Consider the following 288,358-nt stretch of genomic DNA (forward strand, 5'->3'; position numbering starts at 1 on the left):
GGACCATTGGTCATTCCTGGTTTCCATGTATGATTTGGTGAGTTCTGTGGATGAAATATGGCATGTCATGTTAATATAGAATATTCCATGTGAATCAGCAGAAGATACCAGATATGGGTTTGTGACTATTTTTATAAGACTGTAAAAAGCAGTTCTCTTCATCTTTCTGTCTTAGATTCTTAAAAACATGAGCTCAATTGTTACATTATTAGACACTAATGCATTTGATGCAAATTGGATTCCAGAATTGTTTTAGATCTACAGAATAGTCACCAAACTTAGATGCTACAAGGTACCTTCCAGTACAATTTTTATAACTAATTAGCATGAAGGATTTAACAGTGGTATTAGCTTAAATGCTCTGTGTTGATTTGTAATGACAGGAACACAACAAGGAACATTCCGCTTGATGAGAAGGGTATTATCCTAAAAATTTCCCATTGCTCACAGCTTTGCCAAATAGCACAAATACCACGTTTGATGTTTTCTATTTGGAAAATGTCCCTTAGCTTGGACTTCTAAACAAACTAGGTGCAATTTCTCTCTATTTTTAAACAGAGGCACAAAAACATTTGTTCCTATATTTTCTACTTATCTCTGAAATGTGTATTTTGGATGAGGAGGTATGTTGTGATTGAGAGCATGGTGCCCTGTAAGTCAGAGAAGTACTTTTCGCCATCTCAGTTTGAATTTGTTTAAGTAAAAATTAAGCATAGCTTTGCAGTCTGATAGAATTATAATAATAGAGCTATAGAATTTATGAGAACCGTATGTTGAGGCAGGAGGCCTCATATTCTGGAAGTGTCTGGAAGAGATAGAAATCGAATTGTCCTGGTGAATTTAAACTGGATAATCACTTGTGCAATACTTATGAGCAGTTGATGTTTTATGGCAATTTCAAATGTTATTTTGGACAATATGGGACATGACTGTGGATGCTATTGGTTCTCCAAAGTTTGAGGTAGGCAAAACTGCAAATGTTAGAAGTTGCAAAGAAAAAGGTTCTAGTAAAATAAATAACTAGATTATTATGGAGGGAAGTAGATGGAGAGAGAGTATTCACACTTAAAACAGCAGTAGATCTCAATGTCCTTCAGCAACCAAAAATCTGTGCTGAAATGATTTCTCATATTCTCCATCATGAGTTTCTCCTTAAATCTTTGAAACTACTAGCTTCTTTGAGGATTATCTGTCCTGGCAAGAAAAACAATAAGATAAATGTTCTCTTTCAAAATCTGCCTCAACACGCTTGTCAATATTTACTATATATTTATAACTTGACACGGTGAAGGATTGATGAGATCATTACAGTGGATTAGGATGACTCATTTCCCTGTCCTTCATGACTGCTTCTGCTGAGCTCTTTACTTCTCCTGAATGCCCAAAGGAGAAACTCTGACGTGTTCTGAGCAGATTTCCAGAGAATTGGAAGAAATCAATCCATTCTTTTACAGTCCTTGAAGACGTCCAAAGGATTCTTCAAGTCTAACAAATTTTCTGTGTAAAACCAGCACTCAAGTGATGTTTCATTCATCTTGCAGTTGTTAATCATTAGACTCCACAAACATTAGGAAATCTGTTCGTGTCATTCACAGTCTCTTACTTTCCACAGGCAAAACTCTTGGTATCAATAAAATCAAGCTTTGGCTTTCACTGGTAATTTCTGTACAATCTTTCAGATCCTATGGTACAGTGAGTGGTATCATATTTCAGTCCTCTTCCAGGCTTCTTGTGGCAAGTAGGATGAAAATAAATTCCTATAGGTTTTCCAAATGTTCTCAGCAGCAGAATTATGCCTTACTTTCATGGCTGTAGGAAATTCTTTCCTCTTTCTGATGTTGTAGGTTTAGGAACATTCTGGTAGGGATATGACTAGAAATGTTATGATGAGAAAGCACTTTTTATACCGACCGTGTGCCTGAGCTCTGCTGATATATTTATACATCCATTCTGTTCGAAGACTGACTGTAGCAATTACTAGGGAAAATAGATTAGGAAATAGTAAGGGATCAGCCCATGTCTACAGGTTAGTTTTGTTCCGCCATGAAATAAGCTGCAGGGCACTGTGATCATACTTTGAACAGGAGGGTAAGAAAAACTCTCATATTGTTCTCAACCTGTTCACCTGAAAGAAAAGCAGTTGTTTTAGACTTTCATTGTATCTCAGAGGAAGAGCTTTTCTTGTTTAGCCTTATAAGTGAAAAAATTATTAAGAACAAAACAGTTCTGGTTTTTGGTCCTTATCTACTCCTAATTTTAGGATATTTGTCTGAATTGCCTAAGGCTCTTTTCCACTATATAGTACCTCTAGGTCTCCTGATGAAGAATGACCTGAAACAAATACAGATATTTTACTAACGAGGAAAAGTTGTTTAAATCCGGATTTGTAGTAACAAATTTAGAAAAGAAAATCAAAAAATCTTACAAGAAAGTTGTTAGAGACATAGGAGTCTATCGAGCTGGAGAATACTCTTTGTCTTTGTGTGGATTCACACACAGCAAAAATATGTTGGTGGTCTGACATCCCAGAGTGGCTTTGAATTGTCTGAATCACAGAACTGCATCATAATGACTCATTCTCATTGCGTACTGACATCCCTGCTGGGAAAGAGCTGCTCTCTCTCCCTTGTAGCAATTTCACTTGGCACATTTTTGTTTTCTCCTCCCAATGAAGTTTCTGTCCTAACAGACATCTACAGTGGAGCTTCCCTTCTTCAAGAAGACAGGCACTGTTTTGCAGGTGCAGCAAGTAATTTGTTGCTCTATTAGAAGGAAGTATTTTCTCCTCCAAATGGAAAAGGAATATAAAATCCTACCAACTGTTTCTAGGGACTTTGCTATAACTGAATTCCTTCCAATGCCAACACATGAGAGGATAACACAAGGAAAACTCTGATTTGTGCTGTTTGTATGTGCCTTTCCTTTATAGATGTAACATCTAAACCCTTTAGAATAAAGATGTTAATCCTTATAAAACAATCTTGTGTGCAGCCACCAAAAGAAAAGCCTTTCTAAAACAAGATGATAAGCCAGTGCTACAAATTCTTTGTATTCATTTCCAGTCAGCTCAGGATGAAATGGTACATATTCCCAAGGCACACATAGAGGAGATTCTTCACTGACTGTATGTTCTTCTAATCTCTCTGGATGTAGATGAGGCATTGTGCTTTCAGGGCAGATCTCCAAATTTATGCTGAGGGCAAGGGGAAGAGGACTCAATATATACTTTTTTCCAGAAATTGTGATGATTCCCCTCCTCCTCCCATGCTTATCATCCTCTGTAACCTTAGTGACATAGTGGGTGATCTGTCCTTCCACAAAGTCACTAGAATTGTTGCTCACTGCATTTTTCACAAGGACTTTTCAGGTGAAAGTTAGTATTACTGCCAAATTTTTGTCAGCACACTTGGGGTAAGAGCATATGACTTAATGTCTGGCAAAAGTCCTACAGGATTTGCTTCTGAAAATTGATAAGCCCTCACAAGTTGAGGAGAGATCAGGCCAAAGAGGCATAATCAAGTGCCCTCCTGAATAAAAACATCCTTTCTTAGAACTTCCAAGGAATATATTTTGGGTCTCTGCTGCTACCTGTGTCTTGATAGTGCTCTTAGATCTTGTCCAGACCTATTTTTTTTTAACTCAATGAAGCCATGTCTTGACTTTTTTACCTAAGAAATTGAAGCTTAGGGTTTTTTATTCAAATTTTCTTCTGGAGTTGGCAGTAATTCTAAGGCTGAGCTATAGAGTCATCATTCCCATGCTGGATGCCCACATGCCCTTTCAGCCTTCAGTGCAGATAAACATTGTAAAAATGGTAAATTTTTCCTTTATTGTCACATAATTCTTTTTAGAACCTATTTATATATTCTTTCTTCCACCAAGAGCTTTGTTGAAGTGATGAAACATTTTTAATTAATGCATTACATTTTAATGATTAGTTTTTTAAATTGCTGCAATCAAGTATGATAAATTCACTGAAGAAATTTTAAGCTAGTGTGTCTTCACAGAACCTGTGCCCAGAAACAAATAAATTTGGATTTCTTGACCCTTAGGAATAGGTCTATTTGTTTTGGTGTTTTTCTGACAATGGAAAAAGAGTTAGGAAAACAGAAGGTTCTTTTCAATTTCTTAGCTTATTTCTTTCCTGTTAATCACTAATTCTCAGGTTTTCTCTGTTTTCTTTCCAATAAAATGTTGATATTTTCTTTATGAACTAGCCTCTAAAAAAAGAGTTGTAATGGTATTTAGTCAAAAAAGGGAAGTTCATGATAGTCTTCCCATTTGTAAAAAGTTGCTGTAAAAAAGACACACAATGTTCAGCACACACTTGGACTTTTGTGGTCATCTGATGCTGGAAGCTTTCCTTAAATGATCCCTGGATGAAGGTTTTTCCTTGTGCTTTTTTCTCCTTTGAAGTTTTTCTCTGAGCCACGAATTGCCATGATATGAGATGGCTGCATTCACATTTGATGATGATAAAATACACATTGTACAGAGTATGCTGGCATAACTTTCATCAGTACAGACCTTTCCTGGTCTGCTCCATTGAAGTTGTAGCCAGGAAAAGGGGGACAAGATCTGTCATGGATGGCTGTGATCTGATAAATAGATTTGAAACTATTGTGTCCCATTTGCAGTGCTGCTCAGTCATACTGTAAGACTTTTAAATTATTTTAGAAAAATGATTCAAAACATTTAGTCAAAGACTTCTCAAAAAAATCCCAATAACAAAAATGAACCTTTCCTCCTCTTCTTCCTCTGCTGTTTTAGCTTGTTGCCTCAGTCCCCACTCTTCTCTCAGGCAGAGCCCTAAAATGAGTAATAAGTCTTACTGTGGGAATGACACCTGCATGACCTTGGAAAGATGAGGCAGAATTACAGCTTTGATTGGAAACAGCTGCCACTCTTTCTTGTTTATTTTTTTTTTAGTTAAATATTATTCAGTCTTAATGGTGTTTCATCTACTGAAATAATGCTTTATTAATTTCCTATAAACTTAGCAATGTAAGCAGCCATTGTGCGTTGCTTTCCTTCTTTTCTGTAGATAAATATACTTTTTGATAGTTGAATTTAGTTTGCAGAGTTGACATTGAGACTGGCTGGTGTGGAGCCAGATTTTGATAGCATCACAGCGTGTTACAGGTCAGGACTTAATTTAGTCTGGCTTCTAGTGTGGATGGATTCTCCTGTAATGTCATCTTTCTGCTTCTGACATAGAATAATAGCTGCTTCTATTTACATCTCATTTTGAAGCCACAAAATTCCTGCTAGTGCCAAAAAGGCAAAAAAAAGCACAGGATAAAAGATCGTGCCCTTGCTATAGTTCAGTTGTTTCTGGAAGAATGGAGATGGTGTTGGGGGCTTCAGTTTTGTCCCACTATCTTAAAACAAAATAAAAGTAAGATAAGGCTTTTATCCCTAAGTCACCTGATTAGTGTAGCAATATGGGTTTATTACATTGCACAGCCCTCCAGTTTCTAACTTAGAATGGTTTGGGTCGGAAGGGACCTTAAAGGATCGAGTTCCAATGCCATGACCACAGGCAGGGACACCTTCCACTAGACCAGGTTCCTCAGGGCCCCATTCAATCAGGTCTTGAACATTTCTTATTTGAATTCATTACTTGCTGAATTTCTGAACTTAAAGAAATCTGCTTCAGGTATTTAATATGTGAAGCCTGAATTTTGAAGAGCTACTGGTCCTTGTTAGAGAAGTTACATCTAGCCTATACTTGTAAGCAATATTGTCTCTTTTTTGGTTTTAATCGTGTTTTCCCCCTTCTTCTAGTTCCTTACCTATCCTTGAAATGATTTTTTTTTTCCTTAAAGTCCTTCTTGACAAAGTAAGAGAATACATTTTCTGTGTGTGTCTCAATCAGTTAATAAGTCATACTGGCCCCCATTTCCAACAGTCAAGTTTCTGGTGTTTCCAGGTTTATAATCACTTATTTGGGAGCTTTGCTGTTGGCTTTGTTTTGTAGTATTTGTATTATCTTCTCCTTAGTGCTTATTGGGATTTGAGCTTTATACAAATGGGATCTTTAATCACCTTTTTTTGGCATCTCAACATCTTGAATTAATTTAAGCAGATGAAAGAGATCAATAGGTAAGGTCTTAAATATCCTTGATAGCCAGATGTTCCTGTATTTTGCATGCAGAAATCTTCCATCTGCTGTCAGGTTGACAAATGAACCGAGTTTTGAATGTGTCCCCTGTTTACTTTAATGGCTGAGCATTCAGAGATTCCAAACTCTGTGTTCTGTCTCTGCATTGAAGTGCATAGGCTTAAGTGCAGGGAAGCTTCATGTTTATTATGTGGTACATGTCTGATTTAGATGTGTAAAATAGTTAAATCAAATTGTTATTGTTAAAACATTTTTAAGTAACTTCAGACAAATTCCAAATGCAGAATGTTTTAACTGCTTCAGACTTGCACAAGTGGCACTGGGGAGAGGAAGATGAAAAGCTTATTTCAGTAGCTGACTTTTGATCTCTGGAACTGAAAATGTAATCCTTTGTCACCTGTGTTCCCTAGCATTATTTGTTGAATTTGATATGAAGTTGCTATAAATCAAAACTTTCTTACCTTGGCGTGTACAGAGATATTTTAGTTGGTCTTAGATATCATTGCAGTACTCCAGCCTTTCAAGAACGAGCTTAAAAAAGTCTGTAGGAGGCACTCTATTGTCTGATAGCATTTATGGTTGTGCCTGGGATCGAACTACACACCCCATCCTGCTGTAGGAAGGTCGCACACCTGGAATGTACAGAGTACCTGTTGTCACTCTGTCAAGCCTAGTGATTGTTGACACACAAGTTGGGATGCAATACAGCACGTGACAGCAAAATTTAAAAGACACTATAAACTAATCTTATGCTACTAGAAGAGTGGTTGTAATATTCAATACATTATATACCATAAAGTTTTCATTGTTGCTTAATGACTTAGAAATACAAAAATAAGTAAATCCCACATGCCTAAGCACAGCCAAAATCTCTGCATCCAATTTGGAAAGATGTCATTTAGCCTCAAGGAAGAAGTCCTGCCAGCAGCTTGGACTAAGAGTGTTCAGACTCACTGCCTAAATAAATGGGCAGTAGACTTCAGACTCCACTGGATGATGGTGACACAAAAATATATTAACCAGCCCTAGTGAGATAATACCAACATCTTAGTCCTGCATGTGATTGAAAAGAAAGAGAACACTTTACATAAGGGGGCAAAAAAAAGTTCTCCAGCCCCTTTAGTACTGTCTTTATTAGCCTGATTTCCTAGGTAAAAGCAGTCTATGCAGTCTTGGTGACTGCCCTCAGTCAAGACACTCAGAAGGCACTGGGATCATTCAGCCAAAGTTAACAGAGAGGTAACTTGTCTCTAAGATTACTAAGATTTTTATAGGTTTGTGAAAAAGCTGGATAGATAAGGAGAAAAGAAAGGTAACAGTTACTGTTTTGATCCTGCATGAAAACTTTTATATTATTATGCAAGAGAATTCAGCTTTAGGAGGGTAAGGGGTGTGGGAGAGGGGAACATTAAAGGCCCTGAGAGCAGAAAAACCTTCAGTTGTAGCCTGCAGTCAGCTGAGGCACAAATCAGTCGAACCATTCTGTATTCAAAACTCCTCATTTAGTTATGGCACTGTGATCCTTAACACTACTGCTAATAGCACTCACACTTGGAAACTGTTTACTTCTCACAGTAAATTTTTCTGTCTCCTAAATTCTCTTTGCATAATGCAGGGTTCTTTTGTCCTTAGACCTATCACTTTTTTCCTGGCACCCATGATACATCTCTGCTGCCAGTGGCAATGCAAGCCACTGTCATAACTCACTTTTGTTCTGTATTTCAGTTAGTGGTATGACTTAATTTCATGACCAGCTTACATTCAAATCTTCTTTTCATCAATAAAAATGTGCAGCTTAAAATCTCCAAATTTCAGTTCTAAATCAGAATTCGTTTCTATAATTCATGCTGGTGTTTTCTGGGGAAGAAGAGGAAGATGATTCTGGTGTACAGTGATTTTCTTCGTAAAGTTCTCCTGTCTTAGTGATTGTGGTGTTAATCACTGTCAGTATGCTCCAAACTTTCTAACACGGGAAATGCTTTGCTACAGGTTACTAGCAGAGTCCTGAAAGAAAAAAGCAATCTAAAATAATACTAGCTAAAGTGAAAATGTGAGAGGGAGAGATGAGAAAGGCTTGACACTTTTCTCTGTTGAGTCAGATTTGCCAAAATCCTTGGATTGTAAAGTTAACAATGATTTTCTTTTGGCATCTTCTTAATTTTACTTGGGATGGAATGTATATTCTTACTGAAACACCATTGATTAACAACAGGACTTAATAGGGCTGTATGAGTAAGATATGTAGCATCATCTGTGATCATGAAGTTAATCATTTAAATGAAAAGAAAGGAAAAAATGAAATAGCCTCATAAAACACCCTCACCACACCTGCCTTTTCAAAGAACAGTTGGATGTTGCCATTAAATTTTTATATTTCAATGAAAACAAAATTTAGTGGTACCACATGGACACCTTCATGGCAGCTCCCAGCTGCAGCAGGACTGACTGCTTCCCTCTCACATTTAATGCTTCCTTTGGACCCAGAAACCGCTGTGAAATCCTGGAACAGAGCTTCTTTAAGAAAGGTATTCCTGTTTCTCACTACATAACAAGTTACAATTTTTAAAATGCTAATGGGCAAGGCTTCAGTCTCTGGATGACTGAGGGTAGAATTTTCTTTTTTAGAGCAATTGTAGCAGAATAAAACCAATCAGAAATAACCATGTTTAAAGGATTTTCCTTCAAGCATTTATTTACAAACTTTTCTCTCGGCCATCAGAGCTATGGTGATAGTGTAAGTCAAGTACAAAATATTTTGTTGTTGCTTATCTGTAAAAAAAGCCCTAAAGCACATGATAAGCATAAGACGTTACCACTCTTCAGCTGCAAAACTTGCACAACTCCTAAAAAGTTTGTAGCTAGCTTCACATTTTAAGCCAGGAGAATTCATGGTAAGAATTATTTTAAGTGACATTGAGAACCTCTGAAAGAACCCACCAAGAACTTGGGGGCAGCCAGGCTTTTCTCCTCTTTGTCCTCTGTACAGCAAAAAGCAGCAACCATGGCCAAAAATAACCATGGAAAAAGATATACTGTGGAAAACTCCTGTCTCTTGAGGACTCATACAGAAGTTGTTTGCAGAATATAACTAAAATGTGAGTTAGGTGACTTGTTTTTCCTTTATTAAAAAAATTCCCAGACCCAGATATTCCCCTTTTGTATCACTTTGTCATCCTAATGAGTTTATCTATATACCAGAAGTAAAAGCAAGACACATTCAAATACATGTGTGAGCAAGGAATCTAATTCAAGATAGAAGAATAGCCTAAGAGACAGGTAAAGGATCAGCCTTTGGAAATAATGATCTCCCAGTACTTCCACAGTCTTCATCATTTCCCTAGGCATGAGTGAATTCACATCCTCTGTAATTTATGACTTTCTCAAGAAGATGGAGTAAAATGTAATTGAAATTTTAACAAAGCCAATGTAAAAGCTACTGCAGCAGCAGTTCCACAGGGTTTTTGGGTTCTTTTAGCACATGCTCCAGCACTACTGTAGGCAGATATCTGCTCTTGGAAAACTTTACAGCTTTCTCAGGTAGAATAGCTGCCTTTGAATTCTCTTATAGTTTTTGCAAATGATCCTCATCCTCATTATGAAATGGCTAGTTAAGAGGCAAAAGACATGTCTTTGAACAAATGTTGCCTTGTGGTGCAGGACACTGTTTCTATGTATAATTCTGGAAGCCAGTAGATTCAAATGTGAGAAATTTGGCAAGTTCAGCACAGGATAATCTTTAAGCTATGAGTAGCTTAGATAAAGCCACAGGATGAAATAAAACAAAAAATAACTCCTCTTAAACGTGACTCATCTGCATTCAGTCCATGTAAGAAGACACTGACAGCTTTTTTTCTGATGTCGACAATGTAGTTCAATGCCACGAGCTTGAGCTCTGCTTACGAACACTGCTCACATAACAGAGCACTTGCAGTATTTTCTGTCTGTAGATATATTTTTAATAGAAAACATTTCGACAGCAGTGTTGAAGCTCATATGAATGAGGGATGAGGTACTTTCTTTTTGAATTTCCAAAGCTGTGTTGCTGTTTGTTCATATTAGGGTTGTGCCTCTGATAGATCCTTCTGTTCCACTAGGCATACAAACACAGCATAAGAAGTTTGTCAGTTCCAGGGAAAGTCTGATTTCAGCACTGCAATCAAACTGCTTTGCTAAGACATTGCCTGGGGAGTAATTCTGTAATTCTTAGTTGCCCATATTAAAACAGGGACCAGAAAATTTCATCACACAAAAGATTTGGGTAGTAGTCCTTGCTACAGGACTGGCAGGCAGCAGTAACCTCTGCTTGCTGCTCAGGGCTGGTGAGGTGGGAGAGGAGACAGTGGGGACAGAGCTGGCAGGGCAAGGCAGTGTCCCCTATAGTCAAGAGCCGCTGCCCACGGCACCTGAGCGTGGCAAACCCACAGACCACAAAGCCCGGTCAAGTCAAGACCATTACAAAAACTCACCAGGTCTGACGTCAAGCCAGCCCAGGGATTCAGCTCAACAGAATCCAAGGCTACGGCAAAGACAGAACCCAACGCCAGCTCAGCCTAGATGAAGACTATTAGCCCTGAGCTGAGTTTAAATAATGCTCCTGAGCTCACAGGAGCAGGTGTGTGTGAGTGTGTGTGAGTGTGTGTGTGCAGCTGGTCAGGCTTGGCAGGGCCAAGGCCTGTCAGTGCACTGGGGGTCCTGACAAGAACCCTTTCAGTGTTTAAGATGGGAAGAGTTGTTACAAGATACGCTTGGAGATGCTGTGGAGAGCTGATGTAGTAAAAGGCAAAGAAAACAGCCTTTTCCTAAGTCAGCTGCGTAAACAGCTGCATCTTGTCGGATTTTATCTTTTTAATGAAAAGATCTGAGCGCTACACAAATAACGGAAATTGCTGCAAACCCTCCATGTATTTACAATCAGGACATTGCAGGAGCTGTCATGGGAGATCCTGGAAAAGGATGAAAAGAAGAGTGCTGAGAAGTGGCATTGCAGACAAGCCTGGAAGGGTTTTGTTTTAGTTTGTCCATAATGCAGTGTGAAAGACAGATGAATGTGTTTGTGGAGGAAAGGGTAAACAGGGAGTGGAAATGAACGTTGCTGTACCAGTTTTCATACATGTGTATTAAAAACCCAAGTGCCCCTTGTTCAGTAGGTCATGAATAAGGGGAGAGAGCAGACATATAAAAGGTCTGATACGTTACTGTTACTGACAAGGAAAATAGTTATTAAAGGTAGCATTTTGGGCTGAGAGTCACATTTGGGAAGAACCTCTGTGTAAATTGTGGCACCTCTGCTGGTAGAGGCTAAGCATCTGGACAAGAGGTTCAGTGGTTGGCCAAGACTCCTTTGAAGTCTGCTTTATTTCTTTGGAGTGCAATAGAATTTTTCAAGCAAATGAAGCCTAGTCTGTGTTCCTTCCTCCCACACAGAATTTACATCCTTTTCTCTAAAACACCTCCTGTTTGTCATGGAATAAAGAGCATTTCAGCCTCATAGCTCAAAACCAGGGCAGAAGGTGCCCTTGCAGAATTTAAATAAGATATCAGCATGTTGTCACCTGTAAGTGCAGTGGTTAGAGCAATTCTGTGGTGCAGTGACTGGGATGTCAAAAACAGAGAAGAGTGAAATTTTACTTCAGCAAATGCTGCATTGAACAGTTTTGCAAATTGCTTAACATTTTTCATTGGCTTACTGCATTGCACCTGGCAGAAATTATTAGAGAGAGAGACACATATACAATGATTTAGAAAAAAAAAAGAAAAATTGATTTCTGCATGTAATAGATTGAGGGAATTAGAGGGAAGTTAAGATATCCATAGCTGGCAGGTTTAATTTGTCAGCTTTTAGCATGGCTTTAGAGGATGAGGGGCCTCAGTGTTACTTTAAAGCCCATACTATCTTTATCAACATCAAGGAGTACAGAAGTTTGACTACTCAGTTTTTTGAAGTAAACACAAAGTTGACAGCTACAGTCTGTTCCTGCACTGAATGCAATATGGAGAATATGTGCATGCATTTCTCTTTTATGTTACCATTTGATTGTGACATTAATATATTGCTGAATTGAATCACTGTTTCAATTACTGTTAACAATTCAAGTTACTGAATTGCATTTTATATTTTCTTCTTAAAAGGGGCGGAAAAATGAAATGCTTGAAAAATAATAAAATGGAACACACTGAGGATCCATTTTAGGAAAAAATGGTGAAGATTTTACTGTTAATCTAGAAAACACTGTATGAGTTAAGAGAACTGGACATCTGAATATAAGTCCTAAACACTAATTAAATAGCCAGGAGTGATGGGCCTCTCATTACCAGAAGACAACATTCTTTGAAAGACAGAAGTCAAGCATTGCATGAGCAGGGAGAGTATAGAAGGGAAGGAACAAGGCAAACTTTGGAAAAGTTGATAGTAGTTTTTGCAGTGAGAGAAAGATAAATGAATGAGAAAAATCTATGAGCTGACAAAGGGAGTCATGCAGGGAAACAGCACTTGAGAATAAGTGCTTGAGTTTAAAATGTTTTAGTGGGAGGAATTAATAACTGAGTCAATTTTTTTGGATCTGATTCTATTTTGAGTCTCTTGAGAGTCAGCAGTATAGATTATACCACCCAGATCTTGACTGATTGCTGTCAAGAGCTGTTCTCATTTAAAGAGGCATCCTCCAAGATGCCAGGAAACCAGTATGCAGCAATAGATTAACCCCTTGATACTGCACTTTAATCTATTTCCTTTTCCCTGTATCAGCATTGAGAAATTATTGAAGCTCATCAGAAGGACAGACTGTGTCATGCCTGTCAGAACTAGGCAGGGTTATTTCATTTGATTTTGCTTTCCTGTCATGATCAGTGGGCTGGCATGCAAGTACAACTATGGAAATACAGTCTCCCTTTATGAGGGTAAAAACGGAAGGAAAAGGGAAAAGTAAGATTTTTTTTCCCCCAAGGTGGTTGGTTTGTATTTTGATGTGTGATGTGGGAGGCATTAGGATTCCTGGATAATATGCAGAAGTATGGAAAAATAAAGATTTTTGTTTATTTTCTGTGTGTATTCAGGAGGCTTTACTGGTGATATTTGTTTGGTTTGGTAATTTTTTTGTTTTGTTTTGTTTTGGGTTTTGTTTTGTTTTCTGTTTTCTGTTTTGGTTTTGTTTTTTTTCCCCCATATACTGTGTACTGAGGTTTTCTGGTGCAAGGTCATGCTAATTATGTGGCCTACCCCAAAAATGTATTTCAGAGCCCATCTAGAGGAATTTAAATTGGTGAGCTAATCAAGCTGAATAAAAATGAATTAACCATGACTGATAAAATAATTAGATAGAATTCACCAAGAAACTGTCCTTTTGTAGTAAATCACATTAGTTTAAGGATCTATTAAAAGATATACATCTTTTTGTTGTTTTGTTTGTTTGTTTTTGGGTTTTTTTTTTAAACAGAGACAGAAGCTTGAAGTTATGAGGTAAGTTTGAAAACTGGCCAGGCAGAAGAGCTGAGGCTTTACCTGCATGAGCAGCTGAGCTGGCCAAACAGGTGTCAGTGCCTCTGAAAATGGGAGGTCTCAACACCCTGCCCTCCTGCCTTGCTTCCATCCACACTGCTCTGTGTATTCCTTGGAGGCTGCAGGTCCTGACAGGTTCCTCTTTGTTTGGCCAGCTTCTTGTCAGGTTGAGGACGACACTGTCACAGTGACAGCAGTGTTGGATGACCACCAGAACTCAGCTGCAGCTCAGCTCTGGAGTGCTGGGGACCACCCCCATTCGTGCAGCAGTGACCTGCTAGATCAAGTCAGGCCATGTCACAGGGCTGTGTGCTGTGCTTCAGGATGAAATGGATATTTAGAACATTTGTTTTAACCATTATGTTTAATGTTGTACAGAAATTTTACATTTTACAGAAGTACATTCCCCAAAAAATTGCTTCTCCTTTGGAGTCAGATGTTGGAGTAAAATTTGAACATGAGGAGGAAGAAATAATGAACAAATCCATCCTTTTGAGTCTTAATTCTCTTTTGCCCAAAGTAGGTGTTCTGCATGATGCTATTTATTTCTTCAGGGCGTCTAATTTCTAAGTTAAGATACAAAAATCTCATGTACAAAAACTTGGCTTTGAAGTTGCTGACTGGGAAGCTGAAAGAGCCTCAGCCCTGTGGGATCCATTTTAAGAGCTGGGGAAATGCTGAGGAGCTATCCAGCCCTCCACTTTATCTGTATAGGAAATTGATGTTTTAAAAGGGACTTGCTTTTTTAATGCAGCTGTTCTGTGTGGGCTGTTGCACACCTCGGATTAGATCAGTTGTGTGCAAAGAGAACTGCTCTGCCTCACCCAGCAGGTCTGTAGTTATATATACCATGGCTACAGCAAGGGGGAGGGATTAAAGCTGTGGGAAACAGATTTTCATCTGTTTTCCCAGTACGTTTTTCATATTTTCTCCAAAGGAATAAAAAAGAAAAAATATAAAAAAAAAAAAATGTTTGAGTCAAACCAAAGTTGGTAATTTCTTCCAAATCATGACTTGAAATCTTACAGAGAGAAGTGGGGAGTAACAGCTTTGACCTTTTGGTTTGGTCCCAATCCTTCAATTTTCCATGATGCCATATAAATATATATATATATTTGTTCTACCTGGCTGCTGCAAGATTTCAGAAAATAGTTAAATAGTTGCAGTTTGCTTAAGGTAGAGGCTGTAATTCAGACAAGGTTGCTTTCTTTTGGACGGGGAGAAATACAGTTCTGTTTCTCTCCTGTACTACTGCTTTGGAGTTTGAGGATTCTTATGCACACAGACAAATTAGATGCTAAGCTAATTTCAGTTTAAAGAATTTATATGTTCAATTATATATATTATATCTATATATCTAGCCCTGAATTTCAAAAACTATGCTTAATAAAAAGGAAGAAATTAAAACCTGTAATATTAATTATTATTTTAATAATCTTTTACAAACTATTAGCTGGAGCTTGATTTTTATTCCAGAAAGGTTTTGGGTTCTTACTGCACCATTTTTAAGCTGTGTGAACATTTTCTTAGTCTGTAAAAGTGTTTCTGTGTCAATACAGTGTTTAGGTCTATTTGATGAAAATGAAAATCAGATTTTACTCTTTACCAAGTAAAACAAATCATGTCCCCTCTCTCCCCTCTCCCTGCTCCCCACAACATTCAGTGCTAAACAATGTTCCAAAAAGAAAATTTATTATATCACCTATTTTGATTCTGTGACATCACTCTGTCATGGCAATGAAGTGACTTACATAGAATAACGTATTACCTCTGCTTTTAGACAAAATGAGTTTACGATGATTAATGGTTTTACTGCGAGTAAGAGAGAACATGGAAATGGACAGCCTTTTAAAAGTGAAACATGACCTATGCTCAGTTTTCCTCCTTTTAATTTTCTTCAGTTATTGTAAAATGGTTTTGGTTGTGAGCAAATTAAAATATAGAAATTATGTCTTGTAACTGAAGTAAGCTATAAATGCTGGAGTGTCCATGGTAACATCATTACACAACTAGAGACAAAAGGGAGAAAGAAATCAGCTTGAAGCACAGAGTCTAAACTATTGTGATGGCAGGGGACTTGGATCACATATTCCATGAGGATTCAAAGTCCTCAATGAAGGCACATGTTTAGTTTGGGGGACAGCAGGCTAAAGGATGATCTCCTCCAGCTCTCCCTCCTGCTCACCATTCCTATGATTCTGCAACACAGTTGACTTTGGGCAGAGAACTTAGAATACAGAATGGTCATATGAATGGTGAAATAGTATTTTAACAGGAAAGCATGGAGCAAATCATCTTTTCTGATACATGACTTAAAATGACACCTGAAACTTTTCCTTTAGCTTCATACAGAGCTGTATTTTTCCTTAGATATCATATAAATAATAAGTGATAAACCAAGGCCTAAGCTGAGAAGAAGATGCTGAATAAGAACTCTGAAATTTTTTCTTTACATATGTTAACTGAACTAAAACCCAAAGGCCATTCAGGCAAAAGCTGTTCAACTATGGAAAAACTTAAATTCAGGAAAAAAAGTAAACAGTGGTGTTTTTTTTCCAGGGGCCTTATGGAACAAAATCACTATGCTAAAAGAAAAGCAAAGGTAGAGGTGAACACTGGCAATTTAATCAGCATGAAGACTTTGTATCAGTCACAAGATATAATATTTGAGAATTAATAATTTCTGCATTGTATGATACAAAATCAATGACATTTTGCTTCTGGACATTTAATCCCAGGCTGTGATGGATGCTGGGCACTGAGCACTGTTCTCCTGCCTCAGTGGAGCCTTGGTGCCTTTCAGTGTGTTGAAATGTGTAAAATGAACCATCAGGGAAAAATAAAAACTGGATGAATTTACAGTCATGGTTTGTCCTCAGCGACATTGATTGGACAACTGTCTTTGAGGGCACACTTGGCAATGGAAAATAACTTTCCATGCTGTTTGATTCTGGGCATGAAAATGCATTTAAAAGTAAAGCAAAAAATGCATTTAAGGTAGTGATTAAAAATACCGAAGTCATACTAACATTTTCAGGAAGACAGCAGTATCACAACAAGCATTTTAACTGTGTTATTTTTATTCAAATGATTGATCCAAACCTTCCATTAGGCATGCATTGAATTTTGCATTCTACTGCAGTTCTCTATATGTAATCTAGAAATTTCAGCACTGTCCCTCACCAACTACCAGTACAGGCTCTTGAGAGCTCTTCGAGACTGAATTTTCCTGACTTACACCGTTGTTTATCAGGAGCTATGTACTTTTGTTCTCCCATTCTTTGTTCAAATGGCTTGGTTTTTCTTCCGATACAAGTTATTGATGTTCAGTTCCCTGCTGTGTGTTTGTTCGTCTGGCTACTTTTTTTCTAACTTGAAAGATTTCCTTGGAGGGAGAGCTAGAAACAAGTGAAAGGAGGTTTAACACATCAGTAGGCAGTGCAGATACAAAAAGGATATTTTGTTCTTTGGCTAACCTTTGCTTCAGTCACCATTTGCTCTCGTCAACAGCAATTGTTTCAGTCTGAGTGTACATAATGTATATTTGTAGTGTTACTTGTTTTGGTTTCTTTACAGTGAAATTTGTATGGAGCTAAACCAATAGTTGGATGCAATTTTCAACTTGTTTTCCCTGTTATGTCAGATGGATCAGACGGTGTCTATCAGACTCTTCATGCTGCTGGTGCTGAAGTCTCCCAGGGACCTGTACTGGAGCAGTGTTTCAGCGTCTGTGTGACATGCCTGCACACTCTTGCCTTTAGTGACCATGAGGCAATTGGGAGAAGTGTAGAATTGAATCTGATTTTTTCCCGTCATCTGAGGTTTCTGCTATGCTCTGGGATGTTTCCAGAATCCCACACGCTATGGCAAAATTCAGCCAGCCAGATGGTCGCATGATTTCTCTTGTGACTGCTGCTTTGCTGGAGGCCAGCCCCTGTGAATCTATCACATCAAGTTTCTCTGGTTGAAACTGCCTCAAAATACAGTTGAGATTTGCAGTGTGACTATTTAGTAGCTGAGGAGATGGGTCCTGTTGGCAAGCACAGCATTTCCTTTCCAGCAATCCTGCTGCTGGCTGCCAGGTTTTGATGTGCCATGTCACCTCTGCTCCCTCTTGAATCACTGCCTCACTACGTTGCCAGCAAGCAGCTGCAAGGTTTGCAGGACAGCCTGAACTGTAGCTATAGCCAGCATGGAGGCAGGGACTCACATCCTGCAGACCATTCCCAGCCATTGTGCACAGGGATCTGGCACCCTGGATTCTCTAATGAGAGAATGCTGGTGCTTGGCTGGGCTGGTTGTACCTACGTGATGATGTGGCCTTGTCACAACCTGAAGTAACCACACTGTAACCCTCCTGCGGTGGTAAAGAGGTGCTGCTGTAGTCCAGGGCTAGAAATGTGCTGCACCAGAATCCAGCTAAGGCCACCTTCTTACAAACTGCTTAAAATACTGTTTATTATTAAAAAATAAGTTTATTATTGAGAACTCTGGCATGAACAAAGACATTTTGACTGAAAAAGTTCTGAAAATTTGCATTAATGTGCTTATTCCTAATTTAGGTATGGGCAAAGGCTTTCTGTGGCTGAAAACTTAGAATTTCAAGGTGAGAGAACAGGACCTCTGGAGACATCCAAGCCATTGCTTAGGAGTAGATTGTAAGACATTTTCTGTTGGTATTCCGTTTCTGAACCACATGATTGTTTAAATATCTTAATGAAAACAGAAAATACGGAAACACCCCCCACCTCCCCCAAGTTTTGCTTTTCCCATTTGCTCTCCTGGTAAATAAGCAAATCCTTAAAGAAGCAACACAGAATCTTTAGAGATGGCAGTTTTTTGGGTTTTTTTTTATAATGAGATTTTCAGTTTGTTTTAATTTTTCACATTTGCACTCTTAATGCAAGGGGTAAGTTGCATTAATACACTTGGAGAACTAAGCAGACCAGGTTATTTTTTGAGAGCCAAAACTTGGGCACTGAGGTAAGACCAGAGAAGAGTTTTCAGCCTGCAGAGATGACAGGTCACAATATGCAGACCTCTCTCAATCAAGACAGAGAACTGTGGTTTGGGATTTGCTTTTTGAGCCTTTATTCAACAGAGTCAGTGGTGAGATTATTTGGGAGCTCTGTTATAGTAATTCAATGGCTAAATTATGTATTTTCTGCACGCATGGTTTTGGAGAATAAAACAATGGCAACAACCAAATCTCTGGAGAATTAAAATGTTTTTACCTGTGATTCATTTTCGTAATTGTGGAGCTTGCTTTTACCCTCGCTCAGCTCAGTGCATTTCAGAATGCTCATTGTTGAGATATAAATGCCCTGTTGTTCTTACTAATCCTGTCACTGTCTGTGGAGTATTTTCAAAACAAATAACTGACAGACTAGATGCATTTATACATGGATAGATATGCATGTGTGTTGGTAAAAAAACCTGAGATCTGAAATACCTTCTGCACCTTGTACTTGTTCCTCATGGCAAGAAAAATGAAAATCTGTCTCCTTTCATTTATAAAATGCTTTTAATTTCTGTTTTCTATAGAGAGCTGGCAGTCCAAGGTGAGTCCACTTGGGGGTGACTGGCTTCTTAAGAAATAAAAAAGGAAACACCTGCAAATCACACTAATACAAAGGCAGCATGGAGTTATAAAATGAGGAAGGCCTGCTTGAGAAACTCCAACTAAAAATCTAAGCCTAAATAATTCTCCTTCACAGGGATCAGAATAACCTAGTATAGTCCTGGCTTAAATGTTGGTCAGCTGGGTTTGTGTGCCAGTATTTCTGGATTTACAAGACAAATTAATAATATGGCTGTTTGCTTATCCAGTTATTTTCCTCAGGATGTGTGACACAAAATTTCTTACAAGTGCCATCAGAAACATTTTGGGGAAGAAAAGTAATGGATGACATAGCTGGAAAAAAAGACCATTTTGTAGTCATGTCTTCTTAACAATGTGATCCTGCCAGAAACTGAATGCCCTATTTGAGAGAGCCATCAAAAATAGTACAGTACATTTCCTGTATTGTGTAGGAGCTTTCTCTCTCTTTTATTTATTTTTTTTTTAAAGCAAAGAATAGATGCTCCAATGCTGCTAATAGAACATCCAAGCACAGCACTGGCACACTCACACTGAAGCTCCAAGGAAGTGGTCAGCAGCCCAGTGCCTTACCTGTGTCAGCAGGAGAGTCTCCTCACCTGGCTGGCAGAGGTGCACAGTATCTGCCTTGAGCTTATGGAAAAGATTTACAGAAGAAAAACAGTAACACAACCCAACCAACAGTGCCACATAGGTCACTGCAGATCCAGTCGATCTATAGTCACACATACTTTATTCTGCTTTTACCTAAACTTTTAACATGTAATTACTGGAGTGAAACTTGGAAGTTGTTTACAGCTTTTATGTTTCAAATTTTGTTTTGTTAGTTTTTCTTTTTTTCTAGATTGTCATATTTGTTTTTTCCTGTATAGGAGTGGCAGAATTACAGAGGAGCATTAATCCGTACATTTATGCATATCTTTTACCCAGAGGAAATTCCAGAGGAAGCCATCAGATCCTGCAGAGGTACCATCATTGCTGGCTGTATATGGGGAGGGCTGTGGCTACAGCTGCAGAACAGAACAGTCGTTCATGTGCAGCAATCAGTGGGACAAAGGCTTTGCTCTCATGGAGCACAAGGTCTCATGGATTGCCGAGATGTTTCCTCTTCTGTAGACACTGTGGTTGCAGTGACACAGTCAGAAAAGCTTGGAATTGTTGTCTGTGAAGCAGACAGGGAACACTCTTGCCTTACTCTGTGGTGCCACACTCTTCCTGTGGCAGAGTGGCTACAGCAATTCCAATGCCTGCTAACAACCCACGCTACACTGCAGAACTGTAGTGTCAACAGTCAATTCTAGGCCAAAGGCAGCACCAAAAAACATGGAGTAAAATTCCATAATGATCTAACTAGCAGCTTGCTGCCCTTTGCACTTTTGTAAATAACTTCTGTTGAATTATACAACATTTTCTACAAAATGAGCTTAAGTTAAAAACACAGGACCTGAATGGACCGTTAGAAACTGTGATCAGACTGTACAGGTTTCTATTCACTTTGATGGAATGGTAAGAGATGAGTCTACCACCACCTCACAGATTTTACTATTTTATTTTATGTGATGTTACTGCCAGGTAACATAGCTACCTTGTGTACTTAAAAACCTAACAATGTGTATTTTGTATTTGTTGCCAAGTTCACAATTTACTTACTAGACTGTAACACAGTTGCAAATTATTAAGGATTGAATCTCTGCATTAATTTGGTACAATACCATTCTAGCTCATGTTAGAGCAAAAAAAAGGATAATTGGTATGTACATGCAAATTAGAGTTTAATATCCCATGCAGCTGTTTACATCTGCTTAATTAAGCAGCAGTGACTTCACATTAGCATTGCTATGAAACCATAAATACACACCGGAGATAAAGGTACAATCATGTTAAACCACCTTCCTCATGTCAAATCAATGCAAGATGGGTACTTTTTGTTTCAGTCTTGTGTTCTAATGGTAAAGAAAAAAGTCTTCACGTTTAAAGGATGTTCGGGTTCAACACATTTGATTTTGGTACAAGTACCAGGATTTTATAAAAAGACTGTGGCTGTAGGCAGACAGTTTAAGCAGTAAATGAAGAACTCTAATGGAAACTCCTAACAAATATAATTGGAAGTCAGTGGGTAATTTTCCTTTTGGAGCCTTTACAGGAGTATCACAGTCATTTTGCACAGCAATAGAAGGTAAGTAAATACCCATTGGGAAAAATGCAGGGCTGTCCTAACACTGATGAAGTTGTAACGCTTGGACTATGTGGCATAAGCTCTTTGTTTCATGTATTTACCAGCAGTTCTGGCACAGGGCTGCTTGTTTTGCTCTTTGACTAAGGACCCCTGAAGTTCCACAGATGTAGCCAAGCCGGTATTTTGAGAGGTATGTACAATCAGAACAGGCCTTGGATTAACACAACACATCAGGAGAACACAAAAACTGCTCCTCAGTATCAGAACTAACCGTTAACCATCAGCATAAGAACACAACCTCAGTTGGTGCCATTTTTAATGATTAGAAATAATACATTGTAAAACAAAAAGTGAAAAAATTCCAGCGTGATACTTATAAACAAAGAACAAATAGAAAACAAAAAACGTCCGGTTTTGCCTGATTCATAGTATTTATCATACACACAGATCGTTAGTCTGAGGTAATACCAGTATTAACTTTTTAGTCCTTCAAGGACTGCTCAAAAATTAATAACAATGATAGCAGTGCATGTTATGTTAAAAGTGAGACTTGATTATTAAATCAAGTAAACTCCTTACCCTTTTAGTTAGGGATCTGTGGCTGCAAGTATAAAACTGGAAGTAAGTCTACACAGCAGGAACTTACAGGACATCGGCGTCTGTGTGGTGTGTCAGTAAGAGTACAGCTGAGTATGTAAAAATCAGACATTTCAATACAGTAAAGACTTTGTTCCAGAATAGCCCTTAAAAAATTTAGAATACTGTTAGTTTGCATAAAATAGCCAAAAAAACCCAACTAATTCAGAAGTCCAAATTTGGCATGAGGTAAAACCATGTGCATTTATTTCATCTGCATTTTAGATTTAGTAAGCATAAAATTAAGTATGTTGACTGTAATGAATTCAGTCATACAAGTGCAAGTCTTCAGCTAGAACATATTTTATGGCAGTTTATTTAAAAAATGTACCAGTAAATCATAAAAGAGGGATCATGTCCATTTAACGTTTATTGAAGTATACAGGAGGTTTTCTTTAGAATCAAATATGAGCATGAATATATGGCCAAACGTAAAATCTATCAAATTCAGTGAAAATTTTCTGACTTTAAATAGTAGCTGTAAGAATGACCAATATATATTCTTTGTTACAACCGCCCTCACTCTACAAGTAAAAAAAAAAATAATAAACATTCAGTAAACATTCTTTCCTAAGGTAGTTTCCCTTATATATCAGTGATTTATCCATTTTTTTTTGTATACATAACTTTTTAAACATACCAATCAGTGGTTCTCACAATTGAAAAATAAAAGCACAAAAAAGTTTACACTCTTGTACAGGTAAATAAAAGATCATTTTTAATTAAACTGTATATCCTTAAGGGCATAGTATAGTTTCAATTTCATTACCTATTACATAATTAACTTCTTACATACAAATATTGACATATTTGGCTTGTGCTTCAAAGCCGCTGTGTCTACAAAGTCCATGTCAATGCAACTCATGACTTGAAATCAGTGGGGACATCTTTACTGCTGCTGGGTTTAACCTGGTCGTGCAACATGGTCTCCTCTGAGCTTGTTGTGGCACTGCATTTTTCTGGAGAGTCATCAGTGTCTGGATCCAACCCTTCAGGACAGGGAAGCTTTAGAAGTTCTTCCCGCAGCTGAGCTGTGTGACGCTGGATATACAAAAACAGGTCAGTGTGGAAGGCCACAGTTAAAATAATACTTTTCACAAGGTTAGATACTCTAAGGCAAAAAGAGGATTAGGTAGAAAAGGCTTAAATGTACTATTTTAATGTCTGGATCAACCTCTCCCCTATATTTAAGGACTGCTACTTTCCATTTAGTGACAGAATAATTAGCAAGAGCTGCTAAGGACTTTGCTAGTCCTTAAGGCTAGTCCTAAGGGCAGTCAGCAGAACTGCAGCCAACAAGTGCATCACTCTAAATGCTACACTGTTGGTCTCAAAGTTGAGTCACTTTTGTGTTTGGAGGGTCACAGCAGAAACTGGCTTGGACTTGGTAGGTCATACAGTCAAACTAAATTTATAAAGAATTCATTATGAGACCTGTCACAGAGACAGATATGCAGAGATTTGTTACCGATCACAGTAACTTCATTTTGAAGACCAGTCACACTGAAAGAATGGAAGTCTGGCAATAGGAAAAAGAAGCCTTCTAAAATTTGGGGTTTACACCTCAGGGGAAATAAAACCTCGTATTAAAAACAATATAGACCTGTTATCTGTATAGTCACAATACACACAAATGATAATACTTGTCTAGGAAGGCAGATAATGTTTATAATGGTTAGAACTTGATTAAAGTTAACAAGGATATCACTGATTGTAGCAGACCATGGTTTAATAACTGCTTGTCTACTCTAAGAGCTTGTTTTCTGGCAAGGATCTGGTTGTAATACAACTTTATCATGTACCTCCACCCACCCTCAGAGAGAACAAAAAAAGCTATTATCACAGAATATTCTGAGTTGGAAGGGACCCACAAGGATCATCAAGTTCAACTCTGAAGAGAATGGCCCATAGGGGATAAAACCCACAACTGTGGCATTATCAGCACCATGCTCCAACCAACTGAACTGAACTTGGGGTCACTGTCTTATACAAATATTCACAGAAAAATAGGCAGGACAGGTGCCAAAGGAAAATCCAACTCATAGTAAAAATACTGGAGAAGTGGAATACACACACATTTAATCTCTTGACAACTGGGAAACCTAGATTTGTTATAAATGTCTCACCTTCAGAGCTGCTGCATGGTGGGACATGGTCCTGCCCACACGTTTGTCACTGCTGTACTGCTGTATGTCTGCTATCCACTCCTCACACTGAGCCATGATCTCCACTCTTTTCAAGTAGAAGTGTTTGTGGATTACCTGCAAGAAAACATTCCCAATGTAACATGGATGGAAGAACCATATACTTTAACAATACCAAATTTGCAAGACCTCTGTGGGCCTAACTGAATATAAGGAAAAAACCAAATCTGTATGAAGAATTCAGAATTGAACAAGGTTGGAGATAAAATTGGAATTTCTGTCCTCAGAGGTTTCCAAAATCCAACTGGAAAAAGCCCTGGGGGAACCTATTCTGAATTCAGCTGATGCTATTTTGGGGAGTTTGTTGGTCTGGATATCTCTTCCAGTTTGCAGGAATCCACTGTTTGTGTGCAGTCTGCCATTTCAGCAGTCACTTGTGTTAGCTGGGTGCAGGGTAAACCAGTGCCAGAAACACAACGAGCAAAAGCAAAAGGGAGAGGGGAGTGCTGTTTGCATTCTGCAGCTCAGAGCTGGATGTACTACGCAGGCACGAGGTTTGGACAGGAGCAGAGCTACACAGAGACAGTGCTGAGGCTTTCAGTGTTTCTTTCCCTGCCCCTTTTTGCCAGAGAAGTACAGAGTAAGCAGAAGCACCACATCCTCCCCTGTCATGGACCAGGAGATGCCCAAAAAGTAAACAGACGAGGAGAAACACTTTTGGCAGTACGAGCACAGGAACCTTATGTGCTTCTGCAGAGAGAAGGATCATAGCAACTGCTTCAGAGGGGATGCAACCACTTTGCTCTAGGCAGAGGCAGCATGTTTAGGACACAGGAATTCTCAGGCCACAGTAGTTGAGCTGCCCAGTTTGGATGGGAGCCAGTATTTGATTGAAGAGTAATTTTGGTATTGAAGTATATATGTGAGTTTAAAAAAATGCAAACAATCAACGCTCATACAAAGTTGTGAAACTGTGTTTGGTGTTGGCTTTGTCTTAAAAAGTTTTCTAAAACTCTGAATGGTGAAAGAAACAATAAAACCAAAAAAATTATACTGAGCACTGAGAGTTCTTGGCCATATTGTAACATAATGGGAAAAATAATTTTTCGCTCTGGAGGTTAGAGAAAATAGCTATCAGAGGAACTGCATATTGAAAGTGTGATTGACTTCAATTCTGGATACATTCCTTAAATCCAAAATGGAGCTTGGAAAAACTCCCGAAGACTGGCAGTTTAGATCTCCTGAGCCTACCCATCATTTAAGACACTGAAGACAGACAACTCAGATTTCTGAAGACAACAGCTCTCAGGACCCACGTTCTTAGGCTTCAGTCTTCAGCATGAGTTTGTGTTTGTGTTACTGAATTGATCATCACTGTTAAGGTTTCTAAGATAACGCTACAAAAAACCTAAAGGTCTGAACAAAAAGGGAATCTCCCGAAGAAGTGCTCAGATAATCCTAGAGATGCATTTCCATTTGGATGGATGCAGATGGAATCTAGCACTGTTCCAAAGCTGCCTCATACCAGCAGTGTGAGGAAAGCTGAGCTGCAGAGTAAGCACACGATTACTGAGACTCTTAAAGAAAAGTGCAGTAACAATAAGCTGGGATTCAGTGTAATACTGCATATCCTTCACTTCTGTACATGTGAGAAGAAACATGGAGCATTATTGTCAGGGGGCCCACTGCTTTCTAATATATTCAATTAATTTAATCATACTGTGATCTGAGAACACCTTTTGCCAAAGTGAAACCATTACATTAGCTAGAAGAAAAAGACCTATTAGCAGAAGTCATTGGATCATGTGTCTGCATATTATCTTTATCATGGTTTTCTACTTATTGAGTAGAACATTTAAGAGGTAATTCTGAACCACCACCAGGTTTTATTTCATTAATTTAATGAAATAAACTACATACACTGCACATACTTTTTCACCTGTGGATAAAAATATCTAACACTTATAGTGCAGGTAAAGTGTCAATGTTTTCTGATTCCACAAGACACAGTAATTTTAATGAAAAAAGGTTTCGTGTTCCAAATGGTGTTTTTTATGACATCAAGGAAAGGAGATCAACATCTCAGATGTCACACCCAGCAATGTGAATAATCCTAAAACAATTAGGCTTTTTCAACATTTTATTATGCAGACAATTGAAAGCATAGGTGATACTTCCAGATGGTTCCATGCTTCAACACTGGCAACAGCTGTAGTAGTTCAGAGCAAAATGTCTTTTTCTGGAAATATTCCCTGGTAGTACTGTGAGATGACTCATATTTGACCAAACATTTTCCATTAATATTTATACAGGTTTTCTTAGTGTTTCTTCAGCTCTTTTTTCCTTGAACTCTTTGCTGTATATGTTCAAGCCCTTGAGATCTAACTCATCTGCTTTGGGAAAGGAATTGGACTACAGACACTGAGAGAAATCCCTAATAACTAAATTCTTCTGTGATGCTACAGGTGAGCTTTAGTCTCTTTTCAGGAACGTAAATAAATTAAGCAATTTGATTACTTTTTTTTTTTTAAGACAGCATGAATGAATGAAGGCTAATATTGCTTTTAGCAGCATCAAGACAGTTGTTTTCAAATACACAGGTTTCTAGTGCAGATGCTTTGTGGGATTTCTTTTAAGGTATTTTTCCAAGTTGCATTATCTTGGTGTATCTGAAGTGTTTCTTAGTATTTGCTTCAAATTGATGATCCTTGGGAAAATACTGCCTGTTATTTATAGAGTATGGAGCATGGAGTGCTCCTTTGCAGGGCTGACCAACAGATGTTACAGGCCATGGAAAAGGTCCTGTTTAGTAACAAGAGTGAGCCATGCTGACTGAACCATGTTTTTTCCAGCTGTGCACCAAGATCCCATTCAGGTCAGCCCCACTTTGCCTGCATTCCTATTTCCCAGAAAAGAATCTGTGAAGTTTGGTGCATTGTTATTCACTTCAGTCTCTTGAGTCAGTTGCTGCAGGTTAAAACAGACATCTCATGCATGATCTTACCAAATATTTGCACTATTCTTAACGCTCAATAAAGAGAAATACTGCCTTTCACAAAACCTACCTCCTTAAAACATGGTGATGGATTTCTCATTTGTTCAAGCATTGCCCACTTGACTGTTGCCTGTCGGATATTTCCATCATATTCTCTGGAGCTCTGGGTACCACTCGGAGTACCTCGCGATCGTTCGTAACCCGGTTCATTGAAGTATGGTTCTGCCACCAGTATTAGGGACTGGACAGACACTAACACCTGTTAAGAAAAGAAACCAGATGCTAAAATCATGCTACCAAAATATTCTTATAAATATACACAGCTCTGCTCACCTTACAAGCAAAACCATTTCTATAGCAAAGTCCTTCCATTTGTGATCCAGGCTACGTGCAAGCAGGGAACATCCATGCTTTCAAACCTAAACTGTCACTACACACAAAGACCACTGAGTCCTGTGGCTGTGTATTTAGCTCAAACACTGAGAAAATGACAAATGTAACTTAAAACCCTGCAAAACAAACATACAGCTATAAGTAAAAGAAAGTTTTTAAAGGAAGATATGTCTGATTGGCCCTTTTGTGAAAGAAAGTGTATTTGTCAAGTTGTCAGTCAACAATTTTGATTTTTTCCCTGTGGCTAAGCTCGCTAATTCTTCTAATTCTGAACTAGATGGAAAAGAAACAAAGGAGGTAAAATGTCATGTGAACCACTGAAATTAACCCTGATCTGCAATGTCTCCCATTTTTTCTTTCAAATGAATGTTCTTAGCCCTTTAGTTTCAGATTTTACAAACAATACTGTGTCATATGCCAATAAAACAAAATCTCAGTATTTTTCTTAAGGGGGAAAAAAATGTTTTCAGTACTATATGACCAAAGCACCAACTATTCAGTAATTAGGAAGTAACTATTTTCCTCCTTTTGATTTTACTATCCAGCACACATGTGAAGAGATGCTGACATAAATTCAAGGCATTTATCTGTATACTCAGCTATTCCTAATAAAACCCAAAGAATTAAACAGACACATTGGGCTCTTAGGTATCCAAATGCAGATGCATATTCATGAATTGATGGCTTGCTAGTTTTTCCAGTATTAAAAAACTTGTCCCTGTCAACTTGGATTTTTACTAACTGGTGGGCAAATTTTTCTTATGTACTTAGGACCAAGTCCACCAGCAACAATTTTAGGGATTAGAGTTCTGTGACACAAACTTCCAGAACCGAAAAGAATTCAACCAAGGTGATTTTAACATTTATATTTCATCAATTAGTGAAAAGGTGATGATATGTTACAGACCTAGGAATGTCATTTGCAGCACTGAGCATTCTTATGTGCAGATGCCCACATGTCAGGGCAGCTGTTCATGGAACTGATTCTCCTCCCAGCCTAGGTACAACTTAGAGCTTTAAAACATTCCCTAATTCAGCAGCCTAATTTGTGAATTTGGATATGGAAGACAAGAACCCTCCTATTTCTTGGTGGATGCAGAATGTACAGCTCACATCAGATAGATGCCATGTCAGCAGCAATCCAAACTCCGACTCTTTCACAGGCAGTGCCCTGACATCCACAGATGTGCTCTGTGCTCAAGCGTGGCACTCTCCTGGAGCTTCTCCCGTAGCAAAGCCAGCACAGAAGTGTTCCAGCTTCCCATCCTCTCCGTGATGGTTCCTCACTCCATAGACACTACACCAGGTCAGTACCTCCTAGCAAAGCAGCTGTCCAAGAGCCAGCTGAATGACACAGGTTATCCTCAGTCCCACCAGCACCTCACAGGAACACACCCTCACTCCTTTAGGTGCCGTGGCACTTTGCCCTTATGCAGTGGCTGTGCTTTCATTACAACACAGACGGACAGTCTAGGGCAGCCAAGTCTCTATCCTGATGGACTGGACATGGAGTTGTGCAGTGGGAGATGTGAACCAGCATCCCTCATTGGGCTGAGAAGGAAAATTAACCAAGTTTTTCTGTTTCTCAGGCAGGTGCTCCAGGTAGCTGCTGGTACTGTGTGCACCATCACAGTCTCCTGTACCTGCCCTGCACTTGACTACAAGCAGCCATTTAGTGTCAAAACTTAAAATATAGGTAAATGTATTAAAACACAGAATGTGCCTCATAAATCAGGTTTCATGAAGCAAATGGCCACACAGATACCAACAAAGGCAGAATATGATGCAAGTGTGCTAAGTCACAGTAGAGTGACTTCAGGGCCAAGGCTTTGGGTATGAAAGGAGTTCTGGTGATGTCTGTGGCTTTTACATGTCTTTGGAAGAACAGGCTTTTGCTTTTTTAAAAATTTTTATTTTAGATATCTATATATTTTTTAAGCAGCTACGATAGAAAAATTTGACACTGCAGCACTGTACTTTCTGGGCCTGAATAAACAGTCAATACTTTGAATTATAATTGTAATGAATGAGAAACTCTACACTGATCTTCCAGTTTTACTGGGTAATAAAAATTAATTTCTGAAGTATTTTGGGTGGTCTGGCAATAGTTCAATCTCTGAGCCAGAAAAAACAGTAGTGCTTAATTCTTTCCAAGCAATTTATTTAGTCCTACAGCTGTTTTCCATTTAATAGTTGTAAAGTGGTTTTCTCTCAATGTGGTGGGGATGGGACTTTTTCCAATAGTTTTCTTACTATTCTCAAAATGAAACGCTGAAAAGAAGTTTTAAATTATAAACTTTTATGCTGCATTTGATTTCTAACAATCAAATCTAAAGTTTTAATGGAAGAAAAAGGACTTTAGTGAAAGTAAGACTTCCTAAATACTTGTACCTTTCTACACTGATTTTATAGTTGAAGTCCAAAACTGCAGTTCATCTCTTGATTAAGAATTTGCATCTTGAGAGACTTGCACTCATTAAGGAAGTGTTGGATACCTATCCCAACATCACCCTCTCACTTGCTGATACTGAAGCTGAGTGTGAGATATGCCAGGAAGTTTCCTTGATTGTTGTACCTTTCAAAGGTGAAAATGAATGGCTTCGCACTGATATTGACTGGCTCCCTCAGCTCCCCTGGCTTCATGAGGTTTGGTACCCTGAACATGAGAGTCCAAGCAGCTTCAATACGGTTTCCTCTACTGTGGATAATTCCTCATTCTCACAGACAACCCTAGTGAGGGCTCAGGGACAAGGGAAAGCAGGTCTTACCTCCCCTAAGAGCGAGGTAGAGATGACCTCTGCCTTTTCCATACCCTTGTCAATAGGTTTCCTGCCCCACTGAGCAGCTGGAAAGCCTAAGGAAAATGTGTTCTTTTGCTGCCAGCATGCAAATTATGAAAAGCTCTTCATAGTCATCTTTATAACCCTCAACATTTTCAGTGCCATCTGAGCTTTAGTTTCCCTAATTTCTCTCCTCAATGTTTGGTTGATGTCCTTTTATTTCACACAAGTAGTCCATCCCCTCCTTCCACCTTTTCTTGCTTCTTTTTGTAGCTGAGCTTAGGCAACAGTTCTTTTTTACCCATGCTGGCTCTCTGCCTCACTTGCCTGACTTCCACACACTGGAATAGACTATTCTTGAACTTCTAGGAGACTGATAAATCTGCTCTCCACGGCCAAATCCTGAACAAGCTGAAATCTGTTCTGCTGAAGGCAGTAATTCTATTATGCTGAAGCTATGCAGTCTTCTAGGATTTTGAACAGAAATGGTACCTTGTGCTACATAAAAATTACTCCAAACTTAGAATAAATTCAGCAACTGCCATAGGAAAGAAGCCATTGCAGGCTTTACTTTTACTTAATGTCTTTGCTTGTGAGTCAGTGCATGTCTGTGAAATAAAGCTGAAAATGATAAGGACTGCATGCCCTAATAGTTTCTGGTCTAATGCAACACTAATTATTATTGAACACAGCGTCACTGCACTTCCATTCCCTCCATCTTTATTCCTCTACTCAGCTCACCTGCACGCTTAGGAGGAGGAAGGCTACAGTCTGCACTAGAGCACTTCACTTTCTCATCTCTCACAGTGTGGAGCCTCCTTTGTCTTCACCATGAAAAGCTTGTGAAAAATCCTCCCAGTCTTTTTTTTTTTTTTTTTTTCCCTTTTGGAAAATAAAATAAACTATTTGAAATCATCTGAGCAGACCTGGTGCAGGAATGAACTGCACACATGAACAGCTGCTCTTTGAGACCAGACCAACAGAAAAACTCATTAGAAAGAGCATTTTGAAGAACCTGTCTCCTCAGCAGTGTTCCTCTCCTAGAGTTCCAAGGACATTTTCTGGACTTTTGTCTTATTTATGCTTACTTGAAGATTATTCTGGTTTAAATGTTCTAGTAAAGGAATCATTAGGACTAAGAGACAACTTACTACTCCTAAATGACATTTGAAGAGAAAGAAGGAATTTCTCACCTGCAAAAAACTTGATGTTTGGGGATTCCATTTCTCTTCTGGCCTCCCATGCCATGTATTAAGTATGCTTAAGCACACCTGAAAAGGTGACGTTATTAATACCACAGACAAATATTATGACAAAATTGTTCTGCTTGGACAGAACAGAATGTTGACATTACATTCATTCTTTTACAAACTTTTTTACAATAGCATTCTAAAAGACAAATTTGTTTCCTGTCACAGAATCAATGAGGTTGGAAAAGACCTCAGGGACTGTCGAGTCCATCCTGTGACTGAACCACCATGTCAACCAGACCATGGCACTGAGTGCCAGGTTCAGTCTTTCCTTTAAACACCTCCAGGATTGGTTGGTGACTCCACCACTGCCCTGGGCAGCCAATTCCCATGTCTAATCACCCTTTCTGTAGACAAATTCCTCCTAATGTCCAATCTCAAACTCCCATAGTGTAGCTTAAGACCATGAGACTACTTTGAAAGGGAAACAGATAAAAATAATGTGGATAAGCAAAAACAGCATCCTAATAAACATAAAACACAAGGCAGATTACTTTTCCTCACAGGAAACTTATGGATTGTAGTGCTCCAAAAAAAAAAAAAAAGCATTATGAATATTGTCTGATTCTCTACTTTCTGCCTTAAATACTGTTATAAAACCTGTAATTGTGCATTTTAGAGACAGTCATTCTGCTTAAGCATGAAAAAGGTGGTTTCTGACACCCAGACTATCAAGAAATTGGAACTATTCCTTAACTTTTGTGACTGATCTGAACTTTAGGGAAGTTTATGGTGTTCTTGAATCTTATTTGTTGGATTCAATCTTGTTCCATTTCACTGGAACAATCTTGGATTGTTCCAGTGAAATGGAACAATCCAAGACAGGGAAAACAAAGAGACAAAACAAACAGAAGAAACTTAGAGGCAAGTATTTTTCAAGACTTCAAACTATACAAAGAAAAACAGAGATGACGTCTCCACTAGGAATTATATTCTGTGTCCACATTCATAGAAAATGGAGAAAATGAGACAAGGCACTCAGCAAACCTTCAACTGCAGCTGATATGAAGCACATTTTGTCCATGGAAAGGGTATTTCAGCTAGACAAAACAGATTTCTGACTGGTTCATTTAGCAAAAAAATTTGGAAAAGAACATTTTTCTCAGTCAAAAGTACTTGCTTTTTTGGTCCAATCTAGCTCATAAAGGCTGGACCTCCAAAATTCTGCGAGACTATTTAGAAAGGGACTAATTCCCACTTGAAACTGGCAAATCCCTCCTCATTTTGGTCTGAAGACCAGTATTAACCAAAGAGCTTCCTCCTGTACATTGGGAGTGGCTGATCCATAATTCCATCACAAAAAAAACCCCAACTTTCATCTGTTTCACTTCCTTGTTACATCTAACACAGGATCCCAGGTGACCTACCTTGCCATCATTGTAGAGGTTTGGATTAAATCTCACGCTGTGGCCTCCAGTTGTTTCCAGATTCACAAGCGGAGGGGAATTCGGATAGTCTTGTGGGAAATACACATCAAATTCAAAGCAGCCATTTGCGTACGGGGTGTCTGCAGGACCAGTAATGAGAACCTACAGCATTAAAAAGAGGAAAAAAAGAAAGAACATTTAAAATCCCCACCCTTGGATCTATCACACAGTTGAGATTCTGTAAGTTATATGAATAATTTAATTTCCACCTGCTGAGTAGCAGGAATTATTAATAAATGTCATAATCATACACAGGCTGTCAGTCTGTTCATTCTGATACTGTGGGTAAGCAAAGCCCTTTGCAAACACTCATTTCTCAAGGAGGTGAAACTCTTTCCTATTGGATGTATTACTAGATTGTTTATTCCAAAATACAGGTCCAGAGGCTCTCAGTGTACTTCTCCACACCTACTGCCTGCAATTTCAACGGTCACAGGTAAAGATAATGGACCAACATTAATTAAATTAATTAATTAAACATTTCCCTTTGGAATAGCTGGCTGAAAAAGAAAGAATCCTATTCTGTGAAGACTCCTTGACCAACAGAGCACTCCTGGGGCAGGTGGGCTCTCCCTTCCCCTGCCAAGCTGCTGAGAAATCAGACTCTGATACTACCACTTACATTAATGCCCGGACAGCAATTAAAGTGGACATTAAATATTTCTGGTTTTTCCCTAAGATTTCAGGCACCTTCCTGAACACTTCTGTGCCACGCTGAAGAGAGAGCTAAACCCAGCTTTGCTTCTTTACCTTCATTATGTCGAGCCGCTCTTCATCACAGCGCACAAACACGCTGGATGAAGATGAGAGAGGCAGTGAGGTCGAAAGAGTCACGGCTTCCTGAGCCAGACGTCGGGCCCTGGCAGCGCTGTTGGCGTCGCTCGCATTTTTTACCTGAGACATGTAGTGGTAATTTACTTTAAAAACCAATTTGCCGTCATCATCTTCGGAAACCATTTCAAATGTATCTGCAAGAGAAAAAAAATTTTAGTGCATCAGGAAAGGACGGAAGTTTATAGTGGATTAGTCTTGGATAAAGATTATGAGCATTAAAACCAGGAAAGTTTAATTTACATCACAGTAATGCAAAAAAATACGTGTTTTGTGAGTTAACAGTGATCACAGAAACCAAAGCATTAAAAGTGCTGGGCTGAAACAATTTCTGCAGCTAATTTACAAACTTTCATATGCCATATATGTCAAATATACACCACTCCCAATTTGGAAAGCTACCAGCTATTCCCAGCCAGGAATATGATGATACTTAAAAATACATAATAATGCTAATAATGGAACTGTGTGAAGCCAAGTGCCAGCCGTGTTTACTTGTGTGCTGGTGGCAATGTTATTGAAGAACCATAAAAACTGCAGTGGAGCTGGTTTTCTTTAATCACTTGCTACACAGAATCTGCAGCACAGCTGCCAAGAGGGAAAAGCTCCCACTTCCTACAAACCTTCCTAACTCCTACTCTTGGCTTACACTCCACAAACACTTGTGAGGAAAACTTCTTACAAATACAGCAGCAAAGAAATGTGACTGCAAATGCTGTCACCACAACTCAAAAAATACTCAGTGAACATGTTTTTCCAGTAATTTTATAGCTCTTTTTTGTATACGATACTAATAGTTCTTTATGAATTATTTTGGTAACACATTCCTTTTATGGCTAAAATAAGGACCGATTCCAATCACATTTTCCAAAGGTAATATATTGCACTTCATCAAAGGACACAATCAAATTTTTTGCAGTTTCATTTAAAAAACACATTTTGATTTCAATTATTTTCTATTAAAAAAAAAAAAGCTTTATATATAAATAAATATATCGTATATGAGCTTTAAATAAATCAAACATTTCAATGTAATTTGAGAACTGAAAGACTCACAAAAAATCATTACTGTAATGAAAACATGAACACCATGACCTCACTGAATTAATCTGATCCCTTGAATTACCCCAGTGCATGCTTAAAACATTTCTTATTAGTTCAAAGGGTGCATGAGTTGGTAACCTGAAAACACAGATGTACAATTTTCCTCATGTGAAAATTATCAGTGGTCATGTATGTAAGACAGTGGTTAACTTTTAAAATAATAAAGGATTCTGTTTAACAGAACACACATTTCTTCAGTGTCTGCTTTCTAAAACGCACACATTCACACTTCTCAACCTACCGAACTGGAGTTTTTTCATGACAGCCACATACTTCTCTTCAAGGGATCGTAAAACAGACAAAGGCTTGGGCTTCACAGCAGCCTTCTTTGAATACTCAGCCATCTTCTTTTCTGTTGTGTAAAACGTGATGATTATTTGTAGTTAACTATGTAATTCCAAGAAAAGCACAGCAAGTGTTGACATTTTATGGTTACATTCTTTTGCAGAGACATCTCAAAACTGGGCATTACTTAGGATATACAAATCTCTTTTTCTCACTAATGTGTATCATTATCTGAAAAGCTTGGAGTAAATAAAGATCATAATCACAGCTTAGAAATAATTAATGACTGGTGCTGCTTCTTTGAATATTTTTTTATTCTTTGTTTTAATTTACCTTTTTTTTAATTTCAAACAGGAAGTATGACATGTAATTATGTGAATGGCTATTCCCACATGCATTCCTGGACTCTCCAAAATCAGGAGCTGATTATACATGCCTTTAGAAAATGCACTCACCTGATTCAGCTACTTAATCTTTAGTTTTTATTACTAGACAACCAGATGGTCTTCTGAACATCTGCATTCATCTACTTAATAGTTAATCCAATTAATAAGATTTAGTTTTAACAGAAAAAGTTTTATTACTAAAGGTCCTGTCGGTTGTTTTCTGCCAAGAAAGATAATAATAAATAAAGGTTGTGCTGGAAGCTGTGAGGTGTACTCTAACTTACTCGAATTATTCTGTTCTCTGATCAAAACACTGAAAACTACCACAAGGTTTCAACCACCTTTGACAATGCAGTCAGTGGCTGGGGACAGGAGGGAAGTGCCTTGCTTTGATGCTGATTTATAAGTTACCTGTAAATGGCTGTATTACAGATAAACAGCAACAGTACTCATAGAAGAGTTTGTGTTTCACCTTGGTTTGCTTGGCGCAGACTGGTGGTCGCAGCATAAACGATCTCTGCAGTCTTTTGGATGTCAGGCACCAGGAGGGTCAGTCCCTCTGGTTCTTGATCAGAAGTATCCGGTTTTACTCCCGCTTTAGCTTTGTCTTTTTTAGACCTGTAAGGGGCAAAGGAGTAGGATATAACATGAGGAAATATCTTTCAACCAGACATACAGTATCCAATGCATCTGTCAACAGGGAAAAACACCAAAGATAAATGATTGAGACTAAACCAAGCCTTCTAAAATGGAATGTGTCTCTGTACCTTCAGGTTCATCACTGAATTCAGCAACCAACAGTTCCAACACTGAACACGCTGCCTTGACTTGACGAACAGAGGTACAGCTGGTATGAGCAGTGAAAATATGAACTCAAAGACAGAGATTCCAGTACAGCAGTTTCTGCTTCAACATTTCAGGCCTCCTGATTGTTACCCCACAGGCTGACCTGCACACCTTCACACAAGATTAGAAAACTTTACAAAATCAATCTAACAAAAATCATGTCATGAATATGCATTTCATCCTTGCAGATCCTTGTGCAAAACTAAGTCCTAAAGAGGTGACAAAGTGCTCGTTCCTGCTATACAGTACACTAGCAATTGCTGAAAACACACTAATGGTAAAACTCTAGGAAACCTCCAGTAAAAGTTCACAGAATCTAGATGAATATCAACCCAGGTACCACAGGACCGTGGGTCAAACATGAATTTTGTTTCTCTCTGCAGTTCTCTTCAGGGCTACAGAAATGTAGAGCTTTTATTTCCAAAAAGAGTTCAATGTAATATAATTTTAAAAGCCTAAAAATATAAAAAGCAACTAGGTTATATTGGATGTTTATAATTAAAATATTGCAAATCAAAATATCAGTTTAAACATTCCAAGTTTTTCTAATTATTTGAAAATGCAGTGCATACTAACACTGCTGTTTGATAGAAGCTAGTTGCATAGTAGTCTAAGATACATTTAAAATATTTAGACTGTGACAATCCAGTCCTTACTAGCATAGTGAACTGCTGAAATGAGGACAAGGGTATTTGATACTAATGTAACCTAAACGTGTGGATTTAAATACTTCTATGTTTTAAGAGCTAGCACAAATTTACACTGTCATCTTGCAAAACTTGGGAGATTTTAATGCTAGCAGCACCCAAATTATTTTACAATCTTTTCTGTACATTTTTGTTTCAACAGCAATTGTTCATTTTGAGACCCAAACAAATTCAACAGCCAAGATGAAGTAGTTTTCTCTTTCTCACTAGCAAACCAAGAAACTATCTACATGAGCAAAACCAGTAATTTAATGTTTTGATATAGCAAACATATTTTACCAACTATAACCTTTCTGTGTTTCAATCTAGCCTGAAATCATGCATAATGAATGTCTCTCTAAACTATTCCATAGAAGTGATTATAGTAGTACTGAATATGGTCTCTGAACTGTACCTAATCAAATGAGAATATCCCTAGAGAACATTAATAACAAAATACATTACTGTAGCACGGTCCATTTTCCCTGTTCCAGATTTAATCCAAAAGGATGTTAACCCATGGCTGACTTCAACCTATTTTGAGCTTTCAGATCCTCAAAGTTAGGAGGAATCAGAGGTATCACAGCCAGCCCCAGGCCGCATCTGAGGAACACCGTATGACAAAAAAGCTGCACCTCTCATTCATACTTTGCAATCCTTATTATTGCATTTTTCTTTGTGCAAAGCTAGGCCAATATTTTTTAAATAAGCTACTAAGCACCTTCAGAAATATACATTCAAACCTACTAAACCTCAGTGATAACCTGTTTTAACATCATGCACATGCTAGCAGCTACCAGTCCTTAGAAAGGTACACAGATTAAGATCTGCCTGCTATTGATGCAGAAGCCTTAAGCTATTTCCTACAAAACCCTTGGAGAAATTCTGGCTGAAGTAAAATGTCAGTGGGACTTATACAAGAGACAGATGTGTGAAAAAGCAATAAAAATGTGCTTGGTGAAAGTAGCAAAAGTAAAATTAATTATTAAAAATTAATTTTCAAAACAGTGCTCTTGTGGCTCTTTTGTTGTCTACTTGCTTTGACAATTTAGACTAGTTGTTTGGTTTTCTTCCTTCTGCTTGGTCTTAGAATCAAAAAAATCAAGGTGTTGGCCTCATTAAGGAAAATGCTTCACCACGTGCTTAAAAACTCCTACAGACATAGTGAGTTACTGACAGCAACTACCTCAGCTGACAGGAAATATATATTAGTTGAAGAAGCAGAGAAAGGAGACACCTATTCAAATGCAAACTTTCAGTACCAATAATGTATTTTCCTCACGTTCTCCTTGCTGTCCACAAGTTACACTTCAGCATTTTTGAACTGTCAAAAGAGAATGTATTCTTCTAACATCTCCTGGGCCACCAGGGAAAGGAGATTCTGTCCATTGCAGTCATGAGCACAACAGAAACTCCCACCCCGCCTCTCCTCAGCACATCTCAGCTCTACCCTGACAACTGTAGTTATCCAGGGGTTGTGTGAAGGTCTACACTATCCAGCTGCCTAACTTCTGAGTCAGGCCACACCTGTGGAAGAGCAGTTCAGGAAGCAAAATGCAGGAATAAATCTAACTCAGCCACACCTCTGCCCCATCCAAGTATTGTTTTTTTGACCTTGATTCTGCCTAATCATGGATTTCAGTCAGTTTCTTAGGGGGGATAAGACAGCTGATACACTAATTCCCAAAACCAGACATACTGCCTTATTAACATTTAGCTTCCTCAGGCAAGTGTTGCTTGTATGTTCTGATGGTTAGTTAGGCTAAAGGTAACCTTTTTCCCCACTTTTGGAGAACAAACCAACTGATATTGCCATAGTGTGCAAGGCATGTATGAATGATGACATCCATTTTTTTCTTCCCTCATTTTGTCTTCCTACCTTTATTTGATTCAAAAGAACACCAGCTGAGTGTGATCCATCCTGCACAGTTTGTGAGATCACAGAATCACAGAATGCTTTAGGTTGGAAAGGACTTTAAAGTTCATCTCATTCCAACACCCCTGTCATGGGAGGAACACCTTAAACTGGATCAGGTTGCTCAGAGCCCCATCCAGCTTGGCCTTGAACCTCCAGAGATGGGGAATCCACAGCTTCTCTGGGCAACCTGTTCCAGTGCCTCACCGCCCTTGGAGCAAAGAACTGTTTTCTAATATCTAATCTAAACCTACTCTTCCATTTGAAGACATTCCCCCTTGTCCGGTCACTACATGCCCTTTGTAAAAAGTCCTTCTCCATCTCTCTCGTAGGCATCTGCCTCATTATTTTATTCTCTACTTTAACATTATTCACAAATGTTTGGAGAAATTTAACAGTACTTTACTGTTTCTCAGTTTATTTACAATCAGCATATGGAAAACCAAGCAATTCCCTAGACTCTAGATGGGAAAATCTGTCAAAGGCTCCCCAGCCATATGTACTCTCACACAGATGATAATTTTTAAAGCTCAGAGTTTTGCAATCTGAGATAGAACTGAACACCACTGCAGACATGAACTATTACACTTCATTTTATATTTCTTTTACATTATAAGACCACAGCAGCCCTTTCTGAAAAAATGTGTTTATCATGGCTATTAAACAATGCACTTGAAAAAGAACAGGTGCACTGTAAGATTATAATCTTGCACAAACAGCTCTGGAACTGAAGATGGAGGTGTGAATCTGGTCTCTGTACCTATCTCCTTCATGTAAAAAAATATCCTGGTCTGGAAAATCTAAAAGCCTATTTTGTTCCCTAAACTGTATGCTTATGAAAGGGCTGAGACAAAAATGTACTCCAAAGCCCATGATAAAGTTCAAAGGGTTTCACATATCACCAATGCACTGGGGAATCTTAGAACACGCAAAGTAAACAAAGGTCAGAGTCACTGTGAGGGTCCCAGTCCCTCAGAAAGGTCCTGCTGCAGCCTTGTGGCTGCTCTATGGACCCTACAAAATAACTCCTTGGTCAGATTCAATCTTGGAATCCTCCAAGGTCAAAATTACAGCGTTACTGTAGATGATAGTTCATAAACTATTTCTCAGTAAGACCTGAAACACACGGTATTGCTTTGTGCACACATGAGAAAAGCAACCTGATGACTACTCTGCCGTTTGGGAGCACGTATAATGTGGGCAAAGCACACTACTAGCTGAGAAAATACCATTCTCCCTTCTTGCTGTCATCTCCACTGCTGCAGTCCTGCCTGGGCTCATTTTCTCTCCAAGCTGTGTGTCATACACGAGTGATCCAGAGGCACCAGCAGGGCCCCAGCTTGAGAGAAGCAGTTGCTGGGAATTTACATCTCTCTCAGTACTCTATGAAGGAGTAGATGAATAACCAAAAGTAAAGTCATAAAGCCAGTAAGATGCTTCAGCTCCTTCCTTGCATTCTATCAGGCTGCATAGAAATTTGTTTATGCAGACAGCTACCAGTTTAACAAACTCCTTAGCTTTAATGCAGGAAAAACCTTAATCTAAATGCTACGATTTCCAGAGTGGAGGTGGAGCCAAATATTTAATTTAGACACAGAAACTTCCCCATACAGTTTTTCAGCCAGTGAAGAAAAGGCAGAGAAAATGTCAACCCATATTTAAAGGGATGACAGCCACTAATATATTTGCTAGAAGAGACAGCAGTGTACATGCTAATCATTTAAGCCATTAATTTAGCTTGTGCTAGAAGATGACAGCCTTCTCTTTATGCTGTGCTAAATGAATAATGAATTATACACTCCCAAGGCAACTTTAATTTTCAAAGTCAATACTAATACTTACTCACCCATGCCTGGTATTTGGAGGTAAATGTGATGATACATATTGATACCTGCATCAAAGCATTCAGAGTAAAGCCAATGAACCCTTCAGCCCCTGTACACCACAGGGACAGTGCTTACAGCACAACACTGCTCAGTCTTAGTCTGGGGCTCCCTGTCCTGGGATAAAACTACCCTGGATTTGCAACCACAGAACCCTCATGGTCTCATTTGTTCCTTCCAGTAATTCAGTTTCTTAAACAAATCTCCTGAAATCAGGCAAAACAAGCAAGGGACTGTGACTCTGCAAATGAACACTGGTGAAAGCTGGTCTCCTCCCAGATGGCTCCACCTACCCCACCTTGAGGCTTGAAGCACTATTTAGAGACATTAAGTGGAAGCATTCCAAACCAGAGGCTGCAGGACTGCTCTTTGCAGACAACCATCAACTCAAAATGTGAGCTTCAGCATGCAGTAGAAGGAACTGATAATATAAATTAAAACAAATTAGGGCTCAATTCTTGGGGCCCAGTTCTAAAGAAAATATTTTTTGTTTGCAAAATGCACTCTTTCAAATAGAACTTCTCCAAAATAGCAGTGAAGACATTGAAAAGACAAGCAGAGAAAAGGCCTCAAGCCCACCTGGTGGTATTCCAGCATCCTCATGAAGCATAGTTAAGGATTTTAGAAGTAAGCTTGCTAGACAGCACATCACACAAATGAGCCACCATCTCATTTTGCAGAATAACCATTTGCCATGAAGCTCACCCAGCACACAATGGTTCCAATGAGCCTGCTTTGCCACACATCAGCAGCTCTCTGCAGCAAAGGGCTCAGCCATCACAGCAAGCTCATGTCTCAAACTCAGCCCTTGTGGCAAGTCATTACACCAGCCTGACTGCTCTCCAATCACTGATGACTTTGACACCCTAGCATTCAAACAATCATGAGAAATCATACCTAAATGTCTTCTCCATTATCCAGAAATTTTCCAATTTTCTAACAGAATACTGTGGCCTTTGTAAGTAAATGAAATTCAGTGCCAACTGAAGTCCAAAACCAAAACTGTTCCCCTTCAATTCTGGATCAAAGTGGACACTCCCAGTCCAACATGGATATGCCATTTGGCAGACATGCAAGTCTGCTGCTCAGAGGATGTGATGTTTCACCTTTGAAACTAGAACCCATAATTTTGGGTTGCTGTTCTGCCAATTTGATCTAAAAGAAACAGCAGATTGTCCCATTTAGAAATTCATGCCAATATTTGCTTATATTTCTGGCATACCTTCAACTAAAATTCTGAGAATTCAAACCTTCCACTCCAGTGATTCCAGGCTGTTCAGGCTTGTTGGTGTTTTCATCCTTGTCTATACATTGCTTCAAAGACAAACAGCACTATGCTTCAACCACCCAGTAAAAGACAAGCTTTCCTTTTGTGCTGGTATAACTAAGTAATACAAGAAAATTATACAGATAATGCACAAAGAACCACAGAATTCTTATCAAACCCATCTAATGTTAAAATAATTATGACTCTAGAATTCCTCTTTGCTTCCAGATCCTAAGCTAGCACTGAAGAACTACTCATACTGTATTTACTTTATGAAGCTGAAAAGAGCTTAAGTGTAGCAGTCATGCACCATTCTCACAAAGAAACTTTTTAGGCTTCAGCCTGGGGAAGTGACTCAAGAAGATACAGGTTTCCATGGCAATTAAACCTGAGGCTAATGGATGACCAGATTAGCAAAGAAAAAACAGTCAGCGGTTCTGGTGGAGAATTACATACACAGGTATTGGAAATTGATTCTGCAGAAGCCAAATATTACTCCTATTTTAAGACCACATATACTATGAGATATATCTATAATATTGCCAGCAAGCACAAGCTGACTTTTTTAGGTGGGTTCTAAGACAAAGAACTGGTTTTTGTCCTCCCCAGTTCTGTTTCTGTTGCACTACACTAGCAAAAAAAAAATTAAAATCCCAGTACAGGTACCTTACATGCTTGATAAGCAAGACTTGCAATCCCAGTCAAGAAGGATTGGAGAAACTGATGGGTAAAGTCCATCAGGAGCTACTAGAAAGAGTTCCTAATAATGAGATTCCTTCTCAAAAAGTCTCTCGGGTAATAGTTGGTAAAAATTCCAAGTTAGTGGGAGAAAGAACGTTCACACCTCTTCCTGCCATTTTATGTTCTTCCCATGATGTTTCAGCACATGCTTAGGGCATAAATTTTGCAGAGGACAAGTTATTACTTCTTAAGACACTGTCTTTAAATTGGAAGCAAGTAAACAGAACCAAGAAACCAACTAATTACTAGAATCAGAAATTTATTAAAACAAAGAAATGAACACTTGTATTGCAACACCAATAGTTACCAATGAAATGACAAGAGTATGCAAATATACCAGCTTATGTCTATCATACCAAAACCATTTCCTGTAAACACTACAGTAAACCAGAGAGATACATACAGATGCAAATCTAGATCAAACAGATGGTATATTCTCACTCTGGATGGCAGCATCCATTCAGAGAAATACACAGAACTCAATTTTCTTTCACTTCAATATTCATAATAAGTGAAAGCACATGTCCTGTTCCAGCCAGAACATGTCTAATTTTTGCAGTATCCAGGAGAGAGCATGACCAGGACCCAAAGGTTATTCTATTCTCAGACCATTGCTGGGGCAGGGGAAAGGGACTCTCCTCTGGGAAGAAGGGGTTCCTTCTGGTCAAGTAAGTGTAGTGGAGGGAGCAGTTGGGTGGTGCCAGTTCCACACTGGAGGGAGCAGCTGGATAATGCCTGTTCTGAGCTGGAGGGAGGGGTCAGGGTGGTGTAGCTGCAGTTGGGTTGAGCTCCATGGTAAGCATTTCTGCATGTGAATCACTATCTCTTTTGTACGCTTTTGTTAATAATACTGTTGCTGTTTGTTCTCCTACCTTATTGCTGCTTCCAGTAAATTGTTCTTATTTCAACCCATGATTTTTATCTTTTGTGCCTCCAATTCTCCTCTCCAGCCTGCCACAGGGGGAGGGAACGTAGGAGCCAGCAAGGATCAGTGTGCTTTGGAGTGTCTCAGTGGGAGCACTAAATTAGGGAGTACCATTCCTAAAGCACAAGCACACAATACAGTTTAAATGAAGGAGAGGGCTGATAAAAGTGCTTACCTCAGTCGGTTGGTATAGGTATCTACACAGGTCTTCATTTTAGCCAACAAGGTCCCAACAGAAGCTTGTGACTCCAACTGCTCTTCCTCCTCTTCGCTGCTTTCTCCTGACAGAGGAAGCAGTAACGGCACCATCGATGTGCAAGAGGCAATAGCACGGAGCAATTCTAGCAGAGCTCGGTACAGGGGAACATGTCGAGCCATGTCCAAAACTACGAGAGACAAGCAGTTTACAAAATTTACTACCACTGGAGACCCTTTCACTCCTAGTATAGATGTTTTATATAAAAAAAGCTAGATTTTATTAATTATTAAAATATTAATTAAATGTAATAATAAAATACGGCATTTTGTAACCGCCATTTCAAATTTGTGCTGTAACAGGCCTGTACAGAAAGAAATTTACAAGATACCTGGAAAACAAAGGTTAGCAAAGACACAAGAGGACAAAGAGCTAACAAGGTATGGAAAAAGATTACTCCATGCTATATTAATTTCTAGTACCTTAACATATAGTCTTGGCTCAAATTGTATGCTGACAGTAACTGCAAACAAAAATCTATGGAGGAAAAATTGTAACCTATGGCGTAGCAGAGTAGCATTTGCTGAACCTAACAGCATAAGTATTAATAAAGACTTTCACATCACCCACTTCATTTACAGTCATCTTCCCCTTTGGGAAAATTTTTCTGCATTATTGCAAAAATATTTATGGATGTTAAATGAATGAAGTTATCTACTCAGTAGAAATCCAGTTTTGCTTCTTTTCATGAAGAAAGGATTGTTTTAACAACCATTACGTATCCTTCAGAGCATGCAAATTTTATCTGCATATGTATGTAAAACAGTAAAGGTGAGTAAGAACATATATGAGGGAGGCAAATATCACTGTCTTATTGCTTTTCAGTGTGATATATATATATGTGTTACAGAAGTAACTATGGGCAGAATATAGATATTGGCTCCTCTGATTAGGAAAGACAGGCAGAGATACACAATTCTAATGGATTCTCTAGCACCACCACACTGTTTATTTTTCTTCTCCACTTGTTTGGACAAAAATGTAATGGATGTCATTTCAACTGACTTTGTATCATTAACAGAAATCCTGAAAATGTAGCAATAGGCAGATACTTTAACACAGATGCTTACTCTGCCCCTAGGACATGCTATTTTTAACTTAACTGCAGAAAATATTTGCTCTAGTTTAAAGTATTCACAAATGACAGAGTTTATGATAAAATAAATTTATTCTTTTTCCAGCAAAAAAACCCAGACAACAAAAAGCCTCTGACAACTTGCATTAGGACAGAACAAAGCACAGAAGAACTCTTTAATGTTTCATTTAGCACATCTCATCCTCCAAGCTAAAGCAGATCACAGACTTTCAACTCCTGTCACCAAACCCTCAGCTGTAAATACAGCATGATGGGACAGTAGAAATAGCCAAGCTAAATTCAACAAGCCAGTTTATGCAGGTTTAAGGCTGGATTTATCTATCCCAGGAGTTCTTTGATCAATAGCTTGCTATTTGTCTTTTGAATCTATTATAATGGCACAAACTCTTAACTGGGTGAAGTGCTATTGAACAGGAAGAAAATTTACAAAAATAAAATATTCATCTGCCAGGCTTGGTATCATGGCTCTAAAAATAACCCATGTCAAAATACTCCATATATCTATAGCACACTGAATAAATTTAAACGCTGGCATTAAGAAAACCAGTTCCAATTATCTGCTGATTCTTACCTTTATATATATATGCCTCCATTTTTTATGCTCAGTCTCTAGTGAAAAATGGTTGCCCATAAAAATATCGCCACGAGATGTAAAAATAAACACATACAGATCTGATGATGTGTGAATTTAAAAAATGCACACAAAAAAAAGAAAAAAAAAGAAAAAAACCCGAGGGTAGTAAAAAAAGGGCAAGCATAAAATATATCCTACCATACCATAGCTCTGGCCAGAAACCACCTCCTACCTGTAGTGCTAAAGACCAAGTGTCTGCTCAATTTAATCAATAGTTGTTTATTATGAGGATAGTGAGTGAAGGAGACATATGACCTCTTAGATAACCACAGCATTTCACTCTGGAAAGCTTTTATTTATTTATTTTAACCATGAAATTTTCATGAGACCAGAATACATAATTTCAAATCCTTCAATGCTAGCTTGCCCTCTCCTTTGCTAAATGGATAGTTAAGTTCAAAATTACCATCATGAAGGGAACTGAACCGACATAACTTTAGAGTGGGAATCTTTTCTAGAGAGATGGGAGACATTTCTGGTTTTAGCACATCCAACTCACTTGCACTGCTTTGTGATAGTTCCCATGTGAAACAAATGAAATGCATTCACTTGGCCTCAATTTAAACAACCTTTTAGGGAACAACTACTAACATCTTTTACCTTAATGCCAGACTCTGTGAAACTCAATTTTTGGTACCAATACATGTTTTACACTATTTTTCTCCTTTATTACACTTAGAATTGTGACTCATGCAAGTGTATTTTTCTGTCCAAAATGCCTGAAATCCCTTCCATCCCAAATCTAAATCCTCAAAATATTCATCAAGACTGGATACCTAGATAAATATCAGAAAAATTCGCTGGATAGGACCCAAAATTGGCAAATTACTGTTCATTATCTTTATCTGGCAGTTCACCTACTCCTTGTGCTTTCAGCTGAAAGAATGCCAAGCTGTAAGCTGTTTACAGTGTACACTTCCTGCAGATAGAGCTCTGCTTTCCGAAAGAGGTGAAGAAGACTTGAGCAGTTTGTTGAGCTCTATGGAACTTTTAAGACATTATGTATAAGACACTAGGACAACAGGATATTCCTTTGTAAATTAACACCCCTGGCCCACATCTACTCTTTGCTAACCTGTCCACCTCTTCTTAGTGTGACCAGCGGCAACTACAGATGTCTCAACAACAATTTTCTGGACTTAGAGAGGCTTAACAAGTCCAGCAGCATTCCAAGTAGACCTTCAGTGTTCAGGCTGTGCCACTCACACTCCATCAGGATCCTCACTACTTTTAGTGCTTGCAGCATATTTACCTGGGATTTCTGAAATGGGCCTTTCCTTCAGATATCATTATATATTTCAGAAATAGAAATACACAGGTTTACAATGAAAAAAAAAATTCATCCTGTAATGAAGTCCCTTAAGGGAATTAAATCGAATTACTGCAAACACGAATTAAAACATAAAATACAAAATTGCAAATTTAAAAAGCCTATCTCCATCAAATAGAAGCAGTGGAACTTTTGGCCTACTGTCCTCACATACAAGTATGTAGTTAATTAAGATGCCAACAATTTGGATTTCAAGCAAACATAAACTTCAGTGAAGAACAAGTAAAAAGTAAACCACTGTATTCTTCAAAGTATGCTCTCCCTTGGGAACATATTCAAATTTTTTTGTCTGACTCAATTGAGCACTGAAGGTGTATCATAACACTACCTGAATTAAATATGATAATTTCTCTTATAGGAAAAGAAATCCAACACACCACGAAACAGAAACAAATACTTTTGCTTATACCAGACCTATAATTCAAATACCATTAGGAGATATTTAGTACATCAGAATCTTTTAATATGGGTACTTCTGTTGTGTAAAAAGGCACCAACAGCCTTTGATTTATATGGGCATGCATGTAAGCACACCGAACTGCAAATAAACAGTATTCTTAAGAAAATAAAAATGGGAGAGTAAAATTATTGGCTTTGTAAAAAAGACAGATGGATATATTATGCAGGAGTCTCTGTTATCCCAAGGACAAAACAGATACCAGATAATGACAGATACCATTTACACAGAGCTCAGTTTGGGGCTCTCAGTCTCCTGCACTGAATACGTTCAGACTGTCCTGGCTGTCAGGCTCCCACCAGCTGTGGCGTCTGTCGCATCTGTCCATTTTTGTGCTGTTGGTGCTCCCTGATTCTGTGGGTCAGTCAAATGCTGAGGAATGTTAAGCTCACAGTACCACAGACCGATTCAGAAGCTGCCCCTTGTTAACTCTCAAACAACTGCAGCCCCAGACAGCCCACCTGAACTTCTATTGGGTTTCCTGAGCACTTCTTCAAATGATTACTATATGACACATATTTACACCAAAAGAAAAGATTAAATTATTATATTTTGAGACTCAAGGCAGGGATTTGTACTCAGGTTTATCCTGCTTCCTTGTCTGTCTTAACCAGGGCTGTCAGGATCAGGCTGCCTGGTGACAACTCTCAGAGAGGGCTCCAAAACCAGCACTGGGAATTGGCTTCTGCTCTACCTGACCCAAGCTGCTTCCCCCACAGTCTGCCATGTTATTCTTACCTTGCACTGAGTAAATACACATCAAGGTCTCACCTTTCAGCTATACCAGCAGTTAACCAGCTCAACTAGCAGAGCATGAAGCAGAGCACAGGCTAAAATCTGCAGCTGAACCTGGAGTGTGGGCTGGCAGCTGCAGGACACCACCACAGCCCCTTGCTGGGGCCCAGTGGCAGCTGTGACAGAGCAGGGCAGGAGGTGACAGAGAACAGCAGGGCAACAGCACCATGGCAGGGTGGCCAGATGATGACAGCAGTGCTCTTAAAGGCTGGAATACCAGTGGTACCACACACAGCTGTTAACAGTAGCATTTTTATCACCACCTTTGTTTTATTAATTAAGCAATTATGAGTGAACATATCCAAAAAACAGGTCAATGTCTTACTGTCCCTGATAATTAGCAAGGAAGTTCAGGGGCAACAGGCAGCATACAGATTTACTCACAATTTACATCAAAAAAGTACCTCAGGTCTAAATTTATTCTGTTGCGCTTATGAAAAGCAGAACTCTCAGCAAGGTTACTGCCATTTGCTAAGATCGGTAGGGATGACAAACATCTGGAAAACATCTAATGGTTTAGGGGAATAAGGTCTCTACTTTTCCCACTCCTTTTGTTAATAAAAGTTTTACTAGAATCACTACAATTCAGCTAGTCTCTTGCCACAAGATTTGCAATTTAGAAAGATGCTAAATGAAGGCTAAATAGGTAAAAAGATAGAAATTTCATTAAACTAAGTCTCCCTTATACGCTAATGACAGTCTGATTTGGGTGGAAGGAAAAGGAGTATGGCTGAAGTTGTTTCAAAAAGTCTTGAGTTCCACAAACTGTTGAGCATCCTGTCTTTTGAAAACTGCAGTCTTTCACATGCCTAAACCTTATGGGGTATTATGGCATTTTTGAGAACTTTTAACCTTTGCCTACTTATTCCTGGGAAGCAATTCATTAACATTTAAAGATCATCTGTGATTTCAGAATGCTTCAATTGCTTTCCACAGATCTATTTATTCATCACTAAATATAGATCTGTTTCTTACAAATATCTAAGACTAGCCATACGCAATTACAATCTTAATATAATGAAAAAGCACATAAAGGCAGGTAGTTTCACAGGATCATCGTATCAACTTAAATTTCATATATATCTGTAGCAAGATAATGACCCAACTGAGTCTAATACTCCTTTGCTTTCTTTTAATATTATACAATATTCAAACAAAGAACAGCCAGGCCTAATGGCCCATTAAATAGCCAGTACTGAACAGCAATAAATTTTTTTGCAATTGATTTAACATCCTCAATCAACTTAACTGGCTGTGAATAAGATTATTTCCATTGCAAAGCATATTTAAAACATCACAAAGAATATGCACATTTATTCTAAAATGAAGCAAACTATTAATGCAGCATATGTAAAAAAATCTTCACACTTTACAGCAAATTAAAGAGACAAATATAGAAGAATATTCTGTAAGAAAATGATGAAACATTCTGATTTACTTGCATCTAATGTCAAGCCTTCCCCACTGTGATTCTCACTGTGACTATATTAGGAATTCCTACCCCAAAGGAGTCTATTAACTTGATGTAAAAAAACCCACAAAGAGCCACTTGAGGAAAAATAAAAAATCAACCCCTTTACCAGTTTTACAGCTATGACACTGCCAGATGCAGACCCTCCTTGCTTCTGTGCTCTGAGAAATGCTGTCTATATATGCCCTCAATCTATCTCCTGTATGTAACTTCTCGATTTCTGCACTCATTATTTAAGGACTTAGTGAATTTCAGTTATTTTAGAGGCCCACAGATGTATAACCATTTTTCTTCTGTACAATCTCATTTTACTTTGGACCAATATACATGACTGATGTCCAGCCTTTGTTGAAGAAATGAAGATTGTGCTGGCAACCACAGCAAAAGGCACCACTGGAAACTCTTCCAAAACTACAGTATTTTTATTTATTTTCTCAAAGAGATCTACCACTGCAAATATGAGAGAGATGATCATGAATGATCAATTAAAAGGAAGTAGATGAAAAGAAAAACGTGTTTGGGAGAGAAGCCATATGGAAACCCCAGAAATATAAGGGAGGCCTCCTTCTTGCATGGGGTAAAGTTTCTAGTGACCCAAGAGATGCCTCCAAGTATCATTTCTTATTTTGTTTTGGATCTATTTCAGTAAGATAAGTTTTATGTTCCTGCGAAGATGAATGACTGTGTTTTGTTAAATATTCATCCTGAAGTAGCCATCTAATCCTGCCTCAATTTTAAGCAGTGTGAAAGATAACCACCAGTTATGTGGAGTAACTATATTATAAAACTGCTCTGTTCATATCATGCACAAATGCTCAACATTTACTAGAGTGTATCCAAGCCTCCCCTGCAAAAAGCCCAAGAAAATACCTATGTATTCTGAGTGACCTGCTTTTTCTTTCACAGTAATAAAGCTTAAAAGACATGGGATCATCAGCTTAAGAAGCTAGAAGTAAAGTAAGACATTCTCATTACACTGCTACTTACTTAAACTTTAAGACCAATGTTAAGACCATGACTGCAGTACCACATTACATATACTACAAACGTAGTACCTGGCACTACGTTTTTCTTTTTTATTTCATGCTTTTTAACCTCCAAATAAACTAAAAGTAAGATCCTAAAGTTCTGCCTATTTTATACCATTTCTAAAACATGCTTAGTAATTAGTGAGGACCCTTTTTTTGATGCCTCAGTATGTTATTCACAAACCTAAAACCCATAGCCATGATCAAATTAAAGATTTCAGGATCTCATTATCTTATTAAAGATTCTCAGCTGCTATGAACACCACTGTTCAAAAAGAAAACCACACAAAGGAAACACTCATTTTGTATTTTTAATTAAAACCTTCAGAAGACACGGTCTTGTGGCCATATATACAGCCAAGCATGAGTGAGGCACCTCTGTCTTTCCAACAGGGCCACACACCCTTTTGCTAAATATTTTAGAACTGGAGCCATTCTTCACCCCCCCTTCACTGCATCTTTGCAAACATATGATCTATGAATGCAGTCCCTGCTGCAGGCAGTAGTGTCGGTTCCAAATACGTCATGCTCTGCTGCCTCTTGATTTTCTGTTTCAGAATCAACCCAGGGCAAGCCTCTTTTATAATAGGCCTAATTAACACGCTGTGTTCTGCTCTGCCTCGATAGAAAAACAGATTGCCCACAGAGTAGCTCAAAATCAGATCTCTAAGAAAACATTAGCCTTTGGGTAAAAATAAAACAAAAGCTTTCCAAATATTGTCACCTTGTAGTAATTAAATTAGTTTGACTTTTTCTTCACTTATTTTAAAATAGGAATAACATCAGCATTTTCACAGTACTGTTTTCAGTATTAGGAAAAATGACATCAGGAGGCACTTGTCCACTGAATAATGAAACAGGAGAAAGGAGTTAAGCACCCTTACAGGCCATGAGCCACAAAGCCCAAGCCAGAGCAATGAAACAATACAAGAAGGTGGGGCTCTGAATTTAATGGGTACAGTGCCATGCTCCAAATTATTACTCCTATTGTTCAGACCCAACATGAAAATTTTGTTTTTCTGATGTCAGCACTGAGCCCATTAGCAATCAAAAATATCAGGTCAAATGTTAGAAAAGATGAAGATAAATTAGAAAGTTACTACTGAGACTGCATTCAATCATTAATATCACTTCAATACCCTGTGCATCTCCCCGTTTTATCAAAGAGATGGGACAGACCTGGAAAAGAGAGAGAAGGGTGACTAAACAACATGGTACAGAATGAGCTGTTTCACTATCTAAAATGAAATAAAGACATTGTGGCCTCAGTGACTAATGAAGGGTATCATAAAGACATCGCTTTTAAACTATGAGTGGTAAAAAGAGTGAGTAGAATTGGACTGATCAATACATTCAAAGGAATGGGCACACCATTAGAAGAAATAGTGCCATTTGTACAAGAACATACACTATACATCACTTTTAAGGTCTGGAAAAGCTTAGCACTAAATGTCAGGGTAGTAAATACTATCAAGGGTTCAAAAGTAATTGGGTAAATTGATGTAAGAACAGGCCATCAAGGGCTAACAAATGATGGGACACTACCCCTGGCAACATACTAGCTATACCAAAGCAGCATCTGCATGTCAGCCCAGTCTTTATATTCTCCCTGCTACTGCTCACTATTGGTGGTAAAGTGGCATCCTAACAACCTTGGTCTGTCTTGGCATTGCTATTACTGTGTGTTCTAGGAATCTTGGAAAAAAAGAAGTGTAACTTCAATAGGAAAGGAAAACTACTCAATTAGACAGGCAAAATGCACTGCTCAGGGAAGTCGCTCAGTCATCCGTAGTGCAGTAATGAGGCTCGAAACTACTGCTCATAACCATTTCTGGTTTGCTTATTTTTTAAAGAACGTTTGATTTTGGTGGAATTGAGTATTTTCTGCAAAGTTCTGTTTACAAGTCAAGTCAAACAGCACTTTTAACACATGAATCCAGAAAAAACCCTCTGCCAGAAAAAGTGCAAGGCATTATTTCATTAGGCCAATGTGCACAGTTGAATAAACAAGACACAATTTCCTGCATTTGAAAGGATGGGAAAAAGAAACCCAAACAGTACAAAAAACATGAAAACCAAACTGAGCTTTTAAAGCACAAGTGACTACTAAAGCCATGCATGATCCCTAGTTTTGGATATATTACTATTTAATGCCACACTCCAGTCCCTCAAAATGGAATCCACTAGGGATCACTCTCTGCCATTATACAGAACTCCAAACAAACCTGAAAAGGTGGTCAGGTAATGGAGAGATTCTTCTTGGAGGCTGCAGAGCAATCTTACATGGGGTTTGGGAATACATCATCAAGCAAGAGTAATTAATTAATGAAACTTAAAAATGCAAAATTTTTAGATTTCATTAATTCATTGGTTTTGTTTGATTTCAAAAATGGTCCAGCAGGCATCAGTGTAGCAAGGCTGTGAGCAAAGTACTGAAGAATAAGCACATACTGCCATGGGATCCAACCCCACTGCAACTTTTAATAACCTCTCCTTTGAAAGAAAGCTGGATTTACCCATTACCGGTTCTTAAAAACACCAAAATACAGAGGAACCCAATTAAAGCATAAAGCTCTAACCAAATCATGTTTGCATCAAAATCTAGAAAACAAGTGTAAGGAAGCATCAGTGCTCCAGGAATGTTCTACATTATCAAATAAATAAAGAATAATACAGAGAAAGGCATAAATAAAAGAAAATGTAATTAAAAAAACATATGAAAAATGTGAAGAAAGACATACAAAGACAGGCATTCGGAGACCACATGAGAATAAGTTGTTTGCCTGGTCAAGTATGAAAAAAACTTATGGCTAATCCAACCCACTATGGCATTTATTAAGTTAGAAAGGACCAATGATTTCTATTTGAGGTTGGTGTACTGAAATAAATCTAATAATAAAGGTAAGCTAGAAGTGTCAAATTCATCTTCCACTTAGGAAAATAAGAAAAATATTTTCTGCAGAGAAAAACACAGGATTAAAATATTCTACAGAGAAACTCTTTCTTAAAAAGTAAAAATAATAAGTAAGGAGGTGGAAGCTTGCTTATCATGTCATGTTAAGTGTTTTAAGTGTGCACTACACAGAGAAGAAAGGAAAGGTATCCCTACCCTTAGAACGTGAATTGGGATTTTTAGAAAAGTTAAACTGGCTTTCATCATCCCTGCAATGGAGGAGGGAATAGTGATTACACTATTTTTGGAAGAGGAGTGGGCAAGCAGCCACCTTGAAATGCTCAGTCTGAGCGTTACCTCTTCCAGGCCATAAAACAGTCACTAGTATTTTAGAATAAGATAGGAATCAAAAATAAGATGGAAACCTGCCATTTCATTGCACATGCTGCAGAAATAGATACAGAAATTCAAAATTAGATAATGAAGTTGTGGAGTGTTTTTAAACCATTACTTCAGCAGATGGAAAAAGGCCAAGACTTGGGTCTTCTGCTCTGTCAGCAGAGGATACCAAGCCTGTTACTGGAAAGAAAGGACGTGCAATTCCTGTGCTTTATTTTTTCTGTATGTGTGAGCACACCTACAAGATCATGTCCTCAGGGGATAGAAAGGAGACTATTTAAACATCTCGTTCTGCATTAAATATCTAATTATTTTGCTTGGCCAAGATAGCAGAGCCACTGTGCCTATGTAAAACAGAACTTCTATCATTCCAGTGTATTTTTCAGAGAATAGTTGGTTCTGTAAATAGTAAGATGGGCTTTCAGTAAACACACAAAGAGCATGCTGTAAAGTTAAAGCCTAACAGCTTCCTTGAGTCCAATGAAAAGTAACCCTTTGTATTCACTGCATATTCGAAGTGCCTTAGAGTGCAAATAGCTCTTATGTGGTAAAGACATCAATCATTTTAATATATATTAGGAAGAATCATCTGTAAGACTTGTCGAATAGGAGATTTTTCACCTTCTTTTCACCTTTTCTTGCAACCTCATGCAAGTTTCTGCACCACTAATTAAAATGGATCATCCCCCATTATGTTACAGCAGAACAACAAAAAATAACTCAAAATAAAATACAATATTCTTTTGTTAATAAGCTGCATTACCTTGATGTCCTTTAGAGAGGACAAGATGATACAAATCCTATCATAAAAAAAACCTGTAATTTGCGTTGGAATAATTTGCCATAGACTACTTCCTTTAACCACAGAGATCCATTTCCTTGGATTTGTACTCAGGATTAAAAATACCCTCAGCGGATAGTAAGAAAGGAAATACTCTGTGTGGGAAGTGTCTGCATAACAATATGGAAAGTGCCAGATACATTTTATTTTCAAAAGCTGGAGAGGAAAAAAAGAACACAAAAGAAATACATGACAACTGAGATTGTTACTGCCCAGAAAATGAAAACCTATCACTTGACTAAATAAGCAAGACTTTCAATTGCTGAAAATGAAAGCCAGCCCTCACCTCAGTTAGTTCTTCAAATGCACATTGAGCCACACACCCCAGGTGACAAAACTCTTCCCTGAAAGTACAGTGAGCTTGTTCTTAGGAAAAGCAAAGCAAAAATGCCTAGGACAAACCCTGGCAATCTGCTCTGCACATGAACAGAAAGGGATTGTTAGTTTCTTTAGTCAGGAAATTTTTAGCAGCTTATCTAATTGTGCTGCCACTACTTGGGAAAACCATTAATATGGAGAAACACAAAAAATTGAAACTGCATTTACTACTTACAGTTTTTTCAGAGGTCTCTTGTGTACCTTAAAACATTTGTCTCCTGCTAGTGGTTACTTTATCTTATCAGGAAGGCACAAGAGTTAAAAAAAAAAAAGGAAGAAAGCACATCAGACATTTCTGCTATATAATTTGGAACTATAGGACATGTAGCATAATGTCACATTCTCCTCTGAAGTCATATTCTCTTTTCAAAAAAGACTGAGCCTGTTGGTAATGAGGCATAATTTTTACAATTAATTCTTAATGCCTCTAGTAAAATCTGTGTTTGTAGCATGTGGCACTGCAGAGCAATCTATTTCAGACATCCAGCAGTCATATTCACAACCATAATTACCAAGTCTAAATGAAACCACTTGAGATGTATGGTCTAACTAAAGTAAAATCAGAAAAAAATGGTAAGACTGGTAATATTTATTCTGGAAATTTTGAAAGATGCAGTATCTCCAATTTTAAAGGGCTGGCTGAACACCTTTATCAATTACATTCAGAGGAGAAACCAATCCAGTATTAGAGACACCCAGGCTTGTCCTATGAGCAGGGATACAGCTACCAGTGTTGGCTTCCAGTTGATGAAGGGAAAAAGGGAACTCCTGGGTGAAATGCTCTTGGGCCTTAGCAATGAGATAAATGACCCAGGAAAGCCTAAGGATAGGCTCCCTCCACACTAAACTTCCCTGCCTTGTGCCTTGAGCAATCAGGGCACTGGCCTGCACTGTCTTCCTGCAACTAAACAGCAATCACATGACAGTGACAGTCTATTGGCAGAGAGAATTTCACTGAACACTCATGGCCAAACCCAAACATTTTTGAAGACAATGACCCAGGCCTTTTATTTCTCAAGTGAACAATTAAAAGTAAGCATCCAGAAACCAATTTCAGGAATGAAACGAAGACCAGCTGCATCTCTTGTAAGATTTGTTAGCTTCTATACATCTTTGTATCAAGGATCAGCATCTAACTGTATTACTCCTGAAAGCTTATTAAGAAGGATAACTCATCTGCAGGAGGCAGGAAGGCAAACACCATAGTCTACTTTCTTTTTACATAAGACATATTATACAGTGGAGTGCAAGGCATAACGATCTGTCAAAATAGTATATCCCTGCTTAGTACCAGAAGAATTATGTCTAAGTGGATCCAAAGGGGAATAGTAAAAAATAACAGGTCCTTGGCAGGCAGATACAGATACATAAGCAGTCTGTTGCTCAAGCTTTCAAGACAGTCATATTATCCTATAACCACAAAGGTCCAGAAATTCATAGTGATCTCAGATGAGGAAGAAATATTGTTTACTTAGGTTTTCAGGACTGTCCTGTAAAGCACCTTCAGAAACTTAGTCATCAATTGGAAAAAAACTTCTGTTATTTAAGGCTCATAGAAAGAAACTGACAGACAAAATCACCACCTCACTCTTGATTCCAGAGCAAAATACTCTATCATTTAAACAGCAGGACAAAACATATGTGGATGAGAAGCAGAAGGAAGAACAACGTGAGATGTGAGAAGCCCCACTGAAATCTCGTCTTTACCCTTGCTATTTCTCACCTGATATTTCTTGAGTATTTTAACTATAAAAATCTTTATATTCTGGAAAATTTAACAGGCACTTTAATTCACTATGATCAAGTGATGGGGGTCAGAAGTCACAAGCTAGTCTGAGGTATGCTCTGAACATACAGCTGCAAAATATACCACCAGCTGAAAAAATCAATGAAGATCCGCCAGCTCGTGAATTTATGTTTAAAAGCCATATAAAACAATGTGCAGTACAGGAACAGATAAAGATTGAAGCAGAGGTCCAGTGTCTCAGTGAACTTTGCTAAATACCAATTTGTTGAAAAAAAATACCTCCAATTAGCTCTCTGTAGCAAGCCTCAGTCTTGAAAAGTCTTGCTTTATCTGTCACACAATCCAGTATCCAATTACAAATCAAATCTAAGGTGCTTCTTTCCTTTTAACACCTAGGTTTTTAATTTTCAAAGACTTCAATGCCATGATGTTTCAATACATAATTAACTCCTTATAAATTACAACAAATTTCTGCAGCACAGTAGAGCTGAAACTACAAATTTATTTGTTCTTTCATGTATCTTTTATATTATTAACCAGCCAAATGAATAATCAGTTTTGACATTTAAAAAAATTCTGTTGTAGTTCTAATCCAAAATCAGTGTCTACTAGGTAACAGTCTGCTACTTGAAATGCTTTGAAAATACAAGCATATATTTGTATTATCTTGCAATAGGAAATAAGAGGTTGTGTGGTCTAATATTTTTATCCTTTTATTCCAAAACTATTTCCAAATCAAGATGACAAAACAGAGGAAAGAAACACATAAAAGATGGTGGGAGTGCAGTAATCTCTAGGTTTGTTTTGTTTTTCAAGATCAATCATCTGAAAATTCAGATAGACAAGATGTGTTCTTTCTCAGATGGTAAGATGCTTTAAGGACTTTGGAGAAAAAAAGTTGGTGTAGTACTGCAGTTCTCTGAGAGCCACCCTCCTGGACAATGATCAGTTCTCACTACTCTGCTTCTCCTGTGCTTGCCCAGTAAAGACTCAATATTCACTTACTGGAGTCCTCTAACGCACCAAAATCTAGGAAGATGAGAACTCAAAAAATCTGATCCTTGAAAGCCATAATACTCCTACAGAAGCATGAAGCCTACATTCAAACATTGTGAAAGAATAGTCCCAAAAACCTGCTGTCTTTGATTAAAAAACCTCTCCCAAGCTGCAGAGAGCAGCACTGAATCAGAACTGAAGCACTCTAAAAGTTACTAACCACTTCATAAAGGTACAATACCCACACAAGAGATTCTTTTCAATATAAGTAAAAAAGAGAAAAATTAATATTGCCCAGTGTCAGAAGGTCACCACACGCAGCTGGGGCTGAAATCCTCATCTCTAACTCAGGAAGATTCATCAGTCACTAGCTTCTGAATTGCTTCAGGACATGAAGACAGTGATTTAAATACTTCTTTCTGAACAAATATGATACATGTCACATGACATATTCCAAAGGCTGTTTTCTTTAAACTTTACTCAATTATCAAACTTAATACTTTTCTTGACAAAACAGTAGTGTCCATTTTGACCATGATCACAGGAATTGAGCTTGACCAGCAACAAGAGAAGCTGGTGTTGAAAGGGTTGTGGCAGAAGAATTGGTTCTACTTCACATCCATTAACTGACTTCTTAATGCAGAACTATTTCAGAGCAAGAGGGAGAGACTGGAACAAGAATATTTTTGCTAAGTGAAAACTGACAGGTAGGAACTGACTGGAGAAACTTCTGTAGTTAAGAGAGAATTCTGAATTTTTCCAAGGGTACTTTGGGTCAGCATCTAAGTTATAAAATCAGGAAAACCCCCAGACAATAGCCAAAAGGCAATGAAATTCCTCAATCAGAAGGAAAACCAAGATGAAGTGTATAGCTGAAGTGTCAAAATCATCAAGTCAATGCTGAGCTGAAATACGTAAAAGAGCCATGAAAGAGAATAGTAAGAAAGCTAAAAATAACTTTTGTTGCTTCAGATGGAGGACCCGAGTCCTTCCTCTTTTTTCAGCCGAAGAATAAAAAAATACTTTAAAAACCTTGCCATGCCTATCACTGCTGATTCAAGGGCATCACACATCAATATGTATCATTAAAAATAGGCTAATGGCTCCCACAAAGAAAACAGTATCTGTGTTATCAGGAGAGAGAAAAAAAAGAAATTTAAAAAAAAAATAAAGAAGAAAGAAGAAATGTAGGTATTAATTTCCTGCTTATGCTAAGCCAACTAGTTCATCTTAATTTGTGCATACTATTGCATCTCCCAAGAGACACAGTTCTGCTCTATTGTTCTGCAATTTAACTGAAAAGCTGTCAGACCCCATAAAGGGAAGTTTGTGAAGGTGGTTGGAGAAGAAAACTAGAATACATCACCCTACAGAATACATGTGCTACCTGATTTCAAGTACTTTCCTGCATCTTGGGAAAAATTCAGAACAACTACAAGCAAAAACAGTCTTCATGGACAGCTGATCTTTTGGATTTCATTACAGCATTTTAACCTAAATAGGCTTTTAAGTCTAGACATTATCCGAGTCAAAACATGCTATTTTAAAAAATGTTTAAAAAATACAGCATACAGAATAATTATAGAGTACACAAAAATCCTAATTCTATAAATTCATAAAAATACACGAGGAAAAATAAAACATACACTTAAGAGAACTTGCTTCTTTTTGTGTTGTGCATTGTTTTATTGTTTTACTATTTTGCACCTGTAGCATTGTGATGCTCTAGGTGTACCACATTACTCGTAGCTGCAGTGTATGGCAGGATAATGATCATCGAAGGATCAAGACTGTAAATTGCTGGATTTATATCACTGAGTTTTTACAAGATAGCTTGGCAACTTCCCCTGCAGTATGAATATCTTTTAAATATGACATACATTTGTATTGCCTAAGGTCTATTCCCATGCAATAGAAGCGACTTTAGCAGTAATGAACAGAGTGACCTCTAATCAACCAAATCTGCCCTGCTTTTAGAATACCACATAAATCAGTTACTGAGGAGTTGCCAAAGTTTTACTAAGTGCTTTAAAGCTCTTCCTAGATGGAAGCAACAGAATTAAATTTAGTATGTTTTTCGATACCAGTGTCCAAACTCCAGATTCTATATAACCGTGTAATGTTCACTTCAAAACAGGTGCATTTATTATTGACGTCTATAAAATGTACTCCCAGACTCTTAATTTTACACAAAATGTAAAGTATCTTCCCATCTTTCCAAATATTGAGTATTATGGGTAAATCAAGGCCTTTTCCAATCAACCCACATTACTCATTTCACTCATGTGAGAAATCTTGCATGAAATTTTCTCTTCACGCTGGAGATGCATTGTAGCTATGAGGAAGTTATTTGTAAATGCCAGCTTCCACCTAACATGGATGAATTCCTTGAGCTTCCTATAACTGACAAATGTTAAGTCTGACAACCTTTATTTGCTTCTTCTCAAACAGAAACTCTTTGCCACCACTGACAGCTTAAGCAGCTACTTCCCCATCCTTCTTACTGTGTTGTGCTAGAGATTTATTTTTGGCTGTGCCTGTTTCCCCAATCCATTCACGTCATTTCCACACAGACTTGCATACCAATGCAATGGCAGGATGTGAGGGAGAAACGCCATCAGACCATGGAAAATGCTGCATCTGAATCACGCTGTGCAGGAGGCATCTCTGCCCCTCACCTGTGTGCAAAGGCAGCCCAGATAGATTTGTTTCCCAGGGTTCACTGTAGCCACTGAATTGCCAGTTGCAGCACAATTCTAAAACAGCAGACCACGATGAGACCTCAACCATGGTAATAACCAGGCCGAGAAATGTTTCACGATTTTTTTGCTGCTCTCTGTGGGCACATCATAATTAGCTGGTTATTTGGAGTGGAGCTGCAAACATATAATTAATCTTTAAATAAAATATGCACGTTGTATAATTTCCCTCTTTCACAAAGGAATGGGTTTGATTTTGAACATGTGAGGGTTAATACAGTACAGCAGCTTGAAAATTCTGTTATTGCTATGTGCTGTCAGCAATGTGAATGGTGAGAATACACACGTGAAAATTCCCCCATCTTTGTATCTCTCAATGGATCTAAATGAATACAGAAATACATTCAAGATACATGGACACAAAACAATTGCAGGAACAACTGAAGATGAAGCAGCGTTTTCAGATAAAGGGAAGAGCTTGAAAAGAAAGGCCATATATACATATTAGAAAATATATATTTAATGAAGCTATGCTGGAGAGATTTTACCTAATTAGTTAATTCTTCTAGAATCAAACAATTTCACTGAGGCAACACAACTTTTGGGATAAAGGGCAAATCCCATACAAGTACCATACAACTCACAGTACTTCAAACATGGTGTTTACCATTAAAATAATATAAATGCAAAACATGCAGGTTTGTCTGTTACTAAGAAACTAACAAATGTACTGAGACGCTTCGGAAAAATAATGAGAAAAAATGTAATGTAAATTAAGTTGAAAATGGAAGAGCTTAAAATAATGATTTTACTACTATCTTCTGCTTTCTCTATAAAAGATTTTTCAACACTGAATTTCAAACAATGCCTTGTAACTCCTAAAATATGCTGTTCTGGAAAATTATTAAGGTTTCCAGCTACATTCCCATTGTTCAAGCGCAATCTAATTAATTGCATTTTGATTTTTCATGAACATATACAAAAGTACATTTTTGTATATTTGAATTCTGACTTGCTTGGCATTGCAAGTATTTTTTACAAAACAAGTTTTTGGACATATTTAAAATACAGCTGCATTCACAGCAAGAAGCTATGCTACACCAAAGAAAACACATTGCATTTGTAGCCTTCATAGATCAAAGTGACTGAATAAAATTATTTGAAATACAGCTCCTTCCAGACCAGAGGCTATTAAAATTGCGTGCCTTTTTTTTTTTTTTTTTTTAAATCTGGAGAGATTGGGAGGAGAATACTTTATAGAGTTCTCCCCCCTTTCCATTTGGGCATGAAAAAATTGCCTCTCTGATTTAAGCAGGAAAAAAATTGTGTTGATGTTTCCTAAGAAATCAGAACAGGATTATTTTTAAGTGTTTTCATTAATTATATGGTAACCTGCATTCTTTGGGTGGTGAATAAAAGAGTAAAAGCATTTATTTCCCATAGAAACAATTGCCTGTCAAACAAAGCATAAAAAGACAAAAGGCAGAAACACTGTTTCAGCTTCAATGCCTTAATGTCACCATTTGTCATGCAGCACTTCCTCAGAAAACCCTGAAGTACAGTTAACTCTGCTCCTCTTTACACCGTGCACTTTCTCCGTTGGTACAGGATTAAAATGTGCCCGGCCTGACGATGAAACAGCAGAGCCATCTCACATTGTTATGCAACTCACTGTCTGCAAGGGTGGCTCGTAGCTCCTTCTTTATTCAGCAAGTGCCAAGTGCATGTTTAATCAATGTCACAGCTCACCACAGTGTGCAACTAAAGCCACTGTCATTCCTCTCTTCAGATTTGCCTGGCTGAGTTATGCAATGCTCCGAAGAATACCTTGGAATTCTTTCCAGAGGCTCTGAATGCAGGTGTGTGACAGCATTCACACTACTGCCAGCAAAGCAGACCTCTTTTCATCCTTTTTCAGGCTGGACTAAAATTACATAGTGTGACTGCATGTAGTTCGCTGCATTTGGAATTACAGCATGTCAACGTGAGAAAGCCTCTTCAGACGGCTGCCACAAAGAGTAAATCAAAGGCTGGGTGTCTCTGAAGTCTTAATAAATAACTAAGTGTAACTGAATAAAACCAGGAGCTGTTTGTATTTTTTTTAAGACAAAACAGAACAGCGTGCATTTCGTTGCTCTGCATCAGCTAAGGAAAAAAACCCTCAATTTTAATAAGAATTAGTCAACAGTGAGGATCATTATGAGAAACAGCTTTACTGTTTTTTCGACTACACTTGCTTTAGAGGATTACTGAGAAAGAACACCAGTCATTTGGAAGATTCTGCAACGTTATTATCCTTACCAATAAACTTCTTCATCAAGAAACTGTTCGTGCTCCTATCTGGTCTGTCTGAGAGAGGAGAGCAGCCCCTTCATGAAGATAAAAGCCTGGCTTGCCACTGAATCGACAAGTAAGAAGCATGTCTGATGACATTTTATTCCTGATGCAATGTAGGGTAAGAAATACCTTTTTTTTTTAACCTTCCTGTAAGATATGCTCTGAGCTGATGACATTAATTAGACTTACAGCAGAAATACGTTTATCTCTAATGATTAAAAGCATTTGCCAAGAGAGAAAGATGCTATTGCACTATAAAATGATTGTATATCTTCTGTAAATTGGAGTGATCTGAACTAGTAGAAATCCCCATCAAATTTCTGATCAATAAAGCTAAAACAGCATAGCAGATTACATACAAGATCAACATCCCAGTCACCAATGAATATAATTTTACAGGGAATATGTTTCTAGAGGATATTTGACTGTAAATTAAGAGTGCAAGAGCAGCTAAGTAATAGAAAAGACCTGTCAACCTCACTTCTGCAACCAAAAAAAGACAACAAATCATACATGGATCTGTAAATGTCTACTTCAATTCTCATATTGCATAGAATGTTGCTACTATAAAAGTACTACCATCCTGTGGCATACTGCAATAATCAGCATATACAACAACCACCTCTATATTTGCAGAGACAGACATTTTCTGTTAAATGTTTACTGTTGCACAGATGTCCAAAAGCTGATCCATTAAACATGAAAAAGGATAAGATTTCACTTGCAATTGCCTACTTGGGGCTCACTGGTGAAAAACAACTGTGATACTGTATCAAGGAGGCATATTTTCCATGTTTGAAAACAGCAGGCATGAGTATTTTCAACTGTTTTTGTTATGTGGCAGTTAAATATTTAAGAAAAGCAGAAAATGCATATAACCTGCCCAGGCATTTCAGACTATTTGACAATGCTCACATACCTGCTTTCACCAGTTTCATCTTTTATAAGGAAACAAATTAGCTGGCTAAAGATAAATTTTAAATGTCTTTTGTAATAAAGCATATTAAACTGGCTTGAAGCACTGAGCTATTTTTCACTCCTTTCAAATCTGTACCTACAGAACATTTATTTTTAACATGGACATGTTCATACAAAAAGAAAGCAAAAGACAAATGCAACTTAATAAACACAGCATTAAGAAATGTTGTATGAAGAACTAAAGAACTGGTTTAGAAAATATCAAAGCTTGCATGTTTGTCAGACCAGATTTACCATTTGCTTTCTTTTTTCTAGCTAGCTGCCAGAATACTGGTGAAGGTATTTGCAGGAAAAATGGGGACCTCTGCCATCACAACACTGGAAGATGTAAAAAGGCAAGAGGAGAAAGAGGAAAAAGAAGAATCTATTTTAGCACTGCTTGGGATTATTGGAACTGTGCTCAATTTATTTGTTATTGTTTTTGTGTACATCTACACTACACTTTGATGACATTTTTGAAAATCAATTGTACAGCACAAAGTGCAAAGACCTGCAATGGTAAGGATGATTTCTAAATTTAAAGCAAAAAACCCACCATTCTCTGGAAAGAGTGTCAAAAACATTCCAGAGTGAAGTGTCTGGCTAAGGGTGCTGCAGCAATGACTGCAAAGTGCACCTAAGAGCCCAGCTAGGGTGCTAAATTACGTAAATGAAGGCAGACCAAATACAACCTCTCGTTGGTAACAGATGAAATCTGAATAGCAGGATCAGAGATGGCCCTGCTTTATTGCCAGCAAACATGCAAGACAGAAATCTAGGCAAACACTGAAAATAACCAGAACATAGAAAGGGACAAACTAAATATATAACTAACTATTAGCAAGTCCCATGCTTTCTACGGTTTTGTGCAGTATGTCTCTTCATAGCTGAGATCACAAAACAGGCAAAAGGGTATTTTATTTTTAGTCCACCATAATTTAGGCTTATAACTTACACTAATGTATAATAAGTGTGGAAACAGGAACACTGTTATACTAGAAGTTGTAATATTATAAATAAAATTTTAACTATTGACTATATTCTGCAGCATTTTTGTTAGTCTTGTGAAAAGCTGAAAGAGATTAGATTTTCTTGCCTTTACTGAATTTGTATTTAAAATCATCATGCTATACTGACAATGTGCTTTTCTAATTAAAAATACTTTAAAGTGGTGTGAAAAAATAAAGAATAATTTTAGTACTTCTTTTAAGACATATTAATAATTCCAATGACACGCTAATACATATTCTCTAAATGAAAATAATCTAAAAATTACATTTTCTATATCACCATTTTTAGAATGTGTTTAACAGAAGCCAAACACATGTTTTCACCTCAATGCTTTTTTTTCAAGTAAAACATACCATGCAAGGAGTCGCAGTGTTGCATGGAAAACAGGTTTAACCTTTGTCCAGAAGACTGTACTCTCCCTTTCTGGACCAGGTCTTGAAGAAATTTTTCCTTTTTGCACTGTCTATGATTGAGGCCCAAAATTGCAACTCTTAAGCATACTTTATAGAACATACCATTTGGCTACTGAAATTAGTGAAACTAATTCCACATATGTAATTAAATCTACATATGCCTTTAAACTAGATCCAAAGCTGCAGACAGTCTGAGACCATAGAAGTTTTTGTATACATGAATGTATCTCACACGTACCTTATAACGAAAATTACTTTTGAGAATTTAGGATTAAAAGCTCATTAAACAAATAACATTAAAAAAGTAAAAAGAAACTTATTTTAATAAATACTTTTCTTACTATTACCTCTGCCAAAGAGGAACAGCAGAGCAGCTGCATTTCTGAATTATCGGCTCCGTTTCTTCTAGGCTACAAAACTACATCCTGTATGTCCATAAAATGACATGTGAAGAAATACATCCCTTATATAGGTGATAGTTTATTAGCATATAGAATTTGGTAATTGCTAAACCAACTGAGTCTTTGGAAGTCACCTTAAAACCAGTGCATGCATAGAATAAAGTCAGGGACCTAGAAGAGGATGAATTTGGAAATGTTATTTCAGTCAATTGAAGAAACACACTGTAACACTGATTGATGGACAAATGAGGTGAGAGACGGTATGTTCTGGTTTTGCAACTCTGAGTCAATACTGGCTCAACTAGAAGAAATGATGAACAGAGCTGAGGCTGCACTGGAAGCACATGCAGACAAAAAAATTTATTTACTAGCCACAGTCTTCAGCAAGTCTCTATTAAATGTATACTTCTTTTCAGTATATGAAGCACCAAAGCATTCTGTAAAACTAAGCTACATTCTAGAGGAATTATGCAGGTTACTAATGTTTATTTAAGACTACAGAACAGATATTACCATTATTAATTTTTTCAATGTACTTCTTATATGTACATACTTATGGATATTATTGCATTTAATTTCATAATACCAGGATATTTGAGATGGGTCTCTGAAATGAAAGATTACAAGAACCTGAAAAGTGAAATTCAGGTAGAAATTACCGCTGTTTATTTTGACCCTGAAATTATTTAAAACTTGTCAATTCTGTGAAATAAATAAACAGTCTTATTTCGTATCATTTCAGTGCATAGCTCTTTCCTTGAAATCATTATTCAACTATCATATCAGCATTACAGTAAAATACTGCACCTTTTTTTTTCTGTAAGTTCTTCAAAAAAGACAAAAGGCAATCCCAAAATTACAACCACATGTGGAAAAGGGTCAGCATGATTCTTTTACCAATGAATGAGCTCATTAACATTAATGAGGGCTAAGGAGAATCTTTAATTTCAGTAATTATATGGTGTCTATCTAAACTGCCACTGTACTTCTGATTTCATTTATAGCAAAGGCTTTGACCCTTAGAGGGAAGTCACAGGGTAACATTATCATTAGATTGCCTCAGCATACAAGCTACATTTTGTTTTAAAACAGCAATCTGATATTCTTTCTCAACAGTTAATACCTGTGGGCTATACTCACGTGGACTTAAGTCTAATTTTAGTTAAATGAGCTCTAATAAACAGCTTTAGTACTTATACATTTAATCTAATATATGCTTAAGAATTTCACCAACAAGGAACAGCTTAATAGCAAGACCTCTCATTATACACAGCAAAAAGTCAACAGTCTAGGGAAATGTGGAGTTGAATGATGTTTCAACCTTTACACTGCAGCAGTACCGTCACACCTTCAGCGATGGATGAATAAGGAGCTCACTGTACCTGCCCCAGAGTACTCAACTTACTCAGTTCAGTGGGACAGGATTACTTGGCAGAAAGTAAAACACCACCATGTAATGCCTTGGGAATAAGTGTAGTTGCTAGAAAAGAAATGCTCCATCCTCAGCAGACCTGCTAGAGTAGTTCACAGTCTGAGGCCTGAACAATATGACTTCAATGGACTCAACTAACAAAGGTACATCAAAAGAGGCAGAAAAAAGAATGCAGAGCATTCACTTTCAACAGATTTGTCCGCAGATTTTGTATTAGATAAAATTCACAGTGAAGTATTTGGCAGCAGGATAAAGTAACACAACATTAATGAATCCACAAGTCCATGATGTGGTAGTACTTGGTAAAATATGAAAGGTGCATTGGAAGCAAATAACAGACTCTCATCAAGTAGAAGATGCTGGTCAGTAAAGACAATCCTTTTAGCAAAGCCCTCCCACAGAAATGCATCATCTCTTCTCAGCAGTCAAACCTAGGGAAGACTAAGCTCATATAACACTGCAAGCTATGCTGACCATCATCGCATGGTGTCTTTGTCCACCAAAGAAGGAAAGGTGCCTAAGAAGGGAGCATGCAAGAAAACCCCAGCTAAAATTACAGTATTAACTGCTTCCTGTAAGCCTGGAAATTCAAACAAGGAGAATTCAAGCAGAATTCTGCAACTTGCTATGAGGTTTTCCAAGGAAAATGTGTTAACAAACCTCTCTTGATATTTGGCTTTAAACAAGTCCAAGTCATCTCACAATTTCCTAGATACTAGTTTAAGTACAAACAGTACAAAATGGTATTTTTTGCCATGAAGAGACTACCTATTATTGTGGTATTGACAAATCTCAACTTCATTTGGCTGCTTACTGTTCAAGTTTATTAGAAAATAGACAGTCCCTTCCCTGCTCTAAAAGACACTTGATTTTCCTTCTGTTTCCTGATTCCTTTCCACTGCCTTGTCTCTAGAAATTTTGTTAGATACAAAGACTGTTATGAATACTGCTTTCTTCTCTCCTATTTGTAAACACTAGCTTGTATTAGTTTCCATAAATCTATCAGTCAAATAACTTTTACTTGTATCAGCAAAATCTTGACCTTCAAGACAGTCACGTATGGTCACACGTTTGCTGGGAACCTCTTGTTGTACAGTACCAATTTTATTGCTGTGCATTTTATTGAAGAAGAAAAGTGTTCACATATTTGAAAGAGTCCCTAAATTCTTTCAAATGAAACATGCTGTGTACAAGACAATAGTTAAAAGGTTTACATGACAATTTTTGGTGTGAAATGTGCATATATGTGTGGTAATGAATACATGCTAGATGTTTCATGACACAGAAGTTAAAAATGACATCAATTTTACAAATGTAAATATGAGTTAAGTCTTAGGAACAAACATAGGTATAATAAAATAATCTCGCCATGTTGCTAAAATAAACTCTTTTCATTTACAAAATGAAAGATAATAAAAGCCATAGTGATGCCATAACAAGAACTGAAAGAAACACCAAAAAAAAATCAAGAAATGTTGAGGATTACAGCAGCTATTGCCCCTTGTGATGAGAGCTATCTTGCATACTAAGGAAAGTTCTTCAAAGACAGATAAACCTTCCTTCTCTACAAGAAAAAAGCAATTATAGAAATTAATTGGTCAGTTCACAATTTTCAAGGACTTCACAATCACCTCACTTTGATGCAGATGAAGCTGCAGAACATATCAGAGCAATCTGGTTTGTACTGATCTGGTTCAAGGTGAGGTTTCTAAAAGATTAAATGTTATGTGAGCAGTGCTTGTCTGATCAATATTCCTTTTATCTATAACTATATAGATAGCAATCTAGTCCATGTATGTTTTGGGCAAATTAAGAAGGATACCAAAATAAACTTAAGCAACAAAAAACCTAGATAGATTTTCAACTCTGATTTACACAGGCCAATCTGCCAAAAGAGCTTTGCAAGCTGGACGTGCCAGACCTGTAGCTAATTGAATATGTGTATGCAAAACACAAAATTCACACCAATAACAGAATACTTACTGTCTTATATTACCACAGAGTTGCCAGCCTACTGGGCAATGCAAGGAAAGAGCATGCCTGCAGCTTCATTGCACATATTTCTTTATCAAAACTTTTTCCCCCCTTAATTTTATGTGTATGGTAGATACACATAGATATGTGAAGATCATTCACATCAACATTGTTGTAATTCTTGGTCATCCAACAATTACAATGAAACCTAAAATCTGGCAGAATACCCTCAGCATAAGAGTAACCTTCAGCTGGTCCCACAAGTACCCATTTAAATCTGACAAAGTTACAGAGCTGCTGAAGATTGCTAATTTCTGTCACCATTGTGCTGGGCACAGCTTGTTCCTGTTTGGGTGCCAGAACCCAGGAACATTCTGCTAGCATTCTATATGCAGTATCCTAATTTCTCAGTCCAGCATGTTACAGAAAGAATGAAGTTACCTGCTTCTTCCACGTAGAAGTACATTTTGACAGCAGAAGCTGCACCAGCCTAAGAATTAGATCCTATACACATGTGCATTACCTTAATGCTGTTCCCTTTCCTACACTCCCTAGGCTCCTGCTCAGCCCTGCTAGACAAGAGACAGCTATTCAAGATAGATAAATTTGCAATTAGATAAAGCTCTACCAGGAAAGACTCAAATCTGTTCTACTACATTGCATTGGCCTTTAAGATTTTAAAAAATAAAAAGAAAATAGTAGTAATAATAAAAAAGTTAGCTCTATGTTTGAAATGTTTGAACTATAAACACATTAAGTGAATTTTTCAGTTCTACAAGCACTGTACCAGAGCCTATGTAACATAGCTTCAGAGCTTCTCAACCTGCCTGTCTTGTGTTATCTGTCTCCTGACACTCAGTGTCAGTGACACCAAGACCCCAGCATAACATGCAACTTGCCTTCATTAATGTGAAAATTATCTGTCTGCCTTTCAATTCAACAGTAATTACTGCACTGGAATTATGCCTTGTTATCACTAAGACAAAGCGTTTTCAGGGATTCCTTCCCAACTAATACTAACAAAGAGAAGACATTTTTTCCAGAAGTCATCCTGTTTGCACATTTCTCTTTCATACTGCTATCCTACTGTGCTTCCAAAGACGAGCTTGACTGATGCAAGCCTGCAGAGTTATTATTTTTTAAATCTGGGAGAACACTGTTAATTATAGTGTTATATAGACTTTTGAACAAGTACAGCAGGAAACGTTCATATTGCTTGGATCAATCAGATTTTTAAAGTTCTAAATTCAATAGAAATAACCCCTTTCTTTGTGAATTTGTAACTGGAAGAGCAGTTTTAATTTTTTTCTATGAAAAGCAAGGTTTTGCTGTGCTTTAATACAGTTTGACTGCTATATTGCTAGCTCTTTCCTAATTGTTAATGCACAGACACACCACCTGCCAACCACAAACAACAGTTCTACAGGGGAAAACATACCTAAAATGAACACATCTCACTGAAACTTTGCCTTTTCTTTAAACTTTGGGAAAACAAAGGGTCCTTGAAAGCCACACTAGTCTGAACTTCTCGCCACCAGCCACGTATCTCACCTCCTTCTATCAGTATCTGACTGTTCTCTCCCAGTTAAAGGTGACTTACATAGACAGACGCATTCTTCTATGGAAAATAGCAAAAAGCAATTTCAGCAGCTGTGATTCATCTGTAACTCAGGACCAACTGCTTCATCCTTTAGATAACATGGCATTTTTGCCAGCCTTTCAATGACTCTTCCTTTTCCTCAACAAAGAAGAGTTTATGAGTATCTGTTAGAGACACTGCTTTACTCTTTTACTTTTATCATTCCCTTGATTGTTTTCCACTGAATTTTCAATTGCAATAATAAGCTTGGTCTATCATTGATTCATTTTCCTCATTGCAATATGTGCAAAACAGAATCAACAAATGCATTGCAAAATTACCATGAGGTGTCAAACTGCAGACTAGTAAGTCAAAGACCTTCCTTTTTTTATTTTTACTATAAGACCCCAGCAGACCTTTTGAACTATTTCCACTCTATCACACACGATTATGTAATGCCCTAGAGTTAGTACAAATTAAAAGAGCCACATTCTTGTTTTAGTCCCAAGTAGCTTTGCAAATACCTCAGACAGGGATGATTTCTCTTCTACCTCTAACATAAAATATATGCTGTAATTCAGGGAGCTATAACATTGTTTCATGAATTCACATCAGCACACCCTCCAAGTGGCATCCAAAGAACTGCAATAATGTGACAAAGACATTTATCAGTTGCTCCAAAAATAGGGCAGGCAAAAAAAGCTCCAAAACCAAATTACTCAGATTTGGAACAACTCCTCCACATACTTAAGGAATAAATCCGTCTTCATAAACAAAGTAACTTAATAAAAATCCAACCTAAGGCTCATCTTCATACTAAAGCCTGTCATCTAGTGAGAACATAAATCACATACCCAGTCTGCTCATTCTGTCATTAGTTCCGCACAGGCATTTGCGTAATTCATACTGCTTCACACCACCTTGTAAAGCGGAAATGGTTTCCCCAGCAAGGTAAAACATACCAGATGAAAACTATCAAAGCATTTCTGTTTTAAAATCATGAGGAGAAATTTGAGGAAATCACAGAAATAATTTGCTTTAAAAAAACCAACAATTTAATTATTCCCATATATTTGAAATATTTTGCAATTCTGGTAAGAGGCTTATTTTCGTATTTCCTGAAGAAAAGAAGCTTCGATTGAAGAATTGCCCTACTGTGCACAACATTCACCAAATTCAGGCATATCTTTCATCAATTTTCTTTAAAATCAACAGCTGAAGAACTAAACTTCAAATTTAAAGAGATATTGCAACAAATGCGAGCATTTCAACAAGATTCTGATGTTTCTATTTTATTTTGTTTTCTAAGGCTCAAGTGAATGTTCCATCAGTAAAATTTTAAACTGGCAAGAGTACTGAAACTACCAGGAACCACCTGTTGTTTCTACAAAAACTGATCTGATAGAAGTTTAGCCAGCTTTGATTTTGAAGGCGGCAAGGACACATTACCTGAGTCGTTGCGGAGGTACGATGACATTGCTGGGATGAGACAAGATTGACTGAGCAGCTCTAGGAGAACGGATGGAAGAGCACTGCTGTTTTGGCCTCTCCCCTCATGGCTTGTTTGTGTCTCTTCATTTGATGTGCTCCCTGCAGGATTTATGTAACTGGCAAGAACCTGAAATACACAAAAATATTTAATCACGATTTATTTCACTCAAAAGAACTCTGACTTTCCGCAAGACAGATGCCCTAACACTTCACTGTTTTTCAAATTCAGTTCTGGTTTTTATTTCAGCAGGCCCAAAGATGTCTCAGAATAATTTCTACACTGTTATTAGATTACTCAAACTTTGGCTAATAATAAAATTAAATAACAATTATAATTCTGAATTATTTCAGGAGATCAATTAATATGAATTTTGACAAACCTGCTGGAGTTACTCAAGGCAAGAGTTTGCCAGCTCAGACAACTGAGACCTGCAGCTGATCAGTCCCTTTCACTTTAGAACACCAAGTACACTAACTAGCAGTAGGACTTCCTTCTTTTCAGCTGCAAATGCTTCAAATATTTTTGTAACTTCCTTTGGGATGGGACTTCATGGTTTACAGATGAAACAGTAAGTTACGGTGAGTGCAACAGTTACCTGAAGGAACAGCTACTCATGAGCATGGCTCTGAGAAAACAAAGAGCAGCCTTCCCCTTGGCAGTGGTGGGAATGGTGTCCCAACTGCAGACCCAGCTGTCCCAGGGGCAGCTGAGGCTGAGTTCACAGGCCCTGACTGTATGTTGTAGATGTAAGCATTTCCATGGGTCTGATTTGTGCAGCTGTACTCTCAAGTAAGTAACTTTGAGGCCTGACAGACTGTAGTGCTTGAAGTCCCAGGGACTCAATTCACATTTTCAGTCTTTTTTCTTTCATTCTCCCTCTTTGTTCTAACCTCCTTACCCATGGTATTTTGCTGCAGCATCTTATTAACATTCCATAAAACAGAATTTCTCTAAACCTTTCTAGAGCAGGGACTAAGGAAAGTCTGCTGTACAACTGACTGACACATTCAGCAAAATGCTACTTCCTTCAACTGCTGAGTGCCCTAAGCAAATGCCTCCTTACTTCATGACTTATCACATTTATAGCTAAACCTCTCCCTGGCAGAATACAGAATACTGCCTGGAAGTTTCGCTGAGAGTAATTTTGGTGATTTTCCTCTTTCTTGAATAGAAAAATGTTTTCAGATTTTATTTATTGTAATTTTGCAGGAGAAATGATGATTGTGCCATGCAATTTATAGTGACTAAAATAACTGAGCATAAAATGGTATCTTCATCAGGGTATGGGCATTTTTAAAATTTCATCTCCTTTGTGCTCTAGCCCCAGCAAGTTAGCTAATGCTTTCGAACTGAGGGTTCTGTGAATTAGACTTTTGATGACTAGATACAATCTCATATTCCCTACATTGATCCAAGATAACAGGGATTGGTTGGAATTCATAATGGACTGAAAAGCCCAATTATGCAGGATCTTCTTCTCCATAGGTATTTGGAAGACATCAGGGTTTTACTAAGATATAGATGTTTTTGGAGAACTACTATTGTCATGTAATTGACATACAAGAGATTTTCTAGTAGGTATGAGAGACAAGGGAAATGCAGTGGAACACCTCCTTGCTCACTTTCTCTTCAGAACTCACACCCAGGTCTTTAATGCTGCAGCCTAGTGACATCTGAAAACAGCCTTGCTCAAAATATGATCTATATAATTTTCCATTAAGACAGTTGTTTGCAAATAGTTTTTTCCCGAAATATTGTAATTACTGTTTGACTGACAAAAGCCCAGCTTCACTGTCCATGCTTTAAGTGCCTCTCATTAACCAAAATTTCATAATTGCACACCTGTAGAAGGCAGGTCACATGCTCTTCTTCTAGCCTTTGCTTAGTCAAAGCTTGTTCAACATCCCATCCTGAAGCTGTAGAGCCTGTTCCAAAGCCTGTACCCTTAGCCCAGTACAACTGCTGCTCTTCTGTTGATGCAGTATTGTGTGTACTTGACACCTGTGGCTAAGTGGAAAAAAAAAAAAAAAGAAAAAAAGAGAAAATCACAATTATTTCATTATTTCATCTTAGTGGTGCTATCTTTAAAAAGCCTTTGTTATGCAAACAAATGTAATCCCAGTTTATTAACTTTATAAAGATATCAGGATCCAGTGAAATTCAAAGCTTTCCAAAGGAAAGACAGCAACATATATGGAGTTCTAGTAAAGGTCAGCAGTAAACTGTTGAAAGTGGTTCTTCAATTTAACCAGTACTGTAAGCCTTTTGTTATTTTCTTTAAGATACTACCACTGCTTTAATGATTTGAGGTATGAAAATGCTGCTTAATCAGTATAATTCTAAACATCACAGCTTTGTATTTATTGCATTTTAGAACTTAGTCAAGTCTAAAAACATAATGAGATGAAGGGGATGGGAGTGGAAATGTTATCAAGAGAATGCAACTGAAACATTAAGATGCTCAAGAATTTGTTGATTTTGAATACATGCTCCAAAATAGCAAGAGAAGTAAGTTACATGTATAGCTCTGACACATGATCTCTGAGTCACTAAAATACACACCACCTCCTCTCTAGGTAAGAGCAAGGAAGTTACTCATCCTTAAAATTTTCTGAGAACACATTTTTCCAACAGTGCTTGTACAGCTTTTAGCAATGGTTTGCCTCAGTGATTTTAGTAATGCAACTCAAATATTACACTGCTTAGCCCTCATGAAGTACTGTGGAAGTATTTACACTAATCTTTTCATTTTAGCAGGTCATTGGTGAAAAGGATGCAGAAAAAACTCTGATAAGCATTTTTTAACTGATGTTTTCCTATTTACATATTTAGCACCCTAAACAAGTGACTTGCTACTTTCATTACACAGTGACAATTAGCTGGAAACCACATCACGCAATATTTGTTTTATGGATCTGAAAAATTTAATTTTCTGTTCACATATTCTTCAGTGACTTTGTTAAAGATTGCTTATGAAAGAAAAGAAGTGATGTATGAACAGATTGCAATGGTAAAAGAAATTATAACCTGTGAAGTATCATACTAACAGTAGTCTGGAATAATCTTTTAACTTTTACATGGGGAATGTAATGTGTCTTGGTGATGAAACAGCTGTGTGGTTATTTTCATGTAGACATTACTCATTACATCACTCATGAACATGTTGTGCCTTTAACACTAGAGAGGACTGTCATGAGCACTGAATTAAAGCACTTAAGGGAGAGCCCGGCCTCAGAAATACAAGCCTCAGTGCAGGCCTGATGGATCTCTAGTTTCAAGTTACCATCTATCACTTGCTGGATATGAATTATGAGAAAACAAGCTATTTAAGGGGTCATGGTAGCACTGAAGCAGAAATAAGAATTAATGGTTGCCCTTTCCATCCAAACATGCAAAAATGCTAAGGTGTTAATGTGTCAGCAGCCTGATACCCCATTAGAAATAGAATCTCTCAGCTTCCCCTTGAATTTGATTAGCCATTAAGGTGAATTATGCTCAGGCACAGCTTCATCTCTTGCTTGCTCAACCCTTCATCAGTATCAGAGCTGCTAAAATACGGACAGCCCTATATTTTGCAGGTACTAATCCATATTCAGCCACCAGGAACTGTTTCATGCAAGCCTCTACCAAAAAAATGCTAAAGAGGGCAAGTATTAATGGTTTTTTTAAACACTTTTACAGACAGTTGGTACATTATACAGAAATGGTAACTTACAGTCCTAAAACCAAAATCAGAATACACATATTCTGAATAGTGGTTGGTATAACACAGGAAATGCCTTGAAAAAATTCAAATTTTGTAGATTAATTTGGGATCTTGAATATTACGGAAAATCTTTAGATCTCACTTAAATTTCAGTACAAAGATTGTAACAAAAATCACTGCATTGATTCATTGATTTTCACAACTCATTTATATTTGTGAAGCGTTTGAAGGGAAATAGTTGGTAACTGGGAGTTTAGATGATGAATGCTAAATAAGGTAATGAGGTCATACTAAGTAATGGGTGTTAAAGAACCACCATTCATTGAGCATTACGCCTCTCCTGACCTGAAAAAGAAGGTCCCGTGAAAGAAACCGATTACACCTTAATGCCTCAAGACAAGCCTTTTTTCTCTGCTTTCATGAAGAGCCTACTTTCATGATTACTATGTTTATTTGCAACATGCAGGGACAATTACCTAATCAAGAACTTCACAATTATTTTTGAAGTCTGCAAAAATTAAGCGACAATGAAAGCAATGAGATTATTTTCTTTTTTATATTAAAACTCTTAGTACTTCTGGGTGGTACAGATTGAGCTGGTAACCTTACCTCTGCCTGGTTGGGACTTGAGTTGGGCACTCTTGGTGCATGGTGGCTCAGGGCAGACAGACAAGCCAGGATAAGATGGATGGCCCCGATCTCCAGCGCCATCCGCCTCAGCAGCACTCCATCGTCAGTCGTCAGCGGGGTCGTGCTGAACAAACTGCGCAACACGTGGAAGGGCAGAGTTGGGAGCACGTTTGCTGAAGGAGACTGCAGGATATGACCTAGGTTGGAGAAGAAAAAGATCAAACCCACATTTTCTTTCAATAGTTCAATATATCCCATTAATCTCTGCAGTAGTTTATAAACATACAGAAATCTACTAAGGACTTAAGCATTCACATTCAGTAAAGCTATCTAATACTATGTTTCTCATCAAATTAAAATTTCATTATGAATAGAGTATAGAAGAAAGAATATTTCTTGATTTTATTAATAGATTTAGTCAAGAACCTAATTTTAAAAATCTGATTTGCCATTTCCAGGGAGAAAACTGGTTCGGACTCATTTTTTTAGATACATATATATTTTTAGTCTTTCCAAATACAGCAAGGTAAAGAGTGTGTGTGATCAGCTAATAGCAGCTCAGCTGACAAGCAGCAGTAGTTTATCATATGTTGGATTCTTTTCAGTATTTGTGTGCCCTAAGTGTGAATTAATGCACTGAAACAAACCAAGTTTCTATTGAAGTTGAATACATGATGAAATACTAATATAATTTTAATTGGATGAGTTGCATCTATGAATTTTGTGCTACAATTACTTAAAATTTTTAACCCCTTTGGCTTATGAGCAAAAATTTTCTTTTAAAAGCCACATTTCAAATAATGGAGTGACCTATTAATGCAACACACTCAGATATGGGAAACTGTCTCAATTTTTTTCCTGTATTTAACAATACATTTCACATTCTTTCTCAGTGCGTACAGAGACAAGTGACAACTGGAGATGCTTCAAACAGTGAAAATACTTTAAAATAGCCAACTCTGTCCAGAAGTTTGCTTTCCATTTTAAATATCTTATTTTCTCCCTCATTCTTAAGAGTTTATCAGCTGTATCATCATCCAAAGATTTAAACAAATATGTCTGTATTTGTGTGTAGATGTATCTACATACACACACACATACACACACATGTGTTAATTCATATCTATCTGATACTCTTTGCAAATGTAGTAACAAGAAGGAATCAAAAGTCCTCTGACTGGCATCTTCATAAATAAAATCAAAAACTTCTGGAAAATAAGCCCATCTGATAGAATTCTATAATTGCAGGCATAGCCAAATCAAATAAGAGAAAATCTAAACATTTGCACATTATTTATCTTTGCAGACAACTCTATCCATGTTTTATTCTACAAGCCATAAATTCATAATTGCAGCTCTTCATATTATGCAAGAAAGTAATGACATGTGTGAAAAGCTGTGTTTCAAACAAAAAAAGAAGACATTAATGATTTATACAGAAAACTAATGTGGATTAATGCTTACAACTGAACCCACATTTTGTAGAGTTGGATTTAGACATTTGGCTTATGGAAAAGAGAAATTGGCTGATTAGTCCAGCTAAAACAAAGGCTATGAGGGAATGTAATTCCTGTCAACAAATACATTGGAGAAAGAAGAGCTATTGGCCACAAACTGCATATGAATAAACACAGGCAGAAAATTAAAACAGCCCCTACCCATCAAGAAAATTATGTTCTGGAATGGTATTCCAGTAGCAGTAGTGGCTGCACACACACAAAAAAAGGAAAGCAACCCAAATTCTGAATGTCTCTTTATTAAAAAAAAAAAAAAAAAAAAAGAGAGAAAAAGGATATAAAAATTGCCTGCAGTAGTAAGGACTGGGAGTATGCTAGCAACTGCATATAGTTCTTCAGTTATTTTCCACTCAAATCAGTTGGGTGTAAGCAGATAGACTGAATTTTTACTGCCCAGTTTATTCTCGTCTACTGTCCTGCACCTAAATACCAGAGAAATAAAAAGATAAGCAGAAGGGAGGGTAAACGAGATTCTTGGTTTTCCAGCTGGTCTTATGAGTTTCCATGCTGCACACCACTCTACAGAATGCTAAATAGAGACTAACTTCTGATGATTGCAGAAAAATCAGCACTCTTTTCAAAGTCATAATCACAGACTCGTGTAGGCTGGAAAAGACCCTTAAGATCATACAGTTCAGCTGTAAACCTGACACTGCTCAAGTACACCACTACATAATAACCAGTAAAAGGAAATGCCTTAAATGTACGAAAACACGCTCTTTCTTCCAGTTTTTTAAAACAGTAAGAAACACAACTATTAGAACTACACGTAGAATTCCAGGCTCATTTGCAAAGACACGGCAAAAAACAAATTTTTCCCTGGCTTGTGTCTATTCTTTGAAGAATATCCCATTTCTCCCTTTGAACTCACACCATCAAGGTAGAGCTTCTGTTCAGGCAATTTAATCACCATAATCTCTATATCTTACTCTCCTTTTCTAGAACAATATTATTCAGTGGTTTACTGTACATCTGTTGTAGCTTTGGTCTTATCCATATTATTCTGCATTTGGTTGTAGAATTATAGGATAATTGCTCAATTAGTTGAGCATTTCCAGCTCATTCTATTATCATTCTGTCTGAATGCAGTCATCTTGACAGTGTCATTGTAAGTTTTATCAGTGCTTATTTTACCATTACTTTGACATGAGATGAGAACCCTTGAATACTGATGATTGTGATGAAACTTTGCCAGACAGAATTTAATAGAGACAACAGTTTATCAAAGATGCCTGCAGCACACTGCTGCACAAACCAATTCTGATAAACTTCCATTCTGATATGACTTCCCAATATAAGCAATACAGTGCAAATAAATTTAAGTAAAATGATCTGTGGTCTACAAAGAAAGGTAATAATTACAGCACATACTTCCTTCACCATCATCTGTAACTCCCAACACCAATCTCAACAGACACTGAGCATGTTTCCGTTCTTTTAGCAGCACCTCAGCATAGCCCGGGAGACGGAGAAATAAACCAAAGGCAGCCAGAGAATGTGCAGGTATGGGAGACATAGTCTGGACTGTTGACTTGATCGGTGGAGGTTCTGCAGCAATTGTTTCTGGTGCTTCATACACCAATTCCCCTGATTGTTCAATGGTAACCCATTCAAACTGATCACTGTCCTTCTGTTTTTCCTGTGTGGCCGATGTAACCACTGGAGTGCTCACCTTAACCAACAGAAAAACAAAGAAATTTGGCAGTCATTCAGTTAAACACCTTAAAAAATTCCATTATAGTAAGGATCCAAAAGACATGCAATCTAATGTAGGAGGACAATAAGGAAGTTATATGAAATATGGTACCATTTGAGGATACAGGGACCATGCAAAATGGCTGAAAAGGGCATACTTGTTGCATTTTCAATACGGTGCTAGAAAGCCATGCCTACACAAGCAAGCAAACATATTTTGCCAATTTAAAATACTCAGTGAATGTGTGTTACTTAAATATAGAGGCATAAGAGACACAATTACTCTGAAGTAAATACAAACATTAATTTATGTACCATACTGTTAAATAAGAAATGGCCCTTATATTTTTAACATTAAACACTGTGAATGTAAATATTTAATTTTTAACTACATATTAGTAGAAGAAAAAAGAAGAAAAATTAATCATAATGCCTTTAAAAATTAAGAATAATTTCACGTATCTTAGCAGTTTTATAGCAACTCGTGATCCTTCTGAGCTTTTGATTGATTTGGCAGGTTTTATTACTATTATACTCTTAAGAGAAGTCTGTTTTATGACTAGTGGACAGTGCAGTCAAACATTATGATGGGAATCAAGAGTTTAAGGAGGTAGGAGCTGTATAGTGCTCCAAGACACAATCAAACAATTTAAATGAAATTATGACACTGAGGTCCCTCTTATAATTAAATGTCACAGAGGTTTCAGGCTTTCATGCTATCCAGATGAACTGATTTGATCATATTTTGAATTTTAGTACTTATCACCAGACTGATCTAAACTGGAAAAGATCAACATGAAAAGCCTTTACAGAAATTATCCAGAATACCAAATTCCTAATTTAAAGTCAAAGCCATGTTCTACGGCATTGATTCCAATTATCTTCACATTAAGAGAATCCGAAGTACCAGTGACTTGGAGAAATATAAAAGTAAAATTAAATAATTAAGGGTCTGGAGAAATAATCAGACTTCACTCAGAATAGTCTGTTTGGTATTACTGCATGCAATTTTTTTTATGGTTCACAGAATTCTTCTTCAGTATTTGAATATAAACATACATCTCAAGCTAAGAAATTGTGAAAAGACAGTAAGTTCCCAGGACTATAGAAAAAGAAGGAAAAAAATGGAATGAAATATCTCATGGTCATAAGTTACCTTTCACATGTTACAAAATTAGTTCAGTTTTCTTCAATACAGAGTATACATTATCCCTCTTGGAATCCATGATACAGTAACTGTTTATGTAAACCCTTTTCCTTAAATTGTAGTTTTTGATCTGCATTGGTACTAGACCTGGAAGGCCTTTGTAAAACTATTTACAAAGGATTCATACTAACTATCCAGTCTCACTACAGGGTTCCTCTGGTTGCCATGATTTTACAGTCAGGGTATTGAATAGCACCCTTAATTCATGATTAATTCAGTTTCAAAGGGAGTAAATATTTTTTCCTGTTAGGAGTATCAGCCAAAAACTTCAAATATATAGTTAAATAGAATCTGAAAAATTCACAGGTTATTTTTTCCCTTTTTAGCAATGTGTACTAAGAACAAGCCGAAGGAGTAATTCCACACTAATGCCACTATTGACACTTTTGAAATGCCTATCAGTGCATCCAGAGGAATTCTATATATAAGCATACAAATAATATATATTATTTCTTAATATAAATATAACAAATATAATACTGTTATTTAGAATAATAAAATTACATCATCTCCTTTGATAACTGAATTTCACTAAACCATAAAAATATCTATGAGGGTACACTTGCATGAACAATTAAGTGATAAGCAAGTATGCCTTTATAGTACATTAGAAACTTTATTTTACTGCATCCTCCAAGATATTTTAGTGATAACAGAAGCAGCTTGCCCTGGTCCCACAAGGACACAGCTACTCAGGCAGTCTTTGACATGGACAGGGAAGTACATGTACAGCTGGGCAGGACTGTGGAGTTATGCACTTGCCTATTTTAAAGTAACTTGCCCACATAACTGAGAAGATAAACTGAACCATAGAGAATTATAAGGAAAATACTGTTCTTAAACAAGCAAACAAAATACTTTCAGCATGTTTTCTGACATTTATTTTTTCCACTCACTTGCTGAATTACGTCAGGATAAAGCATAGGGAGTCTCTCTGCAATAAGAGCCAATCCACCCATGCCTGCAAAAACTTGCAGTGGAGATTGAATGGGACAGGTTTCAAGAAGTGATTCATCTAGAACCGCATCCATACACTCATCCCCAGGACTGATGGCTTCATCTTCAGGGCAAGGTCCCAGTAAATCTGCATGCTCTACAAAAACACAAACATAAAAGAAATTAATACATATCATCAACACTGTTTATTTCTTTGTCTTTGTTTAAAAGTGGATTTCAAAAGTTTGGGTTCCTTCCCAAGCAAAGACTGAGCCAAGAACCTGAAATGAATACAAGAATATCAGAAGAAAATGAAAGTCTCAGGGGTACCTTTTGCGCATGACAGCAGATTTGTGTCAAACTTAGCATTATTTATACAGGGCTACATGCTAATTGTTAGGATTTTATGGTTTATTAGAATTTGATCTATGGCTTCTAGACTTTGCTAATTTTGGAGTTATGGCACTTTTTAACACTTTCATCTAGAAGCTAAGTGTATGTTTGCTATTCTCCAATAAAGAGTTTATAGCTGAAGAAATGAAAGATAACCTTAAATTAGTTTTGATTCTCACATCTCCTCTCTGTGAGGTGTCAAAATGACCCTCTGTGAAAGCCATGAAAGTCAATTCTATTCTTCCTCATGAAAAAAGATCATGATCTGGATTCCTAATTTTCTACTTGCCTCCATCCTCCCAGTTTATGATTAAGCACCCTAATATCTTGTACAATAGACAAAAAAATGAATATACTATGCACTTATGCACACAAGTATATACAGAATATACAGAACCCTACCACAATTCCTTATCATCAAGACAGTAAATATTCTGTATATTTAATCTAAAAATCTGTTTTGCAGATTATATTTTTATGTAATGTAATACAGGGTCCTCCAAGTCTTCACAGTACAGCCACATCAAAAGGCAGGAGAGAACAAATGGTCTTAGTATCTCTTCACTATGAGCAGTCTGACACTCATGATAATCCTTGGATATACTCCAAAGATATAGCAAAAATGTTATTATTTATTATATATACTTGTAAAAACACAGAAGCATAATAAAGAATAACTTGTGCAGCCATCAAAACAAAGTTCTTATGAAAAAAATTTTAAACAGCAGACACTGTATCTTTTCATAGATACCTCATCTTTTAAAACTGTTTCCTCTCTAATTTGAAAGGGGATAGGAAACAGCAGGTCTTTCCCCATCCTAATTCTCAACTTTTAAACATGCAAGAAGCACCATGTTACAAGGACACCAACGATACGCTGTGGAGGATTACACTGTTTCAGAAGAATATGATCAAAGTGTAAGATTTAATAAGCTTAAATCAGGGACATGTAGAAATATGTACATCAATTCATCCTACTTCAAACAGACTATGAGAAGTCTGTCTGTCTGAAGAAGTCTTTCATAGACAGACTAAGAAAAGGTCACAGATACTTTCAAAGTAGGATAATCCTTGTAAGAAAATGTCCAAATGTAACACTTTCAGTACATACAACTTTGATGTCTACTGTTCTAAAGGACACAGGCAGAAATCTCCTCTGTGGAAGTGCTCCTTTTCCTCACAGACAGTGGGTGAGGGCGTCACAAACTTGCTGGCATCAGCAAGGAACCAACCAGACATATGGAGGATTCCACCTCCCTAGGCTGAACCTGATTTGCAATTCAATTGCTTGCAATGGCATAAATTGACTGGACCACAAGAAATGTTAGATATCCTTCATAACAATGGTTTTAATATAAAGATTTTGACAAAAAACCTCACCCCTCTGTTTTGCAGTGTAATAAGCTGTAAGCCTTCCCAAAGGAAGAAAACAAGAAAATAGAGACACAGAGATACTGATAATACACAGAAAGCTGCTTCTCTGCAAAAGACGCTTGAAAAGTAAGTTCTCAGTGAGTACGGCTATAGGCAGATCCTTTCATTGTGAGTGCAAATACATCCCAATATTCACTCAGGGAGTTACACTTAAGTATGCTTCTCAAGTCCTTGCTTTAGTTAATTTTCTTACAATCCAATTCAAACCATTTCACCTCCACAAGTATTTTCCAAGTTTTCAGTGAAGCCACGCACTTCAGCTGTGGAAAACTGCTGATCTCAAAAAAGGCACTGAAGCACAGAAAAAAATGTTAATAAATTACACTTTTCCTCAGGTAGTAGTAAATGTAGCACCAGAGACACCATGTGAAGCTATAAAATCTATCCAGCATGGATGGTGTCAAAAAACCCACAGTCTACTTTAAGGTATTACATAAAGAATCACTGATATGTAAGAATGACTTCTCTAGATATGACAAACTAGTCATGAAAAAGCAGTAGTTATGACCTTTATTATTGCTGAGTAATGATTGTGAATATAACTAATATTTTGCGGTACAGCACCACAGATCAATGGATTTGTAATGACAAACTCAAATTTTCAAAAGTATTTGTCTCAAGTTGAAAAAAAAAGTGCCCAGTAACTTAATAAAAGTTCAGAGAACCTTTATGTCTTCACACACAACTTTACTACTAAATTGAACCTTCTCTAATGATTTGAGTTTTATTCAAATAGTAAAATATTTACCGCATGTTTAGAATTAAATAAAGATCGTAACTAAAGAAAAGCATTATTTGAAAAAGTTACACAATAGTGTGAGAGATATATATCCAGTCATTGCATGAAATGAAATGAATTCATGAAACAAAATTTCATTAAATTCTTATTTCAGACCAGACTTCAAGAAAATTATAATTCTTATTTCAGACCAGACTTCAAGAAAATTATAATTTTTTTCAACACTTCTGTTTCTTATCTTTTCTAGAAAGAGATCATCAAGAGAATAGTTATTAAAAAAGACACCCCTGTCTTAAAAGAACTGAATTATTAGCTTTGGAATTCCATGCTGCGTCAGCAGGCTGATGATCAGCAGATCACAATTAGCTTAATTTCCAAGTCTCATTTCTCCAAGTCTTGCCTAAAGGAATGATATAAAAACATTTCAGAACAGATTCCTGGGAGGGATCTCCTCCCTTTCCCTTCTCCAACAAGTAGATAGCAAGCAATTGGCAAAAGTATTATCAAGAAATATATCATATTAGAAAATGTTAATTGTTTTTAAAACCTGGAGTTCTAAGGCCTGCTTAGATGGTCTGAGAGAAATCCCCATTTTCAAAGCAGCATTTGGTGCTTAAGATACTGCAATAAAAAATTCCACAGGCTTCTCTAACTCATAGGTTTCAAACAGCTTCTGTATTACTAAATCTGCCCTGGTTACCAGCACACTTACTAGAGGGAACTGATACACATGTCAAAAAATAATATATACTGTATCTATACAATCATAATTGTATCACATACAATATTACAATGAAAAAAGAAAAGTGAAACCAGCACAACCATCTTGGAGCATCTTACAGATACAATTTAGGCAGGCAATGAATTTGTACTTTATCACAAAGTTTAGTTCTTGTCTAGAAAACAATAGCTCAGGAAAATCATCCAAGAAATTATAGAAAACTGCTGTTTCTCATCAAGAAAATCAAAACCATTTTCGTCCAAAAAAAAATATTTTTAAAATGAGTATACCAAAAAAATAAGAACACTCACCTTTTTCTGTGTGAAGACGTTTAAATGAGTCTGTTTTTGATAAGCTTGGATCTGAGATTACTTTGGAACCAAGTTTAACTGTCAAATCGATTGATCGGTATCCTTGAGGGAGTTTGCGGTCATACAGCAGAGTCAGAAGCTGGGCAAGTGTCATTTCAGCTGGTAATGGCTGACCTAGACAACAATGGCATCAAGTCAGAGAGGAGAGTTCTGATTGGGTTATTTTAACATATGAATCCAGGTGCTGTTCGTTACTTGCACCACAGGTACCAAGTAGACTAAATATCATCTGGCTCCAAACTAAGGCCTTAATTTTACCATTTGCTCTCTTGGGAAAAGGGGCCCCATTAGTTTGGAACCAATCATCAAAAAGATCTATGCCAACATTCCCTAAGACTGCTCCTTGCTAGGGCACAAGCACTTGGCACATTTAACAAATGGCTAAGGCTGTAATTTGATGTGCATTTTAAGTGGGTACTGGCTGTCCCCCTATATTAAACACCACCTATGCATCACCCTTGAACTGTGGGAGCATAAAGGTATGTGTCTCCAGAAGGTAAAATGGGTGGTATTGAAAAAAGTGGAAAACAAAGAAACTGGCAATTCTTTCTCAGGCCTACTAACCTCAAGCCTAACTCACAACTCCTGTGTCAGGACAGCAAAACTCAGCAGAGAAAAAAAATAATAAAAAAATAGAAGAGCACTGCCAGGACTACTTTTCTCCACAGCAATGTAGACTTGAAATGCATATGCAATACAGTCCAAACTGATTACTCTAATTCAGATTTTGGCCACTTGGTTGATTGCAAATATGTTCTTCCCTGAAATTACAAGCTAATCTCAAGGCAGAAAAATTTTGCCTGATAACAGATTTACACATGAAATATTTTAGAGTTGGATTACGTCCATTTCATTTTGACTGTATTTAATCATGTAAAACAACATCTAAGAGTTCTTTAGTAACAACCTGTTTCTTCAATTGAAGATTGTCTCTTAAGAAAAACAAAAAGCCTTGCTGTTGTTCAAGTAAGTTTTCTGCTCTTTTTTCCCCATCATTGATTTTCTTCACATGGCTTATTATTTGGTAACAGCTGTCTGCTGTGCAGCACATGACCAGATCACAAATACAGAATGGTTTACACGACTGTCACAAGACAGTCAACCTTTACCAGCTACATACTGAAAACAGGCACTAGCTTTCAATCCCATCTCTAAAATAGCAGTATCATAGATTATCCTGTGTTGGAAGGGACTCACAAGGAACAAAGCCCAGCTCTTGGCCCTACACAAGACAGCCCCAAGAGTCACACCATGTGCCTCAGAGCGTTTTCCTAACACTTCTTGAACTGTCAGGCTTGGCACTGTGACCACCTCCCTGGGGAGCCTGATCCAGGGCCCAGTCACCCTCTGGGTGAAGACCCTTTTTCGAATATCCAACCTAAACCCATCCTGACACAACTTCAGGCCATTGGCTCAGGTCCTGTCACTGATCACCAGAGAGAAGAGATCAGTGCCTGCTCCACTTCCCCTCATGAGGAAGTTGTTAATGCTGCAAGGAGGTCTCCCCTCAGTATACTCCAGGCTGACCAAGAGACCTCAGCCATCCTTCATATGGCTTCCCCTCATGGCCCTTCACTCTCTTAATTGATCTCTTCTGGACTAGCTTTAATAGCTTTATGTCCTTACATTGTGTCACCCAAAACTGCCCCCAGAACTTGAGGTGAGGCTGCCCCAGTGCAGAACAGATTGAGACAATCCCCTCCCTGGCCTGGTGGCGATGCTGTGCCTGATCTGCTTACCCTTTAGAAGAGCCTGTAACCATCCATCATCATACCAACCACAGGACTCATCCCACCACATTATGCTCATCAATTTTAGATATTTTAATCCAAGTATATGATCCTTATATATAATAATTAATATGATAATTGCCAGAGGAAAGCCTCTAAACTGGTGCACTGGTACCAGTTCAGTTCTGCCATCCATGTGGAAGAAAACCTAAGTCACCTTTCAAACCCACCCTGCTTTTATTTGTGAGTGAAAGTGGAAGTGTTTTGAGAAAGTTTTTTAGGAACAAGGGAGATCAACCTATCTGCCGCTTTTTCGAGCTGCTATGATGCTACAACGCTACATCAGCAGTTGCTGATGTTATAATTCTTTCCAGTTGAAAGTTGTTTACCAGCCCAGAAGGGCACCACACTTCCAAGATGCTAATGCCCACTACAGCTGTAATAACTTCCTGATCACATAACAGCCACTGAAAAGACTGTAATTTTGTTGTTTAAAATGTGTTATTAAAGTTACCTGGTAGTAGTTTATGGTATAGATGAAAGACTGGAACACTAATGGTCTTGCTGGAAGATTCTCCTCCTGAGGAAGAAGTACCAACTTTATCTGCCATCACTCTTCCTCGCCTTGATGGTGGACGTGGAGGAGTGGATGAAACAGCTCTTTTTGACTGAGATTTCAAACCTAGTACAGAAGTAAAAAATTTTAAGATGTTCTAGTATTTAATACCTACAGTTAGCCAAGACACAACATACTCAAAATGTATCTTCAATGATAGAAAACTGTAAGAACTTTACCTCACTGGCTAATTAAATACCAGAATAACATTTATTTATAAAACATATTTGGATATAATAGAAATATTTTTAGTTAAAAGGCTGTGCATTCTCCTAAGCCCCAAACATAAATCAAACCATAACTAGATGATAGCACACATAAAAAAAGAAAAAGCTATTCTGATTCTGCTCTCATTAAAGAGAGTGTCTCACAATGGGCCCTACAGCAGAAGTTTTTTAGGCTGTCTTTTCACCTGAAAGCAAGAAAGGAGAAATTTTCCATACTGACACACATTTCAGCACAGATTATAGATAATAACCACTTGTCTGGCCTACAAAGGTGACTTTAGCTGCAGTACTGACAGTACCACATGTGACAAAAGGTGTCTATATGTGCTTTTCAAGTTCCCTGGCCTAAAACATTTGAAGTAAGCACTACATGAAAATTAGGAGGTAGAATAGCTACATAAAACCTTACTGTTAGACTGATAAGGCAAGACTGCCTTATCTTAGGACAGCTTCAGGTGACTTTATGTACAACAAAATTATACTGCAATCATGTATCCTTCTGTGCAGGTGACAGACCAAGGTAAAAAGCCAGCAGGTCAAGATACAAAGGCAATTACTAATTCACGATTGTCCATGAGCTGCCACAAAACTAACAATATCCGCACTTCTAATGCTGTAATACACTCTGGTTTCAGCTGGTAATTAGAAACAGCTCTAATGCGCAACACATTGTCCAATAACGTCAGTACACTAAACTAGCTTGCTACAGGAAGATCAGACTGCAAATACCATCTTCTCCCTCTATTAATTTTACCCATAGGTAAGAAGTTAAATACTTTTAACTTCTTGAGATTCTGAGGACACCAAAAAATCCTCAGAGTATACGAAAAATTAATGGCAAAAGAAGAAAATATTTGACAAACAGGTAATCAAAAACAAATGCAAATGAGATAAGTTCATTCAAACTCTTACTGAATTGGATAAAATTGGAAAAAAACATCAGAAAAAACTGAAATCTCTTTCTTCTTAATAGAGAATGGGATATATCAGGCAGTAGGATGAGCAATGCAACTGGAATGACATGGCTGACAATGCTATGCCCAATCTTCAAGCTTGGCATATATTTCTTTCTAGATTTATTTGTGTTTTAACCCTTTGCTTGGACCTATTAATATTTTAGATACTACTAAAACATGTTTAACTTGTTTAAGTGGCAGCTACTGTAAATATCTTGTCAGATAAAGATGGTGTAATTAACATAGCTATGTTGTTTTAAATGTATACCAAGTTCAGTAAAACTGCTGCCCTATTCAACATTTGCATTGTTACATCTACATCTAAAAACCTGAAATAAAAAGCTTAAGAAATATTGGTGTCAAAAGTCAAAGGAAATCAGCATCTCTGCTTCATGCTTCATCAAGTATGAAAGAACTCGAGGTACCTCAACAATGGCAGAAAGCTAGATAGGAAGGGAGTAGTCTGAAGTTCATTAATCAACTCCAGACTGAAAGACTTCTACAGCCATCATCTGAACTATAACATTTGTGTACCACTGCAAAATTACTATGTTCAATCTATATCCTCCAACAACATGTCTGTAGGAAAAGGGCTTACATGAAAGACCGCTGAAGGTTCCACTCATTAGTTTATATAAACTGAATGCTTTGAAAGAAACTCCAGTATTTGTTGCTTCCAAGTGGAATAATGTGATTTTATGCCGACATCTCCATCTGACAGCTTTTAGCGGAGTACTGCTAGTTGTTAGGAAAAGTATGTGGATACCTTTTATTTCCAAAGCATAATTTGGGAAGAGAGGTGATTAAACTCTGTTGCACCAGCTACTGAAAAAGGTAGAAGCAATAATACCCTCCAAGCTCCAGGGGTGTCATTAAAAAATGCTGTAAAATACCCTAGCAACAGCATCCATGAAGATATCACACACACATATATTTAGGTGTACATATATTTGACAAATTTGTCAAAGTATAATCTACTAGAGGCAGCTGTTTCACCAGGAATCAATCTTTGCTGCGTAACAATCAGTTACATTACAATTGTAGTACTGGGTACGACAATCTTTCTAACCACTATTCATTAGTAATAAAATTATTAGTAGACATTTTCTTCTCCACACACTTTTAACACCAGAAAGATCCATTTTATAAAATATAGAAGAAAAAGACATACCAGAAGCAACAACAACGCTGTAATTGTCCTGAAATCCATTTTCTGCTTTAACTTTTTCTTTCTCTTCATAGTTCTTTTTTTCTTTATCCTCCTTCTGTTCATTAATTAGCTTAGCTGTAATGCTGGGTGTATCTATATGGGGATGGAGGGGACAAGGACAAATTAAGAGAGGAAGAAAAGCATTTCAAGACACTAAGTTGATTTTATTAGCTTCTAAGCTGTTAGCAAGGCTATTCTCAACTATTGCAGTGTCTCTAAGTGCCAACACAGACTGAAATAGTCTTGTCAATACCTATGAATTGAGGTATTATGGTAATTCTGTCCCCTTCTTCCCCCAAAACTCTGCTCTCTGGCCACTTAAACAGTTTAAAACCATTACTTGATGAGTCAAGTGTTTTCACATTAAAAAACCCACTAAACCCCTGCAATCACCAAAAAATGAGATAAGCAAAAAATCCCTATTGAAACCCAAACCCAATGAACCAGAAAACCCATAAAAAATCTTGAAAAAAAAAAACCCCAGCAAAAAAAATCCAACAAGAAAAGAAATTCCAAAACTTTTTTTTTTTAAGGACAGCTGCAGATTTATTTAATTAGGCTCTTGTATTTTGGTCTGGGTATCTCTCCTCACATACTGATCCAATTTAGAACTGTTAAATTCTCTTCCTTTGAAATTGGAAGATGCCTAAAGCACATCACACAACCAAATCTTGAGCTGTTTGCTTAAGAGAATATTGGATTACTGCAGTTCAACCATTTTTGTTCAATCATTAGTGTAGATCACAACTATTAGTAACTTATCTAATTTATTAAATCACTGATGATTGGTGACAACAGATGATTTCATACCCTGTATGGTACAACACTGGCACAAAATAGGCCAAGTAATTCTCTAATTGCTTCTGAGTAGTAACTTGTTTCCACATAGCCACAGCAGCTTTAAGGTTTAACTAGACTCAAGACCTAGAAGTACCATCCAGCTACCTTTAACTGTGTGTCAGCAGTGGGTGAGGTCCTGAAAGGGATGTGGTTTGGCTGCTTGGAAATATACTGCCATTTGTGCCTGAAGATATTAGTTATGTCTGTGTTAGACAGCAGTGGAGACTAAAAAAATACACAGAGTGAAACTACTGCCACTTAGGACTCAACATTCACACACATACACACACATACATATGTATGCACATGTACAAATACAAACACGTACGAATTTATCTATTAGACTGTGGATGTTTTTGGCTTTCTTAAAAAAAATCATCATTATTACTACTACTATTATTATTATTATGAAATTTCTGAGTTGGTATAGTTTTGTCCCATGGAATCAATGTCCACTTACTGCTGGGGAATTTAAAGGGCATTAATAAAATTATTAAAGAAGGTTAAGCAACAGTATTTTAACTACTCAGGCGATACCCAGATTTGTTGTTCAGTTCTTCTGACTCAAGCAGTAACTCAATACTAAGGTGCATGAAATACAAAACAACTGGTACTCATCCAGGTAATCTTATTTGCTGTGTACTGCACATTTTCTTCCTATGGTGAAGGGATGCAAGCGGCAGATGTATCAATGATTTTAGGACCGCTTTCACCCCCTCTGTTTTTTAAAAGCTGGGGGGAAAAATAAAACACTAATATAGTTCTTGTGATTTATTTATGCAGAAGTATGAAATTGTTATTTTGAGACATTAACAGCAGTTAAGAAAAAAGAACCAAGGGGACAGATTCTGACACAGGATCTTCACAACTTCCTATTCCTATTTCTACCCCTGTCCGTCCCTTCTCTCTCTCACCCAAAACACACAGCTTGCTCCTCATTTCAAGCCTTCTTTACTCTGTCCTAACCACGGACCTTATGGAATGCCATACAAGAACCACAAAGACAAGGCATAACAATCCTGTAGCAAACCCTAAAGTAATGGTGCCCTATAAAGTCAGCACTTGACCATTTTCAGTTACAGACATTACAATTTACCACATCATCACATTCTCCCCTCCAGTCCTTATCAGCACTGGCTCTCAAGCTGACAACAACACACCACCAAGGCAGCTACTCAGTACAGTTTATGTCACTGCTCAATAACTGATCCCTACCTTGTATGAAGTGACCACCCCACCCATTACAGTAATGAGATCCTTGCGCAGTTTGTGGTCAGAAAAACCTTAGTCACATTTCACACATGACTCTCTGGACAGTAAATAAATATAGAATTCTATCAGAAATAGTAAACTATTCCTTGATAAATAAGATACAAGCATTTAGCTAGGAATGGTTATTTTTCTATTAAAATCCTAAAACACATCTTGTCCTATCTAGTACTCTCTCCCAAATAACGTTTTAGTACTCATGTCAGCTTGTTAGGTAACATTTATTGTCCCAACAAATTCATTAGTAATTTCAAGGTAAAAGTTTTCCAGAGATATAAAAAAGCAATAGTTGCTTTTAACTGCATGAAGACCTGTCTCATAAACTGAAAGCGGACCTACAATGAGTTCCAAAAAAGTACACATTCAAGGAAACCTACATATAGGAGCATACATACCTAGTCAGATGAAAGGGCAACTAAGTACATATATCTCCCATATGGCAAAAAAATAATTGAACTAAAGATCTGACTTTTGTTTGGTATTATCGAGAACCACATTTGAAGAATAAAGAAGTAGTCCTGGATTTGTTTAATTTTTTTTAACCAGACATGTATAAAACTGATTTTTCATTTAACATGTCCAAATAATTTTTGCTCTATTTATTACTAGAGGACAATCAACTTGCATCTTGCCTGGTTTTACCTAGAGCGCTCTGGCATGAACATGACATCCTCAGTATGAATTCTACTCTTTAACTAAATTAAAAAAAAAATATTAACCCTAATCTTTTACATACAATTCTGTTTCCTGAAGTGTTAAATAAACACTAAAATGAAAAGTGTTTATTTATTAAAGGGATTAATTTTAAGATTAAGATGTCCATCATTCAGGTGTCAAAATCCATATTATGGTCTGTGAAAGCCTGATCAACAGAGCTCCCTACAGAGAGGTTTATCTCTCAGTGTATATTCAAGTAGTATAACTGAAAGTACTGAAATGTAAAAAGCAAACAAATAAATTAAAGTAAATGACACTTCTCATTTTCCATTTAGTAAGTGAATGCAAATATTTATATAGCAGAGAAATGTATAACCACAGAAATTAGATGAAGCCTTTATCAAGGTCTTTTTCACAGGACATACATCTCCACCTTAAGATGGATCACTAAGTTCCAGGATATTTAACTGACAGAATTTGGAGAAATTTAATGAATGGATGAAAGACAATGTATTTTAAAGACTGCTATTCACAGTATCATTTGTATGGTCAAACAAACAATATAAGATTTTTTTTTTTAAATCTGCATTTAACAAAAAAAAGCAAAAAACCCCCATGAATTATTGCAAACTTGCCTGACACACGATCAAGAACCTCTGCTAGAGTTGTTGAGACAGGCAAGTGAAGAGTACGAAATTTGTGTCCAGCTCCATACATTGGATGTTGAATTACATGACTAGTAGCATTAATTCTACCTTTGTACAGCTGAAAGGAAAAACCAGTCAACATTAATTATGAATTTAACACTGAGAAATAACTTCAACCACTATGTTCTTATAAAGCCACATCACCTAGATAAAGCTAAATTCTTAGTGTGCTAAAAAAGAAAACTGACATATCCTTCAACTTTGGAGGTATACAGTAAAAATACATCAAATTAGGACATGCTTAGTTATTTAACTCAAAATAATTTGTTTTGAAAGCTTGCAATATTTTTAGGACCAGAAACAGTAGGATATCATCTTTGCTTTAAAAATCCCAATTATTTTACATAGCTGTAATATGAGAGAAAAATTGCGTGCCTGAGACTTGCAATTATTCAGGAAATGAAAACCTCACTCTGAAACCAAATATCGAAAAATAGCAATATACTTTGAGTAGAGAAGGATGATGATGTTTCTCTGTTGTTCTGACTTGAGGAGGAAGTTTATTCTAGACTTGATATCTACTTTTTGTTATTATGACAGGTAACTAAGTCACTATTAGTTAAAACATTGCAAATATTTTACCATAACATAACAGCCCTGAAGACCTCTTTACTAATATGCACTTAGAGAACCAATTTATTGTTGTGCAATGCAATAAAAAAAATAAATTGTATTTGCTGACAACCAGAACTGAGCTTCTGAAGAACAGTTTTGGTAAGAATTTAATCTTATAAGATATAAAAGGGGAGCCAATCTTTGAAATGCCTATGTTCTTGGATATTCTAGAATTATATCATGTTATCCTCTATATCCTGTGTACATCCACATCATTTTTAAGGTTTCTTTTTGCATGTTATAGGAGGTATCATCTCAGCAAGAACACAATTTCCCAGTGTTTTTAATAGAAGAAAATTCATTATGAGGAGGTCAAGGCATTTTTTCTGCTTTTAGATATCTAGTGACAGCTTTCTGTAAAAATCTGTTGTATGTAAAAGAATTAACAGAAAATTGATGTTACCTTCACATTACTCTTGGATCAGTTAACAATTATTTAGCATGTTAAAACATTTAAATGTTTGTGCTAAAACTGTATTTGTGTCTCCTTTTCCATTTTATACAGCTCAATCCAGTTTCCCTCTCATGTATCTCCTGTATTACTTAATTTCTGAGATGCAGAAACCAAAGCAGCAAATACTTTTTCCTGGATGGGAGTATCAGATCTTTTAAAGAAACTTGTCATTTTACCCTATTTTTTTAGTCACAGCCTTCAATGGAGAGCACTTCAGACATCAATTGTAATTCTGTTCCAGTGAAGCATGTGGAACCATAAAGCATACATCTGCTTTAGAAATTATTTCATATATTTGTCACTCAATTTATTCATGGCATTCTGGCTAAGTGCTGAAGGATGTCTGCCAATTTTGACTATTACTGATACTTAATGAAACTGCTAAGGACTACTGGACAGATATTGTATCTATATTATTGCTAGTGTGTAAGGGTACTATTAAAAAGCCTTCAGTAAGATAAATTTCAGTTGTCAGATCCTTCAGAAGCAGTATGCTTCCAACAAACATTCCATGTTTACCATATGGTATCAAAATTTCTTACTGGACAAGGTGACTGAAGAAACAAAGTCACTTTCTCATCCTCTAGCATCAGCTGCAAAAAAAGCCTCCTAATAAATCCTGAAATATTTCCAGAGGTTGGGAGGTTCCCACGCTGAGGAGAGGACTGGAACAATTCACAGAGAACCTGAGAATGCAAAATTGATATCAGATTTAAAATATTTCTGTCTAGGTCTTTAAAATATAACTCTGCACAGCCATAGTAGGCAGTGCCCAAGATCCACTTCCAGTGGTCACAGAAACCAGCTCAGAAATGAGCACCACTGAAGAAAATGCCTGCAGCAAATAAGGCCCTTAATATGAAAGTTTAAAACACTGACTACAGCATCAAAACTATTGTAAACATGTAGGTTTCTCAAAAAGATAAAAAACTGAAAATGAAGTAGCTATAAAAACTGCTTCTGAATCCCTAAAGCAAACATTTCCTTCCCACAGCATAATGCACTTTTACTCCCAGCCATTAACAGAGAACTGTCTCAAATTTTTACTGAAGTCTACTTCTTCCTAGAGCATCATCATTTTTAATGCTGAAAAACTATTTTTTCAATATATTTGTATTCAGCTAGGTCTGCAAGGTTAATGAATGTGACAAAGATCGCTGAACCTGCTCTAAAATGCCAAATGAAAAGCCATATTCTGCAATACCTTGTATTTCCTTAGACACAGGTTGAACAAGCAAACTTCCCAGGAAATCTCTTCAGGTTACTAATATTAAATATGTGTATGAAGCTTGCTGTTCAAATTCCATTTCACAAAAGTTTAGCCCTATCCAATTAAACAGTCTTTGGAGTTCAGTCTCAAGTTTATTTCTCCAAGCCAAGAGGCATATAAATCTATACACAGGACTGAACAGTCATGCCAAAACATTTTTATATGTTTCAGGCTCAGACCAACAAGCTTACAATTTTAATATAAATTTTTTCCAGTCAAAGACAGCTTACAAAACCCCAAAAAACATTAATTTTCTCTCTCACCTGTGCCATAAGTCTCTGGTTATTAGGATGGCAAGAGATGCACTGTAGAAAGAAAGCAACTGTTGCATTTTCAATTGCTGTCCGCTGCTGAGTGGTCAATCCTGTGGTTACAGTTGAAGAAAGCAAGCTGGATCTTGCACTGGTCTGTTGTGCTGTCATATTGTGTCCTCCAGAGGTAGCACCAGAATGGCACAACAGGAATAAAAGTGCTGTCCACAATGGATTGACTTCAGAGCCACCCAACCAATCCTTCATCATGTGGCTGTTGCCAACTTCTGTCAGAAACCTGAGAACAGGAGCAACCAGGTCTGCCGTGATGGGCATTTTATTAAAGTGCTGTGGAACATGGTGCCTCCTGAGCCTGTCCTGGGTGATATCCATTGATTGTGCAGTGCAGTCAGAGCTAGAAGTATGGTTAAAGCAAAAACTAGCAAGACTTCTTACAAGCAGTGAAGGCAAACCTGAGTCCAGTAACTGCTTGATAGCTTCAGGAGACTGAGATGAGGCAGCAAGAGTAGCCAGGTGGGATTCTGTAAGTGCAAGAGGGGCTTGTGCATTTTTAGAGTCATCTGTCAAAGATGAACTAAGGTCCTGCTTTTTGCTGTCATCGGTCATAGACAGTCTGTGCTGACACTGCATTGGAGGAGGAGTGATACCCATCCATCCCATCAGTAAAGAAAAATAATTTGGGTGGATGTGGCACATGGAACAAAGCAAACTATCAACAGCTTTCTTCAAAACCATGTTGCAGGGAAGAGACATAGACCAGTTAAACAGGGACCTGTAAAAGACAGAAAATCATATCAATACACAGTCTGCCAGTCATTTTCCCTTTTTTTATCACTGGTTCATAAAACATTTTGCACTTTTATGATTTACTATTATAGAAGCTGCTTTGAAACACTCCATGCTGAACTTGGAAGATTCTTTTGGATCACAGTTTCAGGTGGATGCTGATTACCCAAAAGGTATTTCTCAACTATATGCTTAAATTTTTCACCATGCCGTATTTTAAGTAAACCAGCTGGACACAAAAACCAGATTTCAGTCTTTAGACAGTTGTCATACATCTTATCCATTTATAACCAACTGCAACCTCTTTGTGTTGTCAGTTCTCCAAGCTGCAGCTATTAGGGTCACACGTGTGAACACAGGCTCATTTACATGAAGGTCTCAATTCTTTTTAAAAACTAGAAGTACTTCAACGTGTTTCAAAATTTAAAAAAAAAATTCTTATTAGGTATCTTCTTAAATATGCTGCAAAAAAATGAAAGCAGCAACAACACTGTTGGTTGAACAACACATCCTTGCTTGACCTTACTTGACCTAAAGTTAGGACAACGGAGTTATTCCTCACTAATTCTAAAATCCCACCTACCTTTGACCTCACATCCAAGTACTATCTGCTTGAATGCTAATCCAAGGCCTATGAGTATAGAAGCTAACTTAACTCCTGTTATTCAGCTTCAATTTCAGAAGGGGTACTTGTAAAGTAAAACGGTAATTTCTTCACACAGACTTGTTCAGAGTATGCAAAGTACTTTAAAAAAAAGTTTTCCAAACCTTAACATTTACATACAGAGGCGAACATGCACTTCACACCATTCAATGCTAGGTTTTTAAATTAAATTTGGACATATTTTCATATATTGCATTCCCATTTGAAGAAAAGAGTTGTTTTCCCCTCTTCTGGATGGAAATGTTTTTCTGTGTTTAGCCTAAGGGTCCACTAGGAACTCAAGGAACTCTCTGGGTCTAACCAAAAGCTGGATTTATCACCAGTCAAGAGAATGGTTGATAAAACCCCTCCCCAACATCAAACTCATCTCAGTGGCTAAATGATCTATAACTCTGGAAAGTCAGTCACAATTTCCAAAAGTCCACATGTAATAAAGCCACACTTAACTCTTCTCCAACTATATATTAACACAATCCAAATGCCAAAATCTTCTGGAACAGTTCATGCTCTATGAAAAATAACATTTTTTCCTAAATACATATTTAAAAATAACTAAGAGACTAGCATCCACTGGCTGCAGCAAAAATAATGAAATGGAAAATGGGGATGATAGGAAAATATTTCCAAGAAAAAAGTGATTTATCACATGAAGGAGAAACTTGGAGCTATAGCTAGAATCCATTACAATATTTCAAAAGTTACAATATTAAAGAAGATGAAGAATACACACGAAAAGTTATTTTTATTAGAAAAATTATTTACCCATATAACTGACAAAAAAGCTTTTATATTTATTAAAGAATATATTTTATAATTTGCTCCAGATGGTGGCCTATATGAGTGATAGTTTTATATCTGGCAGGAGGTAGGGGTACAGGGCTATATTATAACTTGCATACTCAGACTAGGTACAAACTATTATTTCTCCCTCTGATGAAAACAACACACTATCCTCCAAAAGCCAGGAATGCAGCTGTGAAACCTACTTTTATATATATCTAATTGGGTTGTCCATTTTAGAAAGTCCATTTTTATTAGAGCTTTTTGTTTTCAAATGTTAAAATGTATCCTGAAAATGCAATTCTGTTAAAGTGTGCTGTTAAAAGAACTAATTGACCTGCAATTTAAAATTCTTAAACTGATTCTGAAGATGAACAAGCTCATTTTGAATTAAAAATTATCTACATCACAGTATCACTGAAGTGTCTTTGGAAATTGTCTTGCTTGAAATCATGTTGCACATATGTAAGAGTTTCACATGCTTGTACCTGTAACCATAACTTATACAGTTGATGGTGTTTCAATGTTTGACTATGCCTAAAGGAGACTGGTTGTGGAAAAATATGAAGGTTTCCTAAGAGCAACAGCAGAACCATGTGCGAAGATCCCTTCATTAACAGCAACTGTATTCAACGGTACAAATCAAAGATGCCTGGCTAAAGCTAGACACAGTAATTTAACAGCCATTTTTCTATAAAACATGTGAAACAATGTTATGTGGCTTTTTTGTTTTGTTTAAACAGAATAGATAGTTAAGCAACATAAACTGCAAGTATTAGATAATATATTTTCATTTTGGGAGTCTCTAAGAGTATACATTTGGTGTTTAGGGTGAACATCACTTTAGAATGTATCAAAATGAAGCAAGTTCATAGTTTAAGATTCACTCCTGATTTTGTGTCTTAATTTCTTTCAGATCAGACTGGCCAGAATAGAAGTGAAAACTCCAAAAAATCATCTCCCCCTTTCCACCTCTCAGCTGTCAGTTATAGATACTGGATACTGTGATGAATAAGATAATGCTTCTATAACAGCATCCTAACGAAGATCACTTATTTGCACTCTGAAAATGACTGCAAATAATTTCAACAAGAATAGCCCATTAAAAGACCTCATGAACAAAACCATGAACCAGCTTACCTTTCACATATATGCAAGTAAATACATGGATTTGCTGTTTTATTTCAGATTTTTGGGTCCTTAAACACAATTACACCTGGAATATGTGAAGTGCAGCATTGAGTTTGGAACTATAAAACTACCTGTTTGGATATCGTTAGGTATCAACTCTATCAATTAGCTTCAGGCACATCACTTTCCACTATTTCACAGTAAGTACCCTTCAAGTTGTATTATATCCATGAACAAAACAATGCAACTATAAAAATAATGCAGTGCAAAACTTTGCTTTACTTACTCAAAGAGCTCCCTGTCCAGCAATGCTGGCAAATTGTATTCAACAAGCAATTCGTAACTATGCCACAAAATTGCTGCTACACAGTGCAAGTGGGAAGGAGATGGCATCAAAAGCCCATACTCTCTGGTTGAGCTATTGGGACAAATGTAGCTGACCCGGCCACTTTTTTTCATAGCTGCAACTCTTGCAGAATCACTGACCCATTTCAGCAATGCTTGAATTCTGTAAGACAAGATGATGTTGCACATTATAAACGAACAAAGAAACACTCAGAATCAAATCAGCTTGCTGTTTGTTTTTTTTTTGTTTTTTTTTCCAATTTACACATTTATCTCTTTCTTTAAAGTAAAGTTCGAGAGTGAGCTCAAGCTCTTTTTTCTCAAGACTTAGATCAGGGCAAAAATTAATTAAAAAAATTTATCTTGGACTTCCAAATGTGAACCTTCTGCAGAAGAAGAAATGTAACAGGTATCTGAACTACTTGAGAGAAAAGTCAGTTGAAAACCAAAGTTTTATCACATTTATAAGAGCAGAAAAAGATGGACAGCATTCCCTGGAAAGGATGCAAAGAACTAGGACAGAAAGCTGGGAAAGCTTTTTCAGATTTCTGCACCTCCCTGCTACCTCAGAGCAATCAGATTTCAAAAATGTTTGGTTTTGTGAACTAATATCAAGCCACTGTTTAGCAGGTTATTTTCTGTATAATGCTTCCATATGACAACCCAAAAAACATTACCTATCTTTTGTTCCAGGGTCTTGAGTTGTTCCAAGCTGATAAAGAATGTCTATTGTGGAGTCAGAAGAGAGACCATTTAATCTTCCAAACAGTAAAGGGCTATTCAGATCTTGCCGCATTCAAAAAAAAAGGGAAGGGGAAATAACAGAAGTACTTACATACGTATTTTTTTCAAGTGTACTAATGACATTATTACAGAATTGCAATATTAACATTGAATTAAGTTTTCTCATTAACATAAGGATGAAATTCCTATATACACCACTGTCTCAAAACTGTGCATTTTGTATGTCCAATGTTCAGCCTTACTACGAAAGGAAAAGCCATTACAACATTTAGCAGGTACAGGACTTAGAGGTTTACATGGTAGGGATTCCTTCAACATATTCCAAAACCACATGACTAATTCCAACAGAGCTATCAAATCTCTTGCATCACAGAAGCACTTTTTTCAAAATGAAAGCTTATTTAAGTCCAATTTCCATCAATGGGATTACAGCTGAAGATTTCCACAGATTATTTCCTGCTCAGCTTCGCCTCACTGTGTTCAACCTCTGCCCTGTGAGAAAGTACTCTCCTATCTAACAACAGTCTGCACTGAAACACTAAGTCAAGGCAAAAGAAGTCATGGAAGCCATTTTAAGAGTTTTTTCTGTTAGCAGCCTCAAAACAGGAAAAATTTGATTTGTTTTTTTTTCATTTAGAAGGTACAAAACAGCAAAGTGGTATTAAACCATTTTGTATAAATACAAAACCCCCAGTGCACTAACAGAACAGCTTCTGCAAAATTTCACTGTGGGACACAGAATGTAGTTGTATCTTTTTTACGTACCTCCACACACAAATATTTTCAATGCTTACTGTCCTATAGACTACTGCTGCCCAAATTCTGCTGCATTAGTTTTCCTTAGCAGTACTTGTGGCAGTGGTCTTTATTTTAAAATATCTGGACACAGTATCTAAAGTAAGAGGCATTTAGGATGCACTGTGCATCCTACTCTGTCTTCAAAACACCCATCTAATCATGAAAAATCAAACCCTGGTTGCACTGCTTTACTGTGGTAGGACTACCCACATACAAAGACTGTGATACTTGGAAGCCCAACAAAGCACAATGGCAAGTTCTGGCAACCCAGGTTCAGAATCAGAAAGCAACATGCAAATAGACTGTATTTGTACTTTTATACAAGCCATGTTTTTAGGCACCAACTGAGAAGAAATACACTGCACTTACCTGCAGGATCACTCCCTGATGCTGAGCAGTTTCTTAGAAGAATGTCAATCAATTTTAGGCCAATTCTTGTGGACTGAAGCCCAATTTTCACAAGCACTGCCTCAATGTTTGGAGAATGCATCCCACAGTAAGGGGACATTAGTAAAGCAGCACATGTCTGCAACAGATTAGCAGTGGGTGCTGCAGCACTAGCCATCATTCCTTCCAAATCACTTATGTGAGTGAGGCAGTGGTGCAATAATCTTAACCATCCAATACTGAAAAGAAAAACAGAAAAATGAGCTAAAGTATTATTTTATTGTATTATTTTTTATCTGTAGCACAACCACCTGTATTAGATTACAGAACAAGTACTGCAGAAAACTTCTGTGACATGATCAAACATCATCTGAGCAAAGCAAATCACTGAATTTAAGACCACAATGATTTATACATTAGTAATGCTGTTGCAATCATTGGATTAAGGTTGTAAGAAAGGCAGGGTGTGTGGGCAGAAAGTGTTAAGAGCCTGCAAGTATTATTATTAAAGTTTTTCAAGATTTCTTGATTTACGTATTTCCTCCAACAGGAAGAAAGGCTTCCCTGTTGAGGGAAGGAGGAATGGGAAGTTGTTTATATACAGGGATGGGTGTGGGGTGGGTTTGGGTTTTATTGATTGTTGGTTTTTTGTTGGTTTTTTTTTTTTTCTTTTGTTGGGTTTTATTTGCTTGTGTGTATGTATTTTTTACATCAAAAGGAGTGAAGGTGCAACAGTAGTTGGCATTGAAATTATATAGCTGCACAACTTCCCTGACATAACAAACTTTTAGGATCATACACATTTACAACAAACTACAGCATACCTTAGGGAACTTGATTTAAAATGCATATATAAAAAGCACATCAATTAAAAATGCGTTAGCTACTACATTTCCCTCATCTCTTGCATTCTTTGTCCAAATCATTCAGAAGTCCTTTTAATAACAAATCCTGAGAAATAAATCTATTGTAATCTAATCAATTTGGAAATACATAAATTAGATTTTATTTATAAAATACACCACAATACTATCTAAACTAGCATCATGAACAAGATGGCAACCTAAGCTGTGTGTGAAATTAATGGAATCTTTCACTGACAAGTTCTAAACTGGCAATTTGTTTCCACAACTAACCTTAACCACAGTTTAAAAAAATATAAACTTTATTATAGATCTTAAATTAGGATCAAAAGTTTATTTTAGGAATCATTTACCCCTAAATAAATTGGATTCATCAATTACAGGAGAGTAAGTTCTCTGTCTAAAACAAAATTTATGCACGTTTATTGTATATGTTTCACATTACTATCATTGTTTTGAGATATCTGTAGCATTAAGCTGAAACCTACAATAAAACATTTCAAGAAATGAGGAACATACACTCATCTTCTTTCTTTAGATACTGACTGTTCTTGTGTCACTTTATTATAACCTTTTCTGAAGCAACAATATAATATAATTTGGCTATAATGATTTTCTCCACTGCTACTTAAGCGCAAAGACCAATTTCAGTTATACAGCTTTTAATAATTATACACAGAGTATTTATGTTCTCTAAATTTACTTATACTCTCAACATTTTTCCCTGCAAAAGAAAGGTTTTTAAGACTTTCCCATGCTCTCTTCAAATTTATAGACATTAAGGCTCAAAGATGAAATATTTAAAATTAACGAGTTTTTACAATTTAGTAAGCTAAATTTAAAAACCAGGAAATCTCAAAAATCCATCCAGTAAATTAAATTCCAAGTTGAAAAACTCTGACATTTTAGAAAATTCCTTATGTGTTTATTTATTTTTATTTTTAAAATGAGTAAGAGACTCAAAATGCCACCTAACCAAATAAATGCTTTTGAACAGAAATCTTGCTGATACGCCAGAATCATAACAACATTCAGCTCCTATTTCTGAAATGTTTGCAAACAGCAATATTAGATATGACTTCCGCAAAACATTCTGTTGTTCTATTTCTACTCCTGCTTCAATACTTACGTAACTCTGTTGACTTCTGTAAGGATAAGAAATCTTTTGCACTCCATTTTTTTGACAATTGCCTACCCATTAAAAACACAAAATGCAACTCTGAATCCTTTCCTGTGCTTTGTATTTGCTGGCCATTGCAGGGAGGAAACATTCCCTTTTACATTTGCAGACTGAGCATGCTACTAAAGAAGGCAGAATGCTTATATTTCCCTTTTTATTGGAAAAAGAAAGAGGACGAGTTTGCTACTGAAAGATCTGACTCAGAGGAAAAAACACCATAAAAAACTCGAACCCTAAACCATGAACTGGCACAAACTGTCCCCTGACACTGAAACCTTACCTGGTTTTGGAGACCTGGTCCTCAGAGGGAAGGAAGGGATTATTGACAGTGGCAGAAGAGGTGTTTCCGAAGGCAGTGAGGCCTAACAGTTTGATCTGAGAGAGGCCCAAGGTACTGGCATCCCGAGGACGATGGAGACGAAGGCAGACAGCTGAGGCAACTTCAGCTTTTACCAGCTGGATTTTTATATAGGTGAGACCACTCGTGATAACAGGAGTTGACAATGGTAACATATTGACACCATCTGCACTTATTTCAACAGACACTGATGAAGGGCAAGCTACAGAGTGAGATAAGAAGGTTTAACACTATTTTAAAATCTGTATCAGTTTGTCTTCATCATGGATACATGGTCAACACTTAAAATTTAGAGAACAAAATGACTGAAATAATCTCAGGCAGACACTACTACAGAACTGCAGCTGGAGAACTTGACCTGGAAGACGGTACATGCTAAAAAGCACAAACGTTTTAAATATGGTATATATCGTTTATTTCAAAGACTCCAGATGAAGAAAAGTCCTATCACTGAAAACAGTTTCCCTATCAGGGCTACAACAATAAGAGCTGAAAATCTCATGCTTTTTCCCAACTACCATACGAAAGCATTTTGCCTGAAGACCCTTGACCAAAATCACTTTCTCACTGGGAAAAGTATTGATAAGTATGACAAAGTTTTTTTACATATTTAACATGAATGCCACATGACATCTACTATGTTAAAAGATGAGCAGCAGCAGGGCCTTCCATTCTTAAGGAATTTGCAAGCTTTTCAAACTTGTTTTACAGGCATTACTCAAACAACCTCCCAGCTGAAGTTCCTCTAATGATACTCTGTATTGTACCCCAACCTTCAAATTTTTGAACTGGCATCAACATCAATGAATATACTTACTTGCCAGAGAGGCCAGGTGAGGCTGGATGTGGATCTCCTTGAGCAGCACAGCTGCAGGAAGGTGAATCGTGAGGTCACACCAAGCTTCCTCTGGTAAAAATATGTATGACCATGCAGCAGACCGAGCTCGTCTGTGGGGAGGAGTAGCCTGCAGCAGCACCTCAGCAGGCTGGGCAGTGGGGCTGCTTGAGGTGATTGAACCTTCAAAACAGCACCATTAGCATTGATTATTAATGTTTACTAATAAAACCCAGATTAATTTACAACCTGAACTGTGGAAAAACACCTTTTCTTTTCTGTCTCACCTCTTTTATTTTATCAGTAATATCGCATGTTTAATGCTCCCTGCCCAGTTACTTTTCTTTTACTCTGACACTGTTTTAAATAGGCAGTTTACATATCCACATGCATATGTATGTCCTTGAAATCTGCTAGGGGGCAACTGCTACCAAAATTCTAAACTTACTCTCAAGAGTACATGACAAAAACAAACTAAATAGAAAGGTGCAGGTTGAATGGCATGCTTAGAACTTAAACTCAGTTAATTCACAGTTAACACACTTTAAATACTAAAATAACATAAATTACTTTAAATCCAACTTCTACAGCCCTTTTTCTTTAGAAAGGTTTCACATGAAAACCCTTTTCTAAAAAAGACATTAGAATAAAAAAACTAACGACAGGTGCTGTTTCTTTTTCTACTTCTAGCATAAGTTAATAATGAAGAAGGAAGTTGTAGGCTGTCTTCTTTAACAAGTTATAGGGCATAACAAGACCAGATTTGAGCTGTTCCAAACTACAGGTACTTGTGGTGTTATACTGTAAAGTAGCTATAGCCTGACCCCACAACTAAATGTCTAGCAGTAGCTGGACATTTTAATTTTGATAAACTTTCATCCAAAATGAATTTAGCTCATCTCAGAAAATAACCCAGTGATAAGAATCAGAATGTACTACAGAGACTACTAAATGATGGGAATTAGAATGTACTAAGCGAGGGCAACCAGAAGGTTAATTTCAAAAGCACACTCCTAATTGAAAGTTAAATATTAAGAGAGATGCCCTCATTGCAGAACATCAAGAACTGTAGCACTTTGTAATCTGGAAGATAAGGTAGGAAAGAACCTACCACCACATACGCTTAGCATTTTTACTATTTAGAGTAATAAAGAATGAACATTTGCAGGATTCCTAAATTTACAATTTAGAAATTTGTGAAGAGCAAAGTAGATTTCCAGTGGTGCCTATTCTGCCAAATAAACCGCTTTTTACTGTTTTTTGTAATGCCATTGTTTTTGATACTCTTAAATTTGAATCACAGGACTGAATACATTCCTTTCTCATTCAATAATCTCTGCAGATATTTCAAAATTAATCCCCTCTTGTCAGTGAGACAAACTGTATGAATACATTCAAGGGCCACACCAGGCTAGTGGGCAGTGACAGAAAATATAGACGCTAGTACGGAAAAGGAAAGCCTTTTTAAGATATTACAGTACCACTACCTAACAGTACCACTACCTCTTAACACACACACATTTTAGTCAACTGGCAGGCATTGTATTGATATCAAAACAGCATTGCAATTCCAATAAACTCTCATGCAGGCAACATGAGAGCAGTCAGAAGCAGACATGAGAGCACCATCAGCAATATCAGCCTTATGCTCCAGCTTATCCTGGTCTGCTCTGCAGAGCTCAGGCTCATTCTCTGTCATCCCACCATGCCATTTAACTCCACCATGACAATTAACTCCATCAAAATTGATGTGCTTAAAAAGACGTTACTGAGTCTTAGTGTGTCTAAGGCAGATGGCAGGCTAGAATCAGGCATCCCCTGACCTAGGGGAGGAGAAAGGGGCTCACCTTTGATGCACGACCTCATCAGACACAGATCACTCCCTCTCCTCTTCTCTCCTGTTCACGTGAGGTCATATTACCTGTGGTGGAGGGGTCTGACCTCATCCCTCAACATTACCTTGAAACACCAGCAACCCCTCTGATTAGAAGATTTAGTAGTATTGGAAAATTGGACACCACTGTATTACTTTCTGTTAAGAACTCGATATACATTCAAATAACTAGGAGACACTAATCTAAGAGAAGGAAGCATTACTCACCCAAAGGTGCAAAATTGTGAATTCCTTCTGCATTATCAGGCTCAGAAGCGAGAACTCTGGCTTTCAAACTGCTATCTGTCGCTTTGGTGGGACCAGAATCCAGGAATTTCATAATAGTTGAAACCATGCTTCTTGCTGTGTTAACAATAGCTCTTGTGCTTGTTACCATGTTGTTACAGATAAGTTGAACACCACCTGTGTATAATGTGGGTAGAGAGAAAAAAATATTGCTCAGAAACACGCAATAGATTCCACATAAACAAAGGCCTATTTAGTAAATTGGCCCATGCAGACACATATGTATTCTTTAAGTGCCAAAAAAATTGAAACCTAACTTTTTATTTGATGTGTCTGAAAAATAGACATTCTTACCCATATCATGGAAAGCCTTCAGTGCCTCACTTGTATCCAACACTCGTAAAATGAACCAGAGAAGTGGCTCAGATAACTGACATGTGGCAAGAGAACCCTAGAAGAAATCAATTCAGAAATACAAGGTTTCATACAAAAGTAGTACAGTAGAAATTCAAATAACAGCTCTCAGCCTCCCCTTTCAGTAGGCAAAACTACCAGGGAAGAAACGCCAGCACAGCTGACCTCTCTGCCACCATATACAATACCATGTTCCACATGGTTAAATTCCTTACAGAGGAAAAGTTTTTGGGGTATGGAAAAGCTCAAATACAGGGGGTGAGCATCTTCAGGGAAATAAGAGTACTAAGCATTAAAATAGCCACAATAAATGTGCTTCTCACTTGCACATAATAAAATATCTGTCCCATCTTCAAGCCTTTAGTCAGGAACATAAACAGGAATGTCAATATGTTCTTAGAGAAAACTCTCTCTCTCCCTCTACCATGTGCGACAGAGAGAGGCTTCCTAACTTCAGTACCTAAATGAAGCAAGGTTGTAAAAAATGTTAACATTTCTTTTACATAGCAATACTTTTGTTTTCTGACCTTATTACTGATTTCAGAATCAACTACCTTGAAGCACATCAAGCCTAAGGGAACTTACCTGCCTTCCCATGTACCCACATGCCATGTAGGTAAGAATAGGCTGAAGCATCACTTGAACTGTTGTTGCTTTCTTACTAAGTGTTGTCAGGATAGTGAACAACCCATCTCCAACTGATATTGCATCTAAGCCACCATGAAAGTTCTCATGTTTAGTCAGATGTAAGCCACTTGCACCTGAATGAAAACAGACAGTTCAAAGATCACAAACTGAGACCTAACAAACCATTAACAGCACATAAGAGGACTCAAGAATATTCAAATATTCACATGGATTTTACAAAGTACAAATGGACCAGTTTTCAGGATCACAGGACTTAAAATTAGTGTTCCCAGATATATATGAATAGGAAGACTTTACCCAGGTAGTCAAGAAATTTAAATCAAATCACACCATAAAAATGAGCGTAATTAGTGAAGGAAATAGGGTAACTACAAGGATTGGAATCACTCCTAGCTAGAAGCAAATGACATTTAAGATTTTTTTCAGATAATCATGAAGTGCCCTTGTGCTGCCAAAAACCTCCCCAAACATTTAACACACATATTTCTATCAGAAATACCTCTCCTGGAATTCTGCTTCTCACTATTAAAGCTCAGGATTTATTCATGACAATTTTCTGACTAAAAATTATCAGCAATACTGACTACACATTGCTGAGATTACAGACAGAAAACAAAATAATAGTCTTGCCATGGAAGAGATTACTTCCATAAATTCAACTGTCCTACAAATCATATGACTTTGATCTGGAAGAACTGTTAAAAGTGATCTTAGATTTTTGAGATCAACCATAGAGTAATCCCATTCCATTTAGAGAAATAGAAGTTGTACTAACAAATACTAATATTGGTGTGCTCAAGTGAGCTTTGGAGCATGCCTCAATGAAACATTTTGGTATGAGAACTGCCAGGTGTAGTACTTTGGCTGCCTTTAAACTGTCAAGAGAGCAAATACTGATAAGCAGTGCATGCAGAGCAACAAATAAAGCAACCCTAAGACCTAGCCTCTGTCCAGTCTAGGAGAGTTAAATGGAACAAAGAGAGAGCTGAAGTCGAGGAAGCTGGCTTTGCTGTGAGGGAGTACCTTCAGATGAGGACAAGATAGGACAGGAGGTGAATACTGTTATTTGTATAATTTTCACAGTTTGTCAGTTAGAAAGCATAAAACCATAATGAAACACACAATGGTCATAAAAAGAAAAACAGAAAGAAAAATGTTTAAAGTTCATGTGACAAGTGAATTTTACAATGACAAGGGTCATCCTGGATCCTGACCAACTGGCTTGCCAGATTGCAGTAAATTAACACTGTTACATAAATTCTGACACCAGAGCCACTGCCTATCAGTAACATTGGCAGACATCTTCTTGCTTACCTATCCTGGTAACACCTTTCCATTCTGCATTAGTTATTACATGTTTACTACTATATGCTGATAACTGATTTCTGAATCCTGTGTAACCCTGGCTGTAGTCTTGCAAAATGTTTTGTTCACAGAAATTGTCTGGAGAGAGCTTAATGTAGTTAGTTTCTCATGAAGGAACTAAACTCACAATTAATAGCTATGTTACATCTTCCCAAAATACAATGGACAGATTATTTTCAATAACCTGTATTTAAAACCCTTTGGAAGAACAATCCACTGAAGGGATCAGCTGGCCCAGAACCCTAATTTCAATGAAAAACAGTTTGAAAAAACTATCTTTCCAAACTGTCCTTAAAAAATGCAAAACAACTGCTGGACAAAAATCAGTGGTTTAGAAAGACATCAAAGTTGAAGAGAAGAATATCTGAATTTCAGTACAAAGGAACACATACTCAGAACAAACCACCATTCCCAGAACAACATACTTTCAGTGTTCATAGTGTATTTGCAATATGACATCAACTACCCAAAGTGACGAAGGAGATCCTCTGGAATTAATGTCAGGGTGGTTCTAACAGCACAATCCAGGCTTGTCAAACCCTGCCTCATGTTTAATTTGACTACTAGAGATAGCTAACTTTTCCTCAACTGCTTCCATGCTGAAATAAATCACTGGTCTCATATTCATGGGGGCTTGCTGAACAAGTAACTGTTTCCTGATAATAGCATTGGTTAAGTGTTGTATCTGCTTAAAAGAGGCAGCATAGAAAAGGAGAGAGCAATTTGCTTCAAAGCAAGAGAATCAATATAAGAAGAACAAAATTTTACAACTATTACACCTGAAATTGAGTGCAGGTCTTTGTCTGTCCTCCTGCAAAGTATTTTGCACATGCAGAAATCCACTGGTATTTCAGCCAGTGGTTTAACTTGTGCAAATAAATTCTATGCTACCATCACAGCACACAAGTAAGTCACAAACACAGGTAGTTTCTCTGAGAAAATGCATCTCAGATGAATGTCTGACAAACAGCAGCTTTGCTGTCTAAGCATCACTAGTTCATAGCAGGAAAATCCCACCCACAAAATACGGCTGCAACACATGGAACATGATGTTAATGCAACGTCCGCTAAAACAGAGGAAAATTTAGGTATTCTATAAAAGGGACATAATTATAATTTGTATTTTCCAAAAGTGATTTTAAAAAAGGAAAATCCTCCAATACATAGCAAAAAACTTAGGTAACGTGTCTTGTACAAACTGAAGACTCATCCTAATTCATGCATAGTGGCATGTGATGGCCACGGACTGAAATACAGGAAATTCCACTTAAACATAAGAAAAAGAATGATTGAATGTTATAACAGGCTGACCATAGTTGTGGAGTTCCCACCCCTGAGGAATTAAAAACCCAGCTGAACCAAGGTACTGAGCAACCCGCTCTCAACTGAGGCAGGCTCAGAGTTTGTGCAGGAAGGCTGGACTAGACCATCTCCAGAGGTCCCGTAACGTTAGGCATTCTGAGATTCAGCAAATTCAAATGCCAAACACATTCCTGTTTGGTTTCAACTACTGTCCCCCACCTCCTGTCAGGGTTTTTTTCATGCATCTGTTCCCCCTTACCTTTTTCTCTGTCTCTTTATTCCGGTCATTTCTGTAACACATTCTTTCACATCTACACCCAGCTTATGAGATTGCATAAGTTTTAAATGTTTCACCACCCAAAAGACCTCCCATGTTACTCAGAAAACACCTACCAATAATCATTGCCATGGCGCTGCTGTTACACTGGCCAAGTGCAGACAAAATCTGGCTCATAATTTGTTGGTTGGCCAACACCAAGTCGGCCACATATGCAGTTGATCCTTGAGTATTAGGGTTGCTTCCATTGCCATCTTTGCCTCCTGAAACCTTTTCCTCATCAGACACACTGTCTGTAGTACTGCTTGCCACTGGAACACGGGCACTGTATTCTCGGTTACTGGAAAGTGGCAGTTGAACTAAAATGTTTATCAGCTTTAATAAATCAAACATGAGTTGATCCCTTGTCATTTCTCCACAAACTGCTTTGGCATCACCTGGACGGATAATATTGGCAAAAAGTCCTCCAAAACATGCTCTAGCACCCACAGAGCTGTCTGAGCCACTGCGAGACATTACTTTGTCTGAACATGTAATGTAATGATGCACAAGAAAGGTTATGGACTCAATTACTGCAGAAATAGTGCTAACTGATACAACTTCAAAATTCTGTTCCAGGGTGAATTCCAAGAGTTTCACTTGAGCATCCAATGGTCCCTGGCCTGTCTGGAAAGCACCCCTGAAAGAAAAAAAAAAAAAAAAAAGAGAGGAAATAAAAAAGAAGAAAGAGATATTACAAGTTATACAGGTTTGGCTTGGCTGTTTGAGTGCGGTCTTTTCCCTTGATTTTTAAAAATCAAAAAGCATACCAGAGTTTTGATAAATAGAAATCCAGCTATTTTCAGAAATGCACGTAGCAAAATTTAATTTTTCACCCACATGAAGCTTCTGCAATTTTTTAATAAACTGGTCATTAAACATCTTGCAGAACCTGCTCATGCCACCACCTTCCTGATACCACTAAGGACTAAGAGGTTAACTTTGAAAAAGGCTAGAATTCATCCTTTTTTTGTTTTTGCAATTCAGTTAATTTTGTAGGTAAAGACTATATATCTATATATATATCTATATATATCTATATATATATAGATATATAGATTTATATAGACTGAACATTCCTTTTCAGTTCTTGGTGAAAAGTTAACTACTTTTCTAAGAAAATCTCATGGAAAGCAGTCAGATAATACTTCAATATCATGAAGATTATTTAGTTACTAACTCCCCACCTAGAGATAAAAAGAATGGTAAGGTTTTACCTTACCTGAAAAAAATATTTGGAATTTAATAATTCTAACAGCAAAATACTGCTTTTCTTTACAATTAATACTATGATCACACATAGTACAGTTCAGTAATTATATGTGTTCTTAGGAATAACAACCTAAATCCCTTTCTGGTGCTTTGCTTCCATTTCACAGCATTTCACAAAAAAACCCAATCATGTTTCAAAAACTACCCTTTCAGTGGTCTCATTAGCTTATTTTAAACAAAGCTGGCATGCAGACGCACACTCCAAGATTCACTGTGAATTAATGTCTTTATTGTATTATGACATATCTCACAGAAATCACTGATCATCAATATAACCTGGTAAACACCACTCCAATAATTTAAGTTACAAAGGCAAAATCTCTTGGAGAAGGCAGAAACCATTTTCTGTAAGATTAAAGAATAGATAACACCAAAGTGCCACCTACTGGGAACCCAGAACTGAGGAAGCTCATCCCTAATTTTATGAAGCCTTTGTCTGGAGATGAGCAAAACATAAATACCAGAAAAAAATGCTTCCTAGTGTACCTTAGACTAAACAATTGCCATATTTTCAGTGTACCACTGGAAACAGAGTCTTGTGCCCTTTGGCCTTGCCTTGAGAAAACAGAACTGTGAAAGACTAGCCATCGGCTCTTATCTCTCTCCTGGCCAGAGGCACTTCTCTACACTAGTGGGCATCAATAGGCCCCAGGAGAGTGGAACAAAGGATGTTTTCCATTGTCATGTGGAGAGAAAAAAGCCACCAAAGATAGTGATAAAAATGCATATTGCATAAATAGAATTATGCAATCTCATAATTCATCCTACCATGTGAAAAAAGCCATCTGTACTATTTTCACAATCTATGAATAATTGCTGGAATCTTTCATTAATTCAATCCTCTCAGAATACTTTTTTTAATAGGTAAACTCATCAACAGTGTCCTTACTTTAGGGAATTACTTCAACAAGGTTTACATCTTAGCTTTAAATAAAATCAGTCAAAAATTTTAGTGTGTCTTTTGACAGTCCCTCACAGAGACAGCTGTCTGTGAATTCCCCTTCCCATGTGCCAGGAGCAGCCCAGATCCTGCTGGTAATGCTGCAGCAACAAAGACAATTTCCACTATCATGTAACTTGATAGGTATGACAAGGCACATACACATCTGAGTCGTGATACACAATCACACAAATTTTAAAGAAAAATGAGAGTATGAAAGAAAACAAAAATGTAAGATATACCTCTCTGTTGAAAGTATATGTATTAATTTCAATAAAAATTCACTGAACATCTGAGGACAAGTTGAAGAAAGGTGCACTTGTAATCGAGTAAGAAATTCTTGCATAGCTTGTGTTGCTGTTGGCCCAACCTAGAAGAAAAGACATTTTAGGAAGTATTACATATAACTGAAATGCCTTCAGGAACATTAACATCTTCTAAGATAAGGAAAGTATTGCATAGTAACTTGCTTTCTGAAATTTTTTACAGCAATAATCTGTATCCATTTATATTATGTGTTTTTCTATTATTAATTTTAATAATATTTTAATAATTAATTGATAATTATTTCTATTATCATAAGTCAAAAGCAAGAAACTCAATTTTTTCTCTAAGACTTGTTTTTCATCTTGAGACTCTCTTTTCAGTAATGCAAACTATATTCCATACAGAATCCACTTCTGAGCTAATCTGAATGTTCTTTCACAAACTACATACTTAAGTGAGTACTTTAATGACACTGTGCAGTGTTAAAGTTCTGGAAATGACTATGTATTTTCTTGAAAATTTGCTGGAAAAAAAACCTCTGGAACTACCAGGGCTTTTTTTAAAACACTATTCGTAGATATTTCAAAGATTGAAAAAAGCAAGAAAACATTAACTGAAATTAGGAGGCAGTAGACACCAAATGAATTCAGATACAGGCAGAAATTGAAAGTATAATTTTAAATTCAGGAATTTTTAAATATTAAAACTTAATCTTCATTGGCATTTTTATCCCAACCCAACAAGATTTTGGGAAAGTAACTGAATGGAACACTCCATTCACATATGGCATCTTCTCACTGTGTCCACAAGTCTCCAGAGAGTTGTGAAAACATACCAGCATTACGGAGAGCATATTAACAACATGAACCTCCCTATGGCTGCTCATCAGAACCAGCTAAGACTCTAACTAGAAGAAGAAACAAGGATATAATACATTATGAATGAGCATATATTTCTGTCAAGTGTCTTGGAATCCTATTACAGAATGTTTTTCTCTTATTTTAATTGCTCATTACCTGTGGACTGTGTTGATTTGTTCCATGAGGGTTAGTGCCAGAAAGAAATTTCACCAACACATGAATTAGGTTGGGATCTGACACCAACAATTGGGCAGTACTTTCCTGAGCTCCAATGGCACTGCTTGGACCAGCTTAAAAATAAAGACATAAAATTACATGTGTAATCTTAAACATTAAGCATAAATCAAATACTTATTGTGCAAATCCCTTATATTTATTTCATGATGTGGAAATATTGTTATCTAAATCAGCTACCAAAACCTTCTTATTCTGGACTACAATTCCAAGTTTTCCAGTAAGTACAGATACAAAGCCCCAAAACCATCCAATCAGTGTTCCAAGCTTGCTAAGGCAATATTCCTGAAAATAGAGATTAATTTTGTAGGTGCAATACATACAGTCGTTTTTGATTTGTCTCTCTTTGTTAGTCCAACGCTTCAGTAAGGTTCAAATGCATCTTTTAATTTGCGAGACAAAGTATTCTATTACCTTGTAAACAATCACAGTACTTTTGTTCTTGGCACATGCAAAGACTTCTCAGAATAAAACTGTAGGGAGCTTAACAGATAAGAACTCTGAAGACTGGAATTTGAATTAAAATACACCCTTCAAATCAAACAAATAAGTGATCAAACAAATGAGCTTTACTGAATGTGAAGTCTTATTCTTGCAGTAGTAGTATACTGACTCAGTTCAAAACACTGAATAAGGCATGATATGAAACAGATCCTGCAAAAGTGGGACAATGCTTTTTGATAGATGCCATCATGCCAATGTTCTCCCTTTCACAACTGGCACAGGTGTACAGCTCCTCCCTGGGGGAGTTATAGAGACATTCACACGTAAGCCTGAAGGTGTTCATCGCTTCTGATAAGGTGTAACTGATTCAACTACACTGATTTTAACACGACCACCTCATGTCTTAGGTGGTGTCAAACCATCAAAGACCCCCAAAGTGCCCCCAGACTCATTTATGGGGCCTTCCACCATAAGACTGTGCATGATCTCATGCTGCATCAGACAGTGCAGAACTCTCCCCCAGTGGGGGTACCTGGGCATTCCCACCTGAACTTGAATGTGTATTAACCCATTGAGCTCTATTTCCTAGGCTTCCCCCACTCTGGATGGATCAAAACTGTGACCATCAACTCCATCAATGAATCTCTAAATTGCAACAATCAAATCTTGTCTCTGGATCCACAGGTGGCGATATCTTTCCTCCCCCCAATCTGCTCTTACCCTTTCTTTTATTCCTTTATATGTTTTCCTAAGTGATATCTTTATACTTCTGGTTTCATTTTTACAGATAATAACCATAACAGCTACATACCTCCTCTTCATTACAACCAATTTTTTCTAAAAATAAACCTTCCATATAGGTTTATTTTAGATACATATCTATAGCTCTCTCTCTCACTCTGTGTATATATATACATATATATAAATGAACACTGATCACTCAGTAGTGTTATTTCACTCTAATCCACCCCAAGGGATCAATTAACAAGAACTTGTGACCCAGCCTTTTAGGGACACATCATGACACTTGCATCTCCAACCCTTCCCAACACAACTCCAACTCACAAGCCTACATACAAAAAATGCACAACCACATTCATATGCTCAAGTTCCTGCCATGAACCATAGGGGTTGCTTCCAAGGAGGTTTTTATTCACCTACTGATCTCAGGCAACTACCAAAGAAACTCCTGCAAACATGCAGCTGCCTGTCAGTGTCAGAGAAGAACACTGAGCCTCGTAACACTTGCAAGACATTCACATATGACCCCAGTGATGCACACTACATAAATTTTGGAAATTTTTGCCAGTCTACTGATACAAACTGAAGAGTTGACAGTCCATGTGCTTGTTAACTGAAAGCAGTTATACCAGAAATTAGGCCATGTTCTATTCTCAAATACTAAGAGTAAGAGTGAAGTCTAAGTTTGTGCATAACAGGTCTCTTTCATTAGTTTTTTGCAGCTCTACTTCACCTGACAGCAAAAATTTCAGATTTTTGTGAGACTGATATCTAAATAACATCACAGAAAGGGGACAGAAAGTAAAAATTTTAAGAACAAAGTGCATCTGAAAGTCAATGATTGGAAATGGCAAATACAAAAAAAAAAGATTCATAAGCAGCTTTTAAAAACTACTTCCTTTAATTTCTATCAGTCTTGTGGCAAAATCTCATTCACAAAGTGAGATTATTTCTAGTGTGAGATCTACTGGTATGCATAGGGAAATTAAATGGCTGGATTTCTATTTTAGTAGATTCAGCTGCTAGGGGATTATTTTCAGATAGCTTAATCTAGCCAGTGACTGGTACCTGCATATTTACAAAAATATTCCTACTCTGTCAGAAAAGTCTCATTCATAGTAATTTAATCATTCATCTCTGCTGCTTCTCATACTACAAAACTAATTCCCAAGGATCATTAGCTAGTCCTAAAATGTTGTTTTGGAAGACAATGATGACTTACTTACAATGACATTTTCTTTTACCATAAGGGTTTCTATTTCCCATGGTACAAGCAATTCAAGAAGCTCACTCTTGAAAAGGCGAGAGTTAATGGAGAACAAAAGTATATATATTACAAAAGGAATATTCTGGAAGTCTTTTGATGGAATCAACACTCACTTGTACATCATTAAAACTGTCAACATAAGAAAACTAACCAAACTTACCATTAAGCTGCATATTTGTCATGAGCGTTAGGCTGTGAAGCACAAGGCACCATGTCCGGAGTAAAGTATTAGGATACCATGCCAGAACTGACAGGAAGCTAGTTACTGAAGCTGTCAAGAAACAGTTTTTTCCAAGTTTTAATCTTCAAGGTTTCAATACATTTCTATTTTTTACTGTGAGGTGCTATGCTGATTATTGTTATTAATATTATTGTTCCTTGCATTCATTTCATTTTGCCAACCACTGTTGCAGGAAATTAGGAAAAGAAACCTCACCAATACTTCACAGAACCTTCTACAGTGTGCAGAGTCCCTGACATCTCAAAGAAAACGATGCAAAGAAACTGGTTTCAAATGTTCTCATCTAAGTCAGGTTCATTATATCAGGCATTAACATTTTGGATAATCACCACAAGATAGAACAGACTTTCTTAATTATATAGTACAACATATTGCAAGAAAAAAACATTCAGCATGTCTTTGTATTAGATTAGTAGTTAACAGTAATGGAGCTTTCCCATTCTGCTGACCCCTTCATTGAGGGAGAAATCATAGGATGGTATAAAGGAGATGAAATTCAACAGAAAAGTGCATACAGTTGCACTGTTCATCTCAGACTAAAAAGTATATTTTAATGAGTCCTCTTGAGAATAATTATCAGTTAAGAACCACAGATTTTACCATTTCATTTCTAATAAACTTTATAAAAATTGAACGAATCAATTCTCAGTTACACACTAGCAATGTATTTTTCACTTTAAGAAGGAAATGAGACCAAAAGTTCTTTAATAAGAACACAGAAATTCTCTCAACACTGATCTTATCAAAAATACTCACTGCAATACTTTTTGCTTATTAGCAAAAATTGAGTATTAAAAAGAAAAACAAACCCAAACTTATTTCCCACATTTAATGTATTTTACCTTGGTTCAGGGAAACAACAGGTATTCGGTTAGCATTATAAAGGAAAATATCAGCACCACTATCTTTACTTCCAGAGGAGCTGGAATTCAGGCTTAATGTGAGCCACAGCTGCAACAGGGATTCAAGCTGAAAGAAAGAGAAACAAACCCCACCATAAGACCAAAATTCAGAACTCCAGAGCATCAAAGTTTTAATTTTAAAAGCCTGATCTACATTCTCAGCTGCTACTGTTCCACTGCACACACACGCTCTCTCCTTTACTGGATTTAAAAATTCTGCTAAACATAATATTCAAGGCAAATTCAGCCTAGCTAACAAATGCTTTTGCTATTGTTTCTGTAACTGATTTCTTCCAAATAGCTTCTCTTAGGAAGTTTCTTCAAACTTGTGTTAAGAAAATGCAGCTCTACACTCTCTTCAGAAATACCTTTATCATAACCTTATACCTGTGACCTGTACAGGCTTACAGGTTTGCATGGAATCTTTTGGAATGTTATTAAAATGATGTTTCCCCATCAACCAAAATTATTTAGAAGGCCCATTTATTTAATGAGAAAGCTCAGAGAGAATGATGCTTCCTCTGAGTAATTCCCCTGAGGAAAATAGCTCTTTAGATATTCTGGGGAAGCATCAAGGATGTTTACACAAGAAACTGTGTTTGGATGAGGTATTTAAAGAACAACTGAGGGATGGAGTCAACCACTCTATCAAAATATCAAGTAGTAGGCAGGCATCTAATCATTACAGCATGCATGGCATTCCTTTGTATAAATCAAGAAAAGCATTGCTAAAGCAATGTCTTTTCAAAAAGCAAACTTTTAAATTTGCTATTAACATACAGGATCATTGGATAATTCAGAAGGAACCTTTGCAAGTTATCCAATCCAATCTGCTCAAAGAAATGCCAAAGAAGATAGACTTGGACGCTTGGGGGTTTATTCAAGTCTCAATTTGTCATCAAGTGTAACTTAGAGACATTTTTCATCAATAAGCAAACAATTATCATTCAGTGGACATACAAACTTGTTTTTAAATATGAAGATGTATACCAGTTTCCCACTGTAACAAGCAATGTCCTATTTGACAAAAGCTTTCAGCACCTTGTTTATTACATTATTGGTACTGTTGTTCGTGACATATTCATAAGTGATAAAGCACCTAACATAACAGATTACTTGAATCCTAAGTAGCAAGAAGTAGAGGAAAACAACTCTCAAATTTAGAGATAAATACTATCAGAACATCTAAGTTCAAAATTCTCTACCTGAACATGGTGGACCTGTAGCATGGAAAAGAGTTTGTTGAAGCATGCGCTCAGCATAGGTATAGATGACAACTGCACAATCAGCTGGGCATTTTGGTTAGCAGCATGCAATCCCCTCAGCAATGAATCATCTGTGCCACTGGGAGACTGTGTCACTAGAAAACAAAACAGGGTACCATCCCTTCATGAATTACTTTGAAAAGTTGCCAGAAGTGATTTCATACTTATTTCCCTGCATTTTATATTTAAGTCAAATACACTTTTTTACAAATTAGAAGAACATATTCAACGTAGTGTTCAGTTGAATTGGACTACTGACTACCATAGGAGTGGCATACTTGAATATCTGACATTTCCATCTTCACAAAAACTTTGGAACTGAGTCCACACTGCTACTACAGCAGTGTCCTGGTAACACAATGGTAAGAGAAACAATTGGAACATGTTTTTCACGCATTATAGTACAATTGTTGCAGACAATAATGAACTTCCAGAGAATAAAGTCTGAAGATGTCACTAAACGTACTGCATTCACTACATAGTCAACCAACAACTGCATGCACATTAAGGTATCCAGAGGGCTGCAAAGAAACACATTTTAACAATATGTGCAGCACAACTCACTGAAAAAAAGTTCAAAAGTAAAACACTCTGTGAGTGTTTTTGTAACATAAAGCTCACTGAACAGATGAGTTCAAAATTGTATTCAAGTATTTTCACTTTCTTCACTTAGTTGGTGTAGCTGTCAAATGCAAAGAGTTTTTAAACACTAGGAATGAAGCTTCACACAGGAAGCTTAATGTTCACTTGCACTTAGATGTAAAAATGAAAACTTTCCCTCCTTTGTAGCATAATCCACATGCATAGTTGACTGTTTCACAAAATGTCTTAAAGACAGGCATGTAAGTTATTCAATAGTCTGAATAAAGAACTATCTCTGAAGTTCAGTCTAATAAGAAAATTCAAGCAAAATGTGACTTATTCTAAGCTACCATGTGACTGCAGAAAACATTACTACAAATTTCAAATTCATATTCAAATTTTATGATCATTATGTGCAGAGAATGATTTGACAACATGCAGTTACATGTAGGAGATGTGTTTGTTAATGCTTGTAAAATGGAATCAGCCTCCAGTGTGGACATCATTTTCAGCATCAGCTCAGCCTGCTGCTCAAGTCCAACTTCGAGACGTGCATCTAAAGCTACAGAAGGCAACAAAAAAGGTAAATCTGAGTTATATCAAGGACATATATAATTACAGAACCACAGATTATTTGGAATTGGAGGGAACCCACAAGGATCACCAAGTCCAACTCCAAAGAGAATAGCCCGTCCGGGGATTAGACCCACAACCTTGGTGTTATCACCACCAAGCTCTGAACAACTGAGCTAATCTCACCTTTAATTTGTTCCTCTTTCTATAACACTCTTACAGACCTGAAACATGTAATTATGAAAACACTATTTCTGTGAAACACAACCATATTTCTTTCCACACTCCCTTTACTATCACACATGGCAATCTGCATATGTTCAAGTCATTTCTTCCTAAGGCAATAGCTCTCAAATGAGAACCAAAAAGTTGTTTTTCCCAGTGTGGCAGTATGAAGCTCTATCACCCAGTTCAGTAGTACTCCTACAAATGAAACAAGTGTGCCACTTCACTCCTGCGGGGTAGAGCCAACTAGAAAAGATTCCAAAATTTCTTGAGAAAACAGGAAAGATTTAAAACTGCCTACAAGTGCATTCCAAAATGTTTAGAAAATGAGATTTTCTGCTATGTTGGGCTTTTTTAAATGTAGCTTTCACATTATAGTCTCTCAGTTACTACAGGAAAAAAAATGTGGCATATATAAAATGCAATTCTTTCACCTTAAAATACATAGATATTGCTATAATAATTTCTTGTCCTAAGGTGTCTAATACAGTATTACAGAAAAGAGACCCCAAGAGAGAATGAAATGAATAAATGAAAGAGAACTTTAATTCATTGCTTACCTTGAGAGACTGATATGCTGACAGTTTGTGATCCATTTTTCTCTGTAGTTACAGGTGGTTTTGCAACTGGAATTCCAACACCACCAATGTAAGGATTGTAATTGTAGGTGCCATATTCAGCACCCCAGTAGTCGTACCACGTGCTGCTTATAGGCTTAAAAAACAAACAAAAAACCAAGGAAAAACAATAAACAGCAAATCTTCACATTGCCAAAAGTTTTAATTTACTAACAGCAAAATTTGAAGTTAATGAAAATTAAAACCAGAAGATTGGTTCCAAGAGCTTTAGAAAATTGTTTCAATTCTTATTGCAGTATAAGCTACTGAATCCTTAGCAATTGTCAAAATCCAGCAATGTAGTTAGCTTCCTCAAAGATTCAAGAAGACAATTTGAAAATGTTTTCATCATTTTTTCTTCACACATTTGTACCATATTGTAAATTTGGGAGTATTACACAGATATTCTGAGGAGCTCTCAAGACAGAATACTATACTATTAACTGTACTAATTAAGTACCTTGAAACCAGAGTGAGGCTCAGAAAAAGAATCTCTACTTGTGTCATAATTGAAGACACTAAGAAAGCATATGGATCACAAGGAAAAAAAGTAATATCACACTGTATAAAGGCAATTTGTATATGCTGGTCTTTTTAATGGTGAGATCCAATACCAACTGTCATTTTACAGATATGGAAGCAAATATTAGAAGTATTAAGAATGAAGCAGTAGTTTTATGGCTGTTTTTTGGTAGACATCAAAGCAGGTAATAAGACGATTAAGGTATCTTGGATAAAGCTGACTAGAGAGTACTGTCACATGACATGATAGGAGACTAAAGAAGACAGGAAATGATCAGTAACACAAACTCAGCAGTAGGTATAATTTTTGGCAGTAGCCTGAGATTTAAAGTAAAAATCTTTAAATGATAGGTAATAGGTGGAAGGACATATGAGGGATTACAGAAAAAAAAATCAGTGTTTTCTGAGCAAGTGGTGAGACAGATAATTTAGGTTAATTCAAAAAAGGGGTTTAAGACAATAGTCAGAGGCATGGAAAAACTCCAAATGTCTTCCTTCTAAACAAAGAGACTCAGCCTTTAATTATAAACAGCCTATTTCTTTAAAATCTAAATACTTTTGGTTTTTCACATACAATGACGAAATTGTAATTGTACAACGTATATGTTTAGCCTTCATTTTAACTATAAAAGTACTTAGTAATTTTCTTGTTCCTCAGTAAAGTAAATTTTGAAGTGAAGCTGCTTCTCTTCATAGTCTCAAGCCAATACAAGCACAAGCTACTGCCTTCCTTTTTTAAATACAATACTAACAGTATAAACTCATCTTCAGATCAGTCACAGAAATGGTGCTCTATTCTTAAAAAAAAGGACAAGTATTTTTCTACTATGCTTTTGTTGTCTAACACCTGCTAAAGTGTGAGTAAACTCAGAACCTCTTGTTTACACCAGTACCTTCATGCAAAAGCAAAATATTTTGTGGTCAACTGAGATACGAAAATTTATATTCTTGCCTGTCATTCCACATTAAACATTATAAAAAAATAGCAGCAGGTTTAAGACATCAAATTCTACTACTGAAGAAGTGTAAGAGAGTAAGGATTTTTCTATCTCACATGTAAAGGTTATCCTGAAAATTTAGGTGTGACATACCTTGAAGACTTTGGCTGCAAGGGGATCTTTTTCCAAATCAATATCTAAAGGATCAATATCGACTTCCATCAGGTCTTGCAGCAATTCAAGATCAATGTCCTTATCTTTTTCCAGTGATGACAAGGGTGGGGCACCTTGAATCATTAAAAGAGTATTAACTCTAGTAAGCAAAAATTATAAAACAAGGATGTAAAAAGTTAAAATATGCAATCAAGTTGTCTTTTTAAAAATAATAGGAAAAATAAGAATTTTTTACTAGTCAGATGTAAAACTCACTTGAAGAATTACTCAATCTGCCTATAATATAAGAATCTATTTATGCTATCACCAAAAAGTCTTTTACTGATACCTTAATAGGGGAGAAAACTTTTTTTATTCCTTTCAATAAATACACATATACAAAATTATGGAATAATTTACCTGTGATGTCATGTGTCAAAGGCTCATCTATGGTTTCCACTAACTGCACTGTGGACTGCTGGAGAGAGTCATCAGAATCTCCAGCCGAAGCTCCAGCATCTTCTCCCAAAGCACTCTCTTCCATAGCTTCAGCTGCTATAGGTGCCAACAACTCTCCTAGGTATTAAATTAAGTTGACAACTTCATTTCAAGCTTTATTCCCATTACAAATTAACATCCTAGTGTCTATGCCAACTGTCATTTTTTCATCTAACCCTAAATTCCCTGGGGGCTATTTCCTCAAGGGGAAGAGTTTTGAATAATTTTCAAATAATCAGGGTCACATAAAAATTAGCTTTTCAATGCACAAGTCACTCCAATTGCAATTCTAATCTAAATGTTATGATTTCCTTGGGGGTTTTTTTTGTAATTTGTATTGTATCAGCATATTCTAACATAGTGAAAACCCCCCTCCAAAATATTAAAGGAAGAAAGATTCAAGTGCAAGATATCTCCTGAAAAATATGAACTTAAAACAAACCTGCTAGAATATCCTGTAGCATACAAGTCAGAGAATACTGAGCCCATGCTCCTCCCCAAGAGATGTCTCCTCTGTTAAAGTCAGTTCCAACAAGAAGCAGCAATAATCGTTCTAATTGAGCCTCATTTACAATCTCGCATAAATGAATTGTTGGTCTTGTAGCATTTGCAATTCTAGCAAGAACCTATTAAAAACGAAGAAAGTTAAATATATGCCTATTCATAGTTAGCCCTATGAAAGTATATAGTAACTTTATTTTATATGATTATTAGATTTTGCTTATAAATAAATCAGGTATCTTTACCAGCCCACACTTTAGAATTTTATGAGTGTAATTACATGAATATATTTTTTTAAAGTTAATTTTTCCATGCAAGTCTGAAGCCACCATACTGTAAATCACACAAAAAGTGACAGATCAGAAAAACTACCTCACCATAAATTATTAGAAATTTTAGTGCTGCAGCTGATTTTTACAAGCAAACAAGCAAAAAAGTAGTAATAGAAAACTAATTCAATGTGGTTGCTGCTGCAGCTACATAGTGATGTTCCATATTCTGTTTACCTTACAAACAAAAAGAAGTAAATCTGCATGACAAGTAAAGTCCATGGACAAGAGAAAGAGTGCCAGCTTTTGCACTACAGAAATGCAACGTTCATGTGCCAGTGTAAAGGGAAGTGGTTCAATTTCTGGAGTTTCCTTTGCTGTTGATACTTCCGTATCTAAAGAAGAACGAGGCCATTCTGCAGTTCGACGCAAACGTATTAAGTCCTTGAAGTGCTGCAGAAATTAAATTTGAAACAACAGTTACAGTTTAAAACTGGCCTCTAAATCTTTTCCCAATGAATCAGTGTGGCAGCAATAACAAAGACTGTGGAACTTCTTAAAAAAATAAAAGAAAGTCTAAAAATATATGAGAATCTGGAATGGAATTAAGGCTTTATTGGCAGAAATTTGTTTTGGCAGCATGTTATCTTAGATGACAAATGCATAATCAAATTCAGTTCTGCAGAACTGCCAATTAAGCCTTATGTATGTCATAACACATATTGAAAATACATATTTTCAAAGTTTCTTTCATATTTCCACACCTGTACATAAAGCTACAGTTACCATAAAGCAAACTGGATATAAAAATAGTCAATAAGGAAATTTACTCTTACAAGAACACTGACGTTTCAGTTCTTCAAATTTAATAAATCATCAGTAATTTCTAAATTACTTAATAGTGCCATTATACAAAGTATGCATTAGCCATACCATAAATTGAACTAGTTTGATTTTTGATCATGGCTCTGAACTACAACCTTTTTGACAGAGGGCCTACATGCGATGGAGAAAAGAAGGTGCTTTTATTAATCCTCTCATCCACCAAGGGCATTCATTTAGCAGCTCAGCTCATTGTATCAGCTACACTAGCAATCATTAGATAATACAAATGCCTCTTATAATCTCACTTAACGAGTAGCTACTAAAGCGGACCAAAGAAAAGAGCTATTTACTAAGACAAAGGTTTCACTTTCTCCTAAATGCAGTACATGTTTTACGTCACTCAGAGCTTGTCATAACTAAACGTGCTTAGTAGGCAATATCAAATAGAAATAGCAAAACCTGCATGAAATGCAACTATCAAGTTTACAGCAACATCTTAACTACAAGTCAAACTACAAGAGGAAAGATCTTTAGTTCAACGCATTTTTTTTATGCAACATGGCTACTATAAAGTGAAACTTAAAACAGCTGGACAGCACAGTTCAGCCAGTATCTTGTTTAAAAGATGTCTCAAGGAGCCACCAGTGGAACAGCCCCCATGGTATAACCTGCTGGAATAAAGCAGAAGATAGTGCAGGAAAGAACAGCTCATGACAAGCACAGTTAGTAAAAACTTAGGGCTTTATTTTTATGCTAGTGCTTTTTTTTCCCCCAAATTACTAGCAGTTTTTTTGCCTTTAAGGTCCCACACCATGTCAACTCCTTCCACAAACCTATTTTCAGGTATTCTAACAGACATGAGTACTTCTTGATCTAGGGCGTAAATATTTCAAGAGACACCAAAGTTTGGTAGCTAGAAAGATTTACACATTTTTTGTGTTCCCTGCAGTCATCGCCTAAAATCCTTAAATTTCAGCATCTCCTCTCATAACCAACAGAAATCTTTAACTGCATCATCAACTTGCAATTATCTGGGGCTTACTTCAAGATGCCAAAATTGAAGTGGTGGGTACCTTCAGGAAGCTAAGGAGCTTATGACAAACTTAAAAAATAATTCTCAGAAGTCATATTTATTAGTTTTGGAAGACAGATATTGGCATGATTAATTTTCTGATTACTCAACCAGGAAAGCATCTAGGAGAGCATCATGCATAAAAGCTAGCAATGTAAAGTACTACTTTATCCTTCTATTGCTGTATGTTATAAAAAGTTTAATGACATGACTGGCATTCCCAAAGCTACAAGTTTATTAGTAATTTTGGCCATGACTACCTAAAAGAACCCTGTAGAATGATAAACTATTTTTCCCAGAGCAATTAATTTCCAGATGGCTGCTTTATTTCAGTATTAGAATATTCTTGATAGCAGCCATGATGAAACAACTTTTTACAATAAAGTCAAAGTAGGACAAAAATGACTTTGCAGGAACAGGTCTTTTCACACAAAGGACAAGAAGTCAGTTACAGTTTCAGAGCATCATACCTTTGAAGTAGCCTGCTTTAGTTTTGCCTGTTCTACTAAAAGTTTGTATGATGATCCTTTGTTGCTTTGTATTTTCTCTTTTTCCATCTGTTCCACCAAAGCCTTCTGTTTTGCTTTTAATAAGTTAAGTTGCTAAAAGAAAATGTTAATAGGAATAAATGAAAATTTAAGCAATAAGATGTTAAAAGGATCAGTATGTTCACATGATAGCAATCTTCAGTTCAAACTGTAACTTGAGCTTTTAACATATTTTTAAACCACAGTTTAGGTGCTTGCGCTTAGGTGTACTCAGATTTACATAGAAAGTTCATTATATTTATTGTCCAATAGAGTACAACAGTACACGCCAACATTTGTTTTTCCAGCAGATCCCTTGCCCCATGGTTTTAGATGAATGTCAAAGAAGTTAGGCAGCCTTTAGCTACAGAATCAGACCTATGCAAAAGCAAGGCTGAATGAGTCCCAGTGCCAAAGCTGTTGTTTCAAGAAATGAGGTATCCTATAAATGAGACATACTTCTGTGAAAATAGCCACTACCATGCAGGCAGTCACCTGTTTATGATGCACAAGCTGTTTTCTGATCTTTCGGGAATACAGTCTATCGAGACTACTGTTGCCTTTAGTAGATCTGCTCAGACTCTGAGTGTGAAGGCTATTATTTATAAAACTCCACTGGTTTCCTAATGGAAATAAAATTAAAAAAAATTAATCCATCTTATTAAACCACATTTACCTCTAGAGAAAAGCCTTTCTGTTTCAATGGTTAGTGTCTCCAAACACTAAGTACTAAAGAGACGAGCTAAATTTAACTCTTGGCATTATTCAACTATCCCCACTTATAGTAGTATTTCTGTGTGATTTTAAAATGCAGTACTACCATATTTTTTTCATTATTCTTAGAATATATAAGCAGGAAAACAGTTCTGGCCTAAGTAAAAATAGATTACCAGCTTCATAATGCAAAAAAGTTTTAATTTAATTTTTAGGAAAGATATTAAAAGAAAATCACAGCTGATCAAAATAATAACAGTGATAACAATGATGATGATAGTAACAACAACATATGGTATATATTATTATTATTATTACTACTACTACTATAACGAAATAAATTAAAACCAGACAAAAACCACATTTAAAAATAGTGGATACAATTACCAAAACAATTATGAAGTCACACTGCTGACCCTTTTTCACAATACCAAGTGTTTCAACATGGTGCACTCTCAATTGTAAAGTCCCAGTCACAGGGTAATATACAGACATTTTACAAACTAAAATCAATCCTGCATTTTTCACTTGAAAAAATGAAAGAGATTATATTTATAAGGAGATGGGGATGTAAATAAGTAGAAAAGAATGAATAGAAAAAGATCGCAATGTGTTTTTAAAATCTCCTTTTTCAAATTAATAGAAAATGCGTTTTAGGTAATTGAACAGCTCCCAGAGCAATACACACAGAATCAAGTTTTGATAATAAATCTGATGTACCTGTCAGAAATCGTTCCCTCTCTTTTCCATTCAGAGGTTTCTTGGCTGTGGCTGCTTCATCTTCAACAGTAGCTACGTAATCCAGTAGTCTGGACACCAGCATTACAACCCAACTGATCATGGGAATATCTAAAACTCCTTCAAAATAAACAAATTTCAGTGCCTTAATAAATTTCTGAAGACATAACAAACGCCACACATTTCACTAGGCCACAAAGACTCCATTCCCCTCTTCTTATTTTTTAAAAGGAGAGTTAGAGTCTGAGCACTCATAAATGAGGGAAGAAATCAGTATAAAACTTAGATGCAAACAAAAATGTCACAGTTCTCTTAGTCTGATGAAGAAGAAGTCAAAAGCTTCACCTCAACTGTTCAAGCGAAGAATTAAGCAGCATTTTTCTTAAAAGGAGTCAATTTTATGTCTAAATTTCCTAAATACCAAATGCATAATGACAGCTGCTTGCATTAAAGCACATGAAGTAGATATCTCAAATTCTACAGTGTGCAATTCCTCCATCAAGCAGGGCTCCAATAAGATAGTTATAACTGCATCCAGACGCCTCCATCTTTACTTCTCCATTAGTGTATTTTCAATGTAGCTATCTGAATAAGTTTCAGGAGAGCCAAGAGTGACTTCAGACTAGATGAACCACACTGGCAGCACCAACAACTGGCTAATACCTATTTCAGTCTCACACTTTAAATGCCATATTTTTGCATAGCCAGAAAGAAAAAAAAAGTATCTTGAGCTTCATACAAGAAAAATCTTTGTGCATACGGAAATCTAAATGAACAGTTCCAAAGTGAATTCATGACTGTTCAACAAAACCAGGAACCTACAAATAATGACCACTTAATTACAGTCATTATGCAAATGGCATAATTCTACAATGTCAATACAGCAAAGACATCAGCACTAGAGGTTACACCCACATTTTCATATCAGTGCACTGTGCTGAGCCACATTTAACTACACTCTGCTTTTCATGCACTGACCTCAAAAAAGCTGTAATTAATTCAAACTACTATTAAACGTAGATCAAACAAGAAAACTAACGCACAGAAACGATCCATCCAAAATCACATGTAGCTGCTGGCATCCAAGCACTAGGATGCAGCCTGACTTGTTAACTGCAGTTCCCTGAGCACACTCTGACAGAAAGCAGCCCATCCCATGCAGGCAGAGGAAGGACCCCAACAGGTCCACAACAGGACCCGGACTGGAACCACAGACTAAATTGCAAGAACAGAAATGAGGAGCACTGGTGACCACTACAAACCTTTTTGGCTGGCAGAATAAAAAAGGCTTTTGCTGCAGTGTGAAGTACATACCTTTTCATATTTCTGTTAAAATAAGACCATTTCCTTTCCTTTTATCTCTCAAAAAATAAAAATAAAAAAAATAAAAGCTCTCAGCTTCTCTCCCTCCCTCCCTCCAAGTGTCTTTTGCTCATTCCTTTTTTCTTCTTCCGGCCTCAAAGTTTAAACTTCTCTCCACCCATAACACTCACCTCTCACTCTGATTTTCCTCTGCTTTTTCACTTTTCCCCAGTAAGTTTTCACCCCTTTGACCCTGATTTATGTGTGATAGTTCTCAAATAGGAATTTCTTCTGTCATACCTGATGCTTCCACCACACATAATATTGCCCTAGTACTCACCTGTACTGTCCAGGAGGAAGGAAGCTGGAAGACCAGCAAATAAAGCTCTGAAGTATCAGTTACTTCTGCTTCCTAAAGTCCTCCATGAGGACAACTAGTAAGGCAAGAGCTATGAAAGGAATTGGAAGCTGTGGGGAGAGTGCAAACAGAGGTAGAGGAGATGTAAGCTTGGGTTTGCCTCAAACTAGTTAGAGACTATAGCAGGATATGGCCCCAATAGAGAAAGCACATGGTAGATCAGTGGGAAGCAATAGGACAGCTTCTGACACCAACTGTAGGTGTGGTAACATCAGGACACAAAGGAAAACTAAGGACAGAGGCTCAGCTGGCACTTTACAGACCTCACAAGGCTAAGAATTTTAAACAACTTATCTTCTACGATGCTTTGCTATGTGTACATAACAAATGAAGTAGTAGTAGAGTGTGATGTTTTCAAAAGTAAGAATATGCAAACTTGGGGTAGTTAAGAGAACTCTCAAAGAAAATCAAGTTCACAGAATATATTTTTAGTAAATTTTTAGGATCAAAAAAATGCAAATTCCTCGTAATTAAAAAAAGCCCCACAAGAACAAACTCCGTGTAGTTTGGCATAAACCATGCAGATATACAAAACAAACTTGTCTTCCTATCTGTTTCACCTCAAAAACTTGAAACCTAGAAAGGATCTCACAAGCAAAAAGGAACATTTCTTTCCAAAACATTAAATTCCAAAGTCATTCACTAGAGCTGTCTATATGCTGAATGTTCCCCCCCACTCTGCCAAAGCTTCCTAGCTGAATTATATACAATCAAATAGATTTTGCTCAGGTTTTAATGGGGTGGGGGAAGGAATCTCTTTTAGAACCTAAAGAACAAGAAGATTCATCACATTTTAAAAGACAACTGTGTTTTAAAAATATAGTAAACAAGCAATTTCTTCTTATAATACGCGAAAATTGTGAGTTAGTCTCTCAATTTTCTAGTTTATAGTGAATATGAAAATAATCCTCAAATTAGAAGGCTACCTTCAGTTCTTCTGTGCACAGGTAAATGAGGTTGCAGTGGTGACAGCAGGTTATCCAGGAGATTAAGTAAACTTTCTAAAACACCACTGTTGCTAAGCGATCTTTGGCCAATGCAAGAAAGCAACATGAAGACCCTAAAAATAAAATTTACATATTTAAGATTTTATTTCTTTTTCAGAATCATCAAGTAATATTCTGCAACACACATTATATAACAATTTCATCTGACAGGCTGCTACCGAAAGCAGTACTGTGGCCCAGCAAATAGACTGGATTTCACATTCTATCGTTGTTAAGGTTTATGCAGCATTTTAGGGTGAACATCTTCCCTTTCACCCTCAAGAGGTCAGCAGTCTTCCATATCTGAAACAAGATCTCATCCATTTTATTTCCTATTACATATTACTGATAGCAGGGAAAGAGAATTAAAATCAATGAATTCTTATATCTTTGAATTAATGAATTTTAAAAATATATGAAAATACAGATGCTGCTGCTCAAAGAAGGCAGAAAACTGCTAAGCAGCAAATACGTTTGATTAAAATAAAATGCTAACACTGGAAAAGACCTCAACCAATAACCTGAAATAATCAATACATATAACATTCAGTGCTCAACTCTACATGTTCTTGCACTTATCTCAGTGCAGTCTTTTGCACTGAATGCCAATAGAGTACCTTTCAGTCTCAATCCCATTTTCAAATACTGGAGAAGAGCAGCTCTATGAGGGTACATTTAAGCCTGGTAAAGCAGAAGGCCGTTTTTTGACACTGAGCAGCAATCCTGCTAGGTATGTGAAGATCTCCAAGCAAGAAAAAATAGCAAATTTTTGTGGTGTAAGAACCAAATAGGTCCAATAAATAACTGCAATTGGACATTTATCATCTGCAGTACTTTTTTTGGGTCTATTTCTTAAATCAGTGAATACCACGGCTAAGTACCCTTCAGTCCCATTTCACCAATTCCAACATTAAGTTATGAACAATGGAATTGCTTCACTGATCCACAAGTAATGTATCAATATAGATTTATACCTTACCTGTCTTGTGGAAATATGAGAAGTTGTTCTGAATTGTATAATTCCTGTAGAACATTTGAGAGAAACTGACCCCACCACCTTTCACCTCCACAGAGCTGAACAAGCAGAAGGCCAGTATGCAATCGTATCTTGGGGGTTCCACTGATACACAGGTGTTTAAATAACTCTTCACAAGCTTGAGCATGAAAGGTACTCTGCAGAACCACAGGAACCGAGTGCCCTTTTAAGAAAAGAGAACACCTCTGTTTAAATAGACAATGACTTGAAAACATAGGAAAAAGTTTGCAGTAAGTTTTTAAAACTACTAGAATTAGACTTGTTGGCACAGGAGTAAAGGAGGTGGGAACATATGGGGAGATGGTGATTTGTAGGAAACGCAAAGACCAGGCCATTTGGTCAAAACCAAATCAATACTATGTCAGTGCAAATACCCCCACAGAACCTACTCAAAGTAAAAACCTAAAAACCAAACCACCATCACACTTTAGAACAAACTGGCACAGAAAATCACACATCAACCTACCAACAGAACAAAGTTCTCGTTTTTTTTTAAATACCACTAACTCCTACTCAGATTTTTCAATTTCAGGTGTCCAAGAATTCTTTCAATTGCAAGCTTAGGAAATAAAAATCTTTACTGGATATCAAAAAAAAAATCACTAACTAACTAGAATTAATTAGAAATACTTGTTTTATTAGCTCACTACCACCACCACTCTCGAGGGAATTTCTACTTCCTCAGTCTGCTTTTAAATGCCTAATCCATCCCCAGCATTGCACAGGCCTCAGTGCTCACAGATCCTTTCACAAGGTGATCCCTTCACAATGTGAAAACCATGTGACTATTCCACCTAGGCAGTTTTTTGTTACTTCAGCAAACTGGATCGTCCCACAGAAGGATATGATTATTGGAACAAAGGAATATGCAGCCAGGACTACACAAAAGCAAGAAGGATCTTGACACCTTCTCCTATCCTTTACAGGAAGTGGTTAGGCCAGTTTGGTGCCACTGGTAAAACATTACAATGTATGCTGCTAAAATCATAGTTAGATGTTGCTTGGAGCAGCCTGGTCTAGTGAAAGGTGTCACTCTCCATGGCAGGGTGTTGGAACTAGATGATCTTTAAGATCTCTACAAACTCAAACACCATTCTACATTTCTATGACTCTACATCTAAACATAGCTTAAAGGCCTCATAGTAGAAAAGTGCAGGTCAAGAAATAGAAATACTTGGAAATTGTTTCTACTAACATGACAAAAAAATCAAAACCTCAAAAAATACTGACCATTGGATGAATGCAGCAAACTGAGCAAAGTATCCAGTAAGTATCTAATGATGGTGCGTAACTGTTCTGTGGATGACATCTGAATCAACTCTTTCGGATCAGATTGTTCCTTCAGTGTTTTCCTGCTTGCACCTAAAGCTACTTTGAGTCTCTGAACAGCATGGTGAGCCAAGTTGAGTTGAAGCTGCAGCTGAATGCAGTCCTGGTAAGCAGAAAATACTCTGCTGTCTTCTTCCACTGCCTTGTCTGGCTTTCTCAAAAAGTACTGGGCATTGTTAGCACTATTGAGTGGTGGCAGGTCAATACTCTGCAGAAGGATTTCTAACCGATGACAGGCCAAATTGTACCTAAAGGGAAATATTCAAAAAACACAGTTCAATACACATTAGCAAACAGCAACACATTTGACAATCACTCTGCCAGAAGACAACTGGTCCATTGTGAATGCACTGTTAAAACAGAAACAGAAAACAAATACAGTGTAGTCTTTGTTACTGCTATAAAGACATTCACAACAAATCAACAGCAGCAGAGTATTTTTTTTTGTCTGAAGAATGTAATGAGAAGAAAAAAATATCTGTAATATTATGATATCCCAATGTTTTATGTTAAAATAATTAGCAAATGCAATTTTTTTTTCCTGCTAACCTGCACTGTATGTCTTCTTGCAATGCAACCATCATTGCCAAATGTTGATCAATTTCTGGCTGATTTGCTGCTTCACCTTCTCCTCTGAGGGGATCATGCATTAGTTTCAGCTCATTTTCAAAGGGTAGGATATAGGTATGGCCATAATAAAATCCTAATGGGATTTTTGCTCTAGCATTTGTGCTACCATATCGACCAATAACAGTGATCTGAAAGAAAAGGCAAGTATATTGGAACACAATTGTATCAAAACAGGAAAAATAAACACCAAGTCAAAAATACATTAAAAATTTATAGTCAACAAAAGTTTGGTCTGAAGAGAGCTCAAGTGAAAGTTCATGTACTAACAAACATCAAGAACATAAAGGATCCTTTTACCTTCATAAACCTGCAAACTGGGGGTGGCAACAAGTCATGTAAAATGAGTGAATGTGTACTAATGTCAGTAGCCACTACCAGTCGCCTTCCATCCACTTCTTCTCCTAAAGTCCAGATGTCAATGGACAAAGAAGCCAAATCTCCACAAGTGGGAATCAATACATCTGTCAGTAATATGGGTCTTCCAAAATCCAGGGTCACAAATCTTCTTGCTCCTAGATGAGAAAACACAGGATTGCCTGAAAGACCAGTGTATGCTAAACAGCAAGACATGTTACTTCTCACACAATAAAGCCATTGTTTATGTATTGTTTAAAAGGTATATAAAGTTTTATGCATTGTTTAAAAGGTATATTTTTATAGCTGCAGAATCCAGAAACTCTCACTACAGCTTGAACACTTTGAGAAGAAAATTTTGGCATAAACTTAAATGAAGCTGTTTTGGTTTTTATGCATTATTTTTGATGTGGTGCTCTGTTCAGAGACCAAACATATTCCCCAAGTCTCCAGGATTTTTCAACTATCACCAAGTGCTAGGTCTTAAACTCACAGATATGACAGAATGCAAACTGAGAAATATCTCTTACTCTGGAAAGCTAAGAGAGCCTGTAGCTAAGCAACTTATTTAAAGGCCCCAGAAAATATTCCCCTTCTTACTAGAACATGTGTCAAAACTATTATTAAGAATTGTGGTTTTACCTGAGTGCATTCGCTCTATAATAATTGACTGATGAGGTGGAGGTTGAAGAAAATGTGAAGCATGAGATATTGCAAGAGCAAGGCCAGATCCAAGTGGATTCTGAGGAGTGGAAAAACACCAGTAAAATTCAGTAAAATCTATGCATTTGCTGTGAGCTGTTAAAGATGTACCATTTTGACAATACCTCACTACACTTAGATTTGAGCATGAGCCATCAAAATATATTAATTACTAAATTCAAAGGATTAATAACTCCTTACACAGTTAAGCTAGCTCCAATAAAGAGAAACCATATGAGGTACTGGAACAATACTATCTTGCTTTCTTAAGCTCTTTTCATATGGTATCAATTTAGTGATACAATTTTGACTTCTCACCCAAATAAACATATATTTACCAGCACTCAAGTACAAATTAAGACCCTGATAATGCTTATAGCATCTTGTACCTCTAAGAAAAATGAAAGAAAATAATTACCGTTCTAGACTTGCTTGTATTTTTGTTATGTGCTGCAAGGTTAACTGTTGGGGGGTCAATGACTGAACCTGGAAAAAGCTGAGCAAGTTCTGCATTAATAACAGCAGAAACTGCTTCATTAGGTGGAGTCAAAGGTGGAGTCATGAAGAGAGGAGTAGTTTTTGGTGTTGGTGGAATGACATCTGAAGGATGAATGAAGAACCCTGGAGCTGCTACTGTATTAGAAGGCACAGAGTTATGAACAGGACCAACTGCTGATGCTGCTGCTGCCGCTGCTGCTGTTGTCTGATGCAGTTTTGCTTCCAGCTTTGCTTTCTGTGGAGAAGATGAAAGCAATGTATGTAGCAGATAATATTACTTGTGAACACAGGAGTAGTACTGAGCCATGAGTTTAACTCTGATTATACAACTGGATTGAATAAACCTAAGCTACCTTCAATATAGCCAAGCTGGATGACCAACTATAATCTGAAAAATTAAACTATTAAACTATCTATTTAATTTTACTCACAAGCAGAGGAACATGAGTAATTAGATGGAACAATCAAAAAATAATAAAAACCCTACTACTGAACAGCAAAGTAGAGTCAACATAGCCAAGCACTAGACAACTAACAATGGCTTCATGACTGGCAGTTCCTTGTGTCAGCAACTGTGCTTTTCATTTCGGTACACTTTTTCAATTTCAGACTGATATACTTACTTATGAAGACCTAGTTTCTATTACAAACTCCCAACCCACCCTTAAAATACAAAAATAATGTCTGAAAGACCAAAGCAGAATGGCAGACACTCGCAGCACTTGGCTTAAGAAGAATGAACCAGAGCAAGCACTGAGCAGTTCCTTCCTCAAATACACATGGAGGAAAAAAAAAAGGGTAACCAGCTCTGCAACTACTTTCTCACTTTCTAAGTTTAGGTTTAGCACTAAAAAGAGCCAAATAGCCTCCAACCTGTTGCTGAAGCTTCAAAAGCTGCTGCTGTTTCTCTTGCAGCACCTGGAGCTGTTGCTCGGCTGAGGCCATTGCATGAGAGAGAGACTGCAAAGCTACCTGGGCTGCTGAACTCAGTGCTGTCGAGGCTTCCCCAACTGTTCCAGAAGAGAGGCCACCAACTGCTGGGGTAACCCCAAAGGTACTCACTGGCATGAAACAAACAAACAAAACAAACGTGTATGTAGAAATTATAAAACACCTTTAATTCCTTATTAATTGTTCAGAGTGATGTAAAAACAAGAGAAGTATCTTTTTATGTAGTTGTTGCTACAAGGTAACATCATCTTGAGTTACAAAGTATATGGCTTCTAGACTAAGCACATTGATCATACATGTAACACTGGGATTACAGAAAAACCACCTATTGCTCTGGAATTCTTCCACCACAAAAGGTTGTAAGGTAAAGATGCAAGCTTGTACATTATACTCTCAAATAGAAACAAACGGATTCAAATTAGTATTGTTTAAATCCACTTTGCTTGCTAAGATTCAAGAAGTTTAACTTCACATATAGAAACTATTTAAGGAAAAACAAACCACAGACAAAACATTTCAATGCTTGCAAAACTACAAGCAATCAGTTTGTCAAACAGTGTCATCATGTTCAATTAAAAATGTATTGTGGAACTCTGCTAAGTAGAAGAAATGAAAAATTGTATATACCAGTAAACGTACTTGCATCGTCCCTTTCTATTCTAGTTCCATCACTTGTTGAAACACAGGTAAAGTGCAGAGGTTCAACTTCCAGAAGTCCAGTAAGGGAAGTAAAACTACCTTCAGCAGCTGCACAGCTGCTTATTTTCCCATTTCCTGAAAGAGAAACATGTATCTGCACAGTCAGCCAATGTTTTCTTGACAGTGACATTTCAAGTCATGAAATGTCAAAAGGGACAGAGGAACTAAATATAATGCACATATTTTATTAGTTCCTGTTGTAGAAGAAACATGTTAACACTATCATTATTCCTCAATATAAATGGAAGTATATTTTTAAAATGATAATGCTGTCAAATCTGAAGAGAGTATATTAATAAGTCAAATTGTCAATTGTGACAGAAGCGTAGTAGAACCTTTTTAATTCCAGAAATAAATTACATATGGATGCTCTATTCTTTCTACACTGAAAGCAAATTAGCTTGCAAAAATATACTTATGTTACCAGAAAGGAAGAGGAAGAAACTGTCAGACCAACTAATATCATACATGAATATAGTATAAAAACCCAGACTATTAATCAATATCCAAACAAATTCACAGAGTTGTATAGAGGAAGAGATAGGAAGGAGAAAGACAAGAGAAGGAAAGGAGTCACTATGGCTGATGAATACGCTTGCTATGAAAAGAATTTCCTGACAGGTAAAAATTATCTAGTTCTTTAGGACATTGCAGGCCTGAAGATTCACTTATGAATTAACCTGAGAGGATAGACACCAATATGCTTTTAAGGTATTTCAACTCCTCTAAAACAGAAAAAATACCTCATTAAACCTTTATATTTAAGTAGAGGAATGCCACATGGCAGCTTCCCAACTTCAGAAAAATCCATTTAGGTTTCTCTGCCTATTTGAGGGCTGCTAGCCTAGATGAATAGTACCACACCTCAAGGAAGCCATTTGAAAGAGGTGACAGATGATTCCTACATGACTGACCCAGGGAGTGAGAGCAGCCTTTTTGTCTAATCTCTATCCTGAGATATTCTACAAGATAAGAAAATAAGATTCCAGAAAGAGGCTTTTTCTCCTTGCCCTAAGGCCACAGGAAATGTAAAAGATACTATGAGCAAGAGAATACCTTAGACTCTAGCCTGGTTGGAAAGTATAAAATCACATTGAAAAGAAAACGGTATAATAGAGATTTACCAATTCTACCACAATTACTGATAAACAGACATACCTGATAGAACATCAGACAAATCAATTTCATCTGACTGTACTCCAATACTGCTGTTGTATATATTTTTACAAGAAGAGCCACATATTTCCAAATCAAACAGAACTGGATCAAAAGGTGAACTGTATAATCCATATCTGCAAATAAGACAAACAGCACCATTCGTACAATAAGAACTGATATAACATAATTTATAGTAAAAGGCCAAGTATTTCACCATCAGCATTTATTATATTCCAAACTATTCTGTTCATTCGCTTGACCCACCTTAGAAATTATCACTTACTTATACTTTATTAAAATAACTTAGTAGATGGCATTTTCAAACAGCTTATAATGTAAAATAAGTAACTCTTTGTTACTCAAGAGTTTTGAAGATGTAATACTGTCCTGGAAACATGACACACAGTCACACTAGACATGGAAAATAGAACTACAAGCCTTAGACAATGAGCCACAGCAATACACACACCTGCACATGGTAAATGAGACATTAATCTGAAGTCAATAAAAACCAGTTTCAAAACAGTGGAAGAAATTCCACCGCAGCTTGTTCTTCCAGCTGAAGTAAGAATAGAAAAATGAAATGCTGCTAGGCATACCAATCAACGCTTGTGATAAATAACTCAACAGAAGGAAACTCGTAACTTTTACTCTGGCAGTGCTGGAGGGAAAAAAATAGCACCGTCACTCAAAGTGGTCCCAAATCAATTAGGGTTTTATAAGCCAAGAAAAAGGAAACTCCAAAGTAGTACCAAAATCAGTGTGGTTCTTTGTTCTTTTATGGTTTTGTTTTTGTTTGGAAGTGGGGTTTGTTTGTTTGTTTGTGTTTGTTTCGTTTTGGGGGTTTTTTTTACTGTTTACCAATAACTATTAGCAGCAACTGAAAAGAGGAAAAATGGAAATCAGGCAAAATTACTAAGCCAGAGTAGAAAGAAAGAATACATCTGTGTAGGTACAAAAGTGAGAAATGTAACACTCTAAACCTTGGCAAGAGACAGAAGAAATCTGAAATATTTCCACAAACACACTAGCAAGGGCAGCCAAGTTCTTCCAGACCCTTTTCCCTCTGCCTCCAAGAAGTTTCTCTTTTCTTTACCAGATGAGGTAAAAAACCCCAACATCCGGAGAAGGCTGGAATGTTTAAATGCCTTTTTTGATCAACTAATCACAAAAGTGTAAATGTCTACATGAATACAGCACCAGAAATGAGGTAAAAACAGATTCTAGACTTCTCTGATTGTTAAAATGTTTCCATAATTAGCCGGGCTCAGTACTTTTGGCCACACAATACTAAGACTGTAATTATCAGAAAATTATGAATGATCGTACAAAAGGGCAGATCATCTGAGAATTACAGATCAACCTTCCATTTCCCAACCAAGTTATTTACAAGGCAGCAAATTTGAAATAACTATACTCAGAACAACAAAGGATAGACTTGGTTGCTCTTTACAAGCATGCATTAGACAGGACCAGTGCATCCTGCACATCCATAAGACGAAGGTGTTTGCTGCCTGATCTTTCTGTTGTATGCCAGCCAAGACAACCCGCTCCTGTAAAGTGGCTACTAAAACACACAAAAATGCTTTGAAAAAATTCAATGCAGTACCTTTGCAGCCTGCTTTAGACATCAGATTTAAACATTCAATAAATCAGTCCAGCTCAACACTTACACTGATTACTTACATGTTTTAAATAGTTTGATTTATTAAGTAAGAAGGTGATAAAATGTCAGAATTCTGCAAGAGCATTGTAGAGGAGAATCAGAATTTGAACATACTGGAGAGGGTTTAATTTATTCTGTCCGATCCAGATTTATTTCAACAAGCTTAGTGCCTTTTACCTGTTCTTCAGCAGAAATGATCAGGTTCACTGTTTTAAGCTTTATTAGCAATCCTTTTCACAGAAGGATATAGAAGATACATCAACAGAAACCAAAGACTAAATCAAGAACATACTGTGAAAACTGATCAATCATCTTATTCATCTGTGCAGTAATGAACATAAACTATGCAAAATACCTCTTCTGCTTCATGCATCAGAGCCCTCAGCTGGAATAATGTGTAAAATTTTGTGCATCACCATACAAGGAAGACAAGGACCAATGAAGCTTAAGAGAATGCTTTAAGAATGACTACAAATCTGAAGAATACAATGAAGATACAAATACATTCCAGACATCCAGAATTCTGAAGAATACAATGAAGATACAAATACATTCTAGACATCCAGAATTTGTTTAGAATGAATCTGCTCTTCAGTGCCAGTGTGAGGAGGACATAAGCACTAAAAGGCTTTAATTGCAGCAGGAGAGTTTTCAGATTAGATGAGAGCAGGAAGCAGTTCAAGTGCTAATGATAGCAATAATTAAACCATGTAACACCTTACAATATTTAGAACAATTTAATTCCATGACTACATGAATCTGGTACTTTCAATAACAGGCTGGAGAATTTTTTTCAGATTTTCTAGAGACAAAACCAATCTGTTTTTTTTAAGACAGCTGAAAATGCTATCTAAATTTCCTTTTTTGTTGTTTTCTGAACTGCAAAATCATGTAACACACCCTACCAGCCTTATCCTTGCAAGTCTTACTTGATTTATTGTGGCACATGATAGTAAAATGAGTATTACTCTCTCATGAATGTGCAAATCTTTTAATTAGACATCTGCTTTTAGCTGATTACCACGTTAGGCTATTGCATTTGGGACCAATGACAAAGAAGAAAAACACAATAGTATAAACTCTGCAACACAAATGCACCCAAAAAAAAAAAGATAGAATACAATTTGGGGAAAGAAAAGGGGAAAAAGGGGAAGCTATGGCTCCCTACTAATTTCTCATTAAAAGAAACAAACACAAAAACCAAGACCCAAAAATGAGAGTATTCTCTTGATCGATAGACATATAAAGAAAAGGCCCACAAATTTTGCAGTTTAGTAAACTAAATCAAGAAATAGTCAGTCCTTGCTAGAGAGCTATTGCAATCAAATAAGAAATTTGCTGCTACTCTTAAACTACCTATGAGGTTACAGAGTTAAAAGAAAAAGCAAATTAAGTTCCAGAAAGAAAATCAATAAAACACAGCCTAGAAATATTCAGAAAATCTAAGCTCAAAGGACATCAAGAATGGGCTCACTTCAGAAATCTTTCCTTGCCATGCAGACAGCTGTGCTCACCAGAAGGTGATCTGAAATGTCACATGTACCAAATTCAAAAGTGGGCAACTGGAAGGGAAGGAAACTTTCTATTCTAGTTTATTTCTATTTTTCTGTTTGAAGAAAGTACTTGGAAGCAATTTATATGAAGAAACAACTCAATTCCCACAGAAAGGTGCCATTCCCCTGTCAAATGTAATTTTTACATTTTTTTCCTCCATTTGGTTCAGTTCACTTTGTTTTTCAAAATTCTCGATTTGTCCAGATACCATTTTTATTGCTGTGATAAGTCTTCTAATCAACTGCAAGGACTACAGATGGTGAAATAAATTAAGAACTAAGTAGAGGAATGCAGTAGATAGCAGGGTAAGAATCCAAGTGTTAACACCCAAGACCAAGTCTGTATGAAGTTTTTTGAAATTACAAATTTTTAAAAACAAAAGCAAAAATAAAGAGATATCCTCCCTCCTCCATACCTTCTTTTACTATATTTTCTATTAAATTTTCAAAATTTTTTTTTTTTTAAATTCTTAACGAACCTCCACCAAAACTTTTGTACCTTGATCTTGCTTGATTTTGAGGAAAACTCTTGCACACAAACCACAATTGAACGAGCTGTCAAACAGCAGTATTTTTCCTTCATCATAATGCAGCTTTGGAAACTGCTATAAAACTGAACCATCAGAAATTTCCTTTTTGTATCACGTAAGTCCAAAGTTAAATGGCCAATCAGCTCACTATGTAAAAAATGCAACATCCCAGTCCTAAATTACATCGATACTTTAAATAGAAGTAATTTAAAAGAAGAACCTGCATTCCCAGTAAATTACTCCAGGTCTCTACACCTAGAATCTGGCCTTTAGAAGAAATACATTAAATATATGGTCAGCCTACTGAAAGACTACAGTTTTGTGAAGCACTGTGCCAAACTGAAACTATTCTGAATACATAATTCCCTCCAAAATAGGACATGATCCTTACACTAAAAATCATAAATACTAACTCAAGGATTGCACAGACTTCAAATACCACATAAACATTTGCTGATTTAAAATGTGAGACAGCAATTAAATTAAACTTCAGCTTCGCACAAGTTAAAACCATTTTCCAGAACTTTAGCAAATTAATCCTTGCTCAAACAAATACAGCAAAGTGTAACACACAGTCTTTTTCAGAACACCAAAGGATGGCATTAGACAGTTCTCAGGTTTGTTTTTATTAAGTTTACAACAACCACATCTCTTAGTACCTTGTTTGAAGTAATGCTTCCATTGGTGTTAGGCGATCCTGCAACTGCCGGGACACTGCAGTCAGCAATGCTGCACAAGCTGTACTGCATCCTGCCAAATCTTCATCCTTTACATAGTTCAGCAATACAAAATACCAATACACGGATCCTGCATTAAAAAAAAAAATAAATTTTCAGGTGAAACATGACATAAAGTTTTCATTGAGAAAGCACACTTTGAAGGATAATCAATGGAAGTGATAATTACCTAATGGCTACTGAATATAGACTAGGAGATATTCTACCCCTACCCCTTTCTTGAGAAACTTCAATTAAGAATCATTCTGTAATCATATGTTTCTACAAGTACTTCTGATTCTCTTATCAACACATAATTGAAGGAAAAAATGGTTCCCAAGAGACAGCTTTGCACACTTCTTTCATTGCTCCTGCTCACAACAATCAAAATGTTCTTGATATATTAAAGTGCTTGGCAAGGGGTCCCAATCTCATCAGAGCCAAGCCATACTCCAGAGCCAACTCCTTTCCTTCTTTCATCCTCTGGTTCTGTTTGCTGCCTCCTTAATCTGTATTTGCTGGAGGCACTGCTTCCATACAAATCAGTTCTGAGACCACAGCAGAGTGGTTCTGTACAGAAATACAAATCTCAGCTTTCTCCTTCTCCTTCACTCCCTGTGCATTCCAAACCCTCTGCAGCACTGTGTTATGTTTTGACCTGGGTGGTAGTACAACAAGCCTTTTGGAATGCAAACTAATTTTTCTGCAAGACCCACTGGTTATGCCAAGCTAGGAACAATTCAACAATGTCCTAGTGTGAAAAGCAGGCCTTGCCACCCAAAATACAAAGGTGTAGTCATCTTCCCATTCCATCTGGCACTCCAGATGCTTCAACAAGGTGCTATAACACTGCAATATAGATAAAAAGGAAATTTAATTTGGTTAAAATTTCCTTGTTGTGCAGAAGAATCAGAAGTGGATTGCTAGTTGGACATCATTTTGATAGCCAAGTTTCCTGGCTATCTTTTAATTATAAAAAATAACAGACCACCCTGACTGTCACTTACATCAACAGAATCTGTTGTTGCTAAATCTCTCTCAGAATTCTTAGAAAACTTACTTAGGCTCTTCCAAAAATGTTAGCCTTAACGCTCTGGTTTAAGCAAGCTTATTTGCTTAAAATTCCACCGACTGCAAATGCCTACTTCATGACCAGCTCAGTCCAAGAAGCATTGTGTACTAACTGAACAATACCTCATTTTAATTTCACAAGAGAGTCCAATACAATTTGAAACAACAAATGTGTAGTATACATTTACAACAAACACTGCATACGTACCACCTGTGGCAGCAGCAGGCAAAAGAGGCATATTGTCGAGTAAAGCTTTTAGAAGAACTGATCCAAACCCTTGTTGACTCGGGTCACACCTGCCATTGCTAAAAAATACAAACCACAGACACTTTAACATTTAAGAAAGTAAGAATGAAGGATAAAATCTCCTCCAGAAGATGAAGCTGAAAGACTGATGTTTTTTGCAGTCATAGCCTAAACACATATTTTCTGACCAGAACATTTACCAGATCTTGTTGCTTTATGAATTCAAGGTCAAAGCGTAACAAACACAACATTCAGTTCGGAATACATGCAAATCCCCCAAATACATGTAAAACTGAAATAAACAAAAAAAAATAAATGCAAGTAATTAGCACTCACCTGATGCATAGTGCAAGAAATCGTGCACATTTGTGAGCTATGCTCCGCCCAGCTTCAAAGAAGCAAACACGTATAATATCAGAGACGCATTTACGTGTTTTAGAAAGCAAACTGTCATTTCCCTCCTTTGAGCTGTGAAAACAAGTTGCATACTTTAGAGAATTATATAAAACTATTTTTTTAAACTAAACTGATACCGAGAAATAGCCATGATAATTTGAACATAATTCCTCTCTCACCTGCCAGGGCCATTTGAATACACTCCGGCCAACCAACAAAGCGTGTCGAGTACTAGACTCTGAGCATGTTCTGTAGTCAGACCATCCTCTGTCTTCTTGCAAAGAGTGGTGAGCAGCTTTTCATGGAACTCTGAAAACTGTAACATGGCACACCGTTGAACTCTAGGGAGAGGGGAAGGAAAGAGAAAAACAGAATTATCCAATATGGCCATTCTCCAGCTTTGCATGCTGTTAGAAGCAGCAAAAAAGAGAAACCTAGATGAAAATAAACGCAGTATACAAGCAAATGCAATACTTTGCACACATTCCCAATCATCCTATTTTCTGTTCACTGAACATTACATTACAATACATCCAGTAAGCTTCTATGATGTTTTTTTCCCCCTATTGAAACTTGTCTAGCAACTTGTAAACCTAAACCAACTTTCATCATCTACAGAACTCTTATCAACTGTTTGGACATACCTCTTTGCCTCACTGACCTCTTTATGCCTGCTACAGTCAGTGCCACCACTGCAGGGTGGCAGCTGGTAATACACTGTAAATACTCTATTACTTGCATCTAGGTCTACAGTACCAAACCAAAGACTTCAAAAACTTCTTTGTTAGCTTGATTTGATTCTAAACTTTTTGACAATTAATATAATTTCTGCCTTAAGAAAAAAGGCAATGTGGAAATAGAAAGAGAGTTTCCTTTAAAAAAATGTATCTGTTTTACCAAGGAAACTTATTTACATTTGCTTTTTGAAGTCAGGCAAAAAAACCCACTCAACATGTAATTTCACGCATGGTGTTACTCTACCACAAATTTCACAGCATAGTGCCCTCTTGCAATTTACAGGATTTTCTATATAAAATAAGCTTATAAAATGACAACTTGAAACAGTATCTTGACCTGAGCTATTTCAAGAACTAAGCTTTTTATGAGGAGCATAACGGAAGCTAGTATTTCTTCACCATTAAAAGATACCTACTAACCTTTCCTTTGAAATTGAAGTTTTTTTAAATCTTCGAATTGTAACAGAGACTTCTTGAAGTAAGTCACAGCCTCGCAGATTATCTGATTTTCTTGAAGAAGTAGTGGCTTCAATTTTGCTAGATGGCTTTTCCTTATATTTCCAGAAAAATAACAATCATAAATCACATTGTTTCTGATTTATTTTTATACCTTGTTCAGTGAAATGCAAGCAGTTTGCTAAAATCTCTCAGTTTGAGTATTGTGCCAAAAGAGACTATTTTTATTCACTAATTGCTTTAATATAGAACAATACACATGCACACATCTTCACAGAAGGATAAGGCCTATCAGCAACTGAAAACACTCAAGGAAACAGAAGTTTCAAAAATAAGTGTTCAGAATGCGAAAGTGGCAGAAGAGAACTTTTCAATTAAATCTGCACAAAAGAAACAACTTAGAAATGTTGAACTCTAATTCTTGAAGGTGTCAACACAGTGTCACCTCTTTAGAAAGTAGTTTTTAATATATCTTAATTCTGCTAACAGCTGTTTCATTTTCAGATTACATGAATCATACCAAGTCTACAACTAACACATGAATCTTCCTTGGCTATTCATTACCTTGCCTGCTGCAACTTTTGCCAACAATGAAGCAAGTGAATGGCCCTTGTTGGTCTGAGGTTTTAGAGGAGGTATCCTAACCACGGGTCTAATGCCACCATTGCAGATTTCCTCTGTTCCTCTGTCATTCACTGCTTTGACATGAATTAAAAATGAACGATACTTGCCACCAGCCATGCCTAAAAGTGGAGAAGAAAAAGGGAGTGGGGAGAATTTGCACAGTTTAAACACATTGCAAGTTAACACGGTTAATCTGTTAACAGAACAGATTAACCATGTTAATTACAGTAGTGTATCATCTGTTTGAAACAGCAACTCAATATGGTGTTATACAGCAAAATTGGTCAATATAAAAATAAATAACAAACCTATGTCTGACTACAGAAGTATGAGATCCACTTCTGTTACACAAGCTTCATGCAAATAGCATAATAAACTAAATAAATAAAGGTTTACCTTTAACAAGCTTTGGACTTGTTAGTGTCAACATTCCAGCATGGCCTGATAGATCAAGTCCAGTAGCCAGCCATACTGGACCACAAAGTATATCTTCCTTGTGCTCCTCCAGAAATGGACACAATCTAAGACCTTACAAAAACATGAATAATATGGATCTGAATTAACCATAATTAAGTCAAAAAATCTGATCATTTGTATGGATTTAAAATGCACCATGTCAAACTCTGATCACTAAACACATATAATTTGACATAAAAAATTACTTGAAGTTCACTTTTAGACATTTTCCAGTGAAATCAATTAAGGTAGATGACAGTTTTAAAACCATTTTCAGTTACATTATATGGATTAATATATATATTGACTGGCTTATAAAAGCCACAAAATACACAACTGATGAAATAAAGAACCAATATATACAGAGCCATTAGCATTACTGGGTTGTTACAGAAGCAGGACAACACTGTTTAAAAACAAAATGAAACAAATACTAAATTTAAAACAAGGACAGCTTTGTTTCTTCTATGGGAGATACAAACTATTGAAATCATATTCAGTCATTTGCTGCTCCTTTCTCAGCATAAAACTCCTCCCTTTGGCACTTTTATTAGTCCTTTGATCCTTCCCCTCATTCTTTGTAACCCCTCCTTTCTTGGAGTCATAGAATCAAAGCACGGTTTGGGTTGGAAAGGACAGTCACACTCTAGATAAGCCCGATTACATGAGAGAAAAGGTGTAAAGACTGTTGAAAGGACCAAGAAAAAGAACCATCGCTCTAGAACTGAGTCACTCCAACTGTCAAATTTTAGTCTGCAGCTCTCCTCACTCAGACCCACTCATTGCCTTTCACAGTCTAAGACATTTTGTGGAAGAGTGCTAGTTAACAAAAAAGTTATAAAAACAGGCACAACCAGCGTGATGTGGCCTAGTTATGAAATCTTTATTTTCTGTTCCTTATTTTCTTGGTTTACTGCAGCAATCTCTACAAAAACCGGTATTTAAGGAAAAATTATATTAAACTAGCCAAAGAAACAAAGTAAAATACTGCTGAAACAGGCTAGCAATTTAAGTTATAAAGGTGCCATATCAATCTACCTGATTTCTAAATTCAAATAAACATTAATCTGCTTTAACCACCAAAACTCTCTAGTAGTTTAGGACATTTCTGGTGTGTCTGTGTTAAACTTTTAAGTCATACAGCAAACAGACCGAGAGAAAAATATCTTTAAAGACAGCTGAGAAATTGCTCTATTTCAATGTCTGAGAAATTTTTGCAGAAGAATTCAAATTTATCATTAAAAGAAGAAAAAAGCAAGGTCCTATTTTAACTGAAGTAAAACAAGATCAATAAAACTTACATTGTGGTTCCTCTACATCCATATACTGCATTTCTTCACTGAATTCCACCAGTCCTGGTTTTCCATTTCTCTCCATTTCAATATTATGAGCTGGAGATAAAGGAAATGTGATCTGTCTATCTACTGCTGCTTCTGAAAGTAAAAATATTATCATTGTTTCAAATACTGTTCAAGGCTCAGGAAAAACACAAGTGGTAGTTTTCATAGCAAAGTTATCAACTTTCTGCCTATAGCAATATTTCTAATACAAACCCACAAGTATCCAAAGATATGCTTTTCAAATGGATTGAAGTTGCAGCAAATAGTTAAAAATACAGTATATCTGAATGACCTGTAAAGAGCCTGTTTTGTTTTAACACTGCCCAAATTCTTTTCCCCTAATAATCAACTGCAGATTACTCCTAAGCAATTAAGATTCCAGTACTGAAAGTTTGATAATTTAAACTTAAAATAACTGGATTGCTCCTGCTGAACATCAAACATTATTTTGGTAATACTTAAACACAGCCCTTTTTCCAATTAAATGGATCACATGAATTATCGATGAAGAGGACATGCAAGCAAATTAACAAGAAGCATATACAGTGAATTAACTGCCAGACCAAAACCATTAGTTCCCAACCGGAAGAATTATGTCTCTGGCCTTCCCATTACTACACACAACATATTTAACTGTTTCCAGTGCTCCTGTCATACAAAAAAATGACTGAATAAACTCTGCCCTGCACATCTTCTCTACATCTCATTATCTTAAAATTTTCATTCCTTTCTCTCCTCATGGAAGGAGAGAAATTTGGGGGAGGGGTGTTAACTGAATTTCAGTCTGAGGTTTTTATACATTTCTAAGAGCCATCAAACAATGTTCAATATTACTTCTCCCTAGGACTGGAACATTTTGGTTAAGATCTATCACAGATATAAATTATCTATCTTTGTCTTCCCCTATAATGAAATCATTAGTGTCCTATTATTTTATTCAATAGTGCATAGAAAAAGGCAAATGTCACTAAAATCCTTTTCCAAAACTCAAGAAATTGAAAAAGGGAAGGAAACAACTGCAATGCAGCTACACTTGGAGAAGAAGTTGGTTAGTCCAACCCTAATGAATAAAAAGCAAACAAAAAAGACTTTGTCAAGGCTGCCTTGCAGGTGCTCTCACATTCCCCAGTCCTTTCCAGACTGCCTGACCCCCCATTCAATGCCTTTTCTACCTTGTAAAAGAAAAAAGCAAATTCCAGTATATTGCATGTAAGGAAGTGAAATGCCATTTTCTGGAAAAGCTCTGTCATGTCTTCTGATCAGTATGCTCTGCTGAAAAGCATTCACAGAGAGATCTGGCAATTTAGTTCACAGCTAAATCAAATGTCTCCAAGGAATTACCACCTCGTGGAACTGTTTGCTCAGAAGTGTTTAAAATTGAAGCATTAAGGGAAAGAATTTAGCTTGTCTTCTATTGTTTTGTTCCATAGGTAAAGATTTTCAGATTAATTCTGACATCCAGGTCTGCAAATGGACTGAAATCAATGCTGAAAACAAAGCAGGTTTCATTCAGGACAGAAACATGGACAATCTGCTCTGGTTTTCTCTTTGATAGAACAAATTTCTTCTACGTGTTAAAATTAAGGTTTTATGGCAAGGATTAAAAAAAAACTGAAGAAACTGAAAGAACACCTGTTGACTGCTGTCCTGCAGTCACAGCTAGCACTTCTGTTAAACCTAAACCGTCTTGAACCCTAAAAGAATAGGCTTTTCTCACACAATATTACTATACTAGAATATTTTGTTCTTGGATGACAACCTGTTTACAGTATTTAAGGAGCACCTCCAGCACACATTTTTTTGTTGATAAACACTGGGGAATGCTACAGAGTGAAGTTTTATAAAAGCATGTTAATGATCTTTGAAACGCCTATATTCCTTTCTGAAATTAACAGCTGTTACTCTTGTGTTTAAGTGGGATGGTCTTACTTAGCAGTTAAAAAAATAGGAAAAGGGAAGGAAAAAGGGCTTTTATGATCATGTCTGCTGTTCTCCTCAACACATTTTATATCCAGCAAGCAATTTAATAATATCTGACAGCAAGATTTCTCTGAACTAGACAGTTCCCAGAAGCTTTTGGAAAAGAGGTGGCCAGATAAAGATAAGCAATTAATGCCTTAATAAAAGGAAGTGCAGCATGTAATACCTTCCACTCTAGCAGACAAAGCAGCAGCACATGAAACGAATGCTCTCACCACAGGAAAACCCCAAAGGAGGTACTTCCACATCAAAGAACTGACTTTCAATTTATGCTACCCCCTCATAGGTTCCCTGAGAGCTAGTAAGATGCAGAGTCCAGTCAGGAACCTTCCCAAGGCAAGAGCATTCCTAACTTTGGTCTACTCTGTCAAAGCTGCAATGAATAAAAGGTGAAATCATATTGCAGCTTTCACACAGCTTAGTTAATGAGCCAAATGATGAGAGAATTCCCAAGGAAGCCACGGGATTTTTTACTTCCATCAAGAAAAGCCTTGCTATTTTCTCACTGGCAAACAATCTCCTTCTGTGACTTGGAATAATTTAGTATATATTCTTTACTATATCAAGACCTTAAAAGAGCACCATTTGGTTAATCAGTCAATCTCTATGATGATTTACAATTGACAACTTATTTTTAATGACTGTAGGATTCATGCAGTACAGAACTATAAACTGAGTTCAGTCTTTTTGAGCTATGTACTATTATTTGTATAAATGTCAAGATTTTGAAACTGTTAACCCAGTTTGTCTCCCCAATTCACATTCAAGCATGATAACTGAAAAGAGCCCATGATACTGAGAAACAGAATAAATCAGTAAAAGTGTAATACTTACACAATTGCAAGCAATTTTTCTGATATACATCACAGAGAATAATGAGTTTGAGAAAAGAAAGAATGTTTTGAAAGATATCCTAGTTTTTTCTTACCATTGACTTTCCCTAAGCCTGGAGCTTTATTTTTCAGTAAAGTCACTTGAATCTGGGGAATGTTTGTGATGTTTGAATTCAAAACAAATTTGAAGTCCACATGTCCAACCATACAGGCTTTTGGTAGAACCAGTTCGAAGACATGCTCATCCCAGCTGTTGCTGTCAGGAAAAAAGAAGACAATGACCCACTGTACAGAGAAAATTCCAATAATGCAGGCAGCATCACATAGTCCATTCTGCACCTATGCACAGCCTCTTTAACAAGAAGAAAAACTTATTTTGTGTTAGTTGACATCCATATGAATTTCTGGAGTAGAAGTCTTTCAAACTTTAAAGCTTTCAAGCTAACCACACTAATTTTGTGAAGAAGTTGAAACACCAATTGATATGACAGGGAGAAGCAATGTGCACTTGAAAGCAGAAGTGGAAAGATTCCCTACCTATTACCTTTATCACAGTACAATTTTCGTATTACTATAAATACCAGTTACTTGTTTCCATAAAAAAAAGTACAAGAATAAAAAAAACAAGCACAACACTAAAAGAAGATCTATCAATTAGAGAAGTGTATGAAAGAATGATCAGAGGTACCTACCTTGTAATCTCTTTTAAATTGCCCTTATCCATTGTTTAACACCAATGTCACTTTCCAGTGGTACAAGATCAACATACAGGAGACCCAAAATACTATTTTTAAATTATTTTTAAAGCACATTTGATAATTCATACAGGATGGAAAGTGCTTCTTACCAGGTACACACTCAGAAGCCTGTGCTGTGCAAAAGGGTGCAGCTTTCTTTTATTAAGTCACATTTCTGTTTTGAGGACAAGCTTGGTGTACACTGAAAGTGTAAACTTGAGACAAGTTCCCCTCGATGATCCATTCCATAGTTTGATACAGTGGGGTTTGCAAAAAACAGTTCAAACCAAAGAGCAAGGAAAATAAAACTAATTATGTGCCAATTGCCCTGTTTGTATACATTTTAAAAACTAACTGAACTTCTTGATCTCCTTAGTTTAGCAGTAAATAATTTTTTTAAATGTAACTTTGATATACTTATTTAGTTGTATAGCTGAGAACACTAAGAAACTGAGTGTGCTGCTATAAATATTTGAGACATCTTTCTAACATCTAATTCACAAATAGGATTTTAACTTCAATAGCACGCTACACATTATGCAGAAAGCCATTTTAAAATAGATTAAGAAATGGTGCAATTGTATTTATTTCTTTACAGTAATATCCCTGACAGCCAGATCTCCTTCAGGCATATGCAATGCAACTTAAAAGAGATTTCAGGTACACGTGACCAAATGGCACACCAGCTTTCCAGAGCAAGCAGCATAGAAAAACAAGAGATTTTGGGAGGAAAAATGGACAGAAGCAAAAGATGGACAGAAAAGAATTCGTGGTTATGATTCAAGAAGTAACACTGAAGAATTTTCATCTAACTGTACAAAGAACACAAGTAAATAAAATACAATGAAAATTTATCCCACTGCTCTGGGGGGAAAAAACCCCTAAAATCTCTCTTAGCAACTGTAACACTAAATATTTAGTATCACTCATGCCTTTCCTCTAGCTTGGAAAACCCGTAATCCATTGCCAAACAGAGAGAGGTTCTGGGATGTTTTTTCATGTCATGCAAAGCATGGATTAAATAAAACACGCAAAGGAGCCAGACTTCTGAAACACAAAGTAATATTCTGCTCATCCAGTTTTAGTTAAAGACCTGGTACAAACCCAGAAATTAATAATAAACCACTTTGTCTGTAGCAGTCTTTTGTAGTCTATGTGCTGCATACAATGCACACAGCCATAGTGAATTACAACTGTTATTTGTCTACCCCAGAAATCTATTTCTGACAGAATTGAACAGCAGATGCTCAATAGGCACATATGGAATAAAGAATCTCCAGGAAGGTCTCACATTAATCCAGCAGTTAAGAGATCCTATACCTCTGGAAATAAAATGCTACAATCTTCACAATGAAATTCTGTGATTACTTAAAGACTCCCCATTAAAGTTTCTTTTTAATATCTTATAGGTTGTTTTAAGTACATCCTTTATTCATGTGCAAAGTTTCAAATTAGTCAACAAATTAATTTACTTCCTTATTATTTTCTCATATCTTAGCATATCTATCCTAAATATCACTTTTCTCTGATAATCTAATGCAAAGTCATTTGGGAACTCTTCTACTATTGAAACGCTTCTAAATCTATAGCATCTTTCTAAAGAACATACAATCCATACTGTGTTCTAAGCACCAGCATACCATAATTCTCAACTACAAGACTTTTTTCAACACACTTATTCATTCCTTTTCTAGAACATCTCACTGTCTGATCTTCACTGCAACTGAGCTTTGAACAGCAGAGCCCTTTCCAGACGTTAAACACTGGAAAGAACATTAGCATCTAGCTCTTCCTTCTTTCATATATTTTCAAATATGTCTCTGTAAGATGAATACATCCTACATAAATTTGAGATCAGGCCAGGAAACTCAGATGTCACTGCTTTAACCATGCATATTAGGAATTCATGTACCTCTCTTTTAAAAGAATTAACCTCATTTAACTTTTCAGTTACATTACACCTGAGGGGACAATACTGATGTTTAGATAATTCAGAAGGTAAATAAGACTCTGCTTTTCTTTTTTATTTGTTGCACAGTCTTTTTAGAATAACAAAGTAGGATTGTAAAATAATGCCATTTTCTAAAATACAGTTCCAGGATTATCTCTTTCTATGTATTTGAGAAGCAAAAGAATTATCATATCAAATTGCATTACTCATCCAACTAACACTGTATCCCACATCATGATAGGTATCAGTATGAGGCACTCAAAAAAAAGATAAAAGGAACCTCATATTAACAACCAAAAAAATAATCCAGAAATCAAAAAGTTTCTTCCCAGATAACTTTTAATTAAGAGCTAACATGGCTTTCAATCTTAAGATTCTACCCTAAGAACAAAGGGACTGTAATTTAATAATTTTCATTATGAGTCATATAGCAGCTGTCAAAGATTTCCAGCACTAAACCAAAACTTCTAACTTTTCCTCTTTACAGCCCTGTTTTATTTAGCAGCAGGCATAATTCTTTTCTTCTAATGAAACAATATTCATCAGCTAATTTTCCACTTACCCTCTTACAATTACAGCTGGTAACTTCACTGCTTGCTTCCTTGCAACTTCATATTGATAGCTTTTTACTTTTCAACTGTTGCTGAACACATTTGGATAATCAACAGTTTTAACTGAAAGTTATTTTGCAAGGAACCACCTCTCTTCTGCTTGTTACATACAGAATATTTGACTTATACAAAGCAAAACCACAAGACAAATATAGGCTTTAAAGCCTATAAGGCATTGCAAGCTTTCAACTGTAGCTTATGAACACTTATTTAAAGTAAGTCCAGCTCCCGTTTTGTGTCAGCCCTGGAAATGCCTGCATCCATTACATGTTTTCCCACCTGGAATGCTTAATTATCACATGCTATCTTTCAGCTATTTGTATATGACATGCTTCTCTTTTTTTGCCCCACACATTACCTCTAGCTTCCCTAGCACCCTTTGGCCATCTCATTATTTTCACTCTATGGCTATTTCAAGTCTACATGACAATCTAAATGTTACACATCAGTGGAACAGACATAGCAATCTGACCTGAAAGACCCTGTAGTGTCTTATGCATGGTCCCTTAATAAAACAAAAACCTTCTATCTATATTTTGTTTCTCCAAGCATTTCTCACAAAAAAAAAAATAAACAAAGCTACTTCAGGTAGGTTTTAAGCAATCATTCAAGGAGACTGCAACACTGCTGTAGCTGTATTTATGGGCCCAGAGGAATTCTACATTCTAATGTCATGTGTAAAAAACTAAGTCCTGCTACACATACCATGCTGGCAGCTCATTTCAATGAAAACACTGCCTAAACCTTAGCACTACTAGAGCTCTGGAGTGGCTTAAATATCTCTTATACAAATATTTAACTTGACTAGACATAAAACCAGATTCTACCTTCATATTTTAAAGTAAATTACAATACAATTTTTATTTAGGATAATTAGTCACACCGGCACCCACAGTTTTAATTTTCTGATTAAATAATGTACTAAAAATGTATGTATACATAAGAAGGGTGAATCAGACTTTTACAGAAACTATCAAGAATATCTCTAATTCTGGCAAATGTACTTATCTAATTATGTAATATAATGACCACATTTGGCAAACAAAAATCCAGCAATTCAAAACCTGACTTTTCAATTTGTCCAGTAAAATGCCTCTGGCACCACCACCTATAATGCAAACTACCAAATGGGAATTATCATCTTTGAAAACGCATGTTCTTAAACTTGTACACTAGTTAAAAACAATTAAATTGCATGAAATTTGTGGTTGTACAGCTACACCAGCTAGTGAAGTAATGAGCAATGCACACAGTTCCTCATGCACTATTCCCATGTGTACCTGTCCGTCTGTAGCTTCCAAGTCCGAGTGTGCTGAGCTGCATCCCCGTGGTGCTGCTGGTGCAGATGCTGAGGGTGCCGCCTTTGCTGCTGTTCCTGCTGGACTTCCACCCAACAGGGAGGGACAGTGGCTGAAAACCGTGGTGTCAAGGTCTCAAAACGGGTCAGTTCCACCAAGGATGTCAGTGTCTCAAGGGAGAATGGCTGGTCCACCAAAAGATCAACTCCTGAATAATTACAGCACATACACCCATTACTATGTAGATATTTTTCCCAGAACATCCTATAAAAAATAGTTCAGAATATATCAGAACTGCTATAGACAAAATGAGCTAAAAGTCATATGAAGGTTTTTTAGTTAAAAATGAAAAATAATAAACTCCCTCCCCCCCGCAAAAGCACCACCCTCAACTGACAACAACAAAAAACAACCACAGAAAACTCCAACACAAGCAACTAAACATCCCAGTCTTGAAGCCTGTATCCTTTGAAGGCAGCTCACTTGGAATAAATTTTCTAAATACTGGGAGCTCTGAGCATGCTGTGTGAGATTTAGCCAGCAGCATCAGGAATAAGTAATTAGCCAGCTATACTTTGATGATGTAAAGCTGATTAAACATTTTTTTTAATATTCCTACTGACTCAGATTAAAAAAAAAATATATATTTCATGAAAACAGACAGAAATTACTATGCATTTTTATCACTGCTTAAAACATTACTTTGGCCCCTTGTTATCAATACAGACTTGTTTTATGGTGGATTACTAGAACATTGTGGAAGGCTCCCAGTTTAGTTTAAAACAGGGGTAAGTGAAAAACAAACATGCTTTATGTTAAACACTTAAAAGACACTGGCCCATGACAATTATTTTGTCTTCTTGTCTTTATATTTAGGCCTTGTACCAAAGAAACAAGGGTATTAATTGTAGTATTGAAAACTAAAATATTCCAGGAAGTCAAAGACCTAAAGAAACCACAAAGAAACCAAAAATTGATAATCAGATTTCTCAGACATATGAAACCCCCAACCAACCAAAAAACCCCAAACCAAACCAAAAACAGACAAAAAAACCCAAACAAAACCTAACCAACCAACCAAAGAACACCAACCTACCAAATCTCAGGGAAAATAAGACATGCACAGTGTACACTTTCTAGTATTTTGAGCATCTTCTCTTAAAAATGTGTTTTGAAGGAAAAGCTTTTGCTTGTAAAGAAAACATGGTTTTCAATAGGAGAAAGTTTGCTACCTAGTAATGTCACCACCCAGGGTGAGGAGATAATAACACACCAACAAAAATACCACCCTCACCGTGGAGCCTGAACCTAGAGAGTACCTTGAAAAACAATCTCAGAGGCAGGAAAATGCCAAAGAAATAAGAAATGCTTAGAAATTGAATTTCAATAATACAGCAAAGACCTTCACTTCTTTAACTGCCAAATGTGAACCTCATTAGCTGGATGACACTGCAATGAGAAGTGAGATCATTGCTCAAACTGTACAACAAGCCTATCTTTGAGCAGACTGGATTTTTCTGCTTCATTCTCCTTCCTCATCCAACAGAAACAAATCCAAATTCAGAGTATTCAGAACAACCACATACATGTAATCTACCCCTAAAAGTGAAAAATTAAGGACTTAACTTTCCACTGCTGTCAAGTATTCCTGGCTTCTTTTAAAAATTACAAACTTTTATTACATTCTAACAAAGTGTTATAACAAGACAAAGTTCTAACAGCAAACTTGAAAACGAGTTTTAAACTGGCCAGGAAAACTAATATTCTTTTCTAATTCACTTTGCAAAAAAGCATTATTTTACATTACTTCACCATACAACCCCCTCTGCTCCTTTAAAGGAAATGGTAATCTAAGATTGCTATGAGAGTAACTTATTTTCTCTTAAAACAAAAAAAATTAAAATGCATCCAAGTTGAAAATTCAGGATAGAGAATAAAAAAGTAAAAATAGGATAGAAAATAAAAAAAAAATGCAAGAAACACATTCTAGAATGCAAACAGTGGAGAAAAATAAACACACAAAGCCCACAGTATAAAGGAACAATATCTGAGTAGAAGCTTCTGCTTGTTGCAGGAGTTCATTTCCCCAAACAGAAACCTTTCTCTTGAGCTGTGTCTCTGTCTGAAAAACATGCTAAGACAGAAGTGGAAGACAACACTTTTTCTTTTTTTTAGTACTTAAGACCAAAAGAGAACACTGATATTATAAATCAAAGGCTGATCACGATCCACACAACTGACAACCTCAGTACTGAAGAGGTTCACACAGCCCTAACAATCATTCTCTTATATGCTAAGAGTCCTGGATTATTAACTTTAGTATCCTCAAGAGTTCATTTGGTTTCAACAATTCCCACCCAGACCCCTCATTTCAGTACTGACTTAGAAAGTCTAAATTATATGACTACTTAAAGGAGGACCTGCAGCTTGTGGACAACCTAAAGATACAGCTACTTTGAAGTCTATACATAAATAAATCAATTTCTTATTCCAAGAAATCATATTCAACACTATACTGAAGGCTGGATGGGAACAAGATAAAAACAAGAAAAAAAGTTTCCCTTTATAGTATTGGCAGAATTTAAACAGTAATGATCATCTATTTGACTCATCAGGATACCATTTGCTTGGAAGTCACTTAACTCTGCTGATAAGCTATTATACAGGGAGTGCATCCATTGAAGCTCATGTATGTCCTTGACATCTATATTCTTTTCTATTTTATTTGCCATTAGTAAAAAAGGGTGCAGAAGAAAGTCACAGACTTTTTTCCTCCTCACATATTTACAGTTTATTTTCTAGTGATCTTCAAACTTCAGGAATGGCTTCTTTGGTGAAAAAGAGGAGAAGCAGGAGAAATTCAGGCCTCAAAGCAACTGCTGTAATGCTGCTTACAAATAAACTTATGACAAAAAGCATCTCTTCCTTCCTTTGACTGACTTTTGAGGAATAATATTGGGGTCACACAAATACAGTCCGCCACCCTTAAAATCACATGTAGAGACTGGAAAAAGTCCAAGTGTTTTGTTTTGGTTTTTTTTAAATCAGGAACTGCTGACGTGTTATGCGTGTACACACCCAGTGACAGACATACAGCAACTACAGAACTCTAACTCTGGGCAACAAAAAAATTATAAAGCAGGAAGCTATTAAGTAATTGCAAGTCATGTTCAGATGCAACTTTCAAAAACGACAAAAGTATTTTGATACATGTGCAATTTACCTGTAATGCCGGGACTAGAAGGGTTGGATAAGGGCTTGGTGCCTTCTGATGACTGTTCTACACTTTTGGAAAGGGATCCATCTACAAGTATATCAGCTTCATCGATGTCATCACAGGTCCCTCCAATCTGAAGGAAATGAAGTTCTCCACCTAAAATCATCACAGACAACAAAAGAAGAAAGTTTGGACAGGCATACAGCTAAATTCAATGCACATAACAGGCTTACACTTGAACTGTAATGCAATTACGACAGTACTTATGCAGGACTGTGAAATTGTACAGGAAATACCTATTTTGCCTTACTACCGCTAATTTTTTTGGAGGCAAATGCAAAACAGAACTACAGAAATACTTCAGTTGCAAATGGCATCAAAGGTAGAAACTATATGGGGGGACAGGTTTTAAAAGGCACTTAACAAAGGAAACCTCAATAGAAACCAAAAATCCTAACCATTATGACAATTCCCATAATCCAAATTATGCTTCTAACATGTCAAGTGAAGGCCTACACTACCTCATCTGTACAAAGTGCCTAAACTGCCTTTTAAAATTCAATATCTGAAAATTTAAAATTAAACTAATTTCTATGAATTCTCCTAACTAAGGAACTCTCCATGTTATTTCATCAAACCTAGAATTGAAACACTGATCAAGTCAACAGACAAAAGTCCAAAATTTTCAATGGACACAATGTATTGATGGAAGTTTGAAATTATTCAAGGAGGTTGCACATTATTCACCACTACAGATACATGTAGATCAATTCTATCATTTACAGAGAAGTCATAGAACCAAAGAGCGCAAAGATTGTCAGGTCCAGCCATTAACGCAGCACTGCCAAATCCACATTAAACCATGTCTCTAAACGCCACATCTGCATCATTTAAATACCTCCAGGGAGAGCGACTCCACCACTGCCCTGAGCAGCCTGTTCCAATGTTTGGCAACCCTTTCTGAGAAAACATTTTTCCTAATATCAAACCTCCCCCGGAGCAGCTTGAGGCCATTTCCTCTCATCCTGTCACTTGTTCTTATGGAGATGAGGCCAACCCACACCTCACTATAATCTTTTCTCAGGTAGCTGTCCAGAATGATAAGGTTAGCCCTGAGCCTCCTCTTCTCCAGACTAATCAACCCCAGCTCCCTCATCCGCTCCTTGCTCCTCCTTTGACTTGCACTCTAAGTCACTGAGAAGGAATGTTTCACTTTACTTAATACTGGGGGGTGGGGTGAGAAGAGCTGTCACCAATTCCCAAAGCTACAAAAAGTGGAATCAGTAGGATTCAAATCAAGAGGCAAATCCCAGCATAGGTCTTACGTTATTTTTCTGCAAAATTATCAGACTGACTTTCAGCATCTGACTAACATTATGACAAACTCTGTTATACAAAATACCCAGGTTATCTGAAACAAAGAAACTTGAGAATAAAGATGTAGTAAAACCCCAAGACAAAAGCAAGTATATGTCCTGTGCTGTGAGGGTGAAGAGGGTGAAACAGAGTGATTGAGAGGCACAGGGAGGCAGAGAGAATGTGTGAGGCACAGAGAAAAGATGTGAGGCACAGAGGGAACTTACACAGTTTTGGGCTTTTCTTGAGATCTCATTAAGAAAGGCTTAAGAAACTTCTCACTAAGAAATGGCTTAATAAACACACTCTTTTATGAAGATAGAATAAAAAGTCACTCAAATTACCAAAATGGTCAGAACAACTCTATGGACAGGATCAGTGCACTGTGCTGTGGGAAAATCCACCCCAGGTCTGGGTAATGTACAAAAGTAGTGTTCCTGGGAACTGTAGGGAAGGGTGATTTTCTCATTATCTTTATTTATTATTTTATTCGATCTTCTCAGAACAGCTATTCCATTAAGCCATTTCTTGGTGGGTCTTTTCTAACTAGATCCACCAAGAAGCCTGTACCTCCCCACTCTCAGGCTCAAACCACATATCCTTGGTGCAGAACAGTACATCCCAAGCAGTCCTCAAGAGCTGAGGGGGAAAAAATACTTCTAGCAAATAACACTTCTGAGTTTCCTTGAAATTAAACAGCTTATTTATTATAAATAGGTGATTTTCCTCACACTTCAAAGAGAATTAGCTTCATTTGATAGTAAGTTAAATCTTAGTTTGTATATCACTTTGTTTAATGCTCAGCAGCAAAAATTTCCTTCCTATTTTTTCCATACAAGAGAACAATCATAATCTCTGCATTCCTGACAGATTCCAGCACTTTTCCAAGTCTGTGCTAAACTTGAGATACCTCACTTCTTCTTATTTGTTTTTTAAAAGGTTCTGTAAAGAAGTTTACCATGAACTTCAGTTGTACAGTATTAGCTTCTGCTTAGGCACACTTTTCTAGAATGCTGTAGTTGGCTGTGCTTCTGTATCACAAAGGAGGCATTTCCTCTCACAGAACATCCAGAGATGACTTTCTGATGATGCATGCTTCATTACTTGTTTCAATGATATTGTACTTCCAATAGTCAAGTGGCAGTGCAAAAAATCTGTGCAGAAGTCAATGGGGTTTTTTTTGGTTTTTTGTTTTTTGTGTTACTACTATTATTTGCAGCACTAGGCTGAATGGGTGACTCATCCAGTGCTTTCAAATTCTAGCCAGGGAGCAAACATCTCAAGTAGCAGTTTATCTGAAGGCTCCTCTGCTTGCATCACTTTGACAGAGGCAATAAGTATTTCTGTTACACTACCAAGAAGATAGGAAAGATGACATTGACTTAATCAGTTATCACTAAAGAGACAAATTGGAAACCAGTATCATTATACTTCCTTCAAAAACAGGTAACACAACCACATGGTTAATTTAATGTGACAATGTGTTAATAAACACACTGTTAATTTAATTCCGAACTGTATTTAGAACCTGAAATTTGCGTGGATTCAAGAACCTGGTGGGCAATACAAACAAAAGACAAGAATAATGAATTCATTCAAATAAATCACAGGCCTCCTTCAGGCGAAACAGTTCCTGGTTCCAGGAAAGCAGCACTGGAACAAGCTAGAGAGCATGCCAGACTACAGCCACTGCAGTCAAAGCCAATCTACTGAGATGTTCCTGCACTCTAGGAGTTTGGGAGGAGTGACACCATTGTCATTAGCAAATCACAACACAATAACATCATTGAACAATATCCAATTAGTTAAAAAGAATCAGAAAACAAAGCCACACCACAGGAAACTATGTACTAATCAATTTATAGTCCCCTCCTTCCCTTGTCACTGGTTAGCTCTAAATGTGCAAGTTCAGAACACTTGAAAAATGTCATCAAGAAAGCTATCCCAAAACCTCACATGGAGACACTCCAATTTAAACTACTCTAGGAGATTTTAGCGATACAATTCTGCCTAAACAGCAGTTCTGCAAGAGAGGTTCTTGTGTGTCAGATTCAGTCATTCAAATTCCTGTTCAAAAGTGTGAATGTTCCACTATGTATACACACATGGTATGTACAGACTCCAGAGCTGCTTGAGGAATTCATCTCTAGGATTACTAGGCCTGGTTTTGCATATCTCATCAAGAAACTTGTGGACTGACTTGATCAGATCTTTCGAGAGGGGAAAATAAAGGTTGCTTTGTTTCTTTCTTCTTTTAAAAGTTTGAAAGGATTTGAGACAGCTTGAGAAAATAAATGGTTGGAAAAGGACAGCACCTAAATAAACCCTTGTCTTTCCCTACTTTTTTGAAGAAATCTCTTTGCCATATTCAACAGATATGACTGATATGTGACAAAGATGCTAAACACTAGTGAAAAAAATCATCATCAAGGACAGCATGCAGGAGGAGAAATTTAATGAGCAGACTTAAATCTCCGTTTTGAAGATGTTTGGGAATGGTGATCAGTATTGTTTCTGAATGGGTAAGTGCAATTGACCCTGACTTGAAGATGAGCTCTTAGCATCACTTCCAACACTAATTCTGATGTGGAAAAAAACTTGACCTCACTACTATCCTATTAGACTCCATTACCAAAAAAGGTACAAAATTGAAAATATTGAATTGATTACTAAACTTCAAATACACTGTACACAGGGCAGACAAAGCCTAATGACAAGGAAGACACAAATTAAATACCCAAACTAAATCAGAAAGAACTACACAGTGTGATTACTACACTATTTACAACTTAAGAGCAAGAAAACTGCTATAAATGAAAGGAACAAGATTTGGGGGAATAAATTCTCAAGGGCATCCAAGTACCATCCAATTCTGCCAGGCACACAAGTAAGAAATATCACCACAGGCAACTCTGCACATAACAAAACCCTGCCTGAAAAAGTACTTTTCCCCACATAAGCCAAGAACTAAAAGACTCTTGTTATATTGTAGCACCTTTAAAATGTTATAATGTAACACATTCAAAATTTCAGGTGAGCACAGTCCAACAACAAGAAACTTTATCTGACCCTCTTAAACACAAGATAATAGACTTTAAATATCAAAAGACCACCCTACAACTGTATCCCTATTCAAAAACAGTACCTGCTGCCTAGTTTCAAAATAAAGAAATTACTTACTTTCTTCCTTATCATTTTGAACATTATAAAATCAGAGTTTAGACTTTATTAATGACACAAGAGAAAACATCTGGACCCCCATATGAGAGCAGATAAAGCACTACACTAAGAGGGATATTAAATAGAGTCTACCTTGGCCAAGGGGAAGAGAAGAAAGCAAAATACGAAGCGATTAAAGTTCACTATATCTGCTTAACGGAACTGGAACCAAGAATATACTTGCACACTTTCTCCCACAGGTCAGGCTCAGGCAATCCTTGCAGAAACAGGTAAGTACCTGAAGCTGACACCAAGAGGCAACATTCTGAAGTGTGATTCAAAAAGATGGATGACATGAAATGCAGGTCTAAAACATCTTTCCATAAAACCACTCCAGATCTGAGACACCCATTCGCACAGAGGTATCTTTGTCAGTCATATATCTTACAGGCAGCTACGGAAAAACTTTATATAAGCTACTAATGAAAATAACACATCAACAGGCAGGAGAAACAGAAGAAAATGCTATTCTGCATTCAGAACTTTCAGACATTAAAGTACCTCTTTGCCTACTCTGACATCCCAAACATGTAAACAGGAAAGAATACACTGCTCACGCCTGAATATTTTCCAACATCATCCAAGCATTTCTAATGCATATATGCTCCACAACTTTCACTTAACATTTTCACTTATGTCTTTGCACTACAAGCTCCTTTCTAGACAGAATAATGTTGAACACATCAGTGAATACAATGAAAACATTCTACTTTCAGTGTATCCTTCTAATGCTGTCAGACTGCAAGGCACCATCCCAACTGTGGCAATAAACCTGGAGGAGCAAACACCTCAGTGATTTGCGAAGAAGCCTAAGAAAACAGCACTTAAGAAAAATAGTAACAGCAAAACCCTCCATCCTCAGCCGCCTAGCTAAGCAAGAAGTTCTACCCATTTAAAGCAAAAGTTTAAAGGATGATTATTATTCAAGACAAGGAAAATGATTCAAAGCCTATTCCATATATTAATCTATTCAAACATACAATAAGACAGAGGATTAAAAAAGTTATATCAATAGTTGAGGTTCTTGATTTGCTTTTTCTTCTAGTTTTCCTGAACTTTATACTTTTTATGCCTTATTTATAAACCTTTCCGTTCAAGCCATTCCTTACGAAGTGACGTATTTTGGCATAAATGTTTTGACTCTGAGGCTTCAGACATGACTAGCATCAGATCCTGAACCCCAGACTTTTAATGGACATTGGCCCCTAAGTATTTATGATGGTTTTGGACTTAATTTCTCAAAAGTGAGAAAAAAATATCAGTGACTGAAATGTTAAAAAAGGAATAGAAATTGAAAGTATCTAAAGACATTTAAGCAATGCAAATAATGAACTCCAAAGTCCATGGTTAAACAGAAAATAGAAGTTCCAAATAGAGGTGTAGTGGGTGTAAATGAAAGATAGGATTTTTAATTTTTTTTTATTTTTAAAGTAAACAAACCACTATGTTCAAAAGAGGACCTTTGCAGGCTGTCTTGATATCTGTAGCATGCTGGGCTACAGAGGAAAAAATCCCCCAAAATTTCAGTCGTCTTAAGGGCAGCATGAACAAAAGAAATAAAAAAAAACTATTGACAAATTACTAGATGGTTATTATAATACTGAGATTACTGCAAAAGCAGAATGATGTGCTTGTCCATTACAAGATGGAAGTATTCTCTAGTAGTAACAGAGACGGTGGTTATCTAGGCAAAGTACTCCTATACACACAGAAGAAATGCTTCCAGCTCAAGAGACCTGTATATATTACACTCCATGCCCCAAAATGGCATAGGTAATAACAAAAGCTACAAGAATATGATTACCATACACACTAACATTGGATGGAAAAGTACCATGCACAATAAGCCCTTTAATTTTTATCATGAATCTTAAAACACAAGAAAGGCAAAACAAATTGGATGAAAGAAAGAAATTGATAGTAATAAAATTCTGTAGAGAAAAAATTCTGTTTGGAGGTCTTTTCAATGAGATTTCATTTTGATCAGCTAAGTATAAGGTAAAAACATTATGGCATGGATATGATATAACAGTTTTCAAAGGCAATTAACCTTTCAGTTAGAGTTCCATTTTAACTAGGAAAAAACGTGCATTATTAAATACAGCTGAAAGAGTTTAATAGATATTTCTTCAACTGCAGCCACCAAAAGAAAACAATTTAGTAAATATGAATGTTACCCTTGGGAATCTGCAAATATAAATACTAGTTACTAACTTCCAGTGTTTTCATTAGTATTTAAAAAACAAATCTGAAATGCCCACTTCTAGAAATACTTTTAGGTGAGTGAGAAACATGAAGCCTTTAAGAAAACTGTGATGTTTACAATACACTTGACTTTTTCTGTCAGAAATAACAAGTAAATCTGATTTAAGAACTGCTCATAGAGCTACTTTATAATTAGTGTGACACCATCATGAAAGGAAAAAAGGTATCAATTTCAATTCTTCTAGTAAAGAGAAAGCTCAACATGGTATTGGTGAGAATTTATTTGAAATGTATGAACCATCCTGTCATCCCTCTGGGAGCCTAAGCATTTCCTCCAGAGCTGCATTCAACTGCAGATGAACTAAACAGAACACTGAGACATGGAGGAACCCAGAGCTGTTTCCAGTGTCCCAACATGACACAAGGAAACCAGGAGCTGGGTGGTGGCTCAAGAACATTTACAAAATAGTTGTTACTTGGCCTTGAGTTAAACTCCCCTCCTACCTGTCCCCTTCCCCAAAATGCCTTGTGTTCATTTGGAAAAAAAGACTTAAGAATCCTGCATGCATAGTCTGGCTCTTATATTCAAGAAAGTACAATCCCAATTGCAAAAAGCTGAAGCAGACCCGTAGGGTCCTACTGAATGAAAACACACTGGGATAAAGTATAAAAGCATTATCTTCCCTGCTCTCTTGAATGTCATCAATTACAGGCAGAAGCCTTTCTTCTGAAATGGATTTCTCTATCATAGAAATAATTACGTACAAGAATGACTTTTATTTGTTTTGGACTTAAGAAAACCTGTTTCTCTTCAAGAAGAAAGACACACACAAGAATTATTATTGTAGAGATTAAAATTGACATTTAAGCTGAGGAACTAACTAGAGTCCATGCTTCCTAGACCATTAAACTGTATGTAAATTCAGTGGAATTTGAAATTTAGATTCTAAATTCTGTAACATAATCCAAATACAGTAAAATAAATTATTTTTTAAAAATTTCAAGAAAAATCTTACCTTTGGTGCACGCACATAATCTGTCTGTGCCCGAACAGTATATCACAGAGACAAACATATCTGGTTCCTCAGTGCCCTCTTTTTTAGGTGGCTCCACTTTGGCCAGAATTTCAAAGTTTGAAAGATCTAGTATTTTAACATATCCTCCCTGAGTAGTTATTACCAGGTGCCCAAGAGTAGAGATCTCAGATCTTCTCTCTCTCCCATTGCCATTTTTAGAAGTTAATTGTATTTCCTCTACAGGCTCCTCACAGTCGTCCTCTCGATTATCCAATATATCTGGTGGGAGCAAAATCATTGAGGTAATTGTGTCTTGGGGGTCTTTGATATGCTGGATTTTTACTGGTTCCTCCTCTAGAGTAACTATTCTAGTGGCATAATTCATCTTATAAAGCACTAGGTATCCACCACTAACACTTCTCTGTTCAGGCTGAATTATTAAAGGAGTTGGTACATCTGCTGGTGACTCCTGCTGGATTACATCAATACTTGTGCCATTCACTACAGCAAGACTTGATTCTAGTTCCCCCTTCCTTCTATTACATAGTGCCGAGTTTAATTTATTTAAATTATTCAAGGCCTCTACTTGATTTATTGCACTCAGAGATTCGACAGGACAAGTCCGCAGTCCTATTAACAGATGAATTCCATCTGCACAAGGTGTGATTGAATCCACACACAGGTTCTCCTCCTCTGCAAACTTGGGCAGACGCAGGCACTGAACCAAAGTCCCAGGCTTGGGAACCATAGAGCTCCACTTGTCTGAGTCCGGAGATGTCAGGTTGGCTGCAGCATCTGCAAACTGCTGAATGTAAGTCACAGGGGGATCCTGTAACAGCAACTGTTCCTGACTGTCCAGCTCCATTTCAATGATTTGTGGAACAGTGAAACCATCATCATGTATACTTTTACTCATAATATTGTTCATCTGTGAAAAGAGTTTTCCTGCTTTTTCATCAGACTCCTTGATGCTGTACAGCAGCAATACAGGCAAAGTCCTCCTTACCAGAGGGGAATTCAGTTCTGAATTAGTGCAGGATTCATTGTCAGTTGATCCCTGTTCTGAGACACTCTCACCTCGAGTCCTGCTTAGGCCATCCAGTGATCTCTGAGAGTTACTGCTTACAGGAGAGGTAGCAGGCGATTTGTATGTTAATAGACCTCCAGCTAATAAACAAGGAAAGGGAATGTTGTGTTGTTCTAGATGTTTTTCCTTCATCTTTTCACTCTTACAGTTGGCCAAACAGGGATTTGCCCCAAGTTCTTCTAGATCTTTAACTGTGTCCTCCAGAACATTTGCAACAATTTCCCACTGAAGTTTTTCAGGTTGCTGAAGAACGCTGAGAGCTGTTATATCAAGGCTGACTTCCATAGTTTCTTTTTGTGATGTATGCCCTTTAAGACAAAAATGCTTAACATAATACAAATGCTCAAAGGACAAAATAGGAATCATACTGCATACAGTACTGTTCGTTGGAAAAAAAAGGATCTTTTTCTACATCTCATGCTCTTTTTTCCCCCACTTGGTGATCCTCACTCAAAGATGTAAACCAGATAATAGAAAATAAACACATAGTCCTCCCTCTCTCAAAATTTCTGACTCAACCTCTAAGAAAATAACAGAAGAACACCATGCATAGCATTGTTCTGCTTCCATACAAAATCTTTATTCAGGAAGAAATACTTTATCGAAGTGCATAACCTTAGGGAAACAATCAAGACACAGGAACTCTTTCTGGCAATCCCCTGAATTTAAAGGGTTTTGTACAGCTGAAATTTGTTCCTGTTCTAAGAAAGTTCTTTCATCTTGCTTTGTGCACTTCATTGACAGCAAGATAAGCAATGCCTGTTGTCAAGTCAGACACTTATTAACTAACAAAGCGTGGTTTTCCTTTTCTCCTGCATGCAATCTCTCCACCACACAAACTTAAATACTGGCACTCCTTCCAAGGTAAATCCTTTTCCTTTTTTCTAACACAGTGAATATAATATCAGTTTTGACAGGGTTTTTTTAAAAGCTTGATGGAAGAATTTCCCTTCACCTCTAAACCATCAGATACATAACAGATCAGCTATAACCTACCTGTAACAGATTCTGATCTGGAATGCTCTTCACTGTCTGAATCCTCCAGTAGGTCGTCACTGAAAAAAAAAATGTAAGAATAACACCATGTACATGCTAACTGCATGCTTAGTTTTAATTAAACAGGTAAAAATTAATGAAAAACACAATGAGTACTATAACCGGCCATTCCTTTTAGCCAGCATTGTTCATCCACTGATGAGTTCATCACAGACACCAACAACATAAAGTTTTTTTCATCCATTATTGAGCCAATAGACTAGATTTCTTTTTATCTCATTCTACTATTGTATTTCCTACAATTCAGGCATAAATGGAATTAAAATGAAAGTCAGTTCTCACAAGTCTTTCAAAGAAAAATAAAACCATACAATCAGGACATCTAAAAATTAATATCAACATCTTCAAATTCCTCAAAATCATCTCTAAAAAGTGGAGCTGACAGACTGGTCTTCAATTCTACACAGCAATTTTGTAGCTAGTACTGAAACAAGGGATGAACAGTGTTGTTGGTTTTAAAAATGCTGCCAGATAAATCACTTTGTCATAAAACTAGATTCTGTTCAAGATACTTTTTCAAGAGAAATAGGTCCCTGAGTAGTTCTACGAATATTTAAATAATCAATGCATCTGACTTTTCAAAAAAAAAGAAATTATTTCCTATTACAGGCTCCTTACACATAGGAAGGACAGTAATCCCTTTGCAGCTTCAGGTATAACTATTCACAGTACCAAGTCAGATCCTCAAACTTCAACAAACTGGATGCTTATTCCTCGTATCTAAAAAATAGATCTTTGTGGGGTCAAACCTGATCAACCTTCACTTCACAACATGGCAGACACAATTCAGTACTTTGATTCTGATCCAGTTTGCCCTTAAGTGGAGAACTGATAGTAAATTGTAGGTTAAGCGAAATGTAAGATGCTTAGTTCTAGGCAGTATGATTGTACTGTCCTGTATCCAGCTCTTAAAATTGGTATAATTCTTTAACTATTAAGGAGTTCCCAGCCCTAAAGCTACAGTAAGAGTCCAGGCAGCTGCTGATGTTGCCCATGTCAGCAGAAGAGCAAGCTCCGTATTTGCTCTGCACTACCAAAGATACCACACAAGCTCAAAACCAAAGATTTACCTCCTTGTGTATATAGCAGTATTGTTACTTTCTTCTTAATGCTGAAGTTTAAGAAGAAACATTCAGAAAACCAGCAGGACTCACATTCAGAAAACCAGCAGGACTCTCCAGACAACTTTTGTTCTAAATTTTCCAACAGTTATTCACTCTATTGAGCTTTGGCAAGACCAGACAAGAGTTCCCAGTAAGACTGCATGAAGCACAAGTGAAATACTATTTTTTCTCACATCACACTTTCTAAGCAGTGGCATACCCTCTAACTTATCCAAATCTTTGCAACAGGACTAATTGTTTAGAGTCTGTACATGTGCATCAAAAGTATGCAAGCAAGTACAAATTCCTAGCATATCCACACAGTTTATTTTCAGAATGACATAACCAGAAATTACGGAGAAGCAACCAGAGAAAAGCATGTTCCAGAAGTCCATGAGGAGCCTTTGCTTTCAAAACCTGAAATATATAATCCATAATTAAAATGAAAAGCTGATCCTAAACTTATATTCCTATCTCTTTTTACTCTGCCTCTGAAACCTGAGCATAGGGCAGCAATGAGATCTGCAATTTCTCTGCTAGTGGAGTATGAAACTGGAACAGCAGGAAACTGATTAAAAAAATAGAAATTTAGATTAGTCTTTTTCAAGTGTTAAATTGTGTACAAATACAGAGTGACTAAAAATATTATTTCCATGAAAAGAAAATTACCAATCTTGTATTTCACAAAGCATGACTTTGCTAAAATGGCGTTTACCACTTAAACAGAAGCATTTCATATTTCTCATTTGGTAGACTGGCATACCTGTCTCCTTCTAGTTTTGGTATGTCTGAGCAGCTAGAGGAATCTTCTAACCATGCCAGTGTTGGTCTCCTTGAGTCAACCCCTGAGCTCTGTTCTCCTGATAACATAAGTTGCTGCACAATAGCAGGATCATATGCATTGATTTCAAATTTTAAGTGGACCTGAGAAATAACAACAAAAAACAGAAGATGTATTTGATTTTGAATCAAGATATGCCTGATCAGTAAACAGTTGATGAAAAATGATTGTTTATATTCCATACCTTCATAAGTTTGGAAACATCCCATATGCAGATCTTTCCTCGTTTTGTTGCAGCAGCTAGAAAATGAGGGCAACTTCCAGATCCAAAACAGGTTATTCTGTCAGTGCCATCTGTGCAGGGAAATTGTGCTGGACTTGTTGCCAGTGTGACCGAAAGAGGTACATTCTGAGTGTGTTCACCCTTGACAAATGGGCAGTTTGGGGAATGTCTCTCATGTTCAGACCTTTCCAGATTAAAAACAAACACAGAAAATATTGATTTTTTTACTGTGAAGACTACACACAGCATTTACAAGCTAAGCCCCAGAAGTGAAACTGAAACAGAACTGTATGAAATGTATTGCAGTCAACCATAAAAGAGAGCTCTAAAGTTACTAACACAGCTTCCCCATCTGATTCTCAATAGTAGACTGTATTAAAGACTTTGATCAATCAATGCACATTCATATTCAAAATTATAAATTTACACAATGTTCTTAATATAATTAGTCCATTAAAAAAAATAATTTGTTCTATAGGTAGTAGCCAATCATGTCCCCATAAAGCCCAGATTAAATTAACATACATTAAAACTCTAACATTATGAGTAACTGTAGAAGCAACGTCCTGTTTTTCATTCTATATTCACAATTAAAAGAATCAAAACTGAAAACAGTTCTGAATGTCCCATTGACCTAGAAGCATGGAAAAAACCTAATCTTGATATACAGCTAAGACAGAGACATGACAAGAACAATTACACAGCAACAAAATATCTTGAAAATCCTAAGTGAAAGGAGTAGACAAAAACTATGAAGATAATATTACAAGGAAAAGTTTCCAGCAAGTCAGGAATCTGATGTGTTCAAGAAAAGATTATAAATTATCAACTAATCAAAAAAAAAATTACATTAAGAACTCTTTAATCAGTGTAAGGTTCCACATTTTTGTCACTATGCAGAATCAATTTTAGATTATTCAGGAAGGTAGCAATGCATACTGAAACTTCACAGAAAAGGCAAATATGGACTACATAGCCATGACAGTTTTTGAATCTGAAATGAGATGTATTCTAGTCACAATCAAATAGAAGACTCAGTTTAGAAGAAATATTGGCTGACAGCTCTCAAGGAGCAATTTGAAATGAAATAGCAAATCAGAATTAAGAAATAAAACAAACTACATTTGTTTTTTCTTTTAGTATTATACAGAAATTTGATATAGTACATCAAATCTTTTTGTGATTTGTTCCATGGAATCATTCTGGAAAGCCATTCTTGTCAATGACTTGTCCTAAACTCACCAGAAATACCATTGAGGTATGTTGAATTTTGTCCTTTGAAGATTTCTATTCTCTTCAGCACAAAATTAAGTGTACTTCACACATCATTAAACTTACCAAGGTTCATCTGTAGGCTCCCAGCACACCAAGCACACACTACAGGTAAAGCACATGGCTCTGTCATCTCCTGATGAAGCAGGCTATGAAAATAGGAAGAAACACTTGAAATTTATATAGCTATGTACTACGAAACACTTTTAACTAGGTGATAAAGTTCTTTCCCTTTAGTGACATACTAAAGCCATCACATTAAACATATAATAGACCACAATTTTTATATACTACGAAGTGGCAGTTCTTCACATTAAAAAAAGGATATATGTTACTATAGAAGAGATCCAGAACTAACATTCATGCAAGTCATTGGATGCAAACCACATCCATAGAACAGAAATTACTTTGTTGGGTTTTTTTTGCAAAAGTTCACGAGGTTCAAAAAATTTAGAACTGCAGCAGAATACATCCTTGGATAAACACAGGTTAAAAAATATTCCTACCAATCTCTTAGGACAAAGTATTAAGTATTCTCTACCCCTCCTCTGCAAAGAACAGTTGTTACTAGCTGAAGTAACTGAGGAAAAGCAATCAAAATTTTCATTCTCTTAAAATTTTGCATTTTCAAGACCTCATTTCAAGACATGCAAATGCAATTCCAACATATGAATTCCCTGCATTTCACCTTCTGCACAAGTTTAAGAAATCACCAAAAACTTCATCCACCTATCACACTTTGCAACTGACAGATTGCAACAGACAGTATTGCTGTCAAATGGTGGGAACTGCCCATCATTATCTAAATCCATACTATAAATATTTTTTTAAAGCAGGAATAATTTCAAGGAATGAAAAATGGAAATAAGCAAAAGTAGTGGAATAAAACAGGAGGTTGTATTTATTCACTAAGCCTAACAATGTAATGTGATCTAGGACCTCTGTTAGATACAATTAAGTTCTACTAGCAACGTATGGTTAGAGAACTCTAGTGCCAAGCTTACTGCTTTTTTGCTTTACTTGTAATATAAAAAGGATTATTTACTCAATAATCTAACAAGGAGAAGGACAGATTCTACATAACAACCAATTTCATCTCTATTACTGTTAACTCAGATCAATCTGGTATTTCAAAAAGTTCTATATACTAAAGTTCAGAACAGTATTTTCCGTGATCTGTACAAAAAAACCCCAAAAATAAGCAAACTCAAGACACCAACACCCCTTGAAACTTAAAATAAAAAAAAAAATTAGCTGAATGATAAAGTTTTTTATGGTTTATGCATAATTGAAGGAATCCATTAAAAAAAAACCTGACTGAAAAACATCACCACCTCTTTTCCCCTGCCCTGCCACCTGGGGAACAAACACTAAGAACAATTAAATCTCTTGCCTGGTGATAGAATCCAGCTTGAGCCATAGGATCCGGCTGTGCCCACCGATAACCCACATGAGGCCATGAAGTGAATGTCTCCCGTCTGTTAGCTTCACTATACATCAAAGACCTAGAAAGGTGAAAAACTCTACATTACCCAAAATTGCCACTTAAAATTAAAAACCCAAACTATTTATAAGACTTTCAGTTCTTTAGTAGTCACTAAAAATAGCACAAACCTATAACTTACACATAAAATTTTAATTAACTATTACAAGAAAGTTACAAAGTTTCCTCACTTGGGTGCTCAAAGTACATCCCCAGTAAAAAAGAAAAGGCGCATAGCTACCTATGGATCTTAAAAGCAGGATTAATAAAACAAGCTATTTAATCTACCTGCAGAAAAGCATCAGATACCCAAAGCTATTCTGCATCGAAGGCAGGTGGAGAATCTAGCCCAACTGCAAGAGAGTTAGATTTTTTTTTAACATGACAACTACTGTAAAAAATTTGGGGTTCTTAAACAGTTAAACAGATATGAATAGGCATATTTAAAAATACTCCAAAGGGATATTTTAGGCTTAACTGAATACATGGTCCAATCCCCGCCCTCCCCGTCATCACTCACTACATACAATAATACTTGTAAATTTTAAACTACTGCATCCCAAAATATGAACCTCTCTGCAACTCAACAGTTAGAGACCAAAGAAGTTCCTCTCTTTTCCACCTTCACTCAGTGCATGTCCCTCATCTGCAACAGTACATGAGAAATGAGTATCAGTTTTTCTTTTCCCTTGACAGAGCTTTGTTCTCCCAAGAACTAGAGCTGTTAGATGGAAAGGTGCCTTATTTCCTCTTTCTGCTTCTGAGTTCCAGGAGATTTTTGCTGCCTTATAAGAGACTGAAAATATTAAACATTTCCTGCCAAGGAAGTAATCTATTCTAGCAACACCCACATAAGAGCTATCTTAACTTGACACTATACCAGCTCAAGAGACAGGTCTTGGGAGAACTCTAATCAAAATACAATATGGTGAGGTACAGGTAGACCTGAAGGCTTGGGGAGGGAAAGCTAAGAGATGAAATCAAATTCAATAAATTATTTGAGGTGTAAGAAATGATAATACACATGCAAAGTACTATTTGTACAGACACTTCCAAGAAAGAATAATTTATAAGCTTAGAAGATTTACCAGTATTCTAACTAGTCTCCACTTAAGAAGGTTAAAATAATGGGTTACTTGGTTATGTATACATTACCACTTGGATTAGAAAGAGATGAAGCAACAATCTGAGGTAAAATGTTCTCTTACCCCAAACACATAGCAGGTGACAAGAGCAGAAGTAGCGTATATATATTCTGCAAAGGTAACTTCCTAAACTTCTAAACCATGAAACATAAGCATGACTCTTTCTTGTATGAAGGAAAAGCAACTGACTTCAGGATACAAAGTAGTATATATTTAAGGCTGCAATTATTACCTTTCTAAAATTTTATGCTGGTATTAAGAGCAAAGTAAATTCCGTTTGCATTAAAGCTAAAACCCAATCAGTCTTGTGGAGTCCATAAAGGCTTTGCTAAATTCAATAACATGTATGGCACAGCACACAATAAACAGTTAACTAGCAGTATGTGTAAGAACAAAGAACAGAACAGGACTAATTCTTTGGCAAGTAAGTTAATGTCATCTAAGAGCTTATCCTGATACAACTAAGTGGTCAATTTCATGTCTTATTTTGTCTTAATATACCTGTCCACAGATCGCCCAGGTCCCACACCAAGCTCTGGTCGTGCGCTGGGTAAGAGGTAAGATAACCTATCCATCACAGAGGATGCTACAGGTAAGGCAGCAATATTTTGATTTATCTTCTTGAGTTCATTTACAATGGCACTGGCGACAGACTTCAAAACATGATGAGGAAGGTGGAACGTAACCGTTGCCCACTAAACAAGAAAAAAGTGTCTGTTTAAAAATTTTAACATATAAACAACAAACAGATCACAAGAGTGTCAAAACCAAAGCACATGTAATATCAAGAAATATAACAACAGAAGCACAAAAGCAACATGAACATAACACAAGGAAAGTTAGTAACTTCAAATTTTTAGCTCAGTTGGGTTTATGAGTTGACTTTATCAGCAAGAAACTAATCTTGTTTATTCTCTTACCAAATGAAGCTTCACAAATAAAACTAAGGAACAGATAATATATTCCCCTGTCTTCAAACAAAATCCACCACACCCAGTCACAGATTTTGTATATTTCAATGGTAGACACAAATTAGATGTGGGAATCCATGTTATACAGAACAAAGACAAATTCTTACCTTTGCAACTTTATGATTTGCTGCTGTTTCATGTGAGGTATTTTTTAAGCCATCCTTCAGTTGTGTGATGAACAAATCATATCCCTCTGTGCTAGAAACATCTACTTTTTCTATGCAAGCAGATAACAGCTGCTGAGCCTAAAATGCAGATGTGTAAGCAAAGTTAGCACCCACACTGAGTAACTACAACAGGAATTATGCCTGTATCATTACTCTCGGAAATGTCCTTTGCCAGATTCAACTTTATCCTATATTATATCAGCATAATTCCCATAAAAGATCCAGATCTGAGTATGATATTCCAAATTTTATCTCACAGGCCAACCCACAGATAAACTTCAGCAATGGTAACAGTAATTACTACAAATTCCCTCAAGGGCAATATTATCAAATGTTTAACAAATCAGTCATATAAATTACAACTGAAGATCTATTAAACCAAGCAATGAGGAGACATCTATTGCCCAATGCTTTCTCTTCAGAAGGATTCATTCAGCTTTAATGATAAAAAGTGACAGCAAGAACAAAAGTCTTGCCATTCTGAGTAGCTTTGTACCTTCAAAAAGATAGATAATAATGAGAACAACAACATTGCAATAAAATTAGAGGGAAGTTATTTAGAATGCTAATGCAGTAAAGCTGAAAAACTGGGCAAAGAAAAACCCAGGCTAGTTTAGAACTTAGTTCTTAAAACTCAGAAATAATGCAGCTAGGAATGAATGCTATAAGCATCCACTTATAGACATTTTCTTCCAAGTCTCATCTGTTTCCACCTTACCCCTCTGTCTGCTAACTTCATGTTGACAGGTAAGATTTAAAGGTATGCTTAATGTGCAAGGCACGGAGTATTCTAAATCTGCGGTTAGGTGGGTTAACATCGGAAAAATATTACAGGAACTCTTTCAAGTTACAAATACAGGGAAATATTACCCAAGAACAATGGTCAACCAGTCCTTTAAACAACCACAAACTTGTCAAAACAGAACAGACCAAAAGGCCCCTTAGTTATGGGGTTAGGAAGTTCAGGGGAAGAAAGACTGAAATAAGGAAAAACAGCCCCCTAGCTAAAGATGTATCAGAAGAATAACAGACTGTAGAAGTTCCTAAATTGTAGTCTATAGCGAATTCAAATAATAATAATAATAAATAATAAATAAATAAAATTCAAATAATAATAAATTCTATAGCGAATTCAAAACAGCATAGAGGTTGCTTCAGTTTGTTAATTCTGACAATTAGAAATGCATAAAGGTGCACTGCACTACCAGCAGATCAAACTACTTAAAAGACTATTTAAATTAAGTGTAAAAATTAGCAGAAAGGTTCTAGAGAAAACTAAACACTAAACTTCCTTCTTTGGATGAAAGTTTTTGACCTTTCTATGATGTAAGAGGTGGACAGATGTGTTTGTATGATATTTGCTTAATATTTACTAAAATTTTCCAAGGTCTGGGCCACTGACTTAAAATTAAAAGTGAAATTAAAAGTTCTTACTTTTTAAAATTAAAAGTAAGAACTTAAGGCTGCTAATGTTTTGCCTTCTTCCTCACTGATTTGGCGATGGAACTCCCAAAGCTATTCCTAATGAACCCCACACTTCTTTTTCTACAGGAAGGATCTTTACAGAGAAGGGCTGTAAATAAGGGTCTGTAAACTCTTTAGAACCAAAGAATCTTTGTGCCAAAAAACTGACACTAACTTGTAAGTTATATTGAACCATGTGAGACTGCAAACCTGCCACAGCAGACCTTATGGAAGGAAATCCTGACCTCTGACACTTTCTTCACACTCAGACACATATACCAAGATTCTTTAGTAACCCACAAAGGGTATAAAAGTGATGCCAGTGGGCAACAAGCATCAGGAGTCTGGAAAGCTCTCTTCAGAGACCTCTGTGAAACATTTTATTGCCATTACTGCTACTCAAGTCACATAGTTAAAAACTTCACATATAACATACATTCTTGATTCATAGTAAGCACCTGTTATTCAATACTTCAGAAGCACATAAATAATTTACATCAGTGCTGAGGATAAACGAATGCAACAAAATCCTAAGCACTGCACTCTTAAGCAGAAATGTCTACATTAGCTTCTCTTAAAGTGATACTAAATGCTCAAAGTACTGTGCCATGAAGTACCGTGTTACAGCCGATCCAAACATGTAAGGGAAGCCAGGTTTGCACAGAAAAAAGTCTTTTGTTAGGCCAGCTGACCTTGCTAGAAAACTTAGATTCCAGCTCGAATTTTTCAAATGATGAAACACCATATTACCTAATTTAATCTTTCCTTTCCTGAAGACTATAACAACAACAAAAACAACAACAACAAATCGGGCATGTCTAACAGGGCAGACTAACTCCTACAAGTAAACACAGATTCCATACACAAGCACTGACAAAGGTGGGGAAATGAGTCCTTATCTCTGGTCACTAAAAAGTTCTTTCATCTGAAATAATGTAGTCTTCAGGCATGCTCTTACTTGTCTGAGATACAGGTAACTGAAAAGCTATGACCCTATGACAGCTAATAACTAAGAAACTCTTCTATTAGATGGTGCTAATATCACCCTAGAAAGTCAAGAGTCAAAAATGTCTGGTTTCAGTATTGCCGACACAGTTATTTACATGCCTCTTTTTGCTCCCTCCCTCCACATCTTACCTCTGTAACTGGCAACTCAAGTTGAACCACGTCATCTTGTTTTGAAACAGGCGTTTGCAGGGCTGTGTCTAACAGTAAGATGCCATTGAGATCTTTCCTACATCCTACTGCATAATCGTCCACAAAGATCACTTTATCCACAGCAGAAATATACTGACATTTCACCCGTCCACCTGGTTTAGCTATAAAGGAAAGATAAAATGCAAGATACAATTAGAAAAATATTTTTATAGAAAAGACCTCTAATTTCTGTTTAGGAAAGTAATGTAACACATTGGCAAGATCTTCTTGAGATGATCAAAACCTAGCATTTTAGCAACCACAATTTTCACCAAGCTTTTATAATTCCTACATTAAAAACACACTACAAAAATCTATATATCCCATCAATAACTACAATCATTTTATTCCTACAGTGGAAGCCATTAATTTAAGTCCTCCTCCTAACAGGAGATCTCAACTAGTGTTTTCAAGCTTAATGCAGATGCCTAGTGTACTCGATACTAGCTGACAGTCAATAATAAGAACTAAATTGTACAAATCAGAATGAACACTGAGACAAAATTGCTAAATTACCATTTAGGCTTATTAACACTACTTCATCAAGCAAAACAATATTTAAATTCTCAAAACTAAGTACAGCATGTAATGTACCAATGTGGCATGTGTTCCTTGAGACACTATGACAGCTCATTTCTGCTCAGTGCTGCACATGTGATGTCAGTAATAGGTTTGAGAAGTTTGGTGAAGGCAGAGGAACACTGCCAGCAGATAAATAAGGAAAGGCTGTGGCGATGGATATTATCACGTAAAATGTTTAATGTTACTTATCCCGATTACGTGTCTAAAGCTGAATGGATTGCAGAACTAAATGTAATCCATGTAAAATGCTACCTGCATAGAAGGCAAACTGCTTTCTATTGCAGACAGAAGCAGATTATGTGTATGTTATAAATATATGGACACATTCTCCAAGGGCAGCTGAAAGTGATGCATTGTCAACACAAATGTCTTCCTGTCGCACAGGAACAGGAGTTTCGTTAAATTTTGCATTAATCATGTCCTGTCCATGTTCTCCTCTTTCCTCAGACACTGGATACTGTTTTTATTATAAATAATTTAAAAATCACCATTTTGGTAGCATACAGTAAAACACCCAGGTTAGGGACAGCTACATAATTTTGTCATCTTTACACTTTGACAGAGTTAAATGGAAATTAAAACTTCTGGAAATATAGGGCACATGAATCTGACCACATTACATTTGTGGTATCCTCTTTAATGCAGGTAAAGAACAGTTGTCAGCTACACTTCTCACCAAGATTTTGGATTTCGGAAACAATGACTGATATACTCACAAAATAAAGGACATAGGCGTTTGCCTGCATTAAAGATACTGCAATTGTAATCATTGATACAGCAGTCAGAAACACTTCGAGTCTGGAATCACTTGATACTTGAGAAGTCTTTGGTCCTTGCTCAGCAAAAAAGAGCTCTCTGAATGGTAAATCAACTAATTTCAAATTGTGTTTTTGCCAATCCACTGGAGTTCCTCAGACAAGACTTTCTACAGCCAGCACAGCTGCAGGCAAGGAAGTAAACCATTTTACAGGAAAATAAGTTTTGTCAAAAATTCAAATACAAGATTTAACATCTTTAAAAGTGTAATTTTCAATAACATACTGGAAACTATTATGCAAGTAAACTGAACAGTATCTGATGCATTAAACTCGAAACCTCAGAAGATTCTGATGGCATTGGCAGACTATTCAGAGTGATGTAAGGGATGGATAACTACAGGACACCTTCTTTAACACTCTTCTCTCCTCCTCTCCCCTCCCAGAGAAAATGGGAAAGGCAGCTCACACTTTCTGGCAGTGCCAACACCATGAACACTTGCTTTTTCACTTTCCTTATTTCTTGTCAAGCACAGGAGTATGCTCATGCCCTGTGCCTACGAGTTTAGCAGTCTGTAGAAGCCCCAGCCATTGTGGCTTTCCAGGCTAGACCACTCTTATTTTATCAATTCTGTAGTGATGTTAATGAAATCTCATATCTAAAACAGCAAACAGCTAATATCCTCTGAGTAAATGGTCCGAATCTTTAAAAACCAATGATGATTACTAACGAGGCAGATAACATAGTATTTCTGCTCCATTGCAAAACAAAATAAGAAGTTATAACTACAGAACAAAAAATACATTGCCAAGCAGCTGTGATTTTCCCTGTGCTGGCTAATATGCTGGTTGGTTGTATTGACAGAAAGATTGGCCAAATTATCTCTAGCAAGTTATTTACAGTTGCTGTTTTTATTTTATTTGAAGCACATAAAAACAAAACAGGCTCCCTTAGCCTAAGTCAATGGAGCTTCAAGGAAATGATTCAATCAATATTTAATATTTTTACAAAACCCAGAGAAACACATACCGTAACTGACTAGTTTACACTGAATAGCCTCTGAGTTACTGAGAAGCTTTTTTGCAAATAGGAGTTTAATTTTAAAAGTTCACAAAACACATTTCAAGACGTTTCTAATTCTAGTCACATACTATAACATAGTCTACATATGGCTGACCATATGATTATAATAATAGATTGAGAACCAGGAAACCAAAGAATACAGAAGCTACCACTACAGAAGTAGTAACCTAGAAGTTATGCCTGGAAAAGTTAAATCATCCTAAGCATTGTCAGAAGTGTCCTTTTTAACTCAGGATCAATATTTTACAATGTGCTGAAGGACTCTGCCAATGCCCTTTGAAAAATATACTGGTGCACCTCTAACATTATGTCCTGCCTGTCCAGCCTAGCTTTACTGGCAATAAATAGTGATCTGCATCTTCACAAACCACAGCTAAAAAGTTTCACATAAAATCACTAAATTACTTAAGCTAGATCATCAAAACCCAAGTGTTACTTCCATTTTAGCCCCAATTGCTTTAGCTGTAATTTATTTTGTGTGGTAGGAGAAAAAGCAGTCATTCAAAGTTTCTAATGATTTTGCTTTTCAGTCTTAGCACAAGTGCCAATCATAGCTTCTCCCAATATCTCCAGCCTATCTGTCTAGGATTGAAAACAAAACAACTCACAAAGAAGTCATTAAACCTTTTGTCAGCTCCTACAAGGAAACCTGGCAGGCTGCTAGCATGCTAGAAGTGCAAATCCAATCACATATTACAGTATGGTATGTCATCTATCACAACATTAAAACTAGCAACCTAAAAATTTAAAATAAAACCAAACAAACATCAGATTGCAGAAATCAAGAACCTGAGAAAAGGAACATTTTACCTCCACCTTCTTTTTTTCAAACAGTAGAGAACAGAGACCAGCAATTTCCTGTGATTGAAATCTGACCTAAGAGAGTATTACAGAAAACAAACTTGTTTGGAGGATTCATAACAGTCTAAGCAGCATATGTCATGCCCCCTTGCCTGTGGGCACTAAGATGAACCAAACCAATTAGAGAATTAGCCTTGCATTTCAAGAAGTAGAACAATGAAAAAGTTTGTCTCCATCTCTCTGCTGAAGATAGATTCAGCCTCAAAGCTATAGAGCTTAAAAGAAGTGCTGTCACCTGCATATACTTGGCCAGCATCATGAAGAGACATGGATTAATGCTGGCAGTAACACCTTTATCTTTTGTGATACTGAAAAAAGTTAATTCACCTAGAAAACTGCTAACCAGGAATGGTACTAAAACATATCAAAGCAGTAATTCTCTTGACAAGAAGCTCTCAATACAGAGCAAAAAAGCCCCTCCAATAGTTTCTAAATTACAGTAAACTAACACTTACCTGCAGCTATAAAGTGAGAGTGGTAAACACACGCATCATAGCACTAATTCTATAATGCTAAGACCCAAGTCCAGTCAAATATCTAAGGGAACATTCATAACTTTGATCTGTGAATGTCACTAGGTCTTTAAGAATTGAAGTAATATTTTTTGAGAAATAGAAATCCCATCAGCCCAGTAGAACACATACATTATGTGCATCAATACCAGTTTCTGCATTTTCAATTTAAATTAAAATATCCAAACAATATATCAGTACTCATTTCAAAACACTGCAAGCATGGGAAAAACAAATGAATGAAGTTTCAGGAGAGCAAAAGTCCTATCTGTTCCATTAATTTTGTACCATAAGATTTGAGCATCAAGCTTAAAAACTCAAGAAAAGGATAGGTTAGTGAACAGCAAAACTATCCTTTCGATTTGAAACAAAAACACACTTCCTGCTAGAACCTCACTCAGCTACTTCTCACATTTTTCACATGTACCTGGGATTAAAAAAACCTTATATATCAGTTGTCCTCATTTGCCACAAGGCAAGTGCCTTTCTTATTGCTAACACTTCTTGTAATCATAAAACCAACTGAAAGTTAGCAAGTATAACACCTAATTACATGCTAGCTAAGCAACACATCTGCCAAGGCAAGCATAGCAGAACACTTGCAGTTTGAGGAAGTTCTGCAATGCAAATAATAATAAAAAAAAGAAAATCCTGTCCTAAAGTTCAACTTGTTGTCTTAACTTGCTATATTTATAGGAATCTATTTTGAACTAATTCTACAGAAAAACACAACTATGGATGAGCTGCAAAGGGTTCACACAAAAGAGGATGAAGAGCAAATCACTACAAGTCTGGTCTAAAAAGGAAGTTGTCTCCAAATTATTTCACATCAGTGGCTCCCAAATGAAACAAAGACATGGTGGTTGTGAACAATTGGGAACATCATAACAAGAAGATGTCTAATGTCTGGCCAAATCAGGCCATGACTGCTCATAATTACTAAATTTATCAGTTAGAGATTCTCCCTTGTTTCTCCTCTTCTCTTCCTCATGTACATCCCCTGTGAATTTTTCAGCAGTGTAGTTTTATTTTCCAGGTCCAGGCTTGGCACCTTATTTGCACTAAAATCACCTCACCAAAGCATTCTGTTGTCATCACAAAGGCAATCCATGAGCCCCTCTTTTCCCCAAAACAAAAACATTCTCAAACTTGAGGAAAGGATAGAAAGGAAACTATTAGATGAACACAAGTTCAAATCCCTATTTTAGACAAATTATGTAAATGGCTTAGTCCAGATATATACAAGCAACATTTTCTCTTTTAGATTTCACTATATACACACACCTTCATCTGCCACATCAGCTGGAAGAGCTGTCCAGAATGATTTAATAAAGAAAAAACACACTAGAGCTGAAGCAGGAAAGAAAATTCAAAATATTATATAAACAGCAAGAATGCTGAAGGAGACAAATACCTGGATTCGCATTACAAAGTGCCTTCAAACCCACTTATTTGCAAAAACTGGATTTAGTTAATAAAAAACAAGACATATGATCTAAAGTTTATCTTTTCCTTTAGCAAAAAGCAGGACAGAGTTGCTTCAGTATCAGTTTCATTATATGATAGCTGGTTTTAATAATCCTTATTAATAGGAAAATGTGTTATCTGGGCCAAAGCACTGGAGACTTCCACATGAATATTAACTAGATGTGTCTGATCAAGCAACTACTAAGAGATGCTAACACTAACATTTAAAAGGTTTCAGAACATAAACAAAACCCCACTGAGATCAAGACAGTTCATATCTCACTCACTTTGCAGGCATAGAGTTCTCCCCCACTGTACAGACTCAAAATGAGAGTGAATCAGCAGGAGGATGCTGCTGAGCTCCTTGTGCCCGTGCTCTTTGTGTGGTTTCAGATCTCCATGTATCTGACATCACTTGGATGTACAGAACACAACCGCTCACAGAGCTTTACACCGTTATTCCAAGAACAAATTAGGAAAGATTTCTCAAGGTATTCTAGAATCCTTCCTGCAAGCCCCGATAAACTGTGAGATTGTTAAGTCCCTGCAATTCTTCTGCAAACACCTCACAGAGGGCACATTCTTCTTCAAAATTTTTCTTAGTGAAAAATGATGAAAAAAATTCAGGAAAGTTTTCTTTCAAAGAGTGCAGACAGATTACACAGCTTCCACCCACAACCAGACACGGGCAAGGAACACTTCGCAGCTCAGTAACAGGAAGTTCCCGTTCTTCAAGTGCTAGTCCCATCACAGCATTTCACAACAAAGAAACTTTGCCAGATTAAATTTTACTACCAGTTCCTCTTTTGGTCCCTAAAGTGGCATCTGAGTTCACCCATTATGTATCCTGCAGTCTCTTCAACAGGAGAAAACATCTCCACATATGGCACTTTTTGAACTCCCAAGACTGTTTGTCAGGAAATGGTTTAGCTTCTCACTCTTCCAAGCTCCATTACTGCAAGGAGATTCCAAGACATCATGCTGGGAGAAGAAGTCAGTTCCCAAAAGCAGATGGGTGGGCTATAGGGCAAGTGAAAAACTGGCTACATTGTCCTGTGCAAAGTTAGTAGTTAAGGATACAACACTTAGCTGGCCACCAGTGATGAGAACCACCCAACAAAGCCTGATACAAGGTTCACATGGATGGTGGGACATGCCGCACCTTTATTGAGAGTAGATGACACCAAAGGGACATGACTGAGGGCAACTGATACATTAAATGGCAGGGCTGCCTTTTACAAGGATCTCAGACAGAGGAACGTCTTGACACAAATCTCCTGATGTTCAGTGAAGACAAATGCAAGGTCTTATACCCAGAATGGGATATAACCCCATACATCAAGAGAATCCGGGGACCGATTGCCTGGGCGGCAATCCAACAGAAAGAACTTGGGGATCCTGATGGACGGGAAGAACAAGAGGCAGCAATGCATCCTCTCAGCCATAAACTGTTACCATAGAGGGGACCATGGGAAAAGATCAGTCTCTAATCAGCAAGAAGCCCACATCCAGAATATCAATTCCATCTTTGCTTCTCCATCTGAGATATCAGCACATATGTGACAGTCCCACAAATGGGAGTACTAAGTTAGGGGGCTAGAGCATACAACATGTAGGGAAAGACTAAGATAACTGGGCTTATTTAGTCTGCAGAAAAAATGGTTTAGGAGAAAATTTAACAGCAGTCTTCCATTACTACAGCAGTATTTCAAACACTATTTTAGACTGCTGAGACCTTTCTCTTTTGGACTTAAAAAAAAAAAAATACTAAACAGAGAAGCAGCATAGTGAATCAGAGCAAAATGCTCACAATCCCAAGACAAGGACTTTGCCCAAGACAGTGGCCTAAATCAAGTGGTTAGTGAAGAATTTAAGAAAGGTAATCTACACAATGGTTCTTTCCTTTAACACTCTCAGCCCCAGTCAATTTGCACTTAGGGACCTTCTGACCCAAAAGGAATTTTGATTATTACAATGACCTTTGACAGGTTTTTCCCCTACCACTTTGTCCAACACTGTTTTAATTCCACAAACATATAGCATCTACAATGCCCTCTAGTCAGGAGCTCTGTATTTTACTGTTTCTCATAGCTACTTCTTTTGATCCCTCAGCTCCTGTACTTGAATAATCAGCTCCCAATTTTTCACTTTCCACATGCTCTCACTCTCTTAACTCCCCATTCTAAATCATCCCCATCATCTTTTTCAGACTGAATACTACTCCACATACATAAACCATTCCACACCTTAAGTTTCTGGTTCTGTTACACTCTTTTAGAGAAAGAAATACTGCACATATAGACGTTGAAAAATGACATATAATCAGATGAGCTCTTGACAACTTCTCTGGCATTTGCTTATATGGTAACAACTGAGCATTCAGCTGGTATTTCATATTCCTAGCACAATTCCAAGATCTCATTCTGGCATTATGAGTTAGTTCAGACTCCAGTATGCACACCAGGCTACAATGCCACTAAATTCTCTTGAGTATTTCAAGTTTATTAAATGCATTCTCATATTCTCCTAATAACGACTTCTACAGGAAAGCTGAAGTAGAACAGACTAGATTCATGCACATTTTAGTTATATTTAAAAGTGAAACTATTCTTTAGGATTCCTTTTCAAACTCTTCAGACAAGCTGGAAAAATTAAAAGCCCTTTTACACTTTAAACACGTATTTGCAGTGTAAGAATATTTGAACATAGTGATCACATAAGTTAAACCTCAGTTCTGTCACTAAAGAAGGACATTTAGAAATGCTACCTTAAGCCTGGCCATGCCAGGTGCCTTCTGTAGGTATTGGGAAGGCAGTTCCTCCACAAATTCAGAATAAGGACTTTTCCTTTCTCATTATAGCATGAGGAGGGAACCTGAGATTATTTGTTGAAGAATGCTTGTCTTGTGACTTCTGGCTCACAAAAGCGGTATCAAACTGAACAGGAAAAATCCACTACTAAAAAAAGTTTAACGAGTAGTGTTACACGTCATCATTTACATCGCAACATAAACCTAGGACCCTACAGAAGACAGGTCAGCTAAGTCTATCCCACTATTTCTCCACATTAACCACACTACCTTCTTACTCTCCAATTAAACACACTATTTCCAGTCTTCACTGCCATCTTCCCAGATTCCTACTTCCCTAATCCATTGCCCATTGTCATTCAGGCACTCCATCATAGTTCTCAGTGCCACCCTTCACCCTCCCAGCTCTTCCCTTCAAAGTTTTTCACAAATCTTTGTTGCCTGTTGCCCAGTAAACAAGGGTTTACCAAACTGCTCTCCTACAGCTGCCAAATGCAACGACAAGATCCTGAGTGCTTCATGCTCAGTCAGATCAGGGAACTGCAGTGGACCAAACAGTTTTCCCTCCCCAGATGTACAGGGGACTGAAGAACTGCTGACAGACTGTATGCCATGCAAGCCTTCATTAACCAGCATTTGTGATTGGGTGTGTTTCCACTAATACTACCGATTTTCAAGACAACTTAAGCAAATTCCCTTTTAAGTTACACATTAAAAAGTTATCAACACTCACTGAATGGCCCTAGCAAGCAGCTCCAGAAAATTTCAAATATAATAGTGCTTATATTGATGTGACAGATCAGTTATTATTTCCATAATTTTACACTTTTAAACTTATACACAATGTTTATTGACTATCATCCTTACCTGCGGAGTGCTCTTTCCCCAACATGCACACGAATCTTCAAAATAAATGTTCTACGGGACTTCCTGTCTGCTTTTTTACTAGCAGTGTACACTGGGTCCTAAACAAATCTTGATACTCTTCCCAAAGACAAGGAAGCAAAGGACTTGTGTTACTACTCATCTGTATTTCAGAAATAAAAGAACTCAGACCAATAGCTGTTCTTTCTTGAAACTTCTACTCAGTGACAAACACTCATCTGGTGACTGCTAGCAGCCAGTGCAATTAAGAGAGCATTAACTATTTAAAGGACAGCTTTCTAACAGCAGAAAGCAATACTGTGGCATCACTTAAGAACCATCAGGAAAGGGAACTGACCCATGTGTAAATTTTTTTAAAAAAAAATTTAAAAAATTGTGAAAAGTTACTGAGCCCACTGGAACAGGTAACATGTAACAAGCTATCTCACAACATGACCTGGGACAGTCTGATATACTCAGAAGTTGTCCATGAGTCCACATGACTGCAAGCCTCATCTCCACCTTCAAGGCAGCCTAAGAAACATTTTTTAAATATGTCATGCTGTTCAGGGAAAATTAAAGAATGCTTGTAAAAGCAAGGATGGACACTTTGTTTCCTAAATTGAAAATAACTAGAAAGAAAACCTGAAATAACAGACCAACACCATACCAAAAAAATCAGTCCTAATCATTATTAAAAAAGAATTAAGATGAATCTTCATCTAGGACAGATTTTTCTTATAATCTGTTTTACATAACTTTAGATGTTCTGTTTTCACTTAAGTAATGGATACCAATGCAACCATAAAAACACAGTTATAACCATGTAACTAAAGACTCAGAAAGTGGTTCTACTGGGCCAGCTAACATTATGGTGGGCTGCCAGAATGGATCAACTATAAGACAAGAGAATATGCTAGATACAAACCACTGATACCAGGATGTTCAGAATAGTAAAAGATGAGGCATTTAAAGATCACTAGGCTGGGCAAAGAGTAAAAGCCTTCTCCGTGCTTTCATTACTACAAGTCCAACAGAGATACACCTGCTTTTTTCCATAAAGTTCTGGACTTGAACTATCAAGTTATCTTGTCAGAATACATTTCTGCCAAGCTTCTTCTACATCTTACACAACACAGTACAAAACATACCTGGGAGCTGAGCTGAAGGGTTTATTATATAGGCATACTAAAAGCTCTCTTAACCAAAGTTGGATAATAATCAGCACTGAATGAAAGTCAGTTTTTTCCATTGATATCAATGAGAAATGCCGCAACTACCTGTGAGACAATTGGGGCAGGAAGTCAAAGTTCAAAACCCTGACACAAATCTCAGCACAATGTTTCTTCTTCAGGTAACTAAGAAGCATTTCAGGATTCATCTTCTGCAGAAGACCTTTTTCAAAGTCCATATGCAGAGACCTAGGAAATTTCTGATTACCTGATATTAAAGCACTCTGCAACCTTTAATAATACTGCACTGCTGTTGCACTGACAGCCATGAATCCATCAGTCCAGATATGAATGATCTGTCAATAAAATGAAAAAATGTTGTGTGATCATGCCTGGCACCATGACATATGCCTGCACTGCTGCCTGCTATAACTTCTAAGTGAAACATGGACATGCAAACATCCCTTTAAAGCTACATGATAAGAAAAGATCTCTAATTTTATTCTGCTATAGCTTCTGCAGAAGATAACCCAGATGTGCTTCAACAGAGCCTGGAAATATAAATTAACAGCATTTTGACAGTTTGGCAAGATGCTTGGTAAGTTAGATGGGATATCTGACATACTCTGATTAAGCTAGTAGACAAATGGAGCTCACAGCAGTCTAGAGCCTTTGCTAGCATAAAACACTGAAATCAAATCTAACATTTCGCCTATCCTATTTTCTCAAATGCTTAAGGCACCTCATGAATGATCTTAAGATCACATAAATAAAAGAAATGATCTCTTTAAAAAGTATTTCACCTAGATTAGCAGTCACCCAAGTATGCTCAAATGCATGGTGGGCCGTAGCACATCACTAGATTTGTCAATACGTGATGAGAAAATCTGTTAAGAGCAAGGGGCATTATTATTATTATTATCATCATCATCATCTTTGTTTCATAGTGGAACAAAAGAATACAAGAAACGAAAAGATGGAAGAAATCTGCCCCAATTTTGAGGAATGAAGGAGAACTTGATCAGTTTTACCAGTGAGCTTCAAACGGGTGAAACTGTTGATGGTGTCTTCAAATAAACCAAGCGTAGAATTGGATGACTGAGCATCTCAACGGTTTCTTCCTAAAGATTATTGTAAGTGCAAATTCCCTCTATGACTTCCAAGTTGCAAAAGAGAATATTTTCCTCTTGTTTTGCCTTCTGCATCGCATGGAAAAGAATCAGAAAGAAACAAAGCTGGATACCCCTTGAGAGATTTCCAAGGCACCATAATTTAGACAGCTGAAGAAAAACAAGACTTCCCAAAAGAGAACTCTGATATGGAATGGTGCTGAACTTGCTGGCACAGGTGAGCCTCCTGGGCTGGGATCTATTTACTTCTAAATTCTTCTGATGGAGGAACAGCTCTTTAGGGCCTCTGATGATAATGCAGAAACTCTGTTTCCCCTGCAGGAGCTGGTATATATGTACCATGAACAGATCCTTCCCTGTACAGATTCAGAAGTCTATATTTTGATTCCTGTTAGGGCCTCTAGAGCAATTTAGAAGGCCTTAGCTACAAAACACTGCATTTTAGCAAACAAGGCTCTGAAGTACTGCTACATCAAATTAAACTAGAAATATCTACTGGAACATTCAAAATTGTCACTGTCCATCTGATGGTACATTTCAGTTTCTTATTTTAATCCTGCCTCTGGGAGTTACAGCACTCTCCCAGTGTAGAAGTTTTCTTACTTTATTTGTAAATAGAAGGGACTGATAAATCAAACACATCTATGAACACAAAGAGAGTCACTCAAGACTAATCTGGAAGTTTGTTTAGATTATTCAGGGTTTTTTGGTCTCATTGTTTTGGTTTGCTTCTTTTGAGGCCAAGGAAAAGGCTCATCTTTAGTGCTGTATTTGAAGATTGCTCATTTATGCTTTTTTGGCTACCAATGCTCAACTTGAAACTGAAACCACAGAAATATTTAAATGTCTAAGAGGGAAAATAATGTACTTGATAGACTTGCGCGACAGATTCAAAACCAGTCCTGACAAACCACTACAAGCAAATAAACAGAAACGCAGAACATTCAGAAATCACAAGAATTTTCCTTGCACTCCCAGTCTGGTTCTCTGATATGCACAGTGTGGATGCAACAGTCTTGACAGAAAGGTCAGGAAAACATTGTGACCAGGTAAGACAGGGCTTAATGTCAGCGTTACCTGATTTTCCCCTCACTTTTATGCGCTACCACGCTCTGGGCTGTTGCAAATGATCACCTGGTCCTCTTGAATAGGCCTACAGGGCTCATGCTGGAAACAGATTCAAGATGATTACACACTTTCAAGAGACAGAGCTGCTGAAGATTCAGCATGGTATAACAATCCACACTGAATTCCTACAGCCTGGGATCAGAAGAACAGTCTCTGGATCACCACATACATTAGATCAATGAAGTTCACATGAGGAACTGAAGCACACAGACCACATCCTAATGTCTGGACCCCATCTATAACTGAACTGTCTTCTGGCTGTGAATCTTTTGCCTTGCTCTTTTACACACTGAAGAGCAATCTGCATTTCTATTCTAATGAAGGCAGCCTCCACTGCTCTACCACATTCAGCATTCCACAGGTTCAATCTTTTCACAGAGAATGAGCTCAAAGCTTTATATATATTTCCGCAGTGAACTGTGACTGCAAATACAAAACACACTGAGGCTTGGTGGTGTTTCTTTTCCTCCCCTATCCTGCCTTCTTAGGAGAATCTTTTCCTTGCTCTGCTTTCTAGAAAGAGGCCTGCTACATTTTGTTTTTCTTTGGGTAACAAGCAACAACATTTCTGTCCAACATAAATCTTTTGGCATGGCAGAAGACCTGCAGCCTCGATTACCAAGGAGGACAAGCAGTCTCCCAGGAGAAGCAGTTTTGATTCCTAGAGACTCTATTTTTAGTTATAGTACCAGAAGTCCCTGAAGCAACAATATCCTTTGGCCTGTCATTTATGGCAGGGGTGGGAGCAGGGACAGAGTTGGTCTACAGGTCGAAGTGTCCAGCTACTACTATCCTGCATTAAAAAAACTCACGCTGTAAAGTGCAGGCAGATATCAGAGAGCAACTAAATTCCCTTCTCCTTCTCTTCCTAAAGACGGGAGGAAGAGAGAGAAAGAGAGAACAGGATTGCTAATAGCCGCAACAGACACCAACTGCTGAGATGAACCAAATTTCTGACAGGCATGCCAGCCTGAATCAGTAAGAAAATTCATCTAAAGTTTCTTCAAACTAAACTAAGGTTATCATTTTTTCCCCCAGTAATAAAGTCATCAGCTCTACTGCACAGATAAAATTTGAGTAGATTGCAAGCAATTCTGTTGTTTTATGTGAGGAGGAGTAGAACCCATCTTTTACAGCCATGCTGTCACAGAGAAGACTGACACTAAAGGAAGTATACATGATTGAATGTACGTAACAGAAGCAAAGCAATATGTTATTTTCAAATAGTTACTATTTAGGGGAGAACTGCCATTAGCATTTTGAATACTGAGTCAAATCCTTTGAAAGGATTCTATCACAGCAAAGTGTAGAATCACTTTGATTTACAGTTCACTTCCTTTTCTGTATCTGAGAATAAAACATCTCCTACACAGACAGCCAATTACAAATTAAGTCCTCTATTTATGCCCTCTTCATCCACAACTTAAAAGCCATTTTTAAATTCATGCAATAGCTTGAAGAAAAGAAACAAAGTTATTTGTAAAAAAAGCACTTTAGGAGACAGCACGGTAAAAGGGAATTACAGAAGCAGAGCGATCTGAATCCTGAACAATTCAGGAAACACCACACAAGAGCCTCATTCTCCATACACGCAACTGACAACAAAAGCCGCTGGCACCTTCTTAATAATTCCACAAAACTTTTTTTTTTTTCCCTCAATTGCCCCAAATGCTTAACGTTTACGTACAATGTACCAACTTTGAGTTATGAAAAGACATCAGCAATTTTTGTCCTGTTCCCTTCAGTTTGACATTGCAATAGAGTTACTGGTTTTCAAGGTGAAAGTGTACATATTGCCCAGGCTATGGCATGCCCATGCACTTCTTGGCATTACTGTACCACATTCAGGCAGCAAACAACCTTTCACCACCACCATTCAGCAAAGCAACATCTTATTAGCAATACACAACTGTAAGGAGAACCTGAACACGGAGGCACACAACTGGTAAGAAGCCTATCTTTCTATTCCAAGGGCTGGACTCACAAGGAGACAAACAATCCTACCCAGCACCCACTGCCAATATTCTGACAAGTGCTACAGTTTAAAAGCCATTAATAAACAAAGAACAAAAGTTGTTAAGGGCACACGGATCTTTTTCTACCGAGCTAGTGTATTAACAGTGCAAAAACACTAACGGTCAACGAATAAAGTTGCTTCATAGTTACGGAGATGCTACAGTCCAAGCCTCCACAAAGTCAGTACACGATCATGCCTCCTGAATATAACAGCAGGGATATGGTTACTACCACCAGAGACAGTCAAGATAGTCAACAGCCTGAAGAACTACTCAAACACATACAAAACCATATCACCAAATAACTTCATAAAGGATTCTGATCTTAAATAGTTTTAAGTCATAGGACAAATGACACCTTTAAGCAGTAAGCCTTAAAAAAAACAGAATAAGGCTCAATAAATAAATTATTACAGTATCACATATCAATAAGAACTAGAACTATGCCTGTCCTGCCTAACAGGCTGCTTCTAATCTTTGGAAGGTTCAACGTTACACGATCCACAACAATACCTGCAAAATCAAAATTAAAAAATACAACCCTATAGATTGCAGCCTTCCAATCCCATTTAGATTTTCAGTAACCATGCCAATATGTTTTACAGAACTAAAACGCCTCGGCGATGTCTACACACAGAGTATCTCTGCCCCGAAGAGTAGGAATCACAGGCTCTGGTTGGAAGAGACCTCTGAGATTCACCGAGTCCAGCCTATGCCCAAACACCACCATGTCAACTAGACCACGGCACGGAGCACCGCGCCAATCTCTCCTTAAACATCTCCAGGGACGGCGACTCCACCAACTCCCTGGGCAGGGAGGCCGTTCAGGCCAGAAAAGGAAAAAGGGGTGACAATAAGCCGGGGGGATCCTCCGGCATCCAGGGCCCGAGGCGGGCGCGGCCGTTCCTTCCCGAGGCTCCCCGGGCGCGCCTCGACACCTGTTCGGCCCCGCTCCCCGCTCCCCGCTCACCGCCGAGCGCCGACGCCTGCAGCGTGGCCCCCGAGGTGCCGTCGATGACTTTGATGGCGCCGCGCGCGGTCACGGCCAGGATGGCGTTGAGCGCCGGGTGGTAGCACAGGCTGCAGAGCCCGTCGGCGTCGCAGCGCAGGCAGCCGTCCCGCAGCAGCAGCCACTCGCAGGAGCCCGGACCGGGACCGGGCCCCGCCGCCACCGCCGCCGCCGAGGAGCAGGAGGCCGCCGCAGCCATCTTCGCGGCCGCCGCCGCCGCCGCCCTCAGGACAAGAGGCCCGCGGAGAGCCGCTCAGTGACAGTCCCTGGAGCCGCCGCCGCCAGTCACCATCCGGGTCCGGGGAGAGGGGGAAAGGGAGAGCGCCCGCGTGAGCGGGAAGTGACACAGCCGCGCCGGATGCGGAACCGAGCGGCCGCGGCCCGGCGGGGGCGGGGGCGAGGGGGCCGCTCCGCGAGGGGCGGGGCGGGGGCGGGGCTGCGCCGGGCAGCGCGCGTGCGCACCGCCCACCGCGCCCGCCCCGCCCCGGCTCCGCTCCCGCCGCCATCCCGGCCCTCGCCGCTGCCCTCTCCGTACTGCTTCGGACAAAACCTGGGTCCTAAGCGGGAGAGCTGCCGCCCTCCGCCTCAGGGAGAGCGGAGCGGCGATTTGTGTTTCGTACCCCGGGGTAGGAAACACAGATTTGTGTTTTTGACCCCGAGTATGCGGGAAAGCGGCGGTGTCGGTGGCCTCAGCGCTGGTGGGGAGTGCCAAAGCCGCAATGCCTCTGCCCCGCGGAACTCACGCTGCCCTTGGAAAGGGTGTCCCTGGCCTCGGGGGACACTGCACCCACGAGAGCATTGTGCTCTGAAGCACTGCTTCAAAAATGACTCGAGTTTAATAAAACATTTTGTATTTTGTTGAGATTTTCACCCACTGAAACACCAATTCAGTAATTTGTATAGCTCAGCCTACCTGTACGCGTTACTTTATCTGCCATAGGCTTTATTTGATGTAAATATTTCACAAAGCTTTTAGGCTACTGATGGCCTTAAAGCTAATTTTCAAATACCAAGTTTTCTAGAGAATATTTTTATTAGAAGGACCCAAATTAGCACAGGCTGCTCTAGCAGGGAAATTTTTAAAGAAATACAGTGTGTGAAGAAAAAATAAGGAAACCAAACCAAACCCACATGGGTACATGTGCCACCCAGGCTAATCGAAATTGTCCTGAGATCAAACCGAGAGCAAAATTGTCCTGAGAGCAGCTTTTAAGTTTGCTGTAGTATTTCAAGAAAAACACTAAACACTAGTAAGGATAATGATAAAATTACAGCAGATCTCAAGCAGTATGTTGTCTCAACAATTGATTCCAACTTCTCAAGTAAGTATAATTTTTCTGATAAAATAGCAGAGTATGTCTGACAGGTAGAAGAAGAAACAGGATGTACATGTCAAGCTGCTCTCTAGAGATCATTCAAAATGCATGTCTCAACCAAGGTGTGATACCCATTTCACCATCCCAGAACGAGGTGCTGCATCTTAGAAAGGCAATTTTGTTGCTAGATTGACGTGCTCTAAGTTTCCAGTTTTAACAGACTGAAGTAGTATGTTGATTATCACAAAAGCTTACTTATAGCCTCAAAGCCACTGCTGCTATGTATAGCATCAATATATTGGTGGCACGCACAGGAACACGGATATGTGTTAATTCATCAATATTCAGTATTAAGTCAGTAAATATAAATGAGCTTCATACATTCTGTAAACAAGTTTAATTCAAAATTTTTATAAAATACATCTTGTATTTACACACATACCTCATCTAAAAATATGAGTTTGTTGAATGCAAAGTTATTACAAACTATCAGATTCATTTGAGAGCTGTTTGTATGATTCCTGCACAACATATGCAAAAAGTGACCCTAAAGATACTAAGATTAAAAGGTGCAAATCTGCAATTGGGTACAAAATATGTACTATGTTAAGTGCATATCTACATTGCATATTACACATGTGCCAAGTCTGTGGAAAGGAACGGTTAAAATTCCAACTATAAATTTCATAGAACATTATTGGAAAGGGAGGTATTTGGAGATTCAATGGATCATTTTTGCATCCTTTTGATATTCACAGTCAGTTCAGATGCACAGAACACCTCATGAACAACTGTGCAAAAAGAAACTATGCTCAAGGCTGTCTGACAGCCTAGTAACCTAAATGTGTTCTTGCCTTTCACCCTTGTGGGGACAGAAGTTAAACATATTCACAGGGCCTGGGTGGAGTCTCATAACAATAGTTGGATATTCCTGTTAAAAAAGAAACTTAAGTCATGAAAAAAAGAGGTAAAATCAGATTATCATGCAAGATTCTAAAGCTAATTGTTTGGTTTTTTTTTAATACACTGCAACTTCCCCTTTTTTTTTTTTTTAGAATATGGTATGAATGCTCTCAAAACACTTGTAGATAAGAAATAAGCTGCTGCTGGTATAAATTGGTTTAGTACCACTTTGCATTAATTCCACCACAACTTATTCAGAAATCAAAAATCAGGTGAAAAGTCCATCACTCTACCAACTTTTCTCTTTTTATATATTACAAGCTCAAGTATTACAGTACAATTTATGTGCAGCACTAAATTCAAGTAGCTCTGTTTAAAACCAACACAAGCATCAGCCAGGAAAGCAGACTGAATAAGCTGAAGGTTTGTGGGAGAGCTGGAATTTAATTATGTATTTTGCATCAGTAATGACTGGAAAAAATAAATTACCAAGCTGGCTAGTTACACAGTCTAAAAAGCCAAAAAACTACAGTTCTTGTATGGAAATATGTCCATCAAGGATCCAAGACAGCCCTTGTTATTACCTTCTCACTTGATTTTTATTTGTAGCATTAAAAAAAAAAAAAAAGATTGGGGGGGTGGGGAGAATGGGAAATGCTTTTTTCTGTTGCCAGAAAAATAAACCCCAAACCTTCAGAGCGGTTTGTTGATACTAAACCCTGAAGATTGCAAATGCCTATGTTAGTACCATAGACAGTGAACTTCAGTGGACTTCCCTTGTGAAGAAATATTACCATAAGGACCATTATATAAGCAATCAACACAGTACACAGGAAATATTTAACATGTCATCACATTATTACATAATCCTTGGAGAGTCAAAATTAGCAAGACTCTAACTGTTACTAAGGCTGTAACTCTGCCTTGTTTAGTGGAGGGAGAATCTGGCCTTCCAAATCTTTCTTATTTCTCTTTGCAAGGGATTAATAAGATTGGTGGGGAAAAAAAAAAAAAAAAAAAGCATGTTAAATACCATGCTATTAAAAGCAAAACAGAGCAAGATGTTGTAAAACATAGTTAGGGAAGCAATATTTTTATTTTGTCATCATAAAATAACATTGTTTAAAGATCACACAAATTTGATAGATCATCTCTTTTTTCTCCAACATTAGGCCAGCACTAGAGTTGAGAAAGGTGTTTACCCATTTCTCTGTAAATTTATACTTTTAAGTAAAATAATTTGTTTCTCTAAATATGCACTTTAATTAATTATGTCACACAGTAAATATCTTGCTCCTTTGGTCAGAGATAGTAAATGAAAACTTCAAATATTTGTATCTTCAATTTTTAAAAACCCAATATACATCCTTAACCAAGGAGTATTTACGGTACACACAAGCCATAGATACAAAATACACAGTATATACATGTTTTGAAAACAAATTGGAATTTATAAAAACTCAACAGCCAAATCACAGTAATTGAGGCACTAAATTAAAAGTAGTATCTTCTTGTCTTGATTATACAGACTACTCTGTGAACAATCAGGACTGTTTCATAAATATATATTATCTACAGAATTTGCTGTGCCAGAAAAAGCCAGCTGTGTTTAAGCTCAAAAGAAAAATTGCACTTTGAGATTGTTAACAGTTAACTTCTCATTTTTAATTCTTGAATATAGTAATCTGGTCCCAGTGCTTTTGGCACAGGTATTGAGTTGCAGTTTTGCTACGCTTTGTTATAAAACACAAGGTTCTTTTATTTTGTTCATTAAAATCTGAAGAGTCTTAAACAAACCTAGAACTTTGATACAAATCTATATAGCTACAATTGCTTCATTAAATAATATACACAAATATGCTCTCCCGTCTTACATCTCAACAACTGGATACAAAACAGTCATTTGAATTATCTCCAGCCTTCTTAATCTTACACATTATCAGTCTGCAAGCGACTGAAATATGGTTTCTGGCCACATCTTACATTAGATCACACCCCAGTATATAAGGACAGAAAATAAATGTATAATAAAAAGATTGGATAAATTAGAAGGGGTTTCTTGGTCTTGAATTCTTCTCCAACTAGTAATGATGCAGCACTGTATGCAGCCCAAAAGACTCCAAACAACTGAAAAAGAAGATGAACAGTCTTAGCTGACACCACAAGGAAGTCTCTCCAAATAACACAGTAAAAATCACTTCCCTCAGTATAATACAGAGCCAGCCACAAGAAGTAGTACTTGTCACAGCGCAAGAAGTTATGCCATTTGGGGTTTGTAATGTATTTTCATACTAGTGGTGCAAAGATAAGAACCTTGCAGAGATTCACCCTAAAGTTAACATAAGACTGTTAGTAGTAATCAAGTAACAGAGGTTCCATGAATGTATATTTATTTTGAAGTTACATATTAGTTAACTGGCAAGTTAATGATTTACGTTCTATCATTTATCAGTAATCACAGATTATGAAATCTCAAATACAGCAATTTTGTAACTGATCATACACTCTAGTTGTACTTCAATTATGCTGTTTGCCAGCAAGCTAAAGGAACAGAAATAATGAAATCAACAGAACAAACCTCCAGAAAGTGTACAGCTTAGCTCGTAACAGAAGTTTATCAGTTAACCTTCCCAGGCTCAGCAGTAACTTCAAAGGCTACCTAAAAGGGTTTTAAGAAGTACTGGAAGTGTTCAAGAGAGTTATGTTGTTCTGGGATCTTTCAGGGAATGTTGCTGGTTCCATAAAAGGTGTCCAGCAGCAGGTGGTATCAGAGGCAGGTTTTCCTTTGTGCCTTACATTCCCCATCTCTAAATCAGAACAATCCTTACCTTCTCTGCAAAGGGTATGGAGAGCTTTGTACCGCTACCACTATGGGGAGGTCTCAGAACAATGACTAACGTCATATTCATGCTGCAGTGACTAAAAATAATCTGGCTGATGGGGGAAGGGGGAGAACAGCTTATTTTCAGATTCTTCATTCTGAGGTTTAATTATGCATTCTCTTCTCAAAATGAGAATCCCATCTTTTTTGTAATGCAACTATTAGAGCACAGCAAAATACTTAAATACAATCTACTCTAGTAGCAACAGGTGTTGTTATAGCAACAGCACTGTATATCCCCAAGCACTCAAATGGAGCATTTAAAACAGCATTCACTTTCCACCATGCCAACCAAAAGGACCACAGAGCTCAATTTGTAGTTCCGAAAATTTTGACACATCATTATGTTTTCCCTGAGCAGATTACTTGAAGTGTTAATAAAGTGACTTAAAAATAACTAAATTCTCAATAGATGATATTAACTTACTTTTATTAGAGTAGAAACAACTTCAAATGATCCAACCACCAAAAGAACAGGTGCTATGACAATGAGGGGAAGTAGGGAATATCCTATTACACCAAGAACTTGGCCATAAGCAACCTGAAATTTTCAAGCACATAAAAATAAACTTTGCAGTACTCAATCTCTGTCATCAAATACAATTTGTTCTTGTTATAACACTATGAATAACAATTATAATGTATTCTACTCATGAAATTTCAGCTAAAGGAGGCTTGCTAGTATAAAAATTGGTTTTGTATGCTAAACCCTAAAATTAGAAATACTTTGCCTCTTTTTTTTTTTTTTTTCCCCCCCAAAACACTCTAAATGTTCACTTTCAAAGGAAGCCTTTACATATGATACCCAAGAGCATAGAATTGCAAAAGAGCTCTCAAGGACCATCTATAGTTCTGGTTGTCAAAAGCAGCAAAGACATAATTTTCTGCATTAATAAACCCATATCCATTATACATAAATAAATACATAAAGCACATGAATTTTTTTTTTTGTGTCAGTGGAAGACTTAAAACTTGATCCCTGTAAGGAATAGAATTCTAATTTCCAGCTGCAATTTATTGTGACTATCTAGAACAGAGTTGTTCCAAGTGCTTCCATAACTTCTTTTAGCTTCAGAAGGAGATGTCTGATTATCCCCTGCTATGGTCTGGAATGTTCCTGTGCACACCTAGGCTTCTTGGATTTAACAGGAAAAGTAGTGGCATCTTGTAAGCATTTTCTTGTGGATGATGATCCTTCATGACAAGCTCTGCAAACCTATAACTTTTTCTCCAGTTTATACATCTGATAATTTCCATTTTGAGCCATAAACCAGATTGATTTATGGGCATCTGTATTGTGTTGAAATGCAGAAATACCATGCAACCACATTCATAAAAACTTTTTCTTTCAAAACAGCATTCACACACACAGACTCTAGAAATTATGATTACAAGGAAAATTTAAAAAATATAGAATAAATAACATAGGACCTCTGCAACACTGGTGCATCATTAATGCAATATCCATAGTACAAGCATAAAAATCAAGCATCACTGAACATTTAGTTCTTCACAACAGAGTTCAATGCTGCAGATCCATGTTAAGAAGTTTTATCCTCCTGACTGCTCCACTGCAGCTGTCTATGGGCCTTGCTCCAAGACATTTTGTGTTTACACCTGAATTGCTTAATGAGTCAATTTGTAAACAGCTCAAGCAACTATTCCAACCCTGCTGGTGCAAGCAGCTGGAGGAAGGGATGCAGGCCACAACTCCAGTTGGCTTTGCAGTTGAGAAACATGCCCTGGCTTTCATACTGGGTTTGAACTGCATCAGGCCAGGGATGAAAACAAACCCTGTAACAAAGCAGGTGCTTTACACACAAGGACATCTAACTGCTGTCAGCCCCCCAATTAAAAAAAAAAAAAAAAAAAGTTTCCATTCAGTCCAGTGACCAAAAACTTTAAAGCATTTCTCCCTCAAGAATGGACTTCAGTTCTGGACCACAGGAAGCTGTTATAATTTCTGGGAGTCACAGCACAAATTTCCAGACTGTTTATCACTTCTAAGCACACCATCCATTGCACCAAGAGATTAGTTGATGATCTCTGTATTTTAGACTTCATTTTAGAGACTGAAAACCTGAAATGTTGACTTTACACTTAGCAACTGCATCAATTCTTAGCTAGTTACAAGATCCAAACCCAAACACTATGAAAACCCAACTACTGCTGAAAAATATAATCAAGAGACTTTACATTACCTCCCTCTACATCCTTTTCACATACAGGTACTTACTTCTCCTCCAAGAACTCTGGCCAGTAAAAAAATTGTCAAGGATCCAAATATCCAAATAGTTATAATCCAAGAAACAACCTTGAGAGATAAAAAACAATTCCTTTATGAGTAATTGTCATAGTGAAAAATGAAAATGCATTTCCATAATTGCTTTCACTGAAGTCAAGGATTTTATTATGCAAAACTGAATTCTGAATTGTGGCAAGAATAGTGTGTAGTATCGCAATGTAATTAGCAAATGAAGTTCAGAGGTTACATTTCCAGAATCACATTAATGGTAAATTTGGAGTGCACGGAACACACATGAAATGTCTTCTGTAAGTATTGTAACAGGAATAGGAAGTTGAGTTAAAACTACCCTAAATGTCTTCATATCCCACCTATTACAAAATATGGGCTCAGACAGTTTTTAAAAGTCATCCCATCCAGTATAAGGAGTTGGAATTCTCCTTCTTTCACTTATAAAGATGCCTCTTAATCCTTTACTCAAACTAAGAATGCTCAGAAGACATAGGACTTTAATTCGCAGTGGGACTTGATGATGACAACTTAATAAAGAGCCTCTGATTCCTGGGACCAAGTCTGTCACTATTTTTTCTTGCTTCTTTCATAGTTCTGCTCTTAAACTACAGAAGAAATCCTAAAATCATTCTCTGGCTTAAAAGAACCTTCAAATTAACTTAGCTGGTTTTGGTGTTGAGCCACTGAGAGGACTAGAAGTAAAGCTCTCCTTTCTGAAATGCCTTTTTAGAAGGAAACAACAGTCTTAAGTCCAATCTCTGTATCTCCAAACATACGACTGAACTTAAAAAATTAAGTCACTACTCTGTTCAATACTTTGCTTAACTGAAAGTTCCATATTTCCAGAAGAATGAAATAGGAAAAAACAGATAAAAATCACAGCAGCAATAAAAAAAAATATAGTGGCTTTATGCTATTTGTGAAAATAGCACATAGCCTCCTTTTACTTCCTGTTTTCCTCTACTGACTAAAAGAAGAGGACCAGATTAAAGTCTTACAGCAGAAGTGCTCATCTCTCTCCAGTTTAGAGCCCACCTTTGGGTTTGTCTAGTCCAGCTGCTCTCAGTCATCCTGTCGCTGGCTGCTAGCTTTCCCTCCTCATACATATACAGCACTCCTGCATCCATATGGTAAACCCACTGCTCCTAAGAAACATTAGACCCAGTGTTCCTGTACAGGAAGTACACAAACTGCAGGAGGTGACTCATCTGTCACAGGGTCAAAGAATGGTCCTTGCTTTGCCAAGGAGACAGGTGAGTGGTCAACCCAGAAGACTTGAACAAAAAAGTGGTTTAGTCTACTCACTTTGAGCTTCATAGAGACAAGATACTGAGAGTGAGTTCTTAGTCAGCATTTGGTACACCACATGGAAGCCAGAGGTCCCAAAGGGAATGATTTTATCCCACCATTCACAAGAATTCTGGCATAAGCACATTCTGCTGGTTTACATATGGCTTATTGCCATACTTAGTCACATTCAAAACAACTGTAACCACACATTTTGTTGTAAAGATTTCCAATGCAGGAGCACCTAGGCTTACATTCAAATTGTTACTATAAATATCAATTTTTATTTTAATAGAACACAAAGAAAAAAGCTAATGGTCTTTATGGAAGTCAGTCAAATATGCACAATGCCTCTGAGTAGCTCTTCACCCTAGAGTTCAAAAGGAATTATGGAAAAAGTCTATTGACCAGAGGAAAGTTATTTGTTTGTAACTGAGCAAGGATGACAAAATAGCAAATGTCACTAATGAAGATTAAATATACCAGATAACAGCAGTTAATATAGTATGAACTAAATAAGCAGCTTTATTTGTCAGGAAATTAGAATTCATGGCATCCAAACAAATGCTTTTCGCTAACATTTTTTAGTAATAAAAAGCAAGTTAACAAAAGGTCACAATTAAAATGGAAAGATTCACTAATATAACTATAAACCCATTAGTATCAATCTGGTTCCTCTAGAAACCACATCTTTCCTTTGTTTTACTGTATAAAAACAAACCTGACATTTCATCATGATTAACTTACCCGTGGGCTATTTAATGCATTTCTAACTGCTGTCTTTCTACATATTAACTTGAGAAACAGCACTTGAAATGCCCCACATTAGTATGTGAAGAAAAGACTTTCTACCTACGTAAGAATGCAAATTGCTTAGCAATCACATCCCCAAATTTAGTTCAGATTTCTTTATAGGCAGAAGATTTATACCTACCTTAAATTGTCCATATAATGAAATCATTGAGAAGAAGAGGACAACTGCCAGAGGACCCCAAAAGTCTGGATTATCTCTCACTACCTGCCTATTGAACCCAAGAGATGGCATAGGCATCAACACACACCGAATTTTGTAGTAAATATCCTTCAGATCAATGTCGAGTTCTTCCCTGAAATTGTAAAGCAAGTGAGCATTACTATACACCACAGTAATGAAATACAGCTAAAAAAATAAGTACAAGAGGTTTATAGAGCAAGTCTCCTGTCAGCCACAAGGCTTTCTGAAGCCACGACTAGCAAAGGAACACTTTGTCCACAGTAAAGCAACACCATACCTTCATGCTGCATTCAGTAACTGGTGGGACACAGATTTATTTAATTATTCAAAAACAAATTACATGACTGAGAACAGAAAATATACACAGCATACCCAGACCAGGCTGGATGGGACTCTGAGAAACTTGGACTGGTGAAAGGTGTCCCTGCCCAAGACAGGAGGGGTGGTACTGGATGATCTTTAAGGTGGCTTCCAACCCAAACCATTCTATGAGTCTGTCCCTGAGATTCCCTGACAGTCTGCATTAAGATAGGAGGTCCATTTTTCAGACACACTAGGACATGTGACACATTTGTATCATTGTAACTACAAGTCAAAGACATGCATAGATAAAGAATGTCTGTGCATTTCTATGCCAAGCAGTTTGCCACGAGCGCATTTACTACGAAAATACTTTATTTCAAATTCTGCAAGAAAGAATAACATTACATTCATTAATCTTAAACCATTCCAAATACATCACGTAAAACCAATATTTAAGTTTTTGTATTTATTTTGTATTTGTATTTTTTATTTAAGTATTGAAGGAAGTTCTTCCTTCAAGAACAGCTTTCAACAGACCAGTTTGCGCCAGTTGTTTAATTTCTGGCTTGTTTCCATTTTACTGTGGGTAAAATAAATAGAAGTCACTTGAACTAGCAGCAATATGTATCAACAGATCTTCCCTTCTCTCAGTGCCTTCTCTGCTTCCTGTTACAAACTCTCTGCAAGCGGATACAAATTGGCCAGAAGACTCTTCTGCCCAGGACTCTGATCTGGTACCTGTGGCCCTGATTGGACTAGCCTAATGAGAAAGGAATCAAGACTTCCAAAGTAAGGGGCAATTCCACTCCTTTCTGTGCAAAACCTCAGTCATGACTGAGGAGCTCTGAAGAGTTGCACGAGATTTCCAGCAGATATACTGCTCCATATTTAAGAACACAGTGAAGAAAAAGGTAGAATTATATTCTAAGTCCATTTATGAAGGTTTTGTCCCAGATTTTGATTTTTTGGCTTTTTCTTCAGAAAAGCTGAACTCAGAAATAAATGCAAAGATACGACTCACCACAACTTCTGTTTAAAAAAACAAATACTGCTAATTCAGTCCCTCAAGGCAATTCCTGGATTGCTATTACTAAAGCTACTTCAGAAGAGGTATTACTAACTGGTGACTAAGTAACAAAAATTGTTCTTTAACCATCCCTGAATCTAAGGAATAGACTAGAAGCATCTATTTGCCACCATTTACTTAAGAAGGACATAGCAGACCTATACTTTACTGAGAAGACTTTGTAACACAAATCTTTGCTGCATGGAAATAATTTTTTCTCATTGTCTAGGTCTTCTGACAGTTTCTCATGTGAATAAATTGTCTTTTGCATGAAGCTGACAGCTACCTCACCTGAAAATGATGGTAGCTGTACCAGGAAAGAAGTGTCTGGAGTAAGGCTGCCCAATGAGAAAGTAAAAAAAATAAATCTCACTTTATGGAACAAAACACTTGCACAGTAGCACTGTGTTGGTGAACTTCCCTTAGCAGGCTGCTTTTCTTTCAATCCTTAATAGGATTGTAAGAATTCATTATGACACATGTTTCTGGGAATAATCAAAACAACAAAATTACACAAAAGTCAGAATTCCTATGTTGTCACCTGACTACACCAGTCTGTTTCTTAATTAAAAGTTAAGAGGTTCACGAAACAGACTTATTCACACAAGGAGCTACTTCTGCACACTTTAATTTAAACCAGTTCTCAAGTAGCACTGTCATCATTAAGCTCTCCAGACATCTGTTGTCTCCCAGCACTCTCATCTGAGTTCTTCAGAGTACTCTGTCTCACTCCAATTTTTTAAAGCATCATTATGTTTAATTCACAAGAAAACACTGAGACACTGAGAATGAAGTTGCTTAGGTGCAGAACAAGAACCAGGCTGCCTGACTCAGTGCAGTAACCTTAAGACACAAATTTTCTTCAGCCAGCCACGTTTCTGTGAACAGAACAATGGATGTCAGACTTCCAGTTTTAAGGACATTATTGTCTTTCAGCATGAGCACCCTTTAAATCTAGCTTTATCGTAAAAGGCAGCCTCAAAGATTATAAAGTTTGTGCTACCTTGGTTATAGCATCCCTACTGTAATAACCATGATTCACAATGCTTTTGCTTCAGACTAACTGACAGAATTGACTGAGATTTACTTAAAAGGAATCTTCCCACGGGATTGTCTTAGCCTTTGATTTTTGCACAATATCAAGAAATATGAATGCAAAAGATACAAAGAATACAGTCTCATTTTTTTAAAAACCTTTACAAGATCAACAGTTAAAAGCAAAACAGACATATAAGCTTTATCCTTATGGAGATTAAAATCCATAATGAGAAACAATGTTTCCATTCTTGCACCAGAAAACCAGAAAACACTCATTGGTCAAGTAATTTGTAAAACACAATTCTAGTCACAGCACAAGGCTGCGGGACAACGAGAGACTACAAGCTGTTTGTTTTCCCTACACAGCTAAGATAGATACCCAAGAATAATTAGGACATACAGGAGTGGCTTGTTATCTTCTGGGTCATCATCTTCCACTTCCAGAAGCCAGCCATATCCTCTCTGTCTTAGGAATGTAGTCGCAGTAGATTCTTTGATGAATTCTCCTCCAAGATTTAGCTTAACATCTGGAGTTGTTATGGAACCACTAAGATCTAAAGAAAAAGGGAGAAAAATATAGACCTTTTTATGTCTTGCCAAAAGCCATTTGATTTTAAAAGTACTGGAAGATAACAAACATATGAAGCTACATGTGTTGGTCATCACCATAAAACATTCAAAGTTACAAAACAAAATTATACTTTCAGAGATACATAATTTGAAAGTGTACTTGTGATTTTATTGCAATAGTAACAATGTTGGGGTAGGTCTGAAATACCAGGTTTTAGCTTTTCAATGGGACTCATGTTTTATGACACAGTGGTGGTACGACAGAAAGGCTTCCATTTGTGCTTTATCATTAAGTGTTTAAAGGCACAAAAGGAGGACACAAAGTCTCATCATGCTATAAATTGAGAACTATTTATAATTTTCTCCTGATCATACTCTACCTCTTTTGGTACCCACTTTTTTATGGTGGCTTTGTTTCAGTCAAAACCACTCTCTACTTTTATGTCAAATTTTCCATAAAAGGAAAACATTTGAAGATGTTTTAATTTGTAGCCTGCCTTCAATGAAGCTGAAAATGTTAAACAAAGAATGCTATCAGAGATCCTTAGGCTCTAACCAATAAGAATACAAGTTTTCTTTGATATACTATGATCTCTATCACAGTACTAAGCAAAACAAAGAGCAATTTATCTGGTTGGTTTTGGCAAAATTGCCAGTAAATATTAATATTTTTTGCTCGTTTTATTCAGTTGTATATAGATGGAAAATAAAAAAAAAAAAATAGGAAAATAAATTAAGCAACTTGATGACAGAGAAAGACACATAAGAATTGAATAATTCTTCCTTTAGGAAATAATGGATTTCCATTATCTGCTAAGAAGGAAAAATACAAACAGAAATGTGTAAATATTTTGTACAAGCTAACTATAAATATATTGAGAGATAAAGAAAATATTTTTTGCTTCTTCATCATTGTGTGTTTTTCACACATTGAAGTTCCTCAGCATGAATCTCCTGAAACACCTACCTATAGCAAGTACTTCTGAGACACTCACAGAGACACATCAGGCCACGTGTGTACATTACAACACATCAGGCCATGTGTGTACATTACATTTGCAACATCCTCTTTGGAAATATTACAGTGTTATAGAAACAAAATTTGTACAGTGACAGAATCACAAGGTCTTTAGCCAACATGTCTCAAGTGTTCATTGATCATTCAGTATTGCAATTAATTCAACAGAATTCTTCTTCCCACACCAGCTTGCTAGGCCACTCATCAGATTCAAGCTTCTCCACAAATGCTTTTCAACTATTTCATAATCATAAGAGTTACGGATCCATTCCTTTGATTCTTGGAGCACCATCAGCACAGGACCCTTGTAAAGATCACCGTAACTTAAAGCAGGAATTTCTCTTTGCTCTTCCCAGTCCCAGTACGCATCCACATTTCTCACCAGACTCAAACAAAGCCTTCCTCTGCTGTTTACAGAGGGAGGAAAAAAGAGTAATCTTAATGCCGGGGCATCAAGCTGAAGCCTCAGAGGTTTTCTCTTGCCTGCGGACCCTTATGTCATTACGAAATATTTGTTTCTGCTACAACATAACACTTTTTTGCAAGGATAGGTTCTTGCTACTCTGTGCATAAAATGCAGCGGTCAAAAGAAGCAAACACAGCAATCCAACCAGCAGTTTTCTTTCTCCCTTCTCAGGGACCACTTACAATCCATCCTGAGACACAGATACTCCTACACATGTCGTATTTACCAAGACTACTTTTAGCAGCGGGTGAATACCTGCGATCACACTTTTGAATTACAAAATCTATTAACATAATCTTAAGTCTGTTTTGTGAGACCTAGGGGAAAAAGGATTGGTCACCTGCTCTTCTGCAGGCTGCTTTGAATGAGAATTTTAACAGTGGGGCACCCGGGTGCTGGAAAATCTGCCAAGAACTGATGACACTGACGGTTCCTAACAAGAGTCTGGATGCCTTTACTGATACTATCTCAGGCTGAACACCACAGAAGCAAAACCAAGGTCTCTCAGATGCCTCATTTCAACAAAGCATTGTAGAAAACCAGCTTGAGAGTTTGAGTCAGTCAGTTTGAGTCAGTCTTGACTCTCAATTTTGAAAAAGCAATACAAGAGGCAAAACTCCAAACAATCTGCTCTTTCTACTACATCTGGTGACCTAATTGTGAACATCTCTCCAGCTTTCTTCCATACAGCTCCTACATCCCACAGAAATAGGATGGGGAAACTGAACAGCCCATTTTTAGTTTTTCATATGGATGGAGATTTGGGAAACATGTAAAAATTAAGAGTGCAATGCGTAATATTTTAATTTTAAAATATCAAGATGTTTAATTCTGCTTATGTTTTCCTTCGCAAGGGTAGGTCTATCCAGCACTTTGAGGACAGGACTACACCTGAACAGGCAGGAGATCACACCTTGCTTGTGCTCATAAAAAACGCAGAGCCAAGTGTAATTCAACACAACCTACCAGGAAAGTGGCTTTACTGGACCAGGTTCAGCATTGCCCAACAAATAATTCCAGGGAAGAGGAGAGCTGCTGCTCAGAGGTAAAAGGATCTTTTTTCAGGCCAAGGTGAAGAAAAAACTAAACAAAGGAAAACTAACCAGCAAAAAAACCTTAGGAAAAAAACCAACAAAACCACAGCCACGACTGTACTGTTGACTTATACTTCTTTTCAGAAGGACTGTGAAGTTCACTAAAGAACAGGTGAACAATTCTAAATTACAATTCTACAGTAATTTCTCCAGCAATTCCTTTCGGGGGGCGAGGGGGGGGGGAGGGGGGGGTGTCACACGAGTAAGGATTTATACAATTCCCTAGTCACAATTATAAGAGTAACTAAATACATACATGAAAGTAGAATCCTTGTTATTCAAATGGGGAGAGACCAAAAAATAATTTTCCAACAAAGCAAGTTTGCACGATGTTGACTCTTGCACGTTCTGTTTCCAAGTTTGAAGGCACATCTTCACGGCATGCCCGTACACCACTGCTATTTGTGCAGCAGTTTGGCAGCAGGCCACACTTCATCCCCTAAATTACATACACGGCTTCTTCCTTCATGACTGTGCTGCAATGAGACACGGTGCAGACACTTTGGCACAACATTGCAGCAAACGTGAACATACGACACAACCCTCGGTAAGACAACAAGGTGGGCTTCCAGCAACACGGGAGCCAGAGGGGCGGGCGGTGACAGCGGTCACGGCCGTGTCACATAGCCGAGACAACCTCGGCTCCGGCTCTCCGAGGAGCTGGGAAGCGGAGCGGCACGGCCGCCTTTGCCACGCCGCTGCTGCTCCCGTGACGCGGACGCGGCACCGAGCGGGGCGCACCCGCGGCTGCGGCCCCCGGGCAGCGGCCACCTCGGCCAGCCCGCTCCGCCCCCAGCCACGACACCAACCGCGGACGAAGGGCTGGGAAGGCCCCTTCTGTCTCTGCGGCCCGCGAACAGCCCGTTCCCCCGGGGCCCGGCCGAGCCCCTGCCTCGGGATAGCCAGCGCGGCCCTGCCCGCGGCCCCGCGCTCACCTTCGGCGTCGGCCGAGGAGACGAAGGTGAAGTCCCCGCTGCCGGGCGCGTAGAGCGGCGGCTGCTGAGCGCCCGGGGGCTGCATCTCCCCGCCCTCCGCGGGGGCTGCGGGGCCGGCGAGAGGCGAGCGGCTACCGGGGCCTGGGGCCTCCCGGGTCCCTCCTGCGGCGGCGGCGGCACCGAGCCCAGGGCGCAGCCGCCTCACGGGGCGACAACAGGCGGCGCCGCCGCTGCCATTGGCTGCTCGCAAGGCGCGCCCGGACTGGCCGCCGGTGTTCCAGCGCTGACTGGATCCCGGGGCTGGCCCGGGAGTGAGGTCACTTCCACTGCGAGCTACGCTCCGCCTGAATGGGACCCGTCCTTCCTTCCTTCCTTCCTTCCTTCCTTCCTTCCTTCCTTCCTTCCTTCCTTCCTTCCTTCCTTCCTTCCTTCCTTCCTTCCTTCCTTCCTTCCTTCCTTCCTTCCTTCCTTCCTTCCTTCCTTCCTTCCTTCCTTCCTTCCTTCCTTCCTTCCTTCCTTCCTTCCTTCCTTCCTTCCTTCCTTCCTTCCTTCCTTCCTTCCTTCCTTCCTTCCTTCCTTCCTTCCTTCCTTCCTTCCTTCCTTCCTTCCTTCCTTCCTTCCTTCCTTCCTTCCTTCCTTCCTTCCTTCCTTCCTTCCTTCCTTCCTTCCTTCCTTCCTTCCTTCCTTCCTTCCTTCCTTCCTTCCTTCCTTCCTTCCTTCCTTCCTTCCTTCCTTCCTTCCTTCCTTCCTTCCTTCCTTCCTTCCTTCCTTCCTTCCTTCCTTCCTTCCTTCCTTCCTTCCTTCCTTCCTTCCTTCCTTCCTTCCTTCCTTCCTTCCTTCCTTCCTTCCTTCCTTCCTTCCTTCCTTCCTTCCTTCCTTCCTTCCTTCCTTCCTTCCTTCCTTCCTTCCTTCCTTCCTTCCTTCCCTCCCTCCCTCCCTCCCTCCCTCCCTCCCTCCCTCCCTCCCTCCCTCCCTCCCTCCCTCCCTTCCACCCTGCCTTCCCGCCTTCCACCCTGCCTTCCACCCTGCCTTCCACCCTGCCTTCCCGCCTTCCACCCTGCCTTCCCGCCTTCCACCCTGCCTTCCCGCCTTCCACCCTGCCTTCCACCCTGCCTTCCCGCCTTCCACCCTGCCTTCCCTCCTTCCCGCCCGCCTTCCACCCTGCCTTCCCTCCTTCCCGCCCGCCTTCCACCCTTCCCGCCTTCCACCCTGCCTTCCCGCCTTCCTGCCTGCCTTCCCGCCTTCCACCCTGCCTTCCCTCCTGCCTGCCTGCCTTCCCGCCTTCCACCCTGCCTTCCTTCCCGCCTTCCCTTCCTTCCCGCCTTCCCTTCCTTCCCGCCTGCCTGCCTTGCCTTCCTGCCCTCCCTCCCCTGTGAGGCACCTATGTAGCACTAAAGAAATTGTGAAATAATACAGTTGAGATGTTGTTGCCAATCCCTGTTATAATAAGAAGACAAACATTGGCTCTGGTTGTGGTCTGTGCTTTGAAGAAACAGAAAGTGGGATCTCACTTTTCCTGTGTTCAATGACTTAACAGAAAAGCTCCCAGGTAACTCCACTTAGGCTTAGTGGGTAAATCCATTCATTTTGCTCCTTACTGAATACCAACACATATTCAGAGAGGACACTTTTTTTTCTGATATCTCAAGGAAACAGATTTAAATGTGGCATTCATGCTACATATTTTTAATTCTATTTCATACGTAGATCTCATTAAGTGCCATGGGATATAAATATAAATGTATTATAAATTGGGAAAGTTACAGGTCCAGAGACAGCATTAGAGCAGTGGTTTGATTTGTAGAAGGGACCTTCTTTTTCACATATATCCCATTGAAGGGAATCACTGAAAGTTCCATCTAAAAAAAAAAAAATTTAAACAAGTAAAACATGCATGAGTCTCCATGTTTTTTATGGAGAGAACACGAACGGAAGTTCCTACTTTGCCATATCCAAGGATCACTCAAATTTGCATGTATATAAATTATGATTTGGGTTCAGATTCTCTGTGGACATTTTACAGCAATTATAAGTTTCCTTGAATCAGCAGGAAGAAATCACCTGTAATTGTACATAACCTATTTTTAAATCAAAAATTGTCCTGATAGTACAAAATGCCCATACAGATACTCGTATAATTAGATTTTCCCTTTTAAAAGGTGAGCAGTCAAGACATCTGTAAAGAGCACCTCACCTTCTTAGCTGTTATGTGGAACTTTGGTACAAGACCTTTACAATAATCTTCTTTCAGTTTCTGATGTCTCCTTCTCTTTACTCAGTTACAGCCAGCTTGTCAGAGTTCAAGGAGCTTTTGGATGACACTTTTAGTCATATGGTTTACTTCTAGGTAATCCTGCAAGGATGTGGGAGTTGGACCTTATGGATCCCTTCCAATTTGAGACATTCTGTGATTCTATTATTATATTTAACTACACTCCCATGAGTGTGCTGTTCCCTGTTGTTGGGATGCTTCTGGAAACTGCCCTCCAGAGGATGTCAGACATGTCTGCTGTTAATAATGGAATTATAGAATTATGGAACCATTTAAGCTGGAAAACACAGTTCAGGTCAAGTTTAACCATTACCTTAACTCAGTCCACTAAACCACATCTCCACGTGCCACAACTACACTTTGTTGAGCATTTGCAGGGATGATGACTCCACCACTTCCCTGGACAGCCTGTTCCTATGACTAACAAACCTTTCAGTGATGAAATTCTTCTTTTATCCCACCTAAACCTCCTCTGGTGCTTCAGGCCATTTCCTCTCATCCTACCACTTGTTACCTGGTAGAAGAGGCAAACTGCCACCTGGCTACACCCTCCTTTCAGGCAGTTGTAGAGAGCAACAAGGTCACCCCTGAGCCTCCTCTTATCCAGGCTAAACATCCCCAGCTCCCTCAGCCACTCTTCACAGGACTTGTGCCCCAGACCCAGCTCCTTTGTCCTTCTCTGGACTTGCTGCAGCACATCAATGTCCTTCTTGTATAGCAGGGTCCAGAACAGCACTCAAGGCAGGTCCTCACCAATGCTGAGGGAGACAATCCCTGCCCCAGTCCTGCTGGCCACACCATTGCTGATACAGGCCAGGATGCCATTGGCCTTCTTGTTCCCCCAGGCACACACTGGATTATGTTTAGCCACTGCTGACCAACACGCCCAGGTCCTTTTCCCCCAGGCATCTTTCCAACCTCTCTTCCCCAAGCCTACAATGCGGCAAGGAATTATTGGCACCAAAGCGCGGAACCCAGCACTTGGCCTTGTTGAACTGCATACCATTGGCCTTGACCCACTGATCCAGCCTGTCTAGATCCCTCTCTGGAGCCTAGACTCCTTTCTTAGTTTGTGGTTTTTACTTGTTTATTTGCTTGGTTTTATTTTTTTTTATATTAACCACATATAGGGATGGCAACAAAGAATGCCATGTCAAGGAACAGCTTGCACTTAAGACAAACCTTTCACTTGCTTCATTGCAATTCTTATTTACTGAAATAGGATTTTAAGCTCTTTAGTACTTGTCTCCTGACAAGACCAACAACATACACTGCTAGAATAAAAATTGGTGATTTGGGGCAAAAAAGTGGTGTACCCCTTGATAAATACAAGGAGTAATCCTCAGGGCACTGTAAAAGGGTGGGAGGAGACAAAAGAGAAAGAGATGAAATATCACACTGCATCAGCTTTAAGGAGGAAACTTGGGACAATGATAGTTAATGACAGAATATTATGCAACAAGATGAGTCACAAATGCACTTTTTATTAGTGTACCGAAAAGGAGCAGTGACAAATGAGGCTGCATGACAGCTTGGGTGACTCGTTCTGTCTCTCCTTGTTTCATGCTTTCATTTACCAGACCCTGTGCTATGCATGTGCTGTATCATTTTCTGAGTGTAAGTGAAATAACACATAGGTATATGTGAAGCAGAAGACAATTCTGTGATACTGCTGGTACCTAGCGAAGACGAGATATTGTTCACTATTTGGAAATATTTTCTGTATGTTCTTATCATCTGCTTCTGACTGTGATCTCTGTATGAACACAAGCAGTTAAGTAATTTAACTTCTCTGCTTTCAATAGACTATTTATAAAGACACTCATTATCATTCATTATCTACTTTTAAATATAATTTTGATAATACAAGAAAACTTGCTTTAATTATTTCCTTTTCTAGGGATTTTCTGCCCAGCTGAGATCCAGATGGAATTTCACATCAAAGAGACACTGAAGGAGACAAAGATGTTCTGCCCATGCCTATGTAAAATAACAATGAGTAGGTTTTTAAGAGTTGCTCTTCCGAATGCTTTGTGTAGTGATCCTTCACTACATGAGTAGTGAAGGATCAAGAAATCCACCTGATCCAAACACTCTGGATTTTTCTTAAGGTTTGCTCAAAATATTAAGGATTTGTCTCCTCCTTTCGGTCCCCTTTAAACTCTATAGGAGGAGCCCTCTGTCGCCTGCCTGAGCTGTGCCAGTGGAGGGCACTCTAGCACTGCTTTTGGCAGACCAGACCTTGTCCGGGTTCCAGTTCAGGTTTTTTTCCTGAGGGGGATAAAAAAAAGAGTACTTGAAACCAGCTGAGTAATGTTGTTTCGCCCAGAAGCTGCTGCTAGATTTCTCAGCAATTTCTGCATTTTGTCGTTCTGCACACTTCAGAAATTGCCTTTAGATATTAAGGCCCACACCACATGTAAATATGTGAGCAATCATAAAGTCTTCTCTTTGATCTGTTGGAGTTTAGGGTGTCTTATAGCTCTCGGCACGTAGCCACCCTTACATGTATTTTAACTGTTGGCAAAGGCTGGCTTCATTCCTACCACCAGTGGGATTTTACTTTTCTTCTGGCTTACTGTACGGTAGGAAGGGAAAGGGAAAAGGAAAAGGAAGCATTTCAACAGGATGTAATAAGCTGTGCTGCTGCATAAAAATGCCTTTTTGGATCATCACAAATACATTCTGTCTGCCATTAGGAAAGGCTTCTGTTTAATTTTAATTTTAGATGTTCAAGAATCATTCATTATGCGAATTTACCAAAACATATTGTAATAATTACTGTGTGAAAAGGAAGTCAGAACTACTCATATTAAGAGTCATCTTCTGATTTCTTTGGGATGTTTGGAGCCAACTGCCATGACCAGGCAAGTAGGCAGACTGCTGTGGAGTTTTATTCCTAAAGTCTCAGAGTAGTATCAGATTAGGTTAATTGTTATAATATAAATCATCCACTTTGAAATGGCTTTTGCATTTGCATCTAGGGTTGTTTTGGGTCTGACCCACTATATCTAATTGCTCAAGTCAGTATTGCTCAAATCAGTGAGGCCTGGCTTCTTGGAGCGGTATGACTGGTTTAGTCTAGATGTCCAAGTCCCACAATAAACATCTCATTCATGAATTAAAGTTACCATCTTTTAATGAAACCATGAATGAATGAATGAATGAATGAATGAATGAATGAATGAAATATATCATAGAGACATTCATTTCCACTGATAGCAGAAATATTTACTAACTGGACCATTAATTCTGGACAGAAAAACAAGTTTTTGATAGCCGTATCATAAAATTTAAAATACTTATGAACTGGAAATTGTTCTACATCAAGAAACCAATCTCTTTTTCTGGCAACAGAAGGGCATTGCACAACCTACCTTGTAAGCAAACAAGATATTAAATAATTGTACAAGGAGGAAACTTGCAGAGGAAGTACCCTCAGATAATATGGAGACAGTTTTTGGCAAGCACCACAACACTTTGTTACTTTCTCTTATTTTACACCATAATAAAGTATATTGTGCAGAGAATTTTCAGTGTTTTAATAACCTCTGAAGTTTGTATGCTACTACAACATGAAAATCCTACAAGTTATTTAGAAAAGTAATTTCTTATACGTTTGCACTGAAGTTGTGATATATTCTATATTCTAAATTCCACAAAGTATCATAATTCCACAAAGTTAGTAACGCATACCATAGTCAAGTCGATCTGACAGACTGACCCCAGAACTGGCTAATCTGCATGAACTGCCACTCAGATTGCAAAGGTGACACCGTTCCCCTCTCTGACCTACTGCTGGCTTTCTGTGAGGCCAGCCACTGGATACCAGGGTTGAAAAGTTAGTGTGTTTTCTAGGGCCACACAATCCAGTAACTGAGATGGATATGGAGATTCATATGTCTGCCTTTGATGGCTTAGTAAAAAAATGCTTCTCCTGGATTTGTTCCACAGGAAGATCCCATTTGGTCTTCTATGAGTTATTTTCTCTGGGCTGAAGGGTAGTTCATATTGATTACACGACACAGTAACGCATGATTACCTGAGCAGTAGGCTGGATTTATCTTTTATGAAAACAAAACTTGCCATATAATTGGTAGCATCAAAATATAGACATATGTAGTATGTGAGACAGTAAACATCAAATTCTATTAATGTCTAACAGTTTGCCATTAGAAACATACCAAAACAGTTCAGTTAACAATGTGACTTTTTTTCCCCATCCCATTCATGGTTGAAGGTATCAGAAATACGAGAAGGCTATGCTTATTGTATATGAATAATTTGAGCTATCGAGGATGCCATAACCTACATTGTGAGATAAAGCTCTGATGAGCCAAGCGACCTTGAAGAAATCTCACTAAGCAACTGCTGTATCTCCAGAGATGCTGTGGAAATTCTGAGTAAAAATAATAATAGTAAGTTTACCAATGGAATATGTGTGTTTTGAAAACCAATACATCATTTTGTAACAGAAGGAAAAATATATAATTCTATGGTTCTAAGTCCTTTGTTGTTCTAACCAATATGTTAACAAATGGCTTAAATGGCAGAATGGAGGATATACTCGTAAAATTTCTGATGATACTGGGTTTTGAAGGCTTGCAAGCCCAGTTGGAATACAAAACCACAAATCAAATTGTACATACTGAAGAAGTGATTCAAAAACAGCAATAAGGAATTCATTACAGACAGATATAAAGAGCTGCAGCTGTTAATGAGTCATTATTTTCATTAATATAAATGGAGGTTTACCTGTGTAACAGATAAAAATTGAGGCTCTTCTGTGAAAGACTGGAAAATTGTGCTATTGCAGAAAATATGTGCTAGTGAGTCCTGAAAAACAAGTCTGTGTTCAGCTTCAGTACAATTATTGAGAAAGGTACAGAGAATTTGAGAGAGAGCACCAAGAATAGCTAGAGGTTAATAAAATATGACTTATGAGAAATAGTTTAGTTTTGTTTTGTTTGAGAGAGAAAGCTGAAAAAGAGCTTTCCCAGTGGACATACAATCTCTCATATTTGAGAAATGCTTTTCTCTGTAACCAAATATTGACTCAGCAGCTTGAGGATTATCTGGATCTCTTTGTTGGCAAGTGAGACTGGAGTGAGAACAGTATCATATCCTCTTCTGGAAGAAACAAGTCAAAAGAAATTAAGGGAGAGCTGGCCTTGCATTAACCTCAGATCCAGCAACCTGTAACACCCCTCAGTCTTTAAATGATTTCAAATAGTGTTCACTTTATCTGTGTGTTTTTTATGAGCTCATTTTTATTAGCTCTGACATTAACTATCTAGATTAGGGAAAGCTCTTAAGAAAAAGCTAAATAAATCTGCAGCCTGATGGATAACCATTGGGATTTTTCCAGGGATGGTATAATTGTCTGACCTAACAAAAGGAAATTTTTCCTACCAGCCAGACAATTAGTATATATTACTATACTTACATCTTCAAAATTCAGTACGTGAAAATTTATTGCCAAGACAGAATATTCCAATTAAAACTTAGACCTCTAAAATAACAACAGAGTGATTAGGGCATATTAGTTCTACAAAAGAGGGAACGAGTAAACATAAAAAAGAAGTATTCTGTAGTTAGGTACCACAAATGAATTCTTACTCTACAGCAAAACAGCAGATAGCTTATTGCAAGTGACTTTACCATTTTAATGTATCACCACTTTGGTTTGCAAAAAGACAGCTTTCTCTTTTTTTCGTACTTTCTTTCACAGTAAGCTGTCTCACATTTAATATGTGGTAAGAGTTGACATCTGGATATTATAACAAAGTTGCAGGTGTGCTCTCAAGTTCATGTTGTACCTTCACTTTACAGGAAGACTAAAACCTTTTTAGGTCCTGGTGTAGACAAGTCAGAATGAAGTGTCCAGGACCCCAGAGTCTACAAATGTCCCAGGAGAGTACCATGCACATGAGACAGCTCCAAACACAGAGGAAGAAAAGACAAGTCACTTGGCTGCCTCTGTAAAAAGTGGTGGCCAGCCAAAGCACTCCTTGCTTCCAGTCTGCCAGTGGAATGAAAGGGCAGGAGCACCTTCCTGTTAGAGCTGCTGTTTCACTTCTCTAGGCACTGTTAAATCATGGGTGCTTGTACATCATTAACCCATTAACTCCCTGTTACCTCCTTATATGTGCTTGTGCTCCTGAGCTCTGTTTTGTGGTGGGCAGTGCTTCAGGGCTATTTCATTTAGATGCTTTTGCCCAGCCAATGAAAAGAAATAGAGCAATTTTCCTGTGGTTTGGGTCCTTCAAAGGCAGGATTCCAATTCAGGAAAAAGCTAAATTCAGCAAAAATGTGTATGCTATCTGTATTGACAAAATCTGATATAGTGTAATTTTTTTCCCCCAAGCAGAAAAATCCTATATCAGACATATGGACCCAAAACTGAATAAAGCTGAAGAAAATAGAAAAAAAAAATTATATAAAATTGCTGTGTTGCATCTGTGAAAACAAACACATGGATTTTTGTAGTACATACTTATTTTTAATTTTGACATAGAACAGAGATCTCAACTTAGTATGGTAAAGAAGATATTCTCATCAACATTTAAGAATTCCAATCTTTTCAGTTTCTTAGTTGCTTAGCAGAGCATCTTTGTGCTTCAAAATTCTCTTTCAGATTGGTCAAAATCCAAGCTCTTGGTAACCCCTTCATCTCTTTTCTCACAGCTGAATTTGGTTTCTTTCCCTCCTACTTCCTCAAAAGACTGTACTTCTCACCAATGACTGTAGTTAATGTTGTTTGCAACAGAAAAAATGAAAAGTTAGAAAGACTATTTTTATTATGCGTATTCTTTTGTTTACTCTTTATCACTGCCACCTGAGCCTGCAGATCAAGGCAAATCCCTTGTGCTCCACCAATTTATTCTGTAAGAAAATACAGGTAGAAAAGCACACACTCTGTTTTCTGGTGGATATTGAGTTGCAGCACAATGAGTGTTTTTGTCTTGAGATATACATTCTGACGGTTAAGACAAATGATACAAAACCAAAAAGCTCTATTAGACCTCATAATTAATGTACAAGGATATGGACAGATGTTTGAAATAGTGAAAGGACTTCATTTTCTGTTTAAAGGCAGTTGCAAAACTCATATCTAGAAAGCTGCTGACAGAATAGTGTTAATGGCCATGGGTGAACCAAAAGAAGAAAGTGTCTGCAATCCAGGCAGGGAGCCTTGGAAGAGCAAAATCCTGGACAGCTGGTAAAAATTCAGTCCGGGAGCTTGAAGGGAGACAGATGATCTTTTTTTTGTGAGACCCTAGGGAGAAAATTAGTGAGCAAACCAGGAGGTCTGACATGATGCTAAGAAATTAGAACAAACAAGAAATATTTACTTTTCGCTCCAGGTGCCTGTGCAATTTTGTTGCCAGTTAGCATTTCAGACATAATAGGACCAAGGTGGGAATGGAAGCTATAGAGCAGTCAAATTTTGGTGAGGGTGAGAAAGAAAATAAGAGCCAGATGAACGCTTATGTCTCACATTATGCAAAAAGTGAAAGGACTATGCGAGCCCTGAGGCGATCTATTTTCTAGAGCTAAAAATGTGTATTTAAGTTTTTTGGTAGAGAAAGGGAAAGAAGAGAAAAACATGCCTATGAACTTGCAAAAAGGAGCAAATTATGCTGTTCAGATAGCTGGGGACAAATCTATACAATTTTGATTTGACAGTGTTATTGAATAAACCCGCTGTTTTCACTTGCTCTTAGCCTCTTGTGCTATTCAGCCATGTTGTCCCAGTCTGAAGACCTTCTGTGTTCTATGGAAAAAATGACAAAACCACACTTAATTCTTGTAATTAAAGGACTATTCTCTCCCTCCTAACATCTTATGTTGTCTTTTATCCCAGAGTGTCATTTTTCCAGAGGGAGTACATTGCAATGGCAGCCTTTTGGCCTCCCTTTTTGCTGATTCACATAAATACTATAGTGCATTGCAATAGAATATCAGGCACTGGAAATGTGGAGTATTATGCTATATAGAGAACACTTTCAAAAACTGGTAAGTGAGCCTTTGAAAGACAATCCTAAAGAGAAGTCAAGTGTAGTCTGTGGATAGTCTCAGTCCTATCAGAAGAAAGGCATAATTAGACCAGATCCCAGGTTTTCCATGGTGGAATCAATGAATAAGCTTACATTATATAAACCAGTACATTTCAGTATTTCTCTAAAGTATTTTGAAGTGAAAAATTAACCATCAGTGTCCTCTCCTCCATGCCATAAAGCAAAGGAGCCAGAGACGTATACAGCTGATTTTTCAGATTTTCTCTGTTGCTTTCCCCAGTTTTCTTCCACAGTATCTTGGAACCACATTCTTTTCTATTTTGTATTTGCTTGTAGTGAGCACAGTAGTGCTGCCTGCAAGCATGAACAATTCTAGGTTTGTTTTTACAGTCTATCCCCTTCCTTCCTAGAGATCTGATGATTAATGAGCTGAGTTATATTCACAACTTAAGGATAAAAAGATGCTGATGAGATACTTAAAATGCCAAAACACAGACATAGAAAGCAGGAAACTGCACCCTACAGAAGAGCATTGTTTGTTGCTACAATGCAGTAGAGTGTGGTACAATACGGTATGCTTTCAATGATTTATGAGCGATCATTTAACCTGCCTTCTCAGCCCTCTGGACCTGAATTAGCCTCTTGATAGCTCTGATTAACTTGGTCCCCTTCAGTCATATAATGCTGGTTTTGCTTGTAGATAAGCAGCTTTTGGTTCGTTGTATTTGGACTGTTTCCCACAAGTGGTATAAATGTGTCCTTAATGCTTCTTACAAGTTCATTAATAAGATTAGAAGGATGACTGTAATGTTTGTTGATTACTATCCAGTATACTGCTAATCCATTAGTGGTGAGGAAAGGGAAGTGCACAGCATGGATTTGAACATAAATCTCAAACAGTAGCACTTGTTAACTTTCAGCAGCTTATGGATTTTATTGTGCTCATTGCTAATTAAAATTCTTACACGGAAAGCTTGCTTCACCCTAGGCTTGACCTGCCTCATATGATGCACTGAGGTGGCAGGTCCCTTGAATTAGGGTAGTTTGGGCATGTGACAAGTATTCTCTGATCACCTTTCTTGTTGTGAGGCTCTAATAATCAGCTAGCACGCAAGAAGTGTATTAGTGTCTTTACTGTGTTAGTTCTCCTGTGTGAAAACATATTGGGGTTCAGTAGGAGGGAAATAAGGTTGGGACTATTTCTAACCTTCACATCTGGCATTTAAATTTATTCCTCTGCACTTCTTTTCCTTTCATTCTTTAACTTTACTCCTTACTCCTCTCTCACCTTTTTTTTTCCTGTGAATCTTCCCTGACGTCCTTCTTTTCAAAACAAAGAGATTTTTAACAAAATGTATTTAACTAGATTTTAATGGGGATATTGGAATGGTCAGATTACTTTTGTGGGAGCTGCAACAGCTCAAGTTCTTTCAAGACTGGGACCTCAAAAATTAGCTTGATCTGGATCAACTGGTACCACCTGCCACAACACAGAAACATAACAACAGTAATAGGCTTGTTAGTATTAAAGCTCATTTTTTCCCCTCCAAATTATAAGAATATAATAGGAAAACCAGAAAAGCATTGCTCCTCTTCAAGCCTGTGAATATCCCAGGATCCAGAGAGAAATTGCAGCGATCTGGAGACACTTGCAGAAACTTAACTACATAGCTACTCCTGTCCTTCAAGGCACACAGAGATCTCAGAAGCTTTGCTCATATTCCCTTGGGTTCTCCACTCAAAATTACCCCAGGCCACTTCCAACTGGTAGTTTGAAAGTAGGAATGTGGAGCACACCTGGCTCCCTGCAGCCAGTAGCAATAGTGCCTCACTGGGAAATTCTAAAAGCTCATCCACTGAAAGTAAGAGGGTGTCAGCTCACACATAGTCCTAAAAAAGGCATAGACAATCCCTGTTCTGAACTATATATTAGAAGATGAGAGTGAGTGCCCAGTGGAAGCAAACTTTTCCCAGTATGACATGAAAAGAAGTAAGAGTGACCAGGAGATTTCTTCCTCAGGCCTTGGGACAAAACCAGTATTTCATGAAAGCCACAGCCTGGAAGATGAGTGATTATATCGATATCCCTCAGGAGTTAGGGTGGCAATAGCCAATTCACAGGGAGATATCTGCCCCGAACCTGAGGGAGATTGTCACCAGCAGGAAGCACCCGGGCCAGCACTCATGGCCCGTTACACACAGTTCTGTTCCACTGATGTCAGTGGGAGATTCTCTGGGATCTTCCGTGGAGCCTGGGCTTTGCTGCTCTTTTGCCTCTCCTGACTCTTGAACATGCACAGTCTCATCTTTTGCAGTGTACTAATGCTCATCTGTGACTGGCACAGAACCACCCTTAAACTGTTATAGTCCTTCTGCTGACCTGCTAACCTCTGCTAATCTTCAGCAAAGATTCAATAAAAATTTCAGAGTGAAGGGAATTGGATTACTGAGCATCTGCTCTACATAATGTGAAAAATAAATTACTATTATTGCTAGATTAGGAATCAGAAATTGCTCCTCACTTTTAGCTTAATTTCAAGCAGGAAACTTCTTATTTATGTCAAATTGATGCAAGAGCAATTTGTTTTTTCATTAAGCCTTGCACTGAGTTTCCATTTTTAAGTCTCATGTGACCCCTGAAAAAAAGAAAAAGAAAATCACAATAACATTTCAATCTACACTTTGGACACAGAGGAAAACCAAATGTTTTCTTTAAAATATGAAGTGGTCTTCACACACTGGCCACTGTAAAAGCAGATTTGCTACCCAAAATACTAAAACAAAGATGGAAGGATAAATTGAACATAAACTACCCTATCTTCTGCCTTAAAGGCAACACAGAGTATTTCCTCTACAGACTTGATTAGCAAAAGTTTTCTGACAGATAGAAACAGCTAGTTCTTTGAACTGTGCTTGAGCCAACACAATTTTATTTAACAAGGACTATATTTCAAGAAAGCACTACTTGTATGATTTGCTTTGTATATTTCTGTTTTATTTTAGTTTTGGACATTCAGTATAATATACATAACAAAAACAGATCCTGAATCATGTTTTTTTCCATAAACAAGTTCAATAAACGGAATTTTTTCAATAAACAGCAAACACTGGAACTTTTCTGAGTGTATATGAGCTAGTTGAGATAATGATCAGATCCAGTGCCCCAAATAAATTATGGGTCAGTCCATTCTATTTATTAGCAACCACTGGGTGTCACTGTGTCTCTACAAATACAGCTAAAACGTGTAAACAGTGCCAGGTTGCTTATTCTTCTGTGTATATGAAACTCTTAACCCCAAAGAAATGAACAGGTAATAATAAGAAAACTAGCAGTCAACTAGGAGATTACCACAGGAAAAAGATACTCTCTCTGCTCTTTTTGCAATCTGCAACTGTGACTGCTGGCATCAGCCTGGGCAGAGTTCATTTCATATTTCTTTCTCTGGCTACAAAAAACCCTACCGTATGTTTTGCTCAGGCTCTGCAATTATTGTGTTATTAAAGCCTCATACCTTACTGCATTTAGAAGCTGTTCTCCTTTAAAAGAGTTATGTGGCTATAAGAACTAACCTTAGCATGGAATTCATCATGTAAACAACTTCTTCTCTAGAAAGAAGTTCTTTCTTCAGTGAATATTTTTTAAAAAGATTGATTATGGCACACAACAGCTCAAAACTCTGTTTTTCCAATGCTCTGTTTCACCAACAACTTTCGGTCTGACAGAGAAAGCAAAGCTCAGGATGACTTCCAGGCTTTGGACAGACCATTGTACACATTACTCCCCCTGCATTCTTCTCCAGCTATTTAAGTTTGACACAAGACAGAGTGTCATTGTCAGTGAAGGTTGCCATGCACTGCTTGCAGGGACAGCAAAGAGAACCTCACCAGCAGCAGCATCCATTCTGGAGCTGAGCTGTGCTGAGCTCCTGCCAGCAGGGGCTGGCGGGTCATTGCCAGACTGACAGTGAAAAGGGCAGAGGCAGAAAGAGGTGCTGCTGCCAAAGGAAGGAACCTGGATCCAACTCATCAGGATACTTTAAAGCCCTCACTTTCAAGTCCAAGCATATAAGTGGCTTTTCAGTCTTTTTCCGTAAGATTCTAACATGAGTAATTGCCATGACCGGCACGTATGCAAAGCTCAGAAGAAATACGTGATACTCTCCTGGCATCTCTAGACTTAACACCAGCACAAGTAGAAAGTATTGAGACTGGCAGATAAATGCATCTAAGATCCAACATTTTTTTGGTCTTGCTGCTATGGTTATCACAGAGCAAGGACAGAAAGTGCTGGTGAAGCGCATTTTTTTCTTTAGGGTCAAATAATGTGATATATCTTTAGCTATCTGAAGTATTTATGGAAGAGATAGGCAGCTGTAGGTATCAATGACACTTTTCTGATTGATCAGTCTCAGCAAGGGAGGCAGAAAGGTCAGTGTCCTGATGAAAATAGGGGAGAGAAGTACTGACTTAGTGTGAGTCATACATGTTTTATTTTCTAAATTCTGAATATGTATTAGAAACACTGGTGAAGAGCTGAAGCAACTATGCAGTTAGCTCTGCCTCAGTGAGTCTGCTGATGCCTAAGCAGTTGCAAGAATTAGGGCCTTGTGGTTGCAACTAGAATTGCCTAAAGCTTAGGCTTTTGTACTCCCAAACATGGACTATTTTCCCCTCTGATCTGGAATGGAAACTACAGGCACTGTCACTCCCTCACCAGATTTCTTCTGTCTTTCGTCTTCCTGCTTTGTTTTTGTTTTTGTCTTTGTTTTTTGCTTTCAAAAAGCAACAAATCTGGCTTATCTCCTGGGGGTTCCCCAGCAGGTTTGCTGCTGCTTCCCTGTGACCTGGCACAGCACTCTTCTCTATGGCAGAGAGCCCAGGACACTCAAAAGCCCCCCCCTGTATCCTGGCTTCCCAGCTCCCAGACCAGCTCAGAGAGCCAAAAAACTCCAGTATCTACATGTAGCATCCAGTCCTTTGCTCAGGAGGGTAGAGGTTTTATGAAACCCAGTGGGAGCTGAGACTCCCAGAGCTCCTGGGCTCTGTGTTACAGCCTGGGAAGTCAGCAAGAGGGCAATCTGCCAGCTGTACAGGCAGGGGACTTGAAATTTGGGGACCTCTAACCATCAGCTAGCCCAGAGAGCAGACACACCTGTGCATTGCATGCTCTATAAGCACAGAGTAAATCTATGTGGGGGCCACCACCAGTCTGAAATTAGTGCAACAGCTGTCAAAAACCTAATTTGATTTCTCAAATACCAAATCAGGTCTGTAACTGTGGAAGAAAGTTTTATGAACAGCTCTTTGAGGCAGTCCTTCCAAAGTTCGTAATGGCAATGACATCCTCTTTCCTGACACCAGGCAGAGCCAGGTGCTGCTTGGTCCTTCCATTTTCCCATACAGGTTTTGCAGAGATGGAAATGATAGGAGCAGTCCTTTTGCTAGCGGGATGGAGCCTGTGATACTGGATCATTTCTGCCTGGTGTTCTTCTGTCAGGAGGGCTGAGCAGTGGACCTTGCTCTCCGCAGAAGCTGTCATCAGCTGCTGTAGCTCAGATGCAGGGTTGTGAAGACAGCGAGCAATTAGAGGGATTTCTTCAGAATGCTGTCAAGTACTCTCTCCTGCAAACTACCTTTCTGTTCACAAACTGTAAACTTTGTGTCTTCAACTCCTTCCAAGTCAACTCATTTTAAGCTTTGCCAGAGCTGGCAAGAATTCCAGGCCTTTGAAACGCAAACTCCTGAACCGCCCTCTCTACATGAATTTTCAAAAAAGTAGGCAAGTTTTAAAAGGAAATACAACAGTGATTTGGAATAAGTTTGTTGAAACCAAACTATTTCCAAACAATATGTTGGTTTTGACAAGTCAGGATTTTCCAGTGTCATTACATTTTTTTCTCAAATTCCTGAAGAGCTCCAATCAGGTCTTTGTTCTGGTTCAGTGACAGCAATGAGATCATCATCCAGTCATGCTGGACAGCAAACTCAGTTTTGTTGAAGTTCCTTTCCTCCAGCTGTGAGTTTCTACTTTGTGAAGGGTCTCACCACTATTTTAAAGTGCAGTTTGCATTTCAAATCTCCTTTTCTTGAGGTGAAAATCACAGGATGCTGAGAAAGAGGAGCACCAGAGGCATATGTTTGTAATGAGATCATCCATTCAAATGCAAACAGCTGCAAATGTTGACATTTTTGGAAAGGATGGTTAAAGTGACTAAGCCAAACAACAAGAAAGAAGGGTGTTTACACACTGCCTTCCTCAATTCTGCAAATATAGAAGCAACTTCTGTGGATGTATATCTCTTGATTGAGGGCAAATAGGGACTGTAAGGTAGGAAATGACAGACCTACTAGGAATTTGCTGACATTTAACTCACATGCTGTGATTAACCTGACATATGCTCAAATACCCCATAGTTAGAGACACTTGCAACAGAGCTAAGAGGGATCTTCACCAGAAGCGTCTCTCTTCAAATATTTAGAATTCGGTTGTGCAGGTTTACCTCTGAGTTCTTACTTGGTTTGTGACTTTACAGATGTTTTTATCAGCTGTGTTATTCTATCCCACCACTGAAACTCTTAATGATGTGACACAGACTGTATGCATTGATTTACCCCTGGATCATTTATTTCATAATCTTATGCTAGAGTGTCCTCTCATTTTACATTTTTTTTTTAATGTAACCATTTTGAGTTGTAGTACCAGACAAATATTATGATTTTAATGCTGCAATCCTTAGATCACCATCAAGAGCATGCATGCATAAGTTCTCAGATTATGTTGGTTTGTGCCAAGCTGTGTCAGAATTATATTGAAGTGTTCCCTGTTTTGAAAAGGTCTGTGGGTAATACTGTTGAATCAGCAAGATTCATCTATAATATTTTAATCTTTTACATTTCAAGTGACATTTCAAGATCATGATCCAAGCTGGCCTCAGAAGTGCTTAGTTCAAGACAAGGTAAAATGTAATGGGACTTCCTTCTCAAGGCTATTTCTGACTTACCTCCTTGCTAAGGAAATAAGAAGCTGACTAAGGGGGAAGAGACAAAACATTTTGGAAGTATTAGACATGAATTTGGTACCATTGAACTTCACCTGGTTATTGCTTAGATTTGTCTTCACAGTGGGAGCCAGTGCAAACTAGCCATAATGCAGATGCAGTCCCCAAATTTTCAATCCACTTTTAAGCAACATTAAACAGAGTGACAGCTGTAGAAGTCCCCTGTGTGCCAAGGAAACTTGCTAAAACATGCATAGTTTTCATCACTTGAGACAAAAAATAAACAAGGAGCAAGTGCCTGGACTTGGGACTTTGGGTGGGTGAATTTGAAAATCCTTACATTTACTGATTTTATAGTGAACTTCACTGTGGGCTGATGGGGTTACCTTTCACCATTTGTAAGGTACGTTAATGAAACAGCCGCTGATGGATCAGGCCCTTCCAGGCCCACCCCTCAGACATAACTGAAGAAAGCAGCTAAGAATGAGATTTCACTTTCTCTGGTCTTTTGTACACAGACACAAGATTTTTTTTCTGAGCTTCATGGTTACACTTGGTTCTGTCTGCAAAGCTCTATGATAGAGGGATTTACCACAAACTTCTTTACAGGTCATTTAGAACCCTCTTAAGTACATAGCATGTGGGGAGCTTATTGCTTAAGTTTCATGTGACTCATGCAAATAAAATTGAATAATAACAATATCTCTTGAACTCAATAAACCTGGAGGACTTTTAGATAGAGTCAAAATGGCGCACAAGCCAGAGTATTATTAAAACTGATTCATCTCAGGACTGTTTTAGCCTGAGAAGCTTGCAGCTGGTTTATGTCAAGGTTGCTGTGGCTGCAACATCCCAATGAAACCAATTTAAGCCTCCTTTATTCATTTTTCTACTGTGTTATAGCTGTCATCAGTGTATAGACACAGAGCTAACCTCAAGCATATCTTTTAAAAATAAAGGTAAACTTGAATTTATAGGTTTTGGTTAAACAGATAAAAACCCCTGTAAAATATCAGGGGCTATCTGGATCTTCATCTCAGTGTAAATTCAGAGGGTTGCCATAGAAACAACTGACAATTTTTCATTTTGGAAGAAACTAGTGAATTAAAGTAGTGAGTTAAATAATTTAGAAGATGAGTATGAATGACTGCTTAACTCTCAAGCATCAAATTTGCTCTATTTATAGCATAGCTTCCATTTTTTCTCCTTCTACCTGTATGCATTTTAATAATTTACTTCTTCACTAATAAAGTATTCAGTGAGGTCAGTATGCCCTGCTCCGTACCAGCCGATCAAAAATCCTGCTGAGGTCAAATGCAGAGGGTGCATGAAGATGATGATCAGTCTGAGGGCAGAGGCAGTGATGCTGACATGATGGCAGGCATGAAGATTTCTGTGACTGATTCGGCAAATATGGTGTGATGGCACCACTGCACCAATGGTAGTTTCATTCCCGAGTCTGAGATGACGCCACATAATTATTCTTCTGCCTAGAAATAAAAGGGCAAGTTGAATGTTCATCCAGTTAAATGGTTCCAGGAAGGGAATATCTCACTGGAAGAAGGGGCAGCTGCAATGCAGAGGATCCCATTTGAATGAGGCAATGCATTACTGAATGAATGACCTCCTAGTTGAAAATAGGACATGGGCAAACCTCTCATCATCTTTGAGATGGGCACATAAAGACAATCTATTACAGCCAGGTAGTAGACAAGTGAGAAGGCAGAAGCAAGGTCACAAAAGCAATGGTAGTTCTGGGGAGCAGCAAGTCTCCAAAAGCTATTTATTTCAGTAGTAGTTTGTTTAAAAAAAAAAAAAAAAAAGAAAACAAGAAAACAAAAATAAAGCAAGCAGATATGCAAAAATGAGACCTCTGGGAAAAAAAATAAATCTAAAAGGGGCAACTAAAGAGCAAATGTTTACAGTAAACATGAAGACTCTTTATAAGCAGTATTTCAAAGGCTCAGAAGGATGGCAGGACTTTTACCACATAAACTTCAGATATATCATGTTCCACCCTGAGCCCAAAGAAATCAATTGACATGATTTAGTACCAGGTTAATGGAAGTTATTCAAAGTAAGAAGACAGGCTTTCAAATATCTGAGGCTACGTTGAGAAGACAAAAATGGAAAATAATACAAAAACTGGCAGGTTAGATATAAATGCATATGAATGCAGGTTGGAAAAGAGTTTGAGGAACAACTTTCAAAAGACATGAAATGTCATATAGATTCTTTTTCAAACAGATGAAGAATAAGAGGCTAAAAAAAGAAATTTAAAAAGAAAGAAATTTAGCAAAGCACTTGATAGCCAAGCATTAAAGGGAATATTCAGAGAACATAAGGTCAGAACAGAAACAGTAAAAATTTTTTTTGTAGTTGTGCTTTCTTTAGAGACTTTATTTCTCCATCATCTCCTCCTTCCTAGTGGATGAATCTGAGGCTGTGTCACAAACTGAATTGTTGGTGGAAGTGAAACCACCAACAAAGTTAATAGTAATAAATCACTGTACCCAGATGTACTTCAGAGCAGAGTTGTAAAGGATCTCAAACCTGGAATAACCGGACTTTTAACTCTTACATGTAACATTTTGTTTATAATCACCTCAATAACAGCTGAAAGGAACTTCCTAAATTTGTCAGAAATAAAAATTCATAATCATTGAAAATACTATGTAAGCAGGTAAAAACAGTGGTAGAGAATGTAATCACTGAGCTGGAAAAGAGGTTAACAGCCAAGTGGCAAAATCTGCTGATGCTATTGTATTGTTCAAGGTAATCAAAATGAAAGCTGACTGTGAAGATTTGTTGACTTCTATGATGTTAAGGCAGTAATATAGCAACAAATGAAACTGAATGCATAAATATAAAGTAATGCGTGTGGGAGAAACAATCCCATCTACATGTCAGATTCAGAAATAGTTTGTCACTCAGTAGAGAGATTTTGAAAGGTATCCTTATTGATGAACTATTAAGCTGCTAAAATGCAGAGAATTATTTGGAAAAGAGTATGGCATGAATCCACAATGGACACAGAACTTAAATTTCCAGTGCCATCATCTCAAGAAGATTATAGTAAAAACAGAAAATATAAAGACAGGAACAAGAGGGACTCTTGAAACCAGACAATGTCTTCCATGAGAGGAATGGAACACAGCCCAGAAAGCAATGGAGAAATGTTGTAGCAGACTTCTGCAAGCACAGTAGCAAGGAAAAGTAACAAAAAGAATAGTTATCCATTGTCTTTTCTAATATAAGGACTATGGCTTTCAAATAGATCTAGCAAGTGACAGATTAAAAACCAACAGAAAAGAGGCAATTCACATAATACATTCCAAGTCCTTAATATTCCTGAGCAGAGCATGCACCAGTGAAGCATCATTAGATACCTTCCCTATTGTTATATTTGGATCCTTCCAAATGTAAGAATAGGGACTCATATGACTTGGAGTTTTAGGGGTAGGGTGCTGTTCTCATGTCCTAGGAGAAGGTTATTCTCATTCCATAACACAGATTAACTTCATTCCTCTCCTTTCCATTTTCCGAGTTTATTTGCTAAAGACTCTTATCATGTCAGCAAAATACACAAGGACCTGGAATTCAACCCCTGTAGCAAGAGCTTCCCAAGAAAACTGGGGATAAGTGGATAATTTTAGTTTCTGTTGAACTTCAAGCAGAAGTCCTTTCGGTAAACACATATCTCCATAGAGAAAACATCCCTTTTAAGGGAGAACAGTATTAGATTACAGGGTATGTGACACCATTTTTCCACATTCCAGTTTAACGTTCACACAAGGTCTTCCTCCCAGATGTGACATTTCGCCTGACACTTACTGCATGTCATGCACTGCCCTGAAGGCAGTAGGTGAAAGTGACATGGCATTTAAAGAAAATGTTCCCCCAGTGTTGTCATGATCTGCAATCATGGTAATCACTACCGTTTATTTACAGTGGCTTGGTTAAAGACCTGTACCCGGCCCAAGGGCATAAAGCAGTGACCTAAAGTCTTAAATAGAATTTGACTTGAAATAAAATAAAACAAAGGAAATATGTCACAGTGATAATATTTGAAAGATTTGCTGAGTGGCAAAATAAACACTGCTTGTATTTATTTGGCTATCATACCATGGAGAACATGAAGCAATTTGTCATGCTGGAATGGTGATACTCATGAGCATCTTTGGGATCATTTAACTTACATACATGAAAACCTAGTGGAAAGACACAAGATCAAAACCATCCCTTCTTTAACTTAATGATAGTCAACAACAACTAAATAATAATTTCCCTTTCCTTTTCCCAGTGGTCATCAGTCTTATTTATCTCGGAAATTCCAGCTATTCTCAATTTTAATTAATCATCTGAAATAAAATCTTGTAACGTGCACTAAGAAAGCATTTTTTTAGTTATTTGCATATTTTTAAAAGGAGTTTACAAATAAGAAGGATTGTTTTAAACAATTGCATTTTTAAACATATCTGATGTTCTACAATGGTAGCTGGGAGACAGGATTTGTGGGTTACAATGATTTTCCTTTGCAGATGTGATAAATAGGCTTGGGAAGCAGACACAGTATTGCCATGGTACATTCTATATAAAGGTTTGGAGGGCAGAGGACTCCTGCAGTGCCATGCTCCAGCCACATCCCTGCAGCTCAGAGAGCAGCCATGGGCTGGCCCTGTTGTCTGGAGGGAAGAGCAGCACCAGCCCTGGCAGAGAGCAAAGAGCCCATGGGGATGGGGACTTGAGCTGGCACTCAGGTGCACGATATTTCCTGACTCTCTGCATTAGTATGTGCCTAATCCCATTGCCAAGTCATGCCTTGCATTTATACAAGGAAAAGGAGCAAGCCTGTGCTCAAATATGGCCCAATGGATAACATGGGTCTACCCATGATTATGGGGAATTTTCCATCTAGTCCTCCTTCTGGGTCATATTTCTGACTGCCCAGTAGATGGGTCTGAAGATAGTGACCCTTCTGCACAAGAAGAGCAGAAGAAGCAGCCTAACAACTTGCCATTCTAACAGCTAGTTATTCAAGTAAAAATCAAACCAGAATTACAAGTCTGTTCTTTTATTTTGTGTATCATTGTGCTGCCTTTGCCACACACTTCCACATTTTCAGAAAATAAGGTGGGAGAGCTCTCAGTCATGAAAAGGCTACCTCACTTGCCATGTACACCACTGAAGTTTGAACAGGAATTTTGCAGACAAAGCCATAGATAAAATTCTCAGAGATTCAGCGCAGTGTTTAGCAGCAATGAAAAAGCAAATACACAATATATAAATAGAAATACTACCCATAATCTGGAAGAAATAATTTTAGAATTATTTAAAGTGGACAGAAATATGCAAACATGAACAATATGCAATAAGATGAATATTCAGGAACTAGTATGAGGAGAAAAAGCAACTGGAGTAGTGTTTGAATACATTTTATGGAGTTACAGAGAAGGTAACAGAGCAAGTGGCCTGGTTCTCAGGGAACTGCATGAGGACTTCCAAAGCAACTCCATTTTATATCCACATGCAAAAGTAAGAAAAGGATCCAGAAACAAAGGATAATCTACTTAACACTGAAATTCTGAACTCCTGAGCCATCAACTCTTTCCATAAATTCAGTGGCCTTTTGCTGAAGACCTTACATATCCAGAGCAGAAAAAAAAGAAATGGCCAGGAGAAACATTCTGAAAGGTAGCTTAGTTATCTGTTTGGAATATTTAAAGAAATGGAGAGAGAACAGGAATTGCCCACAGCAACTACACTGCTGAATGTCTTGTCTTTTTTACACAGGCTTCTCATTAAAACCAAATCTCTAGTCTGAAACAGTAGGAGTCAGCAGGATAAATGTACTGTAAGAAACACATTTTCATCCAACAGTTCAAAAGCCTCATTAAAAATGGTAAAGCTTAATCTGTCCGCTGTGGAGTGTAGCAGCAGACAGCATGGGTGGGGCCTCAGTGCAAGTCTTGGCTGCCTGTTTTCTTAGGGAGCTTGAATAAAGATATTTATTCTTGGAAGAAAATAGGTCAATTATTTTCTATGGCAACTGGAAAATAAACACACAAACTGCCAGCAAAACATCTATCCCCTGGTTTGGTTTGGATTCTATTTTTTTTTAAAGAGACCAAGTAAAAGGTTACTTTGTAATACTCATTGCTAAACTATTTATTCAGCTAAATTCCATGTTGGCTTTTTACAACTTTGCAGAGCATTTCGCTTTGCTGGAAGCTAATGGGATGAGCCCCAAGAACTGTGGTGGAACTTGGGCTTCAGCCTGAGCCCAAGCCTAAGCCAAAGCCAGGCCACTGCTGAAAGTGAGTGAGGAGAAATTTCACCTGGATGTTCATGCAGAAGGAAATGCAAATCATGAGCACTGTCCCACTTCTAGCAGGATTTATGTGTGCGTCATTTGTATACAAATTAAATTTCCATCTTAAAAGATGTCAGTACTACTGGGTTGTTGAGGTCAGAGGGAAGGTACTTATTTACTTACTTCCATTGTCTCTGCAGAAGTAGGCACTACTTACTTTCAGCAGAGCAGCCTGCCTGCAGCTCATTCACTTCTCTTAGGCTTGAGCCGTCTTGGTTTCTGTAGATAGGTTATTCCTTCCAAAAGTCAGAGGGTTTCCTTAGAGGGTGGAAAGAAACCTCCTAGCTCCTTTTGAAAGTAAGCTGACTGATTACCCCAGCATCTTTTCTCTCTTTAACAAAAGCAAGTTTTAGCCCCTCTCAGACTATTTTGGACTTCCAGTTGTGCAGAGACTGTCAGCCTCTCTTCCTCTCTATCGTCTGTGGGTGATGTTTCATGCACTGATTTGTGAGAAAAGACAGGGAATATATACCACTAGGATCTGTACTTGTCAGCTGAGTTTCAGATCTCATTTCTTATATAAACTTAAAGAGTGATCTGAGTTGCAGAATTCATTTCAAACTTAGAGTCAAGATGAAGCTTTACAGGAGTACAGTTAACATGGGAAGTCAGCCTATCTTCTTCCTGGGAGAACTCAGAGTTTTCTGAATTATTTTGAGATAAAAAGGTTGAAATGGTAGACTACAATTGAAGCCTGCTTTTGTGAAATAACAGTTTCTCTGAATACCATGAAAAAGGGGCAGCAGTATTGAGATAGTAGGCATAGGACTGAAACATAAAAATATGAAAATTCTTAAAAATATCTTCACATTCCCCATGAGAAGAGAAGAAATCTTGCCACTGCTACTACCAGCAGGTTTTTGTCTAAACAGCTGTTAGATCAGGATCTCTTTAGATCTGCCAGTTGGGAAGAAAAATTAGTAATGGATTCAATCACACATCTTCCATACAACTTGATTTACAGGAATGTTTAAATCCCACTTTGACAGCAGAAAAAAATTAAACAACCTATGACAGCTTCTTCACTTACCCCTTCAAGACTCTTTTTGCCAGAACCTGAATCCAAGAGTCACCTCTCCAGGCTTCCCACAAGCCTACACAGCAGCTCTGTTCAGACTGTTGAGGCCTCATTTCTCTCTCTTGCAGTGTGTGGTCTCGCTCCTTGTATCCTGGAGCCATACCGCACATGTAGGCATGCACATACACACACTTACATGCACTCACACATACTTTTCCTAGAACCTCATGCAGTCAAAGTATCTCTGCTCAGAGCATTCAAATTCCTGAGCAGCCTTGTCTTGCCTTTATTTTGTGTTGAGTATCTGAGAATGCAAGAGTCTCATGGCCAGAAAAAGTAAGAAAATTCCAACCTTGATCTGCAGATTATAATAATATATTTATTTATTTTAACAATAATTAATAATATATTTGTTATATTATTATTAGACTATAAAAATCAGCCCTTCAATTGGGCTGATATGGGTTCTAGTGCCAGTTTTCTCTCATCCTACAAAAGTGCACTGCTCAGTGCACCCTTTCTGGTGTGAAGAAAAAGATGTCTCTTTCATTTGAGTGCTTTGAAGAAGGGGGAAGAATGAACACCTCTCTTTTCTTGCTCCAAGTGACAGGGAGCTATTTCTCCCCAAGTTCCCCTCATGGCCCAGCAGCTCAGCCCTCTCCTTAGGAACTGAACATGTGATGTAGTAGACATCCTTTGAGCATATATTTCAGAGGAGGTCTGTGAAGGGTCATAGGTAAAGAGGGATGAAGAGCTAGGTAACAACACCCATACTCCCAGATTAGGTTGTTTCTGAACATGAATGGTATCTGCTTTTAGGTATCTAACTAACTTCTGATCTCTAAGTACTCTTAAGATTAAATATTTTGAGGCAGCAGGTTTTCTAGACCTCCTTCTTGAAATTCCTGCCTTTATACAGCCTAGCTAAATTTTAGAAAGTTTGTACAATGCCTTTGGTTCTGATATTCCTTTTCAGTCAAAATAAAGCCGTTTACCTCAGTGATATTAATCCTCCTTTTTTTCCCTTGTAAATAAACTGGCATCAGTCTCAGAAACTGTGAACCACTGGAGCATAACTCTAATAGGCTCTTACTCTTGGATAATTTAAACAAGCAAAGATGCTAGACAGTACTTAGGTTTGAAGACAATTTTCAGTTTGTCTCCACTGTAAATTCTGCATGAACTGTACAATACACCTTTGTTAAAACAAAAAAGGCATGAAAGTTTCCCAAACATCTTGTTTACTGACAAGTTCTTGGGAAAAGGAATATTGTCAAAAACATGAATTCTTGCCTTCGCCTTTCTCATTTTACCATCAACATTTCCATATACCGCTGTTTCTTATTTTCCACTAGTGGAACTCACCAGAACTGATGCTCTTTCCAGAGACAGCACTACACACAGGTTTGTTTAAATTAGAGTTAACTGGGGAGACAGAAAAAAATGACAATCTAATTAAGTTTTGCAGTGGCCCATATCCCATTTAAGCCATGTCTGCCTTACACTCAGGAGGCATAAATTTGTTGGGCAAGAGAGGAAGTAGGGAGGGGTTTTTGTCTTCTTGTTAGTTTTCATTCTTTGTTCTCCTACCACAGTTCCACCACCTTTTGTGTTTCCAGAATAGTAAATTGGTGATACCTCTGAGTCTGAAAGAAGATGGGGAAAAATGTTGTGTCAGAATATGGCAGGAATGGCTGATTGGAAATAATGGAAGAGAAGAGGAGAGAGGTTAGCCTTGTGACTACAGCTGGCTAGCACAGTCATGCAGCACCAGAGATAACCCAGTGTCCCTTGTCCAGACTGTTCCAGAGTAGATTGCCTGCTCAGCAATGGAAGGGAGAGCCCCGTCCTCCTCCCCATTCACCACGTCTTCCTGAAGTGCCGATAAAATTATACTTGAGAAACAATATTTCATTATCAGCAAACCAGTAATCTGTCTGGGGTTTCCACATGTGAAACGTGTATTTGAACATGGAAAAAACCCCTGCAACTTCCTGAAGATTCTGAGTACTGGAGAGTTAATTAGCTACTCATCCTGACTGAAGTTTTCCCTGCTGGCTGGTGTGAACAGTTTTAATCATCTACATACAATGCCTTACAACATCAAAATTTTTATTACCAAATACAAAGAACAATGGATATGGCTTATTACTCACTTTACTGAGTAATTACCCCAGAGTGGTAACAAAAGGCATTTGGGGAAGACAATGCAAGTGACCACTAAGCCTATTTTTGGTCAGTGTATCTGCAGTATTGAATAAATGACTCCATTTGGTTTGATTTGCTGGCCAGCCACAGTGCTAAATGTTAGTGTGTTCCCAGCAGCTCCTTAATACCTTCTAAAGCAAAACTGGGATGTGGGATTGGGCATCATTGTGCCAAGTGAAAACCCAGTGCCAAAAGCTCTGTGCTATGCGTGCCATTAGTCTGCTTAGGAAGGAATCTGCTCTCGTTTCCAAACAACCTGACAAAAAGAGGCACTAACACTGGCGGGAGCTTTGAGCAAGATGCTAACTTGTGTTTGAAAGTGGGGAAAGAGGAGAGACAGAGGAAAGACAGAGTAGAAGTTTTGGTGACACTCAATTGTCTATTACCCACCAGGAAAGGCTTCCTGAGAACAGTGTTACAGGGTTATGTTTTACTTGGCTGAACTGAGCACTCCATTAGGTCTCTATTTATTTGGATTCTCTAATATTTTGATGAGATGCTAGAAGCCTCAGGAAATTAAAATGAGCACTATTTTTAGTGCAAGCAACATTTTCTTTTTGTAAGCCCTTCTACCAGCTTCTCCCCAAGCTCCTGAGACAAGACACAGGATGTACAACTGCCCAAGAGGGCTGTTGAGGCTTGGCTGTTTTCTACATATGAGGGCCTGTCTTGAGAAAGCAAAGACATCAGAGTCAACCAATTAAAGGGAATAAGATGAAGTTCAAAGGACTCTTTAAATACTGCAAAGAAGAAAGCAAATTTGCTGTTAAATGCATCCACACTTATTTTCAGGCTCGTGTACCTTAAATCCAAATTACAAACTTTGTTTGAAAGCTTTTTGCCAGCTGATGCAGACAGGGTATATTTACAAAGAAGCAAAAAATTCCACATGCAGAAGGAAATGAAGACTAAGAGATAAAATTGGAGTATTTGAGAAAATAGTAAAATCTGGTAGAAGAAAAACACTTTAACTCTTTTATGAAATAGTTTTTCTTTTAGGGAACTGGAGAGTTAGTCCATTTACAGATAACGTGGTGTTTTCCAAAATACACTCTCCCACATGTGAGAGCATTGATTTGGTGAGAAGAAGATTAATGTCTTACCAATAATTATTGGTAATAATAATGTACCAAAATAACAATTGCCAGGTTTATATTGAGCATTTATAGCTTTATGTGACAGAATGATTTATCAGTGGCTCTGAAATAGGGTAAACATGTCATCCAGACCTCTGTACAGACTTGTACTGTGCAAATCAAGAGGCTTGAAAGCAGAGCTGTGGAAAGGGCCCTGGGAGTCCTGGTCACTGGCAAGTTGAACAAGAGCCAGCAGTGCCCTGGCAGTCAGGAGAGCTAACCCTGTCCTGGGGGGCATCAGGCACAGCATGGCCAGCTGGGCAAGGGAGGGGATTGTCCTGCTCTGCTCTGAGCTGGGGCAGCCTCACCTCCAGTGCTGGGGACAGTTTTGGGTCTCAGGAAGTAAGAAAGAGATAGTGATTAGAAAGTGTCCAAAGGAGGGCAACAAGAGCGGTGAAGGACCTTGTTGGGAAGCTGTATGAGGAGGAATGGCTGAGGCCACTTGGTCAGTTCAGCCCAGAGAATCCTGAGGACAGACCTCACTGCAGTGACAGCTTCCTTGTGAGGGGAATAGGGGCAGGCACTGATCTCTTCTCTCTGGTGCCCAGTGACAGGACCTGAGGGAATGGCCAGAGGTTGTGTCGAGGAGGTTTAGGTTGGATATTAGGAAAAGGATCTTCACCCAGAGGGTGGTTGGGCACCGGAACAGGCTCCCCAGGGCAGTGGTCACAGCACCAGCCTGACAGAGTTAAGAAGTGTTTGGACAATACTCTTGGGCACAACATATGATCCTTGGGGATGTCCTGTGCAGGGCGAGGGTTCTAGTGAGCCCTTCCAACCCATCATATTCTGTGATTCAATAATTCCATGTACTACATGGCATCTCTAGGATCAATCAGCATTGGTATTTACATTTGTTAGGATAGAAGATAACAATGTGTTTCACATTTCTAGAATCATTACTAGATGCAATAGTAACAGAAAAGAGAGAAGAAAGAAATACTGAATGAAGAAACTTAGGATCAAACCTAGGATTTTTAAGGGATTAAACTAACTTATTTCTCACTGCAACTTATTATGAATTCTTATCAGCCACATGGAAAAATGCATTCCCTCTTACCACTCTTGATTCTACACCCAGAAAGAAAACTAAAAAATACCCCATCTTTCATTTTTCCTATTTTTTTTCTAAGATGGCATCCAAGATTGTTCTAATTAGCAGCAGGAGACTGAAACCACACTAGAATATTGCTGAAATATAAGCTTAAAGCATTTTGGAAAATAACACAAAATGCCTCAATATGCTTCCTTGTTTAAGACTGAAAATGGAATACCTAATTTATGTCACAAATCTGTTTGTGGCAAAGGCTCATGTAGTCTGTTCCTTCAAAATGGTGGAAAACTGCAGTATTTAATCAGAGAAGAAATAAGCTCAAAATTCTTTCAGCATGACTGAATTCTTATTCAGAGCAACCACATTTAGAATATTTTGGCTGATTTGATTGATACTTGTTACTACCTTCAGCACATGGATACAAAAAATTATTGTCAAGAACCAATGTCATGGAAAGACATGGACTAGCAAGTTCTAACTTGCTGGGTAATAGGAGGCCCTACTCTGTTCGTCTACTGTAACAAAGAGCTGCAGAGTTTTCAGAACTTAAATGTCCATGTACTTTAATACTCTAGAGGTACAAAGCATGTAGTCAGATGTTTCATTTGATAAACTGCCAATGCATTTCTCATTGTCCACTTCTTCGGTAGGAAAAAATAAAGTATAGACGTGGGTAGGAAATGTAACAATCCTGATGCAGCTGTATTCAAACTTTCATCCCTGGAAGTGCTGACAATAAATAAATTCATACGAGTTCTTAAATTTCTTATCTTTATCAGTCATCAGACCCATCAGTCAAGATTAAAAAACATTCTTAAAAAATGAAGTAGTGCAAAACATGTGAGACCCAGAGGGTTTTCAAGGAGCCTAGGTGGTCTGCTCACCTTTCCTGCATCACTCACATGTTTATTTGTTTGTTCATAATGCTGGAAGAAGTTTCTGTTTTCTAGGAACATGATAGGGCAGACATATAGCTAGCACTTGCACAGGGTTAACAGGGCTGCAAAAGTCCAGAAAGAATACCTTGGGAAGAAGATAATGTGTAGTCTATGAGAAAGAGACCAGCAGTTGAGCTCAATGACACCCTTGAATTTTTTATTTTTTCACTGGGATTACAGACAAATTTGAATTCTGTGTGTACATCCAGTCACTGTGAATTTGTGTAAGACTATATATAGAGAGTTGGTACTAATGACCATAAACTTCACTCCAGTGTTACTATATTTAAATTATCATTAAGATTTATTCAAACTACATACATGGGTTTGTTTTGACATGCCAGTCAGTGTCATTCCTACAGCTTTATTTTGCCTGTACACATGTAAGAATAAGAGGAGAATAATCATTATGAGCATATGCAATCTAACAATGAGAGACAAACCTTCTGCTCTTGTAATTTCTAGTTTCATTTTTACATTTCAGGAACAGTTTTCAGACTAAAGATACTAAACAGAACTGTAAGAAATATGTGAAAATTATATAAAAGAACATTTAGGTTTTAAGGTGATGGCCTTAGACAAAAGAAATAACAATATTGTCTATAAATCCTTAATTCCATCCCCTCATACCCATATAGCAGCAATAATTAGAAGCTCACATACAATTTTATTCTGCAAGACTTCTATTTCATTCAGCATGGTGTATCATTACATTTGTCATTGACTTCTCTAAAAAAACCTCATTAGATCCTTGCTGGCCTTGCAAGACCTTAACCTATTGAAAAGAAGCTCATTTTTCCTGATTTTTCACAGCAGCAGTCTGCAAAACCCTTTGTGAGCTGGGCTTCTGAAGCCCAGGGTGGGGTCAAAATCTTTGTTGGAGCCTTCAATTTACATCTAATTAAGTCTATGAATAAGCAAACTTCGCTTTTTGCCTGCTGTAAATGCCATGCTCTTTGAGATTTTCAACTGTCACATATTCACTGTTAAAACCAGTGATGAGCTATGAACATCATTTTCAATAAAACCAGCTCCCTGGTATCTACTGCTAGAATGGATAGAGCAGCTTTCAGCACTGATTATAGCTTCTATGCTCTAAGACATTGTCAGCACAAATCTTTTCCCAGGGTTGGAGCCTCCTTTCTGCTGCTTCTTTACTTCTTTGATTATGCAGCAGCAGTGCTAGAATTATTTATATTAGGATTTTATAGTCATGTGTACCATAAAGTAAATGTGCCACTCATTTATATGCAATTTTAGAGACAATGTGCATCTTATATTTCTATTTTGCTCCTGGTTGGAAATCAAATTGTAAGGATTCAACACTAAGAAAATTCATAAAATTATCAGTGCTTTCAATTCTTAATTTTAACAGTCCTGCAATAGCTGCTGTTCTCTGAGATTCTCAAATGCTACAATAAGGACACTTAAAGACTGTAGGTGTTTTCATACTAAAAAAATGTGATGAAAATTTCAAGCATTCCAGTCCTGAGGGTTAAAATTTTAAAATACAGAGTTAAAATGCTGATAGCAAGAAATATTTAAAGAGAACCATAAATCCATTAATACTGTTTGACTGTAATTTTATTTGAAAGACAGTTTCAGTTTTGGGAGATCTGCCTCCATTTTTAAGAATGTTTGATACATGACTTTTTATTGTGAAACATAGAGAGCAGTAAAACAGAAGAGAAAAATTCATTAACAGACTGCAGAAGAAAGAACTTTAAAATGTTACTGCAAGTTAAGAAAACAATTCATTCTAGAAGAACAAGAAAAAAAGTCCTTTTATCACATTATTTAAGAAACAAGATCAGGATTGCTAAAACATCTGTTGTGCGTTCACACTGGTTTCAATCCCAAAAGGAGCTCTTCTGTGCAACTATATGGAACAGGAACTAAAGTCTGGTAGGAAGCAGATTTGAAAATAGCAAGCAGATTTTTGCTCATTGCTGTTGTATTTATCATATTTTCATTCTATTCAACACCACAAAACAAAATTATAAATGATAGCTATTACATCCTACATTCAACTTACAGTCATAAAGCTGTTGACAGTTTAAGTAGAGTCACCTTGACAGACATTAGACAGCCATAGATTTCTTATTAAATTACCTGATTTTTCCTGATCCCAAATTTGCCATCCAGCCAAGAACTAATTTTGCAGCTTAGTGCTGTCAAACACGAGCATGAGGACAACCACAGGTTCTTTAATTTTGTCACTTACTTTAAAAGGTAACACCAAAATCCTGTGGATGCTTTCTAAGCCCCAAGAGCTCAAATATTCTTAAGATAGCAGCTTTCTGACTGTCATCAGATGAAATACAATGAAAAATTGAGAGAAGGAATCTCTAGTTTGTACAATCACCTAGCCAAAACTGGCTTTTGTGTGATCTTACACATATATGTATGTTATGTAGCAAGAGGCTACATAAATAAACAATTTTGACAACCCAAAATCCAAAGAAAAAAATGTGATCTGAAGGGATCTAACATGGCATGATCATGACAGAAGAAGCAAATTTAACAAAGATACTGTCCAAAGCTAAGAGTATTTAGTAGAAAGCAACATGTCTGCCCCAGTTGCAAACAAATTACATTGGACTAATATACTGTAACACATATACATAATTACCATGTTGCCAAAAAAATGGAAAGAAAACGTCAAGCAACATGACAAATTTTTTGACAGCAAAAAATTTAAAAAATAAACATGTATGATATTACCTCTTCAAAATCTGACTATTACTGACATTCTGTGTACCCTTCAGCTCTGATGGCATTCATACACAGACAATTGTGAGCCTGGCAGCTGTTTTACCACCATTTTTAAAGTGGCATTTTTATGCAAGAACATGCATAACAACCTAGTACTGTTTCTTCATGTATTGCATGTAGTTGAATCAGAACAAATTAACTCTTAGCTGGTGTATTACTTCCATAAGATCCTTTCCCTGTGGTACTCAGTGACAGTAAGGGAATGCCCTCTTTGATATGCATTTTCTGATGTCTCTCAGAGACATGGTACTGTTTGTATGGCCAAACCAGAGCGCTACTGGGAAGGGACGGACCTCTCTCAGCAATTTCTCTTTGCAGCCTCACAGACAGAACTTGTCAAAGGCTGTTGCCAGAGCAACTGAAACCTCTCACAAAATAGCATTTCTGATGTGAGACAGCTGTGGCCCTGGAAAATAGAAAAGCAGCTATTTTTAAATCTCTAGTGTTGAAGTAACTGGTTATGAAAATGCCATTCTGTGATAAACAGTAGTAAGAAATTACAGTTTCCAGGGTGGTGGGATCATCTCCTGTAGTGCTGCTTTCCTGATAAATAGAAAAATAATCTGCCAGGCAGTTTTTATGAGGAAGCTTTTATGACAAATTCAGCCCTTTTCTCCATGGATGAAAAAAACCTCTTGATACTGTAAGCCTAATAACTCAATTATGAGATAAGTTCAAAGGACTGCCTGCAAAGCATCATGGTATCTTCACCACTTCCCCATGCATCTGTCCAGGAAGCAAGAAGGGGCAACAAACCAAGCTGTGCAGAACCTGAAGAACAGCAATAGAGAACAGCCTTTTGGGTCTTGAGGTTGAAGACTATGAGTATGCCTTACTGCTTTTCTATAGATTCTAAAAATAGCATTTCCATGCAGGTCAATTTTCCTGTTTGACTTAGCATTCAGAGCAGATCTTCAGTGAGGAAGCAATTTTCTTTCAGTCTTTAGCCAGAGAAGATGCATTGAGGCTTATCAAGTTTTTTTTAAAGTGACTGAGGACTGTCTGAATGATAACAATAAATACATCTTTCACCTAGTTATTGCTTCTTTTTTTTTTCTTTTTTTTTTAATTTGGGGTTCAATTTCAAGCTGAAGTTGTTGAAGGTGTTGATTAAGAAAAGGTAGGAACATATATAAGCTGAGTTATAGTATATACAAGAAGTGGAAATGACTTATTTAACCAAGCTATTTTCTATCCCCAGATTGCACAACTTCCCCATATTTCTTAGGTTGCAAGGCACATGAAGGTATAAAGGCAGCTACTCACACTGGATACTTCAATATGTTACACTCAGAAAAATGAGCTGTTATCGGAAAGTGGCTGTGATTGAAGAGAATTTCTAGGGCAGCAAATGTAATTTCTCATGTTTCTTGAAATTAGAAGCAGTGAAAAAGAAGACCTGTGTTGCTTACAGATATCATTGACATCCATAGCCTCCTTCAGCTCTGATATAGAAGAAAATGAAGGAAAGAGTGGTAGGATTAGAAAGTGAACACTGACTTTTGCATTTATTTTTCTCATTACAGATATCAAACTGCAAGGTGCTGAGCTTGATGCCCATTATTAGACCAGCCCTGATGATATAAGTGACCCAGATAATTTACTATTTACTATTTATTTTGCATTCCAACCCTGAAGATTTTGCTGGATTAGGCTGAAAATGTTTGATATTTGCAGAAACAATTTCAGTGCTCTCTCACCGGTGCATTTTTCTTCAGAAGACATAACTGACATGATACTTACTTCAGATGGATTCAGCTATGGCTACATTTCAAAGTCTCCTGACACCAGATGTCATGACACATATGTCACCTGAAAAAAGTATTATTCTTCACATTGGTAGGATTTTTAGGTTTAGGACTGTATTATGCTATCATTTGTCAAACTAATTGAAAAGTAGTTTCCTATTTTTCTTCTTCACATTTAAATGTCATCAGTACTCAGAGGCGTAACTAGAAGTTTGTAGAAATGTATTTTAGTCTCACAGCTGTGTTAATCAGGAGTCAGTTCATCTAAGCAAATTGATAATATCAAGCCCAAAATGAATAAGCATCGTTAATGAAAAGAAATCAGCACAATAGTCTTGAAAATTGTTAGTAAGAGCTTCTGGGAACTTTATTTTGATCAGATTTGTTCATCCATCACATGTTACATGCTCTCCACTTTATGTCATGGTTTCCTGCTTTCTCTCCTTCTTCTAAGTGAAAATTTTTTTGTTTCCTTTAAAATAAGAAATTATCAATATTTTAATTGCCTGCATAGGGTGTGCCTTTCTTGACATCCTGGATCAAGGATCAGGAAATGAAACGTGCTATTTTGCATAAAATAATGTACTTCACTACAAGACAATGAAAGAGAGACTCCAGAGAGGTAATTTCTTTATGGGGTTCTGAGCCATGTTAATTTGAATCAACTCAATCTTACATAGTTTATACATCTTTTGAAAAATCACTGTTAACAATGTTTGGATACAAATGTAAGTACAGGACAGAGTGCATTTCAGAACATCTGGAATGTAGCTATGACTACTTTCCTAAATGATGTCTCAGCTATCCAGCTTCAAAGTGCCCCTGCACAGAGCCCTTGGAGCATTTGTGTTTACTAAACTTGGAATTTCTGGACATTTATTTGAAAAATCCCTGAGTCATTAACATTGTTTCTATACTGATCACTTTTAAATACTGGAACTTTGATCACTTTATGGCTTTTTTAGATGATATCATTAAAAACATCAAATGGTTGTTACATAAAGGGGACAGTGTGTCCATCTTCATTTTCTCATTTCTCCACTTGTAACAAATTAAGGTCTATCCAGTTGATCAGCTTGCATAAATTGAAAAAAATAATATAATTTCAGAAACAACTCCTCTTATCCAGAGGTTGTTGAGGGTTTTTCTTTTTCCTGTGTGTTTTGTCTTTTTTCGCTTTTGTCTCCATAATTACCTCAGCCAAAAAACAACGGCATAGTAATGGGCATGCACCTCCTACTCTATTGCAAGTATGTCAGCCCTTTGACCTCATTCTTTCTATGGATTCAGTGCAGCTATTTACTCACATGGTATTTCCTTGCCTCAGACATGATGATTCAGACTTCCACATATGCAAAAGCCAGAAATTAGAAGGTTCCAGCATTTCATAAGTCTTCACTATCAAAGGGGAGATATGTGTATCTACTAAGTCAGTTCTGAGAACAAATTCTCAGACAAGAAGTAAGAATTTACAGAGTCTGAAAGGAAACCTTCTGTGTCTACCAAATATCTTGAGATAAACTCCTGAAGTATCTTGATAATGTCAGGAAATTAAGTGGGAATTTGACCACTGACTTTAGGGCAAACATGGGTTTGCTTCTGTGTTAATAAGCTGAGCCAGTGTGCTATCTGATAGATGTCAGGAGATCAAGGTCCTCCACAAAAGGACCTTTGAACCATTTCCTCTGTCTTCAAGAGCTCCTTCAGACAACCTGGCTGGTTGAAGAGGGGAGAAAATGCAGGCTCTCTTCATTTCCCACATTCTTCTCATAGTAGACTGAAATAAAGGATCTTCTTTTCCCTTAGTCAGTAAAAGTCCTTGTACCCTGCTTGCTGTGTTCTCATGACTTTCCTTCCTTTGCCCCAAAATTTCCTTTCCACTTTAAAGTTGCTTTGGCAATTGGAATCTGAACATGTCTCAAAGTTGCTACTCTCCCAGTGGGTCATGAAGTCCTGTTTGCAGTTACTGGGTGTTTTGCTTTAAACAGAATATATTGCAAGCATTGTAATGTTTTATGTGTTTGAAACACAAGAGCACTTTTTTTTTTGAGATCTTTATCATAAATTGGTTTCTTGGACAGGAATATTCACTTGGCATTTAGCAACAGTAAAGGGCTTTGCTTTCATTCAGGCTGCTTTAGAATATTTTAAAGACTACAGGAAATATTCTTTCTATGATTTACACTCTGTCTTAATTGTGCTATGGTATTTCCAAAACAATATTGAAGGATGTTCTTTTGTGGGTAGCTAGGAACAAAAATATCTTGTTTAACTTTTGAGCTATGTGTACTTTCTTGGCAAAGATTAATTTGAGAGATGGAGAAAAGATAGTTTTTTGCTCCAAGGAAGGGTTTTACTCTAACAGATTGAATTTTGTTACTAGTACAAACTTTTTATAGTTTGGGTTCAATTATAAGAAACAAAACTTGGAGAACTGACATTTGTTTGGCTATTTCCCAGACTGTTGGGTTGACAGGTTTTTTTAAGTCTTGGTCACGAAAGGCATCCTAGTGTTTGTCCTGTATTTCTTATTTTTGGAAAGGAAGCCCATCTCGAGGTATATAAAACTCAACATGGAAAAGGTCAGTAATGAAGAAGAAAAACTTTTGTTGACCCTAGCTTCTCCTGACTTGTGTGCTGGGCTTTTTTCCCTTTTTGTCTACCACTGCAACCCTGGTTATGGTCATACAAACATTATTTCTAGAAGCCTGATGAAAGGATAAAAATAATCTAAAAAAGGGCCTCCATCAGACCCATTCTCAACTTAAGTGCAGAACCCTGGCAAGGAGGAGCAGTAGTGTGCCAGGGGAAGGGAGATTTCTATACAATATTGTATTACGAGAGTTTGGGGCATCTGAAATTAACTGCCATTTGCACACTTCAGGAGGCTGAGAATTCTTCACTGAGTGAAAGTATTTTATGAAAATTCATTCTATTATTAGGGTAGCTTTGGAGCAGGTTTTTGACACAAAGTCATGGCAACTGTGGGATATGGTTCCATTTGTTTTGGGTTTTTTTTAAAAGAACCTAGTAATAACTAGATTAATCCAAATGAATAGTTCCTTTCCTCTTTATTACAAACCCTGAACATGGTAGTTGAGCTTGATTTAATTGATGTTAGAATTCATATATAGGAGTCATGCAATATCTACTCTGCTCATGTTTTTTTAACTTTTCTCCTGCCATTTAAAATACAGTATTATTATTAAAAAAATTTCTAAGATCTTTTGAAGGTTTTATGTGTCAAGCTGAAGTGCAAATTTACTTAAAGACAACAAATAACATACTGCAAATGTTCACAAATTTACATTGTGGTTTTTAATGGATAATTTTTGTATTAAAATTCCATTCCTTCCTAGTATTTGTGCATCAGTTACATGCAGCAAATTAAACTGAGGTGGAATTCCTATTATAATGACCTCTCTGATCCCTGGTGATGGTCAGTGCATGCTGCCCAGATGTGCACAGCTAACTTCCACCTACTGAGTCACACTTGCCTCCACATGTATATGAATGCTTCCTGTTGTCATCAGAATTACTTTTATTCCAAAATAAGTTGGTTCATTTTCCACTACCATGCTTCCCACTCCCCAAATTGTGAAAATAAGATACTTCTCTCACCATTTTTGTATTAAGAAGCCTTCACTCACACATATTTCTAGCATTGGAAAGGACATTTGGCAGATCGGTGGGTCATCTATATGCCCATTCTGAAATATGCTCCACCTTGGTGTTTGCAGAGCACTTTCTACAAAAGCTGATACTGATTTACCTATGAGTGCAGCTGGGACCACAGCAGCAAAGTTGGTTCTTTCTTTCAATTCTCATATAATGTACTTGCTTGTAAAGTAGCTGGTTTTTTTTCCACAAAAGTTGTAGATATTTTAAACACATCTACAGTGAACTGTCAGTCTCTGAAATGCTCATGCTGATGGGCAGTGTCCATCACATGGAAGAATGTAAGAAAATATGGAATATATAATAAAAGAGTACATATTTCCAAACCTATTTAACATGTAACACGCAATAGTTCTGATTTAAAATGAACTTTATGAAGGAGAATTGCTGGTATGTTTGTGTGCCTTTATAGTTGAGGCAGACTCACTTTCCTCCCTCTTGTCCCCCTTTGGCTCTAATAAGAAAACCAGTCCATATTTAAAATGCAGTTTGGCAGCTACAGTTGAAATGTGGACTTGTGCTGACAAACACACTTAAAAAGGTGTCAAATTGTGTTTACACTTATTTAACAGCAAATTTCTGTCTATAGAAGAATTTATATGTTTTCAGTCAAAGTCTGCTTTTCTAGCCTAGACAAGTTGGAAACATTGTCTTCTCCAAAACAAACATATTTTTTTTGTATATCTGACCTACCTTTAAGAATTTCTAAATAAGCAGCCATTTGTCCAGTTTCTGGTTTGAATCAAGCCTCAAACCAAGGCTTTTATATTTCATCATGCTGTAGCTGAAGATACTAAATTTTCTTTGTCTGTATTAAGTTGAACACAGCATACTAATCTTAAGTTGCAGGGATGCAAACCAGAACTGGTTGATACCCATGTAAATCAAAATTGGCAAGGTCTGCAGCTTTTGGGTGTGCTCCAAAACTTTTAGTATTGCAAAACAAACTTCTTAGCTAGGAATCTTAAAGATGCTCAAAAAATTAAACATTTAGAGAAAGGAAAGGCTGTACAAATATTTACTTATGATTATTATTGTGGTACTTTCAGATACAGGCCTTCAAACACTTAATAGATGTACTTAGCTTTAGTGGGAGCACTTCCACTGAGTCAGTAAAAATATTCATCAGCCTAAAGTCAGACACAGATGTGTTTGCAGGGCTGGAACTTTGTATTTTGTATGACTGGTATTAAATTCACCTTCCAACTGTAGCTTTAAAGTTCATTTTATAATGGGACTCCTGGGGAAACAAGCTTAGAATAATTTATAGTCCTGGAAAAATATTTTGAGTTCATAAATAATGTGATAGAGGATATTTTCAAACTTTTGAATAACTCTTCCATTAAGGCAGGTTTAAAGACTTGTTTAAAAGAAACATGAAGCTTGATTTAAACATTGGAATATATTGCCACAGGGAAGGGAGTATACATTTACATTTTTATGAATTAGGTTTTGCTGAATTATCTTATTTACTTATTATCTATCTGCATTTGCAAGGGTCTTATTTTGCAAATCACAAGAAGACAAAGTACAATTCATGCCTGAGGTGATCTCCTGTGAAAATTCTTGTATTTCTTGGATCTGAAATTTGGGTGTGCTTGCATGATATACAAGTAAGATAATCCAGTACACTTTGGTCCCAATTATCTTTGCTTTTTGTCCTTTACATTGTTAGCAAGGCTGATACAAAAGCTGTAGAAATCCATCAGGTCACAGTGCTACCTGCCCTGGTAGCAGCAATGTGAGGAGAACAGCACTGCACAGGACCCAGCTTCTCTGCTGAAACACAGCACTGTTCATAAAGCCATAGTGAATGGGGAAGGGAGAGGAGGTCATAATCACTCAGCTGTATGCAAAAAGCAGAATCAGATTTGAAGCTTGAAATGCAGTGCTGAAAACTGAAGGAGGTGCCTGAGAAAGACAAAAATGCAGGAAAGTGACAGCAAAGCCCTCTTTCATAGGACAGAGGATTATAGGCCAGCTGAGAGGGAGAGCAAAGCAGTGGGCTGTAGAAGTATTTGGGAGGACAGTATGTGGCGCTAACACTGTATCATATTTTTGGGTAAGGTTGGTTGCTTCTTTTTTCCTTCAATGACTTTTAACTTTAGGCCTCAATGAAATTTAATTTTTTAGGACTTTTCTGTGAGGCCAAGTGGAATGTCCTTGTCTAGTTCCACACAGTACTACACAAACCTGAAAACTTGCACCCAGGAAATACTTTTCCCTCACTTGAGGAAGTATTTGTGCAAAAGCCATAAAATGTGAGAAGACAGAAACTAACAGGCTTTAATAAAGACAGAAATGCAAAAAAAAAAATAATATCAAAAAAGATCTTAACCATATGCTTCCTTAAACAGTCCTTGGAACAGTTGCATAAAAAGATGACCATTCTCCACTATATCCTCTGAGACTGAGATTGCATATTCCAGTGGTAAGGATCACTGCAATGCAATATGCAATCTAGTAAAAACAGCAGAGGTGTTTTAATGCAGCCAATACATTATGGTTAGGAGATAAGGTTTTCTAATGCAAGAGTCAATACAAATGAAAGTGCCAGCTGGTATAGAGACTAAAATTCTTGCGCTAGTCTAGAGAAGAGCTCCATGAGCAATATAGAGAGATGATCATAAAACTTTTCCTCTAGGACCTCTTTCAATGCACAAGAATCACTCTGAGGTCAGAAGGAATAAATTCAAAGAGGGTTAAATGTCATGCAATGCTTAGAAAATTACAGAGAGTGCAGCCTAAATTAAACAAAACACTCCTCCAGCCTCTGGGGTGTCACTAAAAGGTGCAAAGATCATTTAAAGCTACCTTGCTTGTCAAGATGCCTGAATGCTGTACAGTTACTTTCTTATGCTGAGTATATTTCTAGGATACATATCTGAGAGACAAAGGAACTTAACTCTGTGTAGACACAGATCTACTGAACATGTTGCTATCATCCTCCAAGCCACTTCATTGAAAGGGGTGCAAATTTCCTCATGAATCTGCTCCAACTGCAGTCACTTGGTCAATCAAATATCTATATGCTACATTCAGGATTTTTCTTCCTAGGAGAGGATGAGTAATGTCATGACCAGGATTAACAAAACTAGTTTCTAAATATTGTTTCTAGTTTAGTAAACACAGGTTTTATATTCTTTATCAGTAGTTTTATGACTCCCATAACAGAGTTTGTAAGATTTATAGTCCTTCTTACAGATATATATATATATATATATATATATATATATATGTCTATGTCTATATTCAGAAGTACTATTTTACTTTCCAGTGACCACAACATTTACAAGAGGTGAAGTTATGGGCAGCTACCAAATAAATTGGTAGCTGCTTAATCAATATTCTTGTCTTTACTAAAGCTTAAGGTGCCAGAATACTTGGGTACTCTTTCCTTTGCTTTTATTTGCTTCAGGAGTTTGAAAGATTATTATGTTGAACGCTATAGAAAAGCAGATCTTACAGAGAGAGGCAATATTTTACATTAGGTCATCTGACTATTTTATACTAGACCAGACCTAAAAAAATATAAGCTTTGGGATCAGACTCTCTTCTCCAGGTCACTACAAGCATTGTTTTGAGCCCTACACTTTGTTTTCCCTGGCATTATAGCAGCTTTACAGAAGCAGAATAAAATTGGTACAGATTCAATGGGTGAAACTTAATTTGAGTCACCATAGATGTTTCTTAGTGGCCTTATTTTCAGTGAAAGACAAGTATTGATGATTCTGCTCATATTTTCATTATCTATGACTATGCAGATCACTGATTTAGGTGCTCAATTCTACCAAAGAGCACAGAAAAAAAAAAAAAATCCAACAAAACCCATCATCTCAGGGCTGTGACAACATAAAGGGTTAATACAAACCTTGTGACTGACAGACCAATGCATGAATTGTAAATGGAGATGTCTTAATCCTTGGCAGAACAGATTAGTTTAAAGTGATCTGACCTTAAAAAAGCCATGACTTGCAGGGAAACAATAGCTCAGATCAAGACATGGATTTTTATACATGCACGGTGACATCTGCACATACATGGATTTTTGAAGATGCAGCAGAGAAGTAAGACAGAGAAAACTGGGAAAAGGAAGAGGAAGGAGGAGGAAAAAAAAGCTGGAGATTAAGTAGTACTATGTGCTATGCCAATGAGATCAGATACAAAGCATGTTTCCTGATTAAGGATGCAAAAATACTCATTGTATGGTAAAATGCTGCAATATGATTCTAATTTGTTAGGAGATACAAATAACAGTGTAGACAGATCAACAGTAACACAACTAAATCATGAGGGGAAAGCAACTCTAAAAAGAACGTGTCTCACAAGCTAACACACTGAGAGAAAATAATGTAAACCATATGGAATACAACAGGAGGAAATGATACTAGAAATGGAAAAGGACTATTTGTAGGGAAACAGTAATGCTGAAAGAAGCTCTATAATAAAGAGGAGAGAAATTCCCTTTGTCACCAGAAAACTGATATAATTACTCAGACAAGAATAGTAAGTGTAAAGGGAGAATAGTGTGACAGAAAAGGGAAGAGAGTCTGATAAGGACTTACTACCTTCACAGCCTTCACAAGGTGTCTTTATGGGGAAGATCTGCTGATCTGTCTGTCAAAGAAATAAAGGATATAAGCAGCCTGAAGAGATGAAAAACTAGAAAAATCTAGGACTAGGCTGTCTTATCATAGTCATATAAGTGGCCTTTTGAAATCAAAACACAAATACTATGAGCAAGCCAGATGCAGCTAGACCTTCAAGAAGTATTTGCATGTGAAACATTTCTTCAGGTAATGTGCTTCACTGAGTCACTGAGCTGGGACTCAGAAACATTACCAATAATATTTCCAACTCCCTGGCTACAACATCTTGAACATGCTCATTTCTCTACATGCTTCCACTGCTTTTCTTTCTTATTTATTTAGTTTGAAAACCCTTTGAGGCAGAAACCTCTTCTTGCTGTGCAAACACACTTAACCACCATGTTTTTGAAGGGAATTTCTAGGTACAGTTATCACACATCAATACACTTTCAAGATAGCTTTTTGAGCACATATTCACAGCACAGGTTACTTGCCTTAACATCATCAGGCAGGTCTAAGCTCCACTCCTGTTACTACACTTTTTTCTGGTTCAGTCCAGAAAAAGGTGAAGACTTATTTTGAGAAGGGTTATATTCATATGAGAGGGAGATCTTTGGAATAGCTGGATTTGAGTAAAACATGATAATTTCTCTTCTTGGTCACAGTTGTAGCTTTCCATTATAATATTGTGTAGTATTCTATTATCAGTTATCCATCACAAGTGAAATAGTGTGTTGGTACAAGAGCACTAGAGATAATTAGGCAGAAAGCAAACTTTCCCAGGAAGTTTAGGAGCTTATTATGAATGTCTATGGAATATTCTGTTGATGCAATTAAATTAATATTTTTGACCAGAATTACCATGTGGCCTTGGACAGCTGCGGTTAGCACCAAGTAGCATAAAATAATGAATCCTAAAGCAAAAGATTGCTTTGTCATCTGAATGCCTAAAGCCTCAATTCCCAAAGAGCCTCAACAACGTACGAGATAATGGGAGAGAAATATTTCAGAAGAGCTATTTGACAAATGTGTATGTTAGCTTGACACTCCAAGCATTTTGGAGGAAGGAAATATTGTCTACAAAAGCCTACAAAATGTCTACAAAATGGTTGTTCTTAAAACACCATTCCTCACATAAAATATTTTTGTACCTCTTCTATCAAACAAGTTCATGAAATGTAATGCAACTGACCTTTACCCTGTAACACACAACTGACAGTGACCTAATCAAATGGTGGGTATTTGAAGATAGTTTTATAAAATGTCTTATGCATTATTTGGGCAATGGCACAAAATTAGAAAATTCATGATAGTGTCAGTTTCAGGCAGTCTCTCTGGTATACATTTAAGTATCAAGTGTAATGGACCACTTACTCTCCTAACTTGGAGTCATGGTGCTTCTCACACCCTACCAGAAAACTCATTTGGTTTTAAATCTATTTTCTTCTCCTCTATTTTTGAGTGACCCCAACTGCTCACACTACTTTATTTTTGCTGCATGAATTTTCCTCTGACCCAGCTCTCTCCATCTAAGCCAAAATATGAACTTGTTGTCTCCACACCTTGCCTTCTAATATTTCTCTTTTCTACTTACACAAAACATTTCCTAAACTGAACTGCTGGGGAGAGATTTTTTATGCCATGTAAGAAGGCTGGAAATGCATCAAAGGGCCCTTAAGTATTGTATCTGGTGGGAGATCTATTCCAGTGCTTAATCATTTTACAGCTGGGAAATCTTCCCCTGTGTCTGACCTGAATTCCCTGTGCTGCAGTTTGAGCACACTTTGTGTTTTCTTGACCTCCAAAACAGCAGAAGAACAATTTGTTTCTAACCTTTCCACAGCAGTCTCTATGTATTTTAAGACTGTTCTCACATCTCTCCTCAGTTCTCCCTTCCCTAGACTAAACAAACCTCATTCTTTCAGTCTCAGAAGACAGATTTTCTGGGCTTTTGATCATCTTCGATGCTTTCCTCTGGTTCAAAAATTTTTTAAAAAGGGCTGCCCAAGGTTTAGCATAAGGCTCCAGGTGATGTCTTGCCAGAGCTACCTGAGAGAGTTACAATGCTTACTTTCAATATGTCTTACTCATTTTTGTGTGTCGGTCCTTATATTCAGTTTGTCATCTACTAAATCTCCTAACAATTTTGCCCAGATAGGCCATTTAACTATTTGTTCTGCATCTTGTAATCATGAAAATAATTATTTTAATATTTACTATTTTGTACTTGTCCTTATTGAGGTACAATTTATTTATTTAGTATTTAAATATTAAAATAAAATACTTTAAAATAAAATACCCTAGTATCTAAGTCACTGGTGGAAATGGTGGAAATACTGATTTAGGAAAAGAGCTTCCTAAACATATTTAACACAGTCATTTCTTTTGAAAGAGCAATATTAATAACTATCCTTTGGTTACAGTTTTCTAACCAGTTTTCCAGTTCACACGTTCCATGTCAGAGATTTACTCTACCATATATCCCCAAGTTCCTTATATCATCTGAGATAACCCTAATTAAGATAACCTTGTACTATTTCTCTAGTATCCACATGGCCAATTACCTACTGTTCTAGAAAGAAATTAGATTAATACTATGTCACCTGTTCTTTAGAAACTCTCCCTGCTATTAACTTATTACCCTGTGGCCTTCTTGTAATTACAAATACATTGTTTAAGTACCCAGTTTGATAGGTTTTTGAGAACGGAAGTCCAGTCAACCTATCTATCTTTTAAAGAGGAACTTTATGATTCTTTTTCCATGAAAGCAGGGAAAATGGCATAAAGCTGTCTTTGAGGGACCCACTCAACTCCCCTTGGTACAAGCCACAGCAGGATCAATTCCAGAGCTGGTGACAGAAGGGCACAAATAGGCAAGAGTGGTTGCAGTGAAGACTTTTCAGGTGACACTGCAACATGTCCAAGACACATAGAAAATACATCACAGAAAACACACTTCACTCCTTGTCTGCCCACCCAAAGCTGAATATGTTAGACATGTTGCCTATCACTAACATAAAATCATAATATCACCAAGATGGAAAAGACCTCTAAGATAATCAAGACCTTCTTTATAGCATTAACCCAAATAACAAGCTATGCTCTACAGAGTCTGAGTGTCTTAATGGGATCCTAATGAACCCTCATGTTCTGGTGCAAGCCACTATGAACCTGGACAAATGTAAGTCATTCTTCCCTGTACACATAGTCAGTGTCTCTCAATACCAGCTCCCCAGCTGGCTTCATGCTACATAACGTAGGTACTACTTGCTTTTTAGTGTATCCATTCAATTTTCCTTGTCATTCTGGTAATATTCATGCTGCCTACCAGCTCCCACCTTACCAGCCACATGAGACTGTGCCACTGATACACTGAAAAGAGGCAGCCATGAATCACCCCTAGCAGGTATGTTCCCACCTCATCTAAAAGCAGCTCTGGAAGTGGCTGTGAGCATGTAACAACCTGCCTACCTCTTACTGACGTGGGTGACTTGTGGACACTTGCAAGCAGCCAGCCTGCCTGGATACACCGGTATTGTGTTAACTCCCTGCAGGTGCTCAGGCACACAGCAGTTTTCCACGCTCCTTTAGTCATAGCCCCATCGTGCAGCCATGTTTTCAGATTCACTGTCTGCACAGACAGTGAATTTGGTCTTAAAGAGAGCCTCACTGCTCTGCCCCACAGGCAGCATGGGTAGGTCGGAGAGTTTCTTTACAGCATTTGAATGTACTGCTGTAGCTCATTTGGAAGCCTGTGTATGCAATGATTCAGACCAGCTTGCATCAAATTACTGTTATGAAAGTCTGAGCAAACACAGAAACAAAAAGTCATACAGATTAATTAAAATATACACTAGATACATATTGAGACTTCAGAAAAGGTCATTAATGATCACATTCTTTTTTTCTTCTACTTAAATAGTTTTCTACTTAAACACTTTACTAATAATAAAACTTTCTATGATGTAATAATGTGTCTGGATCTCTGACATTTTTTAAGGGAGACATGAGACCAGTTGTTGATTTTTGAACAGGATGTATATGCTAAATATCTACATTCTCATCTTCAAAGATGGTGCTACAGTTATGCCAGGCTGGAGCCAGGAGGGTAATAATGTAAGACCTGATATGGACAGGAGACAAGCAAAATCCTCATAATATCAAAACAGTTTCATAAATGGCAACAACAAAAAAAAGGTTATGAAGAACACACCTCTTATTTTATCCTTGGCCATCTTAAAAATATGAATGACAAATAGAACTTCATTACTTACACACCCAGGAGTGTAAGTATGAAAACTGAAAAGGGATCTTTTAGACTTTATCTTTTAGTGCAACCAAAGAGAGCTTCTGTAGAAATGAAGTGTAAAGATCTTCCATTAACGATGGTGTCTTTTGCTTTTCTCCATATGTAACAAAAACTTTTGTGTAATGTATTTTCTAGCAAGCATGTCAGAATTCACCTTTTTCTGTAGTTTTGAGGCTACAGAGAAATGCTCATGATGATACAAGGATAATCCAGAGAGTGCATAGTGAAGCAGACTTCACTTCTTGATTGTTGTTCCTCATCCATTCCTTCAGAGATCCTCTGAGAGAATGGAATGTTCTCTGCCTTGTGTTATAATTTTTTACGCTTCAGTCTTGCATCATATAATAGGGAATTTTCCAGTTATTTTTGTGTTTTCTTGTCTTTGGTTCCAGGCTTTCTTAGTCAGAGACTTCAGTAGCGTGCAGTAAGGGGATACAATGATGAATACATGAGAAATTAATTAATATGCTTCAGCTCTTTGCTACAACTATGTGCATGTACAAAATGCTCCCACTGGATTTACTCTTTCATTTGTGCATTGACAGAAAAAATAAATGGAACAACTGCATCTCTTAATTTGTAACCTTTGAACTACTCAACTCTGTTTTTGTATTGATACTGTATCCAGATATGCAGTCAAAGATTTGGTTATTTGCAAAATAAAGTGACCTTTTTGAGCCACCCAGAACTCCAGATTACAAGATGTGTTTACCTGCCTAAGGGCTGAAAGGACATTATTCCAAATGAATTTGACCCATCTTACTATAAGACATATTATTCCCCCATAATAGGGGGGCAAAGTTAGAGGCAATGGGAAGCTTGTTTTTAAGTCACTCTAACACAAAGCATTAAATGGGAGAAACTGACACACATAACTCTATCTCAGCCATTAATCAATATGAAATTGCACTCACAATTACAGTCAAGCCATTCATTCAAGCCATGGTTCCTTCAGCCATTCTGCTTCTCATGGGCTTGGGTAATTGCAGGATTAGGTTTTTTTTTTCTAGAAACCGATGCCAGTATCTGTTTTACACTAATAACTTTTTTTTTTTTTTTCATTTAATCACTTTTGCCATTACTCTGAGTTCTAGCAACCCAAAGGAACAACTGTCTTAACTGAGCTTTCAAGGCTAAAATCAAATGAGTTCAGGAATCCTTCAGTGTGTTCCACAGCTCTGCTTTGAGTCTTGCAGAATGCCTCCCAAACCTTATCTTGACTTCCCAGCCTTCTCAGAAGACCTCCATAGAAATGCCTATCAAATTCTTGGAATAGAGGTAATTCAGACAGCAAAAAAAGAAGAGAATAAAGGCAAAAGGCAGGATAAAACTGGTAACAAAATGAGACCAATGAAGGAAAGGGCAGACAAAGACTATATCTAGACAGAAATTCCTTTCAGCATCTGAACTCAAGTTTTAAGTATTATGTATTAGGTATTGCAAAATCACGTCCACATCTTTTATCTTCTTACCTGGCCAACAAGATACCCACTGACAAAGGTAAAGCCCGCTTCCCCTGCCTTTGGTATCTCTATAGTAAATTGTTGACTTGTATTCTTGATGCTACTCTAAGAGGGAAAAATATTATTTATGGAGTGATATATATAAAATTTTTCAGGTAGAAATTTCTTTTCAGAAATAATTAGACACTGTAGCATTGATGTAGAACATAAATTGCTATGAGAATAAAGTACTTGCAAGCACATCTGCTCACAATTAATGTTGATCCTAGGCCTGAGGACAAGATGTAGGAATGTGGGAAACACTGTTTCCAAGCTGTTAATTCACTGTCTGTGATCAGTGGCAGCAATTATTTGCCTGTCAGACTTCTACATGAATAAAGCATAATCAGGATACACTTCCTATCCCCTTGGTTCTCTTTCTGTGCAGTATAAGAACAATGTTCTTGAGTGTTAATATTGGTTTCTCAGCCAGCCAGAATACAAGCGGGGGTTCAGAAGTCAGAAAATACTTTAGCAGGAATGCAAATTTGTTTATGACCCAGAAACTGAGCAGTCAGGAACAACCAGACATTTACTGGGCAAGGAAAAAACAGTGTTGAGGAAAGAAATGCAAAAATTGAAGAAGGGAGAAGGAGGGGAACACTAAAGAAAAAATTAATTCATAAATTTTCATGTGAGTAAAACAAATGACTGAAGGTCCAAGGGATCCATTGAGAGTTTTCCTAAAAACATACCTAGCCTCTCTCCTTGTGCAGGTTTCCAGTGGTGTAATTCCTGTAATACCACTTTCCTGGATAAGAGGCATGCTGAAGCGCTTTAAATACCTGGAAAGAAACTATCTGATGTGTGCCAAATTTTATCATTATTAGAGATTAGACACTGCAGATAAAATTAATCTTTCTCCTTGACTCTGTGTCCCTAGAAGTGCTCTGCAGTTGTATCAAACTCACCGAATGAGTAGCTCCATGGCCCATCACTTCCACTGATCAATAGCAGCTTTGTGGTTAAGGCATTTCACAGCCATTTCTTGTCTCTCTGTAACTGACTTCTCCTGACAAAACACAAATTTCTCAGTGCCTTAGTTCCTGATGTATAAAATGAAATGTTTTTGGCAAATAGATTATAAAGATCAGCTCATTTAAGATGTGTTCACACAGTCCACATAGTGTTATACTGGGGCAGGGGGGAGGGGGGTAAATTCTAACATAAAAAATGTGTTTGTCAGGCAAGAAAAGTAGATTCTTAATCTCCTGCTCCTGTCCAGCACCTACATTCCACATTACCAACAGAGATGATATCTCTATCTAAAATTTCATGAGACTGCATTAGAAAAAACCTGGACAAGCCTAACACATACCAGAGACTGAAGTAACATGCACAATTATCTTGTTGGAAAAGAAAAAATAAACACAATTATCTGAATAAAACCAGAACTTGCAATACTTAGATAAGGAGACATACCAATTTCTATTTGAATGAGTTACCAATTCAGTGCTCGTATATCTACTTTAGCTGTCAAAACATTACATGCCATGGAATATATTATATATATTAGATGGGTCAGATTTAGGCCACTTCCTTCCCACATACAAAATCAGAGATGGTTAAGTAGGGCACAGATTTTAACCTTGTTCATGGCCTCCCATAATCCTACTCTCAGCAACTCCTGTTGTAGGAGCCAAAAAGAGAACATAAGGAATCAGGAGGAATAATTTATATTTTTTTGTTATTACTGCCTATCAGCCTGATGTTCTCTATGCTTTCCTCTGACAGAAGTCCTTAAACAGCCAGGCATGATATGGAGCAGATGACTTAGTCATTTGACTGCATCTCTCATTCTCCAGAAGTTGCCTGAAATTCTCCTGTACTTTCTGCATGTTGTTGCAGTCTCTCTACCACTCTGTCACCTCCCACACCAGAAGTATTGGCTTGACCTATCTACTGCTCTGTAATCTGCAGCCCAGCTGGCTCTTGTACACGAGGCTGGGGAAATAGGAGGAGACTAGGATGCTCTGAAGCAGATGAAAATTACACCTCAGTAAGGCTCAGAAAATAAGAATGTGAGAAGGACCAGCATTCTGCCTCCACCACTACCCAGGAGATGCTGTTCAGGGAGCTCATGTGCTCTTGGCCACTATCTCCCTATTGCTCTGCCCATGTCCACAGTCATTGATTACGGAATTCCTGTTAATTTTCTTTAATATAGTTTTAGACTTGTTTTTCAGGAGTTCCTAGTTCCTTGTATCCTCAGCTGAAACTGTCTCCAAAATTTGTGGCAACAAATTTCGGGATGATGAAGGCTTTGGTGAGTTAGCAGCTCTGCATTCACTTCATTGACTGCTTTCAAATTTCCCACTGAGTATTCTCCACTCAAAGTTTAGAATTAAGTCCTTTAAGTCTTTTCTTTTAATACAAATACTTGACATCCTTAATAGCTTGTCCTGCCCTTTTCTGAACCTTTTCTAACTGTACTATGGCACCTTGTGATGTGAGGATCAAACATCAGACAGGACCTAGGCTGTGTGAGATTTTGGACTGCAGCAAAATTATGTTTTCTGTTATGTTCTCGATGCCCTTTCTGATAAATTTTGACTTTTTATTTCCTTCTGGCTGCTACTGTATCTTAAGTTAATGACTTCAGAGGACTGTTGGTGACAATTTCTAGCTCTCTTCCCTGAGGTATAATTGCCAATTACAAGTTCAGAATCCCATAAGCACAGTTTAGACTATTTTTTCCTCAAGATTGATTACTTCACATTTTTCACACTGACATTAATTTGATAGTTTTTAGTCCACTCACTCAGGCTTGTGAGATCATTCTGGAAAATAGGCCTACAGAAACACTTCAGCTGCAACTGCAACTACACCATGCAACCGTGCAAAACCTTCAGCACGCAAAGCTCTTGCAAATACCCTGCAAAGAGGTAACTCAGTGCACAGGAGTATCTATTCTCCTACCTGAGCAGGCTCTCAGGTGCTGGGAAAGCACGAAGCTGGAACACCTGCATGCTTAGTAGGGATTGTCTGTATGACTGTATGCACATCTTGCATAAGTGTAAAAGTGTTCTTCAGCCATTTTTAGAATTACTAAATTGTAAGATGCTTGCATTTGAGTGGTTATGATTTAATCTTTAGGATCAAAAAAAAGGAGAAGAGGTTCCTTGCCTGAACAGTTATGGGAATTTTGCAGCCCAGTGAAGAATTCACCACATACCTTCTCCTTCACTGACTTCTGTGTGCAGTGACAGCTGCTTTGTCAAGTCCTCTGATTACTCAGTTTGTTTGTTCAGTCCTTTGGGATCCATCTTTTATGTCAAGCTACTCTTATCTACAGGGACATCAGAAATATCAATTCCCCTGCCATGTCCATGTGGATCCAGAAAACAGAAAGGTAAAGGAAGCATACTTTACATCCCATCATGAATTTAAGCACTGTAGTGTAATATCAGGCAGGCAAATTAATTTCAGCTGTAACCACAGAGCCAGATTACATCACTGTTTTCAAAATTTCCCAATATAAGACAGATTTAGCAATGAAAAGTAGCAAAATAAGATTTGTAACTGGTCAGGGAAGATGGGACCAAGTAATGTCAGAGACAAGAGACATGTTAGAGTTTGTAAGAATCATGCAAAGGGCTGTCAGAGTAGCAAACACCCTTCAGACTCCTGAATCTAGGAGCTAAAATAGCACTACACAAGCCAGTTGCTTTGATGGTCAGTGCTTTATGTGCTGCATGAACCTCACTTCCCTTTATACATTCTTTGTTTCCAAAGCTTGTACTGAAATAAAATGCTGAGGAAAAATACTTTGCAAGCAAACTTTGGGTGTTCAGTAAAGTATGTGAAAGACAATTCAATCTTCCAGTGCTCTCCTACAATATGGAAATTAGTCATTCATCATCTTCACGAAGTTTGTCTTTCATTTTAAAAAAGCCACCACAATAAGATTATACCATAAAAGACAGGTCATACATTCTGCTTCAGGTGGCCACTCCTAGAATCTCTCTTAGTCTGTACTCTAAATTAGCATTCCCTGGAAAAAATTACCTGTTTCCCCTTAGGTCCTGTCTCTGCATGCCAGAAGCTTTCAGTTAAACCTTTCTCAGCAGTACAGATGCTTGCTTCCAGAGCAAGGCCCCTCAGGCAAACAGTGTCCTCGTACAAGGACTGTAATAGCCTAATCTTATTTCCTGACCGTGACATATGGGGAGAGGCTGAGAGAGCTGGGAATGCTCATCCTGGGGAAGAGATGGCTCAGAGGGATCCTTTCAGTGTGTGTAACTATACGATGGTAGAGAGAAAAGAAGACAGAGCAAGGCTTCTCAGTGATGCCCAGGGAAAGAACAAGAAGACACATATTTCAGTACAGGAAACTCTATTCAAACATAAGGAAAAAGGGCTTTTTCACTAAGGCTGGTGAAACATGGGAGCGTGCTGTCAAGGCAGATCGTCAAGTCTGTATCCTTGGAGATAACTGAAAACCCCATGGGACATGGCCCTGAGCAACCTGCTTTAGCTGACCCTATTCTGATCAGGGAGGGTTGGACAAAACAGCTGTCAAAGGCCCCCTGTAAACTCAACCCTTCTCTGTGATTCTTTGTGAGCAGTCATAGGCTGGCAAATATTAAACTCATTGCTCAGCTTTCTTGCAGATTTGTTACAGGATATGCACAGGTTTGAACCCTACACTCAAGCATGTGTGTTTCTGACAGTATTTATACCAAGACAACTCAGGAGAAGAGAGATAAACTTGAAACACACAGGTATAATTTATGTTTGGACATCTTCATCACATGCTGTAAGGCTGTCTTTCCACTGGGAAGAAAAAGGTAAAATGCCACAGAACCAGCATAATAACCGTGTCTCAGCTATGTAGGACCATGTCTCAGGAAATAACTTGACCACATATATTTGCCTACAAATTTTAGTGGGTGTTGCTTAAGCACTCTGCTGAACCAGGACTAATATCCACCAGTAATAACAGGCACTTCACCTCTACAGGGTGACCTACTTAATTACACTAATACCTTTTAAGAGATTTATTCCTCTCCTGAGGTATGCATTTTCCCTGGTGTTTTAGGAAAGTCTATGACAGATATTATGATGTGTTAAGTGAACTGCTAAAGATTCCACATAGTCCCAGATAACAAAGAACACTTTTTCTTTAGTGTGCTTTAGAGGAATAAAGTAAATATATCTGGAAATTTAAGAGCACCAGTTGAAGTGTTTATGAAGTTGTACATGAGCTATTTGGTTGTAACAATTCTTAACCATAATTTAGTGGTCTTATTTGTAACATTTTTTGTCTTTTTTAAGACTTTTTTTTTATGGGACTGGGCAATTTGTAGTGCTATGCCACCGTGGGTTAGAGAGTCATGCTACATAACTGAGACACACCTTTTGTTGTTTCATATGGTATCCTGGCTTCTACAATAATTCTAGGTATCCTTTTACACAAGTGCACATACAGACACCTATCAGCCTCATTCAGCCGTCCTGAAGCAACACTAAGGATTTAGGCAAAAAAAACCCCAAAACTTTGAAGGCATTTGAATTGCCTCAACAAATCCATGAATTGTTCGTTTCCACAAGAATGCAAAGATGTAACCAGAATACAATAATTCTGCTAATAAACATACCAGAGCTTACTTCTCCATCAGACAGTGCTGAAAACAGTTGTCTTTCTGATGTTACCATCATTAGATGAGTTTAGCACCTGTTGTAGAAAAATGTGGTAACTATTGAATATGTTTTTCTAAAGCAGGTGTTGAACTCCCTTGACCTTATTCACATCAGCCAGACAAATGGACAACTGTTTTTCACCTACAGAGTCCACTTGTGTGATCCTGACATATAGCAGTTTCTGTGATTTTGAGAAAGCCCAAGAGTAAATCCTGAAATTTGCAGCTTAATAATTTCAATAAAGTGAAAATCAGCCCTGAACTAAACACCTTCTTCAACCTAAACTTGAACTTTATGAGGTTTTTGATTGATTGGTTAATTTGATGCCTCTTACAAGGACATCAGGTCTTATTATATTCTTTTTTTCAACTTCAACTACTTCTGAAATCCTTGCCACCCTAACCTCTATAATACCATTCAGCCCATGGCTGACTCTAGAAGAGTCAGTTGGATATCATATTACATTATACTAATTATCTTTCCTTACTTTATGCCTCTTCAGGAAGGGTAAGAAAATTTGTCCCATTTTGTAATATGTGTCAAAATCACATAATGAGTAAAAAGACTAATCTGTGTAGATGTTTTCCTTCTGATTTAGGTTTTATTTCCTCCCAAGCTGTAATGGAGCTACCCTTTTCCAGAGGGAATACTGGAATATATAGAACTATATTCTATATAGTGCCTTTCAATGAAACTCAATACCATTGTAGACTTTATTTGCTTTACCCTTTTTTTGTAATTTTCAGATGCTTAGTTCCAAAGACCAAATAGTTATGCCTTCCATTCACAGAATACCAAGTTGTATTGAAAACAAACCCATTTTAATAGTTGCATGAAATCGTGAAATAATAATATTTTAACTTGTTTTCAAACCATTAAAATTAATTAGCATTTATATTCAAGTAAGAGATCAGACAAAGTGCAAAGTGTACAGCAGTGCCTAATAATGTTCATATACACATGTAATAAAAAAATATAGTTAAACACAAGTGTTTCTAAGATATTATAATTGAAATTCTGTTCCCAAAGCAAACAGAATTTTACTAAGATTAATTGATGATCTCTCATCTTTATTCTTCTCCTTCTGACTTTTTATTTTCCCTGCCCCTAATGAGCCCCTTGATGAACAAATATAAAGCAATTTGAATTTCTTTGTTTAATTTAATGAATACCCACTGTGAGCCCTATCTAAAAATCAGCTCATTCAGAAAAAAGATCATAATGAGCAGGGAATTTATTTTATATTTTTCAATTTAAAAAGAGGATATGAAGTCAGTTCAGTGTACAGGCTGTTGGTTCCTAGGATTTTCAAGGATGCGCATCTTGTGGAAAAAATAAAAATTATTTCCTCTTTTGTCTATGTTCAGCATAGGGAAGAAAACAGTCTTATAAAGTGTATATTGAACTGGGATTTGGGACATTGAGAGAGCATGCGCAAAATAAATGTCTACGTGCTTTCAGAGTTAGCAGTCATGGACTGGAAAAGATTATTAAGCCTTCCTGAAAAGAGATAGATATAGATATAAGATAAGATATAGATATTGATATAGATATAGTTAGATGTAGATGTAGATGTAGATGTAGATGTAGATGTAGATGTAGATAAATATAGGCACCTTCTGCTTTTCCCCATCTTTTTACTTTCTGATATAAGAGTTAAGTGTTTTGTAAGGGAACAAATTTCTCCTTCCTGATACAGAACTATTTTTTCTATAACTACTTTTGCATGTAAAAGTAGTTACTTTTAAGTAAAAACATGCCAAAAGAAAGGCAATGCATATATTGATGTAGTTGATAATTTGTCATATGAATGAGATTGTTCTTTTCCTTCTCTTTTTTAAGCAGTTGTCTGGTTTTACATGCACAATGTGAGGCCCAGAGACACATGATGTCTTCCTCCCTGCCACAGGAGCAGGAGCTGCTGCACTGATTCCAAAAGTTGTAGTCGGAACATTCATATACCTTGTCCTCTCTTACTACAGGTGTAGCCTATCCTGGTCCTGTTCTTGTTACCAGACCTTCTCATTCAAGGTCCAGTGCCTGCACTCCTGGACAGCACCACCTCCTGTGGTGGCACTGAGGTTGGTTAGCTCTCACATGCAGAGCACACGAGCACCTCATATGGCAAGAGCTTTAGCTGACAGTATTTGAAAGGCTTATATTTATATATTCCTACAAAGCAAATTTGATCTCATGTTCTGTTGGGTATGATTTTGCCACTGAACTACACAGCCTGTGTTTAACTGGGGCTGACCAGCAGAGCAGTCTGCCAGGCAAGGAGTAGTTAGTGGATCTTTGCAGTATGTAAAGCAGTTCTCACTGTAAGGCCTGTCTTGCTCCACTACAGCAGAATTCACTGATGTGTTAGGGAGGGTCTCTACTAGACACCTGTCCTAGTCCTTGGAGGAGCTGAATCTGTCCCTGACACATCAGCATGGAGCTTTCTCTCCAGTGAAAATAGCTCCTTTTTCCTGAAAAAGTCATGCTCTAGACTTCTCCTTGGTGTCTTGTTGGGAAGTCCAGTTTCCATCCTAGCTGAAAAATTAATCAATGATTTTTTTTCTGCCCAAAGTACTCTTACATATTCTATATAATGCATGTATTTATTAAATGATCTGGAAAGGATGAAAACCACAGATTTCTTCCTGTCTTTTAAAATTTGTGCTTCAAGGCTTGTAAAGGGTCAGTTATCTCTGCACAGAGACTGTCTTAGTGGGTTACAGATGATGCTAAAACCTGTTAAGCATCAGTAAGGCAAGGCAGCACAGTATGATCTGAAGCTACATTACAGCTCAGAGGGTGCCAGTGACCTCTCCGTAGGGTGTTTTCATCTCTGCAAATTGCAAAGCTGCCATCTGGACTCCATTCACCCTCTTTGTAACAACACTACACAAATACAGATACTTTTAGGCACAAAACTGCTCTGTGATGATAAAGAGAGTCCTTCTGTCTTGATTCATTTAAAGGACTCCAGTGCAGTTCTCCAGTTACACAGCAGCATGCTGGAGGTGCTGCCTGCAGTCACATACCGTGTGAATACATGTATAAGCTTTCAAAGAAAAAGAGACTTTACTGGTAACTGAGATATTCTTGTCTTGCCTAAGAGTATACTTACAGCCTTCTCCCAGCCTCTTTCTTCTAGGGCCCTGAAAATGTGCAGGATTCATGAAGCCAAGAGGAATAGCACAGGGCCATAGTGTCCCCATGTGCACAGCCTGGCTCTCTGGGGAGGACTGCTGAGGGAGCAGGGGTGCTGAGCACTGCTGTAGGTGCTGTCCAAGCAGAAACCCCCCCACTCTGTTGTGCCTGTACCACCTATCCTGAAGTTCACGTATTGGTGAGTGCCTTCTCTATTCTGGGAAAAGAGCAGACACGGAGCAGCGCTGCAGACAATGCAACACTGGTCCTTAGGGTGCTGCATTGCTGCCAGAAGTGCTTGTGGAAGGATTACAATTTGTGACCAGAGTCTCTCAGTCAGGACAGCCATCAATACAACAGCAGATCTCCCCACTGCTTGGCAGCCTCTTTACTGCTCCATGGTCTGAAATTACTCAGACCTGGCTTTGTGAAGCTTCACTTAATTTTCACCTTGTAACACAACATTTTCTATTTCAAATTTTCTATTACAGCATTATTACTAAGTCACAGTTTTCATGTTAGGCTTGCACTAAGTGTGCTGCTTAGTACTACATTTAATGAATATCAGCTACCTTTGAAGTAAAGATTTTTTTTTTAAATAGCAAGTACAAGAGTACTTTTGAAAATACAAAGAAAATAATTACTTAGAGGGAAAATTAGAGGTAGAATTCTGACCCAAACCGAAATAAGTGAGATGTTAAACATCTGAAACTGAGTTCTCTTGCAAAGATACAGCATCAAGTGTTCTCTTTACAGCTATTACAAAGAAGGCTTATAACTTAAGCCTCAGCCAGAAGCTCAGCCAGTACAAATGCTGGGCTGCAGGAACTGGATTTCTGGACCTGGAGTAGGCATTTAGGGGAGGCATAAAACATTTTCCATCTATGAACCTTCTACACAACTCCTACTTCTCTAACAATTTAAACTAATAGAGCACCTGGCCCCTACTGAGTCTCCATCTTATTAGAAACACATTGAGTCTGACAGCTGCTTGGAAAGCCAAGAACCACATTCATCACTGGGGTATCTCATCTGACATCAGTGAGATCAGAATTTGGCTTTAATCCTCCAGAACTCACACGATTTTTACACAGGGACCCTGTGAAAATTAACTTTGACTGCTACACTAATTCTACTGTATTTGGAGAAGGACACTGAATGTTTCTCTTTGTTCAAAACTTCTCTTAATAGTATTTTACTTTGCAGCAGCATATAGGGCTGGGCCTTCTCACCACATGCTGTCAGGAATATTGTAGCCTAGAGAATAGTCTGGCTTCTTCTCACTAAAGAATGGAAACTTGCTGTATATTATTTGATTTTTATGCTCTCATTATGCTTTGATTTTGGCTGCTGAATGGAAATAAGAGAGCAGAATAAATTTTGTTTAATGGAAAGTGTATAAAACAAGGTATAATAGAAAAGGCAATTGTATATTTACTTATTGTTTGAAATTACTTTTTTTCTTAATATAGAGATCTTCCAGAGAATCCTTTTTATTTTTAAGAACAGCTTTGAATAAAGCAAGAAGTTCTAACAGAAGACTTTTTACAGTTAGATTTTCCTTTTAGCTGGATTTTGGATGACAGTTTGGTTTCCATTCATAAAATTAAATGGTATTTTGCTAATTCTCTATCAAAATGTAGGCGATGTACAACTTGTCTTCTACTCTATGTCAAAAATCTGATCTTTCTGCATCATAACTTTCAGTCACAAACCTCATTTTGTAACACCTGATTCGGATGTACTTTAGATGTTTGCACTTCAAAGAGATGTCCCTGATAACTTAATTTGCAAACTGAACTTGGAGCTGAAAACCAGAATCTTCTTAGTGCATTGAATTCAGCTAATTTGTCACTTTCAAAAATTTAGGCCGGTACAATAAAATAAATAAGAGACTTCTATCTCCAACACAGGCTAAACCCACAAATGTTGGACATCCCTCCTTCTCACCTGTATTTGTGCATGTGTACACACATATATATCACTTGGGGAAAAGTTGTTAAGTTTTTTGTATCAAAGTTTCTCTAGTTACTTAATCATTTTTGTTGTTCCACAGATTGGTAGTGATACTTGCTGGGACCTCTGAACAAGTTGACTTTTACATAATTATCATAAAATCATCTTTATCAAATTCTCCTTGTGTGATAAGCATTGTTTTCAAAGTGTTTTGATGTCTTATAAATGACAGACTTTTAACTAATATTTCTTTTCACTTTTTAAGAGGAAAAATTAAGGAAAATGAGGACACACTCCTAGACCTGATTATATTATTTATTACAGAGTTTTAACAAACATTTTCATAAATGGCTGATTAATGACTCAAAGATTTACATCCTGCAATCTATCTTGAGCTTGCTCTAATGATCTTATCTACAAATGATTAGCAGGTTTATGGCATAGGAAAATGTGGAATTTTCTCTGGTTTTCAGCACAAATCATGCCCAGAGCACGTTCTTTGGCATCCTGAAAACCAAAATAGAACAAGAATTCTTAGTTTCTTAGTATGAAATAATAATCTAAATTGAAGCATATTTACCCTCTGGGGATTCTGTTCTGAGTTTTAGTGATTGCCAAGTATCTTCATATATGACTGATTTGCTGAGTGTTCTACCCAGCATTCAGCAGTACAAACACTAGAAATATGTCATTGCATAATATTTAAAGATATGATTTTACCAGTGAGACACAAACATAAATTGCAAATAAGAAAAAGTATGGTTTTTACTTGGTCCTCTAAAGTGTGCAACTTATTAGGAACCTCCCCATGTGTGCTGTCCTACACATAGAGAAATTTAGTCTAGAAATAAAGCCAGAAGCAATCTAAGCTTGTCTAAATGGTGAAAATCTGGAGCAACCCCCATTGCTGCCTTCTCCAAGTATTGAAGGCTTTTATGGTTTTGGAAATGGAAAACTGAGAGAACTACACAACTGAACAATTGCTTACAAAGCCCAGGGCTTGCAGTTCATTAATGCACTAAAGAGAGTGACCACATCTCACAGTTTGCTTGAAAGAGGCATCCACAGGTGAAAAACCAGAGTGCTTTTAAAACAAGCAAATGTAAAATTTCACTGTGTCAAGAAATGGTGCTATTAGAGAAGCAGGTGGTACTTGGGTGTTAAGAGTCAGAGTGCTAGTGGGATCAACAGCCTTAGATCACAACTAATAAGAAAAAGTAAAAATTATGTCTATCTTGGAGGCCTACTCAGAAAATAGATGCAAAATATGTTAGGCTCTTATTCACAGATTTGGGATGATGCTTCTCCTATCCCTTTTCCTTTGTAGGCTATTAGCAAAAGCCCACCTTATGACCTTGGAAACATGAGAGGAGATCCTATATTATGGCATGAAGAAGGGGAGAGATTTCCATACATCTTTAAGCTACTATTACAAAATATTGCTTTGCATATTGTTAAATTTCAAAAGCAGAGCCCCTTTCTTACCTGAGATCAAGAGTTACTGAGTAAAGTCAGTGACATAAGACTTAGTAGGAACTAGGTTTTATAGATTTAATAAAATATGAGACATAAAAATGTTAAGAGGCTACATAAAATATGTTACAAATTTAGCATTTTACTATGCTTTAATTTGGAAAAAAGCAAACTGTTAGTGTCTGTCAGTTGATATGATTGTAGTTGCCCTATGGTCTGATAGAAAAGATTTTCTTGAAAGCTAGACCAAAAAATATTCTTTATGGCTAGAAAGAATGAAAAAGTTCAGTATGCATATATGCAGATGAGAATGCAAATGACTTTATCTTGCCTAGATTGAGTGGAAAAAGGCTCAATGAAGAGTGAAGTAATTCTGGCAATTTGATGAAATCCTGAGTACACAGGCAATGGCAGAGGCAATGCCCTCATCACAAATAACACTGGATGTAATTGTTAAGAAATGGATATCCACAAAATCCTGGAAAAGACTAGCAAAGCAAACAAGGAATTGAAATCCATCTGCCATCTGTATCTATTTATATATGGATTGAACCTATCTAGTGCCAAAATAGTTAGGTCTACATGTTACAGAGGAGCAGAGGATACTTTTTTTCCATGTTATAACTATTATCCCATTTTAACTCACCAAGAACACCCCTCAGGATGCTACTTCAGTGTGTAAAATACAGTACTAATAGCAGGAATTCAGGGTTTGGAGCTTGCAGGCTTTTTTGTGGGTTGACAAATGAGAGTGGTGTGGAGTAACTTTTATAAAGAGGGAGTCCCCTCACACTCCATTCTGCCACTCTGCCTACCAGCTGTCCAGTGCCCTTCTTTCACACTATTTGTTTAAAGCCAATGGTGATTTAAAGCACAAGTTAAGGTTACAGAGGAAGTTGTTTAATCAGAATGCTAAAGAACACTTCTTTCTCTGTTTCTGCTGGCAAGATCTGCAACAGCATTTCATGATTGTAGTGTATTTCTCATTGCCAAAAAAACCCCAAAAAACCAAAACCAAAACAAAACAAAAAAACCACAACTTTTTAAATTCTGAAGCCATAGATAGCACTGGTGCTACCCAGTGTCACTTCTTTATAAATGGCCAGCAGAAAAGAAGACAAAAATTAACCTGTACTAACAGCTGTTAGAATTCAACTTGTGCCTTCAGGAGGTGATTATTTTCAGTTCCTCAGGGAAAGGCCATCCTGTTGTCAGGCCTCTTCATCACTCTTATACACCATCCCCAAAGATTCCAGTTACATGGAGTATACACCAAGCTTGCTACAGTGATGTAGTCTGACACCTCCACAAGAGAGCTCAGTCCTGTTCATCAGGCACTACAGAAAATTTCTGCTGCACATGGTCATCTTTGATCATCTTCACCATCTTTGTGACTAAAGGTACTACTCATTGTGAACTATGTTTTTTTGTTTACTTTCCTGGTTGCTTCATTTAAAATGCTGAGAATATAATTTTTTTACGAGGGGAAAAAAAACTGTCTTAGTAAACTGAAGAAATTCTGGAAAGGAATTTGCTCCATCTTTCTCCCATCACACTATATATACAGAGTATTAATCTTCAGACAGGCAGAGGAGGATAACTGGTGTGAGCAGGCATGCACTACAATCAACAGTGATTTAATTCCATTCCAGTTCTAACATTTAAAAACATTATCCTTTCCAAGTACCATTAATCAAATCCTTGTTTAGGAAATACCAAATTAGTTGCTATTGCTAAAAGGCCATCAATAGATTTTCATTGTTCAGAGGACTATTCCACTGCTGGGTTTTTGTTCAGATTTGGTTGTTGGCTATTAACTTTTCATCAGGAATGTTACAAAAGGCTTGTTCAGCACATCTCTATCTTCAAACTTGAGATGGAAGGGAACCATCTGCAGAGCATAAAGTATCCTTGGCACAGCAGCTGTTCTCCCGTCCATGAGAGAGGGAGCTGGTTTCAGTGCCTGTTATTTCCTTCTAAATTATTAGAAGTTAATGTAGTTCACATGAATGACTGGGGTTGTTCTGGCATGTAAGTAATCTAATTTAAGGTTTGATGGCTAACTGAATAATTGTGGTGTACTAAATAGTCAAGTGGGAAAAAATAAATGGGTTCAATGTTCAGAAAGAATGTGTAACAATAAGACATGATTCTTCAGTTAGGAACTCTACTTTGAGTTACTCCATTGAGTTCAGTGTAGCTTCTTAAGGAGAGGAAGGAAAAATTTGAGTCTGTTTTCTCTCTAATCCCGTTCAGAGTTAATATACTTACACTAAATTTATAGTAATTTTCTTCCATTTCTCATTTTTCAGCTTAGTTTTAGTAGGTAATATTACCATGTTTGGACAGACAAGGTACCTCACAACTTTGCTGCCCATTTTGCAGCTTTCTACATAGTAAGTATCCTGCAGTGAATGTCACGTGTTTGCACAGTTGAAGGAAAAATTGACTAAATACAAAGCATTACCATTTGTAAGTGTGGTTCTGTATATGATGAGTAGAAAACTCGAAAGATTTGAATAATTTTGTCAAGATGAAGGAAATAGGAGTGTGAGCAGCTGGTTAGTTGCTTCATGAAATGGTTGCTCCATTAAACTCATCTGAAATTGCACCAATTTCCTACAAAAATGTCTGGCACCTGTTTCAAGCTGCATTTTTTGTGGCCTGATCACAATGTTCAGAATGCAGTGGTTCACAGATAGCATCATATTTTTCTAAGTGAATGCTTCAGTCAGGCTTTAACTTTCAGTCTAATTTATTGCCTGTTAATGTAGAGAGCTTGAAAGATTTGAATAGACAGTGAATGTACAGAAATGTTAGAGAATTCTTTTTAGAAACACTCCCTTTAATACCCTTCTTACTTAACTTGAAAGTTGTTTTTTTCTTATCTTATTCCAGGATGAAGCTACTATTTAGGAAAGTTTTGCAGCATTCCTAAGAAATATGTAGAAATCAAAATATACTGGCTAACTTGAAATGGAAAGTAACTTCCCTGGGGCAATGAATCCAATGGATGGTAAAATCATAGTCCAAAGCAATGGAGACGTCCACCTTAATCTCTAGGCTACAATGAAATACCTTTGTCCCCAAATGCCTTTCTAAGTCAATTTCTTCATCTGTAACACTGAGAATTACATTACATAGCAATGATTATGTCATGTTTATGTCTCTGTTACCTCATATGAACACGCCAATTAATACAGGTGCGTGATCAGGCAAGTTTGGGGAATGGTTTCCTGCAGCAGTTTACTGTCAAAAGGTTCTGACAAACTGTCTCCCTGAAAACTCAGATTCTGAGTTTGCTAACATAGTTTTCTAAGGACTTTCCCAGGAGAGTTACTGTAAACATAGATATGTGTACATTCTTTCTGTTACACGTCTTGTGATGGGCATCCCTCATGGCCAGTGCAGTGGGAAAGTGTTATCCTGACCATCCAATCTATGGCCGTGGTCAGAAGCCTATAAATCCTGGGAGGAAAAATAAACTCTGTCTTCCTTTCGCCACACCTCGACCTGTGTCCGTGTGATCTGTTCATCTTCAGCGGCAACAATAAACCAAGTGTCAGTCACTAAAATTACTGTACTAATGTAAGGCTGACTAGGAGGATAAATAGAAATTTTCTAATACATTTGGGTGCACTTCTACTGATCCTTTGATATAGCTGTGCTTCACAAAGTCATCTCTGCAGGGATTAACATGGACACCCAGAAGAGGATTATATTTGCAGCAGCATGCACTGTGGTAACTGTAGTTACTGTGCTGTTTCTGTAATTTGCAAACAGTGCAAATTTTTCAAAAGAAAAATCCATGTCAACAATGGATAACTTCATCTCTTTCTCCTGCCTTGATGGCTTAAGACAAGGAAGTTGTTTGGGGCTTTTTCTTGGCTTATTTTGGGTTTGAAGGTTTTTTTTCTTTATTTTTGCCTGTGCTACTCATCTGGTTTAGAGTATTCTTTCCTATCATCTCTTCTTTCCTACGTCCTAATGGCTTCACATCCCTGTTTTCTTTATCATTTCCCAAATGTTTTCCTCATTCTGTATTTCTATTTTCTTTCCATCAATGGTTAATTTGAGTCTCCGGTAAAGACTCCTTTCCTTACACATTCCTCATACTTAGTGATGTTTGCCTCTAATTAGAGGGTCTCTAATCTCTCATAGCTGCCTGTACTTCTATAGTGCTTTGCTATTATTCTACTTCTAACATCACTTTCATAGCCCTCTCACTCCCCTATGTCCTTTTTTTTCCCCCCAGGTTCTACTGTCTTTGAATCCCTCCTTCCTATCCTAAACAGGGTGAATAGTTTCTATTCCCTGTATTCAGTTTCATACTCCTTGCCTGACATCATTGTTTCCATGGCTTTCCTCCCTTCTTTTGATGTGTCTTAAGGCTGTCATACCTTCTCTTCCCTGCTCTTCCTCACTGTCTCTTCTGGTCCTCCATTCTTCTTTCAAAACACTGTGTATGTCACATTTTCTTTGCATGGCTGCAATCTCCTGTCCGTTCTGGTTATCTATTGTGTGTTTTCACAATCGGCACAATGTGGCACATGAGATATTTTGAAGAGATTGCTGCAATTCAGTTCTGAGACCAGGCACTGGAAAGATAGCACAGATCCTTCATTAGGTAAGAGTGGTGCTAGATGTGACAGTTTGATTTAGTGAGATGAATATGAGCACATCCCATTAACACATCCCTTTGTTAGAGGTGGATTTCTTTATCCTGACCAGTTTCATTCATGTGTCAGTATTAAAGAATTTCCTAGGCCACCCATTTTACTCCAATCCTGCAAAATTTCAAGCAGATTTGAACCTTGTGCGTGCTGAAATACTGCAATGGCTGCCCTTGCACCTCCCACTCATGATTTGTGTCTCTGCGTGTTTGATTTTTCTTCAGGCTTTTGAACCTGAAGTTGACAGATTTCTAGAATGAGACCAACTTTTATACTCTTAGTTCTGACAACCAATTTGTTTTTTCTTGCTGTCACTGACTAAAGAAATTCAAGGAATGTTGAACCCTTTGTGAAGCATCACAATTTGATTTTTAAAGCAATGACAATCTGATGGCAGAGTATCTTTGCATTTTATATTAAAGACTACAATGTAGCAACATGCACATCAAATCCTGTGCTGATCAGCCAGCCTCAGCCTGCATCTTTTCCTGCCTTGTGGCAGCAGCAATCTTCAACATATTTAAATACAATATACCTAATTCTGAATAACAGTATTGAGAGAATTATTTGGTTTCTCTCCTTCAAGTAAGGTGTTTCCCCAGTGACAGATCTGTGGAGTTTCCACAAAGAGAAATGCAAGTGTGTGTGTGGGCTAAGATGAAGATTTCCTTTTATCAGTTCATAAGGCAAACACATTCCAACACATCTAGCAAAAAGCTGGTTCACACAAAGGCTTGGAAACGCTGTCATCACTGAGTAGAATTAGCCACAAACTGCTGTTTGTGAAATGGTTGCTTGGGTTTTGTGTCCTTGAAATATATTCAACGCAGCCTGCCACTGAAAAAAATCTGGATTTCAGTTATCCTAACAAGGGAGAGTTTTCTCAGCTGAAGGGAGCTTCAAAAGGTGAAGCATTTCCCTGCTGCTCATGATTGCCAGAACTGTTCTTCCCTGAAGCTGCTGCTGGCTGAAGTTCCTGTTGTAACAGATCTGTGAACCATATTATGAGAAGAAAGGTCAGATAAGCAGTGATACATTTTTCTAGTGTGCTTGAATGTATCAGTAATAACTATGAGATTGTAACCTGGTGAGCTAGACTTTGTGCAGCTGCCAGATACAGGAAAGTTTCTTCTGTTCAACTTTAGTTTCATTTAATTCTTCTCTCTAGTTTCTAGTAAAATCAACACTGCTTTCTTTAACATAATCTTGTTTCACCAATTGTTACAGAAGCAGGCTGCTTCAATGCTCCAAATGAACTTCTGACCTTTGGGGATGATAGCAGGGAGGTAAAAGATACTTGGCCTGTAGCATTTTGCAGCACATATGAAGCCAGAATATCTCTAAGATGCTGGCTAAAGTTAGTACACAAAGCAAGTCAAAAAAAGGGAGGAATATGTCAACCACAGGACCAAATACTGACTGGTGTCAAGAAGAATTGTCTTTTACTGTGTCAATATTCTTGGTATACCTTGTAAAAATATTTGCCCTGTGCTGTCCTACAAACAGCAGTATTAAAAACACATTTTCAAATTATATAAAGAATCACATCCAGAAACGATTATTCAATAAAATGTATTTCATTTAATCTGGAAACACAAAATCAGGACAGATGCTTTATTGAAAAAGCTTCTAAAGAATCAATCCATGATAGTACATAGAAAAATCTGGAACTTCATTATGACAGTAGTCTTAAGTTTTCCTTGAGACTTACTTTCTGAGGTGTATTTGGCCACTGCCATGGGTTTACATAGTGTTTAACCAGGTGTTAAACATGTGAAAAATTAAACTTCAATCTTTCCACAGAAACATGGCCAAACAAAGATTTAAAGAAGCACAATAAATGAAGTTCAAGATTATTATTCTTGTTTCCTTTAGCACTTTATTTCATTCTGAGTCCACTTCTCCCTTTTGTGTATGTTTCAGTGTCAGGTCTGGGAAACACTACGGATTTTCAATCGTATATGGGAATGTCAACATTATAAAAACCGATAATTTCCTGAATAAGCTAGAGACCTGGAAGGCAACAGGCTTCCAGATCTTGGAAAGCACACGTGTCATTCCATTTATATTACTTTAACTTTAATGTCCCAGTTTCAAACCTCAAATTGCTCTGGAGTCCAGAATGCAGAGGCCTGAATTATTCAAAATTATTGAAACAGCATTCAAACAGGCTTTTTTCTAGCAGTAGATGTTTAGGCATGAGGATTGGGAGCACAACTTTATGTGAAGGAAATTCAGGCCCTGAATTCCTCCCCAGTAACCAGAGGACATGGACACATTTATTTCCTTCCATGTGAATTCCACCAGAAGTTGCAGACAGTGCTAGTCAGAGAAGTCTAAGGCCTTCCAAAATTTTAAGCAAGATTTCCCCAAACTGTGAGGTTTTAAAAATAAAATACGCTCTTCACCATTGCTTGATATTTACATTCAGAGATCATATCTACAAAACAAAGGTATTTCTTCTGTACAGCTTGAGAAGTGAATTTAAAGTGATGTAAACAGAACTTATGCTCTTTGAGCACATAACTTTTTCTAACTTGTAATGTATTATTTGATTTATTTTGAGAACAGCTAACTGAAAAGGTGTTCTAAATTTCACTGTCCATAAGGAAAACTTGGGACAAATATCTTTCATTTTCAGTCTTGCAAAGGATAGCGTGACAAGTTAAAACTGGAGCTCTTATATGCACTTGGTGGCAAAAGCAACCAAGGACACCACTGAGTAAGGTTTGAGAAAATAAAGGATTTTTAGATGGGAGATGGTTCTTCAGCTTTTTGCATACGTGCATAAGTTTACGTCTTTTTCTATTGGTATTCAGAACAGCTTCATTTTAAGGTATTTGGATATCTAAATATAGGGTATAATTTCCTAAGGTAGTCCTGGTGTTGTGTACTCACCCACCATGAAATCAGCCCTTGGAAACTGTAAGAGACAGCTAGAAAAAGTCTTTTAAACCCAACACAGCACTGAAGAATGTGACCACATTTACTAGTGAGAAACTTGGCTTCCCCCAGATAGCAGTCCTGCTCAAGACATCAGCAGAAGATAGGGACCCAACCTCTATCCCTTCCCCAAGTAAAGCCAGCTCTGTCTCTATAGCCATCAAGGTACACCCACAGAAGATCCTTCCATACACATGATTAGAAAGTCTCAAGGCCTCCCCTCCTTTTTGCTTTTACAAATTAGGTCTTCAGCCCTCATCTCAATTCATCTGTAGAAAACATGACCCTTAATGCCTCTCAAGCTAATACTGAAAGCATTTATATTTGGGCTGCAGCATTACTGCAGGAGTGTCCAACAAAATGTGCCAGTAGAAATCCATTCGTATTTCCTATTTTAACAGTCTGTAATTTGAGTGTTTGTTCTCTCAAGTGCCTTCAAATTATGCCAATTTCTAGAGATTAGAGTCTAGGCTAAGCATTCTCCATGACAGATATACAGTGGATCTCTGTTTTAGTTGGAATAAGGTATGTATTTGAACTGATTGCTCATTGCCTGAAAGAGCTATTCAGCTGGCTATAAAAATTGTGGTTTTGACATGGGAATGTTCCTGTGGCATTGTTTTACATAGCAGTGGCTGAATATGAAATTTTAGATTCTCTTTGGACACTCCAACTGTGATGTGGTTTGAACTGGAGTACCCAAGGCTCTCTTTGATTCCCTACCAAGGGAGGAGTAAAATATTATTGCATGTTTTTGATGTCCAAAGAAGTCTACATTACTTTCTATATGGGATCATCTTGCTATATTACAGGTACACTTCCCTCTTGGTAGGTAATGATGAATAATTGGTATTACTGCTGCAGGAAACAGAATTAAAGGAGTCAAGTTTATAAACTTGGTCTAAATCACTCACTGGAAAATGTTTCTGTTTGCATACAGAGTGGTGACTAAATTGGTAAAAATATCTTATTAATCCAGTGTTTCATATACTGACTCAAACCAGAATCATGAGAATATCCTAAGACCTCCTCAGCTTCAGGCAATGCAGCTTGGAAGTTAGGTAAGGAAAAATAGCATTGTGGGTGCTGAGTCCCATATACCACCCAAGTGTACTTATTATAAGTAAAAGTTCTTGGAAAATGTAGAGGAAATGGAGATGTGTTACGAAAGGAGGTTGATACACATGGGTGCATTATTGCATTCCTTACAATACAATGATGTCTCCTGACAGAAGAAAGATATTAGTGAAGTTATCTACTCATGTACATGACCATGTTGAACTAGAAAAACACGGAGGAAAAAGACTCCAGATTTCATTTAATTATTTTGATAAATAGATATGATGCTGATTTGGGGAGACTGATGTGGTGCAACTGCTACTGCAGATTAGGCTCATAATGAACTCAGCACTTTTCAGACAATCTTATTTACTATTAATTGTTAACAAAAATTAGCTTAATTTCAGCAAGTGGGGAAGTTTAAGTTTACTAGGTTTCGTCTCACGTATAGCTGGAGCTTTATATTGAAAAAATTTCTGATGTGTACTTTTTGCTGAGTTTTTTTTTTTTTACATTTACATTTACATTTACATTTACATTTACATTTACATTTACATTTACATTTACATTTACATTTATATTTACATTTACAATGAATCAGACATTTTTGAATCATGCATGAGCAACAGCTGCAAAAGGATGATTTGAGCTTTTCAGAATACACTTGAAAAATATGGAACTGCTAAACTCCATTTCTGACTGCTCTTAGATGAATTGAGGCAAAGTTTCTCTTGGAGTTTTGCTTGAGTGAGTGCTACAGGATTTGGCCTAGTTTTGCATGTCTTCAGTAGAAAGAACAGTGCAACTGGTCTGTTCTTTGCTTGTCACAACACAAATGGTCCCTTGAAACAAAGACCCACACACTCAGCTTCAGTATGGTGCATGAATGAGTACTGGGTTTAACTCTGCTTGACTCTTTCTTATTTTGAACAGAAATTTGCAGATAGATGGAAAAAAAAGAAGAGACTTAGGAATGAAAAGATTCAGTTGTTTAAAAATAGGTTGGGTCCTAAATAGCTATTTTTAAAAAGCTTTAACAGTAATACTTTAAAAACAAAAATAACTCTACTGTGCAACTTTTTCTTTATTCCGACAGAATGGTGGCGTGTTGAATTTCAAGGCTAACCTTGGAAAGCATCTTAGGTGGCAAAGCAAAGATCAAGGCCAATGTCAAATTTTTCTAATTTATATCTCTCCAATCCTTTCAGAGTTTGGAGGCAAGATGAAGTCTGAGTGGATTTAAGGTACTCATGAAGAAATTTAATGTCTCATGAAGAAATTTTCTTGGAACTAAGAAGATCACTGAGGAAAAATCCCTTATTCTTTTTGGCTTAGAGCAAAATGTGCATATGTGAAGTGTAACTCTGGCGAGGCTTTTCAAAATCTCTTGTTTCAGACTGATACTCATGACTGTGCCAGGTATCCTTAAACAGTGAAACTGCTATCAGCAAATGACCCTCTTTTCCAAGATCACAAGAATGCAACTGTGCTGCGCTGAAAGAAGGAAGTGAGGTAGTATTTCACTTACGGACAGAATGAAAGCTGGAACTGGTTTCATATTTTCCCCCATGTTTTCTTTTCCACTCTCAGTCATATCTGTATGGCTGATGGTTAACAGGGTGCTTTGCTTCTATGTGAGGAAACATTTGTTATTGCTTGCTTACTATTTTCCGTAGCAACACAATGTCTCTGTTTAGGAACCAGCAGAGATGAGCAAACAGAAAAGCCTTTAAGAAGAAGTTTGTAAAAGAGGCTGAATTAACTCTTTCACTTTAACTGCATAGTCAGTATTTATTCTGGTATTAAAAAATGTCTTGTCAGGGGCCAGAGAGTCCTCAATATTTAAGGTCAAGAATGGACATTTTGGGTCAGATCCTAAGCACAGAAAGTCATCTCTGCCAGCACAGGGTAGTAGACTCCTACAGAACACAAAAGCAGGAAAGGCATGACATGATAAATGCCCTACTATAAGCCTCTTCCTCTTTTCTTCCCCAACTTCTTTCAAGCTGCAACTGAGAAACTATCTTGACTGAAAGAGGTATATGTGTTTTTAAATGCAAGTATGTACAAAGCAGTTAGACTGCAAATAATTTTATCCTTTACTAATGACAAGAGACAAATCAGAGTCTCTGTGTTTGGTTACAAACTGCCCTCATGGAACATGTGAGAAAAAACAGGCACAAATCTAAGATGGGAATCAGAGACTGTTCAAAAGGTCCAAATAATTTACTGAGGCTTTTAAAGCCACAAAATGAATATAAAATACATAACATTAAAACATCTATATTGAAGATACCATCTAGTTTCCAAATAATTAGAAAATCAAGCGAAGTGTAAATTAAGATTCACGTCAGGCTGCAAAAGATGAAGTATCCTAGAGATATCCTCAGCACATGGAAAATGCTGCAAAAACAAGGGTAAGGGATACACACAGCAAATGATTTGTGTCCCTGCCCATAAACTGAAGCATGTACAGGACTTTGTGCACAGGTGCACTCTTCGTGCACTTTGTGCACTCTTGCAGCAGCATTTAGTAGAAACAGCAGCCATTTACAACCTGCATTTCTTCAGAATCCTTTTCCCCACCATATACATTAAATGCTTGGTGATAGCAATAGTAGCTGAGAACTGGAGCCAGGTAAAGAGCACTACCTGAACAGCATTTCCTGCAAAGGATTTGGAATTCAACAGACCATTCACCAGCACTGCCAGCTCTCATAACTTTTATTGCCAGACCTTCCAAATATGAAGGGTGCTTCCAGCCCCTAATTCCCAGAGTCACTTCCTATATTGTATTAACTGCACTTTTACCTTCCTTTCCCTCCTATTTATGTCCATCATGACTGCAGAGAAAACCTTGAAAACACATACACTAAAGCCTGAGAACTTCACAAATGGAAATAATTGCCAATTCTTAGCTCCCGTGACTATCAACCCAACCCAGTTTGCGTGACCCTTGCTCAGGAAGGCCTGCAAACACCTCAAAGGGCTATGAGAGCCCTGACCCTCCATCATCCTGGTCTTTTTCTTCACAATCTGTCCAGACAAGGGCACTGTCACTACTTGGAAGACAGAAAATGTCCTAAAGGAGTCATGTTCTCACTCTTCAATTTAGAAAAATTAAAAATTGTTTTGTAATAACATTTAAAATAAATGTTAGCTAATCTCTGATTGCTCACCAGCTGGTCCTGGGTTTATAATGTTCATTTGTCATTTAACAGAGGTAGATTTTGACGTCAAGTATGACAGTATGGTATTTTTAAAAATCATTACAAAACATATGGAGGTGGTTTGCAAATACTAGTGAAACATGCACTGTGAGAGCACCAGTGCTCTGCAGCAAAGGGCACTGAGTACATTAGGATCCAAGGAAGGATAAAAACTTCAGTCCGTAGATAACACCCTATCTTTTTCTCATCTCAGCTGGCATGAGAACTCTATTCTCTCTCATTTCTGGTTTTAGTCAACTTTATTTTTGTGGTTTGTTTCACCGCTAGACCCACAGAGCTGAATAGTGGCCATGTTACACATGACTTAGAGCTACTGTACTGTGTCAAAGTATTTTTGTAGGATATTATAATTAGGATTTTTCCTCTGCTGCAACAAAACTGTCGTTATAGACAGCTTTAAATATGCCCAGAGTTTTATGAAAACATCAAGTGACAGTGAATGATAATGTTGGTTTTTTACTTCTAAATCATTAAGTTCTTGGAAACAACAGACTGACACAAAATAAGTTGTAGCTCACAAAATAAAGTAAGGACAAAATAAAAAATGTCCAGGAATGTACATCTTCAATTCAAGCATGCGATAGCAACAGAATAAAAGCAAGAAGATCCACAGTGCAATTTGTATAAATAATTTCATGTATAGCATGGGAAGGTTTTGGAGTCATTTATGTTATACAACTATGTGTTTCTTGTACTAATTCCTATTTTTTTACCCAGAAGGTCAACATGATAAACATAAGATAAAAATAACCACCTAAAGTCTGAATCAATTCCTAAAGTTTCTTTTCATGTGGCTGGAAACTACCATTAAAATCCAGACCCGTGCCCAAGTCCCTCGGACCCTGTGTGATGTTAGAGCTGCCAGCTTTAACACCCATGAAGCCTGAGCGACCTTCACAACTCACGCATCCTTTCACAGACCTGATGTGCACACGCACAGGAATTTTGGCTTTTTGCCACATGGTTAAACACAGCTTCCCACTGCTGGCACACCTCAGCCAGGCCCTGGAGCTGCACTCACGGATGCAGAGCAGCAGCGGGCTCCTCTCTAGGCCCCTCCGCTGGGCTGAGGGGGTGTCAATGCCACGCAGGCCATGCCACAGCTCCTGGTGCCACGCAGGCCATGCTGGAGCTCCTGAGCCTGTCGGGACACCTGGGTGCCACAGTGGGACCCGGTGCTTCAGCCCCACGAGCCTTGTGGCAGCTGTGCCTCGGCAGCCATGCACTGAGGTGTGGGCAGACAGTGCTCAAAAGCAAATGAAGGAAAGAATGGAAATTCAAATTAATAAGTAAAAAAAAAACCCCAAACCCTCAAAGCATTACACTGTTCTTCCTGCTGTGTGTGGGGCTGCTCTGGAGCTGCCTCTGCTTTGCCTCAGGAAGGGGCGAGTGCTACAACAGGGCCCTCACAGAAAGAGTGGGAGCCCTGAGGGACGCCATTGACTCTCCTTATCTCCTTGCTTCACACATCCCCAGATTCTCTGGGCTCCCACTGTGCTGCTGTCTTCTGGATCATGACAGGTCCTTCCATTTCAAAGTATTACATGTATTTGTTACATTCTGATTAAAACTGAAGAATATGGTTTCAAAAATACGGCTGGTTGATCTATAGTTCAAGGCGTTCTATAGCAGGTGCGTTCACCTGCCTCCTTCCCCCTCCTCACCAACATGCTGGTGCTGTCAATTGCCAGAGCTCTTCTTATATGCCAACTCCATTAGCCAAAATGGCAAAAAAAACCACCTGAAAAGCACACATTGAAAAATTAAATAGTTATTTGTCATTCTAGAATTAATTAGAACAAGGTTAATTAAATCAAGAGCAGGTGCAGAAAAGGTGTGCAGCCAACAATAGGATAAGTGGGAAGAGGGTGAAGAGATTGTCTCATCTTAGTTTACTGAATTTCAGTCTTTGTTTTGTTTTAACTCTGAAACCCTGCAATATCAGCCTGGCATTGTCAGGCCTTTCTCCTCAGTCACTGATATGTGCCGACCAAGTGCTGCTGGCATTTTAGAATCTGGCTCAAGTGTCCATCACTGTGCCTCTCTCTTCTCACAAAGGCTACCAACAATAAGCTTTCTCATCTGTAACAAAAAAAAAAAGTTCCTAGGACAGGAATTACTTTTATAATATTTAGGAACTGATTTTACCATTATGCTACAATGGCTGAAATGCAGCCTGAGCCTCTTTCGTGAATGAAAACTAAAACTTGCCAAAGTGCCTAGATGTGCACATCCCCAAGGTTTTGTTCTAAGAGTCATCCTTCTGGACAGGAATATTAGCTTCCCCTGTACAAGGCAACACACTGATACAAATGCCTGTAACTTTTCTAATGTGGAATGTGAATATTTTTCTTTAAAATCACTTAAAAAACCATGAGAGAAATGCTGGGCAGGAGAAAGCATTATAACCTGCATGTGGATTAATCTAACAGAGTGTTCATATTGGCATAGTATCAGAAAGCTCTTTTGGGTGTGATAAAATTCAGCAATTAATTCAGCCTATCTTTTTATGCCTTTCCTGGAAAATTGGAGAGAGCAAATACATAAAATTGCCTTTTAGCATTGTTCTTATCTTTCTTCCCACCCCACAGACAGAATGGGTTTTATCAGTGCTAAAGACAGATCGAAGAGTTTCTAGTATAAAGGCATAGGGACAGCAAAATGCAGTGGTTGAAGTTCACAAAATTACAAAAGGAAATAAAATACATTTTTAACTCTGAGGTATGTAACTACTGGGGCAGTTTACCACAGGCATGTATAACTCAGCATGTTTTGCACTCCTTAAATTTCAGCTGTTTGTCTTTATAAAAAATATTTTCTTCTGAAGTTTTTGGAGTAACCATGGAAATTGCCAGATAGGATTGACAGGAAGTCAGGTCAGGCCAGGCTATTATAACCATCTTTTTTTACCACAAACTATCCCCTGTATCTAACAAGCCATAGGCTGTTTGCCTTGAATGACTATGAAAACCCATATGTTTTCTAACAACCTGACTTGAAAACTGGAGTGTGCATTCCCTGATTCCACTGAAGAGCAGATGTCTGAAGCAGCCTGCAGAATATTGTGAATTTGGAAGAAATTCTGCAGCTGAGGCCAAATATACTTAGTTCCCCTTACATGACTACGGATTTTGCAGAAAGTAATCAGTAATCAGTAATGCAAGTGCTATACAGTCATAAATCTTTTGCTTTCCAGATTCATTTAATATTGGCCTCTTCCAAAAGAGTATTTTCTAAATATTCTAAATTCTAAATTTTTTTTGCCTCTGTTGGTAATTTTTCCAAAGAGCAAATACAGAGATGTCATTGATTTTAATTTCACTAAGCGTATTCATTGTAGTTATCCACTGTCAGGGCCAATGTTACCCAAAAAAAGTGAATTGAAACCTAACTGATACCTAAATTAAAAAGATCTGACAAGCGTCAAGTCCTATTACCAGTTGATTTGAATAGCTGCAATATCCCTGATATGGGATATTTCTTTTTGTCTAATGTCTAGCTAGAAAGAAACGTTCAAAGGGAAAATTTGAAAGAAGAGAAATAAGAAAATATAATAAGCTGTAGACATTAATATGTAATGTAAAACTATACAAGATCACTTAGCATTTTGTAATGGAATTAAATCAATACTCTGGCATCAGCAGGATGTATTTCAGGACTACATGTTTTGCTATTTTCCAGATTTTTCCACCTTATAGCTGCCCATTAATTACCTTCATTTGCCAGCTGTCAGTACAAAGAGGGTACAAATGTTTAGTCTGCTGCTTGTGTTAATATCTAGGAGCTACAGTAGACAGAAGGTTTCCAGAACTCTTCTGTACAATCACCCTATGAAATTGCTTAGCTCTGATGTTTATTAGCACTATAAGCATGTTTTCCTTTTCTTCAAGTAAAGTAACAGATGAAAATGCCTCAAGCCAATACTAGTTTGTTAGCATTCTTAACAAAACCATTTTAGTGCAGAGCATTGATTCCCCCCCAGTATCAATTTTAGATGTTCTAACTGACAAGGTAAATAATTTCTATTCTAAAGCATGCAGCTTTAGGGCCAGAATGATTTACACAGTGGAAGATTTGCGTAAGCTGCCTTGTGTTCCCACCTCATGAATAACAGTGTAGGCAGAAACGGAGGTAAAAGGAGGTCCATAAACTAGACTGCTCTGTTGGTCCTCCCAGGCAATGAAGAAATAGCATATTGAGACAAGAAGTACATTGAGTGTTTCTGCTGTGTTCCCACCAAGGGAAACAAACGTGATCCTAGGCATCGGCTTCCTCAGTCACTTAGTGGGGCAGAACGCAAACCAGAGTATAAACATGTATATGCACAAGAACTTTCCACGAAGCCTGGCATTGGACCAGGCTTCCTCATTGCCATGCAAACCAGCCAGTGCAATGCATCATAAAAACTGGAGATAGCCAGAGATCATGCCATTCCTTCTCTGAAATATCCATTTATTAGCAGTAGACACTTCAACATTGAGGGAAATTCTAGCAAAAGGCATCAGCAAGGACCCTGCTTGAAAACTTCTACTGACACCTTGTTAGGAGGTACCTTCAGCCTGCTTGGTCACTCAGCCAGGACTCTAACCCTGTCAGTATTCCTTGGAATAGAGCTTTTCTATGAGCAGCATCATCAACTGCTTTTAGTGCTAATTCTTATTTTTACCAGCTGGAAGCGAACCAAATAGATACAGGTGAGATTTGGCCCTGCCCCTTAAAAGGTTTCCCAGAGCATGACACTGTGACTATTTTGATTTACACTTGCTTTCTTAGGCTCTTTTTACACTGCAGCTGCAAAAAAAGGAAGAAAAAACTGACAAAAAAAGTGGAAACCCAATGACCTAGTAATTTTTTCCACATAAAAGCCAGTAGCAGAACTGGCAAATTGACCTAGTTCCTCATGTTGCAGTTGGCTGGTGTGGA

The 288,358-nt window shown here is 37.6% G+C and overlaps 2 protein-coding genes and 1 long non-coding RNA gene across 6 annotated transcripts; 1 reads left to right on the forward strand and 2 right to left on the reverse strand.

Annotated features, from left to right (window-relative positions):
• Positions 1–20,691: 20,691 nt before the first annotated feature.
• BIRC6 (baculoviral IAP repeat containing 6) lies at positions 20,692–194,899 on the reverse strand. Of its 3 annotated transcripts, none has more exons than XM_058834201.1 (74): positions 194,535–194,899; positions 179,126–179,307; positions 176,465–176,602; positions 175,888–176,081; positions 174,152–174,263; positions 172,825–172,907; positions 171,448–171,670; positions 171,186–171,346; positions 169,260–169,318; positions 167,177–168,571; positions 159,387–159,536; positions 156,146–156,371; positions 151,662–151,822; positions 148,715–148,846; positions 147,354–147,485; positions 146,898–147,076; positions 146,298–146,428; positions 145,320–145,481; positions 145,081–145,212; positions 144,706–144,803; positions 143,370–143,517; positions 138,962–139,095; positions 137,732–137,878; positions 137,027–137,214; positions 136,074–136,388; positions 135,596–135,695; positions 134,897–135,111; positions 134,519–134,727; positions 133,871–134,217; positions 132,584–132,803; positions 131,545–131,678; positions 128,881–129,018; positions 127,942–128,069; positions 127,390–127,521; positions 125,260–125,475; positions 124,695–124,878; positions 124,175–124,330; positions 123,755–123,888; positions 122,085–122,238; positions 121,172–121,288; positions 120,085–120,239; positions 118,820–118,946; positions 117,897–118,007; positions 115,207–115,340; positions 114,166–114,293; positions 111,789–112,351; positions 108,666–108,841; positions 108,021–108,117; positions 107,649–107,843; positions 105,530–105,730; positions 104,635–104,914; positions 102,294–102,550; positions 101,060–101,168; positions 100,324–100,545; positions 96,668–97,448; positions 95,677–95,820; positions 93,994–94,123; positions 90,554–90,685; positions 88,098–88,265; positions 85,794–85,967; positions 82,156–82,352; positions 79,729–80,029; positions 76,820–77,037; positions 74,347–74,511; positions 72,462–72,630; positions 44,064–44,274; positions 36,098–36,243; positions 35,196–35,306; positions 33,770–33,987; positions 32,960–33,121; positions 31,536–31,613; positions 27,240–27,428; positions 24,157–24,291; positions 20,692–23,071 (listed from the first exon to the last, which is right to left on the reverse strand). In XM_058834201.1, the coding sequence occupies exons 1-74, from the start codon at positions 194,770–194,772 to the stop codon at positions 22,892–22,894; spliced, it is 14,568 nt and encodes a 4,855-aa protein (XP_058690184.1). In that variant the 5' UTR covers positions 194,773–194,899; the 3' UTR covers positions 20,692–22,891. The 3 variants fall into 3 exon arrangements, with proteins under 3 accessions (XP_058690184.1, XP_058690185.1, XP_058690186.1); XM_058834202.1 differs by having other exon boundaries at positions 20,693–23,071; positions 137,744–137,878; XM_058834203.1 differs by lacking the exon at positions 127,390–127,521 and having other exon boundaries at positions 20,693–23,071; positions 194,535–194,898.
• LOC131576979 (uncharacterized) lies at positions 62,871–65,240 on the forward strand. Its single transcript, XR_009277124.1, has 2 exons — positions 62,871–63,363; positions 64,479–65,240. It is a non-coding gene; the product is annotated as an uncharacterized LOC131576979 (long non-coding RNA).
• A 1,372-nt stretch (positions 194,900–196,271) lies between the features above and the next one.
• On the reverse strand, positions 196,272–211,030 carry YIPF4 (Yip1 domain family member 4). 2 transcript variants are annotated; one of them, XM_058835938.1, is made up of 7 exons: positions 210,702–211,030; positions 207,019–207,172; positions 204,152–204,323; positions 201,910–201,987; positions 200,101–200,214; positions 199,371–199,451; positions 198,782–198,919 (listed from the first exon to the last, which is right to left on the reverse strand). In XM_058835938.1, exons 1-6 carry the CDS (start codon positions 210,784–210,786, stop codon positions 199,410–199,412), a joined length of 645 nt encoding a protein of 214 aa, XP_058691921.1. In that variant the 5' UTR covers positions 210,787–211,030; the 3' UTR covers positions 198,782–198,919; positions 199,371–199,409. The 2 variants fall into 2 exon arrangements, with proteins under 2 accessions (XP_058691920.1, XP_058691921.1); XM_058835937.1 differs by lacking the exon at positions 199,371–199,451 and having other exon boundaries at positions 196,272–198,919; positions 210,702–211,027.
• Between the last annotated feature and the right edge of the window lie 77,328 nt (positions 211,031–288,358).

Source organism: Poecile atricapillus, chromosome 3 (assembly GCF_030490865.1).
Source record: "Poecile atricapillus isolate bPoeAtr1 chromosome 3, bPoeAtr1.hap1, whole genome shotgun sequence".
NCBI lineage: Eukaryota > Metazoa > Chordata > Aves > Passeriformes > Paridae > Poecile > Poecile atricapillus.

Bases quoted from the DNA above. Each gene is read 5' to 3' on its own strand.
- BIRC6 (XM_058834201.1), bottom strand. From the start codon at position 194,772: ATGGCTGCGGCGGCCTCCTGCTCCTCGGCGGCGGCGGTGGCGGCGGGG. The intron at 90,686-93,993 runs GCAAGTTTGCAA...ATCCCCATATAG, and splicing joins GGTTCTTGATCGTGTGTCAG to ATACACCCAGCATTACAGCT. The intron at 82,353-85,793 runs GTGAGTGTTCTT...GTGTTTTTGTAG, and splicing joins ACGTCTTCACACAGAAAAAG to AGCATGCAGATTTACTGGGA.
- YIPF4 (XM_058835937.1), bottom strand. From the start codon at position 210,786: ATGCAGCCCCCGGGCGCTCAGCAGCCGCCGCTCTACGCGCCCGGCAGC. The intron at 201,988-204,151 runs GTAGGTATAAAT...TTATCTCTCAAG, and splicing joins CATTATATGGACAATTTAAG to GTTGTTTCTTGGATTATAAC. The intron at 200,215-201,909 runs GTAAGTACCTGT...TGAAAATTTCAG, and splicing joins CCAGAGTTCTTGGAGGAGAA to GTTGCTTATGGCCAAGTTCT.